This window comes from Mauremys mutica, chromosome 7 (genome assembly GCF_020497125.1).
Source record: "Mauremys mutica isolate MM-2020 ecotype Southern chromosome 7, ASM2049712v1, whole genome shotgun sequence".
Classification (NCBI taxonomy): Eukaryota; Metazoa; Chordata; order Testudines; family Geoemydidae; genus Mauremys; species Mauremys mutica.
In genome coordinates, this window is record NC_059078.1 from 51,417,127 (window position 1) to 51,703,580 (window position 286,454).

The 286,454-nt window shown below is 51.2% G+C and overlaps 3 protein-coding genes and 1 non-coding gene across 10 annotated transcripts; 3 read left to right on the forward strand and 1 right to left on the reverse strand.

Annotated features, from left to right (window-relative positions):
- The first annotated feature begins 52,284 nt into the window (after positions 1-52,284).
- LOC123373724 (actin-like) lies at positions 52,285-55,133 on the forward strand. Its single transcript, XM_045022821.1, has one exon. The coding sequence runs from the start codon at positions 52,383-52,385 to the stop codon at positions 53,565-53,567; it is 1,185 nt and encodes a 394-aa protein (XP_044878756.1). The 5' UTR covers positions 52,285-52,382; the 3' UTR covers positions 53,568-55,133.
- Positions 55,134-124,135: 69,002 nt separating this feature from the next.
- CAMKV (CaM kinase like vesicle associated) lies at positions 124,136-181,745 on the forward strand. 4 transcript variants are annotated; one of them, XM_045025397.1, is made up of 11 exons: positions 124,136-124,341; positions 143,173-143,281; positions 165,526-165,657; positions 167,044-167,118; positions 168,179-168,317; positions 168,786-168,906; positions 170,418-170,493; positions 171,127-171,263; positions 175,134-175,212; positions 175,485-175,572; positions 177,340-181,745. In XM_045025397.1, exons 2-11 carry the CDS (start codon positions 143,187-143,189, stop codon positions 177,574-177,576), a joined length of 1,179 nt encoding a protein of 392 aa, XP_044881332.1. In that variant the 5' UTR covers positions 124,136-124,341; positions 143,173-143,186; the 3' UTR covers positions 177,577-181,745. The 4 variants fall into 4 exon arrangements, with proteins under 4 accessions (XP_044881332.1, XP_044881333.1, XP_044881334.1 ...); XM_045025398.1 differs by lacking the exon at positions 124,136-124,341 and adding an exon at positions 124,635-124,655; XM_045025399.1 differs by lacking the exon at positions 124,136-124,341 and adding an exon at positions 139,856-139,874.
- Positions 181,746-185,169: 3,424 nt separating this feature from the next.
- On the forward strand, positions 185,170-234,088 carry LOC123374959 (TRAF interacting protein). Of its 4 annotated transcripts, none has more exons than XM_045025401.1 (16): positions 185,170-185,302; positions 187,133-187,293; positions 189,654-189,711; positions 191,092-191,175; positions 201,681-201,720; positions 205,008-205,135; positions 207,077-207,171; positions 207,862-207,975; positions 214,782-214,869; positions 219,053-219,142; positions 219,422-219,510; positions 228,876-229,031; positions 229,285-229,333; positions 230,704-230,829; positions 231,488-231,611; positions 232,239-234,088. In XM_045025401.1, exons 2-16 carry the CDS (start codon positions 187,196-187,198, stop codon positions 232,406-232,408), a joined length of 1,509 nt encoding a protein of 502 aa, XP_044881336.1. In that variant the 5' UTR covers positions 185,170-185,302; positions 187,133-187,195; the 3' UTR covers positions 232,409-234,088. The 4 variants fall into 4 exon arrangements, with proteins under 4 accessions (XP_044881336.1, XP_044881338.1, XP_044881340.1 ...); XM_045025403.1 differs by having other exon boundaries at positions 231,488-231,538; positions 232,251-234,088; XM_045025402.1 differs by having other exon boundaries at positions 185,293-185,342.
- Positions 234,089-258,857: 24,769 nt separating this feature from the next.
- On the reverse strand, positions 258,858-259,010 carry LOC123375251. The gene has a single exon (XR_006581372.1). It is a non-coding gene; the product is annotated as a 5.8S ribosomal RNA (ribosomal RNA).
- Between the last annotated feature and the right edge of the window lie 27,444 nt (positions 259,011-286,454).

A 286,454-nucleotide genomic window follows, 5' to 3' on the forward strand; every position in this document is an offset into this window, starting at 1 on the left:
AACAAAGATTTATTAATAATGAGTGTAACAATTAATTTGCTTTAAAATGTGCTTTGGAAGTGGGGGAAACTTGGAGAACAGGGTATGTAACCGCAGATCGAAATCGACACATACAGACACAGGCCCAGGGTCAGTTTCTCTTGAAAGCAAGTGGAGAGTCATAGGTTACCCTGCTCTCCGAGGAAACTTGCTTTCAAAGCCTCCCGGATACACAGCGCTTCCCGCTGGGATATTCTCTCGGCACTGGTGTCTGGCTGAGCGTAAACTGCAGCCAGGCGATTTGCCTCAACCTCCCATCCGGACAAAAAGGTCTCGCCCTTGCTCTCACAGAGATTGTGTAGCACACAGCAAGCAGCAATAACTACGGGGATATTCTTTTCGCTGATGTCCGAGCGAGTCAGTAAGCTCCGCCATCTCCCCTTGAGACGTCCGAAAGCACACTCCACCACCATTCTGCACTTGCTCAGCCGGTAGTTGAAGAGTTCCTTCTCTCTGTCCAAGGCGCCTGTATAGGGCTTCATGAGCCAGGGCATTAGCAGGTAGGCTGGGTCCCCGAGGATCACTGTAGGCATCTGCACATCCCCAACCGTTATTTTGTGGTCCGGGAAGAAAGTACCTGCCTGGAGGCGTTTAAACAGACCAGAGTTCCTGAACACACGCGCGTCATGAACCTTGCCCGCCCACCCAACGAAGATGTTGGTAAAACGTCCCCTATGGTCTACCAGTGCTTGCAGCACCATTGAAAAGTAGCCCTTTCGGTTAATGTACTCGCTGGCCTGGTGGGCTGGTGTCAGGATAGGGATGTGAGTCCCATCTATAGCCCCACCGCAGTTTGGGAATCCCATCGCGGCGAAGCCATCTATGATGTCCTGGACGTTTCCGAGACTCACTACCTTTGAGAGAAGTTGCTCAACGATTGCGTGGGCTACTTGAATCACAGCAACCCCCACGGTAGATTTGCCCACGCCAAAGTGGTTCGCTACTGACCGGTAGCTGTCTGGCGTTGCAAGTTTCCAGAGGGCTATGGCCACTCGCTTCTGCACACTCAGGGCTGCTCGCATCCGGGTGTCCTGGCGCTTCAGGGCAGGGGACAGCAAGTCACAGAGTTCAAGGAAAGTGCCCTTACGCATCCTGAAGTTTCGCAGCCACTGTGATTCATCCCAGACCTGCAGCACTATGCGGTCCCACCAGTCCGTGCTTGTTTCCCGGGCCCAGAATCGCCGTTCCACACCATGAACTTGACCCATTGCCACCATGATCTCCACGGCGCGGCGTACCCTGCTTTGTGAGAGGTCTGCGCCACTCTGTGAATTCCTGTCCTCACCGCGCTGCTGGAGCCTCCTCGCCCGATTTCTCAGCAGCTGACTGTGGAAGAGGTGGACGATAAGGTGCGAGGAGTTGACAACGGCCATAAGTGCAGCGATGATCGCAGCGGGCTCCATGCTCGCAGTGCTGTGGCGTCCGCGCTGTAACTGACAAGAGAAGGGCGCAAACAGATTTCCCGCCGGAGCTTTCAGGGAGGGAGGGCGTGATTGACGGTTCAATGACAACAGTTACCCAAAAGCACCCTCGACACATTTTTCCCCCAGGAGGCATTGGGAGCTCTAACCAGCATTCCAATGGGCAGCGGGGACTGCGGGAACTGTGGGATAGCTTCCCACAGTGCACCGCTTCCAAAGTCGACGCCAGCCCCGTTACTGTGGACTCAGAAATTCGAATTAGTGTATTTACTGTGGATACACAAATTCGACTTCATAAGGTCGAATCCACAAATTCGACTTAAGTAGATTCGAAATAGTCTTGTAGTGTAGACAAGGCCCTAGGGTGTTGCATCCCAAAATGCTTTATAGAAATATGGTTATGAGTGTAAATATGACATAACTGGAATATGTTTTATGCTAGATATGCCATGTAACATGTATTTGCGAAGGTTATGATCTACTGAATATATTCATCCTATTTGCATGCATGTATCTTTTTTATATCTGAAGTTATGAGCATTGTATTTAAAGTGCTTGTATTTAAAGTGTTTGCTGTAGGAAGCACATAAGGTTGATTTGGTCAACATAATGTGAAGGGGTTATTCAAGTAATTAGGAGTACTTAACTAACAATGGACTTTGGGAGATGCCAATTCACATCTGAGCTTTCCTGGGAACATTCAAACTAACGTGTAAATAATGGCGTTGGCCTGCAAAAAGCTGAATCATCCATAGACATGTGACTTGCCCAGGGGGCTACAGACTCCATCTTGTTGTTGTGATTTTGCACAGGAGAACAAAGGGGTTTCCACCCACAAGAGAGAGAATATAAAAGGCCCTGGAAACCCCTCCATTTTGTCTTCAGCTGGCTCAGAAGATAGCCTCTCCACCCCAAAGAGATGCCTGAAAGAAACTGGAACAAAGGACAGTAACTACGGGGGTGTGAGCGATTGCTGGACCCAGACTAGGAAGGAGTCTAGTCTGTCAAAGATGCTTATTGGAACATCTCTGAGGGTGAGATTTACCTGCATTTAGTTTCCTACTGTATTAGGCTTAGACTTGCATGTTTTTGTTTTATTTTGCATGGTAATTTACTTTGTTCTGTCTGTTATAACTTGGAACCTTAAACCCTACTTTTTATATTTAATAAAATCACTTTTTGCTTATTAATTAACCCAGAGCAAGTATTAATACCTGGGGGAGCAAACAGCTGTGCATCTCTCTCTATCAGTGTTGTAGAAGGTGAACAATTTATGACTTTACCCTGTATAAGCTTTATACACAGTAAAATGGATTTATTTGTAGTTTGGACCCCACTGGGAACTGGGTATCTGGGTGCTGGAGACAGAAGCACTTCTTAAACTGTTTTCAGTTAAGCCTGCAGCTTTTGGGGGATGTGGTTCAGACCTGTGTCTGTGTTTGCAGCAGGCTAGCATGTCTGGCTCAACAAGACAGGGTACTGAAGTCCCAAGCTGCCAGGGAAAACGTGCTCAGAGGTAGCCTCAGCACATCAGGTGGCAGTCCCAAGGGGGTTTCTGTGACCCAACCCATCACAAGCCCTATAAACAAGTAGCTGTGCTTGACCAGTTTGTTCAGAAGACAAAGTTGTTGAGAGAGGAATGTCTCCATGCTGATTCTTTGAGTGAACAGTCTGTGTCTCAGGTTCAGAGGGAAGATTGGGTAGGTGAGTCTGTGGTTTACTCCATCACTGCTACAAGCTTAAATCAAGAACTTTGCCATTACTCTATGTAACTAATTCCATTTAACCTATTTTAGCTCGCATCTATATTTCTTTATTTTTATGAATAAACCTTTAGATCTTAGATTCTAAAGGATTGGCAACAGTGTGATTTGTGGGTAAGATCTGACTGGTATATTAACCTGGGTCTGGGGCTTGGCCCTTTGGGATCAGAACCTTTTTTCTTTTACTGGGGTATTGGTTTTCATGACCATTCGTCCCCATAACAAGTGGCACTGGTGGTGATACTGGGAAACTGGTGTGTCTAAGGGAATTGCTTGCACGACTTTTGGATAGCCAGTGGGGTAAAACAGAAGTCTTCTCTGGTTAGCTGATTTGGTTTGCCTTGGTCTGCAAAGGAACCCCAGCCTTGGGCTGTGACTGCCCTGCTCTAAGCAATTTGTCCTGAACTGATACTCTCATTTGTGTCCTGCCGAAGGCTGCATCTTTACAGAAAGCTTTTTCCAATTTTTAAAAGTTTTAGCCCTCCCATTGGCTCTTTTGGTCAGGGGCCCACTTTTTTTTGTTTTTGTTTTGTTTGTTTGGTTTATTTTGTTTTTGGTACCTATGCAGGGAGGCTTTTTAACCCTTTACAGGTAAAGCAAGCAGAGAACAGCTACCAAGAGGGATTTTACAGCTAGCTGTAAAAGGGAGCTGCCCCCAAAAGCACAGATGGTGCTGGCCAGCCTGGTTTGGGTCAGGTCCACACTGGCTGGGATTTCTTCTTGGAGGTTTAGGAAACAGCGTTAATAAGATACATGCACCTCTAATTTTACTAATAATTACATGAAGAACTAAACAGTACTTTTTACATTTCAAGGACTACAATGACCTAGAACGCAGATGCATTTTTATCCAGCTGACTATGGGAAACCATCAGCCACTTTGTTAGAGGCTCCTGAAATGTGTTGTATTTTAAAATCAAAGTTTTGGAGCGCTAAACTCCACCAAAGAAGTCTTTTGTTAGTCTCTTTGACTGTGTGAAGCCACTTCAGTGCAGCATGGTCAGTCTGCAGGTGGAACCGCCGTCCCCAAATGTATGGGCATAGCTTCTCCAGAGCAGACACAATGGTGTAGCATTCTTTTTCTGAGACTGACTAGTTGCTTGCCCTCTCAGAAAGTTTTTTGCTGAAAAACATGACAGGATGGAATTGTTCATCTGGTCCTTCCTGACCAGACAGCAAATGTGAAAAATGGGGACAGGGAGTGGGGGGTAATAGGAGCCTATATAAGAGAGAGACCCAAAAATCAGGACTGTCCCTATAAAATTGGGACATCTGGTCACCCTATTCCTGAATTAAAACTGCTCTCACACCGCGCTTGGACGCATCTGTGGTTACGACAAATGCTTGGTTGAAGTCCAGGGCCCTCAGTACAGGGTCAGATGTAAGGGTTAAGCTGGTTAAAGGTTTTTTGACACTTTTCAGTCCACTGAACTGCATTTGGCTGTTTTTTCCTGGTTAGGTCTGTCAGTGGGGTGGCAATTTGGCTGTAGTGTGTGTGTGACATTGCACTCTACATAATTTTATGAAAGTATGCTGATGAGTATGAATATAATGTAACTGAAATATGCTTTATGCAAAAGGTTTTTTAAGGTATTATTACAAAGCTTATAATTTACTGAGTGTGGTTATTTTATTTGAAACTAGAAATATAAAATATAACTCTGAGGGCCTATTGTAATTATGCAAAGTATGGGCCATTAATGGTGGTTTGGAATCTTGATAGATCCCATTAACCAGGACAATTGACTGTAAATGTCTCTGTCTTGCTTGTAAGTCTTCATTACCCACTTGCCAGCACACATGTATACAGGAAGTCTTACAGCGACATGTAATCATGTCACCTAAACTAAAATCCATTTTTAACCTGGTGCTTTTCCATTGGGGGGCGGAGAACCCAGAGGGACAAAAGATTCCTGCCTTATGCAAAAAATATATGTGGGTGAAACAAAGAAGGGGGCCATCATAAGAAATCCCCTAACTACCACCTAAGCTGAAACAAGGGCTGTACCAGGAAAAAGAATTGTGCCTAGCCTAGAAAGTGACCCGACCCCAGCCTGCTCTGCTCTCCTGGCTCCCAGGCTTGGGGGGAGGTAGGGACCGCCCCCCAGCACTCGCCGGTGGTGTGGCTGGGAGCCAGGGGAGCAGAGCAGGCTGGGCCGGGTTGTTCAGAAGCGGTCGGGCCTGCACTCACTGGTAAGTAGGAGCCCTCAGGGGAGTGGGTGAGGAAGAGGCGGGGTGGGGGCCCTCGGGAAGAGCCGGAGCAGGGGCTGGAACACCACGCAGCTGCACAGGGCACCAGGAAATTTGGTCCCCCAAATTTCCTAGTGCCCTACGCAGCTGCGTACTTTGCTTATGGATAAGGACAGCCCTGCTCCTCAGACATGTAAGCAGTGCCATGCCGAGTGTGGCACCAGCTCTGTCCCTTCAAACCTGGGCCTATGTGGTGCTCTGTCCCATTTCCCCATCAGTACCATGGGGCCGACAGCCCTGCCCTGCCGCACAGGGACCGGTGAAGCTCAGACACAAATGGTATTCGGCTGCAATGGTGACAGGGGCTTTATAGAGACCTTGAGCTCAGTGTGGCCTCAGCAGCTCTGTGTGAATTGTCATCCACTTCTTCCTTGGGGCTGTTTGCTCCATGTCTCCCCCTCCTCTGCACTGGGCCGAGAGGTGCGGTTTGGGGGCCAGGGGAGTGGCTGCCCGTCACTTGGAATGTTCACTTCCCAGGGATGAAACAGCTGAGTTTCTAATTAGTTCAAGATAGCTCAAGCAATTACCATAAAGTGTATTATCAGGTCCTCTGCTCTTGCCTCCTTTTTGCACTGTAACTTGGCTTGCAGAGATGACAGATTTCATGTTAATACGCATTTATCCTGCCCTAATTACACTGCCAAAGATTTAAAGTAACAGGCCAGCTATACCACAGAGTTCAGTGTGGTGGTGATCAGGCCCGTGGCCCTGAGTCCCTCTCCCCCCACATTTGCTTTAGCTGGAGTGATTTACCTGCAGTGTTTCTTGGCATTCACCTCCACAAGGATCCCACAGCTCTTTACACACAGGGATCAGCCATCACTGAAATGCAGCCACATCTGGGATGGCACACAGTAGCTAGACAGTGACACGATGTAAGCAGAGATGAAGAATGCAGTATCCATTTAATTTGGGGAGGCGCATGGTAACTAACCACTGGTGAACCACTGCTGGAAAGTGGCCAGGAAATTGGGGTTCACATGCCAATTAGGTCTTTAATAACCATGAGTGGTCAGGACTTTAGTCTAAAAAACAACGCTTCTAGCAGCACAGTGCCCTCACCCCAACGCCAGCCAGAGGACACCAGGGAGGGAATAACTGATGGATCACCAACATTATGTCCCTGTGATTTGAGACCTGTCATCTAAGAAGTGACCAAAACCAACCCCACTTAGCCTGTGTGATGTGACGGGGGCTCAGCCCAGTGTGGCTTCATGGCTAGGGGCTGGGAGGGCTTGCAAGGGCTTCTCTGTTCCAGGGGGCAAAGTCCACCATGGCACCGATCATGGAAAGCAAGGCAGCCATAGACCCATTTAAGTTACTGCTGGAGTCCCAGTGAGGAAGCATGAGGAGCAGGGGGACCCTGCTGAGCTGAGCAAAGCCCCAGGGCTAATCTGCAGGGAGTGGCCCTGCCCTGCCCTGCCCAGGGCAGGCGGAGAACACCCTCCGGGCAGTGACACAGCCACCACCTGCTGCTGTCACAGGTGCTAGAAGGGAGCTTGTCTGCATGGCACCCCCACCCTGGTTGACTTGCACCTGCCCTGTGACTGACACAAGGACAGCTACTGACACTAATGCTCTCCGAGCCCATCACCATGGCCTCTGGGCGCAGCAGCCAGTCAGGATGACTAGTAAATGGTTATTTGTGCTACGGCAGCAACTCCAGGCTTCCACTGAGACTAGGGCCCACTGCACCAGGTGCTGTGCACACATATTGTGCACACGTGCACATGGTGCCATTCAGCTATCCCACTGCTGCCCCCATCCCAGCAGGGACCCCAGGTCTCACCTCTCTCTTACCCACATGGTGCATGAGCTGGTGCCACCTGGGATCAAGTTCAAGGGGAGAGCGGCTCCTCTGCTCCCCTTGTGTCAGTTCCCAGCACCATTTGGCCCAGCTCGGTCTGGCCCATAATGCAGTGGTGCTATGCTCACGCAGCAGAAGCGATTCTCCGACACTCCAGCACCAGCCATATTGATGTAGTCCTGGGTCAGCCCCCCTCCCCCACCAAGTATCCCTAGCCTATGGGACTTTGAGCAAGTGCAAGAATCGGGGGGAGGGGGAAGGGTTTGCCTGCCCCAATTGGTGCTACCGACATAGAGTGAGAGACTGTCCCGGTATCAGCAAGCTCGCAGCCCAAGCAGACTAATGACCAAAGAAAGGATTCTCACCCCCTTGTACCGACTTGGTGCCAAGGCCCACAGACAGTCAGTGACTGGCCCAAGGTCACCCAGGCAGGCTGTGGCAGAGCCTGGGCAAACCCCAGCGTTCTGGGCTCTCAGCCTGGCACCAGACCCATGAGGCTAATGGCAGCAGGAACACTGCATCATCTGCAGAGAGGCCAAAGCCCCCTCCAGTCTCTTGGCCTGTAACATACTAGTCGCCGAGGGTTTCTAACGCCATGGTACCCGGGCGCTGCATAACACCCCTGGGCAGCAACTGAGGAAGAGCCCTGTGTGCATGGCAGGGTGGCTAGCGCTGCAGTCCCACTAACAACAAGGGCTTTGAAGCGCTCCACAGAGGGGTTGTTCTGCGCCTCTTTGCTCCTGGTTTCTACGATGGGGGGGCAGGGCTCTCCCATGGGTGGGTCCTGCCCTGGGAGTCGGGAAGCCAGGGCTGTGTTGATTATCATTATTCATTTCTGTTGGGATTGTACCCATGGGCATCAATCAAGGACCAGCGCCCCCTTGTGTTGGGTGCTGTAAAAATTCCCAGCTTAGGCCACCCAGCAGGCCAGTGGCTCTCTCCATGCCTCAGTTTCCCCTCCCATTCTTTGCCTGCCTTGTCTATGTCGGTTGTTAGCTGCTCAGGTCAGGGGCTGTCCCTTACTCTGTCTAGCACAATGGGGCCCTGATCTCAGTTGGGGCCTCTATGGGAATGTACATGCTACAATTCAACACCCGTGGGTGACTCAGGCTTGCAGGACTCAGGCTCCCCCCCCCTCCCCTATGGGATCTCAGAACCTGGGCTCCAGCCCAAGACTGGACGTCTGCACTGTAATTTGGCAGCCAGAGTCAGCTGACACAGACTAGCCATGGGGGGTTAATTGCAGTGTAGCCATACCCTAGAATACACCACATGTTCACACAGCCTCCGAGGCACAGGGCTACTGGCACAAAAACCACGTCTGGGCTAACAACTTTTTCCAAAGAAGCTTGCCAACCCAGCAGCTGCTTACGGTTCTCGGCCTCTTGTGAGACTCGGGCTTGGTCTATACTTAAAAGTTAGCTCCACAGAAGCCTGGCAGCCAGGGGGTGTGAACCCCCCCTCCCCCAAGCAACACAACTGTGCTGACCTGACCCCCAGGGGGATGGAGCGATATTGAGGAAGAATACTTCCACTGACGTAGCTCCCATCGCTCAGGGTGCCCTGATGGGAACACCCCTTCTGTCCGCATAGGCTGTATCTACACTACAGGATTATGGTGGTGTAGCTATGGCACCACAGCTATGGTTGTACAGTCTCTCTAGTGTAGACAAGCCCACCGTGCCTTGTACACGGTGTTGTGCTGAGTTGTGTTTGAGGCTTTTATCAGTGCTACACCATGGCAGGACATCAGCAATCACACTGACTATGGACTGTAACTGAGACAACATGGAGCTGTGAAATTTGTAACAAGCTGTGTCGCTCTTGAATTGGGCTTGTTTGTCAACAGCTAGTGGATTCATAAGGCACATGATTAGACTTCTTATGCGTACACCATAATCTGGTTTGGATCAATAGTTGCCAATCATATACACCATCCTCCCCTCAGCTCCTGCTACGGTCCATTGCTGGATGGTTTCAGTTGAAACTTTTTTTTGGCAACATGGAAATGTTTCACAAGTTCATGTCGGTTTTGCCAAAAGCGTCATGTTGGGATCAACTCAATACAAATTTTATTTTCTCATTTTTTCAAAACAGTCAGTGAACCAAAGACTCTGCTAGTCCTGCCGCTCTCCCCATCTCCTAACAGCCCTGGTGACTTTCATGGCAGGGAGTTGCCATTTCTCTGCCCTTTGGCACTTCTTGAGCGCATAGCCCAGATCCCAAATGGGATCATATGAAGGGAGCTAGCTCATGCCACCATGGCTGCACTGCTATTTCTATCCAGCTGGCTTGGTCACTGCTCTCCTAGGTATACTGCACTCAGCCCTCAGTGACTTGCCCAAAGAGCCTGGTGCAAAGCAGAGAACTGATCCCTGAGCCCCAGGTGATGGCCCTAATGACTAGACCATCCTTCCTCTGTAAGGGCAGACCATTCACAGCTAGATCCACCAGGGCTGAGAGATCCAGGCTCTGAGGACTGCACAGCCAGCGCTGGGACCACAGCAGTGCCAGCTGCCCCCCTGCAGTGGAGAGGAGACATGGCTGCTACCAGCACATAGCCAGCAGAAAATTGGCATGCTTTGAGTGTGAGTGAAAAGGCAGCCAGTTCTTTGCTGAGCAGTGGGGAGGAGGTGGCCAGCTCCTGCTAGAAGCAGGCTAACATCTCTGCAGCCAGCCTGGAGATTAAAGGCAGTGTGCTGGGGAAGGAGAATAATTTATAACCATCAACAAAAGCCCCCGGAGGCTTGGCCAGCATGGGGCCTGGACTCTGGCTGCTGCCAGATCTGTTCAGTGCTTCTGATCCCACTGGGCAGGGGCTACTGAACAAGGGCGGGAGTAAGTGTCTTTGGGGGCAGCACCTTCAGGTGCAGCTCCGCAGTGGCACTAGAGTGCCTCCATGATGGATCCCTACACCCCTTTTCCCATAACAAAGGGACATCATTTCCTTCCTCCTCTGGCTCCCAGTTCCAGCCCAGGGCTAAGGGGAGGAGTAGGGCCAGGGGCTAGTATGATGATGGTGGTGGTAGTGATGTGGACCTTGGCACAAGCTGGCACGCAGTTTGTGAGCATCACACGAGCCTCTTGGCTCCCAGTTCAAAAACACAAGGCTGGAGAGACACTGCCCCAGAGAGATGTGGAAGGGCACTGACGGGCTGGCATGTAGGGCAGGGGAAGGGAAACATGCCAGCCTGCCAGCCAATGGGATGGGCTGCAGCTGTCTGTGGACTGGGGCTGCATGGGATGTTTGATGCTGGGGAAGTTGTAGAGACCCTGTTTTCCTACCTGGCTGGACAAGACACTTTAGCTCCCCTGACAGACCTCCCCTGCCCCCACCCCAAAGGACGTGGGTCTGAGTGCCATGCTGGCAAAGTGCCCCTCAGAGAGGCGTGGTTTCCCGGGCTCCCACCAAGCACAAATGGCCCATAGTCTGACAGCGTGTCCTGGTCTCCATGCTGTGTGCAGGGAGGGAGGCCCTGTCAGCAGGGAAAGGAGACGCCAGGCAGGTGGGGAGGGCACAAGGGGCTCGGGCAGTGGGGGCAGCAGCACAAAGAGCCAGTGGGATTTTAGGCTTCATACACAGCGGGACCAAATAACGCAGGCCCTCTCTCTGGGGCTGTGGTGTGATCATCTGGTGGGGTAGGAGGATCACAGAGAGGGAGGGTCAGAGCCCAGCTAAGTGGCAGCTAAGATGGGATCACAGAGCCTCGTAGAGGGAATGGGGCTACAGAGCGTGACACTCAGGGTGCGGCTGGGAGAACAGGAGGAGATGTCCTGAGGCTCCAGGAGGCCGAAGAGTCATCTCCAAACAAGGCAGCACCAGGACATGCCCCAGCCTGGATCACGGGGCTCATCCTGCACCAGCTGCGGGAGTGGTGGTGGGGGGGGGAAGGGGGTGTCTCCATCTCTCCTGTGCATGGCTCTGGGGCTGGATCAGACTCAGTAGAGTATGGGGCAAGCAGTTGGCTCTGGGCCAGGCTTTGTGGGCCTTGCACCAGTGAGTGTTCCCTTGGGCTGGGGGTGACAAGCGAATCCCCACAGCTCTGCACAAAGAAACTCACCCTCCAAAAACAGGAGCGAACCACCAGCCCATCCTGCCAAGCCTGAGAGGCATGGACCAATCAGCAGCTGCCTCTGCCAGCTGAGAACAACCTGGCCAATCAGCATCCACCTACATCAATTTGACAATCCTGCCTAAGTCAGTGCCCATCTTTTCCAGGAGAGGGAGGCCCAGACCAATCAGCATCCACCTTTGCCAAGTGTGAGGCACACATCAATCAGCACCTGCCTCTGCCAGCTGAGGGAGGCCTGGACCTATCAGCATCCATCCCGGTCACACATGGGACACGCAGCCCAATCAGCATGTCTCTTTGCCTTGCCCTGGATATGCTGACCAGTTAATTTCCAGCTGCATTGCATGAGCCATGCTGACCAGTAGGGAAAGCTGCCCCCGCTACCCACTGATGTGAGTGCCACAGCTGGGCTCCTTTTGGAGCCATGGGTCTGTGCTGTGGGGCTGAGAGGTGCTGGGCCCACAGAGCAGTGGGGGCACATGCTGTCATTAACACAGATTAACTTTTAAAACCAGGAATCATCCATAATACATAACTGGCTCTTGGCATGTCTCCGGGCATTCCCAGGGGCATGCAAGCACAGCAGGGCAGACACCTCCTTGGCAGGAACTGCCGGGGCCCAAGCTCCGCAGGCAGGCTCCCAGCCATAGAATCATAGAATCTCAGGGTTGGAAGGGACCTCAGGAGGTCATCTAGTCCAACCCCCTGCTCAAAGCAGGACCAAACCCAACTAAATCATCCCAGCCAGGGCTTTGTCAAGCCTGACCTTAAAAACCTCTAAGGAAGGAGATTCCACTACCTCCCTAGGTAACCCATTCCAGTTCTTCACCACCCTACTAGTGAAAAAGTTTTTCCTAATATCCAACCTAAACCTCCCCCTCTGCAACTTGAGACCATTACTCCTTGTTCTGTCATCTTCTACCACTGAGAACAGTCTAGATCCATCCTCTTTGGAACCCCCTCTCAGGTAGTTGAAAGCAGCTATCAAATCCCCCCTCATTCTTCCCTTCTGCAGACTAAACAATCCCAGTTCCCTCAGCCTCTCCTCATAAGTCATGTGCTCCAGCCCCCTAATCATTTTTGTTGCCCTCCGCTGGACTCTCTCCAATTTATCCACATCCTTCTTGTAGTGTGGGGCCCAAAACTGGACACAGTACTCCAAATGAGGCCTCACCAGTGCTGAGTAAAGGGGAATGATCACATCCCTCGATCTGCTGGAAATGCCCCTACTTATACAACCCAAAATGCCATTAGCCTTCTTGGCAACAAGGGCACACTGTTGACTCATATTCAGCTTTTCGTCCACCGTAACCCCTAGGTCCTTTTCTGCAGAACTGCTGCCCAGCCATTCGGTCCCTAGTCTGTAGCAGTGCATGGGATTCTTCCGTCCTAAGTGCAGGACTCTGCACTTGTCCTTGTTGAACCTCATCATATTTCTTTTGGCCCAATCCTCTAATTTGTCTAGGTCCCTCTGTATCCTATCCCTACCCTCCAGCATATCAACCACTCCTCCCAGTGTAGTGTCATCTGCAAACTTGCTAAGGGTGCAGTCCACACCATCCTCCAGATCGTTAATGAAGATATTGAATAAAACCGGCCCCAGCACTGACCTTTGGGGCACTCCACTTGATACCGGCTGCCAACTAGACATGGAACCATTGATCACTACCCGCTGAGCCCGACCATCTAGCCAGTTTTCTATCCACCGTACCGGCCATTCATCCAGCCCATACTTCTTTAACTTGCTGGCAAGAATACTGTGGGAGACTGTATCAAAAGCTTTGCTAAAGTCCAGAAAGAGCACATCCACTGCTTTCCCCTCATACACAGAGCCGGTTATCTCATCATAGAAGGCAATTAGGTTAGTCAGGCATGACTTGCCCTTGGTGAATCCATGCTGACTGTTCCTGATCACTTTCCCCTCCTTTAAGTGGTTCAGGATTGATTCCTTGAGGACCTGTTCCATGATTTTTCCAGGGACTGAGGTGAGACTGACTGGCCTGTAGTTCCCTGGATCTTCCTTCTTCCCTTTTTTAAAGATGGGCACTACATTAGCTTTTTTCCAGTCATCCGGGACCTCCCCCGATCGCCATGATTTTCCAATGGCTCTGCAATCTCATCGGCCAACTCCTTTAGCACCCTCGGATGCAGCGCATCCGGCCCCATGGACTTGTGCTCGTCCAGCTTTCCTAAATAGCCCCGAACTACTTCTTTCTCCACAGAGAGCTGGTCACCTCCTCCCCATACCGTGCTGCAGAGTGCAGCTGTCTGGGAGCTGACCTTGTCTGTGAAGACAGAGGCAAAAAAAGCATTGAGTACACTAGCTTTCTCCACATCCTCTGTCACTAGGTTCCCTCCCTCATTCAGCAAGGGGCCCACACTTTCCTTGACTTTCTTCCTGTTGCTAACATACCTAAAGAAACCCTTCTTGTTACTCCTAACATCTCCGGCTAGCTGCAACTCCAAGTGTGATTTGGCCTTCCTAATTTCACACCTGCATGCCTTTTATACTCCTCCCTGGTTATTTGTCCAATCTTCCACTTCTTGTAAGCTGTTCTTTTGTGTTTAAGACGAGCAAGGATTTCACTGTTAAGCCAAGCTGGTCGCCTGCCATATTTACTTTTCTTCCTACACATCGGGATGGTTTGTTCCGACGTGGAGATGGCACTGGGGGTGATCTCCTTACATCCCCAGGTTGGGGGGGCAAACGTCTGTAGTGATACCATGATCAGCAGAGCTGACCGCGTGGTGCCCCTATGAGGCCTAACAGGATGAGCATGGGGGTCACATTCTCCAGAGGTTCAGATTGGGCAGAGCTGTCACCCCCAACCATGGGCTCCAGAGCAGTCTCTGGGTTGACACAGCAGCGAGCCTTCTCTCTCTTCTCTCTGCCCTGACCACAGACAGCTAAGCTGCTGGCTGAATGAGACACGCGTCTGCTGGGATGGGCGGGACAGGGCAGGAGGCAAAGGCAGGGCAGACAGGAGCTCTGCTCTCGTCCACAGCTGCCATCCTGCTGTTAGACCCCTGCACAGCTCAGGCCCTGCAGGACTGGACCAGGTGCTGGAGAGACCAGAATGCCCCTGCCCATCCATTAGCGGGGAGAGTGCGCCTTCCCCTGCCTGGGCATCCCTAGCAACGGGGATCCCTGCCCTCTGCTCCTCCCTGCAGCTGGCGCTCCCTGCACAGAACACCCCCTGCTGCTCATCGCCCCAGCTCTGGCTCCCCACCAAGTCTGGGCCTTGGTGGTGATCTTCCAAGTCCTCGCAGGGTTGGGGTCTGTCTCTCTCCACACCCACCAAGACTGCTTCAATCTAGGGTGGTGCCATGGCTGAGGGGGTCTGGGGGCATGTGGCTGAGGAGCAGCTAGGGCTCTTCACTGCAGAGGGCAGAACTAGCTGTGGCACTGCCACCATAGCTCACTAGCTAGGAGTGGTGCAGAAGCCAGAGTGACCCACGGAGAGGCTTGTGGCAGTTGGAGCGCTTGTGCTCTTGAACCGCTCCTGGAGCCTGACTCTCCTCCAGCCCCACTCCTCACACTCCCGCAGGGAGGTTCACTGAGGGGCACATGGGGCAGGGCTGGAAATGCTCTGAAGGGGCACCCCCTAGTTGTACAGAGAGCAACAGCCTCCTCCCCACATGGGAACGACCAGTTGCCTGGCTCCCCTTTGGGGCAGCAGTTGCTCTGCCCTGCCTGTGATGTTATTGACATGAATGGTGACCATATAGATCATTGTTGCAACCAAGATCCTATATTGGCACCAAATCTTGTACAAAGGAGGTCAAGTAGGGTGACTATGTGCTGGTTATGATTATGCTATCCATATGCATGTATCATTTTTGTATTTAAAGTTATAAGTATTGGCTCTATACTGTCTGTATTTCAAACTTGTGCTATGCTTCTGGGTGACACTCCAGACAATTTGGCATCAGCACTGCCTAGCCTGCTTGATGGCCCATTAAAGACCATCAGCTATACAACTGACCCATTGAGAGAAGGCAGATACACCTTATGACTCATAGAATCATAGACTTTAAGGTCAGAAGGGACCATTATGGTCATCTAGTCTGACCTCCTGCACAATGCAGGCCACAGAATCTGACCCACCCACTCTGTATCAAACCTGTGTCTGAGCCACTGAAGTCCTCAAATCATGGTTTAAAGACTTCAAGGTGCAGAGAACCTTCCAGCAAGTGACCCATGCCCCATGCGGCAGAGGAAGGCGAAAAAACCCCAGGGCCTCTGCCAATCTGCCCTGGAGGAAAATTCTTTCCCAGCCCCAAATATGGTGATCAGCTAAACCCTGAGCATGTGGGCAAGACTCAGGAGCCAGACACCCAGGAAAGAATTCTCTGTAGTAACTCACATCCCACCCCATCTATCATACCATCACAAGCCATTGGGCATATTTACTGCTAGTAGTCAAAGACAAATTAATTGCCAAAATTAGGCTATCCCATAATACCATCCCCTCCATAAATTTATCAAGCTTAGTCTTGAAGCCAGATATGTCTTTTGCCCCCCACTACTCCCCTTGGAAGGCAGCAAGGCATGCAGGGGCATGCCTACCGAGAGGACTGTAAGGCTTTCAAGCCATGTGCTGGGCAACTTGTGTTTGGAACAAAGTAAGCAGACACCGCATGGCAAAAGAACTATAAAAAGCATCATCATCATCTCCATTTTGTCTTCAATCCTGCTTCTGACCTCTGGAGGAACTGTGTTTGAAACTGAAGCTCTGAACAAAGGACTGGATGACCCAGCCCAGCTATGGATGTACTCTAGAGACTTTATTTGATCCTGCAGTTTATTCCATCACAGCTACAAGCCTGAACCAAGAACTTTGCCATTATTGTATGTAATTAATTCCATTTAACCAATTTTAACTCATCTATATTTCTTTTTATGAATAAACCTTTAAATTCTAAAGGATTGGCAACAGTGTGATTTGTGGGTAAGATCTGACTTGTATGTGGACCTGGGTCTGGGTCCTTTAGGATCAGAAGAACCTTTTTTCTTTTACTGGGATATTGGTTTTCATAACCATTCATCCCCATAAGGAGTGGTGCTGGTGGTGATACTGGGAAACTGGAGCGTTTAAGGGAATTGCTTTTATGCCTTTTGGTTAGCCAGTGGGGTAAAACCAAAGTCTTCTCTGTTTAGCATGCCTCAGTGGTGAAGGAACCCCACCCTTGGGCTGCAACTGCCCTGCTCTAAGCAATTTGTCCTGAATTGATACTCTCAGGGCATGGCTACACTTGCAGATGTAGAGTGCAATAGGGAAAGTGCTGTAGTCTGTCCACACTGACAGCGCACTGGCATGGCCACATTAGCAGCTCTTGCTATGGCCACAGAGAGCAGTGCACTGTGGTAGCTATCCCAGCATGCAAGAGGCTGCACCATGCTTTTCAAATGGGGGAGGGGAGTGGAGTGTGACAGGGAGTGTGTTGTGTGTATGGGGGAAGAGAGTGGGTTTTTGGCAGGCTGAGAGCATGTCAGCATGCTGTCTTGTTAGTTCAGAGAGCACCAGACCTCCCCCTCCTACAGCATTCCACAGTAATGGTTGCTTTGTCTCGGAGCAGATGAGCAGCCAGCTGCCAAATGGAGCTTTCAAAGGGCATATCCAAAACAATGACAAAAGCGGCCACTTGACTTAAGGGAATTATGGGATATTTCCAGAGGCTGATCAGACCACAGTAATGCAACACCTCATTCACACTGACACTGGGGCACTCCAGTGCAGACGCATCAAACGTTATTCCATTCGCCGAGGTGGAGTAACAGGAGCACTCTAGCCGTGGAGTTGGAGTGCTATACGTGCCTTGCCAGTGTGGACGGGGAGTGAGCTTGTGTGCCCGGGGCTCCTTTAATGCACTGTAACTCGCAAGTGTAGCCAAGTCCTCAGTAGTGTTCCGCCAAAGGCTTCTTAGTTACACTGCCCCACTTTAGCTTCTGCCCCAGGGAGCAAGATGAGCCTGTGTGAGAGTGCCAGGAGTGGGTCCTGTTGGTGACAATGCTCTCCTTCATTGGTCCCATGCAATGTCGCCCACCCCAGTGCCAGCTGCTCTGCAGGTGGGTTCATGGTGCAGCTGGGTGGCCTGCAGCTCTTTGGAGCCCAGATTAAGGCGCAGGACTGCCTGGCTGACGGAGGGGATTGCATGCCAAGAGCCCAGTGAATTTGGAGCAACTCAGCTATCTTCATGCCTCCTTGTATTCACCCCAGCAGGTTTGCATTTACACGGGTGTGGGGTGAATGGCTGCTTTGCCCACAGGCCATGTAATGAGGGTACACTCACCCCTCTCAAGCGCCACCTGGCGAGTGCATTTGCCTGCACTCTCTACCTCTTTGTGGTGGCTCTTCAGCGACTCAGCCCTCCAGCCGAGTCACACACACAAAGTCTGGGTGTAAGTCCAACAGGGGCCTATTTCAGCACTCTCGGTAAGGTCCTTCGATCTGCAGCCCTGTCCTGGGGCTCACTCTTCAATCAGTCCAGCAGGGCCTATCAATACCCTGATCCAAACTGTCTCTCAGCCCCTTCTGGGCTCCTTTGAATTATCCCTGCTCTTTAAGATGTCCTAGTCCTGGTGTGGGGCCATGTCCCCCAAGGCTCCCTCCCTGGAGACTCTTCACCTCTCTGGCCCCAGCTCTTCAGGTGGGCCACTAAAAGAGTTCAGTATTAGAGGGGTAGCCATGTTAGTCTGGATCTGTAAAAGCAGCAAAGAGTCCTGTGGCACCTTATACACTAACAGACATATTGGAGCATGAGCTTTTGTGGGTGAATACCCACTTCGTCGGATGCATCCGTCAGGACTCTTTGCTGCTTTTAAAAGAGTTCAGTTCTCCTTCTGGAGTTCATCAAAGTCCAGGCCACTTTCCCAATGGCTGGGGGGGGGGGGGACCCAGGCCCACCCTCTACTCTGGGTCCCAGCCCAGGGACTCTATAGATAACAGCCATCCCCCATGTCCTTTTAAATAAACTGCTACAATTCCCTGGGCCACTTCCCTGTGGCTTCAGCACATTCTTCACCCTTACCTCAGGGCCTTGTCCTGGTGGAGGCCCACCAGCCAGAGCACCATCCACTCTCCTGTAGCTGTAACAGGAAACTGAAATCATGCTAGCCCTGCAGCTCCTCTTATACTAACCTGCTGGGCCCTGATTGGCTGCTTCCCACACAGCTGCTCTAGGTAGCCTGGAGGACCTCTCTACTGCCCTTTTCTGGGGTGGAGTGTGGCAGGGTTACAAGGCCTCCAGCAGAGGGCCTCAGGGCCTAGTCCACCCCATCACAGGCCCAATAAAGAGACTTCAAAAAGATCCTGTCATCCAATTATGGACTTCCAGTCATACCAAGCAATCCTGGCGACCAATCACATGCCACAAATAATGCACAGTACAGAGACAAAGCACTGCTCACTTGGCTCCTCCAGAACTCCTGGTGCATGGATGACAGCAGTTGAGGGGGGTCTTGTGAGCAGACACTCCAGCTAAGATGCTGGGTGATTTTGCTTTGGGAGAACACGCTGATTGGCTCTAATGTTTGTTTAATATTTCAGAAGTCCCTTCACTCCTGCCTCAGCTGTTCTCAGTGGATTTAGGCTCCTGTGCTTTATGAGCTCCATGGGAAAGAGATCTATCATCATTTTTTTTTCTTCTTAGAAAAGCAGCCACCTGGGAGTAAATCTAACACATCCACAGAGCAAATCCTTGGGCTGGAGCTGTTAAGCGACTGGCACATGAAATACAATTGTGACTTGGGTACTTGAACTGCCCCAGTTTTATCTCCAGCAAAATCGCCCCTGAGAGTGAAAGAAAAGCTGAATCGGATTCTTGTGAAATTGTTCCCATTAAAAGGTGCCAATTCAGCGTGCAAGCTGACGAGCTCTGGTGTCAAGCACTTCCAAAACACAGCATTGGGAAAACATTAAAAGAGGGGCCATTTTTAGACTGCGTTCAGCTGCTTCAGAACAAGCGCTAGCAGGGGCCACCCATCTGGGAGCGGCAGGCAGGCACGATGGAGACGTGACATTTTTAGAAATTCACAAGCACTGCTAATGATTCTGGTGAATCATGTTCAGGAACAGCAGGCTTGTTTGCACATGGTTTCGTGCTGAGCTCGCATCTCCCAGGCTGGAGTGGGTCAAAGCTGAGAATGTGGCACAAGCCACTGGGAAATTCAATATGTTTTGATCTTAGATGCTCACAGGTCCCCCTTAACTAGTATCTGGGCACCTCACAATCATTAATGAATTTATCCTCACAGAGCCCTGTGAAGTAGATGTGACGAAGTTGGGGATTTTTGTAGTGTTTTACATGAATAGTGTGTGCGCTCCTCAGTTTCCCTGTGTGCTGCATGTTTAACAAGGTGGTGGGAGAGTGTTTGTTGTTGCAGAGAACCAGGTGTGACCTCGCCTGGCAGCCGAGACCCCCGGACAACGGCCTGGAGATGGAGAACCCTAACAACTGGTGACCTGGAGACTAAGAGGCACGCCCCACCTTGGCAGTCAGCCAGTTCTGACCAGTGAGAAGACAAAGAGCTGAGGAGCGAGGACCCCGGTGACCTGACCAACCAGTTCCAGCCAGAGGGGAACAAAGGACGGAAGAGAGAGGGCCCCAGTGACCTGTTTACCTGTGTCATAGGTCTCACCCCCACTTGGAGCTGTTGGGTTCCAATGTGGGGACCTGCCTTAGTTTCCCTCTAAACTAAAATCCTACTTTAGGTCTGGTTCTCGCTGCCACCAGTCAGGTTAAAGTGTCTGACACACTGCCTGTCCCCAACTTTCCCTGGGGAACACAGATTCAATGTCCCTGAATATCTACACACAGGGAAGCAGCCCACTTTCCCCCTCCCTCTCTCCTAGCCACTCTGGAGAGATATACACCGAGTCAAATCCTGGACTCAACACAAAGAGGGACTTACCTCCCCCTCCCCCTCCCCTTCCCTAGTCCTGGAAAGAGATACCTGATTCAAACTGCTTGAATCAAACCCAGGAGGAACTCTCTCTTCCCCCCTCCCCTTCCCCTGAATTTCCACAAGAGAAGGAATTAACCAAGTCCAAAGAAAAGAAAAGAATTTATTAAAGAATAAAAAGAAAGTAACTTGTCTTTGTAATTCAAGATAGAACAATACAGGGTCTAAGCTTATCAATTGTTGGGGACTTTAACCCCGACAGCGAAATTCGTTGTCTGTTCACACTGAGACAGGCAACACCAGCAAGGTCCGATCAAAAGCCCTTTATTGACAAGTGCACGCATCAACAAAGGGCCGCTCGTCTCCAGTGAGAACCAGCTGCACTTTTCAGCTTAGTATTAGCCTATATAGACAGTTTTATTACGTCATACATCACTCACTTGAGTTGGCATAACTGTTTTGCCTGCTATATTTTCATTCAGGCCTAACAATCCCCCCTTTGTCCCTCGAGGACCAACGGGACTCTTGGGACAACAAATTACCGCTTGGCAGTGCACAACCGAGTTACAGTTTGTTCAGTTACAAACGAAGCTTTAAATTGCCTTCAGGGGTAACAGTTCATTGGTCTGGGGCACTGACTATAAATCAGTGAGGTATACCAAGTGGTTTAAGTTTCCAAATGTCCCGGTGAGCACGTCACCTTGTCCTTTTTCCCTGCTGTTCAGAAAGCACAATAGAACTAGAAAAAGGAATAGGCTAATCATCAGTAGGAGAATTCTTCTGAGGTGGAGGGGTCTTTCTGCAGTGAGAATCCTGGGTCCAGGCTGTCAGTCTTTGGCACTTCACAGCGGTGTCGGTAGTCAGCAGGACTCAATAAGGGCCTTTCCAGCGTGGAGCCGAAGCAGTCTTTCGCTTAGTGGATCTTTACATTAATCCAGTTTCCTGGTTCCAAGGAGTGGCAGGACTCCTAGGGTCTTTGTGTAGTGCGTCTTTACCTGTAAAAAAAGAAACCTAACACATTTCATTAGTGCCTGTCACCGATTTGCAGACTTCACAGCTGTGTGGGCACATTTAAGCCCCCCTTGTCTTGGTTGTTAGCTATTTTTCCTCAGTTAACTCGTTCTTCTTCCTTTTTCCTGTTTGGCTTCTTTTAACCTACAAAGGAAACTTAGTCTTCACTTATACATCTTTTTCTAACAATGAACACATACATTGCCTTTATACAGTACATTAGTCTTATTATTTAAAGTTTGTCTCATATATCCTTTTACTAAAATAACTTTTTCCAGAGCTTTGGGACAACAAGCTAGGATAAGCATACCCACTTTGAGTTTATTTCATACAACCTCTAGTCCAATAGTTTCCCACCATCCCCAGCCCTCTGGCTAGAAATCTGAGACAGCCAGAAGGATTCCATGTACAATATGGGGAGTGGGTTAACTTTCCATGTCCTTGCTTCCAAAAACTGTTGGAATGCAAGTTTTACTAACAATTTTCAATTAAAAGATTTGGCCAATAAAGTTTCTCTTTCTCTTACTTAAGGAAATGTATTAGACTTTAGTATATTACATTTTTCCTAATTTATCCAAACACTTTGAATTCCAAGTTGAACAAAACAAGTATCTATATTCCAAACCAGACCATCCCATAAAACATTAAACAAAACAATTCTGGCCACGAGACAAACACCACAAGGCAGAACATAAAACACAAAACATAATTTTTACTATGCCATCAAAGGCATGGTATGTTGAATGCTGTTCAACTAGCATCAATTTTCTCTGATTATCTGAAAGACAAAAACAGAAGTCTACCCTTTCTGGGCAGTCAATCATCACTGAAAATATACAAGTACCTTCGTTGATTTCAGGCAAAACAGGGGAATTACCCCATATTTTCATATATATGTTTTATAGGCAGCCTAGGTCTCAGTAACTTCTACTTTATCAGTTAGATAACTTGCATCAATACAGATGCTTCCTGACTTGCTTTTTACTTTTAACTCCTGCTTTTAAACACTGAAAAAAACATCACCACTTATAGTGCCTTTAGAACCTAATAAGATTTCAATTACATAGCACTGTATACATTTTTTAGATAATTCAACTACATGGGTCATAACCAAATGATTGCAATCTAATAATTTCCTTGCCTGAATTTATTTACAAACATTTCAAAGACACCAAGAATTTTTCTCTTTAGCATTTTTACAAAGTTCAACTGCTGTTCCCTCCAGCAACTATGGAGTTAACTTTTCACTCTGCCTTAAATCACTCACTTGTTTCTCCAACAACCACTTTTCTCAACTTAAATCACTATTCCAAGTATCCTCCTGGGTATTTGAAATTTCCATGTTTATACCCATTTACTTCTTTCTTCCACTAGACCCTCAAAAGTTTCCAACCTGTTTTCCAATCTCTCTCTCTGTTACCTGTCCGCCTGGGCCCGATCCTTCTTTTCTAGAAGAACCGTTCCTTCCATAGACACCAATTTGCTCCACTACCAGTTTTAACTAGGAGGGTTGGCTTCTTAACTAGCCCCCACCCTTCTGGTCTTTTCCCTAAAACATTTTAACTCACAAGACTACCCGAGTCCTCCCTTGTGAGGCTTGCCACCTGGGCAAAATGCACGGCCCACTGGTGTTTAATTATTTAATTTCCTCTTGTAGCAAACACACTGCTGTTACGGTGTATGCTGAGCACAAATGGTTAAATTGAGACAAGTCCCTGAAGGACTGGTACTTGCTTAACCAGGGCTTCCCTTTTTTTTTTTTTTTTTTTTAACTGGAAGTCCTGTCTCAAGGCCTGCAACTTGCCCTGGCGCAGGTTTGAGTTGCTGCCTGGGTCATGATCTATGCTCTTAATTGCTCAGTTCTAGTTATCAAATACATATTTGTTCCTTTTCTCCAACTACTCTATTGCCCAGTCCTGCTGCAACTGGGGGTAGATCCACTTGACACCCTTACCGATCAACCAGGGTGGAGAGAGGAATACTAAACCCCTTTCCAGTTCTCAGACTTACTGCAGCTGAGAGTAGGCTCACCTTTAATCATGCAATCCTCAACATATAACACCAACAGTACCAAACAAAAGAAACACAAAATAACAAAGGTAAAACAGATAGATGGTGTAAATTCTATAGGGCTCCCCCATTCTCAATTACTCACCAAACTGTGACAAATCTGTTACCAATTTATCTACTGCAGGACGTTGGGGAAGGATAAAACACACCATATAACCAAACTTTAAAGCTTCATTAAAAACAATAAAACAACAATGGAGAGTATGGGGAACGCTCCCACATCACTCAGGAAAAACATGAATACTTCAACCATTAAGCCACTTTAATACTCACACATGTTCAAACTGGCCACGTCTGTATAACGTACAGAGAAGGGGAATAAGTGGACGGGAGATTATCCTGTATACAGCTTGTCCAGAATTTCCAACATGCTTCCACTCTTGGGAGAGCTGTTCTTTACACCCTGGAATCTCCTGCAATGTCTCTTTCAGAGATTCCAGTTCAGGTCACCAAACCATACCAGCTCTGGGATTGCAAAGACTGTTAAATCTCACTGAACAGTTAAGCTTTGCAAATGCAATCTCAGTTCTGTAACTTATATTGCCTTTAGTTTACCTCTGTCTATATTTTCCCACGGCCAGCTGGGGCCAAAAGCAGTTTTTCTTTGTACTTAGCATAGTCTGCATTGATTCTTGACCTTATACGCAGAGCAGCTCTCTCTTTATCTCTGGGCTTAGCTGAGTTTCAAATTAACCCATTCCTAGACAAATTGCTCACACTCGTGTCAGAGGCTTTTCTTTGGTGATTAAAAGCTCCTCTGAGATATATGATCTTATCTAGATTGAAGGTACCTTCTAATGGGCATTGTTTAGATAAATTTTCACGCGTGTAAAGATTCCAATTTTCTAAATACCTGCAGGTTTTAGGACCATAATGTACGTACATGTAACATGCTGGGGTACCCTTAGGGGGTGAGGTGGAATGTTTAGACTGTCCCTCCCCCATTTTCCACTTACACACACACACACACCAAGGCCATTATTTCCTATTACCACGATGCATCTTATCTTACTGCACAGTCAATAAATTCAGATGGCATGAGCCCAACAGAGAGAGACGTCCCCACGGACAGTCTTCCTCCCAGTGTGGCTCTGGGGCATATGCTGGGGGATTTTTTTACAAGAGCTCTCCATACAGCTTTAAACATACAGCTCCAAAAGCTACCCGGTTCCAGAAATCTTCTGTCAATCTTTAAGTATTAGAGACAATGGGGCGTCCCCCAGGCACTTACTGCCAACTTGTCCCATTTGGTAAGGGGACTCTAACCCCTCTTCCCCGCGTCGAGGTAAAGGGACTCTAACCCCCACCTCCTGCGTTGAGCGCTCACTTACCTCTCCAGGGGACTCGAACACCTGGGCTGGGACTCAAACCCAGGCTGGGACTCTAACCCAGAATACTTGGATCCTGTGCAAACCTGGACTGGGACTCTAACCCAGACCTAAGTTGTCAGGGACTCGAACCCCGACAATCTGCACTGGGACTCTAACCCAGGCAACCTTGACCCTACTCAACGGGTAGGTGGATGTTGCTGGATTTCTACGAGCTTCAGCTGGTTCACAGGACTCGCCTTATCACCGACGCAGAGATCAGATTACCAGGCAAGGCTCCTCTAAACCAGAGGATGCGCGCTGCGTTGCCTCAGAGTCTGATCCCCCGCCGGAGAGTCAGACAAAGTCCCGGCGGAGTCGCCAAAGATGTTGGGGACTTTAACCCCGACAGCGAAATTCGTTGTCTGTTCACACTGAGACAGGCAACACCAGCAAGGTCCGATCAAAAAGCCCTTTATTGACAAGTGCACGCATCAACAAAGGGCCGCTCGTCTCCAGTGAGAACCAGCCGCACTTTTCAGCTTAGTATTAGCCTATATAGACAGTTTTATTACGTCATACATCACTCACTTGAGCAAAACCCACCCCCCTTTGTTTAACAACTTAAAACTAGACACTTTTAATATACACACATGCCTAGACTTTATGTCTACAACTTTAGATTATTAATTATATCTTAACAACACCCAAAAGTTAGAAATACAGGGGAGTTTTTAAACAAACCTATAACTCAACCAAAAAGTTAGAATCTGAACCGTGGGATGCTAGAGTTTCTTATCAGCTCTTCAAACACTGTCCTTAGCACAGCTAATGGTATGCCAGCAATGCAATCCCTGGTTTATCTCAGGCTTATCTCACGTTTTCCAGGGCTCTGTAAAACAATGCTGCTTCTCAGTACTTTTCCACTCTGGGATTACCCAGAAACCTCTTTTAGCCTGACTTTAGTCAGGTTGGCATAACTGTTTTGCCTGCTATATTTTCATTCAGGCCTAACACAATCTCTGGAGAGAATTCCCCCTCCTTTCTTTCTCAGTGAAAACAAAGTAACAGCAAACAGGAATAAAGAATTTCCTTTAGCAAACACACAATTGCAAATGTAGAAATCAAATTATAAGACTAATTCACCTTTCTAATTAATACTCACTATTAAATAGTAGAAACTACTCCAGGAGAACTTGGAGACATGACTGTCCTCTCTTAGATCCAAAGAGAGCTCTAAGCAAACAAGGAACACAGACAAAGGCTTCCCTCCACAGAGATTTGAAATTCCCCTGTCCCTTGATTGGTCCTCTGGTCAGGTGTTTCTCAGGTTACTGAGCTTGTTAACCCTTTCCAGGGAAAAGAGACCTTAACCCTGATCTGTTTATTTATGACAACCTGAGATGAAGGCAAAGTACAGGGGAGGAGCTGTCGGGGCCGGTGATATCGGATGCCCAGCTGGAAAGCGCAGGGTCTCGGGACTGGAGAGAGAGAGCAGCCAGAGCCTACCTGGATACAGGGGAGACAGCCCTGGTCTACACTATGAGTTTAGGTCGAATTTAGTAGCGTTAGATCGATTTAACCCTGCACCTGTCCACACAACGAAGCCATTTTTGTCGACTTAAAGGGCTCTTAAAATCAATTTCTGTACTCCTCCCCGACGAGGGGATTAGCGCTTAAATCAACATTGCTGAGTTTAATTTGGGGTAGTGTGGACGCAATTCGATGATATTGACCTCCAGGAGCTATCCCAGAGTGTTCCATTGTGACTGCTCTGCACAGCACTTTGAACTCAGATGCACTAGCCAGGTACACAGGAAAAGCCCCGGGAACTTTTGAATTTCATTTCCTGTTTGGCCAGCGTGGCGAACTCAGCAGCATAAGTGACCATGCAGTCCCCCCAGAATGTTTCTATGCTCCCCATATCATCTCCATCCCCGAGGTTATCTCAGATTAGAAGGTGAAAAAAACCACACTCGCGATTACATGTTTTCCAAGCTCATGCAGTCCTCCCGCACTGATAGGTCACAGAGTAATCCATGGAGGTATTCAGTGGCAGAGGCCAGGAAAGAATTGCTGTGTTTGCTTAACGTCAAAAGTATCATGCCTCGCTACCGATCCTGCCCGAGCCAGGTCGCTGTGTCACATGCACTCCGCGCTGTGTCAGCCTTGGGCAGGGGCATGACCACTTTGTGAGCAGGAAGGTCATAGATATAGACATTGCATTAGGTAGCGTCTGTAGCTAGAGAAAACATTCCTGTGCATTTGGCAAAATCTATGGCAAAAAAAGAGAAGTCTCATAGTGTAGTGGTTATCATGTTCACCTGACATACAAAACATCACCGGTTCAAAACTGGGCAGGAACAGCTCACTGTTCCTTTTTCTGACTCCCCTCCTCCATTTTTAGTCTTAGAACAGACTGCACTGTGAAATTTTACTTTGAATTATATCAATTATGAGTTAAATAACATGGAAGCTCTCTCTAAGTTATAGTCCCAGGTTCCTTACCCTTTCAGCTGCTCTGATAAATTAACATTTTTGTTAAGGGCGGAGGAAAATTTTCCTGAAGACTTTTATAGGGACTAAATACTATCTAGGACTCTGAAATAATTTTAACGTAGCCCATAGAGTGCAATCCTTCATTCTGGATTTGTCATTCCACAAGTTGAACTGCTCCTTACTACTGTCCGGGCTTCCTGGGCCATGGGAGCAAGGGGCAGGCTGGGGTAGGTGTGACCGCGCAGTGCTGCCGGCTGGGAGAGCAGCCTGAGGCAGAAGCCTCCAGCTCGCATGATATTCCAGGCAGGACTGAATCTCCATGAGACAAAACTTAAAGAAGAGAATGACCTGGAGTCACTCCCATTCGGTGCTCTAAGAGGAGGATAGCCATGTCTGTCCAGGCACCCCTGATTGACCTCACTGAGGTCTGCCAGCTGAGCAGGACTGAGCAGAACCCTGGCTGGCAGGATGGTCTGGGGCTCCGATCATCCAGGCAGGCAGCAGGCTGAGTGGGGCCGGCGGACGGGACCCTGGAAAAAAGGTGTGAAATGATTGCCGTTGCTTTCATGGATGGAAGGAAGGAGGGGGGGGGGCCTGACAACATGTACCCAAAACCACCCGCGACAAAGTTTTTGCCCCATCAGGCATTGGGAGCTTAACCCAGAATTCCAATGGGCAGCAGCGACTGCGGGAACTGTGGGATAACTACCCACAGTGCACCGCTCTGTAAGGTGATGCTAGCCACGGTACTGAGGACGCACTCCATCGACTTAATTCGCTTAGTGTGGACATATGCAATAGACTGTATAAAATTGCATTCTAAAAGATCGACTTCTATAAAATTGACCTAATTTCATAGTGTAGACATACCCTTAGATGTACTGTGCTGAGGGAGGCAAGGCCTGAGGGCCCTGAGAATTTCCTATGCTGTGTTCAAGCACTCAACAAACCCTCCTCTTTTATGCTTCCTGAGAGTCACTCCAATCTAGAGAACAGGGTTGCATTATTCCCTCTGGGAGTGGAGGCCCCAGGGGTCCAGAGTGAGTCGACTCCCTGCGGGGGCCTAGAGAGGTGTGGTTTTAGGAGGTGGTTCCTGCCAGGGACCATACAGGGCCATGAGTGGACACGACCTGTGAGTCTGTGACAGTAGGACAGTCTGCACAGTGCCTAGAACAATGGGCCCTGGTCCAGAACACAGCTTCTAGCTCTCCCGTAATACAAACAAGAATTCTTTCCTCAGCAGAGTCATGCCATTGAACAAGGTTGCTGGCCCCCCAAGACCTACTACTCCTTAAAGGGGCCTGACCGTCCTGTCAGCGTACCTTGAAGTGTCAGGTGGGGAAGTGCTAGGGTTGGGAGAGAGGTCCTAGGTCCTAGCCGCACGTCTCTGCACAAAGACTAATGTTCCCCCCCGCCCCCTCCCCCGGGCATCAGTGCCAACCCCTAGCTCAAGCCCCACCCTTAACAATAGCACCCCACTTATCTAATGCAGGCAAAGCCTCCCCGCCTAGCTAGACACACCCAGACTCTCTGCCCTGCACCAATGCAACCCCGCCTTGGGTCAATCCAACCTGCCTATGCACTGGGAGCTCAAACCAGTGGGTCTTGGTTCATGGGCTCACCTGTCTGGAGAGCTCCAGGCTGGGCATCTGTGAGGTCCCCTTTCGCAAGCAGCAGCTGGCTGTGCTCCAAGCAGCTCCAAGTTCAGGCTCTGCACCTGTACACTCAGTACCCCAGCCCAGCACTGCTTCTTTTTTTCTTTCTTTCTCAAATCCCCACCCTGCCCCCTCTCCGCTCATCCCAGGTGGTCCATATGTAATGGGACTGTTGGCCCCTTACAAAAACTCAGTGGGTTTTGTTTTTTTTTAGGTTGGCTAGCTCCCAATACCAAAAGTAAGGGGAAGGGTCAATGGGAAATCAGGACCCTGAGAGTGACAGTAAACAGGAACAATGGGGAGAGGCCAATGCTCCAGGTCAGCCTGGTTGACAGGGCGGGCAGGCTAATGAGGGAGTCAGGAGGCCAGGGGCCTCGAGCGGGCATGACCTGTGTCCTCCATGTGAGCTGGAATTACCTGGGTCAGACAGAGTGGGGAGAGCTAAGGAGAAAGCAGAGACCCAAGCTGAGCTGGGGAGCAGAGCCGGGCCAGCCAGAAGGGCCAGAAAAGCAGTCCAGGAAGCAGGTCAGTGCTGGGAGCAGAGTTACAGAAGCAGCACAGAGAGCAGACCTGTGCTGGAAGGAGAGCTGTAGCAACCAGAGCCATAGAAGCAGCCCAGGGAGCCGGAGGCAGAGCAGCAGCCGTGCTGAGGCAGAGTGGAGCTGGAGCAGTCAGGAGCTGGGTGCGCTGAGCAGCTGGGGAGAGCGAGGGGGACCCTGAGCAGCAGGCCCAGCACAGGGAGATGCCCCCCAGCCAAGAGGCCTTGCAGACCAGACTTGGAGTCAGATCATAACCCTGACAGGGCAGGGGCGACGCTGGGAAGAAGGGTGCTGCCACCTAAAGCCTGAGGGCGTGTGGCCAACACCAGAGCAAGTGTCCGACCCACAGCATCCCTGCAGCACAGCCAGGGCCTGAGAAGGGGCCTGGGACTTGTGAGGAACAGACTGAACTTCCCTTACATTCCAGAGACTGCTGGTTGCAATGTCCCTGTGCCATAGAGTGAGGTGACGGGTTTTTCTTTAACCTTTCTCATTTTTTCTTTATTTTAAAAAATTGATTGCTGTTTAATGAATTGTATTTGCTTTGAACTGTATGTAATGATCAGTGGATGAGGGAACCATCCAGTGCAGAGAGAGCACCCGGAGCAGGGACACCCTAGCCCCTGCCGTAAGTGACCATGACAAGGTTGGGGGGTCATGGGCAGCAGGTTATATATGTTTGCGGTGCCTGGGCTTCAGGAATATTCAGGGCCGGGTGCCCTGCTCCAGCAATATTTGGAGCTGGGTCTCTCCCCCGGCCCTGCCTGGATTGGGCCCCGGCCCCCGCAGGCCTCCCCCCGCCGCCGCGTCCCTGCCTGGAGCAGGTCCCAGCCCCCGCCTGCCACACACACCCCGCGTGCCCCCCCACACCGCGTCCCTGCCTGACAGAAAGCAGCGCGCGCCTCTCCCCTGCCTGCTTCCGCTTCCAGAGATCGGCTCCCAGCAGAACTGCTGTCTGCTGCCCCAGGGTCCTAGCGCCCGCCATTCACTATTGGCAAGGCAGGCTGCCCTTACCCTGTGCTTCCACCCTCGCCCTGAGCCCCCCCAATGCCCCAAACCCCTCATCCCCAGCCAGAGCCCTCATCCCCCCCGCACCCTAATCCTCTGCCCCAGCCAGAGCCCTCATCCCCCCTGTAGTGAGGCGGCCTGGCTCCCGACGGCCCCTGAGAGAGAGGAACCAGAACAGCCTCCTCAGTGGGCGGAGCCACCTCAGTGGGCGGAGCCACCGCCGCCTGTTCCCGCCCCCCGGAAGTCAAGGGGCGGGACAGGAAGTATAAAAGCCCGGCCTCAACACTCAGTTGGAGCCCAGCGGCCGGAGAGGACGGACGCTCCTGTTCAGGCTCCTGCCGGACCGAGCCTGCCCAGAGCCAGGTACCCTGACGCAGACGGACCGAGCCTCCCTCGAGCCAGGTACCCTGACGCGGACGGACCGAGCCTCCCTCGAGCAAGGTACCCGGACGTGGACCGACCAAGCCTCCCTCGAGCCAGGTACCCCGAGGTGGACTGGCCGAGCCTGCCCCGAGCCCGGTACCCCGAGGAGCTGCCCGAGCGTTCCCGTGACCCGAGTCCGGAGGAGCAGCCCGACCTCGAGAGCCCTCAGCACGACGAGGAGCCCATGGTGTGGGACCCTGCTGCAGAGCCCAGCGAGGAGCAGGTACCCATGGAGGGGGAGATGGAGTGTAGCCCGGGGGTAGCCGACCCCTGTCCGGCTGAGGGCACTAACGTGCCCATGTCAGTGTGTTGCGGCCAGGATCCCCACTGACTGTAGCGGATCCACGCCGCTGTTAGGGCCCCGGGCTGGGACACAGTGGAGTGGGTGGGCCTGTGTCCCCCCTGCCACCCCACTCACGGGTGGCAGCCTCCCCCTCCTGCCAGCACTCAGGCAGAGAAGCCTGCACTTACCTGGGCTTCCTGAGACTGATGCCGCTGCTCTGCTCCTGCTACAAGGACCTGAGCCTTGGACTATTGTGTGTTGCCCCACCCTGACCTAGGGCTGGGGCTTACTGACTCTTGTGGCTCAGCTCCTGAGACAAGGACCTGAGCCCCTGGGACTATTGTTTGTTGCCCCACCCTGACCTAGGGCTGGGGATTACTGACTATTGTTGCTCAGCCCCTGAGACAAGGACCTGAGCCCCTGGGACTATTGTTTGTTGCCCCACCCTGACCTAGGGCTGGGGATTACTGACCATTGATACTCAGCTCCTGATGCAAGGACCTGAGCCCTGAACTGTTATTGATACTCAGCTCCTGATGCAAGGACCTGAGCCCTGAACTATTATTGTTGCTCAGCTCCTGCTGTAAGGAGCTGAGCCTAGAACGGCCTTGTTTGGTGCCCCGCCCTGATTAAGGGCCGGGGCTTAGCTTGTTAACTTTGTGTTACTACTCAGCTTGCAGGGGGATCTGAGCTCCCTGGATTCTTGGGTGCTGCCCCGCCCTGAGCTAGGCCTTGGGGCTTACTGACTCTGTAACTGCTCAGCTCCGGCTGCCAGGACCGGAGCCTAGACCTAGTGTCTGCTGTCCCGCCCTGACTGAGGGCTGGGACTCATTGCAGTAACTGTGTGCCTTCTGTTCCGCCCCTGCTTGAGGGGCAGAACCCCAAAAACCTTCAGAACCCAGAGACTGATTGGGGCCGTGTAGTGAGGCGGCCTGGCTCCCGACGGCCCCCGAGAGGGCACGGCCCCCAACCTCGGACTATTACACCCCCGCACCCTAATCCTCTGCCCCAGCCCTGAGCCCCCCCACACATCATGAGCCCCACAGCCCTCACCCCACATCTCTGCCCTAGCCCTGAGCCCCCTCCTGCATCATGAACCCCTCATCCCCCAGCCCCAGCCAGAGCCCTCATCCCCCCACACCCTAATCCTCTGCTCCAGCCCTGAGCCCCCCCGCGCAGCATGAACCCCTCATCCTCAACCCCAACTCTCATCCCCCCCGCACCCTAATCCTCTGCCCCAGCCCTGAGCCCCCCGCAGCATGAACCCCTCATCCTCAGCCCCACAGCCCTCACCCCACACCCCAACCCTCTGCCCCAGCCCTGAGCCCCCTCCTGCATCATGAATCCCTCATCCTCAGCCCCACAGCCCTCACCCTGCACTCCCTCCTATCCCCAAACTCCCTCCCAGAGCTTGCACCCCTCACCCCTTCCTACACCCCCACCCCCAGCCCAGAGCCTGCACCCAAACTCCATCCCAAAGCCTGCACCCCTCCTGCACCCTAATCGCCAGCCCAGGACCTGCACCCCATACCTCCCTCCGAAACCCCGCCCAGAGCCTTAGGCAGGTGGGGGCAGAGTTTGGGAGGGCAGAGTTGGGGGGGCGGGTTCTGGGCACCACCAAAATTTCTACAAACTTGCCACCCATGTTGGGGGTCAAATCCCCCAGGAATCCTGGGCCCAGCCTTGTTGGGGTTATGAGGACTCTGCCACACAGGAGAGTGGAAGGGGAGCCCTGGTGGTCAGGCAGGCCTCTGGGTAAAGGAAGTGGGAGTGAAGACTCAGATTCTTTCACTAGCCCATTTCACTGGGGTAGTGTATAGGGTGACCAGACAGCAAGTATAAAAAATTGGGACAGGGAGTGGGGGGGTAATATGTGCCTATATAAGAAAAAGTCCCCAAAATCAGGACTGTCCCTATAAAATTGGGACAGCTGGTCACCCTAGTATAGTGTATAAGACAGGAAAGTTCTCCGCAATAGCGGGACCATTCCCTTGTTTACACATAGTTAATTCTGGGTCCTCGTTTTGGAGTGGCACTTCCCCCAGCCAGCAGGGTTTGCATAGGGTAGCAGGGAGAGGAGAAAGGAAGGGGCTCTAACCAGTTCCATTCATCCACCATGTACACACACCTTCCTCAGGTAGAGGGCATGCCCCGTGGCTTGGCCACCCTCAGCATTGCTGTAGCGAGGGGTAGGAGGGATTCCCCTTTGGTCTTTAAGAATGTTGAGGTTCTCCTCCCTCATTGGTCGGTCACCTCCTGCTCTGGGGTCAGGCTCAGATGCCTCTTCCCTGGGTATCCCAACCTCCTCATTCTGCTCTTCCCCTGCCTCAAGGACAGGACCAGGGTCAGGAGCTTCCAGCAGGGATCCCCCTGCCCCATGAGCCACTCCACTGGGGGGGGGGGGGGATTGACTCCTTCTAAGTCCTGCCTCCGGAGACTAGGCTTGCCTCCCCACACCCTGCTTGTTGGCTTGGGATCAAAGTGACAATGCCGGAGCATGTCCTGATGGATCATCTTCTCCGGTCTATTCACAGACTGCTTAGCTCTTATATACTGGCCATGTGGATCCCACAGATGATGTATGGGTCAGGATCCCACAGATGATGTATGGGTCAGGGCACCAGGTTTTATCCAGTCTGGAGTACGTACCTCGACTGCCTAAATAGGACCTGGTCCCCCAGCACCACTGGCCTAGCACCAATATGTCTGTCATAGCTCCATTTCTGTCTGTCTTGGGCTTGACCCACGTTAGCAGCTATGATTGTGCCTGCCTCCCAGAGGCTTTGGTAATGCTCAAGGGCCCATTCTGCGACCCCTGGTTCCCTGGGGCTCCCAGTCAGATGCCCAGGGTCATGTCTATTAGCAGCTGGACATGCCTGCCACACAGCAGGAAATAGGAGGTGTGCTTCATGAAGGTGTGGTGCACCATGCTGTTATACACATAGGTCAGCTCTGGCAGGTAGGAAGGCCAGACTCTCCACCACATCTATGACAAGGTCCTCAGCCCTGCTAGCACCATCTGGTCACTTGCGGGTGGTCAGTTGTCTTCTGCTCCCTTAAACATCTATCTCCTTAAAGGGATCATGCATGGAACAGGACCATCCTTAATGGGACCAGACCTTCCTGTTACTGTACCTTATAGCATTTGAACAGCCCCTTCAAATGATTCCAAGAACACTTCAAATCTAGTCCCTTGACATTACATTTGCAAACTCTATCATACCGATGGTGCTGAAGTCTTGGTGATGTCCTCAGTGTTGCAGAAGCAACACTGGGCTGAAAGGGCTTAAGAAGAACAAAGAAGCCACCACACAGCATAAGGAAGCAGCAACTTGTTGCCATTGTTTGCTTGCTTGTAGAGGTAGGTGTTGTGTTGTGATGCTGGCAGGCCAGATGCCAGTTCTTGCCCAGGCTGCAGGCTAAGAACTGACAAAGTCATAACTGGAGACCAGACCACTCCACCTATATGGTAGTTTTGCTCAAAATAGGTATTAGTCGAACGTATTTAGTGTTTAGACTAAAATGCTTGTAAGTTGCTGCATGCATTAATCTCACTTGTGATGTCTGTATCCCAGGCTATAAGGAGAGAGGTAAATTTTGCTTTATAACTTTAAAAATGTTTGCTCTGAACTTGTGAACCCAGGGGAATCGCCCCCACTCCCACCCATCCAGAAAGACTATCAAAATCAGATGGGCCATCAAGGAACATGGCAATACAAACGATTGTTTAATGGCCCTATCTGCATCTGGGAAATGCTACCTGCAAGGAAGCTCCTCCTGTGTGCTTGGAAGCTGAATGAAGGAAATAAAAGAAAACCACAGGACAGTTTTCCATTTTTGTGGCTGTTTGAACTCTGAAGGGTCAGAGACTCTAAATTGAAGTCAGAGATTCCCCAGGAGCCACCTCCTGGGTCCACTGTGACAGACACTTTGAATGGACAGATCACTACAACTCGGTTGCTCTTAGGGTTAGATGATAACTCATTGGTGTGGAAATGTTCACTTGCTTTAACCTGTAAATAACTCTTATTCCTTTTTCCTAGTTAATAAACCTTTAGATAGCTTATTACAGGACTGGCTACAGGTGTTGTCTTTGGTGCAAGAACTAGGGGACCAATTGATCTGGGATAAGTGATTGGTCTCTTGGGACTGGAGGCAACTTGAATGTGGTGTGATTTTTGGTGTAAGTGACCATTTAGCACAAAGTCCAGTTTGTCTGTATGGCAAGATAGACTGGAGAGTCTAAGGGGACTGCCTGTGACTCCATGGTGAGACTGTAGCCTGGTCTACACTAGGCGTTTAAATCGGTTTTAGGAGCGTAAAACCGATTTAACGCCACAACCGTCCACACTAGGAGGCACCTTATATCGATTTTAATGGCTCTTTAAATCGGTTTCTGTACTCCTGCCCGACGAGAGGAGTAGCGCTAATATCGGTATTAACATATCGGAATAGGGTTAGTGTGGCCGCAATCAACGGTATTGGCCTCCGGGCGGTATCCCACAGTGCACCACTGACCGCTCTGGACAGCATTCTCAACTCGGATGCACTGGCCAGGTAGACAGGAAAAGCCCCGCGAACTTTTGAAATTCATTTCCTGCTTCCCCAGCGTGGAGAGCTCATCAGCACAGGTGACCACGCACAGCTCATCAGCACAGTTAACAATGCAGTCTCCTGAGAATCGAAAAAGAGCCCCAGCATGGACCGCTCGGGAGGTACTGGATCTGATCGCTATATGGGGAGAGGATTCAGTGCTAACAGAACTGCGTTCCAAAAGATGAAATGAAAAAGTATTTGAAAGAATTTCTAAGGCTATGACGGATAAAGGCCACAGCAGAGACTCCGTGCAGTGCAGAGTGAAAGTTAAGGAGCTCAGACAAGCCTACCAGAAAACCAAAGAAGCAAACGGAAGGTCCGGGGCAGGTCGAAAAACATGCCGCTTCTATGCTGAGCTGCATGCAATTTTAGGGGGCTGCGCCACAAGTACCCCACCCCTGACCATGGATTCCGAGGTGGGGGTTGTAATCTCTGCCATGGCTGAGGATTATGCAGACGGGGAAGATGAAGAGGAAGACCTAGCAGAGAGCACACAGCACTCCGTGACCCCCAGCAGCCAGGAGCTTTTTATCACACTGACGGAATTACCCTGCTCCCAGCCCTCACAAGCAACTATTCCAGAGAATGACGCCATGGAAGGGAGCTCTGGTGAGTGTACCTTTGCAAATAGCAAACAGTGTGTTTTTTAAGCAAGCCTTTTTTAATGATTGATTTGCCCTGAGGACTTGGGATGCATTCGCAGACAGTATAGTTACTTAGAAAAGTTTGTTAACATGTCCGGGGATTGAGAGGAAATCCTCCAGGGACATCTCGATGAAGCGCTCCTGTAGGTACTCCAGAAGCCTTTGCAGAAGGTTTCTGGGCAAGGCATCCTTGTTCCGCCCACCATGGTAGGACACTTTACCATGCCATGCATGTAGCAAGTAATCAGGGATCATTGCGTGGCAAAGCATAGCAGCGTATGGTCCCGGTGACTGCTGGCATTCAAGAAGCATCCGCTCTTTATCTTGTTCTGTTATCCTCAGCAAAGTGATATCGTTCAGGATAACCTGGTTAAAAATCAGGAATTTAAGTAAGGGGGGTGGCCATTTTTCTACTGGGTTCGTGGAATGCAGCAGCTTAAAAAAAACACTTTCCTGCACGTAGCGAAGTGGGGGGGGGGGGAGGAGTGAAATGCCGATGATCTTTTCTGTTTGGTCACCGGCGAGGCGATCTTCCCCAAGCTACCGGACAAGCAGTGGGTGGGGGGGAGGGGGAAGGTAGTTGATTAGCAGGGAGCTAGCGTGGTATTAGCCATGCGTTGGGGGGAGGGGTAAATCACTGAGACAGTGGCTTACCATGGCCGCATGCAAGCTGAATTCTGATGCCTGGACCTGATGTGTCTGTGAGATCTGTAACCCCAGAGCTGCAAGCAGTCACTATTAAGATGAAAAATGCGACCTTGTAGGGAAATCACATGTGCTAGGTGAATAGTGATGTTCACTGTGAAACAGTATAACCATTGTTCTGTAAAATGTATCTTTCTAAATATTTATCTCCCTCATGCAGCTGCAAATTTTTCAACCATCCCTCCTCCATCCCAAAGGCTAGCACAGATAAGGCGGAGGAAAAAGAGGACGCGAGATGAGATGTTCTCGGATATTATGGAAGTTACACGCAATGAAAGAGCTCATCTGAATGAGTGGAAGGACGTGGTTTCAAATTACAGGAAAGAGGCCAGTGAACGTGAGGACAGGAGGAACAACCGAGATGAGAGGTGGCGGCAGGAAGACCGGCAGGAAAATCAGCGGTTGCGGCAGGAAGATCAGCGGTGGCGGGATGCAACTCTGGGGCTGCTGCGTGATCAAACTGACATGCTCCGGCGTCTTGTGGAGCTTCAGGAACGGCAGCAGGATCACAGAGTGCCGCTGCAGCCCCTGTATAACCACCCTCCCCCCTCACCATGTTCCTTAGCCTCCTCACCCAGACGTGTAAGAACGTGTAAGGCTCCGTGCACCCGCCCACTCCACCCCCGTGGACAGCCCAACCAGAAGGATGTCGTTACTGTGAATTTTTTTTAATGGCCTTCTCCATCCCTCCTTTCCTCCTCCCAAAGCACACCCTTACTTCTCTCCCTCTTTTTATAATGAATCAATAAAGAATTCATGCTTTTTAAATGAGTGACTTTATTTGCATAAGTAAGCTGTACTCGAAGGGGGAGGGGGAGTTGCTTACAGGGACTGAGTCAATCAAGGGGGTTGGGTGTTCATCAACAAACACAGCAGTCACACTGTACCCTGGCCATTGATGAAGCTCGTTTTCAAAGCTTCTCTGATGCGCACCGCTTCCTGGTGTGCTCTTCTAATCTCCCTGGTGTCTGGCTGCGTGTAATCAGCGGCCAGGTGATTTGCCTCAGCCTCCCACCCCGCCATAAAGGTCTCCCCCTTACTCTCACAGAGATTGTGGAGAATACAGCAAGCAGCAATAACATAGGGGACATTGGTTTGGCTGAGGTCTGAGCGAGTCAGTAATGTGCGCCAGCGTGCCTTTAAATGGCCAAATGCACATTCCACCACCATTCTGCACTTGCTCAGCCTGTAATTGAACAGATCCTGACCACTGTCCAGGCTGCCTGTGTATGGCTTCATGAGCCATGGCATCAAGGGGTAGGCTGGGTCCCCCAGGATAACGACAGGCATTTCAACATCCCCAACTGTTATTTTCTGGTCTGGGAAGTAATTCCCTTGCTGCAGCCGTTTAAACAGAGTAGTGCTTCTGAATACGCGAGCGTCATGAACCCTCCCTGGCCATCCCACGTGGATGTTTGTGAAACGTCCCTTGTGATCCACCAGTGCTTGCAGCACCATTGAAAAGTACCCCTTCCGGTTTACGTACTGGGTGCCCTGGTGCTGCGGTGCCAAGATAGGGATATGGGTTCCATCTATCGCCCCCCCACAGTTAGGGAATCCCATTGCAGCAAAGCCATCCACTATGGCCTGCACGTTTCCCAGAGTCACAACCTTTCGTAGCAGCAGCTTAGTGATTGCTTTGGCTACTTGCATCACAGCAGCCCCCACAGTAGATTTTCCAACTCCAAATTGATTCCCGACTGACCGGTAGCTGTCTGGCGTTGCAAGCTTCCACAGGGCTATCGCCACTCGCTTCTCTACTGTAAGGGCTGCTCTCATCTTGGTATTATGGCGTTTCAGGGCAGGGGCAAGCAAGTCACAAAGTTCCATGAAAGTGCCCTTACGCATGCGAAAGTTTCGCAGCCACTGGGAATCGTCCCACACCTGCAACACAATGCGGTCCCACCAGTCAGTGCTTGTTTCCTGGGCCCAAAATCGGCGTTCAATGGATAGAATCTGCCCCATTACCATCAGGATCTCCAAAGCGCCGGGGCCCGCGGTTTGAGAGAATTCTGTGTCTACGTCCTCATCACTGTCATCGCCGCGCTGCCGTATCCGCCTCTTACTCGCCTCGGTTCGAAGGTCCTGGTTCAGCATATACTGCACGAGAGTGCGCGAGGTGTTTAAAACATCCACGATTGCGGTATGGAGCTGAGCAGGGTCCATGCTTGCTGTGCTATGGCGTCTGCACGGTTCACCAAGCAAAAAAGGCGCGAAACGGTTGTCTGCCACTTTCAGGGAGGGAGGGGTGAGGCTGTACCCAGAACCACCCGCGAAAATGATTTTTGCCCCATCAGGCACTGGGATCTCAACCCGGAAATTCCAAGGGGCGGGGGAGGCTGCGGGAACTATGGGATAGCTACGGGATAGCTACCCACAGTGCAACGCTCCAGAAATCGACGCTAGCCTCGGACCATGGACGCACAACACCGATTTAATGTGTTTAGTGTGGCCGCGCGCACTCGATTTTATAAAATCTGTTTTACAAAACCGGTTTATGCAAATTCGGAATAGTCCCGTAGTGTAGACGTACCCTGTGACAGTGATCCAGGAGTTCACATTTGTTACTGGCTTGGTGAAATCTGGTTATAGACCAGACCACCAGCTTGGGGTGTCTGCTCTGTTTGTGACAGTCTTCCCTGAGGTTGGCATTCACAGTCCCGAGCGGCACTCACGGTCCCAAGCCTCTCCAGCAGGGGAGACTTGTGGTGGTGGTGGTGAAGGGTCACATGCCCCACCCAAATGCCTGCGGGGGACGGGGTCAAGGGCCCAGCAGCACCCAGGAGTCAGAGCTTGATTGTGGAACATGATGAGTTCTGTGCTGCTAACAACTTCTGCCCTTGGGGCAGGGAGTTTGTTTATAAAGAGAGGCAGGGTGACTAAGATAACAAAAGGCTTGTCATTAAATTAAATTAAGAATTGTTAGATGATCCTGAAAGCATTCCCAGGCACTCCAGTTAAAAGACAGGAAACAAAGGGTAAGAATAAATGGTCTATTTTTGGAATGGAGAGAAGTAAATAGTGATGTTCCTAGGGGTCTGTATTGGGACCAGTACTGTTCAACATATTCATAAATGATCTGCAAAAAGGGGTAAACAGTGAGGTGGCGAATTTTGCAGATACAAAATTACTCAAGATAGTTAAGTCCAAAACAGACTGCAAAGAGTTACAAAGGGATCTCACAAAACTGGGTGACTGGGCAACAAAATGGCAGATGAAATTCAATGTTCAATGTAATACACATGGCAAAATATAATCCCAACTATACATACAAAATGAAGGTACCTAAATTAGCTGTTAATCATCAAGAAAGAGGTCTTGGAGTTATTTGCAGTACTCTGGAAGCACTGTTTCCAGAGTACTGCAAATGTATAAGAATCCCTCTCACTGTGTGTCAAGGCTGATTTCCCACTCCAGCACTTCGAGTGCAGAAGTGGGGCCCACAAGTATTTCTAAAAAATAATACTGGCCACTCCAGGCTTGTATTAAACTCCCAATGTTACAGCTTTTTTTCTGCCCTTGGGTTGGTAAATGCTGCCACCACTCAAATGCAACCCCCCTTTTTTTTGGAACCCAGGAAGGCGCACTTGGGAATTCCTTCCTGTGGGGTACCCTCAAGCCCTTTCACACACACTCCCCCTCCAGGGAAGAGCTGAGAAAGAAAAGAAAGGAAATCAGCTGTTGCCACCAGCTAATCTAACAACATGCACAAACTTCTTAGGACACCAAAAATCCAATTCTGTTCTTAAAAAAGGGAAATTTTATTAAAAACAGAAAGAACATACATCTGGAATTTAGGCTTTTGCTAGGTTTTAAAAGAGCAATTCCAAAAATTAAGCACCCAAAATAGCTTTCTTGGGGGTTCAGCTTAAAGGTTACAAGCAAACAAAAGCATCTGGGGTTAGCACAGAGGAATCCATTAGTCATAAGAAATAAACCTAACCATGTCTTTCTAAACATTCCTGATTTACTTACACATTTGGGGGTTCTAATTAAGTAGTTCTAGGTATGATCAATCATACCTGGCTTAAAGCTTCTCATAGCATAACTGCTCCCTATTCCCCTCTTTCCTGGAGAACAACAACAGAGACAAAGGGGAAGTTTCTTCCCCATTTTAAAATGTTCTAGCCTTCCCATTGGCTCTTTTGGTCAGGTGCCCACTCCCTTTCCTTTACCTGGGGGACTTTGTTAACCCATTACTGGTAAAGCAAGCAGAGAACAGCCACCAAGAGAGACTCTATAGCTAGCTGTCTGTCTGGGTGTCCATAAAAGGGAGCTCCCCACTCCCCACTTCATTTATCACACTGTGCCTGTATCATCCTGAACTCATTCTCCAGCTTCAGAAGACTTAAAAATTATCTCCAGTCATCAATGGGACAGACTCAACTGAATAATGTAGCTGTCCTTAGTGTGCAGGTCACATGCCCCCCTTTATAGAATCACAGAATCATAGAATATCAGGGTTGGAAGGGACCTCAGGAAGTCATCTAGTCCAACCCCCTGCTCAAAGCAGGACCAATTCCCAACTAAATCATCCCAGCCAGGGCTTCGTCAAGCCTGACCTTAAAAACCTCTAAGGAATGAGATTCCACCACCTCCCTAGGTAACCCATTCCAGTGCTTCACCACACTCCTGGTGAATGAGTTTTTCCTAATATCCAACCTAAACCTCCCCCACTGCAACTTGAGACCATTACTCCTTGTTCTGTCATCTGGTACCACCGAGAACAATCTAGATCCATCCTCTTGGGAACCCCCTTTCAGAGAGTTGAAAGTAGCTATCAAACCCCCCCTCCCTTCTTCTCTTCTGCAGACTAAACAATCCCAGTTCCCTCAGCCTCTTCTCATAAGTCATGTACTCCAGCCCCCTAATCATTTTTGTTGCCCTCCACTGGACTCTGTCCAATTTTTCCACATCCTTCTTGTAGTGTGGGGCCCAAAACTGGACACAGTACTCCAGATGAGGCCTCAACAATACCGAATAGAGGGGAATGATCATGTCCCTCAAATTGCTGGCAATGCCTCTACTTATACAGTAGCTGGTGCCCCCCTTTGTGTCCCTCCAACATGTCAGCTATGGCTCCAGAGAGTGTGACAGGTGTGATGAGATTAAAGGAACAGATTGAACCAAGAGTGAAAGAGAAGACCAGCACAAGTGTATGAGAGAATGTATGCATGTAAGAGGGTAAGTGTTTCAGTTCAGAGAAATTCATACTCTTCTCTTCCCAAAGCCTCCCTGAAGGTGAAAGGCTCATCTGCTCCTTCAGAGACTGGGATATTATCTGCCACTGTTGCTTTTCATTGGCTCAGCATCTTCATGAGATGGTTGTGATGGGATCTATCAATGTATATACAGTGGGATTATAATTCTTCTTTAACTGTATGGCTAGATTGCTTTTGGGCTTTGTGGCATGAAGTTCTCAGTATATCCTTATCTGACATTAAGATAATTTTCTGAGCTATTCTTTCAATTCCATCAGGGTGTAATAGAAGCTGAAATTCCATTTCAAACGAGCCCAAAAAACACTCCTATTTTCTATATAAGAATCTTCCAGCTCTTAAACTTGTCTTTTTAAACTTAAATGATTCTTAGAGTCTTTAAACGTAAATGGTTATCAAGGAAAGCATTGTCTTTTCTTCTTGTCACTCCCTAGAGAGGTTTTTGTCTCTGAGTTTGGTAAGGAGTTGCTTAAGCATTGGCAGATAATTAATTAATTCCCCAACTAATATAAATATTTTTATACTTAAAGGGCTCCTTATTTAGTAATCAGTTATAGCACATGACCTTGCTACATTTGTACATACAACATCTTGTTATTCACATAACAATGGCATCAGATAGTTATTATATGAAGAGGTTGCATTTAGATACAAAACATCTGCAAATAAACATTTCAAAAGAAGCTCATATCATCTTAAGCACTCGAGGAACAACAGAGGTTTTCAGCTTTAAGGTGAAACATGAGTTTAATCTGGTAGCAACCAATATCCTCTGTAAATCATTTCCCAACCCTAAATCTTCTCCTTAATATTTGGAGAATGAAGATGGTAGAGGGTTTATGAAAGAAATCAGTTCCAATGAGAATATTGCTAGATTTCTTTGTGTGGATTTAAAAATCAGTTTTTCTCCATGCAAAGAGAATGGATGAAGAGACTTTTATGGCTTAGTTTATAGCTCTGATAACACATCCTAAGCCTCACTCCTCTTTGAACTATCCTGAATATAGAACATCCTACTCTTTTACACAGCCAGGTCTCCTTTGAAAGCATAAGGAGATTATAACAAGAAAACAAAGATCATGTCTCTGCCAAACTTGTGTCTTGTACAAAGGGAGGTGGCCTGTTCTTTGAGAAGGCAGGTTGGCTGATTGCTTGCCTTTTGACCAAAGGGCTCCTAGATTTACAACCTACCATTTGTAGTACATTTACAATTAGCAGCTAAAGACTCCTATCAGATACTCTCCTCCAGGCATGGATCACAAGAACTAATGCTCACGTGCTTCTTTCAAAACCGCATGAACTACAGAACATTAAATAAAATTTGATGCTATAAAGCTGCATTCTAGAGTCAGAGTAGACACACTGGAGGTGATAAATATGATTTTATGGCTAAGAAGCGTCTTTCTCTTTGTCACTTTCAGTGCCTGGCACTGGTAGATGGAAAGAAGAAATCTCCTAGGAATGTCCTTAATTAGCTCAAATATTTCACTTCATTACTTAACAACCAAAACCAAAGGCATGCAAGTCCTCATATTCACCAAGCATATTCATATGAAAGTAATTGTAAGTATCTCCTAAAATCCAGTAAAGACAAAGGCAAGCTTGTACTAACCTAAAGTTATAAGAATAAATCATAATTGTATGAATAAGTGTTGTTTAACCCTCCTGGTAGATATTGTTGGCAGCAAAAAGGGGCTAGGGTTCAATTTTCTAGGGGTTCCTTCTGAAAATGTAAACAACTCCTGTTTGGGGCCCCGCTTGGAATCGTGGGAACCTATATCCACCTCCTTTGGTGTCCTTGATAGGCTATACTTGCCCGCTCGCAAGCCCTGAAGCCAGGGCCTTAAAACAAAGAGAAGCATATGGGATGGGGAAGGGGGACAACTGAAGGAATGTGAGAAAGCCAGTAATTAATAATGTCACAATATCTCTTAGGTAAGGCTTCCCCTCCCCAACAAGTCCTCTGGCAGCTGGGAGCAGCTGGTGTGTTCCAGCCATTCCCCTCCTCCCTGGCTCCCCACTCACAGCTTACTGTTCAGGATTGGTGGAGTTGAAGGGTTCTGACAGGTCAGTGCTGCCTGGGCTTCTCCGGGGGCTTGGCCACCTGACCCAGCGTAAGGGACTGGGGTGTAGGTAGTCTGACCAGTGGTCACAGATGGGCTGGGCTCCACATGTCAAAGACAATGGTCAGAGGAATCTCTCCAGCTGGGTTCAATACGCAAGAGTCATAGTCGGGCTGGGCTTGGAGATCAGAGGTAGGACCAGGCTGCAGTCAGGAGGCCAGGTGAGGTCTGGAGTTAGGGTGACCAGACAGCAAGTGTGAAAAATCAGGACACGGGGTGGGGAGTGCAGCCTATATAAGAAAAAGCCCCCAAAATTGGGACTGTCCCTATAAAATCGGGACATCTGGTCACCCTATCTGGAGTCACAACAGGCCCCAAGTCTGTGTGAGTTGAGCAGAAAATGTCCTGGGCCGCTCGACAGTGTTAAATAGTGTGCTTGGCCAATCAGAGGGCTGCAGGGTGCTGTCACTCTGATCCTTTGGGCAATACTTCCTGCAGTGCCTACTCTCCGCAATGGTCCCCGGATGCGGCACTGCATAGCCTCCTGGTGGCACTGTGGGAACATCAACTGTTCCAGGCTCTGCAGCCAGCTCCTTACAGCCAGCTGAGGTGATGCCAGCTTTGGTCCCACCAGAATCCCTCAGGTAGGCAGCTGCTGCTATCTGGGCCTTTAGCCAATATCCCCTACCTTAGCACCACTTCACTTTGCTGTCTGCTCAAAGCCACCCACTTGCTGGAAACCAACTCTATGCTAAGTCTTTTCATACAGTCCAGTGATCCATAGAACCCTTAACAAAGTCCTTACCACCAAAGACATGCCTGCAGCAAGAGAATAAAACCTCTGCCTCTAGGTCTGTACAGGCTTCCTTCCCAGCCCTAACACAGCACATGTTACATGGTGGACTGATAGGTTTTAACATGTAATTGTCAATGGAGAATCCTCATTGAGCAGGTTTGTTTCTAGCAGGCTCCCACAGGAACTGGTTCTTGGCCCTACATTATTTAACGTTGTTGTTGACCTGATAAGTGTGCAGCTGACACAAAACCTGGGGGAGTGATAAATACTGAAGAGGATGGGTCACTGATATAGAGCAATCTGGAGTGCTTGGTAAGCTAGGTGCAAGCAAGCAACTTGTGTTTTAATACAGCTAAATGTAAATGTACACATCTAGGAACAAAGAAAAGGCTGTACGTAGAGGTGGGGGACTCTATCCTGGGAAATAGTGACTGCAAAAGATTTGAGGGTCATGGCAGATAATCAGCTGAACTTGAGCTCCCAGTGTGATGCTGTGGCCCAAAGAGCTAATGTGTCCTAAGATGTGCAAACAGGGGAATCTCAAGTAGGAGCAGAGAGGTTGTTTTACCTCTGAATTGGGCATTGGTGCTGAAATCCTGTGTCCGGTTCTGGTGCCCACAATTCAAGAATGATAAATTGGAGTGGGATCAGGGAACAGCCACAAGAATGATTAAAATATTTGAAAACCTGCCTTATAGTGACAGACTCAAGGAGCTCGATCTATTTATCTTAACAAAAAGAAGGTTAAAGGGTGACTTGATCAAATTCTATATGTAGCTACATGGGGAACAAATATTTAACAACGGGCTCTTCATCTAGCAGAGAAAGGTCTAACACAGTCCAATGGCTGGAAGTTGAACCCAGACAAATTCAGACTGGAAATAAGGTGTAAATTCTTAACAGTGAGAGTAAGTAACCATTGGAACCATTTACCCAGATCATTTGAAAGACAAGATCGGACTGTTAGTATATAAGCCTGTTTATCAGCTTGACCTTTGGGTTTGACCTTTAATACTCTTATACTAATATGTGTAAACAAAGGACAAAGACCGTGTATGTTGCTTCTGCCTAGTCAGATGGATTTATTAGTACAATGGGAACAGATAAGAGCAGTTAAAGTGTTACAGGGCATGGAGGGAGTGTAATATATGAGCACACTTTAAGACTGCCTCAACTCCTATCTCAAGGCAAGGTCAAGCAACCAGTTGGGAGGGGCAAAGAGGTTTGGAGGGAAGGTATAAAACACTAAAAGCCAAAGAAATGCCTGTCTCTGATGGTAGCCCAACCTCACTCCTTACCCCTCCCATGGGGTACAAAAGAGGTGAGACGAAGACCCACAATCCCCCCAAAACAGAACATGACCATAAGTTGTAAGGGGTGAGACTGTGGGCATGCATTGCAGGTATATTTGGGCCTGCTAAGAAGGAGGAGGTGGGAATAGGGAATGGGAATGGGGAACAGGGACACAGGCAAGGCTCTGCGGTGTCAGAGCTGGGGTAAAGGCTCTGTGGTGTCCAAGCTGGGAACGGAACACTGGGAAACAGACTCTGCCGGCATGTAGAGTTATGGATATGCTTGCTTGGAACTAACCCCAATAAACATTGCATTGCCTGCACTTCAGACTTCTGGTCTTCTGCTTTCCATCTGTGTGACAAGAACCAGGTCAGGGGTTAAGGGAAAGCCCTCTAACATGGACGTTTGTCTAAAACAGTGTTTCTCAAACTGGGGTTGCCGCTTGTGTAGGGAAAGCCCCTGGCGGGCCGGGCCGGTTTGTTTACCTGCCCCATCCACAGGTCCGGCCGATCGCGGCTTCCACTGGCCACAGTTTGCAGCTGCAGGCCAATGGGGGCTGCTGGAAGCAGTGGCCAGTAAGTTCCTCAGCCCGCGCCGCTTCCAGCAGCTCCCATTGGCCTGGAGCAGCAAACCATGGCCAGTGGGAGCTGCGATTGGCCGGACCTGCGGACGGGGCAGGTAAACAAACTGGCCTGGCGCGTCAGGGGCTTTCAGTACACAAGCGGTGACCCCAGTTTGAGAAACACTGGTCTAAAAGCTCTGCTCTAGGAATGATTGGAGGGATGTTCTCCAGCCTGCCTTATCCAGGGGGTCAGATGAGATGAGCACAATGGTCAGTTCTGGGCTGGGAATCCACAGAACTGTGAACTGTGTGTCTGACTGCAGCCTTGCTCAGGGTGACCCCTACTCCCAAGCACTTTTGGTGCAGTTCTCTTGTGCTTTCATTTCCTAGCAGGGTCAATAGCATTTTATTGCTCCCAAACTCAAACCTTAACTGTATTGTAAACAAAATGCCCCAAACAGGCACATCACTGAAATGCAGAGAAGGCCTGGCCCATCCAGTCAGTTCTCCTTGCTAACCAACAGATGACAGCAGAGAGCCCTCTGCCCTACAGGCCCCCATCCGCCTGGAGCTCTGGGCCACTCTTCTCTCTATTCACCAACAGGTGTCAGTAGTGAGCTCCTTGAGGGCTTAAAGTTGGATGTAGGGTGACCAGATGTCCCGATTTTATGGGGACAGTCCCAATTTTTGGGTCTTTTTCTTATATAGGCTCCTATTACCCCCCACCCCCTGCCCCAATTTTTCACATTTGCTGTCTGGTCACCCTAGTTGGATGGGTGTTGAGGTCTGTGATAAATGAAGGGGGGTAGCTCCCTTTTATGGACACCTAGCCAGTCAGTAGCTATAGAATCCTCCTGAGCAGCTGTACCCTAATTGCCTTAACTGTAAAGGGTTAAGAGAAGCTTAACCTGAGTTGGCACCTGACCAGGGGAACCAATAGGAAGGCTGTACCTTTTCAAATTGGAAAAACTGCTGGGTGTGTGTTGTGGGGCGGGGTTTTTTTTTTGTTTTTTTTTTCCTGGGTGTGTCTCGTGCTGGAGAGAGGGGAAGGCAGCAATAAGCTGTAAGCTTTAAGCCAGATATGGGAAATCATCAGCATCATACCTAAAAACTCCTCATTTGGAACCCCAGATATGTAAGTAGCACAGGAAAAGTTAAGACAGATGCAATTAGGAACCCTTTTCATTGTTTTGGTTTGTGGATTCCTCTGTGCTAACCCCAGGTGCTTTTGTTTTGCTTGTAACCTTTAAGATGAAGCCCAAAAAAGTTATTTTTTGGTGTTTAATCCCTTAATCCCTGAAACCTGAGTTTTCAGATGTTTCTTTCTTTTTTAAAGGACTACTTTGAGTCCAAAGTCCTTAGACAAGGGGTTGGTCTGTGCTCACATTGCTAAGGCAACTGGTTGGTATTTTATTCTCAAGCCTCCCCAGAAAAGGGGGTGAAGAGGCTTGAGGAGATATTTTGGGGGGATAGAGATTCCAAGTGACCCCATAATATTTGTGTAAATCACTTGGTGATAGCAAAAATATCTGTCCAAGACAGAAGACTGTGCCTTGGAAGAGTTTTAACCTAAGATGGTAGGAGATTAAGCTTAGGGGGTCTTTCATGCGGGTCCCCACATCTGTACCCCAGAGTTCCCATTTGGGTGGGTATACCCTGACAAGGTCTATCCCTGCTATTTGCTGGTGGGGGTAGATCAAGGCCTGCTTGTGACAGTGCTAGTGCTTAGGAAGGTGTAAGATCTACCGTTAGGGGAGGGGCTCTTAGTCCTCCGGGGCAGCTGGGTACCAGGCCGCCTCACCACTCAGGGGTGACACCACTGGCTCAGGACTCAGGCCCTCCAGCAAGGGCTGAGCAAGCAGTTCAGTCTAGAAAGCCCTGGGTCAGGGCGTCAGGGTGAGGGGGAGACTGCCACCCGTGAGTGGGGTGGCAGGGGGGACGCAGGCCCACCCACTCCTCTGCGTCCCAGCCTGGGGCCCTAACAGTGGCAGGCAGGCTGCTGCGTCAGTGGGGATCCTGGCCGCAACACACTGACATTGGCTCTGGGTCTGCTGCCCCCGGGCCACTTCCAAACTCCCCCTCGGGGCCTACCTGGATACTGGGGTCGTCCTCCACCGGGTCCTGCTGCATGGGTTCATCACGGCCGGGGCTGGGTGGCAGGTCCAGCAACTCCTCCGGAACGGCGGTCCAGGGTGGCTCCAGCGACTCCTCTGGGTAGTAGGTGTGGGGGAGCTCCGGCAGCTCCTCAGGGTAGCGAGCACGGGTGAGCTCCGGCAGCTCCTCGGGGTAGCGAGCCGGGGGGAGCTCCGGCAGCTCCTCGGGGTAGCGAGCATGGGGAAGGGTAGGAGCCTCCCGGTGCCGAGCTCCTGGAGGGACATCCACTCGCTCTGGTGGCTGCCCTCTCACTGAGCCCGGAAGGCCCACCTTTATACTTCTGGGTCGGTGCTTGATCCTTTGCGGGGCGGGCTCAGAGCTCTTAACTCCGCCCAGTCCGGCCTCCGGCTGGGTTCTTCCTCCTCCGGGGCGGCTGGGTACCAGGCCGCCTCACCACAGAAGGACTTGGAGAGAAGGTTAAGATATCCACAGGCCAGGCCCTCTGCTCCCGAAAATCGATGTCGCTCCAGTCACTTCAGTGGAAATTGTCTCTATGCTCATTCAAACTAGCCAGGAAACTGCCCCCCTGGAAGGATGGAGCTTTCCCTGCTGGTCAGACACTGACCACGTGTGATCTGGATGGGGTCTATCTGGGAGTGGCTGGCCTGAACACATTGCTTTGGGACTGAGAAGAATCTGGTTTTATTGTCTCATGTCTCAGGGCCCGTCACAGGCACCTCCTGCACCCTGGTGCTTAGGGAAGCCCCCTTTGTTGCTGATGGTCATTCCCATCCAGCTCCCACACCCCCATCACAGCAGCCAGATGCAGAGAGCAGGACACATTCCCCCCAGGACAGCTCTTCTGCCAGGAGCCTAATAAATGGGGGGCAATACACATACAGTAAACACCTCGCTTTGTGCCCAGATGGCCTCAGAATCCCACAGCAGGTGGCCTCAGAGATCAGGGCCCGGCTGCAGATTCAGGACCGGAATGATCTAAATGCCCTGCACTTTAGTGTGTGTTGGAATCTGAACCCAGATCTAGATGCAAACTTTGCGGCTGACTCCTCTGGTGCATGGGGAGCAGTCCTGATTCCATGCAGCTGAGAACAGCGGTACAGGCACATGTGTACACGCACACATGCTAGCAAGTTCATTCCCAGTGTGCCTCCAGCTCACTGCCCATAGGAGAAGCAGCTGGGGTGGCTCTGACATGAAGACTGACCTGAGCTGCCAGGGTACCTCTCTTGTTCATTGGTGGTGCTCACGGGGATGCCTGCATTGCTTCTGGTTGAGTCCAGCTAAGTGACATCACTTGGCCAAGAGATCTCAGTGCCTGGCTTTGATCATAGACAGGAGTTAGCCAAGACCACTCCCAGACTGTCTGCCAGTGAGCTGCTGGGCACAGCCAGCATGTGGGGCCAGGCCTCCAAGCAGCTCTGCCATGGTCTCTGATCTCAGCTAAACGGGAAGCAATTTGAGTGAAGGGTTTCCAGTTGGGTCACTGATGCCACATGGAAGGGGGGCTCTGGAGGAGCAGAGAGTAATGCATGCTGGCATCATACACCTGCAGCCCTCACAGCATGCTACAAAAGCTTCCTGCATCAGCCTGACACAGCACCCCCACAAAGTGGGCACACAACACTATCCCTAGCTTATAGACAGGGAAAGTAAGTCACCAAGAGAAGTCATCTGCTCCGTGGCTGGTACCCTGCTGCGCTAACCACTAGACACACTCCCTCCCTGCTTTGTATTGTATTGTAAAACCCACTGCAGCTGGGTTTGAGCTGCATGCCCCAGGCTTGTGCGTCCCAGCTTCGACTACACATGGGAGAAATGTATTCACTCCCACCCTGTCTGCTCCCCACATATATGCCTGAGAATCAAGCTGCACTGCCAGGGCATTGGTGAAAAGTGAATTTCAGAGTCACACACATGATTGCTCACAGAAACACTGGTGCAATGCCCGTGCCCCAGAAGCAGCAGCACACTCATCCAATCAGAGACCAGAACCCATTCGCCATGGTTTCTGAGATAGCCAGGGGAGAGGTCTGTATTACACTAGCATATGTTTGATGGTTACTCTGTTATTGACTCTGTGGTTACAAGGGGTTAATACCAATAGAAGGGAGACAGCACCATTCACCAAGGGACATGCAGGGGTCAATTTCTTTGACCCCTTCACCTCCACCAGGCTGAGCTCAGCCCTCTGGCTGGGAATTGCTCCAGTGGCTGAAGAAGCCAGGCTGGGAAGCTGCAGGGAAGACAGACAAGCTTTGTGTTGCTTTATCATCCTATTTTGCTTTTTTGTGTACTGTGTACTACTGGTGAGGTTGTCTAATACTGTGGCTGAAAAGGGTGCTTTGGGTAGCTGAGGGAAGTTTTGCTGAGCAGCCTGCGCCAGCCAGGCCTGCTGAGGCCATGGTTGGTGCACAGGAGTCTGTGCTCCGTGACCCAGTCTGAGAGGGGAGGAATTGTGTGGGGGGGGGGGTGTGAGGGTGCCAGCTTTGAGAAGGGATGGACTCAAACAGACAGCAGGAGCCAAAGGTACAGCTAGCTGTGGACTGTGACTGCTTCTCTGCCCAAGCACAGCACAGCTCGCTCGCCAACAGTCACACCTTGGGGTACAAAATTCCAGCAGATTTTTCCTGACAAGATGAGAATAAGGAGATTGCCACTGGCCGGCAAGATGGCAGGAGCAGAGATCTCACAGATCAAGGAATTGGTCAGATTATTTTCTTAGATCTCCATGTTAACTATGAGCAAATACAAGAATATTCTCAGTAAACATACCTCAAACCAGGGCCAATCTCTGTTCCAGCCTTAACAGCTAAATAACAATGGGCACTGAACAGACAGACAGATGGAGGGACATGCAGGGCACTGGATGGACAGACATATATGGCAGTGGGCAGATAGATAGACAGACAGACTTGTGGATAAACTGCCATGCACTGGCAGCAATGCAGCACCCTGGGTCAGAGGAATCCCCACTGGCTACAGGGTACTGTGCATGTCTCCGATGTGCAGTCATTTCTCAGCTGCTCTCCCTGACAAGTCACATGTCTCTGTGTAGGCCAGGACCCATATCCCACAGAATTCAACAGCAGAATCGGTGTTGGCCTCAACCTGAGCAGGCTGTTACCCTCTGCACCTTCCCAAGAGCCCCTGTGAGCGGCTCCTCCTTCTCCCTGGCACTATGATGTCATTGCTTTCTGCCCATGATGCAGGGTGTTGCTATGGCAACACAGCCCTCCCTAGCTTTTTCCTGGGTTCTTCTCCCACCCAGCGCCTGGAGCTGGCTCTTGGGACTGCAGGTAGGATTCAGAGGAAGAGCGTGTGGCAAGCCCTTCTGAAATGAGCCAGCGGAAGAAACCTAAGAGTCACGGTCCTGCCGGCCATGGGTCTAGCACCAGGGACCTTGCCTCAGAGAAGTACAAGGACTACTGTGCTGTGGTAATAGACACTGGCACTGGCTACACCAAGAGTGGGCTGGCCGGGGACGAGAAACCACGGTCCATCCTGCCGAGCTGCGTAGGGGTTCCCAAGATCAGGACCAAGGACAGCCCCCTATATTACATCGGGGAAAGCATCCCACGCAGGAGCTCGGAGGTGATCACGAGCATGGTGATGACCCATGGTGTGGTGACTGACTGGGACGCCCTAGAGATGTTATGGCACCACATCTTCAACAGAGAGCTCAGTGTGTGCCCCAAGGAGCTGGCCGTGCTGGTCACAGATGCCCCCCTCTCTCCAACCACCAACCGGGAGAAGATGGCCGAGTTGCTGTTTGAGAGCTTTGAGGTGCCGGCAATGCTTGTGGCCCACCAGTCCCTGCTCTCGGTATATTCCTATGGGCGCACCAGTGGGCTAGTGATTGGCTCTGGCTATGGGACCTCGTACACCGCCCCTGTCCACGACGGCTACATCCTGCCTCACGCCACCTACCGGCTGGACATGGCAGGCAGCAGGCTGACGCGTTACCTAGCCAAACTGATGGGGGAGTGCGGGAACCCCTTCCAGGAGGAAGAGCTGGAGCTGGTCTGCAAGATAAAGGAGCAGTGCTGCTACATCCCCGAGGACTTCCAGGCTGAGCTGAATGGGGACGAGAAGAAATACCTCATGGACTTCACCCTTCCCGACAAGCAGGTCATCTCCATTGGCAGTGAGCGCTTCCGCTGCCCTGAGGCGCTTTTTACCCCCTCTGTCCTCGGCTTCCCTGAGGTGGGCATTCACATCCATGCCATGAACAGCATCAGGAAGTGCAAGCCAGAGCACCAGGCAGAGCTGCTGGCCAACATGGTGCTGGCTGGGGGAACCACCATGCTCCGCGGCTTCTCTGAGAGGATCAAGAAGGAGCTGCTCAGGATGGAGACAGTGGGCAAGGGGCAAGTGGGCATCCTGGCTTCCCCCCACCGCAGCTACTCGGCGTGGCTGGGTGGCTCCATCATAGCATCACTCAATGCCTTCCAGAACATCTGGATCAGCCGCCTGGCCTACAATGAGAAAGGATCCTTTGTAGTCCACCGGCACTGCTTCTGAGCGGGCAAGCTGGGCGGGCACAGGGCATGAGAGGCATGGGTACGGGAAAGCCCCTCTATAAACGCTGCTTACGGGACAACAGGCACGGAGCTGGCTTCCTTGCTAGATGCTGCCTGCCAACCTCGCAGAGGGGAAACCCACTGGGGCTACCCACGCTGAGCGACAGAAATCATGGGGTCTGCACCATGGGCAGACCAAGATGGGCATATGCACCAGATCTGAGCTCCATGGGCACTGAACAGGTGCATCCATTGGTGGGGAGGTTCCCAGGGAGCGCCCCCGGGGTCACTGCCCATCATTCCCTATACCCACCAGTTCCCCCTCCACCACAGAAAACACTGCCCATCGTACTTTATACCTCCCGAATCTCCACCCCCAGAACACACTACCCATAGTACCCTACACCCACAGCTCCCCCTCCACCCTGGAACAAAGTGATCATCGTTCCTTATACCCCCTGCTCCCCCTCCCCCTTGGGAGCACACTACCCATCTTACCCTATACCCCACAGCCCTAGCCTGCCTGCAGGAACACACAGCCTGTCCTGCTCTATACCCCCCAGTTACCTCTCCACCCTGGAACACATTGCCTATCGTGCGCTATACCTCCCGGCTAACCAGCCACCAAATACACTGCCCATTGTGCCCTATACCCCACGGCTCGCCACCCCGGAACACACTGCCCATCGTACCCTATACCCCTGGTTCTCTCCCCCCCCACCCCGGAACACACTACCCATCGTGCCCTATCCCCCTCAGCTCCCCCCACTCCCCTGGAACACACTGCCCATCATTCCCTATTCCCCCTGGCTCCCCCCACTCCCCTGGAACACACTGCCCATTGTGCCCTATACCCCCCAGCTCCCCCTCCCCCCCCGGAACACACTGCCCATCGTGCCCTACACCCCCTGCTCCCCCCTGGGATACATTGCTCATCGGGCCCCATACCCCTGGAAGACATTGCCTGATTGTGCCCTATCCCCACCCCCAACCCCGGCTCCCACTCCCCCATGCAACACACTGCCCATCGTGCCCTATCGGCCCCCGGCTCCCCCCACCCCTCTGGAACACAATGCTCATTGGGCCCTTTACCCCCTGGGTACCCTTACCCTCTGGAACACACTACCTGTTGTGCCCTATACCCCTGGCTTCCCCTTCCCCCTGCAACACAGTGCCCATCATGCCCTATACATCCTGCTCCCTGCTACCCCCCTGAACACACTGCCCATCGTGCCCTAAACCCCCAAGCTTCCCCTCCCCCTCCTCCAGGAACACACTTCCCATCATGTCCTATACTCCCCACTCCCCCTCCTCCCTAGAACACACTGCCCATCGTACCATACACCCCTGGCTCCCCCTCCCCCCAGGAACACATTGCCCATCGTGCCCTATACTCCCCGGATCCCCCTTACCCTCTGGAGCACACTGCCCATTTTGCCCTATACCTCCTTGTCACGAAGTGTGGGGGAGTCAGGGCTCTGCACCCCTCTCCTACTTCCTGCAATTCACCATGACTCTCAGCCAGCCAGTGAAACAGAAGGTTTATTAGAGGACAGGAACACAGTCTAAAACAGAGCTTGTAGGTACAGAAAACAGGACCCCTCAGTCAGATCCCTCTTAAAGGGTGGGGAGCCCAGACCCAGGTTCTGAGCCTCCACCTGTCTCCCCAGCCAGCTCCAAACTGAAACCCCTTCCTGCTGCCTCACCCAGCCACACCCCTGGCCTCTCCTCCAGCCTTTGTTCAGTTTCCCTGGCAGAAGGTGTCACCTGGCCCCAACCCCCTCCTGGGCTGAGGTTACAAAGGGCAGCCACCAGCGTTTAAGACAAAGTGCTGGCCATCAAATATCATCCATCAGTGAAGTCACACTCTTATTGCCCATCACCATCTAGTATTGGTGCAGTACCCCAGGGAAATGGAGGCATGCCTCGTGTTAACAGAAGACAGTAAACTAGTAAAACTCCCATGCAACATTACCAGGTTAATACTCCCTAGTCCGTCACATCTCTCCTCCCTTCAAGACTGAACTGAGCGGGGTCACTCTAACCAGTGACCTGGGGAAGTTCAGGCCCCCATCTCCGGGACGACGCATCAGCTATCACGTTGGCACTCCCCTTCACATGGACCACCTCCATATCATAATCCTGGAGGAGCAGGCTCCACCTCAGGCGCATGGCATTGCTCCTTTCATCTGGTGTAGTCAGGTCAGGGGAGAGTGGTCAAATAGATGTGTCTGTAGTTTCTTAAGGGCTCATACCATAGCCAGGCATTCCTTCTCTATGGCTGCGTAGTTTTGCTCCCAAGGTAACAACTTCTTGCTCAAGTACATGATGGGATGTCTCTCCCCCTTTTCATCAACCTGCATTAACACCGCACCCAGACCCAGGTCTGAGGCGTCCGTGAACACCATAAAGGGCTTGTCAAAGTCTGAGTTTATCAGAACTGGGCCACTGACCAGAGTTTCCTTCAGCATACAGAGAGCCTTCTGGCACTGTTTGGTCCAGACCACTTTGTCTCGCTTTCCCTTCCTGCATAGCTCAGGGATGGGGGTGGCTATGGAGCTAAAGTGTGGCACAAATCTTCGATAATACCCCGCCATCCCAATAAAGGCCTGGACCTGCTTTTTGGTTGGGGAGTGGGCCAGTCTCTGATCGTCTCCACCTTGGCTGGTTCTGGCTTTAGGCAGCTGCTCCCCACTCGGTGGCCGAGGTAAGATACTTCGGCCATCCTCACCTTGCACTTTTCAGCTTTTATGGTCAGCCCAGCCTCCTGGAGTTGGTCCAGCACTTGTTTAACCTGGGACACATGGTCCTCCCAGGTCTGGCTAAAGACACAGATGTCATCAATGTACACCACAGCAAAACTCTCCATCCCCTTCAGTAGCTGATCCACCAGGTGCTGGAAGATAGCAGGCGCCCCCTTGAGGCTGAAAGGCAGGGCCAGGAACTCGGAGCCCCAGAAGGGTGATAAAGGCAGATTTCAGCCTGGCATCTGCATCCAGTGGTACTTGCCAGTAGCACTTTGTAAGATCCATGGTAGTAAGGTAGCGAGCTCCTCCCAGCCTGTCTAGGAGCTTGTAAGGCCTGGGCATGGGGTAGGCATCAGACACAGTGATGGCATTACGCTTCCGATAGTCTATACAGAACCAGATCAACCCGTCATTTTTGCATTTGTCTTTGTTAAACTTCATCCTGTTTACCTCAGACCATTTCTCCAATTTGTCCAGATCATTTTGAATTATGACCCTGTCCTCCAAAGCAGTTGCAATCTCTCCCAGTTTGGTATCATCTGCAAACTTAATAAGCGTACTTTCTATGCCAATATCTAAGTCGTTGATGAAGATATTGAACAGAGCCGGTCCCAAAACAGACCCCTGCAGAACCCCACTTGTTATACCTTTCCAGCAGGATTGGGAACCATTAATAACTATTCTCTGAGTACAGTTATCCAGCCAGTTATGCACCCACCTTATAGTAGCCCCATCTAAATTGTATTTGCCTAGTTTATCGATAAGAATATCATGCAAGACCATATCAAATGCCTTACTAAAGTCTAGGTATACCACATCCACCGCTTCTCCCTTATCCACAAGACTCATTATCCTATCAAAGAAAGCTATCAGATTGGTAACATCGTGTTCTCTACCCCCACTTCCCCCTCCCCCACAAAACACACTGCCCATTGTGCCCTATACCCCCATCTCTGACCTCCCCCCCTGGAACACACTGCCCATTGTGCCCTATACCCCCATCTCTGACCTCCCCCCCGGAACACACTGCCCATTGTGCCCTATACTCCCCCGCACTGCCTCCGCCCCAGAACACACTCCCCATAATGCCCTATACTCCCTGCCTCCCTCTTCCTCTGGAACACACTTCCTCTTCAGCTGGGAGCCCCCGGTTGATTTAAAATAAAGTATCACCTCCCCACCCCCAACCTTCCTTTTTGGCCCACAGCTGTTTTGGTGGGGCGGCGCTGGGGAAGGAGGGTTTGTTTCTGCGGGGCTGGACGGCCCTGGGGTGGGGTGTTTCTGCGGGGCTGGGAGGTTTCGGCCCTCGGCTGTTTTCTTTGGAGTAATGTGGCCCTCGCCGTTTTATGAGTTGTGCAGGCCTGATCTAAGGGAATTGCTTTTATGTCTTCTGGTTAGCCAGTGGGGTAAAACCAAAGTCCTCTCTGTTTGTTGTGCCTTAGTAAAAAAAAAAAGGACACCGAGCTTTGGGCTGTAACTGCCCTGCTCTAAGCAATTTGTCCTGAATTGATACTCTCAGTTGTTTCCCTCCAGAGGCCACATTGTTGTATCGTTACACGGGGGGATATAGGGCACGAAGAGCAGTGTGTTTTGTGGGGATGGATTGCCGGGGAGTATAGGGCACGATGGGCAGTGTGTTCTGGGGGGAAGAGGGAGTGGGGGGTATATGGTAGGATGGCTAGCATGTTTGGAGGGAGAGGGGGTAGCTGGCGGGTATAGGGCACGATGGGCAGTGTGTTCCAGGAGGGAGGGTAGAGCAGGGCACATTGGACAGTGTGTTCCAGAGGAAGAGGGAGCCAGGGGGTATAGGGCATGATGGGGAGTGTGTTCTGGGGCGGAGGCAGTGCGGGGGAGTATAGGGCATGATGGGCAGTGTGTTCCAGGGGGCAGTCAAGGGACAGGGAGCAGGGGTGGTTGGATGGGGCAGAGGTTCAGGGGGGCAGTCAGGGGACAGGCAGCAGTAGGATAGGCATGGGAGTCCCAGGGGTTTATCAGGGGACAGGTAGGGGGTGGGGTCCTCGGGGAAAGTTGGGGGGGGTCTCAGGAGGGGGCAGTTGGGGACAAGGAGAAGGGAGGCTTAGATAGGGGCTGGGGTCCCAAGGGGCAGTTGGGGCAGGGGTCTTGGGAGGGGCAATCGGGGGACAAGGAGCAGCGGCGTTTAGATAGGGTGTGGGGTCCTGGGGGGCAGTTAGGGGCAGGAGTCCCAGGAGAGGGGTATCAGGGGACAAGGACCAGCGGTGTTAGATAGGGGGTGGAGGTCCTGGGGGCAGTTGGGGCACGGGTCCGGGCAGGGGGCAAACAGCGGCCGCGTGCTGGGATTCAAACGGTTCTGGGCTGCCCGTATCCACGGGGAACCCTGAGCCCTTTAAATCCCAGCCGAGGCTGGGAATCTCTGCGGGCAGCCCAGAGCCCTCTAACTCCTGGCCCCGGCTGAGATTTAAAGGGCTCTGGGCTCCCCGCGGCTGGGGCAACCCAGAGCCTTTTGATTCCCGGCCGCGGCTAGGATTTAAAGGGCTCTAGGCTCCCCACCGCTGCGGGCAGCCCAGAGCCCTCTGACTCCCGGCCGCAGCTGGGATTTAAAGGGCTCTGGGCTCCCTGCGGCTTCCGGCAGCCCAGAGCCCTCTGACTCCTGGCCGCGGCTGGGATTTAAAGGGCTCTGCGCTCCCCGCAGCTGTGGGCAACCCAGAGCCTTTTGATTCCCGGCCGCAGCTGGGATTTAAAGGGCTCTAGGCTCCCCGCCGCTGCGGGCAGCCCAGAGCCCTCTGACTCCCAGCCACGGCTGAGATTTAAAGGGCTCTGGGCTCCCCGCGGTTGCCGGCAGCCCAGAGCTCTTTGCTTCCCGGCCACAGCTGGGATTCAAAGGGTTCTGGGGTGCCCGCAGAGCGCCGTGTGTGGGGGATTTAGAATCCCCTCGTGGGCCGCACAGTGAGGGTCTGTGGGCTGCATGCGGCCCGCGGGCCGTATGTTGTGCAGGTCTGCCTTAGATACTCCAGTTCCCTTGTATCACCACCAGCACCGCGCCTTATGGGGATGAATGGTTATGAAAACCAATATCCCAGTAAAAGAAAAAGGTTCTCCTTATCCGAAAGGACCAAGCTCCAGGCCCAGGTCAATATACAGGTCAGGTCTTACCCACAAATTACGCTATTGCTAATCCTTTAGAATCTAAAATCTAAAGGCTTATTCATAAAAAGAAGGAAATATAGATGAGAGTTAAAATTGGTTAAATTGAATCAATTACATACAGTAATGGCAAAGTTCTTGGTTCAGGCTTGTAGCAGTGATGGAATAAACTGCAGGTTCAAATCAAGTCTCTGGAGTATATCCACAGCTGGGATGGGTCATTCAGTCCTTTGTTCAGAGCATCAATTTGTAGCAAAGTTCCTCCAGAGGTAAGAAGCAGGATTGAAGACAAAATGGAGGGGTTTCCAGGGCCTTTTATATCCTCTGCCATGTGGAAAGAAACCCCTTTGTTCTTACTGTGGAAAATCACAGCAGCAAGATAGCGTTTGGAGTCACATGGGCAAGTCACATGGCCATGCATGATTCAGTTCTTTACAGGGAGAGTGACCATTCCTCACAGTTAAGTGTTTGGAATCTCCCAAGTTCCATTGTCAGTTAAGTATTTCTTGATTGGGCACCGTCACAGACTCACAGGTCGTGCCCTCTCACGGCTCTGTGCGGTCCCTGAGGGGAACCCCCTTCAGTGTGACAGCCCTTCTTGGGGGTCCACTCTCTCTCGGGAGTTAAGCCCCTTCACCTCCTGGAACCGCACCTCTCTGAGCCTTAGCACACCTGTCTCTCGCCGGGGGCCCCCTCAGGGAGTCCACTTGCTCTGGACCCTTGGGGCCTCCACTCCCAGAGGGAATAATGCAACCCTGTTCTCTAGACCGGAGTGACTCTCAGCCAGTGTAAAACAGGAGGGTTTATTGAGCATCTGAACACAGCATAGGAAACTCTCAGGGCCCTCAGGCCTGGCCTCCCTCAACACAGCACATCCAAGTCTCCTCTTCATCCAGGTGAGCTCTGCCTGCTCTCTCTCCAGTCCTGAGCCCCCCTGCTTCCCAGCTGGGCATCTGCTATCACATCCCCCAAGTCCCGCCTCTGTCCATTGTCTTCTATCCAGGTAAACAGGATCACCTGGGCCTCCTCTCCTCTCAGCTGTCCTCTGTCCTACTGTGGCTGGAACCGGCTGGGCAGGTTACCGGGGGTCCTCTCTTTACAGCCCATTGTCCTCCCATTGGCCAGAACTGGCTGTGACTCCTGAGCTGGGCCTCCCGGTCACCAGGTCACCAGTTGCTGGGGTATCCATTCTCCAGGCCATTGGCTGGGGTCCCAAGTTCCCTCGCTGGTCCTCTGTAACAACAAACTCCCTCTCCCATCACCTCATTAAACCAGTAACACCCAGGGAAACTGAGTCCCATCTCCTGTGCATGCAAACCATTGAAAAACCCAAGAAAATCCCCTACTTCGTCACAGGCACTTAATCTACAAATTCCTTTCTCAAGAATGCTGACCATATGCTTCACTAATACTACTTAGAATCAAACACATTGAGATACAAGTACATAGCCAATATTCATAATTTTAAATTACAATATTGATACATACATACAGATAGCATAATCATAACCAGCAGATCATAACCTTTCCATAGACACCTTACTGGACCTCCTTTCTACAAGATTTGGTGCAACTATAGGACCTTGTTTGCAACAATGATCTATACGGTGACAGTTCATATCAATAACGTCACACCCGGCTTCCCGCTCACCCCCCCGGACAACACTGCCCATTGTGCCCTGTACCCCCTGCTCCCCCGGAACAAACTGCCCATCGTGCCCTATACCCTCCCTCGCTCCTCCCTCCTGCCAGGAACACACTCCCCATTGTGCCCTATACCCCCACCTCTCCCCACCCCCCTGAAAAACACTACCCATCTTGCCCTATACCCTCTGCTCCCTCTCCCCTTGGAACACACTACCCATCATGTCCTATGCCCTCCCCAGCTGACCCTTGCCCCCGGAACCTACTGCCGATCATGCCCTATACCTACTCCCGCCAGGGACACACTGCCCATCATGCCCTGTATCTCCTGATCCCCCCCCCACTCCCGAAATACAATGTCCATCGTGCCCTATACCCCCGGCTCCCCCCTCCTCACTGGAACTCACCCACCATCATCCTCTATACCCTCCTCCCCCCAGGGAAACACTGCCCATACTGCCCTATACCCCCCAGCTTCCCCATTCCCCCCAGAACACACTGCCCATTGTGCCCTATACCCCCAGCTCCCCACTCCCCCATGGAACACAGTTCCCATCATGCCTATACCCCTGGTACCCCTCCCCGCCAGAACACACTGCCCATCATGCCCTATATACTGACTTCCCCCCTGCCCCGAAAACACACTGCCCATCATGGCCTATACCCTTTCCTATCCCTTCCTTCCCCCTGGAACACATTGCCCATCATGCCCTAAACTCCCTGCTCCCCCTCCTCCTCCGAACACACTGCCCATCATGCCCTATACCCCCAGCTCTCCCCTGTACCCTGGAACACACTCCGCATCCTGCCTTATACCCCCTGCTCCCCCTCTCCCTCAGAACACACTGCTCATACTGCCCTATATACTGACTTCCCCCCTGCCCCGAAAACACACTGCCCATCATGCCCTATATACTGACTTCCCCCCTGCCCCGAAAACACACTGCCCATCATGGCCTATACCCTTTCCTATCCCTTCCCCCCCCCTGGAACACATTGCCCATTGTCATAGGTCTCACCCCCACTTGGAGCTGTTGGGTTCCAATGTGGGGACCTGCACTGGTTTCCCTCTAAACTAAAATCCTAGTTTAGATCTAGTAAAAGCTGCCACCACCCAATCAGGAAATGTGGATTGGGACACAGTCCTTCCCCAAAATCCTAGGGGGTTCCAAGAGCCCCAAATCCATGGAGTTCTTACACCCAGGAGAAATAAACCATTCCCCCCCTGCTTCCTCCCCCCTCCCCTTTCCTAGGAGAGACACCGGGATCTAACTACAGAGGGATACCTCCCCCTCCTCTTTCCCTGAGAATCCACCCAAGGAAAGACCAACCAAGTCCTTAATAGAAAAGAAAAGAATTTATTAAAGAATAAAAAGAAAGTAATTGTCTCTGTGATACCAAGCTGGAACAATACAGGGTCTAAACTTATCAATCTCTGGAGAGAATCCCCCCTCCCCCTTTCTTTCTCAGTGAAAGCAAAGTAACAGCAAACAGGAATAAAGACCTTCCTTTAGCAAACACACAATTGCAAATATAGAAAGCAACTCAAAAGACTAATCCGCCTTTCTATTTAATACTCACTATTAAATAGTAGAAACTACTCCAGGAGAACTTGGAGACATGACTGACCTCTCCTAGATCCAAAGAGAGCTCTAACAAAGAACACAGACAAAGGCTTCCCTCCACAGAGATTTGAAATTATGTTGTCTCTGATTGGTTCTCTGGTCAGGTGGTCATCAGGTACTGCATGTTAACCCTTTACAGGTAAAAGAGACCTTAACCCTTAACTATCTGTTTATGACACCCATCATGCCCTAAACTCCCTGCTCCCCCTCCTCCTCCGAACACACTGCCCATCATGCCCTATACCCCCAGCTCTCCCCTGTACCCTGGAACACACTCCGCATCCTGCCTTATACCCCCTGCTCCCCCTCTCCCTCAGAACACACTGCTCATACTGCCCTATATCCCCAGCTTCCCCCCGAAACACACTGCCAATCGTACCCTATACCCTCCCCCACTCCATCCTCCCCCCAGAACACACTGTCCATCATGCCCTATACCCCCAGCTCCCATTTCAAACCCCTCCACCCCACCTCCAGAACACAATGCCCATCATGCCCTATACACCCCACTCCTCCTCCCCCCAGAGGCAACACTGCCCATTGTGCCCTATTCTCCCCAGATCACCCTTGGGAACGCACTGCCCATTGTGCCTTATACCCTCCCCCTCTTCTCCCTCCCCCCTGGAACACACTGTCCATCATGCCTTATCCCACAGCTTCCCCTTGCCCCCGGAACACACTGCCCATTGTGCCCTATACCGCGCGGCTCCCCCTCCCTCACAGGACACACTTCCCATCATGCCCTGTACCCCCAGCTCCCGCTCCCCCCAGAACACACTGCCCATCATGCTCTATACCTCCGAGCTCCTGCTCGACCCCCAAACTCACTGCCCATCATGCCCTATATCCCGCGGCTCCCCCCTGCCCCCCAGGAACACACTGCCCATCGTGTCCTTTGCACTTGGCTTCCTTCCCCCCCACAGAACACACTTCCAATCGTGCCTTATTCCGCCTGGATCCCATTACCCTGCCCTCCTGGAACACACTGCCCATCGTGCCCTATACCCCAGGCTCCCACCTGCGCCCTGGAACACACTCTGCATCCTGCCCTATACCCCCAGCTCCCCTTCCTCCCCAGAACACACTACCCATCATTCCTCATACCCACCGGCTCCCTGCAACCTTCATGCCCTATACCCCCCAGTTCACCCTCTCCCTAGAACACACTGCTCATACTGCCCTATATCCCCAGCTCCCCCTATAAACACACTACCAATCGTTCCCTATACCCTCCCCCAGAACACATCACCCATTGTGCCCTATACCCTTCCCCACCCCAACCTTCCCCCCCCCCCGGAACGCACTGCCCATCATACCCTATACCCCCGAGCCCTATTTCAATCCCCCCTCCAGAACACAATGCCCATCATGCTCTATACCCACCCACGTGCCCTGTACCCCCTTCTCTCTCTCCCGCACAGAACACAGTGCCCCTCATGCCCTATTCCTGCCCCCGGGAACGCACTCCCATCCTGTCCTATACCCTCCTCCCTCCCCACCCATAACACACTGGCCATTGTGCCCTATACCGTGCCACTCCCCCCTCCAACATGGAACACAGTTCCCATTGTGCCCTATACTCCTGGTACCCTCCCCCCAGAACACACTGCCCATCATGCCCTATACACCCTGCTCCCTCTCCCCCCGGGAACATTCTGGCCATCGTGCCCTATACCCTCACCCCGCTCCCTACTCCCCCCCAGAACACACATCATCCCTTATTCCCCCCGGCTCCCGTCCCATGTCAAGGCTGAATCCCAACTCTTTCACTCTGAGTGCACAAGTGAGGCCCGCAAGGATTTTAAAAATTAATACTTGCCACTCCAGGCTTGTATTACACTCCCAAGGTTACAGCTTTTCTCTGAGCTTGGCTTGGTAAATGCTGCCACCACCCAAATGCAACAAAACCCCTTTTGAACCCAGGAAGGAGCACTTGGGAATTCCTCCCTGTGTGGTGCCCTCAAGCCCTTTCACCCCCCGCCCCCATCCGGGGAAGAGCTGAAAAAGGAAACAAAGGAAATTAGCTGTGGCTACCAGCTAATCAAACAACATGCACAAACCTCTTAGGACATCAAAAATCCAATCCTGTTCTTAAAAAAGGGAAATTTTATTAAAAACAAAAAGAAAGAAAATACATCTGGAACCTAGGCTTTTGCTAGATTTTAAAAGAGCAATTCCAAAAATCAAGCACTCAAAATAGCTTTCTTGGGGGTTCATCTTAAAGGTTACAAGCAAACAAAAGCATCTGGGATTAGCACAGAGGAGTCCACAAGCCAATAAGAAATAAAAGAAATAACCCTACCTGCTTGTAGCTGCTCTGACCCTTCAGCCCAGAGGGAATAGACAAAGGGAAAGTTTCTTTCCCAATTTTAAAACGTTCTACCTTCCCATTGGCTCTTTTGGTCAGGTGCCCACTTTTTTTCTTTACCTGGGGGACTTTTTAACCCTTTACAGGTAAAGCAATAAAGAACTGCTACCAAGAGGGATTTAACAGCTAACTGGCTGGGTGTACATCAGAAGGAGCTATCCCCCCATTTTATTTATTACAGCACCTGGATGCAGGATATGCGGTGCTGAGGAAGGCCAGGCCTAAGGCCCTGAGAGTTTCCTATACTGTGTTCAGACACCCAATAAACCCTTCTGTGTTACACTGGTTGAGCATCGCTCCAGTATAGAGAACAGGGTTGCATTATTCCCTCTGGGTGTGGAGTTCCCAGAGGTCCAGAGGGAGTGGACTCCCTGAAGGAGCCCACGGCTAGAGACAGGCATGCTAAGGCTCAGAGAGATGCGGTTCCAGGAAGCGGAGGGGCTTAACTCCTGAGAGAGAGTGGACCCCTGAGAAGGGCTGTCACACTGAAGGGGGTGTCACGATGCTGCCTTTGGTGGGACACTTCTGAGAGTATCAATTCAGGACACATTGCTTAGAGTAGGGCAGTTACAGCACAAGGCTGGGGTTCCTTTACTCTAAAGGCACACCAAACCAGCCAAACAGCTGACACCATTGTTTACATGTTAATTTGAACATTCCCAGGAAAGCTCAGATGTGGATTGGGGTCTCCAGAAGTCCATAGTCAGTTAAGTGTTTCTTGATTTGGCACTTACTGAGAATAGTCCTTTCTCAAAAAGCTGACCAAATGCTTCACCGAGGCTACTTAGAATCAAAACACATTGAGATACCAGTACATAGCCAATATTCATAACTTCAACTACAAAAATGATACACACTGTCCATGTAGCAGTTGGGAGTCTATCAGATCCGACTCCTCAGTCAGCATAGTGGGGACCCCAATCAGGTTTCTCCCTGGAGGAGCTGCAGAGACTGGAGCTGGAGATGGAGGAGCAGAGGCTGGTGGACCATGCAGAACAGCGGAAGCAGGAGTTGGAGTTGGAGAAGAGGCAGGCCAAAAGGGCCTGCCAGGGGTAAGTGGGGAAGGGCACCGAGATGCCAGTTTTGTGGGGGACACCAAACTGGAGGGGGATATTGATGCCTACCTCACAGCCTTTGAGAAGGCTTGTGATCTGCACCAGACTGACCTCGCAGACAGGCTCAGCTGTCTGACCCCCCTTGCTGGGTCCGAAGGCCATAGAAGTGTTGCCAGCACAGAGTGCCCGAGGCAGCAACAGCGGTTCGTTGCCCAGTGTGCTTCGCTCCAATAAACACACCAAGGTGGAGAAGCAGACAAAGTTTATTTGAGATCTCAAAGCGGGATGCTCGGAGACAGACACGTCTCAAATCAAGCACACAGCTACAAGCCGCTTTTCTCTTTTTTTATACATAACTTTAACTAAGCCTCTTTTATCCCTCCCACACTCCCCCTCTCTCCCCACCTTTCATTCCCATGCAGCACATACACTTTGCAGTAGCAATTACATTAAGCAGTTAAGTCATACTTGGCAAAAACCAATTTGGCTTGTTAGTAACTCTTCTGTAAACTGTTATCTTGTCCTGCTCTCTTTGATCTGTTATTTTGCCCCTTAGCCAGGAGCAAGCAGGCCTCATTATAGCAGGCCTCATTATTACCTTCTGGTGCAGGTGTTGCAACTGATAACCATTCTCTGTTGCTGGCCTGTTAGGTCGATTAAAGTTCAAACATGGAAAGGCTTTGGTCAGACATGGAGTGACTTTAGTTCATTCAGGCCTATTACAGGAAGGCTTTATTGACATGGTTTTCCACCCTCCTGAGTTATCTAGAGTCATGCCTAGTGACACCAACAGAAGTATTCAGCCAAACAGATGGTATTGAGATGGGGTACTATGACCTGTTCAAACAGGCTTTGCCGCTGAAGTTTGAACTGACCACTGAGGTGTACAGGAAACGATTCCAGGGTGACAGGTTTCAGAGTGGTAGCCATGTTAGTCTGCATCAGCAAAAGGAACGAGGAGTACTTGTGGCACCTTAGAGACTAACACATTTATTTGAGCATAAGCTTTTGTGGTCTAAGACCCACTTCATTGGATGTAAGTGTACACAAGACCTCAGTTGTCACTTACAAGGAGGTCGCCAACCTGCTGGGGGAATAGCTCCATAAGTGGGGGAAGGGCACAGGGTCCACTACCTCAGAGGATGTGTATAACCTGTTGGGGTTGGGGCAGCAATATGACATCTGCCCTCCAGACCTTAACATGTGATTAGTGGGCTGGAAGCCTAAAGATCTGCGCAGTGTGGGTGCACTGGTGGATGAGTTTGTGGACAGCAGATTGGGGGCAGGAGGGAGACCTGCACTGGGGACTCAGAAAGGGAGTTACCCAGAGTCCTCTCAAATGTGGGACTCCAGGAAGCACAACTCAGGGGTGCCCATGAATGCCGGGGTGGAACAACCCCCCTCGTGGGACTTGAGGGACCTGAAATGAAATTACGGTGGCCAAAAGGACACAAGGTGGTGCAATGCCTGAAGATGAAGGAAATGGCAGCCAAGCAGATCTCGCTTGTGGGAAAAGTGTAGGATCCGCCACACCTCAGCCTCGGCGTATCATACTCAGTCCAACGGGCTGGTGGAGAGGTTCAATGGGACCCTAAAGATGATGCTGAACACATTTATGGACCAGCACCTGCAGGACTGGGACAAGTATTTACCTCACCTGTGGGAAAAGCTCGCGGAGATCATGGGTTTGGCCAGGGGAAACCTAGCCAGGGCACAGAGGAAGCAGAAGGTCTGGTACGACCACTCAGTACGTGCCTGCTCCTATGCTACCGGGTACAAGGTGATGATGCTTCTCATCCCCAGGAGGAAGAACAAGCTGCAAGCTGCCTGGGACAGCCCCTTCAAGGTCATCAGACAGGTAAATGAGGTGAACTATGTAGTGGAAATGTCCAACGAGGCACACATCCACTGGATGTACCATGTCAACATGATGAAGCCATACTGAGACAGGAAGATGTTGGTGCTGGCTGTGTGTGGGCAGTGGGAGGAGAAGGGAGAGGATCCCCTGGTAGGACTCCTCCCTGAGACGGGGGACTGATCTCTCGCTGGAATCAGTTCCCCTCTCAGACCAGACAAGCTAACCCCTGCCCAGCAGGCTGACATCAGAGAGGTGCTGCATTCATACCGGCAGCTGTTCTCCAACTGGCTTGGGCTCACTAACCTGGCTGTTCACCAGGTGGAGGGGAGATGGGAGTCAACCTTCCCATCAGGTGTTCCCCATTCAGGGTCACTGGGAAAACAGCCCAGGACCTGGAGGGAGAGGTCAGAGATATGCTGGCTTTAGGGGTGATCCCGCAGTCCTCCAGCCCCTGAGCCTTTCCCAGTTCTGGCCAATGGGAGAACAATGGGCTGCGAAGAGAGGACCCTGGTGGCCTGACGAGCCGGTTCCAACCAGAGGGGTACAAAGGATAGCTGAGAGGAGAGGAGGCCCAGGCGACCCCGTTTACCCGGATAGAAGACAATGGACAGAAGCAGGGCTGGGGGGAGGTGATATCAGATGCCCATCTGGAAAGCGGTGGGTGGAGGGGGAGCTCGGGACTGGCAGGGCCGGCTCTACCATTTTTGCCGCCCCAACCCTCATATTCTATGATTCTAGATGTACAGTGCTGAGGGAGGCCAGGCCTGAGAGTTTCCTTGCTGTGTTCAGATGCTCAATAAACTCTCCTGTTTCACGCTAGCTGAGAGTCACTCTGGCCTAGAGAACAGGGTTGCATTATTCCCTCTGGGTGTGGAGGCCCCAGGGGTCCAGAGCGAGTGGACTCCCTGAGGGGGCCCACAGCTACACAGGCATGCTAAGGCTCAGAGAGGTGCAGTCCCAGGAGGTGGAAGGGCTTAACCCCTGAGAGAAAGTGGACCCCCAAGAAGGACTGTAACACTGAAGGGGGTTCTCCCCAGGGACCATACAAGGCCAAGAGTGGGCACGACCTGTGAGTCCATGACACTGCCCTATATCCCCAGCTCTGCCTCGCAACACACTGCCAATTATGCCCTATAACGTCCCCGTCTCCTCCCTCCCCTTCCCCCTGGAACACACTGTCCATCATGCTCTATACCCCATGGCTCCTGCTCCTCCCCGGAACTCGCTGGCCATCATGCCCTATACCCCGGTCCCTCCTTCCCCCGAACACACTTCCCATCGTGCCTTATTCCCACCGGCTCCCCGTTTCTCCCAGAACTCACTGCCCATCTTGCCCTTTACCCTCCAGCTCCCCCCTCCCACTTTACGGGTTACGGTGGACGAAGAGCTGAATATGAGTCAACAGTGTGCCCTTGTTGCCAAGAAGGCTAATGGCATTTTGGGTTGTATAAGTAGGGGCATTTCCAGCAGATCAAGGGATGTGATCATTCCCCTCTACTCAGCACTGGTGAGGCCTCATTTGGAGTACTGTGTCCAGTTTTGGGCCCCACACTACAAGAAGGATGTGGATAAATTGGAGAGAGTCCAGCGGAGGGCAACAAAAATGATTAGGGGGCTGGAGCACATGACTTATGAGGAGAGGCTGAGGGAACTGGGATTGTTTAGTCTGCAGAAGAGAAGAATGAGGGGGGATTTGATAGCTGCTTTCAACTACCTGAAAGGGGGTTCCAAAGAGGATGGATCTAGACTGTTCTCAGTGGTAGAAGATGACAGAACAAGGAGTAATGGTCTCAAGTTGCAGAGGGGGAGGTTTAGGTTGGACATTAGGAAAAACTTTTTCACTAGTAGGGTGGTGAAGAACTGGAATGGGTTACCTAGGGAGGTAGTGGAATCTCCTTCCTTAGAGGTTTTTAAGGTCAGGCTTGACAAAGCCCTGGCTGGGATGATTTAGTTGGGTTTGGTCCTGCTTTGAGCAGGGGGTTGGACTAGATGACCTCCTGAGGTCCCTTCCAACCCTGAGATTCTATGATTCTATGAATACGCTGGCCATCCTGCTGTATACTCCCCGCTCCCCCTTCCCCCCCCCCCCAGAACACACTTCCCATCCTGCCTTATACCCCCGGCTTGGCTAGCCCCACTTCTTCCCCCAGGCTGGGTTACTGGATAACTATAGCTGCTCCAGTTCTGGTCTCTCCCTCTGCACATGGAGGTCCCTGGAGGTCAGTGGCTCAGTGCACAGTACTATCCCTGAGGACTAGGGGCACCTGTCAGCCCACCCCCCTCCAGCAGGCAGGCTTGGCAAGGCCAGGAGGGCCAATTTCACTACCTAAAATGGGAGCTAATTCAGTTTGTTTTTCCCAGTTGCCATGATGATTGCAGCTGCACTTACTGCTGATTGCCTGGTGGTTGCCATGGTTATTTGGAACACTCAGCGATGCCCACATGCCGGATGGTGAGTCACCTCTGGGATGAACTGGTCCCATCCTCTAGGAGGGGCTTCCTAGCAAGCCCCCAGCTGCTGGGCCGGGGCTGGGGACAAGGCCCATGCTACAGAGGTGCCAAAGATCTGTGTGGCCCCCATCGCACCCATGCAGATGTTAGCATGACCAGACGTGTCTCTGTCCGCTGGGCACATGTTGCTCCCATCCAGCCTGCCCGGTCCAGCAGGCAGCGCCACACTGTCTGGAGAGAGGCCTGGATCAGTGGTCAAGCCCATGGGCTGGCAGCAAGGTGATGGAGGGGGACGGGCCTCTTGGCGGGAGCACTCCCTGCTCCACCACAGGTCAGAGCTTCCACAGCCTCTGGGCACCTCCTGCTGGCTGTTGGAAGGTGGGTGGGCAACTTCTCTGTGAGTGGGGACAGCAGGGGCCCACCAGGGAGCGAGGGGTGGGCATATCCTGCTGGATGCTGCCATGCTGCTGATGGTGGGGACAAAGAGGAAAGTCAAGGCCTGCAGCCACAAGATCTCAGGTTTCCACCCAGGGCCCACTGGGGAGAGCGGAATGCACCCCCACAATCCCACCTCATTGGGGCATAGTTCCCTTCACGATCCTTGAGACCCCTCCCATACCACTCCTTCCAGCCCCCTCACTCACCCACTGCTCCCCACTCCCACCAGCAGTTACTTGTCTGTACAGTTCCAAGCACACAGGGGCCTGATTCCTGACTGGGGACTTGGGTCTACCATACTAATGGTGAATAATCCATGCCCCTTAGAAAGTGCCTGTGAGTGTGGCCGGAGCTCTGGGGGCGAGAATGACCCAACATCTCCTTGAGAGCTGCCAATGACCCCATCTCCCTCCAGGCCATAGCTGACACCAGCCCTATCCGGCCAGCCTGACACTTGGAGGTGGGGGTTGCTCCTGGCCATCCTGTTTCAGCTTGGCATGGTCTATGGGAGTGCAACCTCCAGCTGTCTCCAGTCCGCCCCCCTCCCCATTGTCACCACGGCCCCCTTGGGTGTGGGGTCCTTCTACAGCCACTGAAATAAGGCAAGGGGTGGAGAGTGAGTGGCCTGGGCTCCATCCAGGGCAGATGGAGGGGAAGGGGATGTGCAAAGGACCTTGGCAATGCACTGACCCTTAGCAGAGGGCATCCGATGCCAAGGCAGTGCAGGGTCATGCTGGCTCCTGCTCACACGCACACAGCACCTGTGAGGAGCAGCACCTTCTACCGCCAGGGACTGGCCTGCAGACTAAGACCCTCACCCCCAGACAAGGAGCCAGCCACATCTTCATCCCCTCCAAGTTAGTCCATCACAGCACACAGGCCCAGGGGTTGAAGGCAAAGGGTACTGCACGCAACAGCCCCTGTAACACTCCCCCAGCACCATGCAGCCTCCTTACCACTTCTAGATGCTGCTCCTGCTTCCCCCAGCCCTCAGTAGGTGTCACAGACAGGGCTAGCTCCAGGCACCAGTGTAGCAAGCAGGTTCTTCGGGCGGCCAACAGAAAGGAGCAGCACGTCTGGCTCTTCGGCGGCAATTTGGTGGCAGGTCCCTTAGTCCCTCTTGGAGGGAAGGACCTGCCGCCGAATTGCCGCCGAAGAATAGAATGAAGCGGCGGTGGTAGAACTGCCGCTGGAGTGCCGCCGATTGTGGCTTTTTTTTTTTTTTTGGCCACTTGGGGCGGCCAAAAAATGCTGGAGCTGGTCCTGGTCACAGAGAGTGCCCTGCCATCCGCGGGGAGGCTGAGCTCCAAGCCAAGGGGACGGCATGGCCAGGCAGCCCAAGGAGCAGAATCCAGGGGGGGCAGGGGCCCTGGCTGCGGGGTCAAACTGGGCTGAAGCCTGGCTGTGTGCAGAGAAGAGCCCAGGCAGCCACCCCTCCTAGGGAGCTGTGGGGGAGGAAGGGAAGGTCATGTGGAGAGGCCCCCTGCAATACAAACACCAGTGTGTTCTAGTCAGGACTCCATCGCAGGCCTAGAACAAGCAGATCTGGGCAGTTGTGTCTCTGGGTGTCCTGCCTCCTCGAGTCTGCTCCAGCAGCTAACAGACACCGGGGAAGTATCCAGCAATGTCAGGCGCCTGCTGATTAATTGGGAATTATGCTTGAGGTTACCAAGTAGTTCAGAGATTAATAACTGTGTATCTTGCCATGCCCAGGGTGTCTGATTAAACCTTTGATTAGAGGCTACAATTACAACATGATGCTAATTCTCCCATGCTTACCCAGCAGTTAATTACGCACATAGGTGGTCTGCAGTTAATGTGATCACAGCTCTCACTAGGGGGAAGGATGGCTCCATTTCAGGACCAGCCAGAACATGCCCCACGATCCTTCCACATTCTGCCTGCCGGGCAGCTCCGCCTTACTACCTGGCTAGTGTCCATGCGGGGTGAAGCAGCGCCAGATGCCTTGGCATAAGGCAGGACTGAGCAGTTGCTCAGCTCCTGCTCCATGCCCTGGGCCCCACTGCGGAGATCAGGTCCATGCACTGCCTGCTGTGCTTCCCAGTGGCCGCAGAGGCCTTAGAAGACTTAGGTGCAGCTGGACAATTAGAGTTGGAGCCAGAGAAAGAAGCTCTCCCTCCAGCTTCCCCCCAGAGAGAGACATTGTGAGGAGAGAGATGGATGCTGGGCAGTTGGGTACCGGCTCGCTGCACATCTGCATGTAGTCAGGCTCAGGGGGAGATCGGACTTGCTGGGGTTGGTATCTCTCGGTCCTCCTTAGCCTCCTTCACTCCTATGCCACCTCCCTTTGCATCCTCTGGGGACTCTGGAAGATCCCAGAGGGGACTTGCCTGGCCACAGGGACCCTGGGACAGGTTCTCTGGCCTGCAATACAGTCCCCAGGTTCTTTTCAGCCCCAACTAAAACACTGAGTCTTCCTGCCTGGGGGCCAACAGCGGAGCCTGCTGAGCTCACTCTCCTTAGAATCATAGAATATTAGGGTTGGAAGAGACCTCAGGAGGTCATCTAGTCCCACCCCCTGCTCAAAGCAGGACCAACACCAACTAAATCATCCCAGCCAGGGCTTTGTTAAGCTGGGCCTTAAAAACCTCTAAGGATGGAGATTCCACCACCTCCCTAGGTAACCTATTCCAGTGCTTCACCACCCTCCTAGTGAAATAGTGTTTCCTAATATCCAACCTAGACCCCCCCCACTGCAACTTCAGACCATTGCTTCTTGTTCTGTCTTGTCCTTCTGCTCTGCTTACAGGTCTCTCTGTCTCCTCCCCACACAGGGTCATGTGCCCACCAGATTTTTGCCAGGGTTTGCCAGCTAGGCTCCCTCCCTGTGCAGCAGATCCTGAAGCTGGTGAGCTGCAAGCTGCAGCCATGGGGAAAGGCAGCAGCAAACAGCTGGGAGCTGCAGGGAAGGGCTGCTGACTGTGAAGGGGAGCATGACTCAAGGGGGGCAAACTTTTAAATGGCACCCCTCCAGGGCTGGCTCCAGTCCCCAGCACACCAAGCGCGTGCTTGGGGCGGCATGCCGCGGGGGGCGCTCTGCCTGTCGCCGGGAGGGCGGCAGGCAGCTCCGGGGGACCTCCCGCAGGCGTGCCTGCGGAGGGTCCGCTGGTCCCGCGGCTCCGGTGGACCTCCCGCAGGCGTGCCTGCGGAGGGTCCGCTGGTCCCGCGGCTCCGGTGGACCTCCCGCAGGCATGCCTGCGGATGCTCCACCAGAGCCGCGGGACCAGCGGACCCTCCGCAGGCACATCTGCAGGAGGTCCACTGCAGCCGCGGGACCAGCGACCGCCAGCGCGCCCCCCGCGGCGTGCCGCCCTGCTTGGGGCGGCAAAATTGCTAGAGCCGCCCCTGCACCCCTCCCCCACTATCAGCAGGTACCAGTTGTCTCTGCATGATGCCATGCAGGATGCTTCTCAGAGGAACATGGACTGGCCAGATTAGATCAGAACTGTGGCCCATCCAGCCCAGTATCCTAGCTCTGATAGTGAGTGGCCAGTGCCAGCCGCGGCAGAGGAACGTGTCAGAGCCCTGCAGTGTCAGATGGGGGATTATCTGCCTGCACAGCTACAGGGTGGATTTGATTTAAATCATGATTTAAATCACTAGTTAGGAAGACTCGATTTAATCATGAATTTCTACATAAAAGTGCATTCTTGTTGGTTGTTATAACCTTAATACATATTCTTCACAACTCAGAGATAGATGTAGATTTCATTTTTAGAAGGTACACACTATACATTTTTAAAGTGATTTATTTTGAAAACTTTCAGATTAGTTGTACAGCTATATCAGAAAATGAATGATTGTTTGGTAATTTCATTTACCAAAGGTACTTGAAGCAGATATTTATGAAGTCATTGGGAGGTGAACTATCTCCAATTCAACAGGTTAATCATTAATATCTGGAAGATTTTCTTGCCATGTTGTATTAGGAGAACATCACCAGACAGACATTTAAATTGTTTTATTTAACTAAAGTAACAACATTATGTATTCTGGATTTTTTTTCTTCAACAGCAAACATAATATTTTAACAAAACAAACATGATTTTTTTAATTTAGTTAAACCAAGTTTTTTAAAATCAGGTTTGTTTTTGTTAAATGTTTTTAACTAACATAGTTAAATAAAATATTTTTAAAAAATCAACTTTGTCAGCCAGGTCAACATGAGAAACTTAAAATATTGGCTTCTGCAGCTAACTCAGTTGTCTTCACCTTCACTTTCCTGTTTGTTCATAATCTGGAAAAGAAAAACAAGCTTCCCTGCTTTTTCAGGTCCCAAACGATTTCTCAATTTTGAAAGAATTAGTCCAAAGGAAGAAAATATCTTTTCTACATGGGCAGAAGGAGCTACTGCTGTTAAAAGTGAGATTATCACTTCTACAGTCTCTGAATCCAAGTGCTTAAGTGACTTCCACCAGTTCACTGGTGTGACTTTCTTTAAAACATCAGCAGCTGTCATAAGTAGTTAGTTAAGGGTTAAGGTCTACCTGTAAAGGGTTAACACAAACCTGGTGAAACACCTGACCAAAGGACCAATCAGGGAAGAGAATTTGAAAATCCCAGAGAGCGGGAACTTGGGTCTCTGTGTTCTTTGTTCTGAGTTCTTAGCCGTCTGGACCTACACCAGACCAGACGCTTAACCAAGTCTGCTCATCTCTCTGAACTAATTTCTGCTATTCAAGCTAGTGAGTATTAGAAGTACTGGGTAATTTCATATAAGAATCCTATGTCTGCAATTCTGTGTGTTTGTATTGATTATTCGTAATTTTGCCTGTATTGTTTGTACTGAGGAAAAGGGAGAAATTTCTCCAGGGATTAATAAGATTAGACCCTATGAATGTCTATCTTGGATTCATAGAGATTGTGTATTTTTTTCTCTTCTTTTTTTATTCTTTTAATAAACTCTTTTAAGTTCAGGACTTGGTTAAGTTCCTTACCTGTGGATTCAGGGGAAGGAAGCTAGGCGCCACTCTGTGGAGACAAGGGTTGTCTCCAAGCAGAGAAAGCAGGGAAGGGAGAGGGAAGGAAAGAAATCTTTCCCCCTCTGTGATTTGGTCTGTGCTTCCCCGGGAAAATCTCTGGAAGGAGGAGAGGGAGGGGGGAAGTGGGCTGCTTCCCTGTGTGTAGAGATTCAAGGGGTTTGAATCTGGGTTCCCCAGGGGAAGCTTGGGGGACAGGCAGTGTGTCAGACACTTTAACCTGACTGGTGGCAGCGCAAAGGAGACCTACCCTAAGGGTTAGGGTGGGGGAAGAATACATGCGGGTCCCCATCTTTGAACCCAAAAGCTCAAAGTGGGGGTGAGATCCCATGACATGGTGGCAGCGGAGTTTCGAACCCATTGTTAGAAGGAGTTTTTCAGCTGGGCTACGCTGAAGGAAGCTATTCTCTTCTTCTAGAGCAGTAAAGCAACCTGAGAGAAGAGGTAGTTTACTAGTCTTCTGTTTCTAAGTGGTATTGTTAGAAGCAGTTCCAGCAGTTTGGCTGGAGGGAATTAAGTTTCCAGCAGGCTTTGTTGAAAGCAGTTTTCTTTCGGGTGGCATAGAAAAGCACCTTGGAGGAAAAGAAAGTGTGTGCATTCCTTGGGTGGGGGGAAGTGCCCTCACAGGTTTGCTGGGCAGATAAGGATTCTCAAGCCAGAAGTTTTTAGCTCTGGTTGCAAGGAGGTGTGTCCCTCCTTTGTGTGATCAGGATTCCTTGGGTGGGGGGGAGTGCTCCTCCGAGCTCATCCCGTCCAACAGGGAAAACAGGTTTGGCGAGGAGAGAGAGCTCCTGAAGCCAGTTTTTTTTCCTGTGACTTTTGAAATGCAGAAGGCAGGAAGCCACTGATACTTGTGAGAATTTCACTAGACTTTCTCGCAGAGAGACAGAGTTTTTTAGATTTTCCCTATTGCTCAGTACAGAACAATAGAGAGTTGCAACACACAATTTGCTATACACAGGATTAATTACCCTTTCTCTACTCAAGTTATCATAAACAGGGAGGGGGTGGCCAGCACCCCAAGGCACAGATATGACGGAAACAAGTGACCAACTAGAGCTTGCTCGATTGCAAATAAAAATCCTGGAAGCCAAAGAGAGAGAACACCAGATGGCCATGGCGGCCATGGAGGCAGACCAGAAAGCCAGAGAGGCAGACCACATCAGACAAATGGAATTAAGAGAGAAAGATCTGGAAATCCAGAGGCAGGCTCTGGAAGTAGAACAGGCTAAGCAGCATAATCCACCACCCCATCCACCTACTGATCAAACTTTTCGGAAAAAATTTCCCGCCTACAAGGCAGGGGATGATGTTGAGGCCTTTTTAGAAAACTTTGAGAGGGCCTGTATTGGATACCATCTTCCTAAAGACCAATACATGATGGAGCTGAGGTCACAGCTCAGCGGACAATTATCCCTTGTGGCAGTTGAAATGCCTAGAGACCAGATGGACGACTTTCCACTGTTCCTAACCAAGGCCAGACTCAGAATGGGCATCACCCCTGATCACGCCCGTCAGCGTTTCAGAGCCCAGAAATGGAAACCAGAGATGTCATTTCCAGAGCACGCTGCTTACCTGGAAAAACACTATTTCTCCTGGATATCAGGATCCAAGGTTGAGGAGCTAGACGACCTACACCTCCTGATATTGATGGAGCAGTTCCTAGATGGTGTTCCTGAGAACATTAGACGCTACATCCAAGATGGTAAACCTAAAACTCTCACTGAGGCAGGAGAGATTGGAGCCAGATGGATGGCATCGGTAGACAACACGAAAGCTACTGCCAAAGGGAGCGATTCACACAAGGTACCCACCGAGACTAAACCTTACCATCGAGGGCCAATCAAGCCCACACCTACAACCCAAGCACAGTCACACCCTACCTCTTCTTCTACCTCACCAGTTTCCAGTAAACCAACACCACCCCGTGACCCATCAAGTGGGCGATGTTTTGGATGCAATGAACTGGGGCATATCAGAGCCAAATGCCCAAAGAACCTGAACCGGGTCCAACTCCTTGCACCTGCACACCAAGGAAACCCGGAAGTAGATATCTCTCAAATACCCGTATGCTTTAGGGAAACTTTGAGAGTGGACGGAAAGGAAGTTATCGCATGGAGAGACACTGCAGCACATGTGTCAGCTATCCACCGAACCTTCGTGGACCCCAAATTCATCAACCCGAAAACCAAAGTGACAGTTCGCCCCTTCATGTCAAAACCTGTAACATTACCTACAGTGCGTTTACCTGTCCAGTACAAGGGCTGGTCAGGGACGTGGACTTTTGCTGTCTATGACAATTATTCTGTCCCCATGATACTGGGCAACCACTTGGCCCATCACGTTGCGCCGCCAGAAACAGAGGGAGTGGTTACACGCAGCCAAGCCAGACGAGCTGCTGCACCCATACCTGTTCCTGAGCCATCCACCAAGACCCCGTCTGTGTTACCAGAGACCCAGACAGAGGTGGTGGAACCGGATCCCATGCCAACACCTACAGCAGCCATACTACATCCAGTCCCAGAACCGGAACTGGAAGAGCAACCAGCGCCAGCACCGGCGCCAGCGATTACAACTCCACCGCCAGAGGGCGACAACGGGCCTGAACTGGAAAAACCAGCACACAAGCCTACCCAAGAGGCTCAGCCGGAGCCTGAAATGACACCTTGTGCACCAGCAGGGAGCGGTTCACAGTCAACAGAAACAATCACATCACCTACATCACTTCCAGAGGAACTGGTGTCTCCCGCCTCAAGGGAACAGTTCCAGACAGAGCAGGAAGCTGATGACAGCCTCAAGAAAGCATGGGCGGCGGCACGCAGCAACCCACCGCCTCTCAGCTCCACTAACCGATCCCGGTTCGTTGTGGACCAAGGACTTTTATACAAGGAAAGTCTTTCTGGTGGACACCAGGAGGGCTGGCATCCTCAAAAACGGTTGCTAGTTCCGACGAAGTACCGGGAAAAGCTCTTAAGCTTAGCCCATGATCATCCCAGTGGCCATGCTGGGGTGAACCGAAGCAAAGACAGGTTGGGAAGGTCCTTCGACTGGGAGGGGATGGGCAAGGACGTTGCCAAGTATGTCCGGGCTTGTGAGGTATGCCAAAAGGTAGGAAAACCTCAAGACCAGGTCAAGGCCCCTCTCCAGCCACTTCCCATAATTGAGGTCCCATTTCAGCGAGTAGCTGTGGATATTATGGGTCCTTTCCCAAAAAAGACCCCCAGAGGAAAGCAGTACATACTGACTTTTGTGGACTTTGCTACCAGATGGCCGGAAGCAGTAGCTCTAGGCAACACCAGGGCTCAAACTGTGTGCCAGGCCTTAACTGACATTTTTACCAGGGTGGGTTGGCCCTTTGAGATTCTAACAGATTCGGGAACAAATTTCCTATCAGGGACCATGAAAGACCTGTGGGAAACTCATGGGGTGCATCATTTGGTTGCCACCCCGTACCACCACCAAACTAATGGCCTAGTGGAAAGGTTTAATGGAACATTGGGGGCCATGATCCGCAAATTCGTCAATGAACACTCCAATAATTGGGATCTAGTGTTACAACAGTTGCTGTTTGCCTACAGGGCTGTTCCACATCCCAGTTTAGGATTCTCACCATTCGAGCTGGTATATGGCCATGAGGTTAAGGGGCCATTACAGCTGGTAAAGCAGCAATGGGAGGGGTTTACACCTCCTCCAGGGACTAACATTCTGGACTTTGTAAGCAACCTTCAAAACACCCTCCGAGACTCTTGGGCCCTTGCTCGAGAGAACTTAAGAGATGCTCAAGCGGAGCAAAAGGTCTGGTATGATCGACATGCCAAGGAGCGGTCCTTCAAGGTTGGAGACCAGGTCATGGTCTTGAAGGCGCAACAGGCCCATAAGATGGAAGCGTCCTGGGAAGGACCATACATGGTCCAGGAGCGCCTGGGAGCTGTTAACTACCTCATAACATTCCCTGATTCCTCTTTAAAGCCTAAAGTGTTTCATGTTAACTCTCTAAAGCCCTTTTATCCCAGAGAATTACAGGTCTGTCACTTTACAGTTCAGGAAGGAGATGACACCCAGTGGCCTGAAGGTGTCTACTACGAAGGTAAAAGAAATGGTGGTGTGGAAGAGGTGACCCTCACCACAACCCTGCAACGTCTGCAGCGTCAACAGATCAAGGAGCTGTGCACTCACTTCGCGCCCTTGTTCTCAGCCAACCCAGGACGGACTGAGCAAACCTGCCACTCCATTGACACAGGTAATGCTCACCCGATTAGGACCCCACCCTACCGGGTGTCACCTCATGCCAAAGTTGCTATTAAACAGGAGATTGACAACATGTTGGAGATGGGTATCATCCGCCCTTCTACCAGTGCATGGGCATCTCCAGTGGTTCTGGTTCCCAAACCAGATGGGGAAATACGCTTTTGTGTGGACTACCGTAAGCTCAATGCTGTAACTCGTCCAGACAACTATCCAATGCCACGCACTGATGAGCTATTGGAAAAGTTGGGACGTGCCCAGTTCATCTCTACCATTGATTTAACCAAGGGATACTGGCAGGTACCACTAGATGAACCCGCCAGGGAAAAATCTGCCTTCATCACCCATGCAGGGGTGTATGAGTTTACTGTGCTTCCATTCGGACTGCGGAATGCACCTGCCACCTTCCAAAGGCTGGTGGATGGTCTACTAGCAGGATTGGAAGACTGTGCAGTTGCATACCTCGATGATGTGGCCATTTTCTCTGATTCATGGCCTGAACACCTAGAACATTTGAAAATGGTCTTTGAGCGCATCAGGCAGGCAGGACTAACTGTTAAGGCCAAAAAGTGTCAAATAGGCCAAAACAGAGTGACTTACCTAGGACACCAGGTGGGTCAAGGAACCATCAACCCCCTACAGGCCAAGGTGCAGGCTATCCAACAGTGGCCTGTCCCAAGATCAAAGAAACAGGTCCAATCCTTCTTAGGGTTGGCCGGATATTACAGGCGATTTGTACCACACTACAGCCAAATCGCTGCTCCACTAACTGATCTGACCAGAAAAACCCAGCCAAATGCAGTTAAGTGGACTGATGAGTGTCAGGAAGCCTTTATCCAGCTTAAGGCGATGCTCATGTCTGACCCTGTATTAAGGGCCCCGGACTTTGACAAACCCTTCCTAGTTACCACCGATGCATCTGAACGTGGGGTAGGAGCGGTACTAATGCAGGAAGGACCGGATCACAACTTCCATCCTGTCGTGTTTCTCAGCAAGAAGCTGTCTGAGAGGGAAAGCCACTGGTCCGTCAGTGAAAAAGAGTGTTACGCCATTGTGTATGCCTTGGAAAAGCTACGCCCATACCTTTGGGGACGGCAGTTCCAGCTACAAACCGATCATGCTGCACTAAAGTGGCTTCATACTAACAAGGGAAACAACAAAAAATTTATCAGATGGAGTTTAGCTCTCCAAGACTTTGATTTTGAAATTCAACACATTTCAGGAGCTTCCAACAAAGTTGCTGATGCACTCTCTCGTGACAGTTTCCCAGAATCTAGTGGCTAAAAAGTGTTCTTTACATGTTATATGCTTAGTAGTATATGTAATAGTGCATGTGGTTATTACTCTGTTGGTTTTGCAGTTTAGGAGGAAATCACCGCCAGTGCTCCCACTGTTGGTGATTTGGGGGGCGTGTCATAAGTAGTTAGTTAAGGGTTAAGGTCTACCTGTAAAGGGTTAACACAAACCTGGTGAAACACCTGACCAAAGGACCAATCAGGGAAGAGAATTTGAAAATCCCAGAGAGCGGGAACTTGGGTCTCTGTGTTCTTTGTTCTGAGTTCTTAGCCGTCTGGACCTACACCAGACCAGACGCTTAACCAAGTCTGCTCATCTCTCTGAACTAATTTCTGCTATTCAAGCTAGTGAGTATTAGAAGTACTGGGTAATTTCATATAAGAATCCTATGTCTGCAATTCTGTGTGTTTGTATTGATTATTCGTAATTTTGCCTGTATTGTTTGTACTGAGGAAAAGGGAGAAATTTCTCCAGGGATTAATAAGATTAGACCCTATGAATGTCTATCTTGGATTCATAGAGATTGTGTATTTTTTTCTCTTCTTTTTTTATTCTTTTAATAAACTCTTTTAAGTTCAGGACTTGGTTAAGTTCCTTACCTGTGGATTCAGGGGAAGGAAGCTAGGCGCCACTCTGTGGAGACAAGGGTTGTCTCCAAGCAGAGAAAGCAGGGAAGGGAGAGGGAAGGAAAGAAATCTTTCCCCCTCTGTGATTTGGTCTGTGCTTCCCCGGGAAAATCTCTGGAAGGAGGAGAGGGAGGGGGGAAGTGGGCTGCTTCCCTGTGTGTAGAGATTCAAGGGGTTTGAATCTGGGTTCCCCAGGGGAAGCTTGGGGGACAGGCAGTGTGTCAGACACTTTAACCTGACTGGTGGCAGCGCAAAGGAGACCTACCCTAAGGGTTAGGGTGGGGGAAGAATACATGCGGGTCCCCATCTTTGAACCCAAAAGCTCAAAGTGGGGGTGAGATCCCATGACAGCAGCAAACATATATTTCTCGAATGGTTCACCCTTAGCTCTGAAGTTTATTATAGTTGGCATTATGGAGGGATGATTGCTGGATGTCCATGTCATAGCCAACTCCTCTTCTTCAGCAGTTAAGGTTTGACCCTGGTACTGAGTATTGAGAATATTTGCAAGAAAATGAGCTGGAGATAGTGCTTGTCCCATTTGTTTTTTTAATGCTTGTAATTTAACTATCATTGCATATTTCTCTTTTTAAGATCTCACTCTGTTCCTTCCAAATTTCAACAGCATCAGCAATAAAACAGCTATTTCCCTGCATTTTTGTTTAAGGCTACAGAAATAGGATTCTCAGCATGTGTTCAACATTTCTCTTAAGCCCAATGCTGAGAACTTTGGCTGTGACAGTGCCATCTATTTTTTCATGATTTTGTTCACAAACTGTCATCAGATTAGGCCAGTTCTTGATATAATGCTCAAAACAGTCCACTACTGAGTTCCATCGCACGTTCTGTGGGAGAGTTAGCTTGGTTCTTCCCACTTTTTTCAGAGCAGCTGCTGCAAAGTGGTTGTTACGGAAGTATTTTTCAATTTCAACAACATTAGCCTTTATTTCTGGAGCACTGAAGTCTTTGGCTAGGAGGTGCATCAAACGAGCATTGCAACCATATGTTATTAGCTTGGGACTCTCTTCACTCTCTTCTGAATAATTTCTTCTCATCTTGGATACATTTGCAGCATTCTGTGACTAAGCTGCATACTAGACATTTGAATTTTTTTTCACAGTTTGTTATAGCTTTTACTGCTACTTCCTGTAAGTATTCTGCTGTGTGTGCATTTCCTGATGTATCAATTGTTTCTGTAGGGAAGACATTCCCTTCTTCTGTTGTGACACAAGCCCATACAACAGGATCATTGTGGACATTGCTCCACCCATCAAGACTCAGGTTAACAATTTTACCCACTAGACCTTTTGCACACTGCTCAATTTCTCTTTTGTACACTTTATCCAGCAATTTGCCTGCAACTTCTGCTCTGTTGGGTGGACTGTATCCTGCTCTTAATGACTGAACCATGTAAATGAAGTGTAGGTTCTTAATCATATGGAAAGGAGAGTTTGTTGCATAAACAAACAGAGCAATTTTTTCATTTTTTTGTAATCTGCTGATTCTTATCACAAACTTATCTATGGTTGTTTCTGGATGATGGAATTTTTTTTCTTTTTGCTACAGGAGATATACTGTGGCTCTGTGACATACATGATGTGACTGAAACACTATCATTGGCAGATAACGCTGAAACTATAGAAAATGATGGTGATCTTGAAGGTGGATAGTCTTCAGAGTCCTGTATGTTGAGGATGGATTCTCCTAAACAAAATAAGTCAATGTAGTTATTTAATTATTATTACCATACTGCTCATTTAGTATTACTCATTGCATTCATTAACACTCAGTACTACTTTAAAGGTGAAATTGTAAAAGGAAGATCTGCCTATTTCAGCTATTTATTTTTTATCACAACTGCATCTAAAATGATAGTACCATAGAGTAACAACTGTATTTTTTCCTCAAACATGAGAATTCAAGAATAGTCCAGAAGGAAGACAGGCAGTCCTTAAGAAAGAAGTGTGAAATAAAAAAGTTTACCAACCTGAAGATCCTGCATGTTCAGACATGTTCCTTTCAACATCTTCAACGCAGCTTCCTTCTGAGAAGAAACACTTCTCATGATGTTATTTCATTCTGGCAAGCAGGCCTTGCATTTCTTTGTTGTACTGTTTGCATTTTGCACACATGCCTGTCTTACCCACAGGTTAAGGAACTTCATTAAAATATTCCCAAACTGGGTACCTTTTATGGCCTGCTGCCATTATAGGTTTTCCCTTCTAGTGAGAGAATGGTGTGGTAGATCTCAAATCAATGAAGGCTACACTCAGAAAGACCTCAAGACTTCACACTTTTGTTTCTACTGCCTGTCCCTCCCGTCTCACATTTATCTCCAGATTTCTTCTCCTTATCCAGATCTATTCCGCCTCCAACAATCGTCTTCTCATTGAACTTTTTGAAACTTTGCACTTTTAGAGAGAGGTAAGGGATTGACTCTGTGTTCACAATTTTGCAGAGGGACAATAGAGTTGAGGTCTGTTATTTCTCACCTCTATAATTTATTTATTTAAAAACATTTTTGCTGTTAACAAGCATGTTATCTCTGGAGACACAAATCCACAGTTTGAGAACTGCAAAACTAAGCATCTCTTTGGTAACTTCTAGACTGAGCATTGAGTCCCATTGGGTAGATAGAAAGATTAACCTAAATAATCTATACAGAAGCCCCTGGAACCACAGAAGATTGGGTCCCTAATCCATGAACTAGTGGAACTCATTTACAAAACTTTTCTTAAACATTAAATAAAAAATAATAATAATAATTGGAGATATACCAATCTCCTAGAACTGGAAGGGACCTTGAAAGGTCATCGAGTCCAGCCCCCTGCCTTCACTAGCAGGACCAATTTTTGCCCCAGATCCCTAAGTAGCCTCCTCAAGGATTGAACTCACAACCCTGGGTTTAGCAGGCCAATGCTCAAACCACTGACCTATCCCTCCCCTTACATGACTATATTGTCTCATACTAAAGATTTAGAAGTTATAATCCCTATTCCATGATGAGATATCTTTGAGCTATACTGTACCTTAATTAAAACTATCTTTAGATAGTTTTTTTCCTCAAAAAGCATTTTATCAAAAAATCTGATTTAAATTAAAAAAGATCTGTTTTTTTTATTTTTATTTTTTAAAATAATTGATTTTTATCCACCCTGCACAGCTGTCTCATCCTGGTCTCTAACAGCTAGAGATCGGCTCAGGCCCTGAGGCAGGGACTTCAGTGTCCCAGCCAGGATGTGTTGCCATCGGTTATGTGAAGCTGTGATGTCTGGTCAGAGGAATTTGCATTTATACAGTGTCTTTCATCCCAGTGAATCCCTCAAACCCACCTCTGGATTTCCCCATGGCCAGTCTGCCTCAGACACTCTTTGGGGCAGGCACCACTGAGGCTAAACAACCAACAACAATCCAGGCTTTCCATGCACCCCGCAAACTTAATAGCTGCCAGACTAGGATCTCTTAGCACTGCCCTTTCTGCCCTTTCTACAAGCCCCCAGCACATGGCCAGCCCTGGCGTCACCCTCAGCACCCTGATTCAGCTCCCCGACGGTCAGCGCTGACAAGAGGGGGAGAAAGGACTTGAACTGAGGTGCTGAACTCAGGGCCCCCCAAAACATCTGTAACTGAGCTGAAATGGGGGGTGAGAAGCTCCAATGGACATGATGCCCTAGGGCCCCAAATTTCTCTTGATGGGCCTGACACCAGCGATACAGTTTATAGCAATATAGTTCTGTGCAAAGCAGACTCCACCTTCCTGTGTCTGGTGCTGGTATCTCCACAGCCACATCTGTATGGCTGTTAGCCAGGATGGGTAAGGAATGGTGTCCCTAGACCCTGTTTGTCAGAGGGTGGAGATGGCAGGAGAGAGATCACCTGTTAGGTTCACCCCCTCTGGGGCACCTGGCATTGGCCACTGTCGGTAGACAGGATACTGGGCTAGATGGACCTTTGGTCTGACCCAGTACGGCCGTTCTTATGTTCTTATGTACCCAGGGCCTCTTGGGCCTACTTTAAAATGCCCTCACCCTGCACTTGAGCAGACCATGCTTATAAAAACATGGTGGCCAATTCTCATGGGTTTACCACGAGCCTCAAGATAGTTGGGGATGTTCATAAAGCCCCAGCTCCTGGAGTCTTGTGAATCTCAGCTTGCACTTTTCTCAGAAGTGTATTTCTAACTCTCCTGGGGCTTGAGGAAAGCCGTCACAGGTGAGCAATCTATGGCTCAACCAGACGGTGAAGGAAAAGAGCGTCACATCTATTATGTTGTAAAACCCTCCTGATTTTGAAGCCAATCCCCTGATTTTGAGAGCCTGTCTCCTGATTTCTGAATGCAAGGGGTGGGTCAGACTGCCGAAAGCACAGCTGCTTCTGCACCACTCTCCACTGGGTTTCTGCACCCACCATGCGATGCTGGGAAAGGGAATCCCCTCCCAGCCTCAATTAAAGGCACAGACACCTTTCCCAGCCTCTGCCTCTCACTCGACAGGGCCCTGCAGTTCTAACAGATAACAAATAAAATGCTCACTAGACAGGCAGATGCTCACTAGACAGACAAATGGGCTGGCAAGGTGGGTGTCTTCCCCCTGTGAACTCTGGCCTCTCTCTCACTGGCTTCCATGGCACTTGGTGGTCGGTCTCTCACAGCTGGCTCTCAGGGCCCAAAATGCACTGGGAGCTGCCAGAGCTGAGCGCCTCTCAGGATCAGTGCCTAGAGGCCCAGTCCAGTGAGGTGCCCAGCACCCTCGGCTTTGACTGGCTTCAGTGGCAGTGCAGGGCTGTCAGCACCAGGCAGGCCGGGACAGTGGCTGGTGAGTGCCTCAGGATAGGGGCATGGAAGCTGCATCCATTGGTAATGCTTCCTATGAGCCTAAACAATCACCAGGAGAGAGGCTGTGATCACTTAGGGACACATGGAAGGCTCCTTCCAGAGGCCCCCCCATACACACACACCCCTCTCTCAAAACCTGTGGTATTAGAGACTGTGCCTTTAAGGGCTGAGCTTCCCAGACTCATCACAGAACACCACAGCCCAGCCTGTAATATTTCAACTGTCAGCACCTTGTCAGGCAGAATCTGGGCCACAGGCCACCAGACACCTGGCCCACCTAGCCACCAGCTAGCAGTGACTCCAAGCTCAGCTCAGCCCCTCCAGAGTCAGCAGTTATGCTGTCCATCCGCACAGCACCCATCCAGCTGTCCCACGTATCCAAACTCATGCCCTCAACAAACCAGACAAGCAGATCACCTCCCTCTCCTGGGTCCATTTGCAGTGACTACTGTCAGCCCAGATGAGCCAGGCTGTCAACAACCTAGAGGATGCGCTGAGGGCTCCATCAGCCCTGACAAATAAGCCAATTCCTTGGGGGGTAGCACTCCCACCCTATGGAAATGCCACCCCCTGGGGGAAGCTGTGCCCGCCACTGAGATGCACCCAGCTCTACTCATTACTATCCCAGGCTGTGTGCCTCTCAGGGAATAAATCTTTGCCTGCCGCAGGAAGAGCCAGCATGCTAGCCACTGTGCCCTGGCACACCTGCAAGAGCCCTGTACTTGCTACTGAACGGGGGTCAGGCTAGCCAGCAGGACCTGCACTGCACATACATACACAGTGCTGGGCACCCCAGGGAACTCACTCACCGCTGTGCCAGGATCAGCTTATGCCAGAGCACTGACATGTGAGCCTCCCCTTTAGCAGCAAGCATGTCTCAGCAGATCATATGCAGGGGGTCCCATTGCAGTTGAACTTGGGTCTTGGAACATGATGGTCTGTGGTGATGTATTGCCAAGTGCACCCCTTGCTCTGGCAGCAGCCCCCATGATCCACAAAGGACTCGCAGGAAGGTCACAGAATGAGCACAGAAGGGGCTTCTGCAGCTCCAGTACCATCTGGTAGCCCAAGTATTCCAATCCCCTTGTGATTCCTGCCATACTGGCAACCTTGATCCCATGCCCCCACGACACTACACATCACACCCTACGACCACCTGGCAACAGCAACACATGTGGACTTCCCAGTCCCAGACAGAGCCCAACAGACCGGGAGCATCTCGGGTAGCCACGCTGTTTCCATGAGGAGCAGCGCTCTTTTCTCCCAGTCTAGTATTGTGGCCTCATGGCTTCTGCCCCAGGGGAAACAGAACATTTCCTTCCTTACTCTGCTCTGCTCCAAACAGCAGGTACTTCAGAGCGGCCCATGGCCTGTGTTACACGGGAGGTCAGACAAGGCGATCGCAGGGATCCCCTCTGACCTTAGACTCTGTTAACCTATAAAATGCAGCCATTGCTCCTTGGGCTAGGCCTCAAGACCCACTCACAGCTCAGCCAGCCCCCTGCCTCAGCCCCCTCCTCAGAGCATGAGATTTAAAAATAACCCTCACTGTTGGAGTTTGGGACTGAGCCAGGGCAATACAGTGCATGCCTACAGGTACATCCGGAAGGAAACGATACCACAGCTTGGCAAGCTGGCAGCTGCATTCACCATCTTAACCAAGATTTGGTCCTCACAAAGCTGCAGCATAAAGGTCGAACAACAACTCTGCAACTCCCATGTTATTTCCCCCATAACATCTGGCTGTGAAGGCTGGGACTCCACCAGAGGTGCCGCTATCCCAATGCCTTTGCAAGCAAGTGTCTCGGGAGCATGCTAGCTCTTAAATGGAATGACCTGAAAACAAATGCTAAGATTCGTCAGAGTTCAACAATCTCTGAGGTTCTCCAGAAATGAAGGTGGAAACGTCTGGGACATGTGATAAGAACGAAGCCAGAGCATCTGCCATGGCAGGCGGGAGGAAAGTGCCAAGGGCCAGCCAGGAGAACCCCTCCATCAAACACTACTCAGAGAGGGACAACTTAACACCACAGGAGATGTGCAGGGTGGCCCAGTACGGACGAGGCTGGCAGAGCCTCATTCGTGCCCTAAGTCATATCTGATGGCATGGGAAGGATTGAGATTTAGTCTTTCTCTGTGAGTGAAATTTACCCCGCACAGACAGCCATTAAAAGATCTATGAGGCATTGAAATCTTCCTTACCTGCAAAGTGGGGCTTCTGTGAGCCATCTGACAGAGGTGAATTCCAGGCTTAGTGTATAAGGATGCATTTTAAACCCAGGGAAATCAAAGCACTCAGGTGACCTTTTCCAGCTTTTCTCTGCAGCCAGCAGGGTTGGGAACTTACTGTCCCTTTTAATGGAAGCTGAGATTCTAGTGTTTTCATATGACTCTATGAGCTGGGGCTCTATGTAAGAAAGCAAAGATCATGGACTATCAACAGCTCATGCTTGGGGTGGCAAGCCGTGGGGGGGCACTCTGCCGGCGTCGCGAGGGCGGCAGGCAGGCTGCCTCCAGCAGCTTGCCTGCGAAGGGTCCGCTGGTCCCGCGGCTTCGGTGGACCTCCCGCAGGCGTGCCTGCGGGAGGTCCACCGAAGCCGCGGGACCAGCGGACCCTCTGCAGACAAACCGCCGGAGGCAGCCCGCCTGCTGTGCTTGAGGCGGCAAAATCCCTAGAGCCGCCCCTGTCCCAGGGGTCGGTCCTGGGGCCGGTTTTGTTCAACATCTTTATTAATGATCTGGATGATGGGATGAACTGCACCCTCAGCAAGTTCACAGATGACACTAAGATGGGGGGAGAGGTAGATACGCTGGAGGGTAGGGATAGGGTCCAGAGTGACCTAGACAAATTGGAGGATTGAGCCAAAAGAAATCTGATGAGGTTCAACCAGGACAAGTGAAGAGTCCTGCACTTAGGATGGAAGAATCCCATGCACCGGTACAGGCTGGGGACTGACCAGCTAAACAGCAGTTTTGCAGAAAAGGACCTGGGGATTACAGTGGATGAGAAGCTAGATATGAGTCAGCAGTGTGCCCTTGTTGCCATGAAGGCCAATGGTATATTGGGCTATATTAGTAGGAGCATTGCCAGCAGATTGAGGGAAGTGATTATTCCCCTCTATTCGGCACTAGTGAGGCCACACCTGGAGTATTGTGTCCAGTTTTGGTCCCCCCACTACAGAAGGGATGTGGACAAATTGGAGAGAGTCCAGCAGAGGGCAACAAAAATAATTAGGGGGCTGGGGCACCTGACTTAGGCTGAGGGAACTGGGGTTATTTAGTCTGCAGAAGAGAAGAGTGAGGGGGGATTTGATAGCAGCCTTCAACTACCTAAAGGGGGGTTCCAAAAAGGATGGAGCTGGGCTTTTCTCAGTGCTGGTAGATGACAGAACAAGGAGCATTGGTCTCAAGTTGCAGTTGGGGAGGTCTTGGATATTAGGAAACACTATTACACTAGAAGGGTGGTGAAGCACGGGAATGGGTTACCTGGGGAGGTGGTGGAGTCTCCATACTTGGAGGTTTTTAAGGCCCGGCTTGACAAAGCCCTGGCTGGGATGATTTAGTTGGTGTTGGTCCTGCTTTGAGCAAGGAATTGGACTAGATGACCTCCTGAGGTCTCTTCCAACCCTGATATTCTATGTTTCTATGAGACTGGGGATAAAATCATAAGGAGGTGGCAACACACCCCCTCCAACTGATGGGCCATGCAATACTCTGTTACTGTCTCTCACAATTTCATCTCAAGTCTCAGAATATTTGGTGATTTCCTTAAAGCCTCAGCTCCTGGAGTGACATGAATATAAGTCACATCACCCTGCCTTGTGCCTCAGTTTCCCCATCTGTCAAAGGAGGATAATGATGCTGACCCCCTGTGTAAAGCACTTTGAGCTCTAGGGAGGAAAAGCACTATGTCTTATTACATTACACAATGAAGTGAGTTACCTTTGGGAAATGATTTTCTGTTGTCAAATGAAAGACACCATACAAGTGTAAACTATTACAATGAAGGGGCCAGTGCATCTGTGTGCCACTACTGTCCTCTTCTGGGTGGAATCCAAACTGCTCAGCTGTGACATAGGCCCAATACTGCTGACAGCTAGTCGAGATTCTCCTATAGCTCCAATAGCTTTTGGTGCAGGAGGATTGGAGTGCTTTCCCCACTGTCACTGTGATGTTCCAAGTGGCTGCGTGTGCAGTGGGGTGACAGCTGCGATCTCTGGAGATCATTTCTCCCAGGACATCCCACACCCACCCCGGACAGGTCAGGGAATTTTCCTGGAAAATATGAAATCCATCAGTTTGCCAAACTGAATCCCATGGACTTCAACCTGGAGACAGGAAGGTAAAGTGCTGTGGGCGGTAGCATGGGATGGCATAGGGCTGTTCATCACTATAATATTTCAACCATTTTTATGGGAGCGTTTCCTTTGCTCCATGCCAACGCCTGGAATTACGGGGGAGCTGGGTGTGCAGCGGGGAAGTGGGGGAGGCAGTGTGATCCAGTATTCAGGAAACTAGGCTGGGAAAGACCAGCTGCACCAGTGGCTAATGCTGGGCCTTGGCCTCCCTCTCTGCCACTTCTGCTTGGCAATGGATGTTGAGCCCTACGGCTGGAAAGCACCCCTGAGCCTCCTGGGTATTGCTCAGGCCAGTGCAGGTTGCTCAGCGATTGCAGCTCCTTTCCTCATTGCCTCCAGCTGGGTCTGCAGAAGACATTTTGCATCCTGACACTGTCCCAAGCCTCCAGCAAACTCAGGAGCTGCTGGGACAAATTATTTTAATGAGCCGGAAGGTTGCCTCTGTGACGTTGCAGTTTATATAATTTTATAAAAGTATGCTGATGAGTATAAACATAATGTAACTAAAATATGCTTTATGCAAAAGGTTTTTTGTAAGGTATTATTACAAAGCTCATAATTTACTAAGTGTGGTTATTCTATTTGTATAAATATATTACTTTTGTATTTAAAACTAGAAATATAAAATATAACTTTAAGGGCCTATTGTGATTATACAAAGTGTGGGCCATTAATGGTCATTTAAAATTTTTATGGCTTTCATTAACCAGAACAATTAACTGTAGATGGCTTTGTTTTACTTATAAGTCTTCCTGTATACGTGTGGGCTGGCAAATTGGTAATAAAGTCTTACAGTGACATGTAATCATGTCACCTAAACTGAAATTCATCTTTAACCTGGTGTTTTTCCATTGAGAAGAAGGGGGTGGGAACACAGAGAGGGACAAAGAATTTCCGCCTTATGCAAAAAATATATAAGTGGATGGAACAAAACAAAAGTGGCCATCATAAAAAATCCCCTAGCTATCATGTAAGCTAAATCCAAGGCTGTACCAGGGGAAAGGATTGTGCCCAAACTAAAAAGGCATCCAGTCTGTAAAAAAAAATTATTAAAACATCTCTAAGGGGAAAACTTTATCTGTATTCAGTTTTATTACTGTACTAGGCTTAAACTTGCATGTTTTATGTTATTTTGCTTGGTAATTTACTTTGTTCTGTTTGTCACAACTTAAAGCCACTTAAATCCTACTTTCTGTATTTAATATAATCACTTTTTACTTATTAATTAACCCAAGGTATGTATTAATACCGGGGGGGGGGGCGGACAGCTGTGCATATCTCTCTATCAGTGTTATAGAGGGCGAACAATTTATAAGCTTACCCTGTATAAGCTTTATACAGGGTAAAACAAATTTATTTGGGGTTTAAACCCCATTAAAAGTTAAGCATCTAAGGGTATGTCTACACTGCAAAATTAGGTCGATTTTATAGAAGTTGATTTTTAGAAATCGATTTTATACAGTCGATTGCGTATGTCCACACTAGCGTATTAAGTCGGCAGAGTGTGTCCTCACTACCGGGGCTAGCATCAACTTACGGAGCAGTGCACTGTGGGTAGCTATCCCACAGTTCCCACAGTCTCTGCCACTCATTGGAATTCTGGGTTAAGCTCCCAATGCCTGATGGGGAAAAAACATTGTTGTGGGTGGTCTGGGGTATATGTCGTCAGTCGCCCCTCCCTCTATGAAAGCACTGGCAGACAATCGTTTTGCACCTTTTTTCCTGGGCTACCCATGCAGACGCCATACCACGGCAAGCATGGAGCCCGCTCAGCTCACAGTCACTGCTGCAGTTGTGGGCAAGTTTACTGTGGGGGCTGCTGTGATCCAAGTAGCCAATGCAATCATTGACGTTCTGTTATCAAGGGTAGTGACTCTGGAAAAAGTGCAGGCCTTTTTAGATTTTAGGTGCATCATATTCCTGTTGTGAAAGTAGAATGAATTATATTACAAAAATAGATAGGATTAAAGAAATGCTGTCTGTACCTTTAAGGAAAATCGCTGGAATGCTGGAGTCCAGGTGTCAGGAATACAGACATTAACATAGAACAATTGCACCGTTTAAGGGCAATTGGTGAAGCATTAGCCTTAGATCGATAGGAGTTAGTAAGGAAGTAGGATATGCATGCTATGCCCCAGGTGAATTTTGCTGTTTTTCTCTCTTTGTCCCTTTGTTTGATTCCCGCTCTTTTATCTGTATAAATAAGACTGTTTGGGTCTTGCATGGCCACTCACATTATCTGAGTGTTATTGGGGAGCGCTGCGCTAATAAAAACAGAGTGGTCTGACAAATTGTGAGTCTTGATTCTAACTTTGACACTGTCCTTTGTCACTGGTGAAGAAGTCTTGCAGCCGTACATTCCAGTCTGGTCAGTGCTATAACAACACCCCATAGCACTTCTGTGGTTGACACATGTAACAGTTCCAGGGCTCTTGATCTTTTGCCTTGGCTGAGGTACCTTGCCCTACCCGGACTTCCAGGCATTTGACACAGAAGCACCTGGCATTGCTACACAGCAGTAGTTCCTTGCCTTCGCAGCAGACAGTGCTGTAGGACTGCTAATCATCCTCGTTGGACATGTAGCTTGGCTGGGGGTTCTGGGAACGTCTTCCCTACTCGGCTCCTAGAAACCTGCAGGGCATGGTGTACTGATCCACCACTTCCGCTGCAACTTTGCTCTCCTGCTCTCGTAGAATATCAGGGTTGGAAGGGACCTCAGGAGGTCATCTAGACCAACCCCCTGCTCAAAGCCTCTGCCACTGAATGCCTCCATACATTAAGCTGTGCCCTATCAATGCGGGAGGACTGCATGAGCTCGGAAAACATGTCATTGTGAGAGCTTTTTTTGCGCCTTCTAATCTGCGATAACCTAAGGGACAGAGATGATAGGGGGAGCCTAGAAACATTCTACGCTCTATGAATCTGGGGGGACTGCATGGTCACCTGTGCTGCTGAGTTCACCATGCTGACCAAACAGGAAATGAAATTCAAAAGTTCCTGGGGCTTTTCCTGTGTACCTGGCTAGTGCATTGGAGTTCAAAGTGCTGTCCAGAGCAGTCACATTGGAGCACTCTGGGATAGCTCCCGGAGGCCAATACCGTTAATTTGCGTCCACACTACCCCAAATTCAACCCAGCAAAGTTGATTTTGGCGCTACTCCCCTCGACACGGAGGAGTACAGAAGTTGATTTTAAGAGCCCTTTAGGTCGACAGAATGGGGTTGGTTGTGTGGACGCATTCATTTTTAAATCAACCTAACGCAGCTAAATTTGACCTAACCCCGTAGTGTAGACCAGGCCTAAGTGTTAAAAACAAAAACACTTCTTAAGCTGCTTTCAGTTAAGTCTGCAGCTTTGGGGCACGTGGTTCAAACCCTGGGTCAGTGTTGGAGCAGACTGGCGTGTCTGGCTCAACAAAACTGGATGCTAAAGTCCCAAGCTGGCAAAAAAAGCAGGGGCAAAAGTAGTCTTGGCACATCAGTTGGCAGCCCCAAGGGGGTTTCTGTAATCCAACCCATCACAGCCTCCTCTGCTCCAGCCCAGGCACAGGGGATTTCTGCAGCTATCAACCGGCAGCATATGGGCCACGAATGCCAGCAAATGGCATGCAGCAATTTGAGCAGCTTTCAGCAAACTGCTGAATTTCATTATGGGAAACGTGTTTGGCACAAGCCAGCCTGTACGGGGCTGGGGGAGGAGTGCTGCTGATGCCAGGGGCAGAGCGAGCCACAGGAACCCAATGGGGCTGGTAGCTGAGTTGGCCTCAGGCACGATGCTAGTGCCATGTCTCCAGCAGGGGTAGCTGGGGAAATATACCCCAGCCTGGCACATGGGAGATGTTTGTGTAGAACAGAGCCAGGTCCAGATGCCAAGCATGAAGTCCCTATTTTGCGGCTATCCACCGCCAATAACTGCAGAAGTCTGTGCCTCTCCTGCCCAAAGCTGGAGGAGGAGTCACTATCCCCACCCCTGCTCTTCCTTCCCTTCACCCCCCTGCACATAAACATGGATGGAGAGCTCCCCAGGGCAGAGGGAACACAGACCCATCCATGGCCCACCGAACCCTCCAAAGGGAACCACATCCACCTCACTCCTGCTTTCCAGTCCCTACATGCCCACAGAGGGGCCAGGACAAAACTGATCAGCGTCCAGCTGTGTCTGAGGTGGGGGCTACTACCCAGACCCAGGAGTACCAGAGTTGGTAGGTGTGGTGTGTTTCCAGCTAGTTAAGCGAGGCCACTAAGACTGTAGCAAGCAGTCAGTGTCCCCCGCATCCCACCAGGGCCTCAGTCTTGATCTAACAGGCCTGCTCTCCCCAACGCAGTGGTCAGAGCAGCCGCAGGGGTCAGTCCCTGCTGCATTTTGCCCACCTGGATCAGAGTCTGTAGCTTTGTGTCTCCATCACAAGGGCTGATGCTGATCCCTAGAGCATAGCATGGAGCTGGGTTCCTAACCCTGCCTAGGGAGCACAAGACACTGCCTGCCCAGAGCCCTGGAGCCCACTATCAGTGCTGCTGTGGAAAAGGCAGAGATGCTCAAACAATATGTTTGTTCTGTGTTTCTGACCATGTCAGATGATGCATCAGGATTGCAGAACGAGGGTGAAATATTTCCTGCTCCAGCATCAATTAAGGAAGACGTGAAATGGCATCCACTAGAGGGAAATAGCTTTAAATCTGCAGAACCTGAGAATCTTCACCCAAGAGTTGTAAAGGAGTTGGCCAAGCAGCAAATTGGCATGTAATGTTCATTTTTAATAAATCTTGGAAAACTAGAGAAGCTCCAAAGGACAAAGAAAGTCAATCCTGTATCAATACATAAAAAGGATAAATGGGATGACCTGGGTAACTATAAACTGGTTAATCTGGCTTCACTCCTGGGCAAAATTATGGCATGGCTGGTGTTGGACTCAGTCAATAAAGGATGGTAATTTAATTAGTACCTGTCAACATCATTTCATGGAACCCTTTTCACCAAATGAGCCTAACCTTGTTCTCTGATGAAATTTCAGGCTCAGTTAATAAAGGTGACTGCATTGGCACCATATCCTTGGACTTCTGTAAGGTAGTCCCACATGATGTTCTCCTTAAAAATTAGCCCTGTCCAGACTCACTGTGAAAGGGCTTAAAAGCTGCTAGACCTCAAAACATGGATGGGGATTCATCCTCTGGTGGGAGAGATTCTAGTGGGGTCCCCCAGGCATCTGTTCTCCCAATGCCATTCAATACTTTGCTCAATGCTCTGGAAGAACATATAAAACCCTTGCTGGTAAAGTGTGCCAGTGACACATGGACAGGCAGGGGATGTAGAGGGCTGACAGCTCACCGATACAGAGTGATCTGGATTGCTTGGTGAGCTTCAAACATCATACAGCCCAATGCAAGGTCAGATATCTAGAATGTAGGTCACACACAGGCTGGGGTGGTAGCCCAGAAAGCACTGCCCCTGAAAAGGGCTCAGGGGTTCTGGTGGCCACCGACTGAACACAAGCGCTCAGTGCAGCGCTGTGGCTGAGGGCAGACGTGGTCCTTGGAGGTGGGAATGAGGGATATTGAGAAGTAGGGTGTCACAGATGAGTCTCTGAAAGCGGGTGGCATCGGAGGAGGTCTCTGCCCAGGCTGGAGTTTGCAGGGCTGCCTCTGGCAAGTGAGCACTGTGGGGATCATCAGATATGGCAGGAGACACCTGGAGGAAGGCATCCTTGTCAGATAGCATCTGGCTCGCTTGTTTGAGCAGGGGCGAGGCCCAGTCCTATGCATATCCCATCAGAAGGCTAATAATGAGTCCTGCTTTTGCTTGGCTGGTGGTGTGGGACTGGGGATGGAGGAGGAACACAGGCAGCATTGGTTAATAACCCCCTGTATTTTTGGCAGTCCCCATCAAAACGTTCCGGGAAGGGGCCTGGGTCTGGGTACTTGCAGGGGCGGCTCTAGGGATTTTGCCGCCCCAAGTACGGCAGACAGGCTGCCTCCGGTGGTTTGCCTGCGGAGGGTCCGCTGGTCCCGCAGCTTCGGCGGACCTCCCGCAGGCGTGGCTGCGGAAGGTCCGCCGAAGCCGCGGGACCAGCGGACCCTCCGCAGGCAAGCCGCCGGAGGCAGCCTGCCTGCTGCCCTCGCGGCACCAGCAGAGTGCCCCCCGCGGCTTGCCGCCCCAAGCACGCGCTTGGCGTGCTTGGGCCTGGAGCTGCCCCTGGGTACTTGGCCACAGTGCATGCCTGTAGTGCAGCATTCTCGTCCTTCAACTTGGCCATCTGCTCGCCTAGCAGCTGGTTCTCTGTGGTGTGCTGGACCTGCAGTGCCACATTTTCCTCATGGAGCTGGGTGGGGCCTGCATGGAGCTTGGCTCTCTGCTGCAAGCTGTGTGACTTGGGCTCAAATGGGGGGAGCTCCTCCTGAGAGCAGTCAGCCTGTTTAGGCATCTCCAGTGCCCTCTGGGGCATGCTGGGCAAGGAGTGACCCCCTGCCTCCACGTTCCCCCAGACAGGCATTCACCACAGGCCAGGGGGGCCCAGGCAGACTGTCAGGCCAGGGTGAGGACCAAGGATCAGAGTCCAGGTCAGAAAGTGAGGCCCAAATCAAGCCAAGGCCAAAGCCAGGAGTGCAAGACCAGGGAGCAGGAATTATTGTGGTGGCTACAGGAGATCTGCTCTGTTGCCCGGACATTTCCTGGATCCCCCCTTAGGTTTGTATAGGATGGGGAGCCACTCAGGAGCTGTGAGGGCCCTTTGAGGTGAAGCTTCCTTTGGGCTGTGTCTGCAGCAGGTCACAGGTGGCAGTGCACAAAATGGTTATGGTGGCAGCATGGTGGCGTTTGCTGCCTAGCAGGTCTTCACCCCTGTGTTTGAGACCCTCTGCCCCTGACATTGTTAATGCTCAATCTAGTCATCTGAGCTGAAGGGAGGGTTAAAAAGTACTTTGATTGTCCTTGTGCCCTGCTGCCCTCCATTCCCGCAGACACCTCTGTGTTCTCCCTAGGCACCCCTTTCTGCTCCTCTCCCCATATGCTCCTGCCCTGCATACTACCCTCAGTGCATGCCCCAGACAGCCTGGCACATGCCTGCCCCTGCCTTCCATGGGCACTGCAGCCACTTCCCAGCTCCGGCAGAGCGTGATTTTCACAGCAGGGAGTTGTCACCCAGTTATTTACAGAGTGCAAGACTCCACAGCCAGCTCGGCCTTCCCACCTGGCAGCAGTTGCGAGCTGCAGCTAGCACAGTTATTTATACCTCTTGTGACAAAGTTCCTCCTCTACCTTAGTGGGTCCTGCACTTATTGGCAGATTTGCACACCTCAGTGATCTTCCCCTCTGGTGGAACCCACAGTCTGGGTCAACTCCTCCTGTGTCTGATCAGGAGTTGGGAGGTTTGGGGGGAAACCGGGCCCGCCCTCTACTCCGGGTTCCAGCCCAGGGCCCCGTGAATTGCAGCTGTCTATAGTGCCTCCTGTAACAGCTGCATGACAGCTACTACTCCCTGGGCTACTTCCCTATGGCCTCCTCCAAACACCTTCTTTATCCTCACCACAGGACCTTCCTCCTGGTGTCTGATAACGCTTGTACTCCTTAGTCCTCCAGCAGCACCCGCTCTCGCTCTCACTCTCACTCTCACCTCCTTGCGCCTCTTGCTCCCAGCTCCTCACACACACAAACCCCCACAAACTGAAGTGAGCTCCTTTTTAAACCCAGGTGCCCTGATTAGCCTGCCTTGATTTGCTGCAGGTGTTCTAATCAGCCGGTCTGCCTTAATTGGTTCTAGCAGGTTCCTGATTACTCTAGTGCAGCCCCTGCTTTGGTCACTCAGGGAACAGAAAACTACTCATCCAGTGACCAGTATATTTGACCTCTACCAGACGTCTGTACCCCACTAGTCTGGGTCTGTCACATATCCCTCCCCCCTGCTCAACACCAAGGGGTTGGGCAGCTTGGGATGCCAGACAGTGCACACATGACAAGCCATCAGCATTGCCGTGACAGCTCCCTGCTCTGTGTTGCACACAGAATTGGAAAGGTTGGAGGGATAAGAACCACCTGGTCACCCTTGTGTTCTTCTCCTTGTTCCGCTGCATCCATTGAAGAGGGGCATGGTCGGTCACGAGGACAAATCTGCGCCCGAGCAAGTAGTAGTGCAATGCTTCCATGGCCCATTTTACGGCGAGGCACTCTCTCTCCACCACTGCATATTTTTGTTCCCTCGGAAGGAGTTTCCTACTGAGGTAGAGATTTGGGTGTTCCTCCTCCCCGACCATCTGTGATAGAACGGCCCCCAACCCTACTTCCAATGCATCTGTCTGCAGGATAAATTCCTTGGTGAAATCAGGGGCTATCAGTACCGGGTTACTGTAGAGGGCAGTCCGTAGGTCTGTGAATGCTTCCTCTGCTGCGTCAGACCATCTCACCAGATCAGGTCCATGGGCTTTCACTAGGTCTGTCAGGGGGCTTGCCCTTGTGGCAAAGCGGGGGATAAATCGTCGGTAATACCCCACTACACCTAGGAATGCCCGGACTTGTTTCTTGCGACTTGGTTGGGGCCAATTTTGGATGGCCTCCAACTTGTTCACTTGGGGTTTTACCAGACCTTTTCCCACAATGTAGCCAAGATATTTGGCCTCCGTAAACCCTACAGCGCACTTGGCAGGGTTTGCTGTAAGGCCAGCTCACCTGAAGGTATCAAGGACTGCCTCCACCTTCTCTAGGTGGGTTTCCCAGTCTGGGGTATGAATGACCACATCGTCCAAGTAGGCAGCAGCATAACTGGTATGCGGGGGTAATAGCTTGTCCATGAGGCGCTGGAATGTAGCTGGGGCCCCATGTAGTCCAAAAGGGAGGACAGTATATTGAAAAAGACCCTCTGGTGTAGAGAACGCAGTCTTTTCCTTTGCGTCTTCCGCAGTGGGAATCTGCCAGTACCCCTTTGTCAAGTCTAGGGTAGTCAAGTACCAGGCATTACCCAGACGGTCCACTAGCTCATCTATGCGAGGTATGGGGTACGCGTCAAACTGGGATACTTTGTTTAGTCGCCGGAAGTCATTGCAAAATCTTGTGGTGCCATCAGGTTTGGGCATCAGCATGATTGGGCTGGACCACTGACTGTAGGATTCTTCGATGATCCCCAACTCCAGCATTTTTTTTTACTTCTGCTTTTATTTCCTCCCTTTTGGCCGCTGGCACCCGATAGGGCCTCATTGTTATTCTGGCCCCAGGGTTCGTGATGATGTGGTGATATGTCTCGGTTGTTCGACCCGGTTTTGTCGAGAACACATCTTGGTTCCAGAAGATCATCTCAGACACCTCATTCTTCTGGTCTGGTGTTAAATCAAGAGACACTCTCACCTGTTTGGAAGGCTTGTTTTCCTGAGTTAGGTCTTTTTGGACAGTTATGCATGCCTCTTGTGCATGCCAGGGTTTCAGAAGGTTGATGTGATAAATCTGTTCTTGTTTTCGGTGTCCTGGCTTTCGCACCTTGTAGGTTACTTCCCCCACGGGTTCTGCCATTGGGCCAGAAGCTTGCTTTCTGCCATGGGTACCAACACCATCACCCGATCCCCTGGTTGAAACTGTCGGACTTTTGGCTAGTGATTGTAATGGGTTCTCTGGGCCTCCTGTGCCTTTTCCAAATGTTCCCGTACAATAGGGGTGACCCAGGCTATCCAGTCTCGCATCTGTATTACATGTTCTATTATATTTCTCCCCTATTGGGTTCCTCTTCCCAGATCTCTTTGGCGATATCTAGTATGCCACGGGGCTGACACCCGTATAATAACTTGAAGGGGGAAAACCCAGTTGAGGCCTGAGGTACCTCCCGGATAGCGAACATAAGGTAGGGTAGTAGGGTGTCCCAATCCTTCCCATCCCAACTTACCACCTTCCTTATCATAGCCTTGAGGGTTCGGTTAAACCTTTCTACCAACCCATCGGTCTGCGGATGGGAGACTGAAGTTCTTAGGGTATGTATATGGAGCAGCGTACAGGGGTCCTTCATTAGCTTTGACATAAATGGGGTTCCTTGGTCTGTTAATATCTCCTTTGGTAGCACCACTCGGGCAAAGAGCCCCACCAGCTCTTTGGCTATCGTTTTAGAGGCTGTGTTCCGCAGTGGGACGGCTTCTGGGTAGCGAGTAGCATAGTCCAAAACAACAAGTATATATTGGTGGCCCCAAGCTGTCTTCTCCAGGGGTCCCACTAGGTCCATGGCTATTCGCTCAAAGGGGACCTCTATGATGGGAAGGGGTACTAAAGGTGCCCTCAGGTGGGGATGGGGACTGTGCAGCTGACACTCCGGGCAGGACTCACAATACCTCCACGCTTCTTCATGTACTCCGGGCCAGAAGAACCATCGTAGGACTCGTGCCAGGGTCTTCACTACCCCCAAATACCCCCAAAAAAGATGACTATGAGCAAGACTTAATACAGCGTTCTGGTGTTTTTGAGGTACTAGGATCTGCTGTACCTTCTGCCCCTGTATTGGTGCAACTGGTATAAGAGATTCTTCTTCATTATGAAGTAGGGTCCTGGTCCCTGGGTTTTCCCTTCCATGGGGACGCCATCTATTTCAGTCATCTCCTTCCTAATGTTGTCGTACCTTGGGTCTTCATCCTGGTCCCGTCCAAAATTTCCTCTCCCGGGGTTAATCTGCCCAAGATCTAGGGGCCCAGTCTCTGTTGCCTCTACTGGTTCAGAAGCGTTAGAGTGGGGGTCAGACTCGGGTGCTTCTCCCTCCTGAGTGGCCTCCTTTTCAGCTGCTCAGGTCCGCCTTCCTACGAGAGCGACCCTCTGGCTTTGAGTCAGTATTCGGGTTCCCAAGGCCTTAGCTGCCCTCCTTTCCCTTTTCGACTTTCTACCCTGTCTGGGAATGGAAAATAAATCTGGGGATATTTCAGAGAAGACTGGGGGCTGACAGTCTACTGTGGATGCCTCACTAATTTCAGGGTTCCCCTCTTTCTCCAATCCTCCTACTGGGAGTAAGTCTCCAAACCCTGGGAAGTCCCTCCCTATGAGCCCCAGGCAGGGGTGAGCTGGAGCCGGTTCGCACGGGTTCGCGCGAACCCGTTGTTAAATTTAGAAGCGGTTTTAGAACCGCTTGTTAACTAGCTTCCCTGCGAGGGAAGCTTTGATGGGCTCTGCCTGGGAAGCCTGTAATTCGGGGGGCGCTGCGCTGTGCTGCGAGAGCCATGTGAGCTGCCTCCTGGCCCTGTTGCTGCTCCTGCTCTTTGGACCTCTGGCCCTGGGGCTCCTGCTGCTGCCTGGTGAGTCCCCGGCTGCGTCCTGCTGCTCCCAGCCGCTCCCCCCGTGTGAGTATCTGCGCCCCTCCCCCGCCTTGCCTGCCCGCAGCCACCCCCTGCCCCCAGCCAGCCCCAGCCACCCCCTGCCCCCAGCCAGCCCCAGCCCACAGCCGCCCCCTGCCCCACCCCCTGCCCACAGCCGCCCACAGCCAGCCCCTGCCCACAGCCACCCCCTACCCCACCCCCTGCCCACAGCCGCCCCCTGCCCGCAACCAGCCCCTGCCTGCAGCCCCTGCCACAGCCACCCCCTGCCTGCAGCCAGCCTCTGCCCACAGCCGCCCGCAGCCACCCCCTGCCCACAGCCACCCGCAGCCCGCCCGTCTGCATCACCTGCCCACAGCCAGCCCGTGTCACTCCCTGCCTCCAGCTAGCCCTGCCCCACGCCCCTATCTGCAGCCAGCCCCACATCCACTGGTGCCCTACAGTTCCCAGGCCAGTAACCCTGCACACGTGCTTTAATGAGGGGGGGGGCAGGGAGCAGCTGGGACCCACACATGTGCACACCCTAGAGTGACCAGACAGCAAGTGTGAAAAATCGGGACGGGGGTGAGGGGTAATAGGAGCCTATATAAGAAAAAGACCCAAAAATTGAGACTGTCCATGGGTACGTCTACACTATGGGATTATTCCGAATTTACATAAACCGGTTTAACAAAACAGATTGTATAAAATCGAGTGTGCGCGGCCACACTAAACACATTAAATCGGTGGTGTGCGTCCATGGTCCGAGGCTAGCGTCGATTTCTGGAGCATTGCACTGTGGGTAGCTATTCCGTAGCTATCCCATAGTTCCCGCAGCCTCCCCCGCCCCTTGGCATTTCCGGGTTGAGATCCCAGTGCCTGATGGGGCAAAAATCATTGTCGCGGGTGGTTCTGGGTACAGCCTCACCCCTCCCTCCCTGAGCAGCAGACAACCGTTTCGCTCCTTTTTTGCTTGGTGAACTGTGCAGACGCCATAGCACAGCAAGCATGGACCCTGCTCAGCTCAATACCGCAATCGTGAATGTTTTAAACACCTCGCGCACTCTCGTGCAGTCTATGGTGAACCAGGACCTTCAATCCGAGGCGAGGAGGAGGCGGATACGGCAGCGCGGCGATGACAGTGATGAGGACGTAGACACAGGCCCCTGCGCTTTGGAGATCCTGATGGTAATGGGGCAGATTCTATCCATTGAACGCCGATTTTGGGCCCGGGAAACAAGCACTGACTGGTGGGACCGCATTGTGTTGCAGGTGTGGGATGATTCCCAGTGGCTGCGAAACTTTCGCATGCGTAAGGGCACTTTCATGGAACTTTGTGATTTGCTTTCCCCTGCCCTGAAACGCCAGAATACCAAGATGAGAGCAGCCCTCACAGTAGAGAAGCGAGTGGCGATAGCCCTGTGGAAGCTTGCAACACCAGACAGCTACCGGTCAGTCGGGAATCAATTTGGAGTTGGAAAATCTACTGTGGGGGCTGCTGTGATGCAAGTAGCCAAAGCAATCACTAAGCTGCTGCTACGAAAGGTTGTGACTCTGGGAAACGTGCAGGCCATAGTGGATGGCTTTGCTGCAATGGGATTCCCTAACTGTGGGGGGGCGATAGATGGAACCCATATCCCTATCTTGGCACCGCCGCGCCAGGGCACCCAGTACGTAAACCGGAAGGGGTACTTTTCAATGGTGCTGCAAGCACTGGTGGATCACAAGGGACGTTTCACAAACATCCACGTGGGATGGCCAGGGAGGGTTCATGACGCTCGCGTCTTCAGAAGCACTACTCTGTTTAAACGGATGCAGCAAGGGAATTACTTCCCAGACCAGAAAATAACAGTTGGGGATGTTGAAATGCCTGTCGTTATCCTGGGGGACCCAGCCTACCCCTTGATGCCATGGCTCATGAAGCCATACACAGGCAGCCTGGACAGTGGTCAGGATCTGTTCAATTACAGGCTGAGCAAGTGCAGAATGGTGGTGGAATGTGCATTTGGCCGTTTAAAGGCGCGCTGGTGCACATTACTGACTCGCTCAGACCTCAGCCAAACCAATGTCCCCTATGTTATTGCTGCTTGCTGTATTCTCCACAATCTCTGTGAGAGTAAGGGGGAGACCTTTATGGCGGGGTGGGAGGCTGAGGCAAATCACCTGGCCGCTGATTACGCGCAGCCAGACACCAGGGAGATTAGAAGAGCACACCAGGAAGCGGTGCGCATCAGAGAAGCTTTGAAAACGAGCTTCATCAATGGCCAGGGTACAGTGTGACTGCTGTGTTTGTTGATGAACACCCAACCCCCTTGATTGACTCAGTCCCTGAAAGCAACTCCCCCTCCCCCTTCGAGTACAGCTTACTTATGCAAATAAAGTCACTCTCATTTAAAAAGCATGAATTCTTTATTGATTCATTATAAAAAGAGGGAGAGAAGTAAGGGTGTGGTTTGGGAGGAGGATAGGAGGGATGGAGAAGGCCATTAAAAAAAAATTCACAGTAACGACATCCTTCTGGTTGGGCTGTCCACGGGGGTGGAGTGGGCGGGTGCACGGAGCCTCCCCCCACGCGTTCTTACACGTCTGGGTGAGGAGGATGTGGAACATGGTGAGGGTTGAGGGTGGTTATACAGGGGCTGCAGCGGCACTCTGTGATCCTGCTGCCGTTCCTGAAGCTCCACCAGACGCCGGAGCATGTCAGTTTGATCACGCAGCAGCCCCAGAGTTGCATCCCACCACCGCTGATCTTCCTGCCGCCACCGCTGATTTTTCTGCCGGTCTTCCTGCCGCCACCTCTCATCTCGGTTGTCCCTCCTGTCCTCACGTTCATCCCTCTTGTCCTCACGTTCACTGGCCTCTTTCCTGTAATTTGATACCACGTCCTTCCACTCATTCAGATGAGCTCTTTCATTGCGTGTAACTTCCATAATATCCGAGAACATCTCATCTCGCGTCTTCTTTTTCCTCCGCCTTATCTGTGCTAGCCTTTGGGATGGAGGAGGGATGGTTGAAAAATTTGCAGCTGCATGAGGGAGATAAATATTTAGAAAGATACATTTTACAGAACAATGGTTATACTCTTTCACAGTGAACAGCACTATTCACCTAGCACATGTGATTTCCCTACAAGGTCGCATTTTTCATCTTAATAGTGAGTGCTTGCAGCTCTGGAGTTACAGATCTCACAGACACAGGTCCGGGCATCAGAATTCAGCTTGCATGCGGCCATGGTAAGCCACTGTCTTTCGGCTTCTGTAGTGATTTACCCCTCCCCCCCAACGCATGGCTAATATCACGCTAGCTCCCTGCTAATCAACAACCTTCCCACCCCCCCACCCACTGCGTGGCTGGTAGCTTGGGGAAGATCGCCGGTGACCAAACACAAAAAAGATCATCGGCATTTCACTCCTCCCCTCCCCCCGCTTCGCTACGTGCAGGAAAGGTTTTTTTTTAAGCTGCTGCAGTCCACGAACCCAGTAGAAAAATGGCCACCACCCTTACTTAAATTCCTGATTTTTAACCAGGTTATCCTGAACGATATCACTTTGCTGAGGATAACAGAACAAGATAAAGAGCGGATGCTTCTTGAATGCCAGCAGTCACCGGGACCATACGCTGCTATGCTTTGCCACGCAATGATACCTGATTACTTGCTACATGCATGGCGTGGTAAAGTGTCCTACCATGGTGGGGGGAACAAGGCTGCCTTGCCCAGAAACCTTCTGCAAAGGCTTCTGGAGTACCTACAGGAGCGCTTCATCGAGATGTCCCTGGAGGATTTCCTCTCAATCCCCGGACATGTTAACAAACTTTTCTAAGTAACTATACTGTCTGCGAATGCATCCCAAGTCCTCAGGGAAAATCATTCATTAAAAAAGGCTTGCTTAAAAAACAATGTTTGCTATTTGCAAAGGTACACTCACCAGAGCTCCCTTCCATGGCGTCATTGTCTGGGATAGTTGATTGTGAGGGCTGGGAGGAGGGTAATTCCGTCAGGGTGATAAAAAGCTCCTGGCTGCTGGGGCTCACGGAGTGCTGTGTGCTCTTTGCTAGGTCTTCCTCCTCTTCTTCATCTTCATCTTCCCCGTCTGCATAATCCTCAGCCATGGCAGAGATTACAACCCCCACCTCGGAATCCACGATCAGGGGTGGGGTACTTGTGGCGCAGCCCCCTAAAATTGCATGCAGCTCAGCATAGAAGCGGCATGTTTTTCGACCTGCCCCGGACCTTCCGTTTGCTTCTTTGGTTTTCTGGTAGGCTTGTCTGAGTTCCTTAACTTTCACTCTGCACTGCACTGAGTCCCTGCTGTGGCCTTTATCCGTCATAGCCTTAGAAATTCTTTCAAATACTTTTTCATTTCGTCTTTTGGAACGCAGTTCTGTTAGCACTGAATCCTCTCCCCATATAGCGATCAGATCCAGTACCTCCCGTGCAGTCCATGCTGGGGCTCTTTTTCGATTCTCAGGAGACTGCATGGTTACCTGTTCTGATGAGCTGTGCGTGGTCACCTGTGCTGATGAGCTCTCCACGCTGGGGAAGCAGGAAATGAATTTCAAAAGTTCGCGGGGCTTTTCCTGTCTACCTGGCCAGTGCATCCGAGTTCAGAATGCTGTCCAGAGCGGTCACTGGTGCACTGTGGGATACCGCCCGGAGGCCAATACCGTCGATTTGCGGCCACACTAACCCTATTCCGATATGTTAATCCCGATATTAGCGCTACTCCTCTCGTCGGGGAGGAGTACAGAAACCGATTTAAAGAGCCATTAAAATCGATATAAGGTGCCTCCTAGTGTGGACGGTTGTGGCGTTAAATCGGTTTTACGCTCCTAAAACCGATTTAAACGCCTAGTGTAGACCAGGCTCCTGATCACCACCCACACATGTGAAACGGGGCTCATTTCTAGTTCAGCCCCATCTTTTTAAAAAAGAACTTTAGGTAGGGTTAAAATACATCTGTATTTTCCTGGACATGTCAGGCTTTTCGGTTCTTAATCACCTCCTGGGAAAATATGGACGTATGGTAACCCTATTGGTACAAAAAATACATGCTGTCGCACATCCCTTAAATCAGAACTTTTTATAGGGAACCCGTTGTTAAGATTTTGGCAGCTCATCACTGGCCCCAGGTATGGGAGTTTAGGGACTACATCTGCTGCTACCTCAGTAGTGTTCCCCTGAATCTTAATTTTTACTGGGATGGTGGGGTAATAACCAACTGTCCCATGGACGCGTGTTATCCCCGTATGCTTAGCTCGCAGCAGCTGACTACACTTCACAAGCTTCCCCGAAACAAGCGTGATAGCACACCCCAAATCAACCAGTGCTGTGGTCTCTACCCCATTTAGCTTTACTGGTCTGGTGTACATATGTGGGGTTAGTGAGACCCCCACAGGGGTGGCTCCAGGCACCAGCACGCCAAGCACGTGCTTGGGGCAGCAAGCCACTGGGGGCGCTCTACCGGTCGCCGCGAGGGCAAGCCACTGGGAGCGCTCTGCCGGTCACCGTGCCTGCGGAGGGTCCGCTGAAGCCGTGGGACCAGCAGACCCTCCGCAGGCAAGCCGCCGAAGGCAGCCTGCCTGCCGTGCTTGGGGCGGCAAAATGCCTAGAGCCGCCCCTGGAGCCCCACAAGGTGGATTAGGGAGCATGGGTCTGCCCAGTTCCCCAGGTTACACTGCATAGGCTCCTCCCCACTGGGACACTGTGCAGCTATATGTCCCCACTCCCTGCAGGCATAACATCTGTATGGGGCCTTAGGCATTCCCCGGTCTCTTGGTTTGGGCAGTCTAACATCACGATCTTCTTCTCCCTCAGTGCTCCGACGCTTTGTGGCTTCTGGTGGGCCTTCAGCCCCTCTCTTTTTCCACCTGTGATCTCCTGGTGGCCCATTCACCCGGGCTCTAGGGCTTGGTGCTGCTAATTTAACCCGGGGTGCCTCTTCCTTAACTGGTCGGGTCAGCTCCCTCGCCGTCCTTCGCCTCTCTACCAGTGCAACAACCTCATCATAGGTGGAGGGTTCGTTCTGGCTTACCCAGGCACGAAGGTCTGGCGGTAGTCCCCTCATGTATCGGTTGACAACCAGAACCTCTAGTATCTCTTCCGGACTCTGGGACTCCGTTCGCAACCACTTTTGTGCGAGATGGATGAGGTCATACAATTGGGACCGCGGGGTTTTGTTTTCTTGGTACCTCCACTCGTGATACCACTGGGCCCACACTGCAGTTGTTACCCCAGATCTGGCCAGGATCTCTGCTTTCAGCTGGGGGTAGTCTGCTGCAACCTCTTCAGGCAGATCATAGTAGGCCGCCTGGGCCTCCCCACACAGGGATGGGGCAAGGATTCCAGACCACTGATCTCGAGGCCAGGCCTCCCGTAGGGCTGTCCTCTCAAAGGCCAGAAGGTATGCCTCTACATCATCCTCCCGCATCATTTTCTGCAGCCAATGGCTGGCCCGTATGATCTGCATACATACCAGTTCCCGCAACATAGCTCGGTCTTGAGAAGCCTGGTTCATCAGCAGGCGATTAGTCTCTTGCTGCAGCCGCACTGCCTCCTGTTGGGTGGCTGCCTGGACATGGGTAGCCTCCTGCTGGGCCGCCGTAGCTTGTATCAATGCCCGTACTAAGTCATCCATTGTGGTGAAAAAAAAATAAACCCTCTCCTTTTTTTTTTTAAAATCACCCTCCTTCCGCCATGCTGTGCACACCAAATCCCACTTCGGGCACCAGTTGTGACAAAGTTCCTCCTCTACCTTGGTGGGTCCTGCGCTTATTGGCAGATTTGCACACCTCAGTGATCTTCCCCTCTGGTGGAACCCACAGTCTGGGTCAACTCCTCCTGTGTCTGATCAGGAGTTGGGAGGTCTCGGGGGAACCCAGGCCCACCCTCTACTCCCGGTTCTTGCCCAGGGCCCTGAGGATTGCAGCTGTCTATAGTGCCTCCTGTAACAGCTGCATGACAGCTACAACTCTCTGGGCTACTTCCCTATGGCCTCCTCCAAACACCTTCTTTATCCTCACCACAGGACCTTCCTCCTGGTGTCTGATAATGCTTGTACTCCTCAGTCCTCCAGCAGCACACCCACTCACTCTCAGCTCCTTGCGCCTCTTGCTCCCAGCTCCTCACACGCCCACCACAAACTGAAGTGAGCTCCTTTCTAAACTCAGGTGCCCTGATTAGCCTGCCTTGATTGGCTGCAGGTGTTCTAATCAGCCTGTCTGCCTTAATGGGTTCTAGCAGGTTCCTGATTACTCTAGTGCAGCCCCTGCTCTGGTCACTCAGGGAACAGAAAACTACTCATCCAGTGACCAGTATATTTGCCCTCTACCAGACTCCTGTACCCCACTAGTCTGGGTCTGTCACACTCTGCAGAGATAGAGGAGAGGACCAGCACAGACAGGATAAGGGGGAGAGCATCCAAATGGCTGCCTGCCCTGCCATGGGTGGGAGGTTTGAGGGAGGGGAGGTCTTCTCATCCCCTTCCAGGGCCCAGATGCTCCATGTCAGGGCTTTCAAACTCATCTCTCTCCTCCAATAACTATTTAATTCTTTATACAAAGTGAAATCCCTTCAACAGCAGAGACTCAGAAAGACTCACCCAGGCTATCCCATCATCCAGTGGCTAAGGCATGGTCCTCCCACATGGGCAATCCACGTTCTCCACACCAGACTGAGGGAGGATTGAAACAGGGCTTCCCTCACCCCAGACAAACGGTGTAATCTCTGGACTAAAGGTTTTAAGGAGGGCCCACCCACCATTTTTAGACCTTCCATGGTTCCAGCCCAGAAAAATCAAAACATTCTGATTTTTTAGTCTGGTGAAAACAATTCAATGAACTTGACACAAATGCGCAAATAGCTTCAGGTCAACCAAAACTGTATTTTTCAGGGAATAAACTATTCAGTGATAAATTTTTGCCCAGGTCTGTTTGAAACATCGATCTAGTTATACTGGGGAGAATGTCTCTTACTCTCAGGGCAGAAGTGATCAAAAACTTTTTTTTTTTCAACAAAAAATTGGGTTTGGGACCAAAATGAAAAATTCTATCGAAAATATGCATTTTGATCAAAATTTCCTGGATTTTTGACCAAAGACACCTAGACCATGGAAACAAAACCCGAAGTGTTTTCTGATGAAAAATGTTTTAGTTTTTGATGAAAATCAGAATTTTTACCAAAAACTATTGCTTAAAACCAAACATTTTAAGGTTTTGGTTCCATTTTTTGTTGGAAAAAAACAAAAGCAACACACCAGAAATTGATAAAACCAAATGTTTTCAAAATTTCCCATCAAATATAATTGGCATTTCTCACACGGTTCTGTTCTGCTACCTTTTGTTTAGTGTGTTCTGCCCCTTTCAGTCACTAGGAATTCTGTGGGCTGCCAAGACAGGCAGTAATTTCATGCTCAGGTCAGTGCAAACTGCTACAAAGGCAATCAGAACAATCAAGGGCCTGGAAAAACTGCGATGAAGTGAGATTGACCTAATTGTGACAGTTCACTGTATAAAGGAGCTGAGCAGATAAAACGATATACATTAAGGACTGATCTAGGGACAGTCCCAAAGCAAAGGAATGGCCAGACTGGATCAGACCCGAGGTCCAGCCAGCCCACACACTTCAGAGGAAGGCATAAGAACCCTGTAGCAGCAGATGTGAGATGATCTGTTCCCATGAAGGTCTCATCCTGATCCTTCACAGTTAGAGATGGGCTTAAACTGTGACCCATGAGGTTTTAACTCCTTTATGACAGTGGCCAGTGGCAGATGAACAGTACAGGGCATTTATCAAATGATTCATTGCCTGTCGTCCACTCCCAGTTTCTGGCAGTCAGAGGTTTAGGGACACCCAGAGCATGGGGTTGCATCCCTGACCATCTTGGCTAATAGCCATTGCTGGACCTATTCTCCATGAACTTATCTATTTCTTTTTTTAACCCAGTTATACTTTTGGCCTTCACACATCCCCTGGCAATGAGTTCCACAGGTTGATTGTGCATTGTGTGAAGAAATACTTCCTTATATTTGTTTTAAACCTGATGCCTATTAATTTCATTGGGTGACCCCTGGTTCTAATATTATGTGAAGGAGTCAATGACACTTCCTTATTCACTTTCTCCACACCAGTCATGATTTTATAGACCTCTATCATATCCCACCTTAGTCTGAAATCCTGGGAATTCAAAGTTAAGGTTAAAATTACAAAATAACTGTTTGAACACCAAGAAATTCATCATTACATTACTTATCCTTAACTCCTTCCTCAGTCTACATACACCTCTATCACTCACTCTCCTGATGGGCCATTGACCTGGGAACAGATTCTCCTCCCCCATTTACTCCAAGAATCTTGTTTCTGTGTACAGTGCAGTGGTGACCTCTGTAGCCCCTCCCCTGAAGTGTGACTGTAAGTCCCCCATCTCTCTCCCTAGTGCTTTTCTGGCACCTGGTGCCTCCACTCAAGGTGACTCCTCACTGTGCGCACAGGAGTGGGGCAGGGTCCTCTCCAGGCTCCCACCAGGCTTCCTGGTCTGGGATTCTGTGGGTGTCTCAGGAGCCAGCACCCACCTGGATCCAGTCACTGCAGGGCTGCAACTGCCTGATCAAGGGACTAGATCTCACAGCCATGAAAGAATGTCCTCCGGGGGAGTGGAAGTGTAGCAGGGACGCCTGGAGCTGGGCTGTCTTTCCCCCAGCTTCCAAACCAAAACTGAAACAAAACTGTTTCTCCATGTCAGGTTCTCCTCTCACTGGGGCTGAGCAGCCCTGGCTCCATGGCCTGGGTAATACAGGGGGTCATGCTATATGATCGCAATGGTCCCTTCCCGCCTTGGAATCTATGAACCTGCCTACCAGCCTCAGAAGGGGTTTCTAGTTGCTTCTGTCTCCAACCCTGACTCCACCCATGCTGAGAAATGGTATCAGAGGCCTCTGGCAGCCATCTTAGTTGTAGTCCTTTCGGTAGGCCCCTCTAAAGGTTGATGTCTGGAGCTCCAAGAGCTGGCAAATTCCAAGCACAGGTTATACTGTATCACAGTCAAACCAACACCTCTGCCTTAGCCACCTTTCAAAACACACACTGATTGGATGTATCACTTTCTTGCAATCTCCTGATGCTATTAAAATAGCAGATCATTGAACAGGGGGATGGGGTCAGAGTTAAGGTCATTTGCAGAAACTCAAAAAACATTCCCTGACTTCCAGAAATTCTTTCTACACAATTAGTTTCCATAACAGTCCATTGCAGGTTTTCCTGTCCTTTCCTCCCAAGCAGCCTGTTGGTTCCTATATTCCTCATCCCTAGATCTCAAAGCACTTTACAAAGGAATGTGAGTATCATCATCTACTTTTTACAGCTGGGGAAACAGAGACTCAGAAAGGTGAAATGACTTGCCTGAGGTCCCACAGCAGATTACTGATCAGAACATAGGTCTCCTGAATCCTAGACCCATGCTCTATCCACTGGACCACACTGCCCCAGAGTGAGAGTTGCCACGGTCAGACAGAACACATGGCTAGAAGGTCCATGGCTCTTCTCCTGTACGTTTTTAAATGTTAACATTAACTTTGGGGTGTTCAGGATTACAGACGTTTGCTTGACAGCACTCTAATAATGTTGGGATAATTTAACTGGTACCTATTTACAGGCTGTACAGTTTATTTTATTTTTGCCAGGGAATAAATACCCCTGGCTGTATGTAAAGCTGAGCGCACTATCACACCCAATGATCTGTTTGACAAATGTCATCAGACTGCTCACCTTGCAATTTTTGCTGTGTTGGTAGGTTGCATAAACCAGGTGGTGAAGTTTCCATTCCCTGACTGGACAATTTTTGTGGTGAAAATGTGAACAGTAAATTTTCCAATCCTCTGTTGAAGTTGAAACTGGTTCAGGTGATTCTGGCTCTAATCCAGCAAAGCATTATACACATGCTTAACTTTGCACACTGTAAGCTGTCCCATTTAAGCCAATATTCACAGTTCAGAAAGCTAAGTATGTGAGTAAAAGTCTTTGCAGCATCAGGGCCAATCGAGCACATGGGGCCGAGAACTGATGAAAGTCGGAGAGAGAAGAAAATTAGGAAAAAAGTAACAAGCCATGACAGCTATTATTTATTTAACAGGTTTTACCGAACAGACAGCACTGACTATGTTAGTCACAGCTTCGCCCCTGCCAAATTATTGGAAAAGATACTACATACCAAAGTTGGATTTTAAGTATTGTTTATTAGGTGGCCATCTTGGTCTGGGATAAGAACAAGGTGACCTCCATGTTGTGACAGGTTCTTGTTCCCCTACGCTGAGCAAAAGGCGGGAAAATAGAAAGAGCGGGAATCTGTTGTTGCTAAGCGACAGGTTCCTATAAAGACAGATAAAGGGAGGGGCCAAGGACTCTTGAGCTCTTGAGTCTTTGGGGGCTCAGGTGTCCAATGCTCTCTCTCTGTGTGGTGTGGCACACCCTTTCACACTGGTTACTGGCCTGCAGTAGCCACTCACTAAATGTTTTGGGGTTTGTGTGTTATTTTCTTTTGGGAAGCAGACCTGCAGGCGCAGATTTGGTCCGGTTAGTTAGCTCAGACTTACAACCTTAGATGACGCAGCGAGGGATAGGGAGGGGTCTGAGATAGGGTTACATACCTGTCTTCTACACCTGTGATCCATCGTTGGTGTTCATCGTTGATCTCATTGATCCAGATTCTGCAGCCTCTCCGTCATCAGCACCTGGAAAAGGTAGAAGAACACCTTTGCTTTATCGAGTGTATGTGCATGCATGTGTTTTCTATACCAAATCTCCAGAGTCCGTCATCCATTCCCCTCCCGCTTCCTTCCTTCTCCTTTAGTAAATAAAGTGTTGTTGTGAGTTTATATTCGAGTGGTGGGTCCTTTTGTTCCAGCTCTGATAGATGGGCTTAAGGGGGAACCCAGTGGGAGGGGGTATACTGTAAGGCTCCCCGAAGTCTTCTGGTCAGGAAAAAAAATCCTTACAACTATAACAAGGTTATATGGTATATAACGTTTTTCAAAACATTAATAGTGATGATACAAACCCAAAGGACTCAGAGCTATGCTCTGATTTGGGAGCTGAAAGCGTTTTGTCAGCAAGCCCAGTTCATATTTTTATGTACTGCAGAGCACCATTTAAAGGGAGGCCTCGCCTTCAGATGATGGGTCTGTCCCGTTTGCCAGCCAGTCCACGGCGCAGAGAGGAGCTGCTACAGTTTTGGCAGGTGAGAGCCCAGCATGCAGCGTCCTGCACACACAGAGCGGGACCAGAAGGCCAGCTGCAGCACACTTCCACCCATGACACATATTGCCACTAGTTACAAGATGGCTGTACATGCACATGTGTACATGCCAAAAATCCCAGCAAATTACAGCTCTTGACCGACAACCGGCAGGAGAGTGGAAAAAACAGCCAGGTGACAAGCCTATTTTTATGTCCTTGCTTAAACGTGGCTAGCCCATTGGCTGGGGGGCTCCCCCAGCTCCCTGGTCTATGTACTTTGGTCACTGATTTATTTTTGATGCTGTATGTTTCTTTCCCTGTTCCTTGATGACTGTATTTGTTCTATGGAAGGGGAAGCTGTCACATTTTGTCTGAAATTTAAATGTTGGAAAATTCCCCTTCTGTCAAAAAACCCTGAGGCCCATAGAAATGTGTTCATGGCATTTTTACTTCCAATGAAAACATCTTTTTTTAAACAAAGAAATCTTCACCTGCAGTGTCTGAAACCCAAACGCTGCAGATCTAGCCATTTGTATGAGAAAGTGATTATAATCAAAGTGAAACTGACTATAAATGAAAATGAAAGAGACTTCCTTGGTTTGTCTTGTTCAAAATGAGGGAAATGCAAAACTGAAGCACTTAGCATAAGCAGGCACAAATAATTGAACAAGGAGTAATGGTCTCAAGTTGCAATGGGAGATGTTTAGGTTGGATATTAGGAAAAACTTTTTCACTAGGAGGGTGGTGAAGCACTGGAATGGGTTACCTAGGGAGGTGGTGGAATCTCCTTCCTTAGAGGTTTTTAAGGTCAGGCTTAGCTCTGGCTCTGGCTGGGATGATTTAGTTAGGAATTGGTCCTGCTTTGAGCAGGGGGTTGGTCTAGATGACCTCCTGAGGGATCTATGTGCCCCCGGAATCTGTGTCTGAGTGGAGAGGACCCTCTGCTAGGACAGTGCGTTATGTCTGTCTCCGGTAAATGTAAATAGTTGGTTAGTAGATAAGGTGCCAGCGGACGGCACTTAGTATAGATCATGGGTTTTGCAGGAGCATTAACTTTTGTCATTGTGCACTGTAAATGGGTTCTTGTGCGCAGCTCTTTACATCAGCTCTCACACCAGTCGCTGCCAGACAAAGGTGCAAGACCCCCCACAGTATCCCACAGTGGATAAACTTTCTTTCCAGCCTTTCTTTCAGCGGCACTGCTATGGGTACCCACATGGCTGCATAGTATGCCAACATTTTTATGGCTGACTTAGAACAACGCTTCCTCAGCTCTCGTCCCCTAATGCCCCTACTCTACTTGTGCTACACTGATGACATCATCATATGGACCCATGGAAAAAAGCCCTTGAGGAATTCCACCATGATTTCAACAATTTCCATCCCACCATCAAACTCAGCCTGGACCTGTCCACACAAGAGATCCACTTCCTGGACACTACAGTGCTAATAAGTGATGGCCACATAGACACCACCCTATACGGGAAACGTACTGACCGCTACACTTACCTACATGCCTCCAGCTTTCATGCAGACCACACCACACAATCCATTGTCTACAGCCAAGCTCTAAGATACAACCGAATTTGCTTCAATCCCTCAGACAGAGACAAACACCTACAAGATCTGTATCAAGCATTCTTACAACTACAGTACCTACCTGCTGAAGTGAAGAAACAGATTGACAGAGCCAGAAGTGTACCCAGAAGTCACCTACTACAGGACAGGACAGGCCCAACAAAGAAAGTAACAGACCGCCACTAGCCGTCACCTTCAGCCCCAACTAAAACCTCTCCAGCGCATCATCAAGGATCTACAACCTATCCTGAAGGATGATCCCTCACTCTCACAGACCTTGGGAGACAGGCTAGTCCTCGCTTACAGACAGCCCCCCAACCTGAAGCAAATAGTCACCAGCAACCACACACCACACAACAAAAACACTAACCTAGGAACCTATCCTTGCAACAAAGCCCGTTGCCAGCTCTGTTCACATATCTATTCAGGGGACACCATCATAGGACCTAATCACATCAGCCACACTATCAGAGGCTCATTCACCTGCACATCTACCAATGTGATATATGCCATCATGTGCCAGCAATGCCCCTCTGCCATGTACATTGGCCAAACTGGACAGTCTCTATGCAAAAGAATAAATGGACACAAATCGGACGTCAAGAATTATGACATTCAAAAACCAGTTGGAGAACACTTCAACCTCCCTGGTCACTCAATTACAGACCTCAAAGTCACGATACTCCAACAAAAAAAACCTTGAAAAACAGACTCCAACGAGAAACTGCAGAATTGGAATTAATTTGCAAACTGGACACCATTAAATTAGGCTTGAATAAAGACTGGGAGTGGATGGGTCATTACACAAAGTAAAAACTATTTCCCCATGCTAATTTCTTTTCCCCTACTGTTACTGTTACTCACACCTTCTTGTCAACTGTTGGAAATGGGCCATCCTGATTATCACTAGAAAAGTTTTTTTTCTCCTGCTGATAATAGCCCACCTTAATTGATTACTATTGTTATAGTTGGTATGGCAATACCCATTTTTTCATGTTCTCTGTGTAGCCCACGAAAGCTTATGCTCAAATAAATGTGTTAGTCTCTAAGGTGCCACAAGTACTCCTCATTCTTTTTGCTGATACAGACTAACACGGCTACCACTCTGAAACCTGTTTCCAGCCTTTGTGAATCCAAGGTTGGTTTGCCCCATGAAGCAGCCAAACTTTAGGGATTGAGATGGGGGGAGATTGGATTTTTTAATCCTTGCTATTATAACTCTAGATGTTCTCATTATCCATTGAAATGGCCAGGCCTTTTTAAGCATCCTGCTAAGCTCTTGGCCTCAGAGACATCTTGTGGCAGTGAATTGCACAGGTTAATTGTGTGTTGTGTGGAAAAACTGTCCTTTTCCCTTTTTTAAATGTGCTGAGTTTCATTGGAACACAACAGCAGTCAGTTAGGAGGCAGGCAGAAGAGAAGTGCCTGTTCAGTTCCACTTGTCAGTGTGTAGCTCTTTGTCGTGTCTGCTCTCACTCCTCTCTTCTAAACGGAGCCATCCCAGTCTTTCCTGCCTCTCTTAACATGGGCATGGTTCCAGCCTCAGAGCATTTTCACTGCCCATCTCGGAATCCCCTGTATTCCTGCTACACCAAGGCTCCACCCCTTGTGAATTATGACCCCTTCCCTTAGTGAATGCAGTGAGGCTATAACTAGGATTTCACTTTTCACCATTACATATGTACTGTAGGGTGGGTGCGTATGTGTATATATAGGCTTGGAAGGATAGGATTTTTATCTGTAAATGTCGGTAAAGGTCAATTTCACACTGCACTCATAAACTGATGAAAAATATTTCCATCTATATTAACTGAAATTTACAGATAGGCAAAGTAAGAAACAGGATGCTCCAGAACTTGTTACAATTTGATTTAAGGAGATTTATTTTGTTTATTTTGGTCTGTGATGTCGACAGTTTGTGTTTTATGGGTTGTAAAAGCTTTAACTTTTGGGATCTCAATATCTACTGTCATTAGATAATTATTGTCTGGCCTCCCCTCCTTGGCTGACCACCACCACGTAATTTCCCACAACTGTAAAAATGCTTACCATAATTGTGCACAACTGTGAAAATGTAAATCAATTAAAACCTAATATCAATGTTTATTTTAAAGCTTTTTTATCCGGTGAAATTATATTAAAAAAAACACAAATTCTGCCAAGTCTATGTGTATATATATATATATATATATATGAAGCAAACCCTGTGTCTGAGATTTTCAAAGCTAGCTATCGAAACTGGATGTTTAAATTCACAGCACACAATGCTCACACGCACACACATACACATTGCTGGCCCTGATTTTTTCTCTCACTGCAGTTTCACACCAATGTCTCTCCACTGACTTTACAGGATTTACTCCTGGTTCAAGCGAGAGGAGAATCCAGCCCTCTGTGTTTCCAATAAGGCTGTAGAAGAAAATGTAGGCTACTGTGTTATTTAAGGAATAGCATGTGCTGTCCTATCCTATAAGATCAGAACATATAGTTTCACACATATATTGCATTGCAACTCGGGGAATAATGCAGCCACCCCAAATCCCTTACACCTCCCCATCCCCCATCCATCTGCCCTTATAAGCATATTCACAATCACTGTACAAAACAAATCAAGCCTGGCTCTGAAGGCAGGAGTGAGTTAATGTTATCTGATAGTCCCTGGGATTATTACTAATCATATTTAGTGCTTGTCTTCTCTCGCTCCATGCACTTTCTGCTCAGTGTATAAGCACTGCTTGAGGGGGGGCTGCCACACAGAAAGAGGAAGTGGCATGCTCAAGGTCCCATTGCAAGACATGATCAGAGCCAAGAATAGAAGCCGGTTCCCTGACTCCCAGCCTGGTGCCCTATCCCCTGGCTGCCTTTGCCTCCATACTGGCACTACTTGTATGACATACCTTACCCTCTTCTCTCCTTAGCCCTGTTGAAATCTCTGCTCCCAAGCCAGGATCAGACTTTGCACGAGGCGCTAGCTCTGAGGCATAGCAGGGCAGTCTGCATGGGGGGAAGTTAGTGTGACATGACTGGGGCCAAAGAGGCCTCCTGTCTGTTCTCTCATCTCTCCCTGTTAGAAGTACGTACTTGGGGACAGGGCAGGGCCACCCAGAGTATTCAGGGAGCCTGGGGCAAAGCAGGGGAGCTGCGGCGCTTGTACTCACCCGGCGGCGGTCCGGGTCTTCGGCAGCACTGAAGGGCCCCCTGCTGCTGTAATGCCACCGAAGACCTGGACCGCCGGGCCAGGGCTCGTGGGGCCCCTGCGGGGCCCAGGGCCTGGGGCAAATTGCCCCACTTGCCCCCCCCTCTGGGCGGCCCTGGGACAGGGAGCATAGAACAAGTGGGAGAGGCCCTTCAGGCACTCGTGGTGATGGCATCCAATATCCCAAACAAAGGAAGGCTACATCTGTATGGACAACGGGAAGCTAGAACACAGGAACTCACTGTGCATAGACTGCCCAGATGAGGAAACACTCAAATCCCCACTTCTTAAGGTATGTCTACATTACAAGCACTACAGTAGCACAGCTACAGTATTACAGGTACACCAGGGTAGCATATGCACCTACTAGAGCAACAGTAGGGGGTTTTCTAGCACTGTAATAAACTCACCCCTAGGGAAAGATATTGACAGAAGAATTCTCCCATCAGCCTAGCAGCATCTATACCAGGACCCAGATCAGCTTGACTGCACCTCTCTAGAGTGTATTTGTAGCTAAATTAACCTAAAATGTGGACAATACCCCACAACTAAACCATAGTAACTGCTGAGCTTGCATTTAATCACCAAACCAAAGTTCACTACTCGTTACATCAACGTGACCTACTCACACTAGGGCATGCCCAGTACAACCCCTAGGCCTTGCACGACTACAGTAATGATAATCATCTGTTCTGATGTATACATAAACATAAACAAAGGCCAGCTAAAACAACAAAATTCAGAAGGTGGAATTCTGGGGAAACAATATTCTACTTTATGTCAATTAGAGTATGTCTACACTACGGGATTATTCCGATTTTACAGAAACCGTTTTTTAAAAACAGATTATATAAAGTCGAGTGCACGCGGCCACACTAAGCACATTAATTCGGCGGTGTGCGTCCATGTACCGAGGCTAGCATCAATTTCCAGAGCGTTGCACTGTGGGTAGCTATCCCGTAGCTATCCCATAGTTCCTGCAGTCTCCCCCGCCCATTGGAATTCTGGGTTGAGATCCCAATGCATGATGGGGCAAAAACAGTGTCACAGGTGATTCTGGGTAAATGTCGTCACTCAATCCTTCCTCCGTGAAAGCAACGGCAGACAATCATTTCACGCCCTTTTCCCCTGGATTGCCCTGGCAGACGCCATGGCATGGCAACCTGGAGCCTGTTTTGCCTTTTGTCACTGTCACCGTATGTGTACTGGATGCTGCTGACGGATGCGGTACTGCAGTGCTACATAGAAGCATTCATTTGCCTTTGCAAGGTAGCAGAGATGTTTACCATCCCTATTGCACAATCTGCCATTGTAAATTGGCGATGAGATGATGGTTATCAGTCATTTGGTACTGTTTGCATTTGGAAATTGGTGATGACGGTTATCAATCCTTTTGTACCGTCTGCTGCTGTCATGGGTGCTTCTGGCTGGCCTCGCTGAGGTTGGCTGGGGGCGCATGGACAAAAATGGGAATGACTCCCTGGGTCATTCCCTTCTTTATGTTTTGTCTAAAAATAGAGTCAGTCCTGCCTAGAATATGGGGCAAGTGTACTAGAGAACCAGAGAGCGCAGCTGCTCCGGGTCAGAGCCCCAGAGATCCCGCAGAAATGATGAGCTGCATGCCATTCTAGGGGGTGCCCCTGCAACAACCCCACCCGTTGCTTCCCTCCTCCCCCAACCCTCCTGGGCTACCGTGGCAATGTCCCCCCATTTGTGTGATGAAGTAATAAAGAATGCAGGAATAAGAAACACTGAGTTTCTAGTGAGATAAAATGAGGGGGAGGCAGCCTCCAGCTGCTATGATAGTCCAGGCAGGACATTAAAGGGTGGGGGGGGGGGAGAGGAGCGCAGCCTCCAGCTGCTATGATAGTCCAGGGAGTACAGAATCTTCTTTAGACATGAAAAGTGTGGGGGGGGGGGTGCGCTGATGGAGCTCAGCCTCCAGCTGCTATGATGAGGACGGTTACCAAGCCTTCTGTACCGTCTGCCGGGAACGACTGGGAGTCATTCCCATTTTTACCCCAGGCGCCCCTGGCCGACCTCACCGAGGCCAGCCAGGAGGACTCACGGGCTGATGATGACGATGGATACCAGTCATTTTGCACCGTCTGCCACCGGGAAGGGGATGCTGGTGTTCAACGCTGCAGCACCCCGTCTAGCAGCAGCATGCAGTAGGCATAGGGTGACATTGAAAAAAGGCGAGAAACGATTTTTTTCCCTTTTCTTTCGGGGGGGAAGGGTGTAAATTGAATACATACACCCTGAAACACCCGGGAAAATGTTTTTGACCCTTCAGGCATTGGGAGCTCAGCCAAGAATGCAAATGCTTTTCGGAGACTGCGGGGACTGTGGGATAGCTGGAGTCCTCAGTACCCCCTCCCTCCCTCCATGAGTGTCCATTTGATTCTTTGGCTTTCCATTACGCTTGTCACACAGCACTGTGCTGAGTCCCTGCTGTGGACTCTGTCTATCAGAGCCTGGAGATTTTTTCAAATGCTTTGTCATTTCATCTTCTGTAACGGAGCTCAGATATAACAGATTTGTCTCCCCATACAGCGATCAGATCCAGTATCTCCCGTACGGTCCATGCTGAAGCTCTTTTTGGATTTGGGACTGCATCGCCACCTGTGCTGATCAGAGCTCCACGCTGGGCAAACAGGAAATGAAATGCAAAAGTTCGCGGGGCTTTTCCTGTCTACCTGGCCAGTGCATCCGAGTTCAGATTGCTTTCCAGAGTGGTCACAATGGTGCACTGCGGGATAGCGCCCGGAGGCCAATATCGTCGAATTGCGGCCACACTAACCCTAATCCGACATGGCAATACCGATTTCAGCGCTACTCCCCTCGTCGGGGAGGAGTACAGAAATCGGTTTAAAGAGCCCTTTATATCGATATAAAGGGCTTTGTTGTGTGGATGGGTGCAGGGTTAAATCGGTTTAACGCTGCTAAATTCAGTTTAAACACGTAGTGTAGACCAGGCCTTAGTATAGTCAGAGCTAGATTTTTCCCAGCTCACCTACAGGAGGAGCAGAGAGTTCCATTCCTCTAAATCTTCTAGCCTTGGGGCTGATATGGAAGATGGTGGGAAGCTAGAACCCAGGGGAGTTCCCTCTGAAGCACCAGAGTAGGCTGCAGGCCAGCTGGGCCCAATTTGCTTTGGGTTTTGGTGGTTTTTTAGGAGCTAGGGCAGAGATGTTTGAGACAAGGGCTTTGGAATGGGGCGTTTCCAGGCAGAAGGCAAGGCAAATGCGAGGGTGGTTTCTCTAGGCTGTGAGACAGTGAGGCGACCACCTATGGACAGAGGGGCAGCATCCATGGGCTGACGGGTAACACAACCTTCCTCCCTGAGAGCCCATGGGAACCCTAGCCCCAGGCTGCTATTGTAGGTGTCCATGAGCCACCACTAGCCACACTATTCTACATCTCGCAGTCAGGGCCGGCTCCAGACCCCAGCGCGCCAAGCACGCGCTTGGGGCGGCATTTTGCCGGCAGGGCGGCAGGCGGCTCCGGCGGACCTCCCGCAGGCATGACTGCGGAGGATCCGCTGGTCCCGCGGCTCCGGTGGAGCATCCGCAGGCATGCCTGCGGGAGGTCCACCGGAGCCGTGGGACCAGCGGACCCTCCGCAGGCACGTCTGCAAGAGGTCCCCCGGAGCCGCGGGACCGGCGACCGCCAGAGCGCGCTCCGCGGCGTGCCGCCCTGCTTGGGGCGGCGGAATTCCTAGAGCCGCCCCTGCTCGCAGTACAAATGAGAGCAGGTTTGCTGCCCAGAAAATGCCATGTGAAGATGGATTTCCCCTCCTCATGACTAGTACCTCAGTTTAAAGCAGGCTTCCACCGCTGTGTGGATTTCAGTCTGCTGCAGAGCCCAGAGTCTGTTATTCACACAACTTTATTCCTGCAACAGGCATCCATTTGGGGGAACCTTGGCTCTTTCCACATAACATAACCAGCACAATGGGACTGTAGTCCTGACTGGGATCACAGGACACTACTGACATAAATAACAAACAAGGCCTAAGGATGATTAAATACAGGCCCTAATTGAACAACAGGGAGCTATTCAGCATAAACTAGTGATTAGACCCCAGGGATGACTTCCAGATTCCAATCCCAGCTCTGGCAGTGAGGTAAGGTGCAGCCTTCACTGCTCATTGCCTCAGTTTCCCTTTCTGTAAAACTAATCTGCCTCCTGGGGGTGTGAGTCAGATCACATTTGTAAGGCACTTTGCTGCTATGAAGTGCTGGTGAATGTTTCAGCACCAGAACTAGTGCCCTAGTGACACTGAAGGCAGGCTGGCACAGCAGGTGTAGCTCACCTGCTACAGCTCAGACTGGATGATCAGTGTAGTCCTTTCTGACCCTATGGCGCACCCTGGGTAACCTGCAGTGTCTGTGGGCCCCCCAGTGGAGTTCTGCACCCTGGGAAGGCTCCTCTCCATGGTCTGCACCTCCCTCCCCATTACAGGCGCTGGCAGCCCAGTGATGCCCCACGCTGCCCTCTGCAGCCAGCCGACCCGTGGTTGCCCAGAGGGAGCTAGGGGGTCCCTGTCCAGGCACCACCCGCTCCCCCATCAGTGGGAGTAACCTAAAGTTTGCCGATGACGTCAGCGGGTCCTGGCCCCGCCCCGGGGCGGGCCCCTATCAGTCCAGTCCCTGTAACTTTCCCACGCCGAACTCTAGGGAGATGCTCCAGGTGCCCGGAGTGCGCTTGGCTCCGTTTGCCCCGCCAGGCCCCCCCCAGGAGCCCGCCGCCAAGTGACGCCCGGCTCCCCCAGCCCAGGCACGGTGGGTGGGCGGCACAGGAGCCTTGAGCGTTTGGAGCAGGGCTGAGGGACCCGGCACCTTCCCGCGGCTGGAGCAAGCTTGCAGGTGAGCCCGAGCGGCCGGGGGCGCGGGGCCAGGCTCGGGCGGCGAACTCGTCCGATTTGGAGGGAGGGGGCGTGCCATGCATGCTGTGTGCCTCCCTCCCCGCAGGCAGCGCTGTGTAGAGCCGAGGGCTGTAATTCGGACAGGTGCTCGGCTGCCGGTCCTTCGCGCTGACAGAGTGACTCCGGTATGAGTCTTCCCCCACTCCCACGGCGCGGGTGGCAGGAAGGCTGCAAGAGGCTCGCTGCGCCTCCCGGGGGACGGCGGCGGGGCAGAGACGAGGAGCAGGAGGCGGCAGGAGCCGAGCATTGGGCGGGGTGGGTGCCCGGACAAAGTTACCCGGGGAAGGAGCCTGCGGCGGTGCCTGGGCACTTTGCAGGAGAGCTTCCCCTCCTCCCCCCAGTCGCTAGCGGCTCCTTCCCATGCAGCTCGCTGCAGGCGCCCGGTGCAGCATGTGCGGGGGAGGGGGAATGCTCTGCTCTGCTCCGCTCTGGCCGGGAGCTGGCACCGCGCGGGAGCCATCGGGGCATGGTACCCACGGGCCAGCGCCCCGGGCTGTCAGGCGGGGCTACTCCGCAGCCGGAGCGGGTGCGGTGGAATCCCCCTGGTCAGGATCCGGGGGGGCTGAGGGCTGATTTGCGCCCAGCTCGGGCTGTTTTGCTTTCCATCCCCTCCCCCCAGCTCACCCCCTTGCGAGAGACGTGGCGCTAATTTCCATGACAACCGGTAATGTCACAAATAAAGGGAAGGTGCGGGGGGGGGGGCCGCTGGGCTCCAGCGGGTGTTCAAGTTTTGCCAGGTAGCATTGGGGGCACGCCCTGGGCGAGGGGGTCTGTGTGCGTGGGCCGCGTGCTGTGCCAGCGCCGGTGTGGGAGTGGGTGCAGCATGCCAGCATCTGGGGCCATGCCCGCCTGCGCGCGCAGGGGTGTGTCTGCCTTGTTCAGCCTGCGCGGGCAGGGGGCTCGCAGGCAGCCCTCCTGGGGCGGGCAGGGGGCACCGGTGGGATCGTGCCGCTGGCAGAGCATGCAGAGCTGGGGGGCGAGGCGGCGTGGAGCCATTGCTGGGCAGGAGGGGAATATGTTATGTTATAAGCAGGGGCGGCTCTACAATTTGCGCCGCCCCAAGGAGGGCGGCCCGCCGCGGGGGGCGCTCTGGCGGTCGCAGGTCCACCGGCTCCGGTGGACCTCCTGCAGACGTCCCTGCGGAGGGTCCGTTGGTCCCGTGTTTACGGTGGACCTCCGGCAGGCATGCCTGCGGATGCTCCACCGGAGCCTCGGGACCAGCGGACCCTCCGCAGGCACGTCTGCAGGAGGTCCACCAGAGCCGCCTGCCGCCCTCCCGCGGGACGCTGCCCCAAGCACGCGCTTGGCGCGCTGGGGTCTGGAGCCGGCCCTGGTTATAAGTATAACAAGTAGATTCTCTCCCCACCCCTCATGCTGACCTCCAGCAGGTGCAGCGACAGGGGGTGAGGGCTGAGCCAGGCCCCCCAGCGCTGGCTGCCCAGAGGTGGTTTCCATCTACTCCAGCAGAGCCTTGCACATGCTCACAGCTGTGATATAGCCACGTGTGCTGTGTTTGGCTCCTGGGTGGGGATGCACATGTGATGGCCATGTATGTGTGAAGGGGGAGGGGTTGGAGTTCTGCATCCCCCTTTCTCCCCGTGACTCCCTAGCTGGAGCCATCTCACTATGTCAAATGCCCCCACCCCTTTCTTGACCTTTGTAGGTTGTCAGGCCCTGGCTCCTGCCCCAGACCCTCAGTGGAGTTGGGGGGGGGGGGTTGGGGTTCCATCCTACCCTCTGCAGGGTCATCTGGGCAAAGGCTGGAGAGTAGGGCCAGGGCAACCCTGTGGTGGTCCTCACCCCCCCACCCCACCCCACCCCACCCCAGCCTTTAACACAGTCTATCTGACCTCTCTATCTCTGATGGGATCTGGCCTCCCTGACCCCCCCAGTGCCTCAGATCCCTCCTGCATCCTGATGCCTTCCCTCAGCCTGAGCTCCCTGCTGTAGCCCTTGGTGGCTGTGCTGGCTGTGGGGCAGGGCCTGCACTTGAAATGCTGTGGCTCAGTCTTAAGAGTGCGCTGTCAGGGACGGTAGCACCCTACCACTGCTGGAGATGCTGGAAAATTGGTCTCATCCCACCCACTCCTCTGAAATTAAAACCCATTTCGTGGTGTTGGGATCCAGACAGACCCCATCAGTTCACATTGCCTGGTGCCTGCACATTGCACTTCAGGGCACTGAGGAGAAATATTGACCTGAGCACGTCAGGCTGTAGCCAGGAATCAGAAGTCCGCCAGCAAGCTGCATTACGGGAAGTCAGCTCGCTGGGGCTGGAGGAGGGGGCACGGAGCCCTGGAAATCACTGCTACACCTGGGGAGGAGAGAGACAGCACAGGATAGGGTAGATCTTTAGCAGTGCCCCTGGTATCCCCAGACCTAATGCTAGCCCCCCAGGACTGCCTGGGCTCAGTTTGGACCTGGTGTACATGGGTGCAACTTCCCTGCCTGCAATGGAGCAGTGCCAGCTTATGCCAACTCTGAATCTGACCCTCTGAGGTCTCAGCGTTTCAAAGGTGTGTTGCTGTTTTCTCCTTAAATCTCCAATGAAGCAGGTGTTGGTGGACCCTGACCCGGTCACACTGTCCTCCCCAGCCTGGCCATTGTAGGATCCTTCCCTGATTAGTTTTGTGCAGTTGGGGGACTCCCCCAGCAATGGGAGGTTATTTCTTGGCCTGATTCTCCCTCTCTGTATGTCTTCCATTCCTTAATTCTAGCCCCAGGTGATGATGAGTTCTGGCCTTGAGCAGGGCTGGCTCTGGCTTTTTTTTGCTGCCCCAATCGTGCCCTCCCCCACCCCCCCAAAATGCAGTGTGGCCAGAGTAGCAAAGCAGGGGAGGAAAAAAAGCAAACAAAAAAAACCGTGCGGCACGGCCGGAGCAGCAAAGCAGGGGGCGGGGGGCAACCTGCTGCACAGCCGGAGCCAAGGGACTCCCTGCGCTGCAGACGTACCCCAGCTAGCGGAGGGGAGGGGTAAGGAGCGGGGGGAGAGAGAGAAGGGGGCGGCCAGGGCTTCAGCGGGGCGCTTGCCACGCGGCCCTGACTGCCGCGCCACCTGCCGGGCGGGCTCCTCGCCGCTCCAGTCATCGGGGAGGGAAGGACGTGGGCTGCCGGGCTTGCTGCAGACTTGGCACCAGCTGGGGCAGACAGAGCACTCAGCCCACTCCCAGCAGGGCGCTCCCCTCCTCTGTGCCACCGCCCCCTACAGGGCGGCTGGATCAGTGAACCAAAACAAACAAACAAACAAAAAAAGCGGTCATGCCGCCCTAGGATTGGGCGGAATGCCGCCCTGTAGAATCTGCTGCCCCAAGCACAAGCTTGCTCGGCTGGTGCCTGGAGCCGGCCCTGGCCTCGAGACAGGCCACACTTCAGTGCAAGCCCCGGTGCTCAGGAACTGTGCTGGGCTCAGGTACATGTGTATCTCCTGCAAAGTGCAAGTTGGGCTTGGCTCATGGAGGACCTAATACTACCTGGGACTTTGGGGAGGCATGTCTGAGCTGCCCGGGATGCTGCAAAGCCAGTGCTAGGCTGCAGGCCACTTGGCAGGAAGCAGCATGTGGACTCAGTCTCCCCTCTTGCTTCCTGGGGCACCGTGTCCCAGCTTGTCTCTCATGGGGAGCAGCTGGTGGGTGGGGCTGGTGAATTCTCTTAGGATATTGTGAGTGGTTGGGTGGTTGTTGGGAGCCAGTGATGGCTTGGATGTATTGTTCCTGTCAGAGTTCATGGGCTGGGTTTTCCCTCCCAGTAGCCCCAGCACCCTGCTAGACTGCAGGGGGCAGGAGTGCTCACTGAAGTCAGAGACTGGTTGGCTGGGGCTGGTCTGTTGCTCAGCACAGGCCTTGCCCTGGTTTGGGACAGCTGCTGGAGGGGTTTGCAAAGCTCCATGCGCAAAGATAGTTGGTTTCAGGTGTGAGAGCAGGAGTCAGACTCCCTGATACCTTGCTGAAGAGCCATCAGTGCCTACAGGCTGGGCTCCTGCCTCTGCTTCAGCCAATCACAGACCCATGGGGTAAGAAGGGACCACAAGGATCATCTAATCTACCCCCCTGCCAAGATGCAGGATTTGTTGTGACTAAAAGCATCCTTGGCCCCCTTAAAAATGCCTCCTAATACACCTTGGAGGCTCTGCAGTGTTACTCAGACTCCCAAAATGTCTCTGTCCCTTTAACTCCCTTTCCAGCATGTGACTCATAAGTGTCATGTGGCAGTGAGTTCCACAGGCTATCAGCTGAGACTCCATCCTATTCTCCTGTTATGGGATAGGGAGGAACCATGTCATTTCCACTAGACCCTTCAGGACCCTTGCAAACCTCAGCCAAATCCACTCAGAATAATTTGCAGTTCCAGATGCACTGACCCCAGCAACCCCCAACTCTATATGTAATGTCCCCACCCACCCCCACTGCCTTTTCCTGATTTGTTCTCAACGTTCACATCTACAAGGACAGGATGCGAGCGCAGGGTTTGAAGTGTGAACAAACCATTGATTTATAAAACAGCATTTCCCCTTCCCCATTCTTTTAATACAGCCCAGCAGCCGAGTTTCCTTTTTTCTGCTGCTGTGATTGATGTTGAGGCTATTAGATTCAATAAAGGCTCTTTCCTGGGGTTTCTTTATGATCTGCAGCCATCTCACTTGAGCTCTGTTCTCAGATCTCACAAGCTAAGTAGGGTTGGTCCCTGCTTGATACTTGGTTGGAAGAGCTCTGTTGGGTTCCCTGCATGGAGCTCTGCCAGTGCCCCTTAGTCCCAACCTGCAGCCCCCTGCTATGCCAGCCCTGTGCTTCTATCCCATCCCAGCTCTGCTAGTGCCACTCAATCCCGACTTAGTGCCCCTGTGGTCTCCATCTGTTACTCCTTGCACCACCATGAACAATCCCTTCTAGGCAGTTTTGGGGGTTGATATCACAGCCCTATTATTTAGGTCCACCTTGGGGGCCTGATCAGTGGCTGTTGCTCTTTAGTCAGACAGTGTCAGAAGAGAAGCCACTGTTTCTGGAGAGGTAGCCCAAGTGCCACCCAGAGCGGGCTGTCACCTCCTGGGTACATGATGCCAGTGCCCCTGAGTGAGCAAAATTGCCCTGCTCGCTGCTCCAGTCTCTGGCAGCCACTCACCTAGTTGGAAATGGAAGCAGAGCTCCAGAAAGCTCTAGGCAGAGGCGGCTGCTTGTTAACACCCAAAGTTGGGCTCAGGCTATGACAGCGGGCTGGAAGGTGCAAAACAAGTCGGGTGGGGGTGAGAGTCTAACAGGCCGGGGCTATGTGTATGGGCTGAGGACAGGTGAGGGCTGGGAAGCTAATTTAAAGCCACAGTACAGAAGGAGGGATGTTTACATTGAATCGGGCTCCTTGGCTTGTGAAAGCTGCGTCATCTCCTCATGCCATCCATGCCCTGCCTCCCCCTTCCCCAGCTATTGTGTCTTACGCTGTTGCGTCTTGTCTTAAATTAGATGCTAAGCGATTGGGGGCAGGGGCTGTGTGTATGTGTGTGTGCATAGCAGTCCTTCCCCAGTCTGGTTGGGGGTCTGCTGTAACAGACAGAAGAACATCAACAAATTCCTAACTTGCCTGCTCCCCTTGCTGCCCCCAGGTCTCTGCTGGCATCACCAGGGTGCAGATCTCTGCCACTAAGTGCCCATGACCAGCAGTATGCTCCCACTGTGTTGGCTGCAGCTGCCCCAGGGCGAATCCCCTGGCATTTCCTCCAGCTCCTTTGAATTAGCTCTGCCTCCCCTGCTCTCTGGGACACTGCCCTGTGTGGTCTTGTCTGTGCATTCACACAGTGACCTTCCCACAGAGCCTTAACGAGGATGTTAGCAAGATTGGACCCACACCCAATCCCCACATGGCCCCTTTTCCCCAGCTGGGTATATGGATGTGGGTTTCTGCCCCAGGCCATCCATGGGGCCTGGTCGTGCTCACTGAACTCAATAGGAGTGGAAGGCATGTGACCCCTTTTAGGGGGTGCTCAGGATGTACAGAATCGGGCCCAGCCAAGCCATGTGAGGTGTTGCTGGATGGTCTGGAATGCTGCTGTAAAATCCGAGTTATCCTGCCCCGGCTCTCCTGAGCCATCGGGCCTGTGATTATAGAAACCCAAAAGCTGTCACGTTTCCTTGGCACAGCCTCTTCCTTTAGAATGCCAAGTGCTGCCTATTGTTCCTGATTCCATTCTCCTCGAACAGCTGCCAGGTTCTTTCCTGGTCAGTGCCCACTCTGCTTGGCTGAGACAGTCAGACCTAGCTGGTGACACTCTCCTTTGCTGTGTGAGGGCCTGGCTCTACATTCACTCTTCTGCCTCTCTTTCCCCCCCCCCCCCCCCGCCCCTGTCCCTAAAGCTGCCATTGGTGTGGCAGTGACCAGGGCCAGCTCTAGGTTTTTTGCTGCCCCAAGCAAAAACATTTTTGGCTGCCCCCCACCCCAGCCTTGGGCTCTCTCTTCCCCCACCCGCATCCCCTGCCGCCCCAGTGCTGGGCACCCCGCCACTAGTGCTGACTCCTCCCGCTCCCCCCTCGCCTCCAGCTAGTCCAGCACTGGCAGGGTCGGGGGAAGCAGTGGGGCTCCCAGGTCACACCTCAGCCCAGGGTCCCTCCAGCCAGGGCTCCTGCCTCCAGGAGTGGCCGGGACCCGAGAGGGTAGCCCCAGAGGGAGTGGAGCCCTGGATAGCGGGACGTGGGCCCCACACGGCAGTGCCCCACCCTCTATGGCCCCTCTGCTGCTTCTGGCCACCCTGCTGCAGTCCCTGGGCAGCTCGGGCCACTTCGCTCCGCCCCGGCTGCGGTGCTGGGGGGCAGCTGCCCTGCAGCACCTGCAGGTGGCTCTGTGTGCCCTGTGAGGTGGCCCCCAGCCTGAGTGTCCCCCGTTCGGAGCCTGCCTGGTCCAGCCACAAGGTGCGGGTGCTGCTCCCCCGCGGTGCGAAGCGCAGTGGCCCCAGGGAGCCCCCCCGCACACGACGCGCTACTGCTGCCAGGGCTGGCTCTAGGCTTTTGCCGCCCAAAGCCCGCCTCCCCCCCCCCCCCCCAAAAAAAAAAGATGGCCGGAATGCTGTCCCTGAAAATGTGCTGCCCCAAGCACATGTGCCAATTCCCTCCATATCCAAGTGCATGGGAATGCCACCTGATCTGTGGCTGTGCAAGTCCAACCTAATGTTCATGACACTGCCCCCTGGTGGAGCAGACTGGAAACGCAGCATCCACTTAGGTAATATTAAAAACTTGAGGTCTTTGCTTTATTGCTTTTGAATTCTAGTAGTACAATGACAGATACAGCCAGGAAATACTCCTGGTGTGTCTCACTATTCTCTGAGTGATAGCCATGTTAGTCTGTATCAGCAAAAACAACAAGGCACCTTGGAGACTAACAATTTTATTTGGGCATAAGCTTTCATGGACTAGAACCCACTTCATCAGATGCAGATGGTGTTTTCACTATTCTGAATTTTACATGGCCCCCACCTTTTTAATATGGTGCAGATTGTGTTGACAATATCCACCTGCAGTGACAAAATTGTTAGGGTGTGTGCATGGGGAGAACAATGGTGGTGTGAAGGTGGAGGGGAATTTTGAGATATTGGGATAAGCACATTAGTTGGCTGTTTCTGCTGAACGTGTGAACTAGTAGACATGTTTCAGAGTTAATATCTGGTGAGGTAAAGGGGCATATGTGAACAGCTATCGCTTGGGGCTCTCTGCAAACTCAGGCAGACGCCATAAGGCTGGGTCGTATTTTAAGGGTTTTCTTTGTGACTATAAGGATGAGGATTTTTTTAAAAGCAAAATTAATCAATTCTGGAGCATGATTCAGTTGCGAACCTAGGTGCTGACTCCGTGGGTGCTGTGGGACTGGAGCACTCACAGGGAAAAATTAGCGGGTGACCTACACCCAACAGCAGACAAGCTCCCCTTGCCCCCACCCGCTTCTCGCCTCCTCCTTCCCCAAGCGCGCCACATCCCTGCTCCTCCCCTTCGCATCACTTCCTGCCTGCTGCCTAACAGCTGTTTGGCAGTGCTCAGGACTTTCTGGGAGGGAGGGGGAGGAGTGGGGATGCAGCGTGCTCGGTGGAGGAGGTGGTAAAGAGGCGGGGTAGGGGCAGGGCCAGGAGTGGGGTTGAGTACCCACGGGGCAGAGGTGAAGTCAGCGCCTATGATTGCGAAGGGTGGATTTCGGAGCAAATTCTGTGGCCTGGAGATGCACAGGGCCCTGAAAACTAGGTTCAGATTTCCCAGTTATCTCCCCTTCTTTTTCGTTGTCAATGAGTTTTTTAAAAGGAGGTCAGATTACTCGGGTCAAAAATATTTGTCACCAGTTCTTGTGAATTTTATTGTATGTCCCATGTTGGTTGTTTTTCTTATAGCCCCAGTTCCCAGAGTCATGTTATCTTTCTGGAAAAAGTTCCTTTCATTCCCTGGCCCCCTTGGGTTTTGTTTGTCTTTGTCTCTTTGCTATGCCACCTCTGATTCTGGGTTCCATCTCAGCTCCTGGCCTGGTTCTAGCATCTAGCCCCGGCTCTGAGCAGCCCCTGCTGGACCCACATGGGCTCCAGAGGAATGGTGGGGGCTTGCACTCATGGGGAAGGATAGCCCAGTGGTTAGGGTGCTCACTGGGACTTAAGACCTGGGTTTAGTTCTTGTGTCCACTGCAGACTCTGTGTGAACTTGGGCCAGTCGTGTCATCTCTCTCCCATGGGGACAACAGCCCTGCTTGGCTGCCCAGGGGGCTGTGGCGGTACAGATGAGACGGACGGTGAGGTGCCCACATACTGAAGTGATGGAGGCCAGAGAAGTCCCTAAACCAGATGAGGATTACCAGGCTGCATTGTCTTGTTCCCCCCCTGTTGTCTCCCTCTCACTAGACTTGTGTCTTTCAGCATTCAGCACCCTGGCCCAGCGGTGCACCGAACTCAGTTCTGTCCTGTCCTGCTCTTGTCCAATTCAGATACTCCCACACACACCTGTTCTCTTCTGGCTCATGGCCTGCATCCTCCCGTGCCTGGGTGAGGCTCCCTTGGTGTTGCCCTGGAAGGTCGCTGCCCCGGTTCCGCCACTGCCTGGCTCCTGCAGCTTGGGCCCTGGCGAGCAGATGGTTGCCAAATCTGCGCCGCTGCTGGCGCTGCCCCTGTGACTAACCAGAGAAGGCAGGCTCTGGGTGCCGGCTCAGCCCACCAGAGTGCCTTGGAAGTGGACTGGTGCTGCGCTCCCCTGCCAGGGCACGAGGCTGAGTTGCTAATTCTGGCTTCCCTACTCCTTATTAGACCCATGAAATGCTTTGCTACTTTATTATGGGCCTGCGAGCAGCAGGCAATGTGAGCGAGCGCTACCATGCACAGCTCCCTCCGGTGCCATTCCAACACGCTGCATCTCGCACACACCCTGCCATGTGTGCCACTGTGCCCAAGCCTCTGGGGCCCCACCTCAGTGCCTAATGCCATCCCTGCTCTTCAGGGGTGTTAATGCGGCACATCCACATAACCCCCATGGAATGTGGCAGGGAGAAGAGAATCTCCCCCCCCCCCCCCATGACACAGGGCTCCTGCGCCTTCCACACGCAGGCAGCTCAGGGCTCTGCCACCTTGCTCTTCTCTTCGTTGCTGATGGTGGACAGGTGAATGCAAGGGAGGCTCTGATTCCCCAGAAAGGATGGGAGGGGTCCATGGGATGCTGAATGTAGCAGGCACAAGATGGTCCATCCTGGCTTCTCCTATCTATGGAGCAGGGAGCTCCTGAGAGGGCCTGGGGCAGGCTGAGAAGAATGGGAGGGAAGAGAAAAGCAATTGGCCCAGGCTGAGGGGGCCCATCCTGGGTCCAGCTTTTGCTGCCGCGTCGGCTGCCAACATGGCCAACACCAGGGAATTTGAGGGCTGGACACCTGAGTTTTTATGGCTTGTGCTTGAGCCAGACTCTAACAGCCCCACTTTCTGCATGACATGTAACCTCCCCTCCCCATTCATCGGCCAGTGAAACCTGCTGTCCCTTCCTGGGGAAGCCAGCTGTCAGCACCCTTCCCTCAACTAGTCAACCCCTGGCCTCCCTGCTTTTCCATTGCATGCTGTCTGTACCCCACCTCCCCCAGCACCCGCTAAGAACAGGGCACTGAGATGGAGTTTAAACTGTTTAATGGGCATGAATCTGGTACTTGTTAGTCACTGACAAAGGAAAAGGAAAGCTCCTCCTGCACAGTTCTGCCAGTGCCCCCTCACTCCTGCCCTGCAGTCACCTGCTGGCCCAACCCTGGGCTCGACCCTGAGCTCTGCTGATGCTCTTCATTCCTGACTAGCAGCTTCCCTGTTATCTCAGGCCTGGGCTCCCTGGTGTACATCCTGCCAACTGTGCCTTGGTTTGGGATGTGCCGAGATGGAACAGTGAGATCTCCCTGAGCCCCCTTTGCTCCCCAGGACAGGAGTGAGTGACGTCATGTCCCCTGCTCCCTTGGCACCACATTCCTCCCTGTGGCCTGTCACAGGACTTGTGCTCTCTCTTGGCCCCATGCGGTCCCTGGGAGGAACCCCCTTTAGTGTCACAGCCCTTCTCAGAGGACCACTCTCTCTTGGGGGTTAAGCTTTAGGCTCCTCTGCCTCCTGGAAATGCACCTCTCTGAGCCCTCAGCATGCCTGTTTCTCGCTGTGGGCCCCCTCAGGGAGTCCACTTGCTCTGGACCCCCTGGGTCTCAACGCCCAGAGGGAATAATGCAACCCTGTTCTCTAGACTGGAGCAACTCTCCTCCAGTGTAAAACAGGAGGGTTTATTGAGCATCTGAACCCAGCACAGAAAACTCTCTGGGCCCTCAGTACAGTACATCTAGGTCTGTCCTGCATCCAGGTGGGCTCTGCTCGCTCGCTCGCGCGCTCTCTCTCTCTCTCTCTCCAGTCCTGAGCCACGTGCTTTCCAGCTGGGCATCTGATATCACTTCCCCCCAAGCCCTGCCTCTGTCCACTGTCTTCTATCCAGGTAAGCAGGGTTGCCTGGGCCTCCTCTCCTCTCAGCCATCCTTTGTACCCCTCTGACCGGCTGGTTCCAGCCAGGTCACTGGGGTCCTCTCTTTGCAGCCCATTGTCCTCCCACTGGCAGAACCAGCTGCGACTCCTGAGCTGGGCCTCCTGGTCACTGGATCACCAGTCGCTGGGGTATCCATTCTCCTGGCCTTTGGCTGGGGTCCCAAGTTCCATTGCCGGTCCTCTGTAGTAACAAACTCCCTCTCTCATCCCCTCGTTAAAGCAGTAACACCCAGGGAAACTGCGTCCCACTCCCTCTGCATGCAAACCATTGAAAAAGCCAAGAAACCCCCCCCCCCCCCCCCGCCACCACTTTGTCACAGCAGGAACAGAGAGGAACCAAAGGGGCTCAGCTACCCCAGAGAGGAACCTGTGGTTGGTTCACATGGCCGCACCTTCCATTCAGTCCCAGCCTCCTCGCTCCACATTGGTCCGATCTTCCCCTGGATTCTCTACCTGCCCCAGAGAGTGGGAGCCTCACTGGGGAGCTTGGATCCTGCCCTGGATCCTTCCAGGCGCTGGAATTGCTGTTGGATTCCCAGAAGTTGAGGAGCTCTAGCAGAGCGGGTAATGCCCTGTGAGTCTGGGCGAGCCAGGCTAGCTATCCCTGTGCCCTTTGGGGTGCCCTCTGAGGGCTGAGAAGGGGGCCACTGCACATGCCCTCCCAGCCAGTTGCCTGTGGGGTGGCGATGTGGGCTCCTACAAACCCAGACAAGCTCCCGTCGCCCCTGACTTCCCCAAATCTGTGCTGGGGCTGGGATGGATGAGGAGGCTTGGCCCAGCCCTGAGCCCTGCAAACACCACCCCATTCCGGCTGGGCCTGCTGCAGCGCAGCTCGGCCCTCTGAGTGGGAGGCTCTAGCCTCTCTCTGCTGCCGCTTTCCTTCAGCGTGAGGAGCCGGGGTGCAGGCACAAAGCCCAGTCCCATGGGAGAGTGGGCTGCCTGGATACTGCAGAGAGCCCCACCTGGGGAATTAGAGCCTCCCTGCCAGCCCTCCTCTCTGCCTTCCCTTTTCAACCCCTCCCCATCCAGCAGCCCTCACCTTCCCTCTCCTGTACCGCTTGGGGGGAGTCGCAGCTCCTTGGGCCAGTCATGCATGTGCCCAACCCCCTCCCCTGCAGCCTTGCTGGCTTCCCCCCATGGCTTTGAGTCTCTGGGGGCCTGGTGGCCCACAATGCTGCTACCCCAACAGCGTCTAGAGGTGAGACCCAGCTGTGCTGCCTCTACAGCAGGCCGGCTGGCCAGGCCAGGCCCCTTGTGCTCTGAGTCAACCCCTGGCTCTCGGCATAGATGGGGACCAGTTCCCCACCCTGTCCCACCTCATTCCCTGTGGTGCTTGGCTCTGGCTGGAGGAAGTTGGGGGGGGGGGGGGGAAATCTGTCTTGCAGCACCCTCTGGTGCCCTTGGTGCCATTCCCTGCGCCACCAGATGCCCTGTCTGGGCACTGAAATGCTCGCACTGCCCTTCTCAGCCCAGGACTCTGGGCAGTGGCAGCTGAGGGGCGTAAGGCTTTCAGACAGCAGGGATCTGTGCCTGGGGCCCTCCATGGGCAGGGGAGGGGGTGCAATGGACTTGGAGACGATCTTGCACATTATGACCAGGGCCCTCTGTCACCTGGCCCATCCTGCTGCAGGGAAAGGCCCAGGGGCCTCGCTTGGACCCCTGACACAGGCACCTCTCTGCCTGCCAACAGAGCATTTCAGACCCCCACCACCACCCCTGTTAACAGGGTGTTTCAGACTGGCCTTGTGCCTTCCTCACGGACTTGCCTTTATCCTGCTTGTACAACTCCCATTTCCATAGCAACAGGCTCAGTGCCTGGTACCCAGAGCAGCGAGCTCTGCACTCTTTTCCCCCTCCTTCTCCCCGCCTCCAGCTAATAGGTGTAGAGACCCCAGCCCAGCTCCTCTCAGTTCTTGGGCCTGTTGTGTGCAGGAGAGGGGTAAGTGAGAGCACAAGGGATCCCAACCCCTTGATTAGGGGTGTTCCCAGTGAGAGTCCCTGCCCCCAGGGACACTCAGATTGTGCAGGGTGTGGGGTGGGTGCTGCCCCTGGGCTTTGTGCATGCAGCCCTCTTGGGCTCTGCATGGCCATTCCCAGGGCAGGGTTTGGGCACACTGCCCCTGGGATTCACACTGGGCATGGCCATCCACAGGGCAGAGCTCAGGCATGCTGCGCCTGGGGCTCGTACTGGGCAGGGCCGTCAGCGGGGCTGGGCTCAGGCACGCTGCTTATCCCAGCAACTGGGGCAGTGCAGCTCTGCAGGACAAAATGCCCCCCTAACCCTGGGCATATGATCCTGCCGTGTTGTGGGCCGTTCCAATGGCTCTGCATGTAGGTGTCGGCTGGCAGCCCTCTCATGGTGCGGGGAGCAGGGTGGAACCACAGTGTGTTGAGGGGCAGCAGAGAACTGGGGGGCTTGTGTCAGCACTGATCCCACTGCACCGCACTGGGGGGAGCAGTGCTGCAGGGAGGGAGAGGGCAGGTGGCTCTGCTGAGTGGGCCTCTCCCCTCAGGTGTGGCTGACCCCATTGCTGGGCAGCAAGGGGTTGCTGTTTTCCAAAGCTGTGGTGTCCAGACCACAGTCAATCTGGGTGATGGTGTGAATCCTGAATTCCCCCTGCTCATTGGATATGGGCTCCTCTGCCCTTCCTGGCCTGAGCTGCTGTGCTGTGTGGCTACTGACAGTGGCATGTCCCACCCTAGCAGTGGCTGCATTTCTGTGGCAGGCAAAGTGGTTCTTGTACAGAGAGGCTCAGTCCAGCCCTCTTGCTGATCTGCTGGGCTTTGCTGTTGGTTTCACTAGAAGCAGGAGGTAGCCCAAGCCTGGGGCCCCATCCCCCTCCTTGCTCCTGTGGTGTGAGATAGATGATAGACTGGGGGGAGGGGATCAGGTTGACCATGGCTGGAGGCTGCCCTGGGGCAGCTGCAGCCCAGCAGTAACTGCAGCAACCCCCAGCTTGTGCCTCAGGCCCACAGGGCAAGGGCTCCCTGCCACCAATGCATCCAGGGCTCTGGGCCCCCAGGTGAGCAGTGCCCCCTCCTGGGGCTCTGGGCTGGGAATCACTGTGCCAGGAGCCTTAGGACCAGCCAGCCTGCAGGGCTGTCCCTGCCCTCCCCCTCCCCCAGTTCCTCCAGAGACCCATGGTGCCTGAAATCCCATTGTCTGTGCTGCACTGTTGGTCACTTCCCTGGAGTGCAGTCCCCGTCCACTGTGCCAGCTCTGGGGTCCTGACACAGCCTGGGCACAGCTAATGGAACAGCTGCCTCACCCAGTGCAGGCCACTCTGCCCATCCTTGAGCCAGTGCTCACCGTACAGCACCCAGCGCCCATTCCAGGGGCTCAGGAATCTAGGCCTGGCCTTCCCTCTGGAGCTGCCCCCCCTATGCCCAATCCAGGGGCTCATGAATCCAGGTCCAGTTTGTATTATCCATATTTTAAATGACTAGTTGCTGGAGCTGGACAGTCAGAGGGAAACCATGGCCTGGATTTCAGAGTCCCTCTGGACTGCAGCCCCACTCCTGAGTTCTTTATGTAGCCCTCTGTCCCTTGCCCTGCCTGCCCCATGGTGGGGCTGGGGGCTGGTCCCTCTCTGTGCATCCTTAGCATGTCACTTGGATTGGGAGCATTGTAGGGTCAGGCTGGGTCTCCTTGTGTCTGTGCAGCACCTGGCCATGTGGGGCCCAGATCCTGGCAGGGCTCTAGTCACTCCTGCAATGTGCATGTGTCAGGGTTCCCGCCCCCGACTCTGAACTCTGGGGTACAGATGTGGGGACCCACATGAAAGAACCCCCTAAGCTGATATCTTACCAGCTTAGGTTAAAACTTTTCCAAGGCACAAATCCCTTTCCTTGTCCTTGGACTGGTATTGCTGCTACCACCACCAAGTGATTTACACAAAATATTCATGGAAGGGTCATTTGGAATCCCTATTCCCCCTAAATATACCCCCAAGCCCTTTCACTCCCTTTCCTGGGGAAGCTTGAGAATAATATACCAATCAATTGCCTTAGCAATGTGAGCACAGACCAGACCCTTTGTCTTCAGGACACTGAAGACAATCAGGTTCTTTAAAAGAAGAACTTTATAATAAAGTAAAAAAAAAAAATCACACCTGCAAAATCTGGATGGAAGGTAACTTTACAGGGTAATAAAAAGATTAAAACACAGAAGATTCCCCTCTGGGCTCAGCTTCACAGTTAGAAAAACAGGAATAAAACTACCTCTGTAGTACAGGAAAATTCATACAAGCCAAAACAAAAGATAACCTAAAGCATTTCCTTGCCCTACTCATAGTTTCTGTGGTTTCAGATGGATTATTTCAGGTATATTTTCAGGAGACATTGTTCCTGCTTGGCTCCTCCCTCCATCCAGAGAGAGAACAACAAACGCACTTTCAAATCTGGGGGGGAAGATATTTTCTTTCCTCATTGGTCCTTCTGCTCAGGTGCCAACTAGGTTATTTGAACTCCTTAACCCCTTACAGGTAAGGCAATCCAGTACAGTGGCCAAGGAGGTATTTTATGCTACTGCATACATAAAGGTTGCTACCATTCCCTCTATATTCATGACAGCATGTGACACAGCAAGAGCTGTAGCCAGTGCCTGCATCCCAATCCCCCTGCGGCTCTGATCCCAGCCCAGCAGCAGCTCCTGGGCCCTCTGTGACACAGCCCTGCCCTGCTGTGAGGCACAGTGACACAGCCCTGCTGCAGGGCCCTGCTGTGGGGCACACCAGCACAGCCCATCTGCAGGGCACTGTGCTGCGGTTTCACCCTAGGGACCAGAGGGAGTGGCCTGGAGATCCAGAGGCTGTGGAGATCCTGGGGAGAAGAACTGATTTGGATACGTTTCAGTCCTGCCCCTTCTGGGCCTTCCCCCCTCGTCTGTCCCTCGTTAGCCAGGGTGTTGCTGGTTTTAATCCCACATTCTCCCCAGTGTGTTTAGGGAACAGCATTGTGGGAGGGTGCCCCCTGTATGCTGAGTTACCTACACAGACTCCTATGTGAGGCTGCTGGCACATGGTGAGCAGGGACACATGGCCAGCTGCTCCTTCAACTGCAATCCCAGAGGGGCTGCAGTCACCATAGGCCTTAGAATAGAGCCTGGGGTGCATAAGCCCCCTGGGAGTCTGTGTAGGTGATGCATCCCCCTCTGCGCCTCAGCCCCAGAGGATGTGAGTCGGATACAACCCCCGGCTCTTCAGCTCTGGTTGGGAGCTCCAGAGACCCCTCGTTCAATCCCCCAAGGTGGAGCCCATCACGTTAAGTGGGGACTTGGCCCGGGTTTGAACCGCAGCCCCTGAGATGGTTCCAGGCCCCCAAGTGGCAAGGCCCATCACAGCCAGAGCCGTGGGTGCTGCCCTGGCCCACCATGCCCCCAGCCCCTGCTGATAGGTCATCTGCCATCTGGGCAACACAGGTGATTGAACTGGGGCCTGACAGAGTCCTGGCTTCATGGACCAGGCCCAGAGGGGGACCCCCATAAAACTTATGGAGGGTGCACAGCTGTGACCATGCACCTAGACACAGCATAGCTTCCCTTTTGGTTGCCGTGGTGGCTGTTCCCTGTGAGTATTCACGGGTTTGGAGGGGAGGGGGGATCTCCCTATGTGTCTTCGGAGGGGGATCTCGCTGTGGGTCTGTGTGGGGGGGGAGCTTGCTCATGTCTGGGGGCTGGAGGATCTCGCTGTGGGTCATGGGGATGATCTTGCTGTGGGTCTGCAGGGGCATGCTTCTCATCCCAATGGGAGGATATAAATCTTGTTCAAATGACTGTATGGTATCACCTGCTGGGATCTGGCAGGGCCTGGTGGGGTTCATATGGCAGAGCCTCCGTCTATAGCCCCTCTCCCTGCCCAGCACCTGCTGCAGGATTTGGGGGGGATCTTGGACTCGACTAGAGAAATGCTGCGTGTGGGGGGTGGCCAGTAGCAGTTGGAGGTGGCACAATTGCTGCCCATTTGCTTCAGTGGGATTTCTGCAGGCCCTGTCTGTGTAGCGCCAGCCACGATCAGTGATGGGAGGGCAGGCAGGGCCAAAAAAACAGAGTTAGGGGGTGCTGAATCCACTGGGCTGGAGCCCCTTGACAGCACTGGTAGTGGGGCCTGGCATGCTCAGGAGGCCAAAATTCTAATCCAGGGCAGCTGGGGGATGGAGGGTGAGGGCAGTAGAGGGCAGCAAAGCCAGAGAGCATGGGACAGGGGATACTTCGGCCTTTCAGCTTCCCACATCCCCGGAGTGCGGGGGAGCAGCGCTGTGCCTAAAGGGTGCCATAGAAGCTCGTGTGACCAACATTCAGAGAGCAGAGGCTCATGTTGCTGGATCTGCCTGGGACACGAGTCCCAGGGCTGAGAATAGAACTACAGCCACTGCCCCAAATCTGCATTAATGCCCACTCACAGGGGGGTGGCAGTGTACAGTGCCCTTCCGGATCGCTGAGTGCAGCCAGCCTCAAAACCGGCGCCAGGCCAGGCCAGCCCTCACTTGGCAGCACTTGCTCCACCTCTGGCCCTGAGGAGGCAGCTTTCAGAACAATCTGACTTTGTGTGTGGATTTTAGAGCGCCGGGAAAGATCAGTCCTTAATGAAAAAGCTTTGCTCCTAAGTGAAAGAAGCCCTGTGGACCCCCTCCCCCCATACACACACAGATGGAACTAGAACAGCTGACAAGCTCAGAAATCTGCAGAGGGCAGGACTTGAACTTCCTGCCAACATGTAGGGGCTGAGCATGGCTGTCACCTTTTGCCGTGAGCTACTCTGTGACTCTAGGGCAGCTGTGTCCTTTGTCCCCTGCCGACCAGCAGTCATCCGGCCTGCACTCCAACCACTCTCCTTGGCTCGTCCCCCAGACATGAGCTGCCTGGGGGAATCTATCACCCCACAACACATTGGAAATATTGCTTTTCCAAGGGGCAGGAGGTGCCAGACGCCAGCTGTGATCAATATGAGGCAGGATATGGGGCAATAGTTTGAGCCCCAGGTGGGTGCAAAAAATGTTATAAAAACCATAAATACTTTGCTGTAATGTGATAATTTCAGCCATGTCTTAGGAACCCCGGGCTCAACTTTAGCCTGGATTTGGACCACCTGCCACAAGCACTGCTGAGGCACAGCACATTTCTAGGCAATCGGAGTTTGGATATGGATTTTTGAGCACTCAAAAAAATCAGTTGTTATGCAGTAAGTTTAGTCTGAGCTTTAATTGTAATGGTGCTAGCACCAAGAACAGGAAATTGAGTGCACGGTGCTGAGAGAGATCAATAAGGCAGCAAAGTCTGACAAAATGGGAACAAAGAGGATCTCAGCTACCCATTTAGCAACTGGGGAAATGGAACCAAGATTAGGAAAACCATTTCTCAACGTGTTAAGTAGTCGCTTCATGGACTAGCTAAAGCACACACTGATCAGAGCGGCTGATCTTGCTAACACAGAGGAGTTAATTCAAGAGGTGACAGTAGCAGAGCCACAAAGTTACAGTGACCACACAACAGAATTAGGTTTGACACCCTAAGGGGTGGGGAGGACATCAAAAGGTGACCTTGATGCTGAACTTCAGAAAGGGAAATGTCAATGAAATAAGGAGGCTAATGCAAAGGGAGTAAATCCTTAGCAGTGGCATGAATGCTACTTAAAATACCTGAGACTCCATCCCTGCAGCCATGTGTGTCCCTGAGCATGCCTAGAACCAGGAAGGCAAGGAGTAAAGCAACAGGGCCAAGTTGCAGGTTCACACAAAACTCCCTCAAAATACAGAAATCTAACTCTCTGCTTCTTTGCCTTCCAGCACCAGACCCGGCAATGCCGTTTGGCTGCGTCACCCTGGGAGACAAGAAAGATTACAACCAGCCATCCGAGGTGACTGACAGATATGACCTGGGACAGGTCATCAAAACGTGAGTCTGGACCGGATGCTACCTGCCCTCTCCCCCACACCTCCTGCTGTGCTCTCACTGTCATTTACACTCTCCCATTCCTTCTGCAATGTGTGGGAAGTGGGTGGTATTCCTCTATGGCTCACCTAGATTGAGAGACTGGAATAGTAGATCATCTATAACAGTATCACTGGGGAGACAGAGGTGGCGGATTTACTAAGTGTAAAGGGGGCTAAAATGTAGGACCGGCTGTGCAGCTTACCAGCCCCTACTAACCCCATAGAGAAAGTCCAGGCAAAGAACGCACATTACAACAAAGCTTAAACTTGTTCTTCATAATAATTTAAAAATACTAGCTGCCTATTTAATTTAAAAAACAGCAAAAAAAAAATCCACCTCCTTTTCCATTTCTTATAAGGAGTCTTGAAGTTTAAATCTCCTCAGTGTAACAGATATGCTTGTTTTGATTTGCTTAGCTCTTGGAAGTCCAAGGGCTCTGGGCTGCTGGCCTTGTGCTCCCTAGGGACAGTTCTGTCTGCCATTAGGGAATTTTTTTCCCCGAGAATCCCCTGTAACATTTTGCAACCCCCCCCGGGGTTCACAAACCACAGTTTGGGAACCGCTGCTCTAAGGGCCATCCCCTTGGAGTTCAGCATTGCAGATGACAACAGGGAGTCCGTTGAGAATGTTGTATTAAACTTAATTGCACCACAATCCCCTTCTGATAACAAAAATTACTGGCTGACCCTGGGTGGGGACCGGATCCCAACCACCACCACTCTGGATGGAGTGGAGCCGGAGCCCAAGCCTGAGCCCCACCACCCCAGCATGTGGGGCCAAAGCCCCAGCCCTGCTGCCCCAGGCTGAAGCCCTTGGACTTAGGCTTCAGTACCAGGCTGCAGTGAGTCTAATGCTGGCCCTGGCGACTCCATTAAAATGGGGTGAGGACCCACTTTGGGGTCCTGACCCACAATATGACAACCACTGCAGCATCTCTATAGTTAGTTACATTTAGAAGACAATAAATGAAGGGTTATTTGGATTTCTTTCCAATGGGAAGGGTAAGATATAAAATGGAGCTGGATTGAGGCTCTGCTGTGACTAGGATTTCACAGTGTGGTTATCAGAGAGCACAAGGTCTCTGTGTTACTAGAAATATAAGGAGAAACCCTCTCTCTCCTGGGCATTATTACCTGGAAGGTAACATCTAACTGTAACCAGCAGCTGCTAAATCTCTGTTGTGAAGTGTGAGGGTTCTGCATTGTTTGAGAGATTCAGCTGGCTTGCCATGGCAATACACACACCTCTGCAGCATTAAAGAATTGCGGACTGACACGCAAACAAGTGGAACTTTGGGACAAGGAAGCTGATGGCATTGGGAAACAAACAAGGATGCTGGAAGAGAGTGAGTGATTTGGAAGTTGTGCAAAGCTCACCCAGTATCTTTGGTGACACAGCCAAAGGGAGAGGCAGAATTTCCACTCTTTGAGGGCTCTGGAGTTCCAGCCAAGGAGCCCCCAAGAGAGCCAGCAGTGAAATGAATGGGGTGTCTAGAACCGGTGTGATTTCAAGATTATCCTTCGCCATTGCTGCATGCAGATAAGTTTCCTTGGCCTCAAATGGAGGCTGTGTTGGCCTCGTTAGCCGATGAGAAGCATTTCTTCAGGACCGACCTCATTCAAGCCTGCCTACAAATGGAGGCTGGAGGCAGTGCCAAGAAGAACCTCAATTATCACACAAGGGCTTATTTCAGTCTAACTGGCTGGTGTTTGCGATAATGGCCACACCTGCTGTTTGGCAGGGAGCCCTGGAGCAGGTGCCATGGGGCACGGCTGGCACTCCATCTCATGAGGACGAGAGTATGGGGCCCTCCCAAAGTCCTGTGTGATGCTGGCTGGGCAAAGGCTGAGAGCAAACAGGGAGCAAATGGAACCTTTCCAAGATTCAGCTGCACGGCATGGACTCATCTGACAGGGAGCCAGCTGCAGCAGAGTCAGTCAAGACACTGGACACAGCAGACCCTAGCAGGGGCTGACCAGTTGACAGCCCTTCACGACTGGTGGTGGGGTGGAGCTAGCTACTGCTTGACCCCGCCGCAGCCTGTTCTTGCCCCAGGGCCAGCCCACAACATTTTGGCACCTGAGGTGGGGAGCTCAAATGACGCCCCCTTGCTTGGGCCAAAACTTTGAAAGGTCTCAATTCTGCCTTCTTCCTGTTCTTCTCCTCTCATGGTACTGCTCTGTTACCTACCCCAATAAAGGAGAACTAACAACTTAAAATGCTGTGTTCAAAAATTTTAAGTAACACTTATATTTGCTGTTCAGGCATTTGAAAGTTAATTTTTCTTGTCTGCATAGTAAACACTGGCATTTTTATCTGTTTGAATAATCAAAGTGATGCTTTCCGTGCCTTCTTGGTTGCAAAGATTTGAACTGCTTCCTGAAGGTCCACAGTCTATGCTCTATTGAGATGGTTGCAAGGCCGACCAGCCTTTCCTGTGTCCATTGTGGAGCGTAGATGTGTTTTTATTAACTTCAGCTTGGAGAAGCTACGTTCTCCACTGGCAACTGTTACAGAAAGTGTTAGAAGTATGCGCAGAGCAACAAAAGCATTTGGAAAGAAGGTGGTCGTCATATTTGTGCACACATATTCCAGAACAGCCTTTGGAGTTGATCCTGCTGAAATGTATCTTGAAAGGGCTTTCAGTTCATCACCTAAATCACTTGCATCAATACCGCACATGACATCATGTGTCAACACTGTCTCTAGTGCCCTGCATTGCTGGTGTAGGTCTTCTTCAGGTATAGTGAGGAGTTTTGAAATATCATACAACATCCCAAATATACTGCTGTGTTCCTGGAGCTGCATGAAACATTCTTCAACTGACTGTATTGCACAATCTAGCACCTGGTTAAAGAATTCAACTTTGAATTGTTGTTTGGGGTCTCTTATGGGATTATGCCGTGCCTCATAATCAAAATGCCTTCTTCTTTAGTGACTCTTGTATTCTTGAATGGGTGGGAAAATAGCTTCAATGTGAAGTTCCTCTGCCAGCTTCTGTGCACTCTTCAGAACGTTTTGAAATCCCTCATCTGACCAGTAAGACTGTAGGTCTGACTTTTCTTTGTCCAGTTGTTCCATTGCTCCAGATATATCAAGGTCAACACCTCGGAGTCTCTTGTTTGAAATAAATTTTGTAAGCAGTATGTCATGCCACAACACTAAGCCATACAGAAATTTGAAGTTATGTATGTTTCTGGTGATTCCATTTCCCTCTGCCACTGTTCTCCCACAAACAGTTCCTGTCATAGCATTATCCTCCATAATGGCAACTATGGCATCATCTATCTTCCCAATTTGGTGTTTGATAGGCTTTATCACCTCCACTCGACTTTCCCATCATGTGGCACTCAGTGGTTTCAGTGTCAGAGAGGATGTTCCCAGATGTTGCTTCAAAATTTGCCAATGAGTTGATGCAGAGAAAAATACATAGATGCTTTGAATTACATTAAAAAATTCAGCAGCCTCACTAGAAGCTGTTGCTGCATCACTGACCACCAAGTTCAATGAATGAGAACTGCATGTCAGCTATCGCAATTCCCATATCTTCCAGCTTTTTAAGAAGCACATTTGTCATACCAGTTCCTGTAATATCCTCAATGTCAATAAATGTTCTCTGACAGTCACTATTGCAGGGACATTTTGTTATAAAACGCACCATTAAAGTCATTTGTTCCATATGGCTGATATCAGCTGTGCAGTCCAGAATAACAGAGTAATATCTTGCTGATTTCAGATCTGCCACAATCTTCTGTTTGACTTTTGTTGCCATTAACTGTATGATCTCATTTTGAATTGTTTTTCTAAGGTAGTGGTGTGTGTACATTTCTTGGGTGGTGACTCTTCTTAGATGCTCCTGGAGTACAGCATCAAACTTCGCCATCAGCGCCACAGTTTTAAGGAAGTTTCCATTGTTTGGCACATACAGCTGGTCTGAAGTGCCACGCAGTGCTAGGTTTTGGGTAGCAAGCATTCTCACAATGGCAACAAGCCTTTTCAGAACATTTTGCCAGTAAAGAGACTCTGATGCAATCTTCTCTTGATGCTGATCATCTATGGTGGCCTTTAACCTTAGTCTCATCTCAAGCTCTTTCCACCTATGGAATGCTCTCTGGTGATTTGTTGCCTTCTCATGGCATGCCAGATTTCTAGTCAGATTTTTCCAGTCCTTTGTTCCTGTAGAACCCAATGTGGCTGGAACATTAGACTGGAAGAGTTTGCAACAAAAACAGTATGCAGCATTCTGGGTTTTTGAGTACTGTGATAAACTCAGGACTGACAGCTGCAAGGGGGGGGGAAGAAAACAGTCTCAGAGAGTTAAAAGGCCCTCCTTCCTATCAACTGAGGAGGGGTAACTACAGGTCAATCAGATTCAGCTGAGAAGGGGCTACCAGAAACTCAGTTAGGATCAGCTGAGAGGAAGTTACCTGAGGTTAAATTAGGATCAGCTGATTCCAACTAAGGGCTGCCTGAGTCCTTTCTAAACTTTCCCATTTTGGGAGGAGAGGGAGAGAGGAGGAGTCCTGCTGCCAATAGGCCAGGAGTAGCAAGACAGCAAGCCTCTCCAGGAGGGGAGGCTGCATTCCCTCCCATAAGGGAGAAAAACAAGCTAAAACGACTGGTGGAGAGAAGGAACGGACTTCCCCTGTGCCACCAAGAGGGACTATTTTACCCAAGTCTGTCTCGCCAAGGCAAAAAGCAGATGAGGCTGGTGAGCCCGACAAGGTGCCTTGTCACAGTACATAAGCCATGGCCTCTCCACTTTGTCACCACTGGGGATTTCATGCCAATAATGTGTTGGATGGAAACTTCTATTTTCATTGTCTTTGGGGAACATGAAGTTTTTCACTTGCTGTCAGGATTCCTTCCCCACTCTGAACTCTAGGGCACAGATGTGGGGACCTGCATGAAAGCCCCCTAAGCTTATTTCTACCAGCTTAGGTTAAAACCTGGTACGCTGCCACCACCAAGTGATTTTAACAAGAAACAGGGAAAGGACCACTTGGCGCTCCTCTTCCCCTAAAATATCCCCCCCCCCCAAGTCCTTACGTCCCCTTTCCTGGGGAGGCTTGAGAATAATATCCTTACCAATTGGTTACAAAGTGATCAAAGACCCAAACCCCTGGGTCTTTGGACAATGGAAAAATCAGTCAGGCTCTTAAAAAGGCTTTTAATTAAAGAGAGGTAAAAATCATCTCTGTAAAATCAGGATGGAAAATAACTTTACAGGGTAATCAGATTCAAAGAACCCAGAGGAACCCCCTCTAGCCTTAGTTTCAAAGTTACAACAAAACAGGGATAAACCTCCCTCTAGCAAGGGAACATTCACAAGTTGAGAAAACAAAGATAAACTAACACGCCTTGCCTGGCTGTTACTTACAAGTTTGAAATATGAGAGACTTGTGCAGAAAGATTTGGAGAATGTGGATTGATGTCCGGTCTCTCTTAGTCCCAAGAGCAAACACCGCTGGGGGGGGGGGGAAGCACAAACAAAAGCCTCTCCTTCCCCCCACCCCTGAAGATTTGAAAGTATCTTGTCCCCTTTTTGGCCCTTTTGGGTCAAGTGTCAGCCAGGTTACCTGAGCTTCTTAACCCTTTGCAGGTAAAAGGATTTTGGTGCCTCTAGCCAGGAGGGATTTTATAGTATTGTATACAGGAGCGTTGTTACCCTTCCCTTTATAAAGAACAGGAGTACTTGTGGCACCTTAGAGACTAACAAATTTATTTGAGCATAAGCTTTCGTGGGATACAGCCCACTTCTTCGGATGCATAGAATGGAATATATATTGAGGAGATATATATACACACATACAGAGAGCATGAAAAGGTGGGAATTGTCTTACCAACTCTGAGAGGCCAATTAAGCAAGAAAGAAAAACTTTTAAGTGATAATCAAGATAGCCCAGTACAGACAGTTTGATAAAAAGTGTGAGAATACTTACAAGGGGAGATAGATTCAATGTTTGTAATAGCTCAGCCATTCCCAGTCCTTATTTAAGCCTAAATTGATTGTATCTAGTTTGCATATCAATTCCAACTCAGCAGTTTCTCCCGGATACAGACTAACACGGCTGCTACTCTGAAACCTTCCCTTTATAGTTTATGACACTTGGTGTGGCCGATGCAATACAAGGAAGTCCCTCAGGCTACTGCTCAAGTGGGTCCACAGTCCTGGATCATCTAGACGTAAGGAACTAAACTCAACAGCGGCTGTTTCTTGTGCCTCTACCACACTCTTCTGTGATCTACACTTTTCTTCAGGAATGTGCATTTCATCCATTTGAGATGGAGATATGGATGCTGCAGTAGCTACCAGGTCACCTGCACTCTGACTAACTGGAAGATCAGGCATCTCCTCACCACTCACATCCTCACTGGGGCCGGAAGGCTCACTGTGAACATTTGTTTCTATGTATCTCAGGCCTTGTCTACACTACAAGACTATTTCGAATCAACTTAGTTCGAATTTGTGGATTCGACCTTATGAAGTCGAATTTGTGTATCCATACTAAATACACTAATTCGAATTTCTGAGTCCACATTCACGGGGCCAGCATCGACTTTGGAAGCGGTGCACTGTGGGAAGCTATCCCACAGTTCCCGCAGTCCCCGCTGCCCATTGGAATGCTGGGTAGAGCCCCCAATGCCTGCTGGGGGGAGAAATGTGTCGAGGGTGGTTTTGGGTAAGTGTCGTCATTGAACCGTCAATCACAACCTCCCTCCCTCCCTCCTTGAAAGCGCCTGCGGGCAATCTGTTCGTGCACTTTTCTGGTCAGTGACAGCGCGGACGCCACAGCACTGCAAGCATGGAGCCCGCTGCGATCATCGCCGTTTTCTCCTCCTCGCACTTTATCGTCCACCTCTTCCACAGTCAGCTGATGAGAAATTGGGCTACTTTTCAATGGTGCTGCAAGCACTGGGGGACCATAGGGGACGTTTTGCAAACATCAACGTCGGGTGGCCGGGCAAGGTTCATGATGCATGTGTTTTCAGGAACTGTGGGCTGCTCAGACGCCTGCAGGAAGGTAGTTTCTTCCCGGACCACGAAATAACTGTTGTGGATGAGCAGATTCCTAAAGTCATCCTCGGGGACCCAGCCTGCCCGCTAATGCACTTGCTCATGAAGCCCTATACAGGCGCCTGGGACAGCGACAAGGAACTCTTCAAATACCAGCGAGCAGCGTGACCTGTGACTGTTCATTTTCTTTACAGAGAAGCTGAACCTGCCCCTGTTTCTTTACCCACTGACTGTTGACTCTCCTCTTCGGTTACATACCCCGTTCACCCCGTTTCCCCCACTTCCAACACACGTGTAAAAATAAAATACATGTCCCATTGTTACTGAAGAAAGGTTTCTTTATTCATGACTTTGCGTTAAAGGGTTGAAACTGGGAGGCAGACTGTGCTGGGTAGGGTGTGCGGTGATGTAAAGACCGCCTCTAAACTCAACGAATGACAGGCTCCTGCTCCTAGAGTGGTCTGCAGTGCCGGAATGCTTCTTTCAACGGAGCCTGCCATCCCTCTTTTTCGAATTCTGTGTGCGGGGGGATATGTGACCTTGTGGCGGAGGAGTACGGATACAGATTCCTCTGCTGCGTGACTCAGCGGTCCAGGACAAGGACCGCTGTATAAGATCTGTAACCGCCCTCCCCCGCTACAAAGTCACATCCCCCCGCCCACACAGAACCTGGAAACCACCTCCCATACCGACCATGGTGCCTACTGACTGCACTGTGTGTGTGACCCGCTGCTGATCCTGCCCCCGTGTCTGTACCCTGGGAAAGGTGACTGTCCTATGCAATTAACAACCCCCTTCCCCACGCCCCCCATTCAAACACAGTCTTCTTTGAAAAAACATGACGGAAACAGTAATTAACAGCAAAGTATTTTTATTACTTAAGTAGACACTTAGGGGATGGAACTGGGATTGGGACTTGTGTGAGTCCGGAAGGGAACGACTTCTGCAAATGTAGGGTATGAGAGCTTTTGGGTACTTGAGCACTCTGCTGGGGTGCAGTGACAGTTTACACGGCCTCTGGCGCCCCTCCTTCTGGTTATTTTGGGTGAGGGGGGTATGGGACTTTGTGGCGGGGGAGAGCGGTTGCAGATACACTGCAGGGGGGCTCTGTCCTCCTGCGGTCCTGTAGAACATCCACAAGGCGCCTGAGCGTGTCCGTTTGCTCCCTCACTAGTCTAAACATTGTTTGAGTCGCCTGCTTCTCTTCCTCACGCCACCTCTCCTCCCGTTCGCTGTGTGAGCGCTGGTACAGAGAGACGGTCTCCCTCCACTGGCTCTGCTGGTCCGCCTCGGCTAGGTAGCAGCCCATACGTTCATCGAACATCTTGTCCCTTGTCTTTTTCTTTCTCCGCCTAATCTTTGCCAGCCTCTGCGAGGGGGATGCTGTGGCAGGTCTGGAGACAGTGGAAGCTGTGAGATGGGAAACAGGGAGTGAATTCCTTGCAAAGATACATTTTTGCGAACAATTAACTGAGTCTAGGCTGTCTCTGTGAATTCTGGGTTGAGACCCCTGTGCCTGCTGGGGCACAAATAATTTTCGCAGTGGATTCTGGGTAAATGTCGCCAGTCATTCCTTCCTCCGGGAAAGCAACGGCAGACAATCATTTCAAGCCCGTTTTCCCAGAATTGCCCTGGCATACGCCATAGCGTGGCAACCATGGACACTGTTTTGCCTTTTGTGTATGTCACCGTATGTGTACTAGATGCCGTTGACAGAGGCGGTCCATCAGCGCTACACAGCAGCATGCTTTTGCTTTTGCATGACAGCAGAGATGGTTACCAGCCATATTGTACCATCTACCATACCATAAATTGGTAATAAGATGGTAATAAGATGGGCATGGTTACCTGTCCTTTTGCACTGCACCATTTGGTGCTGTCATAAATGCCCCTGGCCGAGCAGCCAGGGGCGCAAAAGCAAAAATTGGGAATGACTCCCTGAGTCAATCCCTCCTTTTTGGTATCTAAAAATAGAATCAGTCCTGCCTAGATTATGGGCAAGTGTACTAGAGAACCACTGTATCATAGAACCAGATAGCACAGCTGCTCTGTGTCCGATCCTGCATAAATTTGGAGCTGTATGCTATTCACAGGGGGTGCTCCTGCAACAACACCTCCTGTTCATTCCGGCCTTCCCACAGCCTTCCTGGGCTACCATACCATTGTCCCACCACTTGTGTGATGAAGTAATAAAGAATGCAGGAATAAGACACAGTGACTTGTTTGTGAGAAATGAGTGGAAGGAAGCCTCCAGTTGCAATGATAGTCCAGGCAGGACATTAATTACTTTGGATGAAGGAGCCCATCATCCCTCTACTAGTCCAGGGGCAATTCAATCTTTTCTTTACACAGGAAGGGTGGGGGCTGATGGAGCTCAGCCCCCTGTTGCAATGATGAGGACGGTTACCAGCCATACTGCACCATCTACCATGAAAAATTAGGGCCAGGCGCCCTTGATCGACCTCACAGATGCTAGTACGCATGGTTACCAGTCCTTTTGCGCTGCCCCATGTGCCAATAGGCTGATGATGACGATGGATATCAGTCCTATTGTACCATCAGCCACCCATGGCGGGGGGGAGCAAGGATGTTGGTGTTGAGTGCTGCACCATCGCGTCTATCTGCAGCATTCAGTAAAGATAGGGTGACATGTAAAAGAGTCAAGAGAGGATTGTTTTCCCTTTCACTTCTGGTGGTGGGTGGGGTGTGTGCGCAAATTGCCGAACTATGCCCTGACCCACCGCAGACACTGTGTTTGACCCTAGAAGCATTTGGAGCTCATCCAAGAATGCAAATACTTTTCGGAGACAGCAGGAACTGTGGGATACCTTGCGTCCTCATTCCCCCCTCCCTCCATGAGCGTCCATTATATTCTTTGGCTTTCCGTTACGCTCGTCACGCAGCTGCGTGCTGAGTCTGTGCTATGCCGTCTGTCCGTGGATTTATTAAAAATACTTTGGACCAGGCGCACCATAACAGTAATTCCACTACTTAGATGCATGAGTCTCCTAGCGAGATCACCGTGAGGACGGGCACTGAAGGAGATAGAGAGCGCACGCTGCGTGAAATCTATCACGAACCACGGACCGATGCAGCCGTGCTCGGGGAGGCAATGCTCCCTGAATACCGCATGAAAGCCTCGCGCGGAAAAGGGTGCTATCACGGAGCACCCAATAAGGCAGCTCTCCCCAGGAACCTCCTGCTGATGCTTATCGATTAACGGAAGGAGAGCTTCGTGGAGATCTCCCAGGAGGATTTCTGTTCTATCACCATATATAGAGAGACCTCCTTCTCACACACTTCAGATTCCTGTTATATTAAGAATAAAAGTTAACATGGTTAAAGCACTTACCGACTGCTCCTTCCCCTGATTCAGGATCCGGGTTCATGGCCGGGGAGGGTTGGTAGGGGATCTCCGTGACGGTGATGAATAGATCCTGGCTGTCGGGGAAACCAGCGTTGTAAGCGCTCTCGCCTGCCTCGTCCTCCACAAACACTTCCTCATCTTCCCCGTCCGTGAACATCGTCGAGGAACTGTCCGTCGACACTGTCCCATCATCAGAGTCCATGGTCACTGGTGGGGCAGTGGTGGCAGGCTCCGTAGCATCCGTTTGCCGCTTTGATTTTTTGGTAGCCTTGTCTGGGGTCCTTGATTTTCACGCGGCAATGCGTTGCATGACGGCTGTATCCTCTGTCTGGATCATGGCTTTGGAGACCTTCTCGTAGGTCTTTGCATTCCGTTTGTTGGAGCGCAGCTCCGAAAGCACAGACTCCTCGCCCCACACACCGATCAGATCCAAGAGTTCCCGGTCAGTCTATGCCGGGTCCCTCTTTCTATTCAGAGATTACATGAACTCCTCTGCTGGAGAGCTCTGCATTGCTGCTGGTGCTGCTGAGCTCGCCCCGATGTCCAACCACGAAATGAGATTCTAACTGTCCAGAAAGGAAAAGGAATTCAAATTTTCCCGGGTCGTTTCCTGTGTGGCTGCTCAGAGCATCGAAGCTCGGACTGCTGTCCAGAGCGTCAACAGAGTGGTGCACTGTGGGATAGCTCCCGGAGCTACTAAGTTCGATTTGCATCCACACCTAGCCTAATTCGAGCTAGCCATGTCGAATTTAGCTTTACTCCACCTGTCAGGGTGGAGTACCAAATTCGAACTAAAGAGCCCTCTAGTTCGAATTAAATGGCTTCCTGGTGTGGACGGTTGAGCGGTTAGTTCGAATTAACGCTGCTAAATTCAATTTAAAGTCCTAGTGTAGACCAGGCCTCAGGAGAGCTCCTTCCTGCTTAGATAGAAAAGCTTCCTTTGCTTCTTTCTTTTTCTGAATGCTGCCCCAGAGGCGTGTTTTCTTCTTTCTTTCATGGTTGCTGTTCTGTGCCAGCTACAGTGGCTCTCAACACTCAGTTGAAGGGGACAAATAAGCAGGCTGGTAGCAGGGCCTGAGTGAGGGAAGATATCATCAGCATCTTAAGGGCCTAACTGGCTCCTGCTACTTCAGTTGACTGTCTGTTCTCAAGTGGGTTCAGGGAAGCAGCAGGAAACAGGAAGCTCCCTGAGAAGCTGGTGTTAATCAGTCCAGGCTCCTGGGGGTGCTAGAGAGGTACATAAGAGGCTCCTCTTCCTCCTCTCTCTCTCCCTGCAGCTCCTACTGCTTTCTGTTAACCCCTCTCACCTTTTCTCCTGCCTGCCTGTTGTGTCTTGTGCCCTCCTTCCTCCAGCAAAGCACTCCACCATCTCTGTGCATCTAAAGCAGAGAGAATACATGTGCACCAGTAGGAGACACAATTTTCTACACTCTGGGTCCTAGGGGCCCCCCCCCCCCACAGTCTGGCACCTGAGGCAGCCGCCTCAGTTTGCCTCATGGTAAGGCCAGCCCTGTCCTGCCCTTCTCTGTATTTGACAGCCCTGGCTCTGGCCTCCGGCTCCTCTCCCTGGTCACATCTCCAGCTCACCCATCAGCTTTGTTTTTTGGTTTCTGGACCCTGGCTCCAACCCATGTGTCTACTTTCAACGATGTCCCCAAGCATCCTGTGGTCCTAATTCTTCATGCCAGCCCATCTTCGCTCTAACCTCTAGGCTTGGCCACCCCTATGGCTCTGACCATAAGGCCCAATCACCCACGTCCTGGACGTGATCGTTACAGTGATATGGACAAAGCTGGTTTGCATAAATCACAAGACAAGTTTTAAGTAGGGCTGTTGATTAATTGCAGTTAACTCATGCGATAAACTCAAAAAAAATTAACCGTGATTAAAAAAAGAATCATGATTAATCACAGTTTTAATTGCACTGTTAAACAGAATACCAATTAAAAGTTATTAAATATTGTGGATGTTTTTCTACATTTTCATATATATTGTATTCTGTGTTGTAATTGAAATCAAAGTGTATATTTTTATTGTAAATATTTGCACTGTAAAAATGATAAAATAGTATTTTTCAATTCACCTCATTCAAGTACTATAGGGCAATCTCTTTGCAGATTTTTTTTAATTTTTTTTGTTACATAACTGCACTCAAAAACAAAACAATGTAAACCTTCAGAGCCTACAAATCCATTCAGCTCTACTTCTCTTTCAGCCAATCGCTAAGACAAGCAAGTTTGTTTACATTTACAGGGGATAATGCTGCTCTCTTCTTATTTACACTTTAAATGCCCAGAAAGTGAGAATAGGCATTTGCATGGCACTTCTGTAGCCGGCATTTAAAGTGTCAGCTAAACATTTGTATGCCCCTTCATGTTTCAGCCACCATTCCAGAGGACATTAAAAAAATGTGTTAATTAAATTTGTGACTGAAGTCCTTGGGGAAGAATTGTATGTCCCTTGCTCTGTTTTACCTGCATTCTGCCATATATTTCATGTTATAGCAGTCTCAGATGATGACCTAGCTTGTTGTCAAGGCTGGGAGATTGTGAGTGACAACAGAACTCTGTTCACATCCAAAGAGTTTCAGTTGTTTGTCAAAAGAACAAACATGCCGCATTAGCTCCTTCCCAGCCTGCCACAGATGGATTAGTGGAAAGGTTTCTTTAGACAGTCTAGCAAGTAACCCATGCTATGGCCAGGGGTGAAAGTAAGTCAGGACACATACTGGTACAGGGCTGGGGGTGGGGCCTGGCCTCGGCACCTGGCCCCTGGAAGGGGCAGGGCCTTGGGCAGAAAGGGTGGGGCTGGGGGGGTCAGCATCCCCCAGCCAGCCCTTCCAGGCCACCTGGCCCATGCTGCCCGGGGCTCCCATGTTGATTTAAAGGGCCCAGGGCCAGCGGCATCCGGAGCCCTGGGCCCTTTTAAATCACTGTCCCCAGGACAACTGCTCCCTTTGCCCCCCCCCCCCAGCAGGAATGTTAAAGCATTGCCGTGGCATAGGACAGTCCTTAAAGTGCTGCCACAGCAGCACTTTAATGTTGCTTCCCCTGTCGGCAGACCTGCCGATACGGACCCTACCAGCAGGGCCGCCGACAAGGTGAAGGGGCAGCGACCACTTTAAGGACGGTCCTTTGCCATGGCAGCACTTTCAGGATCCTTAAAGTGCTGCCACAGTACAGAGCAGTGCTTTAAGTTTGCTGTCCCTTTTCTCCCCCCCTCACACCTCACCCCACCACCACCAGCCGGGCTGCCGACAGGGGAAGTAAAAGGGGCAGGGACATTTAAGCGCTGCCACTGCAGCACTTTAATGTGGGCTGGGTATGGGCCAGTGCGGGTTCTTACTGGTACGCCGTACTGGCTCACTTTCACCCCAGCTATGATCCGTAAGGGTAGCTTACAACACAAGACTGCAAATTTTCTATTTGCCTATAGGAATGCACCTCATGCTGCTACAAATCAGACACCAGCGAGGATGGTTTGGGGACATAATTTAAGATAACACCTGGACTTCTTAAAGCCTGATCTATAGAATGAGTTCACAGGAAACTGTGATCAAATGGCCACAGATGGTCACACCTGACTGCACAGCTTTCACATGGGAGAAAAAGTAGTAGTAAGAGACAATCAAGATAAATTGGTGGAAAACTGGAGTGATTGTGTCACAGACTGGTCCCCCCTGCCTTAATGGGTAGAAGTGACACCAAACACGTCTTGGAGAAGATACAGAAATGCTTTTGAGCACAGGTTCAGCAGGATGTTTTACACCTGTGACACCTGTTGAAAATACTGAACCTACAGTACAACCACAGATGGTGACTTGTGATAGCACCAGTGAGCCTGCAGGTGACCCTGGCTCTACAGAGCAGGGAGATGTTGCTGAGACAGCTGCACAAGAAATACAGTTGCTGTTCCAGATCCTGCTGCGCTGCCTGTGAGCTGCTAGCTAGAGAGAAGTCGTCATCCTCCACTCAGACTGGACGTGCAGCATGCTGTCTATGGAATGAGAGTAGCTTAGATAGTCCTGCATTAGTAACTACGTTATGTCCTCTTTCAGACTGAAGGGGGGGGAGAGAGAGAGAATATATTGGGCAGGAATACTGTGGTATCATAGGCACCGACTCCATGGATGGAAAAAATAGGGGGTGCTCAGCACCTGCAGGGCTGGATTAATCCCTGCCTGCCACTCCACCCTGAGGCCCTGCCCCCACTTGGCCTCTGTTCCCAAAGCCCTACCCAAGCTCTGTCCTGAGGCCCTGCTCCACTCAGCCTCTTCCCTGAGGCCCCGCCCACTGCTCCTACAGAGGGGGTGGGGTCAGAGAGGAGCAAGCACCCACTGACAAAAACAAAATTAAGTGCCTGTGCGTAGTAGCCCTTGCTGTCTTCTGTGTTTGAGCCCACGTGCCCCCTGCCAGAGCTGTAGTGTGAATGTGTGGCTAGGCTTGTATTGTGTGTGGTTGGTAACCATGGTTATTTGGACCCTACTGTGCCCATGCGGTTCCTGCATGTTACAGTCATTGTGTGACACGTAAAAGACACAACACTCTCCTCTTTCTGTGTGCCCTGCCCGCCAGTCAGTGTGATCCAGAGCATGGGGCGGGAGCAGGGACACCGAAGCAGTGGAGCCTGCCCAGTGGGCAAAGGGGTGATAGCATGGACCTCGCCGCAGTGCTGGGAGCAGGAGCAGGGCCATAGTGACATTGGTGCTAGTGTAGGGGTTGACTGGGTGACAGTGCCAGTGCAGGGGCGAGATTGGTAACAATGTGGCAGTGATGTTAATGGTAGTGGTGTCGTTGCCTCTGATGCTGACTGACACCAGGGATGGCTGCTGGTGGAAGCTGGGCAGAATATCCCAGGAGTCTCTCTAAGGACCCCTGCTCCAGTTTGACACCCCCATGGGAGTCACCAGGCTTTGAGTTCCCTTAGCTGGTTGCTCTCAGCTGGCTGGTGTATGTGACTGTATCGCAGCGAGATGGCTGCCAAATGACGTCCGACTGTGGAAAGTCTCTGTCCATTGTGCTGTGTCTTTGGTGACCTGTGTCGGGGGAGACTGCTTCTGCTCCCTGACTGGAGATTTTTCAAGCCTGCACAGCTCTCCCATGATGTCCACTAGCCCCTCCCAGCAGGAGCTCTTGGGAATGTGTTAGCACGAGGATCTGGAACACTGTCAGTGAACGCATAGACGGCAGGTTATATACATTTGTGGTGCTTGGGCTCCAGGAATATTCAGGGCCGGGTGCCCTGCTCCAGCAATATTTGGAGCTGGGTCTCTCCCCCAGCCCTGCCTGGATCGGGCCCCAGCCCCCGCGGGTCTCCGCCCCCACCCTGCCCCGCCACGTCCCTGCCTGGAGCAGGTCCCAGCCCCCGCCTGCCACCCCTCCCCCTGCGTGTCCCCCCTGTTGTGCCGCGTCCCTGCCTGACAAAAAGCAGCATATGCCTCTCCCCTGCCTGCTCCTGCTGCCGGAGTAGAGCTGCTCCCAGCAGAACTGCTGTCTGCTGCCCCAGGGTCCTAGCGCCTGCCCTCCACTAATGGCAAGGCAGGCTGCTCTTACCCTGCCCTTCCGCCCTAGCCTTGAGCCCTCATCCCCCCGCACCCTAATCCTCAGCCCCAGCCAGAGCCCTCATCCCCCTGCACCCTAATCCTCAGCCCCAGCCCTCATCCCCCTGCATCCTAATCCTCTGCCCCAGACCTGAGCCCCCCCACATCATGAACCCCTCATCCTCAGCCCCACAGCCCTCACCCCTGCACTCCCTCCTATCCCCAAACTCCCTCCCAGAGGGTGCACTCCTCCCCCTTCCCACACACCCCTTTCCACCCCAAACTCCCTCCCAGAGCCTGCACCCTCACCCCTTCCTATGCCCCCATCCCCAGCCCAGAGCCTGCACCCAAACTCCGTCCCAAAGCCTGCACCCCTCACCCCCTCCTGCACACCCATCCCCTGCCCCAGCCTGGAGCCTGCACCCAGCACCCAAACTCCATCCCAAAGCCTGCACCCTGCACCCCTCCTACACCCTAATCCCCAGCCCAGGATCTGCACCCCAGACCCCCCCCCCAAGTCCCCTCCCAGAGCCTTAGGCAGGTGGGGGCAGAGTTTGGGGGGCAGAGGTGGGGGGCGGGTTCTGGGCACCACCAAAATTTCTACAAACTTGCCACCCATGGTGAATGCCCTTGGCACACGCCTCCCCAGAAGGCGGAGGAGGCTGAGCAGCGGCTCACTGGAGCCATCCTTCCACTGGCAGGAACCCTGCCCTGGAGCACCTTCCTGGCTTGACGACTGATGGTGCGATTGGCAATGGTTTTGCACAGCCTGTGTTGTTGACCCAGTGGGACTGGCAACAGTGCTATTCAGTCACAGGGAGCAGCGCCATGGGAACAGAAACAGAGACTGTAACAGAACGAACATAGAGACAGTGTCAGCTGAGGCGCCCCATCGTGAGCAACAGCGATGGTCAGCAGGCTCATCACAACTGCAGTGCCTGCGGCCACAGTTTCATTCCACACAAGAGCTTGGCCTGTCTATTTTATTCAGCTTCTGATATCTCTAAACCAGGTAATGGCATCTTTAATGTAGAATGCCACCCCCTCACCTCTTTTACCCACGCTATCCTTCCGGAACAGGTTAGAACCAGGGATTTGAACATACCACTCATCCCGCCCAGTTTCAGCAATGCCAATTATATCAAATTTCTTCTCATCAATGAGAATTTCAAAGTTTTCTTGCTTGTTACTCAGACTACCAGCTTTGGTACAGAAGCAATGGGAAAATTTCTTCTCTGCACATTCTTCATCCCATTGGTTCAGTTTGTTTGTGATACACTGAGTTTGAGCAGGCACTGTATTTGCCCCTGAGGCACTCTTCCCCCCCACCCCCCCACCCCCCCGCATTGCTAGTGTAATGCTCTCCTGGCTGCTCCAGCTAGTCTCCAGCTGAGAAGATTAGCATCTCTCCCACTTACAAAATGCAGGCTGTCCAATTTGGGCCACATTCCATGGAGAGAGGGTGCGATGCAATGTTCCACAAAACTAAACCCTTCTGCTTCACACCAGTCATGCAGCCAGTGGTTCACCTCCAGTATTTTCTGCCGTCTCTCACTTGTGGGACCAGAAGAACTTCTGAGATCACTGGAACTTTCCTCTTTATCAGCTCCCTTCAAAGGTCCCTGACATCTTCTGTGGCCTGTGTAGTTCCATGTGATGCTGTGTTATTAGTCAAATAACCTGCCCAATCTTGCAGTAACATCTTGCATTTTCATTCTCTGGGTACACTGCACTGTTATCTGTGTGGCTGTTGCTGAATTCTCTGCCCACTGGTCTTACTAGGGAGTCACCAATGACAATTATTTACCTTCTTAGCACGGAGTCCACAGCTAAGCCCTCTGAAACTCTTCTCTTTGCCTCATGGTGAATCCCTCCAGGACGGACTTAAGCCATTCTAGCACTCCTGCTACCTCCTTTAGGGAGGTCAGCACTCTCTCCTGGTTGGCAGTATCCAGTGCTGCAGAGAGGTCTCATCCATTCTCATCCTATATGTGCCCTCCATTTGTAGACACCAGGAGTCATTCATCTGTGCCATTACTATCATTTCTGTCCCATGTTCTGGCCTGGAGCCTGACTCTGCTGGGTCTAGGATATTAGCTTAAATTCGGTGAGTCTGTAGTTGGCCATTGTCTGCTTTTCTGTGAGCTTGCTTAGGAGTAGACGGTTTGATACCAGGTGGCAGTGACTAGAATCGAAGCATTCTGAGCAGGTTTCTTCAGTGTTGCTAGCACTATTGCAGGTCGGAAGGAGGGAGGGAAGATTCCTCCTCTGATGGAGATGTTGGCTAGTCTTGGCAGGAGCAGCACCCATTGCTCCATGTTATCTGCCACCAGCAAGGAAAGGGGCGAGTCAGAGTCTCGGGTCCAGACTCCTTTAGGGAGTCCAGTACTTTGTGAGGAGCTACTGGACTGAACTCCGGGAATGCAGGTGGGCTCTTTGTTGTCCGGTACAGACAGAGCAGATCTAGGCTGTGTAAGAAACCTTCCCGAATACACGTGATCTTTTCAGCACTGTAGACGAGTGGACTCACCCCTGCGGTGCCTCCTGCTGGTCATCCTCGGGAATTAGCTCATTCCAGCATCCGGAGCATCCTCTGCAGGCCGGTGATCCGCCTTCCAGCTACTGGCCCCTGTGTACCTCTCAGGACCCCGGTGCCCCTTTAACTGGGTCTCCCCCTCCCAGGGGAACCCCCACCCCACTATCCCCACTTTGCCTCAGTATTGGCTATTGCCCAGTCTCCATCTAGCCCCCATTCCCTGGGGCAGACTACAGTATAAGCCACTCATCATCAGCAAAGGGGTTTGGACCTGCTGCCTTTGCCTACCCCTGGGCTGCCCCCTGCAACCCCCAGTACCTCTTGGCCTTCTGCTAGGCCGCAGCCTGGGGCTTTCCAGGCAGGAGCTGCCCAGCTCCTCTGCCTTTCCCCAGCCCTGCTTCACCCAGGTACCCTGTGTCTAGCTCCCTGCAGCCAGGCCCTTCTCCCTCTACAGGCAGAGGGAGAGTGCTGAGCTCCTGGCTCCCAGCCTCTTTATAGGGCCAGCTGGGCTCTGACTGGGGCATGGCCCAGCTGCATCCACTTCCCCAATCAGCCCAGCTTTTAGAGCTGCAGCTTTTAAGCCCTTCTTGCCCCAGCCACAGCCCTCTCCTGGGCTGTTTTAAGCCCCAAAGGGCAGGAGCGGGTAACCACCCCACTTACATGCACCATAGGATGATAGTTCTTCCTAGCACTTGGGGCTTGGCTCAGATGCAGGGTGTGGGCTCAGGACTGATGAAGTGATCTACCACCCAGGTAACTCCTTGGGACAGGATCTAGCTGGCCATTTCAGTGCAGGCTGATAGGAAGGTTCTCCTTGTGATTACTAAAGTCTTAGCATAGGCATGGAGGAATTCATTCTGTTTCATCCTGCCTGTATCAGCCTTTGTTTTCTGCTATCGGCGCACAAGTTTCTGACTTTCTCTCTTCATCCAGTGCAGGGTGTCAAAACCGTGGAGACCTGTTTGGGTGATCTGGAGCAAGGGTCCACTTGGGGCCAATGGCTGAGGCAAGTGTAGAATGACGATGAGTCACTGGGTCCTGGACTGCTTGTCCTGTGGAGTCTTGCTGAACTTGGCAGAGTCCATGAGCCTTTCTGATGCTGGGTCCTGGAAGAGTGCTGTTCACTGCCTTAATGTACTGATTATCTGCCCAAAGCAGTGGCTGGGTTGTCATGTCCTTAATATTGACATCTAGACAAAAGAGCAGGTCCAGGCTGGGTGGGCTCACCAGAGATGAGGACAGACGTTTGTGGGAGGGGTTGTCTTTGTTGCCTTTTTGACATGAATGTTGAAATCTCCCAGAATGACTACCATTGTCAGTGAGTTCCTTCATGAACCCTTTTGTATTTGGTCTGTAAATGAGCATAACATCTGTGTTAGCTTTGGCTCTTGTTTTTATTGTTAGATTAATTAATTTGAATGACCTTGTCTTATCTGAGGCACCTTTCTTGGATTTGATGTTTGCAGAGAAGATGGATGCAGTGCTGTTTGCCTTCTTTTCTTGTCTGGGTCTGTGATGTACCAAGTCTTCTGGGGGTGTGAGGGTGACATACTAGGGTACAGTGCAGACAAGTTGGGGGCTGTGTCACCCCTGCCCTGCAACCTTGGGTGCCTCACAATGCCTTGCTGAAGTAGGTCCCATCTGGACAGCTCAGAAACAGCCTAACAGTATGCAAGCCACACCCTGAATATCTGTATGTAACTGCAGCCCACCAGCCACACTTGGGTTATATTCCAGCTCTTACCATCCTGGGTTATATTGCAGAGTGACCCCAACATACCCCCAGTCCCGGATTTCCCCCAGAAATATATGTCCTGTACCGCCAAGCCCTCTCCTGGACAGTACAAATATTTTAAGTTTATTATTCCTTTAAGGGAATAATATGCCAGTTTATTATCTCAAATAGTTATTCAGACACTTCGATTTAAAAACACTAGATTAGATAAAACAGTAAAACATGGTGATTAACTACAAAGAGAGAGATTTTAAGTGAGTACAAGTAATGAGTCATAAAAGTCAGAAATGGTTACAAAAAAAATAAATATAAGACATTTACTAACGCGTAATTTAACAAACTATCATAGATTCAAGCAAAGTTTCTCACCACACGCTCTAGCTATCTTACTGACCAAACTCTCAGGTCAGGACCCCTCCCCAGAGTCTAAAGCCTGCTTCCTTTGTCTCTTCACGTGTAGAGAATGTGATGGGAAAGGAGTGTTTGTCCCTCCTTCTTATGGTTTTTGCACCTGTTTGAACTTCTTTGTCTTACCTTACTGCTTGATAACTCTGTTTACTGGTTCAATGCAAATTAAGTAGAGCACACATTCCTTTGTTTAGGACAGGCCTGTTTGCAGACTTCTCTTGGGGCAGGGCTATGGGGATTGGAACCTTTGTTAACAAAACCATACAGTAGAATGTTATAACTTCACATACAATGTTGCCACACATATTTTACCAGGACAATACTGCCCATCAAATTATGACTTTTCAAATGATACCTTAAAAGGCTTCCTCTGTATGAAGATTAAAGGGTGTGAATTCAGGGGTGTGTTCTGTCCTGAGGGGTTAGGTGGGCTAGCACAGGTCTCCCAGCGTCATCCAGCCTTGGAGATGCAGGCTAGATCAGTGGCAAGGTTATGGGTGTTGGAGATGGAGCTTGCATTGATTAGTGTCAATATTAGTTCAGGTAGCTCTGTGCTGCCTGCTTTGGGCCCATGCCTAGCTAATGTTCCCAGGCAGTGGAGAGGTGGTAGATGGTTGGAATCTGATTTCTTAGGTCTGCTCTGCCGGTTCCTGGGACAGTTCCTCCCAATGTGGGCTGGGATAGGTGAAGTATCAGGCTGTGCCATGGGACACTCCAAGTGGAGAAGAGGTGGTCTGACTCGCTGGGGCGCTTGGATACCTTTTGGTGCTAAGGCCTGGTTGAGTCCTGGGAGTGGGTGGAACTGGAGCAGTCAGTCCTGGGAGTAGTGGTGGGTGTGCTGCAAGCATGATGCTAGGCAGAGTCCATTCCAAGCAGAGGAGGGGAGTTCATGGCATTAGACACCCATTTCCTTGCTGCTCTTAGCTGGCTTTCCGGGGGTGCGGGGTAGACAGCACTTCCAATGTAGCATGTGAGTTTCAGCTGTTTTTAACCAAAAAAAAAAAAAAAAAAGCTCTCCTTCCCAGAAGATGATGGCAAAGCCTGGAGAAGCAGGACTGAGGTCCAGAGCTCCTTCTCCGTAAGAGAGGTAGTGTCCTATAGGAGCCTCAGCCCAGGTGGGGGCTCCTGTGCTGGAGGGAGGAGTCGCAACCTCACTTTCACATTGCAGCAATTCTGTCTGGTGCTGGAATTTCTCCAAGTGTAGGGAGGCTCCTCCCACCGTGGCAGGGCGAGTGTGCTGCTGAGAGCCATGACAACCGCAGGTGCAACGTGGAGGTGGCACCCAAGTAACCTTAACTCTTCTCCTCCCTCCCCCCACATGTGCATGCTCCCACTTGCCCTGCATCCCGTAGTGTATGCCCCTTGCAGCAATGGTTGGGTAGCTGGTGGCACACAGATAGCACTTTAATGCTAGGTTTGATGCGTGCCACCACACTGACCTGTGCTCTGACAGCATGATTTGGGCACCAAGGTAGCAGTTAGGGAAGCCGATCCTTGCACCTCCCTCCCAGAAGGTAACACACAGGGCTTCTTGCCAGCACTAGCCCCACATGGGGCAATCTGTAACAGTCCTAACAGGGCCCATGCTGATTCGTTCCTCAGGGAGGAATTCTGTGAAATATTCAGGGCCAAAGAGAAGACGACAGGAAAGCTCTACACATGCAAGAAGTTCCTGAAGAGAGATGGTCGGAAGGTGCGGAAGGCAGCCAAGAATGAGATCATCATCCTGAAAATGTGAGTCACTGTAGCTTCCCATCCCGGGGTTTGAGCCTGAAGCTCTCAGCATTAACAGCATGAGTCCCTGCTGTGTATACTACTGGAGTAACTCTGTTAGCTAGCAGCTGTAGTAGACTCTTATCCTCTTTTGCGGACCAGCCAACAGAGGGGGACAAATGTACCAGTGGGAGCTACGTCTGCTGAAGCCATGACATGACCTGACCAGGCTCTGCTAACCTGGTCTCCTCCTAACAGGCCCCCTGCTCAGGGCATACCTACTGACAACAGGCCTTTTCTACATGTAACTGCACTTTTCCGTCTGTGGGCCCCCAATGTCGCCTGCTTCGATGCTGGGAAGGCTGGGTAGGGCAGCCCTATGACACCTTTTGTTGTGCCTCTGGTCCCTTGGGCTAGGCTAACCTAGCACTGCATCTCACTCACAAGCTGACCTCCATGTGTGACCAGTGCCAACTTATAGAAGAGCCCTACCCTTTGCCAGTCAATGGGTACTCTTTGCCTCCCCCACTGCAGGCAGTATAGTGAGGACTGAGAGGGGAGATGGTGTGTATTACAGTGGGAGATGAGGCTAGACACAGAGGGTAGCCTGAGTTTCCCCTATCCCCGCAGCCCTGCCCATGTGGCTATGTGGCCAGGCATATCCAATGCCCCCCTCTCTTAGGTGCTGGCAGTCGGCTTCATCCCCATGCCCCCTTCTGCTGGACATGCAATGCATGTTGCCTAGCCCCAGCTCCCCAGAAGGCATGGGCAGGCATGGTGCCAGGCTCTGGGTTGGGTTAAGGTGGGCACAGAGGGGAGGGTCTGGCCTAGGCCCTTGGCCAGTTTGAGGCAGAGTCCAGCTGGTGCCACAGCCCCCAGGCCAGCCTGACTCAGAGGTGGGGGCACCAGGGAGTCCTGGCAAAGCTTGGGCTGCGGCGGGATCCCTGGTCCCCACCCACCAGTCTCCGTCCGGCTGCTGGGTGGGTGGGGTCAGTTGTTGACACCTTCCCTCTCAACCAATCAGTCAGCCTCTGTCTCCAGCTCCTCCCCTTCCTCCAATGGGAGACCCTGAGGGACTGTGGGGGGAGCCAGAGGAAGGGGTTCTGAGCAGCTGGCAGAGGGAGCCAGCCACAGCTGAGCGAGGGATCTTGCCCAGCCTGTGCAGAGCTAGGCGCTCTCTCTGCCCTGTCCACTGTCGTACCCAGCTCTCCCGTGGCTCAGCCTCCCCAGCCTTCTCTCCCCTCTGACCTGCACAGCTCCCCCAAGAGCCTCCAGTGCCTGCCCGGCCCTAGTGGGAGCAGAGTAGGGAGCAGAGACTGTGTCCTGGCACAGGCAGGTACCCCAGGGATGTGGTGCTGCGCTGGGCAGAGTCCGCTAACTCCATTTTCTCTCACTGTGTGCCCCCAGGGTGAAGCACCCCAACATCTTGCAGCTGGTGGACGTGTACGTCACTCGCAAAGAGTACTTCATCTTCCTTGAACTGTAAGTCAGTGCTGCCTGGTACCCGGCAGCTGCAAGATTGGCCCCAGCTGGCTCTGACAGGGCCCCTCCCCCTCCCCAGAGAGACCCTGGCTCTGGGGTCCCAGTGGGAGCTTGCGATGGCTGTAACCCCTCCACTGCTGTTCCCCAGGCACGTGTCTGGGGCAGCCACACCAAACACCCCCTGGGTAATTCCCAGAAGCCCCTTTCTCCTTCTGGGAGGCTGTCTCCATGCAGACTGCCCCACTAAGCCGGCCTGGCTCCCCTTCTGGGCCTGATCTTGCCCCATGGCCAGATGCTTCACTCGTTAGCAGGTTAGTTTAGAGGCAGCTTCTGCTTAGAACTGCAGCTCAGCTCTGGGCCAAGGATTGGCTATGTGCCACAGCCAGGGCAGCTTATGGCCGGCAGCAGAGGACTTGCTGATCTCCATGTACAGAGGGCTGGAGCCCTCAATTAACCCAGGTCTGGGATCCTTCATTATCCCACGGGCAATACAGGAGAAAGAACCATGCTGGGAAGGTCAGAGGATCTGTGGTGACTCACTCGGGAGGCTGATTCGTGCTCCTCGACAGATTCAGCTGCAGCCTGCTGTGGGGAGCTGTCAGGAATGGTCAAGTCCCTGCTGTGAGCGTGCTTCTTGGGTGGGCGAGGATTGGCCAACTTCACTGAAACTCTTGACAGCAGGCACTTGGGCGTTTCAGCTGAGCACCCAGAAATGCAGGGGCTGCTCCATAGTATTACCTGCAGCTCTAAGATCTGGCACTCTGATGAGACATGTGCTGTGTCCTGCCTCTGGCTGGGCTGGACCCCGGACAGTTCCTCTTCCCTTGCCATGTCTCCTGCCTTTCCTAATCAAGCCCGGGACCCAGCTGCCTCTGCAGCCTGGGGCAGCTGCTATTGATGAATGGGGAAGGTTCTGAGATCCTGCAGCATCTGGGGTGCTCATGTGGGTCTTGGGGTGCTCCAGCCATAGCTTGGGGGGTGTTGGGTACAAGGCCTGCCCCTCAGGGCAAAGGCCTGACCCTACTGCTCTCTCAGGTGTGGGCTTTTTCCCCTACTGCAGGGCCACGGGCCGGGAGGTGTTTGACTGGATCCTGGATCAGGGTTATTACTCTGAGCGGGACACCAGCAATGTCATCCGACAAGTGCTGGAGGCCGTCGCTTACCTGCATTCACTCAAGATTGTGCACAGGAACCTCAAGGTCAGTCAGCCGGCTCTCGCACTGGCCTGCATGCCCCAGGATGGTCTTTTACCTGCACGCCCCATCTGCCCTTGCAGTCTCCAGCCATTATGAGCAATCGAGCTCTAATGGGGCTCCCCACTCTCATTCTTCTCCAGGAAAGCAGCTCTGGGGGCGCACCTCACTGTGCTCCCCAGTAGGTGCTGCTTGGCTCCATAGCCTGACTCCCTCCTGCAGGCTGGTTGGTGGCTCCACGGCCTGGTGTGCCCTGCAGTGTAGCTTCTCTATATGGCAAATGGCCTTTTCTCTGAGCCATTCTCCCCTGGGGTAGGACGGGGTGCTGGCTGACCCACAGAACCCTGGGGGAGAGACACCCCCTTGGTGCCCAGGGATCACTGACACCCACACACACAGCTGTGTGCCCAACCCTGGGATGAGTTGTGCTCTCTCCTTCCACTCCTGCCCTTCTTTTGGCATGCGGACCTGCAGCTGGAGAACCTGGTGTATTACAACCGTCTGAAGAACTCCAAGATTGTGATCAGTGACTTCCACCTGGCAAAGCTAGAGAACGGCCTCATCAAGGAGCCCTGTGGCACCCCAGAGTATCTAGGTAAGAAACAGTGAGGTGGGCATCAGGGGGCATTTGGCAAAGGGCAGCAAGGGACAGGCTAGGCAAGAGAGGGCACAAAAATTAAATATTTTTGCTCAGAAACTAAGGGTGAGCCACAGAGTGAGAAGCTGCTTCCAGAGCCCATTCCAGGGGCTCAGTAATCCAGGCCGGTCCTCCTCCTCCCATCCTCCCTCACCCACCCTGGCCCAGGGGCTGCCCCCAGGAATAGTTAAAGGCTGGATTGTGTCCTGAACCATGAGGGTAGAGATCCCTTCCAGCCTTTTGCTTCTCCCACCTAAGAGCAGAATTTCTGACCTGGAAGTGGTGGCTAAATGGGATCCATGCACATTCTCCTGAGCTCTTCCTCACCTGCCTGCCCCCTTCCTTCTCCACAACCCTCCTACCAGCGTGCTCAGCCCAGGATTGCTCCAGCCAGGCCTCCTTTCACACGCCATCCTGTGCCCTCCGCAGCTGTTCTGGCCCCTTCACCCTCCTCCAGAAAGGGGGCAGCTTCCCAGAAAAAGGAGCAAGGCCAGAGCCCTCCAGGAGCTAAGAGCACTGGGGGTGATCAGGCAAATTCACTCAGGTTGTAACACCTCCAGCGAGCTTCCCCTACCGGGAGAGAGGCTCACACCGGATTCTCCAGGGACCAAGAGACACAGGAGGGTTTTTGGTTAAATAGCCTGAGTTACACTGGACCTAGAGCCTTCCTCCTGACTCCACTAACGGGAAGGACCTCTGGTCTATGGCAGACCCTGATCCTTAGCTAGGGCTGGAAGGACTTTGGCTCACTGAGGCCCCACACAACTGTGGGCTTGTTCTGAGCAAAGGGTGTTATGAACTGGGAAGCACAAGAAAATCCCGTGATGGCGTTGGAAGGGCCGCTCACCTGCCCAAGCCCATGCTGGAGCTTGGGGACCACTGGTAAGCTTAGTAGCTCGAGTGTAGGTTCTTTTCCTCTCTGTGATGCTTTTCCCTCAAGAATCAATGGGCTTGCTTCACAAGGGCCAGGTGGTAACGTCACTGTGGCAGTTATACTGTGTACCAGCTTGGGGAGAGGAGTGAGGCAGGCCTGCTGAGGCAGCCTGTCTCTTGCTGGGGAGGTCACCATGTAGGCAGAGAGCTGAACAGCTTGGAAATACCCCGGTGAGAAGAGAGAGACGTGGGTCTCCACCCAAGAGAGACGATGGCCGGGGGAGCCAGGAGCTGAGGCTGGGTGCCCGCGCTAGCCCACAGAGGGGGAGTCCAGGCACAGTCTCGTGGCCAGAGAGAATCTTCCTGGGCCAGGAGGTTCGCTGCCAGCTGCGGTGCGGACATGCCCAAGGTGAGGCCCAAAATGGCAGGCAGAAGGGAGCAGGGAAATGAGACATAGCCCTAGCTAGCCAGATCCCGACTGGCACTTGGACCACTGCTGCCATGAGAACATCCAAGGTGGGGGCTGCTATGCGTAATGGTCTGGGCACCCACCGGCAGCACTGCACAGGGCTCACCTTGCTGTTGGGCCGTTGCAGCTCCGGAGGTGGTGGGACGGCAGCGGTATGGACGGCCTGTGGACTGCTGGGCTATTGGTGTCATCATGTACATCTTGTAAGTATGGGGAGGGGAATGCAGAGTGGGGTCCTGGAATTCTGAGCCTGACTTGCAGGGGTTGGGGGCTGGCTGAGGATGGGGCCGGCCAGAGACTGGGCCAGGGAACAGAAGATGGGCTTGTGGCGGGGCTTGTGGTTGGAGAGATGAGTATGGGGTGGAGCTAGAGGCTGGGCCAGGAAGCTGATATTGTGGGGGGACAGGGACGATTGACACAGACTGGGCTGTAGAGTCAAGGACATGGTGGAGGGGTGACAGCCAGAGGCCACATCCAGGAAACTAGCTGAGAGAGTGATCCAACAACCAGGGCCTGGACCTGGACTCTGGGGAAGAGGGATGGAGACTAAGGGGGCCCTGGGGAAGAGGGCCGGAGACCAAGGGTCCCCAGGCCCCAGGGAGGGGAGCTGGAGGGGCCCTGGGGAAGGGGGCTGGAGACCAAGGGGTCCCAGGGAAGGCAGCCAGAGGGGCCCTGGGGAAGGGGACCAGATACTCAGTGCCCTGGGCCCTTTGTCCCTTACACAGCAGCACAGCCTGCCCACAAGGTGGCAGTGATGGGGTAAGTGGAGCTGTGGTGTAGTCAGCGCTGGGCCAGGCCAGGCGTGCTCACTGCCCTGATGTTCTCACCCCATGCAGGCTGTCAGGGAACCCACCCTTTTATGAGGAGGTGGAAGAGGACGACTATGAGAACCACGACAAGAATCTCTTCCGCAAGATCCTGGCCGGCGACTATGAATTCGACCCGCCTTATTGGGATGACATCTCCCAGGCGGGTGAGGCTCGCTCGTCTGGGGGCACCGCTGGGCACCTGGCTCCAGAACCAGCGTGATGTTCACTCAGAGTCCCACTCACAAACCCGCTCCTGAGAGCCAATGGAATGGAGGAGCCCATGTGGGCAAGACTCACCCTCACGCAGCCCCTGCAGAGCCCCTGCTGCACAGACCTCACGCACTCCCACACTCCCTTGAGAGACGGCTCAGTGGGAGAGACAAAAACAATAGTTCCTGCCAGTCTTGCTCTATGGCAACCCCGACCCAGTCCTCATCACCTGCCCCTCCGCCCTGTTCTACTTAATCCCAAACTGTCCTCATCCGTCCCCTGCCAGCCCTGTTCTGTGGGACCCCAACCCTGTCTCCCTCCCCCTCCCCCAGCCCTGTTGTATGGGATCCCAACCCTGTCCTCATTCTGCATCCGCCAGTCCCGCTCTATGGGACTCCAACTCTGTCCTCGTCCCCTCCCCTCAGCAGCCCCGCTCCACAGGACCCAAACTCCATCCTTGTCCCACCACCCCACCAGTCCTGTTATGTGGAACCCTGGCCAAACCCATCTTCATCCCACCACCACCACCATCACCCCTGTTCTACGGGGACCCCAACCTGTCCTCGTCCTGCCTCCGCCAGCCCTATTCTATGGGGCCCCTACTCCGTCCTCATCCCCTCCCCACAGCAGCCCTGTTCTATGGGACCCCAACTCCATCCTCATCCTGACCCGCCAGTCATGTTCTGTGGGACCCCAACCCCATCCTCGTGCTCTTCTATAGGATCCTAACCCCATCCTCATAAACCCCACCCCCGCCAGTCCTGTTCTGTGGGACACTGGCCAACCCCATCCTCATCCCACCCCCACCAGCCCTGTTATATGGGACCCCCAACACCATCCTCGTTCCACCACCACCAGTCATTTTCTACTGGGCCCCAACCCTGTCCTCGTCCTGTGCCCATCAGTCCTGTTCTACGGGATGCCAACCCCATCACCATCCCGCCCCCACCAGTCCTGTTCTGTGGGACTCCAACTCTGTCCTCGCCTTCCCCCAACCCCGTCCCATCCCCCCTGTTCTACGAGATCGCAGTCAGTCCTTGTCCCACTCCCACCAGTTCACTTCTATGGGACCCCAACTCCATCCTCGTCCCATCCCCGCAAGCCACGTTGTACGGGATCCCAACCCTGACCTCGTCCCCATCCACCAGTCCTCTTCTGTGGCACCCCAACACCATCCTCATCCCACACCTACCAGCCTGTTGTATGGGACCCCAACCTGTCCTCATCCCACCCCTGCCAGCCCTGTTCTACGTGATCCCAACCTTATCCCCATCCCCTACCCCCACCTCACGTCAGTCCTGTTGGACGGGGCTCCAACTCTGCCTCGTCCCGCCCCTGCCAGCCCTGTTCTATGGGACCCCAACCCCATCCTCCCCCAACCACCAGGCCTTTTCTACAGAGTTCCAACCCCATCCTTGTCCCCCACTTCTAGTCCCTTTCTATGGGGACCCCAACCACATCCTTGTCCCACGCCCTCCAGTCCTGTTCTATGGGATCCCAACCACATCCTTGTTCCACCCCTGCCAGTCCTGTCTCTACGGGACCCCATCCTGTCCGCCATCCCTGTTCTACGGGACCCCAACTCTGTCCTCATCCCTGTTCTATAGGGACCACAACCCCATCCTCATCGTGCTCCCACCAGTCCTGTTCTACAGGACCCCAACCCCGTCCTCATTCCCCCTGCCAGTCCCCTTCTATGGGGACCCCAACCACATCCTCGTCCCCCACCCCACCAGTTCTGTGTCTATAGGATCCCAACCCTGTCCTTGTCCCACCCCTGCCAGTCCTGTATCCACGGGACCCCAACCCCCTCCTCATCCTGCCCCAGCCAGTTCTGTATTGTGAGACCCCAACCTGGTCCTCGTCCCACCCCCCGCCAGTCCCGTTCTCTGGGACGTCGGCCAACCCCATCCTCATCCCAACTCCACCAGTCATGTTCTATGGTAACCCAGCCCTGTCCTCGTACCGCCCCCACCAGCCCTGTTCTGTGGGACCCCAACCCTGTCCTCCTCCCGCCCCCACCAGTCCTGTTCTCTGGGACCGGGGTGAAAGTAACTTAAAGGACTTACCGGTACGCTGGAGTCCTGAGTGGGGGCATGGCCTCAACCAGAAGAGGTGGGGCCCTTCAATATTTAAAGGCCCTTGGCCTCCGGCTGTGGCTGGGAGCCCCAGGGCCTTTAAATCGCCCTGGAGCCACCAGCTGAAGAGGCAGCTGGGAGCCCTGGGGCTCAGGGGTGAATTAAAGGGCCCGGAGCTCCTGCCACTGCGGGGAGCCCCGGGCCCTTTAAAACGCCGCCTGAGCCCCGCTGCCAGAGCTCCGGCGGTGCTTTAAAGGGCCCGGGCTCCCCGCAGCAGCCGGAGCTCCAGGCTCTTTAAATCCCTGATCAAGCCTGGCTGCCGGAGCTCCGGCAATGATTTAAAGGGCCCGGGGCTGCTGCCCTGGGCCCTTTAAATCACCGCCGGGGAAGCTGGTCCAGTCCGGCACAGCATACCGGCTCTTGCCAGTACAGCGTACTGGCTCTTACCAGCTTACTTTCACCTCTGTCTGGGACCCAAACCCCGTCCTCATCCTTCCCCTGCCAGTCCTGTTTTGTGGGACCCCAGCCTGTCCTCGTCCCACCCCACCCTTCCCATTCTGGGGACCACAACTCCATCCTTGTCCCGTCCCATCCCATCAGTCATGTCCTACCACGTCCTTGTCCCTGCCACCAGTCCCATTTTATGGGGACCCCCAACCCTCTCCTTGTCCCTCCGCCAGTCCTGTTCTACAGGGCCCCCACCCTGTCCTCATCCCGCCTTCACCAACCCTGTTCTATAGGGCCCCAAACCTGTCCTCGTCCCGCTCCCGCCAGTCTCGTTCTGTAGTACCCAACCCCGTCCTCGTCCCACCTCCCCCAGCCCTGTTCTACAGGATTCCAACCCCATCCTTGTCGTGCCCCTGCCAGTCCTGTTCTGTGGGATCCCAGCTAACCCTGTCCTCATCCCACCTCCACCAGTCCTGTTCTACATGACCCCAACCCCGTCCTCATCCTACCTCTGCCAATTCTGTTCTGTGGGTCCCCAACCCTGACCTCAATCTACCCCTGCCATTCCCATTCTATGGGATCCCAACCCCATCCTCATCCCACCGCCTCCAGTCCTGTTCCACGGGATCACAACCTCGTCTTCGTCCCACCCCTGCCATTCCTGTTGTACATGACCCCAGCCCCATCCTCTTTCCGCCCCCGCCAGTCCTATTGTATGGGATCCCAACCCTGTCCTCATCCCCACACACCAGGCCTGTTCTATGGGGCCCCAATCCCGTCCTCGTCCCAGCCAGTCCTGTTCTACGGGGTCCTAACCCCATCCTCTTCCCATCCCCCAGTCCTGTTCAATGGGGGTTGGTGGCTGTCCAGGGAGTTCTGTCACTGGAGTGGGGGGCGTGTGGGAGGCAGGGCATGGTGGGATGGGCCCTGCTCCAGGAGTGAAGGCCCAGTCCTCATCCCAAACTGCCCTGGGGGAGAGGAGTCAGATAAGAGCTGTCTGTGCGAGCTTGGCCCCTGGGGAGAGCAGTGACCAGCCGTGGTGGGTGCATGCTCCCTGCCCTGCACAGACCTTTCCTGGTGACCGGTCAGGAGAGCCCCACATCACCCTTTCCTCCAGCAGAGCAGCCAGCTGTGGGGGGGCTTTCATTCCGCTCCATTCTGTGCCAGCCCCAGCTCCTCTGGGGATAAGAACAGGGAGCTTGAGCGTCCACTACCTGCCACCATCCCCTTTCGGGCCGTGCCCAGGTGCATGGCCAGCCTGAGCGCTAAGCGCCTTCTTCCCACTTGCTGTCTCCGCAGCTAAGGAGCTGGTGACACGTCTGATGGAGGTGGACCAGGACCAGAGGATCACAGCTGAAGAAGCCATCTCCCACGAGTGGTAAGGCAGCGCTGGTGACTCCAAGCGAGGGGCCTTCTCCTGGCAGGAGGACCCTGGAGGGATAGAGGGGACACTGGCTAGCATCATGGGAGTTGGGAGGGACATGAGAGCCCAGCTCCACTTACTGGTGCCAGGGGAAGGGCCGGGTGGGGACTGGGTAGGTGGAGCGCCCTATGGGCCCCCCGGTTTAGGGGTGGAAGCAGAGTGCAAGTGCATGGTACCAGGAGGGCAGCTGCAGGAAGCTGGTCATTGATGTGTGTTTCCACTTCCAGGATTTCTGGCAACGCCGCCTCAGATAAGAACATCAAAGATGGTGTCTGCGCTCAGATCGAGAAGAACTTTGCCAGAGCGAAGTGGAAGGTACATGGCCCTCGCTCTGTGCTGCGGCTTAGGTGCTCCACCACAGCAGAGTCCCTCCCACCCATAGGGAGCCCTGAGCAGAGCAGAGAGGAGATCTCAGCCTCTTCCTGCACTGTGTTCTCCCCAGTCAGGATAGGAAGGGTGATACGGGGGTAGGGAACTGGCCTGGGATTGCACAGATCAGCAGTCTGTTCCCAGCTAAGCCACCGACTCCCTGGGCCAGTCACTGAACCTACCCTGGGTCTCAGTCCTGCTCTGGACCACAGAGTTCGGTGTGGTGAGAGGATCTTGCAGCGACAGGTGCAGAGAAGACAGGAGGGCCAGGTGAGTACTGAGACAGAGAGATCTCTGGTGTCCTGTTCTCAGGCAGGGCTAAGAAACCAGCCTGTCAGCAGGCAAAGTTGCTTCCGCTGAGGCCCCAGCCCCGCTGCTGTGGCTGTCCGGGGAGCTGCCAGGAAGGGATGTGTCAGGTGAAGGGCCCCAGAGGAAGGCAGGGGATTAGTGCGCCCAGAGGAGACTTGAACTGGGCATTTCCAGACCTAGTTGCCACTGGGTTTCTTTCTTGTTTAACCTTCACTCTGTATTTCCTGGCTTTGTAATGCTCAGGTCTCACACAAACCCTCCAATAGCAAAGTCCTGTAATAGCCAGCATTGGACACTGCTTCAGTTTCCCTAGAGTGTCAGTCAGTCACTGTCTCCCAGGGCTGGCCCATCATTGCGGTGACCTAGCCCTCTGGAGAAGTCTGAAAGAGCCACCACTTCCAGGGTAATCAGAGTCTGTCCATTGCCCCTTAACAGCAGGGGTCACTGCACCTGCCACACCCAGGGCGGCAGCCTACGGAGAATCTGTGCACTCCCTGCTGAGGGTATCCAGGGCCCTAACAACTGGGCTGTCAGCCCCCTTAGTCCAAACTACCCTGTGTCCATCTCAGAACCTCTCCCTATGCTCCCACCCACCCCTGGCCAGCCAGGGCTGCTGTCCTTGGGATCTTCTCCAGTCTGCCTGGACCACAGGCCTGCACCTCTCCTCCACCTGGGAGGGTGAGCCGGGTTTGGCTCAGCTGAGCCCCAGCCTCCTTAAAGGGCCAGCTCACCCTAGGACACCTCCCCAAGCAGAGCATTGACCCTGAAAGGAGGCTCCTCAAAGTCCACTAAGGGCTTCACTGTTGCTATTGATTTGCATGGTTGGAGCCCTGATACTGTGGTGATGGGTGGCTGTATGCAAGCCCAAGGCAAACAGGCAGTATGACACCATATGATTCTGGGGTAACTGCAGCATCCCCATAATGTCTGTTCCCTTTTAGGCCTGGTCTACACTTAAAACGTAGCAGTGCTCAGAGATGTGAAAAAATTCACCCCCAAGGGCTGTAGCTAAGCCGACCCAACCCCCAGAGGAGACCCTTCCATTAATCTGGCTAGCACTGGCTGTGGAGGCAGGTTCCCTGCAGCAGGGGAAAAACCCTTTCCATCAATGGAGGAAGTGTCTACACTAGGGCAATCAGCAGCAGTGCTGCAGCTGTACCATTGGAGCACTCATGGTGCATCCATCCCCTGAGTCACTGATCATATAGCTTGGCTCTTGCCCCTGCACACTGCACTTGTTTGGGGAGATGCAGGGTTGGGAATGCCAGAGACAGGCAGAGGGGCACAGAGCAGTGGGCAGGATGGAGGGGGAGGTGGGAGCTCAGTGCGAGGGCAGAGGGCTGTTGTGATGGTGAAAGGCCACCCATGCTGTAGTGACCGATGGGATTCCTCCACTCCCCGCAGAAAGCTGTGCGAGTGACCACACTCATGAAGCGACTCCGTGCACCCGAGCAGGCTGAGCCGGCAAAGCCAACCCTGCCAGCTGCCGCCATGCCAGACAATGCCGCCTCGCCGGCCCCCGCCACCGCCGCCGCACCTGACAACACCACCCCGACGGCGGGAGCCCTCGCTACGTGTAATGGAGAAGAAGCCACTGCCCCCAGTGCTACCCCCGAGGCCTGGACCGAGGAGACCGGCTGAGCAGGAGGGATGGGGTGGGGAAGCACTGGATCTCTCATTGTACATAGTCACTGGCATGGTATCCAAACTTCCCCTGGCTCTCTGTCTGTCCCTGCTGTGTGCCTGTCTGTCTGACTCTGTTTACCCCCAGCTGGGCCGCTGCAGAGAGCTTCTATTTTCTATGTTCCTGAGCCTGGAGCGACCCGATAGGCCCAGGTGGACAGACAGAGGCAGAAGCAGAGCCCCTTGCATGGAGTTTTCTCTCTCTCCTTTGCTTTTCTTTTCTCTGTCTCCTTTGGTGGCTTTGATGGTTTCCTTTCCCCACTGGAGGCTGCTCTCTCAGTCTGCCCACTCACTCACCTGATTCCCCACATCGCTGGGCCAAGTGAGGGGAAGCTGGCACATCAGGATCAAACACAACCACCCTCCGGAGTTCCAGATCCAATTGTTTCCATACTCAGCATGTGTGTGTGTGTGCGTTTACATACAGCTGCATGTATGTGCTGTGTGTCTATTGCAATATATGTGTCTCTAGACATGGGGCATTTGTGTGGGTGTCCATATGAATTAGTGTGTATCTGGGTGTCTGTGATTATGCATTTGTGTGTGTGTGTATAGGTCTCTGGGTGGGTGGGTATGTCCATATGTGTATCCATGGGTGAACAAGTGTGTGTGTATTGGGTGCATTCACCTGGGAGTGGGGAGAGAAGCAACCCCGAGGCATTTAGGGAAGGATTTGAGCACCAGTCTGGAGAGCAGCAGCTGAGCTGAGCCGGCTGGAGGGATGGTGTGACAGGGAGGTGGGGAGGGCTAGAGATTCAAGTGGCCTAGAGCAGGGACGCTGCACTTAGATCCCAGATAAAGCTTCCCATGCAATTGCTGGCACCGGTGGGACTCCCCTTCCCATGCCGACAGGTTCCTGTTGAATCATAGAAGATTAGAGTTGGAAGAGACCTCAGGAGGTCATCTAGTCCAACCCCCTGCCCAAAGCAGGACCAACCCCAACTAAATCATCACAGCCAGGGCTTTGTCAAGCTGGGCCTTAAAAACCTCTAAGGATGGAGATTCCACCACCTCCCTAGGTAACCCAGTCCAGTGCTTCACCACCCTCATTGGCTTGCTTGGAGCTTTGGGAGATGTGCAGAGAGCAAGTAGCCTGGGTGTAAGGGTGGCATCTGGCCCCTTGGACTGCAGACCTGCCTTCCTCCCCGTGAGTGAGGGAAATGCCTGAGCACCAGCGCTGCCTCACCCTGGCCAGTAGGCACTGGGGATGTCCTGTACCTCTCTAGTCTGCATCCACAGCAGGCTCCAGGAGGGCCTGGATCCACATGGGGGTGAGACACACCAGCTCTGCACTCTGCTCTGCTGCTTTAGAGCCTGAACCCAAGGCAGATACAGACCAGACTCCTCTCACTCACAGTGGCATCCTCCCAGCGTGACACTTTTGGTCTCACTGCTGCCCCTGCAGGCTCACTGGTGTCACTGACAGCAATGGCCCTGCTGCCAGGAGCTGTGGGCATCAGGGATGCCTGTGGTGGCTCAGTGTGTGGAGGAGCCCAGCATTTGTGCATCACAGTCCCCGCTGTAGCAGCCCTGGGAGGAACAAAGGGGCTGCTGGGAACGTCCAAGGGGCTGCAGACCCCTCACAAGAGGTGCCTCTCTAGCTGTCCAGTGGCCATCACAAATCCCGCATGGCCGGGGGCAAGAACTGCAGCCCTGCTGAGAGGCGGTCCCCCAGTCCCTGTGTGTGCTGATCAAAAGGCATGCAGGAGCCCTGGGTTGGCCTGTCGGAACAAGGGGGAGCAGGGAGAGGTTGGCTCATCGCCAAAGCACTGTCCTATGCCTCTTCCTACAATAGCTTTGCCATTGTCCAGGCTGATTGTGGTGTTTGCAGCCCACGTGTGACAGCACGCAGCATGTCTATGGGAGCAGTATGGTGTATGCGTGAGACTTACATGGCAGAGATCTGGTCCTAGCTTTGGCTGTGTGAGATTCAGTCCCTGCTGGGTGTGTTTATGGAGGATCTGGGGGTGGGAGTGGTGTATGTACATATATACTCTCACTGTGTGGATGTGCATACATGGTAACCCTCATGTGCCCTGTTCTGCACTGTGTAGTCTTGTTTCCTCCCAAAGGCTAAACCTGGGGCACATAGAGACTCTGTACTGTGGAGGTTGAGGCCTGGGCCCATCCAGTCCAAGTGGGGCTTTCTTGACTGTAGCTCTAGATGGTGGCCCCTTGCAGAGTTGTGTTCCTTTGCCCCAACCCTGAACTGACAGTTTGCAAAACTAGGGCTGGCCTTAGGGAAAATGGCACCCTGGTCCCTGCTGCCTTCTCTTGCCCCTAACCCATCCTCCCTGGCCCCTGCTACCTCCCCGGCCCCCCACCCATCCTCCTGAGCCCTGCTGCCTCCCCCAGCCCCTTTCCCCCCATCACCCCTGGATCAGCCACTAGCAGTGTACATTTTACCATTTTAGGGTGGGGATGAGCACTGATTGGACAGTAAGGTTGTCAATCAGGATGGCTTGATACAAATGTGTCCTCTGGAACAGAGTGGATCCAAGGCGATGAGATGTTTGGCGCATGGCTCATTGAGCCCAGGGCCAGCTCCAGCTTTTCTGCTGCCCCAAGCGGCGAAGCAGGAGGAAAAAAAAAAAAAAGCCGCGATCGACGGCACTTTGGCGGCAGCTCTACTGTGCCACTTCATTCTTCGGCAGCAATTTGGCAGTGGGTCCTTCGCGCCAAGAGGCAGTGAGGGACCCTCTGTCAAATTGCCGCCGAAGACCCGGACGTGCCACCCCTTTCAATTGGCTGCCCCAAGCACCGGCTTTCTCTGCTGGTGCCTGGAGCCGGCCCTGGTCGAGCCACTCTTCTGCTCCCACCACCAATTGCGCTTCTCCCCCATTGCCTCGAGCTCCGTTCTGTGTCTTCACACCCCAGCCCTGCCCCATTCCTTGCCTCTTACCCACGGTACCCACCCATAATGCTGGCCCTGTGCAGAACTGTAGCTGCAGGGGGCGTTGGGGCACATGGTCCGGTCCAGTCTCCAGCCCCATGTTAGTGCCCAGCCCATGGAGCCAGCCCTGCCCAAGGAGACTTGCTCTGGGCTTGCTTTGTGCTGGGCAGTCTGGGGATATGGCAGTGGAAATGGATTGGTTTTAGCTGCTGGTAGGCAGAGTCCAGGGTCCTACTCTAGCACAAGAGAAGATTTTCCTTGTTTCCTGAGTCATTTCCCATTGACAAAAATGTGTTTTACAGCCAAGTGTTCTAAAGCACTCTGCACTTGTGAAGGTTATAGATCATCCTCGAGGAGAGCTCCTGGCAGCTCTAGGAGAGCTCCTGGCAGCTCTAGGGCATCTTAGGCATCCAGCTTGTGAAGGTCTTGTCCTAGATCACACCACATGCCTGCCAATAAGTGGTCTAGAGTGCCACCACCCTGTTTAGGTTCCAGAGTATCCAACATGAAACCTCATAGGGGCTATAGAGTGCTCCAGAAATATTACATTCTGGTGGAATGCACAGTCTAGAGCTTGGATCAGGATCACTTCCCCCCCTCCCCAGTTTAGGGTGCAGCCTGATCTAGTGCTCTAGTGAATGAGCTATTGGGTGCTGGTTAGATGCCCCTCCACCATGTGGTCACAACTGTGGGAGCCTGAACAACCCCTCCCCATGCTCTAGCTCAAGGCCTAGAAGTAGACATTTGGAGGCATTTGCCTGCCTGTTCCTAGGTGCAGGGTGATTGCAGCACTAGCTATCAGTTCTTGGGAGGGTAGGGGCGAGCAGTCCAGATGAGAGGCCTGTGAGCTCTGCTCACTTGACCAGAGCCCCTCAGCTACTCCCCAGGGTCAGGCCTGGCCCATCAGCCCCCTGTGCCCCCTTTCCCTGGCCCCAAACTAAACACAGGAAGGAAGACCGAGTCCCGCTGTGAAGGGCCTGGGGGGCTGACCTGCCATCAATGGGGCCTTCTCCACAGCTGCCTGCCCCAGGGCCCTCCCAGCCTGCAGCTTTCTGGGCTATGGTCCCACCACTTCAGCTTTACTTTTCCCTTCTCCTTGATTCGCAGCTGCATGTTTGTAGGGTTGAGTTCCATCTATGAAACTTTTATTTCCACCACGACCACCCAGAAGCTCCTGTGTGATCGCTGCACTGTACTACTGGCAAATAAAGACCTTCTGAGGACAAACCGAGAAAGCACCAGCCACACCTACTCTGTCTCTTTGTCTGCCCTGCCGATGAGTTCTGCCCTTCTAGAGGCCAGTTCACCCACCAGGCTGGTGCCAGGAACAGATCCCCCAGCCAGCTGCCATGCATGCCTCTGTGCCTCAGAGGTGAGCTGGGGGAAGACTGGGTGGGACACATGCTCTGGGGGCTGGAAGGAACAAGGGGTGGTGTAGGTAGAGGTGCAGCTAAGAGGAGGTTAATCACCGAGTCTTGGGGATCCTCCCCCCTCTAAAATTCAGCTAATCTGATCTCTGCTGTCCTGTGGGCAGGCACAGCGCTCCCTCTGGTTGCTATGGCCCTAAACTTGTCTGGCTGCAGCACAGTCTGCTCCAAAAGGGGTTGGGAAATTGCTGGGAGCAAGCCTTAGAGCACCAGCATGTCTGGCATGGCAGCAACTCCCCAGACATTCTTCCCACAGCCCTGGGACAGGGTGTGGCCCTGGAGAGGGGACCCCATCTAACAGCCATTGCATGCTCCAGGAATGAGGAGCAGATCCCCTAGCCATCACTGATCTCATGCAATGGGGCCCACAGTCCTTATGAATGGGCAAGGAAATGGGATCAAAAAGGAGGATCATGATCCAATCATCGGCTACTCCCAAGCTGATGGTTCAGATGTTTCGCAAAATCCTTTGCACTGGCCCCCACGATGCTTCGTTGGAAGGTCTGTAGGAAGCAGGATGGTTTGTTGGGTTCTCCTGGCATCTAAGGAGACAATGGCCCCAATGATTGAGATGGCATGCTACAGCAGGAGTCGACTGTGGACAGATGGGGGCAGGTGCTCAGGTGATGTTGGAAGACTTGGAAAAGCTGACGGCTGAGGTCCCATTGATGGATAGGGCGAGACCCGCACAGGCAGGGCAACTGGACCTTTTAAGCCCTGTCTTTGGGAGAATGCTGATGTGGTAAGTAATGCCTGATTCTGCACAGGGCAAACGGTTGAGATGACACATGGACAAAGGAGGCTGACCTCTGAAGCTCTCCTAATCCCGTGACCCCATCCTTCTGCTCCATGCAAAGCCCAGTATAACTCCCCACGGGCCTACTGGGATTGCCATTCACTGCATCGTGCCTGTAAGCATGTCCATTTGTACATGTGCTCTTCAGAGGACAAAGCACACAGGCAGCACCTGGCTGCCAGATTCAAGTAAGGGCACATTCATAGTCTGCTGCCCTTTGAGCCAAGGCTGGGCTCTGCCTGGCTAAGCAGTTTTGAGTATGATTGGAACATGGATGAATGACTTCTGAGAAAATCCCAGGGCTAGTGCGGGAGTTCCTACCAAGCCCCCCTGCCTTAATGTGGTTCTATTAGGTACTGAAGTGATCTCTGTTAGAGATGTAAAGCTAAAGTCCTGATCATCTGTGGTCACTATAGATCCCACGGCACTGTTCACAGGAAGAAGGATATAAACAGGGCTGAGCTGGCCAACTTCCAATTAGGTAGCTTCATTCTACCTCCCCCAATTTCCCCCCCTCCCGCCCCGAGTTTCAATGGGACATGGTATTCTGCTCTTCCTGTCTCACTGTTTTATAGTTTTGCTGTGTGCTGTTCAACAACAGCTGTGTTCCACCCAAGATGGCTGCATTCCAGTACTGGGTGACGTGATTCCTGCATATTCCATTCACCATACTCAAGTTCCTGCTAAAATGTTAAGTAATTAAACCATTAACTCTGAAACTTAATGACACCACAGTGATGTAAGAGCCCATGGAACAGACCCATGCAGCCAGTTCTGCACCAAGTCACATTGGAAGCTTTTCTTCCCAGCCAGAAAGGCCATAAACTTGATGAATTAAAATGAAGATGCCCAGTAATTGCTAGAGAAGCCAGAGAAATGGCAGGAGTGTGCAGCAGCCCATACTGGTTCAGTTCAGCCCTTGAGGCTAACCAGGGCCAAATGTAGCCTCAGCGGGCTCCATACACATGTGATACATTGCATTTAGCATGCAGATCTAACAGCTTCACCAGCATTCTGCCCACCAATGCATCCCCTCTCCTGCAAGCATCTTCTCTGCTTTCCTCCCTTGGTAGCCCATCCCAGAGCCCCCTGCCACACTGGTCCCCCTCCCACAGTAAGGTCCGCTAACGCTGTCTTTGCTGCTCACAGTCTGGGATTCTGCTTGCCGCCTTGCTGTGCCTGGATGACCAACCTCAACCTCCCTGCCTATTGCACTTTGTTTTCTCTTTGCCTTGCTGTCTTCATGAAAGTGAAGACAAAATAGCACACTCAACAGTCCATGCTGAGACGTCCATTACTCTCTGCACAACTCATGCTATTTGGGTTCTGGCCCTGTCCTCTTTGCCTTGTGCCCCTGATCCTTCAATCAGCTCCACTCGTGCAGAACCATGGCCAATGAACTGGGGTCCATGCTAGCAGATCCAACTGCAGGACTGATGCTTTAGGCTGTTAGGTCAGCAATTTAGGCCCTGCACACTTATGGGGCTGTTAAACAAATGGTACATCATTACAAATGTAAGAGAGCTGGATGGTGTGTCAGGGGTAGCTGGAGATTTTGGTGGGTGAGTAAGAGTCACAAAGACTGTGAATGACTAGCCAACTACAAAAGCAGTTTCTCCTCCCTTAGTTTTCACACCTCAACTGCTAAAAGAGGGCCTCATCCTCCCTGATTGAATGAACCTTGTTATCTCTAGCCTGCTTCTTGCTTGCATATATATACCTGCCCCTGGAAATTTCCACTACATGCATCTGATGAAGTGGGTATTCACCCATGAAAGCTCATGCGCCAATACGTCTGTTAGTCTATAAGGTGCCACAGGACTCTTTGCTGCTTTTACAGATCCAGAGTAACACGGCTACCCCTCTGATAAGAGTCAGCTGGGATTTCAGGTGCCCACAAAGCCAGGGGAGTCCTTGTGAGCACATGGTTATATGCTAACGATTGGCAGTGGGACAGCTGGAGTTGATAACCATATCACCATCATTAGGTTTCAGATCTAACACTTCCACAAAGATGGATGGAGCAGCTCCCACCTCCCAGAACAATGGTGTTGGGCTTTCTGCAGCCCTGGGAACACACAGCAGTGTCAATGACACTCAGGCCACGTTTGCCAGGTTTTCCTCACAATGTGGTGGGCTGGAAACAGGATTGTTTAAAGGAAGGTGAGACTGCACCCAGCTCCCTCACAGGAGACAAGCCAAGCGTCATTCTGCAGGCCCTACCCCTTGCGTCTGCAGCCCGTGCTCCACGCCATGAGCCTGCTGGCCCCACCCCATGAGCACACAGGCCCTGCTTTACACATTGTGCCCCTGTGTGAGAGTCCCGGCCCACCCCCCAACTGTGCGCTCCGGCCGTCAGGCTGGGGCGGCGCTAGGAGCCCATGCTCTCGTTAGCCCCGCCCCAGAGAGCCCGCTGGGGCCAGGCGGAGGAGAGACTCGGGGAAACCGGCCCTGGCCCCGCCCCCTCCTCCGCCATGTAGCGCGGCGTGGCGGGTCCCGCGCCTTTCTCCGGTTTGTCATTTCCGGCTCATGCCGGAAGCCGCCTCGGAAGGAACCAAATTTGAACGGGTAACGCGATGTAAACGGGACCTGCCCCCGGGACCTGGCGGTGGGCCCCCTCGCACCGAGGGAGGCTGAGGGGGGGCCGGGGGCGGGAGCGGGAGCTGGCCCGAGTGCCTCCCCCCCTTCGGGCTGCCGCGCCCTGTCCCGGAGAGGCCGCCGACTATAACCCGCGTGTCCGCCCAGCCGGCGGGCCCCGTCCCGGGCAGCCCCCGGCCTATGCTCGGCGCGAGTCCCTGGCTCGTTCCCTGCTGCGGCCCCGAAGGGTCGCTGGGATCGGACCCCGGCTCGCGCTCGGAGCTAGCGTCCCCCTTCCAGGCTGGCTGCAGTCTGGGGCGGGAGGGGGCGTGGGACGTAGCTCCCGGTGGGACAAGTCTCTACAGCCACAAGCACAAAGTCGAGTTTTTGCCCCATCTGGGTGTATCCAGGGCCGCCCAGAGGATTCCGGGGGCCCGGGGTCTTCGGCGGCGGGGGGCCCTTCCGTTCCTGGACTCGCCACCGAAGTGCCCCGAAGACCCGCGGCGGGGCCCCCCCCCGCCGCCGAATTACCGCCGAAGCGGGACCCGCCACAGAAGCGCAGCCCAGTCTTCGGCGGTAATTCGGCGGAGGGGGGTCCCCGCCGCTGGTCTTCGGGGCACTTCGGCGGCGGGTCCCGGAACGGAAGGGCCCCCCCGCCGCCGAAGTACCGCCGAAGACCGAGCTGAACTTCGGCGGCGGGTCCCGCTCCGTCTTCGGCGGTAATTCGCCAGCGGGGTGTCCTTCCGCCCTGGAGCGGAAGGACCCCCCGCCGGCGAAGACCGGGAGCGGCAGAAGCTCCTGCGCCCGGCCGCACAAGAGTTTGCCGGGCACCCCGGAGCGAGTGAGGGACCCCGCTCCAGGGGCCCCGAAAAACTCTGGTGGGGGCCCCCATGGGGCTCGGGGCCTGGGGCAAATTGCCCCTCTTGCCCCCCCCTCTGGGTGGCCCTGGGTGTATCACAGGGCGGGCACACTTTTTGGCCTGAGAGCTGCATCGGGTTTTGGAAATTTTATGGAGGGCTGCTTAGGGGAGGGGGTAGTGGCCCAGCCCCCACCTCCTATCTCTCCCCCCCCCCCCGGGACTCCTGTCCCATCTAACCACCCCTTCTCCCTGTCCCCTAACTGCCCCTGGAACCCCTGCCCCTGACTGCCCCCTTCCAACCCCCTGCTTCCTGACTGCCCCCCCAGGACCCCTGCCCCCATTCAGCCCCCTATCCACACCCTTGCCCCCTGACCACCACCCTGAACTTCCCTGCCCCCTTACCATGTTGCCGGTGGCTGGCGGCGCTACAGCTGGGCCACGCCGCTGCTTCCACCACGCAGCTCAGAGCACTGGGTCAGGCTGCCCCAGGAGCTCACAGTCCCGCCGTCCAGAGCATTACGCCCGTGGCAGAGTGAGTGAGCTGAGGCTGCGGGGGAGCTAGCTGGCCGGGCAGGACGGTCCCGTGGGCTGGATGTGGTCCGTGGGACGTAGTATGCTCATCTCTGGTGTATCAGGTTGGGCACAAACACATCGTGTGGGCTGGATGCATCCCGGGGACCATATGTTTGACAGCCGTGCAACACCTTCTTAATCCCCACCCATGCCTGGCCATGAGTACCCTGAATAGCAATGTGTCCTGCGTATTATACCCTACAGTGCCCTCTGTACCTTCCCTCTGGCCTGCCTGCAGCTCATAGTGGGTCCCCCCGTGCTATCCTAAATGTCAGGTTATGCCCTGTGTATAGCATGCCAGGCAAAGATCCAAACTTGTGAGGCTGTGTTTGGTGTTCGTTCTGGAGACAGCCCCCCTGAGACTGGTCCGTTCATCTCCCCTTGCATAGGCCAAGGAGAGGTGCTTCCCTGGTTGTGCTGTGGCAGCCTCCTGAATGTCGGAACCATAGAGGATGCCTATCCGGGCCCACTGTACCATCTGCTCGGATTTCTTTGACAATCACAAGGATGTGGCAGCTATCCACTGTGGGCACACCTTCCATCAGGAGTGGTGAGTAGACATGAACACATGACAGGTAGTGGTAAAAACATGCATCTCCTTTAACTGCTGAGTTGATGTGTCTTATGATGATGTCAGTATCTCTGGAGAAACAGAGGAAGTGCATCTCCAGTTTTTTTTTCTTGTGATAATCTCTTGTCTTTCTGCATTTCAGTCTCTGAACTCTTCAGCCTCCTCTTTTCTAATCCTGCTGTTTGCAAATGTTATAGTCAAGGGGGGATAAGGAAGAAGACAGACATTAAAAACCATGCACCTTGTGCCTGGCTGACCCTTCTTGCTTTTTGAAGGGGTGGGTTGACAGATTGTTAGTTGGCCATCATTGTAGTACAGGCTTCTAAAAGTTGGGCTTTTCCTGTTTTGGAGATATGCAGAACTAAAATAACAGGAGGTTCTGTGGGTTGGCATTGAGTTGCATTGGTATAGTTGTGTGTTGGGAGCACTGGAATTGCAGGGGGGCTGCAGATCAGCATTGAAGTGCCTTGGCTGAGTTGTAGTGGGGCTGAGGACTGTAGTAGGGGAAGGGGGTGCAGTTCTGCCAATGCAATGCAAAACTGAGCAATGTGGATAATCCTGCACGGTTCTTGACTAGTTAGTGCTGATTGGAGCCAGATTGAGTGCCTTATACTCAAAAGCAGTAAAAAGTACTTAATTTGTCTTAATGTATTTCGTAACATGGTATCTTTGATTGAAGGCTCTCTCAGTGCTTTTTGAATATTAAAGTCACACAATGCCACTGTGAGGTGGGTAGATATCTCACCTTCCCATTTTAGTGATTAGGAAACTGAGGCAGAGCAGAAGTTAACTTGTCCAAGCTCACAGTAAACCAGTATCAGATTTGGGAATAGGAATCAAATCCTAGTCCTGTGCTTTTAACACTCTGAGACTAAAGGAAATGGGGATTAGGCCCATCAATATACAGATTTCAAGATACTTTTTTTGCCCATCTTGATTGTTAGGTGTTAAATTGAAACTCATTTTTTCATTAAAATGGAGAAATGCCAAACACATTAAATATGTCTGTATGCCACAGGCTCTCCCCTTCTGAGCCATGTGTTAAAGGAGCTTTTTTCGTGGTGACCCAAAGTAAGATTCTGTACCAGGGCCTAGTGTCACTTGTTGGCTCATTTGGTTCTACCTGGGAAGTCTTATTTCTGAGTTTCTCTTAACTGCCAGACAAATAACTCTGGTAACTGAATATCCTCTTTCCTCTTAGCACCTTCCTTCCCTTGTAGAAAACACCTCTGCTGTTCAAGGCTTTCTTGTCTCATTTCTTCCTTCCACCTTTTCGTGTTTTGTCTCTTCCCTCTATCTTCCATGATTCCCACTCTCTCCCCAAACATCCTTGTCAGAGTGACCTTTCTTCTGGCTAAGGGTGTAGTGCTTGGGCTTCCTCCGTTGATTTTTCACTTTGCTGGAGGAATGTGGTAGAGTGAAATGGGGCTGCAACTTGCAATGCTCTTGAACTCTGATGCAGTGCTGCTCCCTTCCCCTTCATGCTTGTCCCTTCCCCATCTGTGGTCTTGGTTTCCTTGCCCTCTCCATCAGAAAGTGCTTGTCCATATGCTCCAGCAGGAACAAGCTAAAGATGAAACAATCCTAATCAATTCCACGTTTTTGCTGGAGTTCCTTTGCAAGTGTATTTGAGCTGGAGGCATGTGCTCTTCCTATGGGATCAACTGAGTGTGTGGGGGGAGGGGGGCAGAGGGGACGTGTATACCAGGGCGCACTCATCCACGCCAAAATGAATCACCTGGGGATGGTCACTGATTTCAATGGAAGTAACATCTGGGGCTCGCTTTGCTCAGTAATGACAGGTTTCAGAGTAGCAGCCGTGTTAGTCTGTATCCGCAAAAAGAACAGGAGTACTTGTGGCACCTTAAAGACTAACAAATTTATTTTAGCATGAGCTTTCGTGAGCTGCAGCTCACTTCCATTCTATGCATCCGAAGAAGTGAGCTGCAGCTCACGAAAGCTCATGCTAAAATAAATTTGTTAGTCTTTAAGGTGCCACAAGTACTCCTGTTCTTTTTGCTCAGTAATGGTTTTAGAGGAGGGGTGAGGGGAACAGTGCTCTTTGGATCTGACTGGCTAAGCTAATTGTTTTGCTGCCAATAATCACATAATTCTTAAGGTGCTCTGAAGACCCAATTCCTAACATGAGACTGGACGTTCTCCTCCACATGCTGTTCTCCTGCAGAGCTTAAAGCATGTCCCAAACATCCTCCATTTGATACAACTTATTCCTCTGCCTCCTGGTAGGTTAGCAATATAGCCCTTGGTTGGCAACCTTTAGAATAGATTATCTTAAATTGTAACAATTCACTGTATATTTTTTTCTCTTTCTCCCTCAGTCTCATCCAGTGGTTTCACAGTGCACCGAGTCGGACTTGTCCGCAGTGTAGAATCCAGGTAAATCCTTAATCCTGAACAAAACACTGTATTTCTACATCCCAATGCTGTCTACCAGCACTGTCAGAGCTCAGGCCTGCAGGCACAGTGGTGGCTCACAGAGGTGTTGATGGCATGCAGAGATTGGCTGTCACCTCTCAGTCACCATCAGACTGTGCTGGACGTCACTACTTACACTCTAGCAGATAGGCTAAGGAGTGAATGGGCAGTGGAGACTGAAATCCTCCCTCTAAGCCTCTCCAGGCCAGATTGGGGCACATGGGGAAGCATGTTTTGCTACTGCCAGGCTTTCAGGGCTTTTACTGTGGCAAAACTTCACTAGCGCTAAATTGTCCTGCTGGAAAAGAACAGGGGCAGGGGGAGCTAGGAAATAATCTAGCTTCCCCAGCTGAGATCAGGACACTGCACATACACATCGTGAGAGAGAGTTCTTGCTCTGGAGCACTCAGCCTAAATAGGGAAAAAAGACTTGGGGTGGGAGACAGGAAGGATCATTTATCTTCTACAGATTAGGAACCAAGGCACAGAGATTCAGTGATTCACTCAAGGTCACCCAGGGAGTCTGGGCAGAACCAGGAACTGAACCCAGCTCTTCTGAGTCCCAGTCTGGTGCCTGAACCCAAGACCATATTTCTTAAGTTAGTCTGGTTCTTGTGCCTCACGTTACAGTAATAGTCAAGGCTGGGGTTCTTGGCTTGTGCTAGGCTGTATTGGCTATACTCTGAGCTGAGTTACACGGAGGTGTCAGTTCGCAGCCAGCATGTTAATTCTGTAGGTGTGCTCCTCTCTTTTTCTTTCCTTTCAAGGTCTTGGCCCTTGTTTCTTCCCTGACTTGTTGATTCCCTGTATTCTTCACCACCTCTTACATCTCTAGGTTACCATGGAGTTCTTGCGAAATAACATCTTATGTAGCAGTAACTATGCAATTAGTTGGTGTCATGACTGCATATAATACTTAAAACACAAAGCTGTAACGGCATGGGGGAGGTGGGGAGAGCTATTGCACTCAATTACAGCACCCTTTGCATACAGAGAGCAGCACGTACTTCTGTGTTTGGATTTGGCACTAGGTGAGCTCAGCATCAGCTGCTGGGCCTGAGCTGCCAGAGAACAAGCTGCTCTTGACTCAAAATGCCTGAATCTTTCTGTCAAAATTCCAGGATCATGCTTGGATTGATGACTGTATATCTCAAGTTTGTTGCTTGGGTGACAGATCCAGGATCTTACCATAGAGATGCCAGCTGTGTGAACTGACTCCCATCAGCCATACCACACATTACTATCTTGTGATGGGACAGTAACCCGCTCCCATTGTAGCTGTCTGCCTAGCAGAAAAGGCTCTCCCTGCATTTTCACACTCCTCTTCCATGTCTCATCTAGGTCAGCAAAAGACACATCATCAATAAGCTGTTCTTTGATGTTGCCCTGGAGGAGCAGATGTCACTGGACGCAGAAAGCATACAGGTATTCTGACTCTGTTCTCTTAGCAGCCTGGAGCCACAGTCTGTCCCAACAGCTTCTTTCAGTCACTGGTGGGGTCTCTAAAAAGTCCTGGGATTCAAAGCTGAATGTTGCTGTTCTTTCTCCTGTTTGCCTCTCTGCTTTCTGTCCCTCTCCTCGCCATTGAGCTCAGCTCTTCCTGCAGAACACCTTCATGTGGTGCTTCACAATGGTCCCTGCTTTTCTCTCAAATCTCCACCCCTTCGCTCCTTCCCCCTCACTTCTTATCTTCCCTGAAGCCCTTCCCATATGTTATAACTGTTCAAACTCTTTTTGTTCTTGAGGCTCCTTCGTTGTCGGGAAGGCTGGGAGACAAAGCTTTCCTTCAGCCTGGGGTGGAGGGAGTCCAAGTTCTATCGAGCCAATCGGCAAACCCTAGAGAAGGGCATAGGAGGATGATCCTCTAACTCTCTTGGGGTTGTTCACTTTATCCATTTAACAGCCCTCTGTGTTTAGGTGAGTGTCATGGACTCACAGGTCGTGCCCATTCTTGGCCATGTACGGTCCCTGGGTGGGGGTGGGACCCCGTCAGTGTGACAGCCCTTCTCTGAGGTCCGCTCTCTCTGTGATTAAGCCCCTCTGCCTCCTGGAACCACACCTTTCTGAACCTTAGCATGCCTGTCTCTCGCTGTGGGCCCCCTCAGGGAGTCCACTCACTCTGGCCCAGGCAGAAACACGCAGTTTGGGGCAGGGAGGGATAGCTCAGTGGTTTGAGCATTGGCCTGCTAAACCCAGGGTTGTGAGTTCAATCCTTGAGGGGGCCATTTAGGGAACTGGGGTAAAGATCTGTCTGGGGATTGGTCCTGCTTTAAGCAGGGGGTTGGACTAGATGACCACCTGAGGTCCCGTCCAACCCTGATATTCTATGATTCCATGACCCCCGGGGCCTCCACTCCCAGAGGGAATAATGCAACCCTGTTCTCTAGACCGGGGTAACTCTCAGCCAGCGTAAAACAGAAGGGTTTATTGAGCTTCTGAACACAGCATAGGAAATTCTCAGGGCCCTCAGGCTGGCCTTCCTCTAAGTCTCTCCTGCATCCAGGTGGGCTCTGCCTGCTCTCTCTCTCTCCAGTCCAGAGCCCCCGTGCTTTCCACCTGGGCATCTGATATCACCTTCCTAAAGCCCCACCTCTGTCCATTTTCTTCTGTCCAGGTAACCAGGGTCGCCTGGGCCTCCTCTCTTTTCAGCCGTCCTTTGTTCCCCTCTGTCTGGAACCGGCTGGCCAGGTCACCGGGGTCCTCTCTTCGCAGCCCATCGTCCTCCCACTGGCCAAAACTGTCTGTGACTCCCAAGTTGGGCCTCCCGGTGACCAGTTGCTGGGGTATCCATTCTCCAGGCCATTGGCTGGGGTCCCAAGTTCTGTTGCTGGTCCTCTGTAACAACAAACTCCCTCTCCCATCACTTTGTTAAACCAGTAACACCCAAGGAAACTGCATCCCACCCCCTCGGCATTGGAAAAAAAACAAGAACCCCCCCCCCCCCCACTTTGTCACATCTCTTCCCCCTTCCCCTTTTCCCCCAACTCAAGTTCAGGGCCCCCGCCCTGTGATAAAGCATCGACTATAACATTGGTGGTACTCCTCACATGAACCAACTCCATGTCATAACCCTGGAGGAGCAGGCTCCATCTCAGGAGCTTGGCATTAGCCCCTTTCATTTGGTGCAGCCACATCATAGGTGAATGGTCGGTGTACACAGTGAAGCGCCACCCAAATAGACATGGCTGCAGCTTTTTAAGGGCCCACACCATGGCCAGGCATTCCTTCTCTATGGCCGCATAGTGCTGCTCCCAGCGCAGCAACTTCTTGCTCAGGTACACAATGGAGTCTCTCCCCCCCTTAGTATCAGTTTGCACCCAGCCCGGTCTGAGGCATCGATGAACACTGGGAAGGGTTTGTTAAAATCCGGGTTTACCAGCACCAGGCTTTGGATGAATGCCCCCTTTAGCGCACAGAGAGCCCTCTGGCACTGCCCAATCCAGACCACCTTGTCCAGCTTTCCCTTCCTACAAAGCTCCATGAGGGGAGCTGCCAGGTTGCTAAAGTGTGGCACAAACCTCCAGTAGTACCCCGCCATCCCAATGAAAGCCTGGACCTGCTTCTTAGCTTGGGATACGGGCTAATCCTTGATTTTTTTCCACTTTGGCCGGCTCCAGCTTCAGGTGGCCACTCCCCACCTTGTGGCCCAGTATGACACCTCTGCAATCCTCACCAGGCACTTTCCAGCTTTTATGGTCAGTCCTGCATCCTGGAGGCGACCCAGCACCCTCTTCACCTGGGACCACACGTTCTTCCTAGGTCTGGCTAAAGACACAGATATCATCAATATACGCTAGAGCAAAGTCCTCCATCCCCTTAGTAACTGGTCCACCATGTGGTGGCAGGTGCCCCTTTGAGGCCAGAAGGCAGGACCAGTAGGCAGAATGCAGGACCAGTAACTCAAAGAGCCCTACTGGGATGGTGAAGACTTCACCCTGGCCTCTGGGTCCAAAGGCACCTGTCAGTAGCCTTTGGTGGGATCCATGGTAGCGAGGTACCAGGCACCCCAAGTGTCTAGGATCTTATCAGTCCTAGGCATGGGTTAAGCATCGGACACGGTGATGGCGTTGAGCTTCTGGTTCTGTGTGGGCTATCGGATCAATCCATCCTTCTTGGGGACCAGCACCACGGGAGAGGCCAGGGGCTGGAGGATGTCTGGTTCACCCCTAAAACCAGCATGTCTCCAATCTGTCTTCCCAGTGAACCTGAATGGTGAACACCTGATGGGAAGGTTGGCTCCCATCTCCACCCAGTGAACAGCCAGGTTAGTGAGCCCAGGCCAGTTGGAGAACAGCTGCCAGTATGAATGCAGCACATCTCTGATCTCAGCTTGCTGGGCAGGGGTTAGCTGGATTGAGAGGGGAATTAATTCCAGCGAGGGGTCAGCCCCTGCCTCAGGGAGGAGGCCCACCAGGGGATCCTCTCCCTTCACCCACTGCCCACACACAGCCAGCACCAACTTCTCCCTGTCCCTGTATGGCTTCATCATGTTGACGTGGTACACCCGGTGGCTCTGTTGGACAGTTCCACTACATAGTTCACCTCGTTTACCTGTCTGATGACCTTGAAGGGCCATCCCAGGCAGCTTGCAGCTTGTTGTTCCTCACGGGGATGAGAAGCATCACCTACTCCCCAGTAGCATAGGAGCGGGCACGTGCTGAGCAGTCGTACCAGACCTTCTGCTTCCTCTATGCCCTGGCTAGGTTTCCCTTGGCCAAGCCCATGAGCTCTGAGTTTTTCCCAGAAGGTCAGTACAAACTCCACCACTGATTCTCCATTGGGAGAGGCCTTCCCCTCCTCCTCGTCCCTCATTAAGTCTAGGGGTCCCCTCACTCTCCTCCCTTTGGATTCCTGGGGCACTTCCCTGTATGTGAACAGCAGGTGGGGTAAATATTTGTCCCAGTCCTGCAGGTGCTGTTCCATAAAGGTTTTCAGCATCATCTTTAGGGTCCCATTGAACTTCTCCACCAGGCCATTGGACTGAGGGTGATCTGCCGAGGCCCCAGCGTGTCAGACCTCACACTTCTCTCACAAGCACTGGGGCAGGGCTGACGTGAAGTTGGACCCCTGGTCTGTAAGGACCTCCTTGGGGAACCCCACTCTATTGAAAATGGTAAGCAGCGCGTCTGCCTCGATCGAGGACAAGGCCACCGACTTGGGGTAGCGCATGGCTAAATCTACCACCACCAGAGTGTATTTCTTCCCCAACCAGGTCACCCTGCTGATGCCCTGATGTCCTTCAAGGAGAATATTGTGGGCCAAGAACAACTGTCTGCGGTGGTACCTCTGGGGAACCACCAACTACCTACTGGCTTGCCAAGGTTCAGTTTGCACTGAACCAGCCCAGGAATCTGGTGTCTCGGGGCCCTTCCCCACTTACCTCACGGCAGGCCCTCTTGGCCCACCTCTCCTCCAACTTCTCATGCTTTCGCTGTTCTGCACAGTCCGCCAGCCTCCACTCTTCCAGCTCCTTTGTTTTCAGTTCCAGCCTCGGCAGCTCCTCCAGGGAGAAACCTGACTGGGGCCCCCCTGTGCTGACTGGGGAGTCAGGTCTGATAGACTCCCGACTGCTACACGGATTGCCCCCATGGCTACTCCCTGGCTCTCTGGGCATCCCAGGAGCACCCCTGGGGTCTGGAGCCTGTTTCTGAGACTAGTCATTCTCTACAAGCTGAGCCATCAGCTGCTCTTTAGTGAGACTCCCCATGCTCAGCCCTCTCTCCCTGCACAGACGTGCCAGGTCCCTCTTGCGGAACTGCTTATAGGCCATTTCCGCACTGGTTCCTTCAATTCCCTGGTTTTATCACTGGCAGTCACTCCTGCAAAGCCAACAGTCTACAGGGTGCGTCCACAAACCATCCTCTGCTACCACGGATTCACAGGTTGTGCCCACTCTTGGCCCCATACCGTCCCTGGGGGGAACTCCCTTCAATGTAACAGCCCTTCTCGGGGGTCCACTCTCTCTCAGGGGTTAAGCCCCTCCGCCTCCTGGAACTGCACCTCTCTGAGTCTTAGCACACCTGTTTCTCGCCGTGGGCCCACACAGGGAGTCCACTCACTCTGGACCCCCGGGGCCTCCACTCCCAGAGGGAATAATGCAATTCTGTTCTCTAGATCGGAGTGACTCTGAGCCAGCGTAAAATAGGAGGGTTTATTGAGTGTCTGAACATAGCATAGGAAACTCTCAGGGCCCTCAGGCATGGCCTCCCTCAGCACAGTACATCCAAGTCTCTCCTGCATCCAGGTGGGCTCTGTCTGCGCGCGCGCGCTCTCTCTCTCTCTCTCGCTCTCTCTCTCCCTCGCTCTCTCTCTCCAGTCCCAAGCTCCCATGCTTTCGAGTTGGGCATCTGATAACACCTCCCCCAAGCCCCGCCTCTGTCCATTGTCTTCTGTCCAGGTAAACTGGGTCACCTGGGCCTCCTCTACTCTCAGCCATCCTTTCTTCTCCTCTGGCTTGAACTGGCTGGTCAGATAACCGGGGTCCTCTCTTCACAGCCCATTGTCCTCCCACTGGCCAGAACCGGCTGTGACTCCCAAACTGGGCCTCCAGGTCACCAGTCGTTGGGGTATCAATTCTCCAGGCCATTGGCTGGGGTCCCAAGTTCTGTTGCTGGTCCTCTGTAACAACAAACTCCCTCTCCCATCATCTCATTAAACCAGTAACACCCAGGGAAACTGTGTCCCACCCCCTCGACATGCAAACCATTGAAAAAAACAAGAAACCCCCCCACTTCGTCATAGTGAGTCACAGTTTCCATGTATATTCAGGCATTTTTTCCCTGTTACTGTGTGCAAGACCCAAAAATGAGAGTGGAGTGATTCATAGGTTCCAAGGTCAGAAAAGATCATTGAGATCATCTAGCGTGACTTCCTGTGTCACAGAGACCAGAGAACTTCCCCAGAATAATTCCTAGAGCAGATCTTTGAGGAAAAACATCCAATCTTGATTTAAAACTTTTCACTGACTCCACCATGGCCTTGGGTAAATTGTTGAAATGGTTAGTTATTTTCACCATTAAAAATTTACACCTTATTTCCTGTCAGAATCTGTTGAGCTTCAACTTCCAGCCATTGTATTGTGTTAGACCTTTCTCTACTAGATTGAAGAGCCCATTATTAAATATTTGTTCCCTGATAGAGTGATCAAGTTACGCCTTAATCTTTTCTTTGTTAAGATAAAGAGATGGAGCTCCTTGCATTTATATAAGGCAGGTTTTGTAATCCTTTAATCCTTTTCATGTCTCTTGTCCGGGCCCTCTCCAATTTATCAACATCCTTCTTGAATTGTGAACACCAGAACCATAGCAGCAGTTGCATCAGTGCCAAATACAGAAATAAATTAACCTCTCTGCTCCTACTTGAGATTCTTCTGTTTTATGCATCCAAAAATCACGTTAGCCCTTTTGACCACTCTGTTGTACTGGGAGCTCATGTTCAGCTGATTATCACCACTACCCCCAAGTCTTTTTTTTTAGAGTCACTGCATCCCAGGATAGAGTCCCCCATCCTGCGAGCATGGCCTACATTCTTTGTTCCTAGATGTATACATTACATTTAGTCGTATTAAAATGCACACTGTTTACCAAGCAATCCAGATCACTCTGTGTCAGTGATCTGTCCTCATCATTATTTACCACTCCCCCAATTTTTGTCATCTGCAAACATTTTCAGTGAGGATTTTACATTTTCTTCTAGGTCATTAATAAAAATGTTAAATAACATAGTGCCAAGAACCAATCCCTGCAGGACTCTACTGGAAACACACCTGTTAGATGCTGATTCCCTGTTTACAGTTACATTTGGAGACCTATCAGTTAATCAGTTTTTAATCCATTTAATGTGTGCCATGTTAATTTTATGTTCTAGTTCAGGGGTCGGCAACCTTTTAGAAGTGCTGTGCCGAGTCTTCATTTATTCACTCTAATTTTAAGGTTTCGTGTGCCAGTAATACATTGTAACATTTTTAGAAGCTCTCTTTCTAAAAGTCTATAATATGTAACTAAACTATTGTTGTATGTAAAGTAACTAAGGTTTTTAAAATGTTTAAGAAGCTTCATTTAAAATTAAATTAAAATGCAGAATCTCCCGGACCAGTGACCAGGACCCGGGCAGTGTGAGTGCCGCTGAAAATCAGCTTGAGTGCCGCCTTCGGCACGCGTGCCATAGGTTGCCTACCCCTGTTCTAGTTCATCAAAATATCATGCAATACGAAGTCAAATGCCTTACAGAAGTTGTTTCCATCAAAGCTGTTACCTTTATCAACCACATTTATAATCTCGTCAAAAAAAAAAATCAAGTTAGTTTGATAGGATCTGTTTTCCATAAACTGAGGTTGATTGGCATTTAATTATACTTCCCTCCTTTAATCCCGTTATCAGCTGCTCTGTTATGTTGTCCTGGAACAATGTCAGACCGACAGGCGTGTAATTACCCAGGCCATCCCATTTACCCTTTTAAAAAATTGGCACATTAGCTTTCTTCTAGTCTTCTGGAATTTCCCTGGAGTTCCGAGACTTATTGAAAATCAACATTAATGGTTCAGTGAGCTCCTCAGCCAACTCTTTCAAAACTCTTGGATGCAAATTATCTGTGCCTGCTGATTTAAAAATGTCTAACTTTAATAGCTATTTAACATCCTCCTGAGATTCTAGTGGAATGGAAAAAGCATTATCAAATTGGTATGACTACCACCTCTGATTTTTTTCCCCCCCCCCTCAAAAACCCACATTTGACATGGGAGCAGGTCTGGTATGCCAACCTACTTTTAACTAATTGAAATTGACCAGAAATGCCTTTAAACAAAGCAGCATAGGGAAATCTGTACCTTTATGCTTTCTCTCTTAAAATGAGTAACACTGACACACTGGTAACTGCAGGAAAACTGCTTTGATTAGGGATGTATGTAAACAAATCTCTTGATGATAGCAGTGTGTGTATGGTGTTTAGCTTTGGAAAACTCTGAATGCAAAGAGTTAAATCAAGATATTATGGTGCTCTGTCTTCAAGTCAGTAGTTTAGCATTGGCAAAGTCCTACTTCTGCATGTCTGAGTCAACTGTTTAAAAAGAAGAAAATCGCCTTGACCTTGGTATAATGGGATTCTTATACCCTCTTGTGTTTAAAATTAGCATGTGCAGTGATTACCATAATTAACATCGTCATGGTAACTGCTGTGTATTTCGTGTGTGTGGGGTGGGGGGGAATGCAAGACATTAACATAGGTAACAGTGTCATCTTCAGAAACAACTAACATATATTGTGGGCTATAATGCATGTGCAGAAGAGATGAAGACATCCTATAAAACATGTCTAACTACCCATAGCTACCTAAAACTATGACTTGGAGCTGATAAATTCTGCCTTTATGCTTGCAAGAACTGGGTTGAATGCATGCTAAATAGATGAGTGGCACTCTCACTGTGGGCTGCCTAGAAAAAAGATCTCTCTAGAAAAGCAATTTTTCTTGCCACTGACTGTTTTTTCTCTTTCATGTTTCTTAAACACTTTTGCAGCTCTTTCTGGGGTCTCATTCTCTTTCCACCTAGCTTTCTCTTCCTGCTTGATTCTTCAGTGAAGTCTTGCTCCTGTGCTTCTAGGTATTGATGTGAGGGCACTCTTTCTGACCTAGACACAGATACTTGAGATTAATGTGCTATGCCCATACAGAACGAATCTTGCAACTACAGGAGCAAGCCATCTGTTCCCCAGCATGCATCTTGGCTAATTAGCAAGAAGCAGGGCCCTTTAGTACCAGGAGAGAACTGCATGTCTTTGTATGCAAATAGTTTAATTTGTTTCACATAGTGTTTAAACTCAGTTTACTGTTTATATTAACAGGGCACAGGGGCAAGCTGAGCAATACCATCACATTGAATGCTTCCTGTTGCCCTGCGATGTTTTCAGAATAGTTTAAATGTATAATGTTGATCTTCTGGAGGAAGGTTAACTTGCAGTGCTTATATGTATGACCAGTAGTTCTCAAACTTTTGTACTGGTGACCCCTTTCACATAGCAAGCCTCTGAGTGCAACCCCCCTTATACATTAAAAAAACTTTTTAAATATATATTTAACACCATTATAAATGCTGGATGCAAATCAGGGTTTGGGGTGGAGGCTGACAGCTTACAACCCCCCATGTAATAACCTTGTGACCCCTGAGGGGTCCCGACCCCCAGTTTGAGAACCCCTGTGTACAACTATCATGTACAGAATCGTAAACAGTCGGTACTGGGTGATGGAAAAAGCCTTCTTGGTTACGCAGTTTCATCTTTGTGTCAATGCAGGAGGAGCCAAGATGGCAGGGTTTCCTTTTTCCTTTGGAGACTATTCTAAAGCCCAACATATCTCACTTATCCTGTTGTTCAGCCTAAATTTTCCTAGTCTTATCCCATTATTCTTAGGTCTTGTCTTTATGGGAAATTGACCAGAATAGTTCCCCAAGTGGACATTCTATTTTAGAATAAGTCACTTTATTCTGGAATAATTAGTGCACTGTTTGAGCACACTAATTATTCCAAAATAGGGTCCACATGGGGAGCTCTTCTGCAATAGTTAAATCTGCTCAATTTCCATGTGCAGACAAGCCCTTAATTATAGCCATGTGCCTCACAGTAACTAGCCTCTTTCCATCCAGGGTGTTTACGCCTTTCAAATAGGTATAAACTGTAAATCCTGTGGCTTCTGTTCCCCTGTCCCTTAGCTGTCACTTAGCCAAATGTCAGTTTCATCCCTCCAGCTCCCTGATCATTTTTGTTGCTGTTCTCTGAATTCCTCTGTTTGTTGATATCTTTCTGGCAAACAGATGACAGAATTGAACACACTATTCCAGGTACCATGTAGAGAGAGAGAGGCTATTACTTCTGACAGGATGCCTCTGCATATGCAGCTTCTGTGTTGTGTTGGCATTTCTTGCTGTCTAGTTATATTGCAACTCCTGTCCAGCTTGCTGTCTGCTGTCCCCTGCAGGTCTCTCAATATTACTGCTTTTTAGGTTTCTTTTTCCCATTAAAGTATGTTTCAGATTTTTCCCCAAATGTATTGGCTTCACTTCATTATTCTCTGCCCACTTTTCCAACCCCCTTGTAGGTCCCCGTTGTATCCTCACTGGGTTTACAGCATCTACCAATTTAATATTTGTTAATTTAATTAACATGCTATTTTCTCCAGATTGCTAATGAAGGTATTTAATAAGATGTGATCTTCCCCGGATCCCTATGGTACTTGCCAGACACCACCTCCCCTGACTTGATACTGATCAGTTTATGGTTGCCCTTTATTTATGGTGCTGCAAGCCAATTGTTAGTTCACATAAGCATCCATATCCAAGCTAATATGAATGAACACTGAATATGGTTTTGTTAGACACTTGCTCACCCACTTCATTTTCTGTCTAGCTGGGCATGTTCAAATCTACCCATTGTTCTGTGTCTGTGGCCCAGTTTCATTACATCTATTTCATTCCCTTCAACCACTGAACTCATAATTCTAGTTAAAAATAATCAGCAATCTAGTTCTGTCTGGCGAGATCCTTGCCTTATTGCCTTGTTTAGTTAAGATGTTATGAAAATTCTTCCTCTGACTTCAAATGTTTTCCCGAGAGGCCTTCCAGAGTTGTTCAACTCAGTAAAAATGATTGACACTGAGAAACGAGAGAGTGACAAGGATAAGATAAGACTGGGATGTTCTCTATGGCAGTCTTGTTCTTCCCCTGAAGCACTACCAATTTGAAGTGCTTCCCGTGTGTCCTGCAGTAGCACTTGGGAATGTTGCATATAACAAGGGCATTCTTCACTATTTTGTTCTGCTCTCAGCACCTGGTCATGTAACTCAGCAGGAGAAAGCATTTAGGAATCATAGAACTTTCCTCTAAGATTAGGTGAAGGTTACTGGATGGTGCTGCTCCTCATCCGGTTCTTTTTGTTGCATTTCAGAATGAACTGGACAAGGTGAAAGCACAGCTCTCCATGAAAGGTGAGTTCAGAAAGGAAACAGAAGAGTGTTCTGCCCAGCAGTAAGGGCGTGGAGAGAAGGAAGATAGGATTGGCAGGCTCTGGGCTTTCTCAAGCTACTGTTTTGTTTTGTGCTGATGCTTTCAGGTCAGTTTGCAGCAGAAAAGTTGAGTATATGAGGGTACTGTCTGAGCCTACAGTACAAGTGTGGTCTGCCTCTATGAAACCGGTCGGACAGAGCAAACTGGGGATCATGAGTCTTAAGTTTGCTGGGCCAGTGAGTAGAGAGACCTGTAGACTTTGTTCAGTGCTAGGGCATTTATGTGACACAGAATCATAGAATATCAGGGTTGGAAGGGACCTCAGGAGGTCATCTAGTCCAACTCCCTGCTCAAAGCAGGACCAATCCCCAGACAGATTTTTGCCCCAGATTCCTAAATGGGCCCCCTTTAGGATTGAGCTCACAACCCTGGGTTTAGCAGGTTAGTGCTCAAACCTCTGAGCTATCCCCCCCACCCCGCTGTGCTGTAATTATGTCCCTTGCAAGATTGTCCTAGCTGACATACCACTGACGGCTCAGTGTAGCCCTTATTCCAGGTGGGAATCAACAGCAAGCAAAGATTGTTTCATTGAGTTAGGCCTGTTTATCAGGAGATTCAACAGCCAGATGTTAGTAGCTCATTTCTTCAAGTGTAAAGTGGCAGAAGAGGGCGTATAATTGGGGCCCAAATGGAAATGGGAGAACTTTGGCACTTATTCAGCTGCTTCGATGCTGCATCCCCAAAAGAGCAGGCGCAATTTGATATGTGCATTTCTATTTTCTCATTTCTTTAAAGAGCTTGGGGTCTTTAATTTTAGAGCCTGTTTGATGGAGACAGGAAAGCGAAAACCCTGGGGATGTTGTCGATGTGTTTTAAGCATTGTCTGTAGGCAGCCTGTCATCAGAATGAGTCATGAGCAGCCAAAGGAAAATGTCAGTCAATCTGAGTGACAGAAATCCTGAGACATGAGTTTGCAATAAGCAAAAAAGACCTTTAAAGGGAGCTTGGAGTGGGGAGAGTTTCAGCCATTTCCAAAGAGTCTGCTTTCCTATTGGGTCCTCTGCCCTCTCACACGTGCAAGGCAGACAGAAATAGTTGACTAGATCTATTTATTAGCCTGATAAAAGTTAGAAAATCTATCAGATGCCTATATCAAGTCCCCTCCTTGCAAGCAGTCCGGGCAGTGATATAGTGAGTAGCTGAGCCCCACCTTCTGGAGAAGAGTGCTGGGACTCCTACCAGAATGCTCTCCAAAGGAATTGCTTTGCAGATTTGCTTTTTTATGTTAGCTAGGAGGTGCTGGACTTGAAGGTCTCCCTGCTGAGAAGGAGAAGCTTTCTTCTGTCCTGTGTCCTGACTGTGTGTAGTCTATTCCTTCTGCCCTGCTAGCCTCAGGGACTCTGCCCCCATTGCCTCCAGCTTCCATTCCTCCTGTTTCAAGAATCTGCCTCTACTTGTAGCTTTCCCCAGCAGCAGAATGAAAATAGCCTTGTCAGTTTCACAGCTGCCACAGGGGGTTCTAAAGAGCAGATGTGTACCTGAGAAGAGTCTTGTACAGACCATAGACCAGTAGCTGAGGTGCTGGATCTGTCTGCAGAGCCCAGGAAGCATCGCTGCACCATGGTCACATTGGAACATTTTCTTCACATCACAAATACCAGAAATTAAACATTTGTTGGCCCTGAAAGCTTCAGTCCTGCAGAGCTAGCCTCCTGCCACCGCACCAGGGGCAGTCCTGCCTGAAAGTGTGTGCAGTGGGATGCATCCCCCCTCCCCCCCCAAGGTATGCTGCTCCTGGATAGGTATGACCACCCAAACAAGTGTGGGAAAACACTTTACTTACAAACCAACCTACTTACCCAGCCACTTCCTATGGCCATCTTGTGGCTGTCACTGATTTGTTTGTGTGAGGGTACGTACGCACACCAGTTTCTCCCTTTCTTTCCCCTGGCCCCAGCTGGGCATCTTCTGCCTCCTTTCCCAGGGAGGCCATAATCCTGTTTCCAGCTCAGTTGTTTTTTTGGGATGGTGGCAATGTCACAAAGCCAGCAATGCCTCAGGCCCTGGCGGGGATTGAAGCTGCAGGGCTGGGAAAGTGAGCAAGCCCTTGAGGCCCTCTCCAGTAATGGTCAGCTACTACCAGAGAGCTGATGGAAACCAGGAGGATGAGTGGATTTAAACAGTGCTCAAAAATAGTGCTGCTGTGCTGTCCATGACTGACTGTAGTCGCACTGCAAGAGGTGGGGACCACTGCCTTATACTGCTGCAAAACAGGAGCTTTCCAGTGATGTAAAATGTTTTCTGCTGGCTCTGTTAGCTCATGATACTGGTCAGTCTGACCACCAGCTGGTTTTCCTGCCTCCCTCCAGAGCACACTTCAGTTCCAGCAGGATCTGCGCACCTCTATTTCATGTGGCTGAAGGCAGGCATTAATACACCTTCCAGGCCAAAAAGCTTTATTGCTGGCATCCAGGACATCAGAATTGGGGATATTAGTTTGGGGGAGGGGCGATCAGAACAACAGGATTTTAAGGCCTTGTGATGTGCAAGGACTGGAAATGTTCCAGAGTGATAAATCTGCCTTAATCAAGTATCACATGGCCTTTCAGAGCTCCAGTGCATTCTGCAGAGCTGTGCTTTAATGCTGCTTTGCTTGTGTGTTTGTGATCTCTCACCCTGAGACATGCAGACTGTGGTGAGGGTGAGTGACAGCAGCATAACTGCACAGAAGTGTAATTGCTCTGCACGTAGGCACTGTGTTCCTGTGCACAGCAGTGGCTGTCAAGCATAGCTAATCATGTACCCTGCACACACGACTTCTCGCTGGGAGAGCAGCGTCGAGGCAGCTCACCAGAACTTTGTAGTTCTATAAATGTTTTGTTCGGCCTGCAAGGATGCCAGCTCCTTGCGCCCAAGCTTGCCTTTGGGCGCTGCTGGAGGATAGTGCATGATAGTTATCTCAGTCCACATTGACTGGGAAAGCTAGGACAGGGCTGAAAGGCCATTGAGGGGAACATTTCTTGATTGGTAAAGAAATGTTTGAAGTTTACTGGTGCTGGGTTCAGGGATTGCTTAGCACAGGTCCTGTCTGACACATTGCATTCAGTGAGGAGAGGGTCTGATGGGAAATGGCTAAGTCTGAGAGTTTCTCAGTCTGAATGTATGTATCCTGTCTGTCACTCTGGCTGCATATCTGCCCTCAGACCCATGGGTCTCAGGGCTGCCCAGGGCAAGGCATTCCAAGTGCTATGTGAGCATTTCCTTTCAGAGAAGGAGAAGCGAGACTGCCAGTCTATCATAGACACACTGAGGGAAACTGTGGATGTTCACAACGCCACCATCGAGTCACTCCAGAAAGCCCTGTGTGAGACAGAGATGCTGTGTTCCACTCTCAAGGTACTTTCCTCCATGGGCAGCGTACATCTGATCTTCCCCATTTCTGGCTAGGGTTACAGTCTCAGTGGCTCTTCCTCTGGGTCACACTGTCCTCAGGCCTGTGCAGAGAGGACAGGTGGCTCTGCGCTCGGAGGTCTAAGTTCTGTTCCTGGCTCTGAAACCAGCTCCCTGTGACGCGTGTGGGCCCCATCTCTCCAGATGTGAAGTGGAAGGAGAGCAGTGGGGCTGTGTTCTCATTTAAGACAATCCTTTAACTTTGTCTGAGCTCCTTGAGGAGGTGGTGCTATAGAAGAGCCACGGGGGCAAAGGGGTAAAGTTCTCTAGGGCAGCAGTGCTATTTCAAGGCAATGTTTTTCAGTTCTAACACACATCACCCTGGGACAGTAATCTCCTGAGGTACTTCCCTTGGACCCATTCACCTTGGAAGAGGTGAGATATTGGGGAAACAATACATTTATTGGATGAATCTAAAGCAGTTGGGGTACTTGACATGTTAAGACATTGGGTTTTCTCTGTGCTTAGCCTAAGCAATTTGTGGATGGGGTGGCTTGTTAGAATCCTGCTTAAAAACGGCACCATGCTCATTGCGTCTTGTCCTCTTGAAAGTGTCTGAGATCTCCCAGCAGAGTTCTGTGCACTGTTTCTCCTCAGACTGTTTAAAGCATAAGCCTTGGAGCCTCTGCTATGCTGTTGCAGGCCTTTCTATCCATGACAGAGGCCAAATTCACCAGCTTCAAGCCGGACTTTTCTTCTGCTAGCACTGCGTCAGTTACCGATGAACCTGCTTGGTGCCTCGGGACCACAGTTGGATGCCAGAGGGGCAAATATGGTCGCGTTGGCAGTTCTGGCCAGGGAGTCTGAGAACCGTGTATCATGCCAGTTTAGAGCAGTGTGAGGGAAGTGGAAACAGTAGTGCAAATGTGGTGGAGAGAGCTGGCCAGGAGCGGCAAAAGGTGTCACTGGTATGAGAAAGGTAAACATCCTAGCCAGGCAAGGTAAGACCTTGCAGAGGGACAGTGGCATCTCAGGCCTCCTTTTGTATCTAGTAATGTGGTGAGCCAGTGGGAGGGTCTGAGACTGAATGCATATTAAACCCCTCCAGCTTCTGCCAAGAGGAGAGGACACTGTCTTTGGCCAATCTTCTCTCTGGAGTCAGATCAAACAGTGTCTCAATGAAAAGAAGGAAAGCCATCAGGAACCTTTGAAGCTGATATGTTAAACTGTCCAGGCAGATCAAAGCTTAGGGAATGAATACAGGTGAACTGAAAGAGTGTTAAAAAAACATGTGATCCCCATGGGAGCCCCTTATACATAGTAATATTCAATTGACCCCGCTCAGGCCATGTCCTACTGCCAGTCATTTTGAGAATACCTAGAAAACCAGGCAGCACCTTCAGACAGCTCCAGATGCTCCTCCAGTGTAATCTGAGGGCACCATGTTGAGTTTGTCTTGGTAAAGTGTCTGAGAACTCCCAGCAAAGCCCCATGCAGGATTTCTTCTCACATCTGGTAACAGATGACAGTTCAGCAAAATGGGAGGGTTAGTGCAGAGGGAACAGGGAGTGTCTGAATGGGGAGAAGGCTGCGGTAACTGGGGGGCTTCCCTGTGGGGCTTCGTCACTTCTGAACACGGAAGGAGAGGATCACATATGACTCTCCACGAATAATCCTACTGGGAGCAATGGAATCAAGCAGTTCATGGACTGAAGTATCTGATGGCCAGCACTGAGAACTTGTCATGTGTTGGGAGCTGAGTGAGTGATGCAGCTGGGTGGGAACCTATGGGCACCTTGCGTCTGGGCTGATAAGATGGTGAGAGTTTTGAGGAGCCTGACTGAGCAGGTTGTGCAGGTATTTCAGTGTACATGTGCTAGCTATATGTCTCCATAGGAGTCCCTATGTGCCATGCTAACTGCACAAATGTGCCTATCTCTGTCTCAGAAACAAATGAAGTACCTGGAGCAGCAGCAGGAAGAAACCAAAGGTGCAAAAGAGGAGGCCCGAAGGCTGAGAAATAAACTGAAAACCATGGAGAGGTTAGATACAGGGCCTCTGCTGTGTACGTATATGTGGGCTGGGGCAAGCATGCTGTTCAGTGGTCCAAGTTGCTTACTTTCTTAGGTCTGAATGCTACCAATGCAGAGCTACTTGGGTTCAGCCTCAGTTCCTGGTGCAGATGGAAATGTCACTGCTGTTGCACTGTTGAGCTGGGGTTTGGGAACCTCCTGCATCAGTGCTGGTGTGTCCTCATTGGTCCTGACCTGTCCAAACTCATCACCACCTCTTCCCACCCCTGGCACCTCCGGGCAGTTATTGCTCTCTAAACAATAACATTTGGCACTTAGCTAGAGCTTTTCATCCCTAGCACTGGGAGCTTGGCTTACAGGTGGGGTAACCAAGGCATGTAGATATTGATGTGAATTGCCCAGGGACAATGACAAGGAATAGAGCACAGGAGTTCTGACTCCCAGCCTGGTGCTCGATCCACTACAGCACAACTGCCCCCCCTCCCTGCCGTTTGCTAAGCCATTGCTGCCCCGCTGTTCCTCCCAAACAGCCCAGCTCACTAAGAGGCAGCTAGTGGGCAGCTGTAGCTTCCATCCCAGTGTCATTGCAGTGGGGGATCAACACACTAGTGGCCCAGGTAACAACACAGCACTCCAACTCCTTTCCCAGCTCCACTCTTCATGGCTGTGTGGGAACCTGACAGGATGTGTCTGTTTCAGGATTGAGATGCTCCTGCAGAGCCAGCGCCCGGAAGTGGAGGAGATGATCCGTGATATGGGAATAGGGCAGGCAGCAGTGGAACAGCTTGCAGTCTACTGCGTCTCACTGAAAAAGTAGGTGCTGAAAACTTGGCAGTAGACTTGTTTGTTCCATCTCTTTGATATGTATATATAGAGCTCCCTCTGCAGGGTACTGGAGAAAAGTACAATGGTTTAGCTGCTGTGACTGCTTGTTTGTTACTACACTGGGCTTCGACTGACAGAATCAAGGCGACTTAGATTGGAGGCTGCCACTCGGAAATTCTTCCACTGATACTGTGGACATATGCATTGCTACAGGAACAGCTTTCAGAGCTGTTCAGTGCATCTAGGTGGTGATTATTGGATGGCAGTTGAGGGAACAAATCATTGACATACTCCTGGGGATGGTGGCACAATCCCTGAATGTCTCATTCATGCGGCACGTAGTACCTGATAGCAGTTCTGCTATGGCTCCGATTGTTCAGCTTCCAAGTTTTTGCCATACTTCTCTGCGCTGGCTCCAGCTCCTACAAAGAGATCCTTCTGCTCACACGTCTTCACCGCATCTTCGCCATCTCCAATCAAATGGCAATTCAGTGATCACGCTTTTATATGGTGCTGCCAGGCAGAATGATTGCACCTGCATTGTAATCGGTAATGAGCTTGCATGGCAAATATCCCTAAGTGCCTCTGAACTTCACTTCTTAACCAGTACTACATGCGCCCCTTCAGCAAGGAGGCTGCATGGCCCCCCAGATCACATCCCCTTTCCATTTTGCAGTCAGGGACTTTCATTTTTGCCCCTTCCAGTCACTTGAGTGCAGTCTCCATCTAAGCCTGTTCTCTTACTTGCCCAGTGCTCTGCTGGTGGTTGCCATGCTACAGTTTAGTGTTGGTTTATCCAGCGTTGGCTTCTCCCCTGTGGGGACTCTTGTAAAAACAGCCTTGCACCTAAAGTTCTTCTTCGAATGATTGCTCATGTGTATGCCACAGTAGTTGCGCGCCATGTGCACCAGTGCCGGAAGTTTTTCCCCTAGCAGTACCCAAAGGGAAGCACCCCTAGCGACCCCTGGAGTGGTGTCTCTATGGTACGGTATAAGGAGAGTTACACGCTCCCCCCACCCTCAGTTCCTTCTTGCTGCCAGTGAAGGTGCATCGGAACTGCTCTGCTCTAGCTTGTCTGCAGCTTTCTCTAGAACTCTTGTTCATTCATACTAGTAATACCTGTAGGTGAAGTAGTTCAGATTAGTGTTAGTTTAGTGTGCCCAGGTCGGGGCATGCCCCATGCCCTGGGCTTTAAGTCGTGTGACACTTGCAGGTGGCCAATGCCAGTGAGTGACCCTCACATGGACTGTTTACGCTGTCTGGGGGAAACCCATCTCAGTGATCATGGCAAGATTTGCAGATCTTTCAAGCCTCGGACCAAGAAAGAAAGAGACATTCGGCTCCGAGACATTCTGATGTAGTCTGCGTTGACCCCAACTCCGGTGCACTGCTCCAAGTCGGCACTGGGTACTGCAGCATCAGTGCGCGGCGACCCTTCAGTGACTTCCACGAGTCAGCACTGCTCCCCGTCCGCAGGGCACGCCAAGAAGGCTAAGAAGAGGTCTTCTCTGCTGAGGCACTGGAGCAGGACCGGGGGAGAGAGTAGACTCACGTTGGGCAGTTCTCGGTCCCTGTTGGCCTCCTGGCCTCCGACTCCACCACTGTTGGCTCCCCGGTCCAGAGGCAAACCACCGCTTGGATCGCCACAGTCACCTCCTGGTCGGTACCATTTGTGGTCGAGGGAATGTTCCCGATGCCGTTCGCTGCTCAGCAACCATCCCGTGCATAGTCCACGCCGGTCACTGTCGACCCCCACCAGGTTGTCTGGTTGGGTTCTGACTGACAGGGGTTCCAGGCACCATTCCACCTCGAGGGACCGTAGACCTTGTGAAGGGAACAGGCCCTGTCGAGACCGAGACAGACGGCAATGGAGGTCCTCATCTCCCAGAAGCTACCATAGCCTGTTGCGATACGGATGTCGACACCGTTTCCGTTCTTCATCTCGCTCCAGGACACCACCACAGCACCACTCCTGCAGTCCTGAGTGTTGATCACTGGTGCCTCACTAGCGCAGATCCACCTGTCGGAGCAGATCGTGGAGCAGCAGCTACCAGTGGTCCCATTCCTCCACGTCGGGATCACGGTCTCATGGTCGGCACCGTTCCCGACACCACCGCTTCCTCCAGTCCAGGGACAGCGGCAGGTAGTCTTCAGTCGATGGGACAGGCTAGTCAGGCTGAACAGCCTGCTCTGCCAGTGCCACAGCAAGTGCAGTGGCACCGGGCTCCTTGGCCAGCACCATAGTACCAATGGGCCCCGGTAGGGGCTTGCTCAGTGGCTGGAGCCTCAGAATGACCATCGGCCTCCCTTTCCCGGCCTCCCAGAAAGGAGTCGGTGGGACATGCATCTTTGGTTCCGTGCCCGGAGGGCGACCAAATTGTGGGACCTCCACGACCGGTGGGTATGCAGAGTACTGCGCCTGCATCCTCATCCTCCCCTGATGAGACGGTTACGGCCCCTTCTCCCTCTGTTCCGCAGGAGGACTCTAAGGCCCACCAGGAACTATTGAAAAGGGTAGCATCAAGCCTCAACCTCAGGCTGAAGAGGTGGAGGAACCCTCGGACTCCCTCTTCAACGTCCGATCAGCCATGGTACCGGGCAGGGTGGCCCTCCCTTTCCACAAAGGGGTGGCAAAAATTTCAAATGCCTTGTGGCAAACTCCAGCTTTCTTGCACCCCATCTCTAAGCGGGCAGAACGGAAATACTTTGTGCCCCCCAAGGGGCATGAATACCTGTACACCCACCCTGCCCACAACTCCCTGATGTTCGAGTCAGTCAACCACAGGGAGAGGCAGCTCCAGCCAGTCCCTACTCCGAAAAATAAAGACTCAAGGAGGCTGGACTTATTTGAGAAAGGTTAAGGGTGGTGAACCTTCAGGCTCTCCTGAGTCGGTATGAGTTTAATTTGTGGGGCTCTCTGCCCAAATTTGAGGACTCCCTCCAGGAGCGTGACAGGAAGGAGTTCAAAGCTCTGATGGAGGAGGGTACAGCAGCTGCCAGGGTAACCCTGCAGGCAGCATCGGATGCTGTGGATACGGCTGCAAGGTCCATGGCCTCCACGGTGTCCATGAGAAGGGCATCATGGCTCCTGCTGCCTGGACTGTCCAGTGAGATGCAGAACTCCTTGCAGGACCTCCCATTTGATGGCAAGGCCTGTTTGTGGAACAGACGGACGTGAAGTTGCATGGCCTGAAAGATTCCCGCACTACGTTCAAGACACTTGGCCTCTATGTCCCGGCTCCGGCTAGGCCCAAGTTTAAGCCTCAGCAGGCTCCCACCCAGGCCACCCACTCTAAATACGAGGTCCCTTATAAAAAGTCACAGAACTATAAGAAATGGCCACAGAGGCAGTCCCGGTCTGCCCCTCCCCCCGTCTGCCTGGGTCCTCCAAGGGTAAACAGGCGGGGAAACATCAGTTTTGATGGGACACCTGGGGGTGACCTACCAGTTCACACCAGGGATCCACCCACAATAAAGCTTCCCTTCTCCAACCGTTTGTGTGCTTTTTCTCCCGGACTGGTTGCGGCTGACTTTGGACTGTTGGGTGCTCAACACCGTCTCCCAGAGCTATACCCTCCAGTTTACCTTTACCCCACCCAACCACCCTCTGCCCCCGTCCCTTGTCTCACGAGGCCCTGCTAGAGCAGGAGGTGGGGCGGCTCCTTGGCTTAGGAGCGGTGGAGGTGTTGCCAGTGGAGTTCAAACGCAAGGGGTACTACTCCCGCTATTTCCTTATCCTGATGGCCAAAGGGAGGCTTAGGCCCATCCTGGACCTCCGAGGCCTGAACCAGTACATGATAAAGCTCAGGTTTCACATGGTCTCTCTGGCCTCCATCATCCCCTCCCTGGATCCCAGGGACTGGTACGCTGCCCTCGATCTGCAGGACACGTACTTCCAGATTCATATATTCAAGGGGCACAGGCGCTTCCTCTGTTTCACGGTTGGGCAGGAGCACTACCAATTTACGGTCCTCCTGTATGGCCTGTCCACTGCTCCCAGGGTATTCAGAAAGTGCATGTCTGTTGTGGCGGCCTACCTCAGACATTGTGGGGTCCAGATCTTCCTCTATTTGGATGACTTGCTGGTCAAGAGCATCTCCCGGTCGCAGGTGCGGGATCACGTGGCGCTCCTGTTCACGTGTGCCACCCGGGGACTATTGGTGAACGACACCCATGTCCATGTTAGTCCCGGTACAGTGCACAGAGTTTATCGGGGCAGTCCTGAACGTGACGTTGTCCAGTGCCTCCCTCCCACCAGACAGATTCGAGACCCTGAAAGGACTCATCAACACGGTCACAAAGTTTCCCATGACGACAGCCAGCGCGTGTTTCCAGCTCCTTGGTCACATGTCGGCATGCACATATGTGGTTCGCAATGCCAGATTCAGGATGAGGTCCCTCCTGCTCTGGTTGGTCTCGGTGTTCTCTCAGGCCAGAGACACGATGGACAAGGTCCTCACTGTGCCCGAGCCGATGATCACCTCCCTACAATGGTGGTCCTCCCCAGGGAATATGCTCACCAGGGTCCCATTCAGGGGCAGGCCAACGACGGTGGAGCTAGTGTCGGGCTCCCCACCCCAGGTCTGATGTGTCAATGTGCGAGACGATCAGACCCAAGGTCTGTGGTCTGTGCAAGACCTTGTCCTGCATATAAACGTCAAGGCGGTCCAGCTGGCGTGCGTGGCCTTCTGCTTGCACCTGAAGGGCAGAGTGGTCAGCGTTCTTGCGGACAACATGGCCTCAATGTTTTACATCAAAAGGGAAGACAGGGCCCGCTCCTCTGCCAGGAAGCCCTCAAGCTGTGTGACTTCTGTATAGCCCACAATATTTGCCTACAGGCCTACCACCTACTGGACACCTGGAACTCATGGGCAGATCGCCTGAGCCGAGACTTCTCCTCTCAGCACAAGTGGTCTGTACAGCCAGAGGTGGTGCACAGACTTTTCCAAGAGTGGAGATCTCCTCAGGCGAACCTGTTTGCGACCTGGCAGAACCACCGGTGTCCCCAGTTCTGCTTCAAGTGGGGGCTCTGATGCCTTCCTACTATCTTGGTCAGGCCAGCTTCGCTATGCCTTCCCCTCCCCCCCCCCCCCGATCCCGATGATCGGCCAGGTCCTGGAAAAATTAAAGACACACAGGGCCCGGGTCCTCCTGATTGCCATTGCATGGCCCAGGCAACATTGGTATGGAACCCTCATGAGCCTGGTGGTCACCCTGCCGTTGCCGACCTGCCCGGACCTGCTCTCCCAGGACCTGCTCTCTTCCACCCCAACCTAGCGGCACTCCACCTCACGGCGTGGCTGCTCAATGGTTAGGCCAGGGGAAAAGGATGTGCTCAGAAGGGGTTCAGGCATCCTCTTGGAAAGCAGGCAACCCTCCATGGGTCGGGCCTACTTAGCAAAGTGGTCTTGGTTTTCCCGATGGGCATCTGAGTGAGACATTTCCCCTGTGACTGCCCCGATCCAGCTCATTTTAGACTACCTCCTTCACCTTAGAGCCAAGAGCCTGGCACCCTCGTCTGTCAAGGTGCACTTGGTGACCATATCAGCCTTCCACCTGCCGGTGCAGGGGCACATGGTATTCTCCCATGCTATGAATGGCCGATTCCTTAAGGGATTGGATCATCTCTTCCTGTACATTAGTCCCCGCTTTTAGCCATTAGCTACATGCTCCTGATCGCACCTCTCATGGAAGATAGCCTTCCTGGTGGCAATCACTTCTGCTAGACAGGTCTCAGAACTCAGGGCCCTGATCTCCGGGCCCCCGTATACGGTGTTCCATAAGGATAAGGTCCAGCTCCACCCACATCCTTAATTACTCCTGAAGGTGGTCTCCGCCTACCACATGGGTCAGGACATTTTCCTGCCGGTCCTCTGCCCCAAGCCCCATGCGTCCAGTGAGAAACGCCGCCTCCACACACTTCACGTGAGACAGGCTCTGGCCTTTTACTTGGAATGGACTAAGCCTTTCAGGAAGTCTTTGCAGCTGTTCATCGCCTTGGCTGAATGCATGAGGGGTCGACCGATCTCCACTCAGAGGCTCTCCAACTGGATCACCTCGTGCATCCGTACCTGTTATGACCTTACAGGAATCCCTCTGCCGTCAATTGTGAGGTCACTCAACTAGGGTGCAAGCTTCGTCGGCTGCCTTTTTAGCCCATGTCCCCCTTCAGGACATTTGCAGGGCTGCCACATGGTCTTCAGTTCACACGTTCACCTCGCATTATGCGATCGTCTCCCAAACCAGGGAAGACGCTGGGTTCAGCAGGGCTGTGCTCCATCCCGAAAGTTTGTGAACTCCTACCCACCTCCAACAAATATAGCTTGGAATCACCTATTGTGGAATACCCATGAACAATCACTCACAGAAGAAAAGACAGTTACCTTTTCCATAACTGGTGTTCTTTGAGATGTGTTGCTCATGTCTATTCCACATCCCACCCTTCTTCCCCTCTGTCGGAGTTGTCTGGCAAGAAAGAACTGAGGGTGGGGGGAGCACGCAGCGCCCCTTATACCGCGCCGTAGAGACGCCACTCAAGGGGATGCTAGGGGCACTCCCCTACAGGTACTGCTAGGGGAAAAATTTTTTTGGCAACGGTGCATGTGATGAGCACGCACACCTATTGTGGAATAGACATGAGCAACACATCTCGAACACCAGTTACGGAAAAGGTAACTCTTTTCTGCAGCCGTGGAGCTGTGAATCAGGTATCTGCAGGCAGTATGTGATCACTGACTCCAGTTAAGAACTCGATCTCAAAAGCCCAGAGTGACTGTAGTTTGGGCTCTTTCCAGGGAATATGAAAATCTGAAAGAGGCTCGGAAGGCGTCTAGTGAGATGACTGAGAAGCTGAAAAAGGAGCTGTTTTCTGCCAATAATAAGGTAAGGAAAGTGCAGGGAGTTGCACATCAAAGGTGTCTGGGTGATCTCTGTTCTGTTCGTGTCCAACTATAGCCTCTGCCCTTCGCTCACAGTAAGCGCTGCTCCTGCCAGCCAGCTGTATCAGTTACTCTAGCCACTGCTTGGTAAACTGAAAAATTCAGCTGGTGCTTCCTTGTGCTTGGAGCATGTGTTTGAAGAGCCCCACAGATAGACCAATCTGTTATCCTAAGTTGTTAAGGAACCAGGTAAATCTCTCTCTTCTTTACAAGTCCAGAGCTTGTAACAGAACAAATACTATAACTAACCCCTGATGGAATGTTCTACCCTCTTGTGTATAGGGCATTTGTGTCCTGCAGCAAGCTACCATCCCTGCCCTATATAGCTCATTGTCTGAAATAGGTGCTGTTGCAAGGTATGCTTGGGGGCTCAAGTGACATTGGTAATGTTAATTTGCTGTTGGGTATCCAAGCAGTTGTGGCCTTCCCAGCCCTGGTGATCTGGCAGGTCCTGTCCTGGCCAGTGGCATCTCTTGATAATTTGGTTGAGGTCTGTAGCTGCTGATCCAGACTAGAGGTGGGAGTGCATTGCCAAATAGGTATCCCTCGGCCCTCCAATGTCAGCAGAGCAGATGTATTGTAATTTTGAGTGGCAGGGATTGAATACAAGCTGCCCTTGCCTAGGAGTAGCCAGGGGTTTAGTCACTGTACTACTGAAGTCCCATAATGTCATAGTCCAAGGTCCTAAAACAGAATTGCTTTCCTGAATTACCGTATTGTCCCGAGTATAGGCCGCACTTTTTTCCCCTAATTTAAGTTTTTAAACTAGGGGTGCGGCCTATAAGCGGGATCTTGCTAAAAAAAACCCAATAAAAATACTTTCAATCCCAGCCGCGGCGGGGAATCAGAGGGCTCTGGGCTGCCCGCCGTGGCGGGCAGCCCGGAGCCCTCTGATTCCCCGCCGCGGCTGGGATTTAAAGGGCTCTGGGCTCCCCACCGCAGCGGGCAGCCTAGAGCCCTCTGAGTCCCGGCCGCGGCTGGGATTTAAAGGGCTCTGGGCTCCCCGCCGCGGCTGGGATTGAAAGGGCTCTGGGCTCCCCGCCGCGGCGGGCAGCCTAGAGCCCTCTGATTCCCCGCCGCGGCAGGCAGCCCAGAGCGCTCTGATTCCCCGCCGCGGCTGGGATTGAAAGGGCTCTGGGCTCCCCGCCGCGGCGGGCAGCCCGGAGCCCTCTGATTCCCCGCCGCGGCTGGGATTGAAAGGGCTCTGGGCTCCCCGCCGCGGCGAGCAGCCCGGAGCCCTCTGATTCCCCGCCGCGGCTGGGATTGAAAGCGCTCTGGGCTCCCCGCCGCGGCGGGCAGCCCAGAGCGCTCTGATTCCCCGCCGCGGCTGGGATTTAAAGAGCTCTGGGCTCCCCGCCGCAGCGGGCAGCCTAGAGCCCTCTGAGTCCCGGCCGCGGCTGGGATTGAAAGGGCTCTGGGCTCCCCGCCGCGGCGGGCAGCCCGGAGCCCTCTGATTCCCCGCCGCGGCTGGGATTGAAAGGGCTCTGGGCTCCCCGCCGCGGCGGGCAGCCTAGAGCCCTCTGAGTCCCTGACGCGGCTGGGATTTAAAGGGTTCTGGGCTCCCCGCCGCGGCGGGCAGCCCAGAGCGCTCTGATTCCCCGCCGCGGCTGGGATTTAAAGGGCTCTGGGCTCCCCGCCGCGGCGGGCAGCCTAGAGCCCTCTGAGTCCCTGACGCGGCTGGGATTTAAAGGGTTCTGGGCTCCCCGCCGCGGCAGACAGCCCAGAGCCCTCTGAGTCCCGGCCGCGGCTGAGATTTTCTTTAAGTTAAAAAAATTAAAAATTTAATTTTTTTAAAATAGCACCAAACTTTAAGGGTGCGGCTTATAATCAGGAGCGGCCTATACTCGGAACAATACGGTAGTGAAGTTGCAGTGACTGGCATGTTTGTGTTGTACTAATGCTGATGCAGCAAAGCTGCTGTCCCTGTGGGAGTGGTGAGGCCCCATCATCAATGTCCTCCAAAGTGGCAGTCCTGATTCCCTTTGATCTGATGTGTCTCAAATCCTGTAGAAATTCAAATGATTGAACTAAAGGGCAGCTGCTGCCACCCATGTGTTAAACCATGGAAAAGCTGTCACCATGAGGCCTGAAAGCTCAGGAAATCACCTGTGAAACTTCTCTGCTGGAGGTTGGGCCATGGGATTCCCTCTGCAGGCAGCTTGAGGGAATGAACAGGCATGGCTTGCTTACACAGGAGTATGCCAGCGATCTAGGCCAGGGGTTTTCAAACTTTTTTTTTTCTTGTGACCCAGTTGAAGAAAAGTGTTGATGCCCGTGACCAAACATAATTATATCTTTTAATTAGAGTTTTCATAAAATTATAATATTGCAATACCTTCCACTTTACATAACTAACACTAGTCTTAGTAAGCCTATTGTAAGGAGTGTGGGAGGTGGCCCAGGGTGGGGCAGAGGGTGGGATGCGGGGGTGAGGGGTCTGGGGGTGAGGGCTCTAGGGTGGAGCTGGGGATGAGGGGTTCAAGGTGCAGGAGGGGGCTCAGGGCTGGGGCAGAGGGTTGGGATGGGGGGGTGAGGGATGTGTAGCCTGATTTGGGGTGAGTTAGTGTAATTTATCCACTTAATTTAATTTTATTTGATTAATTTTAATTAATTAGTAATATTAATAATAATTATTGGGTATTAATTAGTATGGGTTTGGCTCGCCAATGTGTTTGATCAGAAGATAAAGTTTGTCCTGAATCAGGCTTCACAGAGTTTATAAAAGGAACTTCCGGGTATGTGACAGGAGCTTACACTGAGACAGATATAGTCATAAAGACCTTTTATTAAAATCAATGAAACAATAAGTAAATGTTAAAACAGTTCAAGATTACAAAGTTACAAAATATCACAGTTCTTTAAGAGATATATTTATGATAATACACTGTTATAAACTCACTCTGTGTAGTGCAGCAGCACTTTGGGTGTTTTCCACAACTCTGATAGAGGAAGCTATTTTAAGATTGTTTGCGTTTTGGTTTTAACCCTACATATATTAGGTGCTTTAGAGGATGAAGCAGAAGGGAAATTAGATTCCTTTTTACTTACAGTTTTGAAAAGAAATAATACTACGGCCTTTTAATAGTTAATAGCCTTCGTAGATGGGTGGCATCGATACGTAGATGGGGGTGGAGGCGATGAAAAGTAGACAGGAACAGATAGATGGGTGTATCGCCTCCCTAATGGTGATTTGTTTCACCTTTTATAGAGCATTATTCGGAAATCCTTCCTCCTATGCCCAAACTTCATCTTTCCCCCACAGAAATGTTAGGGTACACCTGCCTCATAGGCTAACACGTGTGTGCGTATGAATGACAGTTATGTACGCATTTGTGGTGTACTTGTTAGATTTGTGGGCAAAAATCCCTTTTTCCACCCTTTACTGTTATTGGTTCAGTTAAAGGTCTCCAGACATCTGCATAGGTATTTTGTCGTCTTATTACTTTTCTGAGTAAGGGTCCCAAAGGTTGCCTTAGCGTCATACAGGATGTCTGACCTGTAGGTATCTTGCATTTCAGCTACTGCAAATCTATAAATCTATAAGCCTATTACATAAATTTATCAAAAAGACATTTTATACAGACCAACAGATTAATCCTCAGGGCTACAGATGAGGAGTTTGGGGTGCAGGGCAGTTAGCTCCAGGGGAGGGGTCTGCCCTTCCCCCTGCCACTCTTCCCCCCCCCCCCATTGGCTGACAGCTCCGGGGGAAGGGGCCCCTCTCTCCTGGCCTGGCACAGAGCTCCAGGGCCGGAGGAGAGGCACGCAGCAGCCCTGCAAGCCCGAACTTGCTCCCCTCCTCAGTTCCCACCCACACCCTACCTTTCTCCTCTCCAGGTCCCTGCTGCGGGGCCCTTTAGAGCTGCTGCATGGCAACAATCGTTATAATTTAAATCAGCAGTGCCTGACATTCCGCAACCCAGTACTAGTTTGCAACCCGTACTTTGAAAAACACTGATCTAGGCGATCTAGAGTGGCTGCCCTGCGTCTCCACTATAGGGAGTTCAATTCTCAAACAGTAGGGCCTGAAAGTTGACTGGGAAAGATAGCTTGTGCTTGCTGTATACCTGATACGTGCTTGGGATCTTTTCCTATCATTGCACTGTTGAACTGTTCTTACTCTGCAGCTGCAGAAAACATTCTTGGAGTTGGAGAAGATGAAAGAGGAGTTAAAAAGCACCCAGAAGGATCTGAGTAATGCAGACAAGGAGATTATGGTGAGATCCTCCACTCCTTAGCCTACAGTAGCTGGTAGCAGTCCATGGCCTACAGCTGCAGAGCCAGGACTTGTGCCAGCTCTAGCTGGACACCTAGCTCGCTGTCCGTCCCTGTTATGTCGCCTCTCTCCTGATCCTGTTTGAGACTCTGTCTTTCCCCTGTGTTGCAGCCTGTGTGCTTTCCTGAGTATTATGGGCAGGAGGATGCAAACTCTCTCTGGCACAAGCTTCCCATTTCCTCATCTGTGCTCTGTTGTTGGTTTTTTCTTTTTTCTTCAGAGTTTGAAGAAGAAGATTGGAATCCTGCAGGAGACCTTGAAGGTGCCGTCTGTAACCAGCGAGACGCTTAGCCGACTGGTCTTCGAAAGGTTAGATGGATGCATTCCCTGGGAATCAGTGTAGTGCACATAGAGGCATACTGGGTGCTCTACAGACATGGATAGGGATGAGATCTTGGCTCCAAAGAGCCTTCCGCCTAAATCAGAACAGAAAGCTGGGGTGTGAGATGCAGCAGAAAGCAGTAGCTGAGGGTGAAGTGGGGCAGGCATTGAGGTGGCTTAACCTTTGTTCCCTTCAGGTGGCTCTGCACATTCACATTCCGTACTGCACTGCCTGTGATGCCTGACCTTGGAACCTTCTTCTAGCAGGGTCATCTAGAGCTCTCCTGCATCTCGCCCATCCTTTATGTCACTGACGTGCTGACGGCAAGACTGGATGGGGTGGAGCTCCCTCACCACCTCACTTCCTTCCAACTCTTGGCCTGCATGAATGTGAACCTTGCCTGGCTCTTTGGAGCCTGAGTCGTTCTCTTTTAGAGAGCTAGTGTTAGCTTTGTACTATAGTGAGTGTGTTTCACAGATCTGGTGGACTCGAAGCAGAGGAGGTTGGGATTTAGGAGGTGCATTTCCTGCCCAGCTGGCTTCTCAGCATCTGACAATCACGTGTGGTCCCTCGGAGAAGAGTGCTCGCCTTCTGGGTGTTCGACTTGTCAGACCTTCGCTCTCAGAGCCCTCAAGGACAGGGAGACTTGTTTGTACTCCTCCTTGTCAAGGAAGCTCTCGATGCTAGACCCTTTGGATCCCATCACTCCTCAGATCCAGAGTCGAAGAAACCGATTTTGGCTCCTCTCGCTTTCAGTGGCTCCCAGTGATCGAAGGTTTCCAAGAGGCCACAGACTGTTGGAGCCAGATTGGGTTCCTGCAGCTCCCTCAGTCAAGCCTCCGAGGCTATGCATGTCCATACCGAAGACCACGCGGTCAGATCCGACTGCCCCAGTTCTGGAAGAGAGCTCGAGACACAGTTCGGCCACCCTCACAGGTCCCGTACCTACTGCCTCGTAGATACCCAACCCCCATGGCACTCCTGCTGCAAGACCAGGGTCAGTTCTGAATTCCACTTCCAAATCCAGGAACATGGATTCGATTGGTGTGTCAGAATCAGAGACATTGATGCTTTCATTTCCGTCTGTCCCATTACCGAAGGAGAAGAGGCATAGGGACAAAATGGCCGCTGCATCAAACTTTCAGATCCATCTGATTCTCCCAAAACTACTACAGTTCCAAAGCTGTGGCTTCAGTCTTGTGATAGGAAGAAGAGATCAGAGGGCGCTGCTGGTTCTTCCTGTGAACACCTTGTGCTTCCTCCTCGTAGGACCCTTATAGGGTCACCACAAAGAACTGGATCTCTATTCTCTGCTCCAGATCAGCAGTTATCCCTGGTACATTCTATGTCTGATACATAGACCTGATACAGACCTGGATCTTTACCAGGAGGAAAATAGAGGAAGAATGCAGAGACCTGTGGCTTAATTCATACCACCCTATAGTCCGCCTCCTGCAGGCATGTTCCTGAACCCTAGTTGCTGGGGGAACTTGTTGTCCTGGGGCCCATCGCCTTATGGGGGGCTACCTCGGGAATTTTGCTGCTATTATCTGTGTAGGCAGAGAGGTAACTTTTCTTCTGCAAAGGATCTGAGAGTCCAGAGATCCTCAGACTGACACTACAGATGGTGAGACTGGAAATGCTGTCTGAGGAGGAAGATGAAGAGGTAGCTCCCTTCTTTGAGTAGTAGCATTTGGAAACAGATTACGAACCTGATTTATCACCAGATGAATGTGGAGGTGGCTTCAGCCTCCTCTCCTGAGGATGCTACACAGTTCCACAATTTAATGGATTGTATGATATCCACTGTAAATCTTCCTGCAGTGGCTGTGGAAGAGACTTCTCACCTGGTGTTTGATATCCTTGAATGCTACTTCAAGGAGTAGAATATCCCTACCTATCTTAGATGGTTTGCTACAGCCGGATAAATCCATGTGGACCTTGTCTGCTGCTTGTCAGCCTGTTTCTGAGAAAGCTGACAAGTTGTATCAGATACCCTCTGAGGGGCGCTCCTACTTCCATACCCATCCCATCCCTAAGGGCAGGGCTAAGTCAACCTAAGTTATGCGACTCCAGCTACATGAATAGCTGGAGTCGACATACCTTATGTCGACTCATAGCAGTGGGTTGACAGGAGAGCGATTGGCAGTTGATTTACCGAGTCTAGTGAAGACCCGCTAAATCAACTGCGCGTCAATCACAGTAAGTGGAGACAAGCCCTAATTCACTAGTGGTGACTGCTGCCGGTCGCATGGCAAGATCTGGACAGCCACACTCCACTGCAGCCAACAAGGAAGGAGAAAGGATTGAGTCATTGGGGAGAAAAGTTCTGTCCATCGTCCCTCAGTATTAGGGTGGCAAATTATCAGGCAGTCATGGCCCACTTACAGGAGAAGATGACACTGTTTTTACAAGTCTTACCTGATGACAGAATAAGGTTAGCAAATGCCATTTTAATGGAGGGCCAAGATGTAGCTACGCACTCCCTCTGGGCCTCCTTTGACTCTTCAAATTTTGCTCCCAGAGTACTGGCTGCTTCTGGGGCCATTAGGAGGCATGCATGGCTTCGTTTATCCCCTCTAGCTCTGGACACGAGTAAGTGGGAGGATCTCCCCTTCAGAGAGGAGGGTCTTTTCAGAGAAAAGACAGGTGAACTGCTGGAAATCTAAAGGATGCGAGATTGACAGCCATTTTCTGGGTTTGATTCCCTTCTGGGCCTTCTTTCCAGTATGGGACATCTTAAAAGAAGAACAGGCTGACCTAGAGGCGGATTGAGCACACGGGCTTCTTTATTGCAGTACTTGTTCCCCTTATTAGAGGGATCCCTTAAGACTATTCTTCTTGCAGAAGTAGAAAAGTTGCATCTGATAGGAGCAGTCAAGGAGATCCCTGTATGTGTGAGGGGTCAGGGCTTTTATTCCTGTTACTTTCTGGTACAAAAAAGTAGTGAGGGTGGGGGGGGGGGTCATCCAGTACTATCCTGAAGGGATCTGAACAAGTACTTTTTTGGAAGCTTCAGTTCTGTATATTGACTTCAGCTTCCGTAATCCCTTCTCTGTAGGTCATGGATCGGTTCACAGCTCTTGACTTAAAAGATGCATGTTTTCATGTATTGACTCATAATAGTAATCACAAATACTTTTGTTTTGTGGTGGCCAGACACCACTTCCAGAATAGGGTCATAGTCTATAATTCTATCCGGGTTGAAAAGGACCTCAGGAGGTCATCTAGTGCAACCCCCTGCTCAAAGAAGGACCAATCCCCAACTAAATCATCCCAGCTAGACCTGGGGTGGGGAGCCCATGTGGAGAACGTTCAGACCCAAGGTCTGTGGTCCACGCAGGATCTTGCCCTGCATATAAACGTCAAGGAGCTCAGGGCAGTCTGGCTGGTGTGCGTGGCCTTCCATTTGCATCTGGAGGTCAGGGTTCTCACGGACAACACGGCCTTGACATTTCACGTCAACGGGCAAGGCAGGGCCGCTCCTCTGCCAGGAAGCCCTCAGGCTGTGGGGCTTCTGTATAGCCCATGACATTTGCCTACAGGCCTACCATGTACTGGGCACCCAGAACTCACGGATGGATCGCCTGAGCCAAGACTTCTCCTATCAGCACGAGTGGTCTCTATACCCAGAGGTGGTGCTCAGACTTTTCCAAGAGTGGGGAACTCCCCAGGTGGACCTGTTCGTGACCTGGCAGAAACACCGGTGTCCCCAGTTCTGCTCTGCAGGGGGAGGGGCGTGGGCGCTATCTCCGATGCCTTCCTTCTATCCTGGTCAGGCCAGCTTCTCTGTGCCTTCCCCCCCAATCCCACTGATCAGCGAAGTCCTGGAAAAGATAAAGACGGACAGGGCCCGGATCCTTCTGATTGCCCCGGCGTGGCCCAGGCAACATTGGTACGGGACCCTCACGAGCCTGGCGGTCACCCCACCGTGGCCATTGCCGTCCCGCCTGGACCCGCCTCCTCCACCCCAACCTAGTGGCACTTCACCTCACGGCGTGGCTGCTCAATGATTAGGCCAGGAGAAAGGACATGCTCGGAAGGGGTTCAGCGCGTCCTCTTGGAAAGCAGGCAACCCCCCAAGCGTCGAGCCTACTTGGCAAAGTGGTCTCAGTTTTCCCGGTGGGCTCAGCAGGGCTGTGCTTCATCCTGAGAGTTTGTGAACTCCTATCCACCACCAACAGATATAGCTTGGAATCACCTATTGTGGAATACACGTGAGCAATCATTTGAGGAAGAAAAGACAGTTACCTTTTCCGTAACTGGTGTATTTCGAGATGTGTTGCTCATGTCTATTCTACATCCCACCCTCCTTCTTCTCCTCTGTCAGAGCTGTCTGGCAAGAAGGAACTGAGGGTGGGGGGAGCGCGCAGCACCCCTTATACTGTGCCGTAGAGGCACCACTCCAGGGGTTGCTAGGGGCACTCCTACAGGTACTGCTAGGGGAAAAACTTCCGGCACCAGTGCATATGGTGAGCACGCACACCTATTGTGGAATAGACATGAGCAACTCATCTCAAAGAACACCAGTTATGGAAAAGGTAACGGTCTTTTCTCCAGTGTGGTTGACTGGAGGTGGACCTGTTCACAATGAGTTCCAACAAAAAGTGTCACCTCTTCCACTGCAGAGTGAGCAGGGACAGTCTATCCTTGTCATATGCTTTCCTTTTGCATGGGGAAAGGATTTGATGTGTGCCTTGCGATTGATCCAGAAAGTAGTGAAAAAGATGTCAGGGCAGGGCAAGGATAATTCTCATTGCCCCAGCCTGACACCATCAACAGTGGTTTACTGATCTTCTGCAACTGTTTGGCAAAGTCTTTCTGTGTCTTCCTCTGTCTCCAGCCTACTATCTCAGCAGGAGGACAAGATCTTTCACCCAGACCCACCGTCTCTTCAGTTGACAGCATGGGTGCTCGAACTTTGCTCTTGAGTAGTCACGTTCTTCGTCTGTTCAGGGCAGGCTAATTAACTGTAGAAAATAGTCCACTAGAGCTATTAGTGTTTAAAGGACCAGATTTTAAGCATAGAAGAAGGGGAAACCTGATTGCTCTGTATCTGCTTTCATTCCGTGTATTCTGGAATACTTAATGTACTTGAAGTCTGGGGCTTATCTAACATTGTTAAAAGTCCCTTTGGCAGCCAATTCTGTGTATCATACTTTATTTAGTAGTGGATTGCTGTTTCTTCGTTCTGTCAAAAGGTTTATGAAAAGTTTATTAAATGTAAGCTGTCTGTTCTTGGGATCTCAATTTGGTGTTGGCCATACCCCTCTAACTAAGTGTTTCTTTCTAGCATTTATCTATCAAAACAGCTTTCGTTATTGCCATCATGTCAGCTAGGAAAGTGAGTGAATTGAATGGCCTTGTGGCTGATCCACCTTCCACTCCTTTTCATAAGGACAAGGTAGGTCTCAGACCTGATCCCAGGTTCTTACCAAAGGTGGTGTCTGATTTTCATAGGCAGTGTTATTGTAGCAGTGTTGGTGCTAGAATATTAGACACACAAATTGGGTGAGATAATATGTTTTGTAGACTTACTTTGCTGATGAGAGAGACAAGCTTTCAAGCTTACACAGAACTTGTGTAAGGGGGGAGGGATAGCTCAGTGGTTTGAGCATTGGCCTGCTAAACCCAGGGTTGTGAGTTCAATCCTTGAGGGGGCCACTTAGGGATCTGGCGCAAAAATTGGTCCTGCTAGTGAAGGCAGGGGGCTGGACTCAATGACCTTTCAAGGTCCCTTCCAGTTCTAGGAGATTGGTATATCTCCAATTATTACCTAGAACATAAGAACATAAGAAAGGCCGTACCGGGTCAGACCAAAGGTCCATCTAGCCCAGTATCTGTCTACCGACAGTGGCCAATGCCAGGTGCCCCTGAGGGAGTGAACCTAACAGGCAATGATCAAGTGATCTCTCTCCTGCCATCCATCTCCATCCTCTGACGAACAGAGGCTAGGGACACCATTCTTACCCATCCTGGCTAATAGCCATTTATGGACTTAGCCACCATGAATTTATCCAGTCCCCTTTTAAACATTGTTATAGTCCTAGCCTTCACAACCTCCTCAGGTAAGGAGTTCCACAAGTTGACTGTGCGCTGCGTGAAGAAGAACTTCCTTTTATTTGTTTTAAACCTGCTGCCTATTAATTTCATTTGGTGACCCCTAGTTCTTGTATTACCTAACTCTTCTTCAGGTCAAAAGAGCTCTGCATGAGCTTGTCTCTCTCACCAACAGAAGTCAGTCCAATAGAAGGTGTTATCTCACCGAAATTGTCTCTCTGATTTTCATGTCAGTCAGACAAGTAATTTGCCCCCCCCCCTTCCCCTGCACTCTAATAAGGTGGAATCATCCTACACAGTGTGTGCACCAGACGGGCACTCGCCTACTACTTAGAACTAAAAATTGTCATAAATCGTCTAGATTGTGCCGTATGCTAAACACCACATGGGTTATATGGTTTCTTCTTCGAGTAATTGCTCATATGTATTCCACAGTAGGTGTCCGTGCTTGCTACGTGCACCAGTGCCAGAAGTTTTTCCCCTAGCAGTACCCGTAGGGGGTGGGAGCACCCCCCACGACACCTGGAGTGACACTTGCCTGGTGCGGTATAAGGGGAGCTGCACGCTCCCCCCCCACCCTCAGTTCCTTCTTGCCGCCAGTGAAGGTGTGTCGGAATGGCTCTGATCCAGCTTTGCTGTAGCTTGTCCCCAGAACTGTTCGTTCGTTTAGTACCTGTAGTTAATTAGCTGTTTAGTTAGTTTTAGTTAGTCAGTGATCCTGGGCCGGGGCATGCCCCGAGACCCAGGATTTAAGTTGTGCGGTTCTTGTTGGTGTTCTGTGCCAAGGAGTGACCTGCACGCAGACTGTTTGTGCTGTTTGAGAGAGACCCACACCAGCGAAAGGTGCAAAATTTGCAAATTGTTTAAGCCGCGGACCAAAAGGGAAAGAGACATTAGGCTCTGGACCATTCTGATGGAGTCGGCGCTGACACCGATCCCGGCACACTGCTCCGAGCCGGTACCAGGCACCACGGTGTTGGTACGCGGCAATCAGCCAGTGCCTTTGACCAGTCAGCACCGCTCCCCATCCATGAGACATGCCAAGAGGACCAAGACTCCCTCCTCGCAACGGCACCGAGGGAAGTCTGGGAAAGAGGCTAGGCCCATGTCGGGCAGTCCTCAATCCCCATTGGGCCCCAGGCCTCTGACTCATGTAGAGCGGAGTAGCCCGGCATCTTTGGAACAGGCCTGTCCGGATGCCTTCCACACTCAAAACCCTCCAGGCAGCCCAGGACATCATGTCCATGCCAGTGCTCAGAGCCCCGCAGATGTCGGCCCCGCACTCCAGAAGCAAGCTGCCACTGGGATCTCTGCAGTCGCCTCTTCCCGTACTCTAGACCCCCGGTTCCACAGTGGGACTTAAACCTGGTCTCACCGGGTCCCCTGTTTGAGCCGTTGGCCATGTGCTCCTGGTCTCACCTGTCGTGGAAGGTGGAAGATGGCATTTCTGGTTGCTATCACATTGGCTGGACGAGTCTCGGAGCTCAGGGCCCTGACCTCTGAACCCCTGTACGTGAACCCTCCCGAAGGTTGTCTCCGCATACCACATGAGTCACGACATTTTTCTGCCGGTCCTCTGCCCCAAGCCTTGTGCATCCAGTGAGGAACACTACCTCCACACGCTCGACGTGCAGCAGGCTTTGGCTTTCTACCACGAGTGGAATAAAAGCAGCACAGAAAGTCCTCATAACTGTTTGTCACCTCAGCTGAGCGGGCGAGGGGCTAGCCAATCTCTACCCACAGGCTTTCCAGCTGGACCACTTCATGCATCCGGTCCTGTTATGAGCTGGCGGGCGTTCCCCCGCCGCCCATTGCGAGGGCACACTCGACCCGGGCGCAGGCTTCGTCTGCTGCCTTCGTGGCCTACATCCCCATCCAGAACATTTGTAGAGCTGCCACGTGGTCCTCAGTTCACCCGTTCACCTCGCACTATGCGATCGTCTCCCAACCCAGGGATGACGCCAGGTTTGGCAGGGCTGTCCTCCATCCTGGGAACTTGTGAACTCCTACCCACCTCCAACAGATATAGTTTGGAATCACCTATAGTGGAATACAGATGAGCAATCACTCGAAGAAGAAAAGACAGTTACCTTTTCCATAACTGGTGTTCTTCGAGATATGTTGCTCATGTCTATTCCACATCCCACCCTCCTTCCCCTCTGTCGGAGTTGTCTGGCACGAAGGAACTCAGGGTGGAGGGCGCGCGCAGTTCCCTTTATACTGTGCCAGGCAGGTGCCACTCCAGGGGTCGTGGGGAGCGCTCCCCCTACGGGTACTGCTGGGGAAAATCTGGCACTGGTGCATGTGGCAAGCATGCACACCTACTGTGGAATAGACATAAGCAACTCATCTCAAAGAACACCAGTTACAGAAAAGGTAACTGTTTTTCCCCAGCCTCTCCCTTGATTAAACAGTGTATTGCTGATTGTTGCTCATTAGCAAAAGTTCCTGTACCTGCTTCAGTGTGATCACATTCCCTTTGCTTGTCACAGGCAGGTGCCAGTCGTTGAAATTTGCAGAGCTTCAACCTGCACTTCGGTGCACACTGTAACCAGGCACTATGGTTTGAACTTGGTCTCTAGGGCAGATGCTGGATTTGTTAAAGCAGTGCTTCAGTCTCTGTTCAGTTAGGACTCTGCTCCCATCTCCAGGTTAGTTTGAGCACTGCTCCTCAGACTGCCACTATAGGTGGGGCAATATGCAGAGCCACTCGAAGAAATGACCTTAACTTACTTGTAACCGGCATCCCTCGAGATGGCTCTGCATGCTTACCCTTCCCATCTGCCTCCCCCTCTCTGTCAGAGTCCTTGTTTGTTCTGTCTCTGGCTTTGCAGTGGTGTCAGAATGGTGTGTGAGAGCCCTAGCTGACCCTGCTAGAAGGAGGCGGTGCAGTCCCCATAAGTGTGAATGTGCAGAACCATCTCAGAGAACTCTGGCTTTGTTGTTTTTGTTTTTGTATCTTTCTCATCCCCTCTCGCTTATACTAGGTTGATGTGAGGACAGGGGTTTGTAGGTATCCGGAAGAGAGGGACTCAGGTGTGATTTGGAAAGCTCTGAGGGAACAAAATGAAGGGGTAGGTTATGAGTGAAACTCCAGTTTTGCTCCTAGTGGCTGCTGTTGTAACCCAACATTAGAGAAGTGTCATTATAACTACTCTAGATTTGTTAGGAGATCTATCAACTTTGGGATCCTAGTTAAAAACGTTGGGGTGAAGGTCTCTCTCTCTTGTCTGTCTGGTGGATGGTATGTAACTTGATGGTGATGGATGACATGTCTGAAATGGCCTTGCAGCCCTGCTCCTGTGGAACTGCTGAGCCCAAAGCTCCACTGCCCGGCCCATAGCAACAAGATCGACCGGAACGCCACCTTTGATGTTGAGACGCCTGAGCATCAGCCTCACAAATCAATCACAACCCCTGCAAAAAAACCCAAGCTGGATAAAAAGCCGTGAGTTCTCCCCTTTCTCCAGTCCTAGGTGGGACCAAGGGGACCAAGCTTCAGTCACTCTAATGCTCACGTTTCTGCTGAGCATCAGGATCTCTACCCTTTTGATTCATTGCACTAGGAGACATTAATCTTTGTTTGGCATTCCATCTAGCAGCTCCTCTCCCCTGCAAATTCTCTGCTAATTGCTGCAATCCTCTGAAGCAGTGAACCTACAGCAAATAGACGTCTGACTCACTGATCTGATTTCTTACAGGCCTCCTGTGACAAAACTAGCAAAAAAAGTTCTGAAGGAAACAGTGGAGGTAAAGTAACCAATTGCTGGCCTCTTAGATCCCCCTGCTTTTCTCAATCTGGTAATAGACTTAAGAAATTGACCAGAATATCCCTCCACTTGGGCTGTACAACCATCATGCTCTGATCTTAGTACTGCAATACATGCTCCAAGGTGCATCGCCTAAACCAGTGTTTTTCAAAGTACAGGTCCCGACCTAGTACTGGGTTGTGGAATGTCAGGCACTGCTGATTCAAATTATAATGATTGTTGCCGCGCAGCCGCTCTAAAGGGCCGTGCAGCAGGGACCTGGAGAGTCAAGAGGTAGGGGGTGGGCGGGAACTGGGGAGAGGAGCAAGTTGGGACTTGCAGGGCTGCTGCAGGCCTCTCCCCCGGCCCTGGAGCTCGCTGCTGCCAGCTGGGAGAGAGGGACCCTTCCCATGGAGCTCCGTGCAGAGGAAGAGAGAGGCCCTTCCCCTGGTGCTCTGTGCTCTGTGCTGCCTGCTGGCAGGGAGAGAGAGAGACCCTTCCCCTGAAGCTCCGTATTCCCCCTGCTAGCAGGCAGCAAGGAGAGAGGGGCTCCTTCCCCCCGGAGCTAGCTGCTGCCTGCCAGCAGGAAGAGAGGCCCTTCCCCTGGAGCTAGCTGCTGCCAATGGGGAGAGGGCTGTGGGGAGTCCTCTGGCCCCAGCCCTGGGGCAGCCTGCCTGCACCCCAAACTCCTCATCCCTGGCCCCACCCTAGATCCCTCACCCCCTGCACCCACCTCCCACACTCCTTACCATAGGCTTACCAAGGCTAGTGTCTAGTGTTATTTAAAGTGGGTTAAGCTGGAATGTTTTGCAATATTATGATTTTATGAAAACTCTATTTAAAAGATATAATTATGTTGGGTCACGGGCATCAACACTTTTCTTCAACTGGGTCACGAGGAAAAAAGTTTGAAAACCACTGGCCTAGACAGTGTTCATACAAATGCTCTAACACAGCTACCCAAGTCCAGGGGCTATTCTAGGCTTGCAGGCCACCTGTTCTTAATAGTTTCTGGGCATTTCTACAGTGCATTCACCTGGCACACACACTATTGCTATTGCCAATGACACCAGTGGTGTTAAACTCTAAGGATCCTGGGGGCAAACACTTTGACGAGAGCTGGTCTTACTAGCCACATGAAACACAAACACTTGCTCCTAAGCTTTGTTCTTAAAAGCAAGAAACCATAGACGTTGATACTGACTAGCTGAGAAGCTGCAGTTCCATGGTCCACCTTAAAAGGGTAAACCATGGGTACATGAGCAATAATTCCTAAGCTGCTTGGTACAGTTTTCAGTGCTATCTGTTTCTGTAAATGAAATTCAGGGAGTAAAGCTGCTCATGCTGCCTTTCCTCTCTTTCCTGGGACAGAACTGGGCAAGTGAGCCAGAGGAGGACCCTCTAGAAGAATTCTTTCCTGCATTCATCAGGAACTCGGTTCTTTCCAGGAAGCCACCTGTGGGCAGCCTGCTGGGGCCACACAAGAACTCAGGAGCTGTGAGTATGTGCCCTGGCCAATCAGAGCAAGGATGCTGCTCCCTGCCCACCAGTGGTGGAGGCTTGTCAAGGGTCAGTCATAGGCATCCTAGTCCCCTGAGTGATCTAAGTGGGAGTGAATGAAAACAAGACTCTTGCTTTCCCTATGTGTTTGTGGATGTGAGAAGTGGCTAGAGACTTCCCTTTAGAGCCCTCTGTCTTCCCTCATGGACTGTGAAGCTAGTCAAATGGCCATAGCCCTTCACTGAGATCCTGTCCACCATCATTGCTCTAGCTCGGCAGCTTGTCTATCTCCCCCACATTTCCCACTAAAGGTCCTATTTCTTTAAGGGGGGTTCTGTCTGTTGTGTAAGCTTCCATCAGAATATGGCCAAGTTCTTCAAAAGTGACTTTGGGCACCCAACTTGGAGACCCTCAAAGGCTCCTGATCTTGACAGGGCAGTTGCTCAGCATTTCCTGAAACTCTGGCTTCTTTATTGTCTCAGGTCAGGCACCTTAGTTGCTAGTCTGCTTTGGCCAAAATATTCTGTACGTTATAAGGTGCCTGGAACTGTCCCTCCCTTCCAGGACACTGCAAACTTCCAGCTTGGGTGAAGTACCTAGTATCGCCCAAGAGGCAGACCTTGCGTGGTGTTAGATCTTCTCTCTTCTCTTCTAGGTGAGAATGGGATATGATGGCTTAGGAGGTAGAACTAAGTTCATACAGCCCGTATCCTTCCCCATCATCTGCGCTGTGGAAATAAGCGGGCAGGAAGCTCTGCTTTGCTTCCCTCTCATTTGGGGCGAGTATCTAGGGTGATTAATGCATGGGCTTCGCTTGGGAATGGGATGGGGACTCTTTAAGGGAGCACGTGGTGGAACTTGTTTAAGCAAGCACTTTGCCCACAGAAAAGGCTGATTTTAAGTAATCTGTTTTCTATGCACCAAGTTAAACTGCACACCAAACATGGCCCAGGTGGGAGAGCAGAATATCTAACTACATGTCTGATTAAAGACACTGTTCTGGTGTGTTGTCCCACTACACAGCTCTGTCTTCCAGGCACTGGGGGAGGAGGAGGGAGACAGATTGGTTGGGAACTCTTGAGGGAAACTTAAAAGATCCTGATCAATCTGGGAACTTGTGGCTCAGATAACTGTGCTGCTGTGGGTCTTGTATGTATGTGGGCACAGGTCCTGGGGCTGTATTTGACCTGTGTGTGAATCATGTCATTCACAAGGAATGGGGGATCTGAGTCATCTGATCACTATGTAATAATTGTCAGCTCTTGGACTGTCACTTGTGTGGCCATGTTCTCTGGGCAGGTCTGAGACCCTTCCACATGGTCCTGATTTAAAAGTTAGCCTAACTTATCCTGGAGCTGGTAATAAATCACCCTGCTCCCCATTTTCAGACTTGTTTTCCCTGACAGTTTTCCCTTCAGACAAACCCAATGGAGATCCGTCCCTTAGCTGTAAAGAGCAGGAAGAGGAATGTCTCCAGGCCAGCATTCACAACTGCAGCAGCTTCCTCCTCTGGCACCAGCCAGGCGAAACTGGACAGCTTCCTTCAGTAAACCTGAAGGCTTTCCTGGTCACTTAGGCATGCATGGGCAGAAGTCTTGTGGCTTACCTACATCTCTGCAGAACCAAGGCGCTGGGACCAATACGCGGTGTCAGTCAGAACTCTCCCATGGACTGAAACTGGCCTTTCGTAGTTCACTGTTGATCCAGTCCAGGCTGACTACGCTGTGAGCATGGCAAGGCAGGATGTGCCATGTGCTGCCAGCTGTCCTGGGAGATGAGGCTCCTGGCACTGAGCAACCTGCCTGCCTTTGCGTGACATGCAAGGTCACTGGTTTGTGCTCAAGAGCTCAGGACTCCCTGTGGGTGGGGTGTGTGGATCCCTCAACTCCGCCTGGTTTGACTCATCTTGGCCTCACTCCTAGGCAATGCAGTAAAGTGTGGGACAAAGCAGACTTAGAAATCTCCTGGCTGCTGATTGGTTCAGGCCTGGCCTTACGAGGCTGCATTTTCCCCAGGAGCCTTTGTTGGCACAGAATAAACAATTTCCTCGCCCTGCTTCCCTGTTCTCTGAGGCTTTAGCACTTCTGGTGGTGATGGGGCCCCTTGGGGAACAGAGCACTCTAGCTTGGTTTCAGGAGCATCGTAGACATGAAGATGGAGGAAGGGGATCCAGTGTCTGTTAGCCTGTAGCATCCAGGGCTGATTTCCAGGGCGGGGATGCACAGTCTCCTCATGCTGGATGTTTCATCTCCAGCTGTCCTGGCTAGTAGGGCGGCATGGCAATCCTCTCTCTAACCTGGAGTCTTTGGGCCAGAGCGTGCCTCGTGCAACCCCACCTGAAAGGAGGAGTCTGCCTCAGGCACGAATCTGGTTTTTAATCTGATAGCCAGGGGAGACACCTCACATTGACACCTCACACTCAGGCATGGCAGCTGGGGACTTAGCCTAGCAGGAGACTGCTTTGGAAGGGACGAGGCCAGAATCCGGGCTGACAACCATTCTGTGTTGATGTCTCTGCCATTCCAGCGGGTAGCCAGCCTGCCGATTGTCCATAGAGCAAAACTGTGTGTGATTTGTTGCTGTACAATGGGCATGCAATCGGCACTGTACTGTTTTATCTGATCCCCAAGCAGCCACTTGGCATGCACAGGTTTAATGAGGAGGTGGGTCTGTAATGAGGCAGTGGGGGGGTGGGGTGATCTTAGCGTTTCTAGCTCAGCAGCACCAGGAGCCGGTAGCCTTTCCCAGCTTGCCACGTCTGTAGAGCTTTATTTTCCAGAATCGAGAACTTCACGTCTCTGTACCAGGCTCTTAAAGGGGCAGGCATCTGTATGATTCTCTGGATGCTCTGCAAACTTTAGTTTGGAACTTATATTTGTATATATTTAATCAATTTTTTTAAATGATATGATGAGTTTACAAATGCTTCTCTGAGACGGATCCCTCCCTATTGCTGCTTGAGTGTTAAATACAAAATACCAGCCCAGTTATGCTTACTGGGAAAGAAATATGATGGGGCTGCTGATTGCTAGGGGAGGGCTTTATTCTGCTGTCATTGGCCTTAAGCTCGGTCTGGTGTCTCACATTTCCCATGTGGTTCTGTTCCTGATCTTGCCCAGATACAATGGAGCCCTCTTCAAATTGTGCTGTTTATAATGAATTGGCTAGTTAGAGAGCTGGCTGGACAGATCCAGCATTGGTACAGGCTTATCTGGAAACCAAAATGAATGGATTAAAGGCAGAGCTTTTTCACTGATTTCGGCATCAGCAGCTGTTTGTGTCAGTACCCAGCCCATGCAGTGTGGGTGCCCTGATTCCTGTATGTCCCTGAGAACATGTGCCTTTATTAAATAAATGTGGTGTACAATATGGAGCCATCTGATTTGTAACCTGAGGTGGCGGCTGCTGCTGTCTCTTCTCAGCGAAGGTCTTGCTCCCTCCATTGCACTCAGGGAGCCAGGCTCTCACTGGGGAACAAAATTTGAAAGTAGTTGAGACACTCTTGCACATTCCTCTGAGCCAGCTGGTGCAGGCCACTGATGGAGGCAGAGACCTGAATTACATGGGCCTCTGCTCTCAGCCAGTCTGGTAAGTCCTGTGGGGCCTATTAAAGTATTGCAGCTGCTGTGCCGTGGTATCTTATTCCCTGGTGTTTGTGGTAGCAGAGAAAGGGGAGCACCACCATCCATGGAACACTAGCCACTGTTCCCAATGAATGCAGAGGTGTGGGCATTAGCTCCACTAGAGGCAGGCAGGGAGAAGGTGAAGTGACTTGCTCAGGAGAAGGGCACTGGGCAGGGCACGAAGCTGGCACCTGAGAATCTGCAGTGGTGGAGACATGGTAGATAAATGGCCAGAAGTCAGGCTCAGAGCTCTTGGTCGTTCCAGCTCCAGAGTGTGGGCTGGCACCCTTGGGTGGAACTGGAGCTCTCCGTGGGGGGGCTTTCCAGCATCTACCCCTACATGTGGAGTGGAGGCAATCGGTTCCTTGGCTATGAGGTGGCACAGGAGCATTGGGCTGGAATCCTGGATGGCTCCCTATTTTTCCCTCCCTCCCAGCAGCTCCGATTGATGGGCTGGGCCCTCAGCGGAAGGAGCACTGGGGCAGTGAGGAGGAGATGACCAGTGGGGGAGTTTGGCTGGAGGAAGGGCGGGAAAGTATTCTAGAGTCATATAAGGTCAGAAGGGACCCTTATGATGGTTTAATCTGACCTGCACAACGCAGGCCACAGAATCTCACCCACCCTCTCCCTCAATAAACCCCTAACCTATAGTTGAGCCATTGAAGTCCTCAAATCATGGTTTAAAGACTTCAAGATGCAGACAATCCTCCAGTAAGTGACCCATGCCCCATGCTGCAGAGGAAGGCAAAAAAAACCCAGGACCTCTGCCAATCTGCCCTGGAGGAAAATTCCTTCCTGACCCTAAATAGGGCGATCAGCTAAACCCTGAGCATGTGGGCAAGACTCACCAGCCAGACACTCAGGAAAGGATTCTCTGTAGTAACTCAGATTCCACCCCATCTACCATCCCATCACAGGCCATTGGGCATATTTACCACTAATAGTCAAAGATCAGTTAATTGCCAAAATTAGGCTATCCCATCATACCATCTCCTCCATAAACTTATCAAGCTTAGTCTTGAAGCCAGATATGTCTTTTACCCCCACTGCTCCTCTTGGAAGGCTGTTCCAGAACTTCACTCCTCTGATGGTTAGAAACCTTTGTCTAATTTCAAGTCTAAACTCCCTGATGGCCAGTTTATATCAATTTGTTCTTGTTTCCACATTGGTACTGAGCTTAAATAATTCCTCTCCCTCCCTGGTACTTATCCCTCAGGATTGCTCTCTATAAATATATCTATCTCCCCTCAGCCTTCTTTTGGTTAGACTAAACAAGCCAAGCTCTTTTGAGTTTCCTTTCATAAGACAGGTTTTCCATTCCTTGGCTCGTTATAGTAGCCCTTCTCTGTACCTGTTCCAGTTTGAATTCATCCTTCTTAAACATGGGAGACCAGAACTGCACACAATATTCCAGATGAGGTCTCACCAGTGCCTTGTATAACAGTACTAACACCTTCTTATCTCTACTGGAAATACCTCGCCTGATGCATCCCAAGACTGCATTAGGAGTAACATAGAAGTGTGAGGAGGCCTGGGGGCACATGGAAGTTAAATGCTGCAGGGTATCAAGGTGGGGAGCAAACCAGCTCTCTTTGGAGAAGGATGGGGGCTAGTCAGGTGCTGAGTAGCTGCTCTCTTAAGTCTGGCTATGGAGGAGGATGAGCAGCTACTGGGAGCACAGGGATGGAGCCAGGGAGCAGGTCTGGGAGAGGTGTTTGGCTACAAGGCAGGGGGATCGGGTGGCCTGACACTGAAGTCTTTAGCACAGTGCAGCCGGCACTGAGGCACTCACCCCACAATAGCAGGCGCCTGACAACCAGGCATTCCAGGAATTGAAACTGACTCTGCACCAGCTTGGAAACGGTCCTGTGGGGAGTCAGGATGCCTGGCTCCATCTCCTTTCCTCAGCTTGCAGGCAGCTCCTAATGCTGGGAAGGAGGCCCTCGGAGGCTTGATAGACCTGGCCCTCAGATCAGCACTGAATTACAGGTAAATTAAACCCAGGTGAGGGCAGGTTAGCTTGACCCTGTGTTGGTGCTACTGCCACCACAGTAATGAAATCAGCTGTTCATGTCCACACTACCCTTGTTCTCTTGGTGGTGAACATCCTCATCAGGAGAACTTGCACCAACTGAGGTGGGCCACTAACAGCAGGAGCCTTGCCACCCAAGAGCTGACAGTTGGAGCCCCACCACCACCTCATAGCTCAGTGGGGCTTGTGCTGTCAGCCCTGGGGTGGCAGGGCTTGGGCTCTCAGCTGCTAGGGGCTGACAGCCAGAACAGTTAACCCAGCATCTACACTGACACTAAGTCAACCTAACTTCGCTGACCTAATCGCTATGCCTCTCGCAGAAGTGGAGTTTTTAGGTTGGTGTAGCACATGTAGCACAGCAGGAGGCACACTGTAGTATAGACGCTGACAGAGCTAGGTCAAGGTAAGCTGCCTTACATTGACCTAACTCTAGCCTGCTCGGGGCCTTTGCATGGGAAGGTGAAGTCAGGTTCTTCTGCACCAACCTTTTCAGCACAGTGCTGCTCTGGATGTCAATTCCTGACCTAATGTCTGCGACAGGCAGGTGGGTATTGCCTCCTGGATGACCAAGGAGGGCTACTTCATCTAAGTGTGCTAGAGGACAGATGATCCAGTGGTTTCATTAATAGCTTTTAAAGCCAAAAGGGACCATTGTGACCTACTCTGACTGGCAGAGCACAGGCCCAAGAACCTCACCCAGAGACTTCTCCATCAAACCCATGACAGCTGTTTATGCTAGAGCAGCTCTCTTGACAAGACATGCAGTCCTGACTTTGACTGGAGACTTCACCAGGCCTCTGGTTAAACTGGTTAGGATGCTAGCCTGCTATTGGGTAGATCTGGGGTAATTCCCAGCTCTACCCCAGACTTTCTGTGTGGCCTTGTGCAAGTGACTAGTCTTTTTGTGTCTCAGCTTCCTATCTGCACAATGAGACTACTTCAGCCCCATAGGGTGCACTAGGGCTCAGAGCTTCTGCTCTGTGGCGTGCGTCAGGGCTCGGGGCTTCTGCTCTGAGGGTTTGAAAATATTTACCAGAGCTTGGCTCTGGCTGAATTTAAACTCTAGCTGTGTATATATCTAGAAACAAAGAACGTAAGTCATATTTACAGGTGGGGGACTCTATCCTGGGAAGTAGTGACTCTGAAAAGGATTGGGGGTGGGGTGGGGGATGGATAATCAGATGAATGTGAACTCCCTGTGTGATGCTCTGGCCAAAAGAGAGAATTTGATCCTGGGATGTGTACATAGATAAATCTCAAGTAGGAGATTATTTTACTGATGTATTCTGGCACTGGTGCAACTGCTGCTGGAATCTTGTGTCCAGTTCTGGTGTCTACAATTCAAGAAGGGTGTTGATAAATTGGAGAAGGGTCAGCAAAGAGCAACGAGAAGCATTAAAGGATTGGAAATCTGCCTCTTAGCAATAGACTCAAGGAACTCAATCTATTTAACTTAACAAAGAGAAGGTCAGCATGATTTTATTAGTCTATGAGCCCCTACACAGGGAACATATACTTAATAAGGGGCTCTTTAGTCTAGCAGAGAAAAGTCTAACACGATCCTATGGCTGGAAGTTGAACCTAGACCCATTCAGACTGCAAATAGGGTGTACATTTTTAACAGTGAGGAGAATTAACCATCGGAACAATTTACCCAGGGCTGTGATGCATTTTCCATCCGTGACAACTTTTACATGAAGATTTAAGAAAACATTCAAAGCTCTGCTCTAGAGATTACTGTGTGGCAGGTCTCGGGCCTGTGTCATCCAGGGGTTCAGACAAGATTATCACAATGGTCTCTTCTGGCCTTGGAATCTGAGGCAAGGGCCACAGCCTCTGCTAAGGATCAAAACTCTCATTCACTGTGTTAGAAGTATTAGTGATGACAATGTAGTATTCAGGCCTGTATATTTGCTTGAGATAGAATTTTGGGTCTTGTTTGCCCATTTGACTTTTTGGCATTTTTATATTCTTACTACTGTGTGTGAACAAAGACACTGTGTGTTGCATCTGCCACAAGCAGATGGTGGGTGGAGAGAGGGGAGATAAGAGAGCAAAAGTGTTGCTGGGCTAGGTGGGACTTTAATATACAAGCATACACTTGAAGGACAGTCCTGCTTCAAACTCCTCCCCTGAGATAAGGTCAAGCAACCAGTCAGGAGGGTCGAGGGAGTTGGGGGGGGGGGGGGGAGGTATAAGAAATACTAAAAGTCAAAGAAATGCCTGTCCCTGACCAAAGCACAACCTCACTCCTTATCCCCACCTGCCCCAGAATACAAAAGAGGTGGTACCAAAGCCCCCTGACCCAAGACCCTCCAAAATGGAACATGACCATACATTTTAAGGGGTGGGACCAAGGGCGTGCACTACAGGTATAATTATGCCTGGTAAGGAAGGGGAAACTGGAACTGGAACACTGGGAAAAGGCTCTGCCAGCATCAGAGCTTTGGCTATGCTTGCTTGAATTAACCCCAATAAACATCGCATTGCCTGCACTTCAGACTTCTGGTCTTCTGCTTTCTGTCTGCGTAACACGAACCAGGGGAGGGTTGAAGGGAAAGCCCTTAACACCCTGTGCACTAATGGCCTGCTCTTACACCCAGGGAGGTCAGTGGGAGCTGACTTTAGAGGGCTTTGGAGCAGGCTTAGAACAACCTGATTCTTTGTGCTTAAAACTCCTTGGAGCAGAGTCCATCTCTTTTGTTCTATGTTTGGACAGTTCCTAGCACAGTGGAGTCCTGCTCCGTAAGCGGGGCTCCTGGCGCTACTGCAGTCCAAATCAGTGATTAATAATGACACCTTTGGACAAAATCTGTGTGCATTTTGCCCCCTCCTTTGTGCAACCCATTGGTCAGTGTCTGCTCCATGTACTCCTGAACAGGCTGAGGAGACATGGCTGCCTGTGCTAACAAGGACTACACTCAAGGACCTAGGAGGTCCCTTCCAGTCCTACGTCCCAGAGTCATGCCTATGTGCTGTGGGGCAGGGACTGGCATCTTCTCTGTGTGCACACAGCCTAGAGCCCTGTTTTTCAGTTACGGCCTCAAGCACTGGCAGAATGGAAATGATGCTCTCAGTATGCTCAAATCTTCATGGGTCAATAGCGCTAGCTGTCACGCTGTGTCTGCCGCCTTCCTGCCAGGAGAGGTGGGGATGAAGGAGGCTGCAGACCTCCCGCTACAGGGCACGTGTGTTTGAAGGGCTTTGGCCTCTGTGCTGACAATGGTCTGTTCCAAGAGTCAGAGAGTGTTGACTCCTCCAAGACCCTCCATGATTCAGCCATGTCCACATTATCAGATCTACTCTGGGCCATCAGACGCTGCCTGCCTTCTCCCTGTGATGCAAGTTTGCGCCAACCACAAGGTGATCCCTGCTTGCTGCCATTCCTGGCAAAACTTCACCACCAAAATTCCTAAACCAAGACAGTTTTCATTTACACATGGTTAAAAGAAGAGATGCACAAGCAAACCGCAACTGCTGTTGAAGCTCCAGTTGTAAGGTCTGAGGCCTCTTTCTGCAGTAAATCATAGAATCATAGAATCTCAGGGTTGGAAGGGACCTCAGGAGGTCATCTAGTCCATCCCCCTGCTCAAAGCAGGACCAAACCCAACTAAATCATCCCAGCCAGTGCTTTGTCAAGCCTGACCTTAAAAACCTCTAAGGAAGGAGATTCCACTACCTCCCTAGGTAACCCATTCCAGTTCTTCACCACCCTACTAGTGAAAAAGTTTTTCCTAATGTCCAATCTAAACCTCCCCCTCTGCAACTTGAGACCATTACTCCTTGTTCTGTCATCTTCTACCACTGAGAACAGTCTAGATCCATCCTCTTTGGAACCCCCTTTCAGGTAGTTGAAAGCAGCTATCAAATCCCCCCTCATTCTTCTCTTCTGCAGACTAAACAATCCCAGTTCCCTCAGCCTCTCCTCATAAGTCATGTGCTCCAGCCCCCTAATCATTTTTGTTGCCCTCCGCTGGACTCTCTCCAATTTATCCACATCCTTCTTGTAGTGTGGGGCCCAAAACTGGACACAGTACTCCAAATGAGGCCTCACCAGTGCTGAGTAGAGGGGAATGATCACATCCCTCGATCTGCTGGAAATGCCCCTACTTATACAACCCAAAATGCCATTAGCCTTCTTGGCAACAAGGGCACACTGTTGACTCATATTCAGCTTTTCGTCCACCGTAACCCCTAGGTCCTTTTCTGCAGAACTGCTGCCCAGCCATTCGGTCCCTAGTCTGTAACAGTGCATGGGATTCTTCCGTCCTAAGTGCAGGACTCTGCACTTGTCCTTGTTGAACCTCATCATATTTCTTTTGGCCCAATCCTCTAATTTGTCTAGGTCCCTCTGTATCCTAGCCCTACCCTCCAGCGTATCAACCACTCCTCCCAGTTTAGTGTCATCTGCAAACTTGCTAAGGGTGCAGTCCACACCATCCTCCAGATCGTTAGTGAAGATATTGAATAAAACCGGCCCCAGCACCGACCCTTGGGGCACTCCACTTGATACCGGCTGCCAACTAGACATGGAACCATTGATCACTACCCGTTGAGCCCGACCATCTAGCCAGTTTTCTATCCACCTTACCGTCCATTCATCCAGCCCATACTTCTTTAACTTGCTGGCAAGAATACTGTGGGAGACTGTATCAAAAGCTTTGCTAAAGTCCAGAAATAGCACATCCACTGCTTTCCCCTCATCCACAGAGCCGGTTATCTCATCATAGAAGGCAATTAGGTTAGTCAGGCATGACTTGCCCTTGGTGAATCCATGCTGACTGTTCCTGATCACTTTCCCCTCCTTTAAGTGGTTCAGGATTGATTCCTTGAGGACCTGTTCCATGATTTTTCCAGGGACTGAGGTGAGACTGACTGGCCTGTAGTTCCCTGGATCTTCCTTCTTCCCTTTTTTAAAGATGGGCACTACATTAGCTTTTTTCCAGTCGTCCGGGACCTCCCGCGATCGCCATGATTTTTCAAAGATAATGGCCAATGGCTCTGCAATCTCATCGGCCAACTCCTTTAGCACCCTCGGATGCAGCGCATCCGGCCCCATGGACTTGTGCTCGTCCAGCTTTCGTAAATAGTCCCAAACTACTTTCTCCACAGAGAGCTGTGCTGCAGAGTGCAGCTGTCTGGGAGCTGACCTTGTCTGTGAAGACAGAGGCAAAAAAAGCATTGAGTACACTAGCTTTCTCCACATCCTCCGTCACTAGGTTCCCTCCCTCATTCAGCAAGGGGCCCACACTTTCCTTGACTTTCTTCCTGTTGCTAACATACCTAAAGAAACCCTTCTTGTTACTCCTAACATCTCCGGCTAGCTGCAACTCCAAGTGTGATTTGGCCTTCCTAATTTCACACCTGCATGCCTGAGCAATACTTTTATACTCCTCCCTGGTTATTTGTCCAATCTTCCACTTCTTGTAAGCTGTTTTTTTGTGTTTAAGACGAGCAAGGATTTCACTGTTAAGCCAAGCTGGTCGCCTGCCATATTTACTTTTCTTCCTACACAGCGGGATGGTTTGTTCCTGCAACCTCAATAAGGTTTCTTTAAAATACAGCCAGCTTTCCTCGACTTCTTTCCCCATCATGTTATTCTCCCAGGGAACCTTGCCTATCAGTTCCCTGAGGGAGTCAAAGTCTGCTTTTCTGAAGTCCAGGGTCTCTGTTCTACTGCTTTCCTTTTTTCCTTGTGTCAGGATCCTGAACTCGACCATCTCATGGTCACTGCCTCCCAGGTTCCCATCCACTATTGCTTCCTCTACTATTTCTTCCCTGTTCATGAACAGCAGGTCAAGAAGAGCTTTTCCCCTAGTTGGTTCCTCCAGCACTTGCACCAGGAAATTGTCCCCTATACTTTCCAGAAACTTCCTGGATAAAAGCAGCAGCCATGAGCTAAGTTACAGAGATTCACATCCTTACATTCTGTCTATTGCACCAAAACAATGTAATATTGGGCTGTTAAGAAGGTGCTCCTGTCCTAAGAGTACCCACCATCACCAGATAAAGAAACAGATCTTAAGATGTTTAAAGAAAACTTTATTTGATAGTATTCTGTCTGGCAAGAAACCACTTATCAACAGTTGTGATTGTGAAATCTATACTTCTATTGTTTTGCCTTTATGGTCCCTACTTCTCTATTTTTTCTGTATGGTTTCTGTCTGGTTCTTGTATGGTTTCTGTCTGATGCAGAACTAATTTTGCAAGATTTAAATCAACTAAGGTGGTGGGGTATGATTGGTTAAATAATTGTTTCATAATGGATGAAAAATACTGTTTTGTAGTACTTTAGTTTAAAATGATTAGTTAAGGTATAGCTAAGTAGGACCCAAGTTTTAACTATTTCAACTGGGATCTAAAAGGAAGTTCTTGGGAACCTAACTCCAGGACACAGCTCAAGATCAGAACTGCCAGACCTCAACCCACTGCCAACCATATAATGCAAAAGCTACCTGACCCTGATTGGCCACCAGGAAAAGTTCATCTTCCTTATTGGGAGTGGTGAGCATTGTATGCTTAGTGTGTGCATTCTGTTTTGGTAACTGTTAATAAGTAGAGGTTAAGGATATTACTGTGTATGGCTTTTCACTGGTAAAAGGCGCTGCAGACCCATAAAGCCCAGAGCCCACTGGGAATGGGTGTTAGTCCAGAGCCCACAGAGGAGTAAAGTTGGGTCCCTTACGTCCTGAGTACCCAAAAGACGAGGGGCGGGGGAGATCACTAAATTGTGTGGGGTAACAGAGTGGAGCTGGACAGCTGCTTTTCTTTCCACAGCACCCCGTACAACAGATTCTCATCTCCTTTTCCATGAAAAAGCACTGAGCATGGTGGCATTGGGATGGTAGCTTACAAAGAACAGGGAGGTGCTGGGACAGCTGTATTGTGTGAATTTTTGACTAAGTTCTCTTGTGGGAAGGACCTTGGAAATGAGATAAAGAAAGCAGCAGCCACTAACGACTATATGGCCTAGTGGAAGAGTTCTCATTTTTGCTGGGACCCCCTTTGAAAATATTTCAGACTTTGAAGACCCTCACCCTGAAAAACTGACATGCCCCCCCCCCAATACCATGCTACCCATACTTCTCTGCTGCTGCTGGTGGAGCTGCCTTCAGAGCTGGGCAGCCAAAGAGTGGTGGTTGCTGGCTGGGTGCCCAGCTCTGAAGGCAGCTCCACCCCCAGCAGCAGCACAGAAGTAAGGGTGGCAGTACCATATACCATGCCCACTTACAATAAGCTTGCCCCCACCTCTTTTGGGTTGGAACCTAGGTTTCCTGTAAGCTGTGTGGCCATGCAGCAGGCTATTTAAGGTCATGCAGGTCCCCCAGCATGGCACGGCCCAGCCTCCTGTGGAGCTGCTGAGGAGAGGAGCCCCCTTGCCTGGGCCAGGCCCACCAGAGGTGCCATGACTGGGGCTGGAAGCCATTGGCCAGAGAGAGGGGCCCTTCCTCTGGCCTGGCCTAGTCCAACCCCGCCAGAGCTGCCACGGCAGGGAGACATGCCCCTCCCGCCCCCAGCCCAGGTGCTGCTGCAGGGAGAGAGAGCTGGGAGGAGTCCTCTCTTCTCCACTGTAGCCCAGGCCAGCCTGTACCCCAAGCCCCTCATCCTGGGCCCCACCCCAGAGCCCACAACCCACGCACCCCAACCCTCTGCCCCAGCCCTGAGCCCCCTCCCACACCCCACTCTCCTCATCCCTGACCCCACCCCAGAGCCTGCACCCCCCAGCCAGAGCCTGCACCCAGCTGCACCCCAACCCTCTGCCCCAGCACTGAGCCCCTCATCCCTGGCCCCACCCCAGAGCCCACACCCCAAGCCGGAGCCCTCACCAACCCACACCCCAACCTTCTGCCCCAGCCCTGAGCCCCCTCCCACACTCCAAACCCCTTGACCCACATCACCTCCATATTGGTGTACATATAAAAATTCATTCCGCACATAAGTGGGAAAAATTAGAGGGAACCGGACCCACAGTTTGAATAATACTGGATGGAATTGTCAATCTGGGCCTTCCTGCATTAAAACTGCTCCTACACCTTGCTCAGATGCATCTGTGGTTACGATGAAAGGTTGGTCGAAATTCAGGGCCCTTAGTACCGGGTCAGAAGTAAGCTGATTAAAGGCTTTCTGACCCTTCTCAGTCCACTGAACTGTATTTGGCTGTTTTTTCCTGGTTAGGTTTGTCAGTGGGGTGGCAGTAGTGCCACCAGTAGTGTGGTACAAATCATCTGTAATACCTGGCCAAGCCCAAGAAGGATTGGACCTGCTTCTTTGACTTAGGGAAGGCCAATTTTGAATAGCATTTACTTTAGCCTGTAGGGTATTGATAGTTCCTTGACCCACCTGGTGTCCAAGGTACCCTGTTCAGGCCTATTTGACACTTCTTGGCCTTCATGGTTAATCCTGCCTCCCTTATATGCTGGAAGACAGCTTGCAAGTATTTCAGGTGTTCTGCCCATGAATCTGACAACCACAGGAGCCATTGCCAGGAAGATCCAAAGGGAATGTTTCCTGGAGTTGTGCACAGTCAGATGCCTATGAGAGACAGCTCAGGCCAGAGAAAAACTTCAGTAGCCACTCAGACCTTATCAGACATGAGAGAATCAACATGAGAGAGACACTCTACACATGCTCTGAGTGTAGGAAGAGCTTCAAATACAGATCAAACTTTATCACCCATTGGAGAATCCACACTGGTGAGACACCCTACATGCAGTGGTGAGCTCTAGCCGGTTCGCACCGGTTCGCAGGAACCGGTTGTTAAATTTAGAAGCCTTTTTAGAACCAGTTGTTCCAGGACAACTGGTTCTAAAGAAACTTTTAAATTTAACAAAGGCTCGGGCAGCTGTCCACCCGGCCCCGGCCCCAGCTCATCTCCCCCGAACACTCCGCCCTCCTTCTCCTCCCCCTCCCCTGCTTCCCGCGAATCAAATGTTCGCGGGAAGCCTGAAACAAGGAGCAGGCAGGTAAGCCAGGCGGGGGTGGGGGGGACGTGCAGAGGGCTCCAAGGAGGCACGGCATGCGCGGCCCAGTCCAGTTCCCCCTGGCCCCGGCTGAGTGCCCCCGGCTCGGTCTGGTCCCGGCCGAGCAGCTCCGGCCCAGCTCGGGGAGTCAGGCCCCGCGGCGCCAGCCGAGCGGCTCCAGCCCAGCCGGCCCGGCTCAGGGAGTCGGGCCCCACGGCGCCAGCCAAGTGGCTCCGGCACAGCCCGGCTCGAGGAGTCAGGCCCCGCAGCGCCGGTCCCAGTGCCGGCCAAGCGGCTCCGGCCCAGCCGAGCGGCTCTGTCCTGGCTCGGGGCGTCGGGCCTCGCGGCGCCCATCCCGGTGCCGTCCGAGCGGCTCCGGCCCGGCTTGGGGAGTCAGGCCCCGTGGTGCCGGTCGCAGTCCTGGCGGAGCGGACCCGGTCTGGGCCCTAGGCAGTGTGGTAAGGGAGCAGGGAGGGGGTGTTCAGTGGGTTGTGGGGAGATGGTAGGGGTCGGGGCAGTCAGAGGGCAGGGAACAGGAGGATTGAATGGGGGCAAGGGTCCCAGGGGGGAGTCAGGAAGGAGCAGGGGTTGGATGAGGTGGTGGGGGGCAGTCAGAGACTTAGGCCTGGTCCACACTAAGACTTTAATTCGAATTTAGCAGCGTTAATTCGAATTAACCGTGCACCCGTCCACACCAGGAAGCCATTTAATTCGACCTAGAGGGCTCTTTAGTTCGAATTCGGTACTCCAACCCGACGAGGGGAGTAGCGCTAAATTCGACATGGCTATGTCGAATTAGGCTAGGTGTGGATGCAAATCGAACTTACTAGCTCCGGGAGCTATCCCACAGTGCACCACTGTGTTGACGCTCTGGACAGCAGTCCGAGCTCGGATGTTCTGATCAGCCATACAGGAAAAGCCCCCGGAAAATTTGAATTCCTTTTCCTGTCTGGCCAGTTTGAATCTCATTTCCTGTGTGGACGTCGTGGCGAGCTCAGCAGCACTGGCAGCGATGCAGAGCTCTCCAGCAGAGGAGTCCATGCAATCTCAGAGTAGAAAGAGGGCCCCAGCATGGACTGACCGGGAAGTCTTGGATCTGATCGCTGTGTGGGGTGATGAGTCTGTGCTTTCGGAGCTGCGCTCCAAAAAACGGAATGCAAAGACCTACGAGAAGGTCTCCAAAGCCATGGCACTCAGAGGATACAGCCGGGATGCAACGCAGTGCCGCATGAAAATCAAGAACCTGAGACAAGGCTACCAAAAAATCAAAGCGGCAAACTGACGCTCCGGAGCCCAGCCCCAGACATGCCGCTTCTACGAGGCACTGCATGCCATTCTCGGTGGGTCTGCCACCACTGCCCCACCAGTGACCGTGGACTCTGAGGATGGGATAGTGTCGAGGGGCAGTTTCTCGGCGATGTTCGCCGATGGGGAAGATGAGGAAGGGTTTGTGGAGGACGAGGCAGGCGACAGCGGTTACAATACTGCTTTCCCCGACAGCCAGGATCTCTTCATCACCCTCACAGAGATCCCCTACCAACCCTCCCCGGCCGTTAACTCGGACTCCGAATCAGGGGAAGGATCAGTCGGTAAGTGCTATAAACATGTAAACATTTATTTCTTAACAAAACAGGAATAAAAACTATATAAAAAGAAGGTCAATGCATATAGGTATAGAACAAAAATCCTCTTGGGACAGTTCAACGAAGCTCTCTGAGAGGTACTCGAAAAGCCTCCTTAGGAGGTTCCTGGGGAGAGGTGCCTTGTTGGGTGCTCCGTGGAAGCACACTCTTCCGCGCCAGGCCATCAGGAGGTATAATGGTAGCATCGCCTCGACCAGCATGGCAGCATAGGGCCCTGGTCTGTGCAGGGATTCACGCAGCATTCGCTCTCTGTTTGTCCTGGAGACCCGCCTCAGGGTGATTTCGCTCGGCGACTGCTGCATCTAATATGGGGAATTACTTTAATGTTACTATTGTGAATGCTTGACTTTTCCTTTGCATAACAATGACCGTCGTTTAACAGCCACGTGTTGTAGGCTGCAGAGGAAAAGCATACAGGGATCTTTCCCGGGGACAGCCGCGAGGGGCTGGAACAGGGTCAGACTTTATGCTTTCCAGATTGCCTGCAGCAGGAGGGCCCTGCTATCCATTAACTGTTAAGCAGCCTAAAGTTTCCGGCTTACCAGGCCTGGCTGCTACACGGATTCTGCTGTCCTGCCCCGCTTGTCCGATCTCCAGTGCAAGACCCCAGGCAATGAAAGCGAATGCCGAAAATTCGAACTTGTCCTGAGAGCACATGAGATTAGGTGCCCTGTATGGTCTTGTTCACAGAAACTGAGTAGACTGTGTTCAGTGTTCGCAAACATGTATCTTTGGAAGGAAATCACTTCCTTTTTCCCATCACACAGCTGCGGCTCTTTCCCGAACTGCCCCGGCATCCCCCTCACAGAGGCTGGCGCAGATTAGGCGGCGAAAGAAAAAGACTCGGGACGAGATGTTCGCTGAACTGATGGCCAGCTCCAGAGCTGAGGCGGCCCAGCAGAGCCAGTGGAGGGAGACCCTCTCTCAGCAGCAGCGCTCACACAGCGAACGGGAGGACAGGTGGCGGCAGGAAGACCAGCAGGCGACTCAAACGCTGCTTGGACTAATGAGGGAGCAAACGGATACGCTCCGGCGCCTTGTGGATGTTCTGCAGGACCGCAGGCAGGAGCAGAGAGCCCCCCTGAACTGTATCTGCAACCGCCCTCCCCCGCCAAAAAGTCCTGTCCCCCCCTCACCCAAAATCACAAGAAGGAGGGGCGCTAGGGGCCGTGAAAACTGTCACTCCACCCCAGCAGAGCGCTCATGTACCAAACAGCTCTCATTCCCTAAAGTATGAGAATTGCTTGCCTTCCTGGCTCACCCGATCCCAAATCCCAGTTTCATCCCCCAACTGTGTAGTTGAGTATTAAAAATAGTTTGCTGTTCATTACTGTTTCCGTCATGTTTCTTTGCAGAAGACTTTGTGTGAAGGGTGGGGGAGGGGTTTGTTAATTGCATAGGACAGCCACCATTAACAGGGTACAGACATGGGGGCAGGATCAACAGCAGGTCACACACAGAGTGCAGTCACTAGGCACCCGGGTCACTCTGCGAGGTGTCTGCTGCCCCAGGTCAGTCTGGGAGGTGTATGTTGCCCCAGGGTCCGAGCGCCTGGCATCCACAAATGGCAAGGCAGGCTGCCCTTACCATGCCCTTCCACCCTAGCCGTGAACCTCTCCGATGCCCTGAGCCCCAGCCAGAGCCATCATCCACCCACACCTACTCACCCTTCCCACACACCCCTCACCCCTTCCTGCAAACCCACCCCTTCCTGCACACCCTCCGGTAACCGTCCTCCCCCCAGAGACCGCTGTAGGAGCAGGAGCCTGTCAGTCCTCGAGTGTAGAAGCGGTCTGTACATCACTGCACACTGTACCCACCACAGTCTGCGTCCCTGTTGGAACCCTTGAACGAGAATTCGTTAGTAAAGAAAACTTTGTTAATTAAAAATGTTCCAATAACTTTATTTTTAAACGTCTGTTGGAAGGGGGGAAACCTGGTGAACGGGGTATGTAACCGCTGAAAAAAGTCAATAGTAACTGAAACAGGGGCAGGTTCAGCTTCTCTGTAAAGAGACTGGACAGTCATAGGTTACCCTGCTCTCTGAGGAACCTAGCTTTCAAAGCCTCCCGTATGCACAGCGCTTCCCGCTGGGCTCTTCTAATTGCACGGGTGTCTGGCTGAGCGTAATCAGCAGCCAGGCGATTTGCCTCAACCTCCCATCCTGCCATAAAGGTCTCCCCCTTGCTCTCACAGAGATTGTGGAGCACACAGCAAGCTGCAATAACAATGGGGATATTGGTTTCGCTGAGATCCGAGCGAGTCACTAAGCTCCTCCATCTCCCCTTGAGACGTCCGAAAGCACACTCCACCACCATTCTGCACTTGCTCAGCCGGTAGTTGAAGAGCTCCTTGTCACTGTCCAGGGCGCCTGTATAGGGCTTCATGAGCCAGGGCATTAGCGGGTAGGCTGGGTCCCCGAGGATCACTGTAGGCATCTCCACATCCCCAACACTTACTTTGTGTTCCGGGAAGAAACTACCTTCCTGCAGGCGTCTAAACAGACCAGAGTTCCTGAACACACGCGCGTCATGAACCTTGCCCGGCCACCTGACGTAGATGTTGGTAAAACGTCCCTTATGGTCCACCAGTGCTTGCAGCACCATTGAAAAGTAGCCCTTTCGGTTAATATACTGGCTGGCCTGGTGGGCCGGTCCCAGGATAGGGATGTGAGTGCCATCTATAGCCCCACCGCAGTTTGGGAATCCCATCGCGGCGAAGCCATCTATGATGACCTGGACGTTTCCCAGGGTCACCACCTTTGAGAGCAGTAGGTCAACGATTGCGTGGGCTACTTGCATCACAGCAACCCCCACGGTAGATTTGCCCACGCCAAAGTGGTTCGCTACTGACCGGTAGCTGTCTGGCGTTGCAAGTTTCCAGAGGGCTATGGCCACTCGCTTCTGCACACTCAGGACTGCTCGCATCCGGGTGTCCTGGCGTTTCAGGGCAGGGGCCAGCAAGTCACACAGTTCAAGGAAAGTGCCCTTACGCATCCTGAAGTTTTGCAGCCACTGTGATTCATCCCAGACCTGCAGCACTATGCGGTCCCACCAGTCCGTGCTTGTTTCCCGGGCCCAGAATCGCCATCCCATAGCATGAACATGACCCATTGCCACCATAATCTCCACGGCGCGGCGTACCGTGCCAGGGCCGCCCAGAGGGGGGGGCAAGAGGGGCAATTTGCCCCAGGCCCCGCGTCCCGCAGGGGCCCCCAGGAGTGTGTTCCGGGGCCCCCGGAGTGTTTCCCCTCTTCCCGCGGCTCCGGTTGAGCTCCCGCAGGCATGCCTGCGGCAGGTCCACCGGAGCCCGGGACGAGTGGACCTGCCGCAGGCATGACTGCGGAGGGGGGCTCTCGTCCCGCGGCTCGGCTGGACCTCCCGCAGGCATGACTGCGGCAGGTCAACCGGAGCCGCGGGAACACGGCACCCGCCGCAGTCATGCAGGTCCGCTAGTCCCGGGCTCCGGTCGACCTGCCGCAGGCATGGCTGCGGGAGCTCAACCGGAGCCAAATGCCGCCCCCCCAGGGAAAGGGCCGCCCCACGCGCCTGCTTGGCGCGCTGGGGTCTAGAGCCGCCCCTGAGCGGGGGCCCCCCGCCGCCGAAGACCCCGGGCCCCCGGAATTCTCTGGGCGGCCCTGTACCGTGCTTTGTGAGAGGTCTGTGCCACTCTGACACTTCACGTCCTCACCGCGCTGCCGGAGCCTCCTCGCCCGATTTCTCAGCAGCTGACTGTGGAAGAGGTGTTCGATAAGATGCGAGGAGTTGACAACGGCCATAAGTGCAGCGATGATCGCAGCGGGCTCCATGCTCGCAGTGCTGTGGCGTCCGCGCTGTCACTGACCAGAAAAGTGCGCGAACAGAGTTCCCACCGGTGCTTTCAAGGAGAAAGGGCGGGAGTGACGGTTGAATGATGACAGTTACCCAAAACCACCCTCGACACATTTTTCCCCCAGAAGGCATTGGGGGCTCTACCCAGCATTCCAATGGGAAGCGGGGACTGCAGGAACTGTGGGATAGCTGCCCAGAATGCACCGCTTCCAATGTCGATGCTTGCCCCGTTAGTGTGGACTCACAAAGTCGAATTAGTCTCCTTGGTGTGGATACACAAATTCGAATTCATCAGGTCGAATCCACAAATTCGACCTAAGTTAAATCGAACTACTCCTGTAGTGTAGACATACCCAGAGAGAAGGGGTGGTTGGATGGGGCAGGGGTCCCGGGGGGCCATCAAGAATGAGAGGAGGGGTTGGATGGGGCGGCAGGGGGCAGTCAGGGGACAGGGAAGGGGGGGATAGGTAAGGGGTCCCCGGGGGGGTGTCAAGGAACATGGGGGTTGGATGGGGCACGACCCCCCGGGGGAGGCACGACCCCCTGGTGAGGTGAGGAGGAGGGAACCTGTTGTTAATAGTTTGGCAGCTCATCACTGCCTACATGTGCTCTTAGTGCAGGAAAAGCTTCAATAGGCAACCATGAGCACACATCGGAGACTCCACACAGGTGAGACCCCCCACACACACACACACATGTGCTGTGAGTGCGGGAAAAGCTTCAGTCAGATATCAGCTCTTATCACGCACAAGAGAATCCACACAGGAGAGAGACCCTATACATGTACTGAGTGTGAGAAAAGCTTCAGTGATAGCTCAACCCGCATTAGACAACAGAGAATTCACACTGGTGAGAGACCATACACATGTGCTAAGTGTGGGAAAAGCTTCAATCAGTGCTCATCCCTTAACAAACATCAGAGACTCCACATGGGAACTTCTCCCTATACCCTGTGTGTGTGCTGAGGTGTGCGAGACAGTGTGACTCCCCAGCACGCACACTCTGCAGCACACGTAGCCCAGTGAGGTAGTAGCGGCCAGCAGGAACAGGGTATGCAACCATAGCAAACCTACAGGCAGGAAGAGTAGGAGAGCTGAGCTGACACAAACCTGAGAGGGACTGATTGTTTTCCCACCCGACTCCACACTTGTAGCCAGATTTGGGTCTGGCTCTATCACAGTCCTTCTACCCCATCCCTGCTGCCAATCCCTGCCCCTGCCTCCAAACCTTGGTCCTCCCCCCCACACACCATCTGCCTCGCCTCCCCCATTCTCCTATTGCTCACAGACAAAGCCTCACTGAGGCTACACCAGGTGCCTAATTTCAGACTCTCCCATCACTGATGTGGGTGCAGGGAGGTGCCAGACCCAGGCACTGGGTGCCCCCAGTTCCTTGGTACCTAGTGACTGTGAGTGCTGCAAACTGCAATCTGGGGCTTAGATACAGGGCTCTGTGCACTTGCTTTCTGGAGAGAGACTGGATCAAATTAATGCCCCACCCTGACCCTGGATCTGCTGTGGGGGTTGGGGAGGCTGCAGTGGAGGGTCAGTTTATGTCCATCTCCCCAGTAATGATGAAACCCCTGAGCCAGTGAACCCGTGAAGGAGAACATGATACTTCCAAACTCCAGTTAACTCCAGCTGATCTGCTAACTAAGTGAGCTAAGAAGAAGCTTCTTTCCTGTGCTGGGAGTGCCTGACTCAGCCAAAGCAGTTAGTTGGTGAAGGTGTTTTCCCTTTTAATCTCAGCTGCCCCAGGGCTTGCCCCAGAGCCCAGACACACCGTGTTACATGGTACTTATTCATTGTGAGGCAGTGTTGTGTGATCTGTGTTCCCCTCTAAGATGCGCAGTTGCACGGCCACCCAGGAATGAATCAAGGACCGTGCACTTCATCAGCAGAGTTGTGCACATCTAGCAGCATGTGTTCAGGTGTCCTCACCCCCCCCCCTCCACACTGCTTTGTAGCCATGTTGCTCCTGCCCTCTGCCTTGGAGCCCCTGGCCAGCTGCCCCTGGGACCCTCCTGCTGGCTATGCAGAGTGGGGGGAGGGGTGCTGATGTCAGGGTGTCCCCCTTCCCCACCCCGTACCCCATCTGCACAGAGCAGGGGGAAGAGGGGACAGGGCTCAGGAGCAGGAGAGCTGCTGCAGTCTGGCAGTGAGTGAGTGCCTTAAAGAGACAGTGCACGGTCTCTCAGAGACTTCCCCAGCAGCCAGCATGCTCCCACTCTCTTTCTCTCTCACACACACAGTCTCTGTGTCTCCCTTGCTCTCTGTCACACACACACAGCCTTTCACACTCACCTCCCAACACATATTTGTATTGTTGTTGTTGTTACTTCTTGTTACTTCTTGGCAATGCACATATATTTACTGTAATTTTATTCTTTTAGAGTGTTATTTTAGTTTTTAGACTGATCTATGCATTTCATCATTTTTATTTTTTCTTACACTTAAATTTAATTCTTTGAGAAGTGAGTTCTAAAATGCCTAACCTGTCCTGGCTGGAGTAATTAGCTGTATGGTAACTTTTAAAAATATATATATTATATCTAGGTTTTTTGTTTCTACTGGGGGCGCACATCCGCACATTACCTCAATATTGATGCACATAACAACATTCATTCTGCACGTGGATGGAAAAAATTAGAGGGAACGTTGTGTGTGATCACTGTGCAGGGATCCACATTAAACTACAGCCTAAAAGCACACAGTATGCTCCACTATGGGATTACTGGATACCATCCTGCTAGACCAACCCGAATAACACAGACCATAGAACTTCCCCAACATAAATCCTGGAGCAGATCTTTTAGAAAGGTATATCTATAAACCAAACTTGTAATCTCATCAAAGAGAGAGAGAGATCAAATTAGTTTGACAGGATCTATTTTACATAAATGTGTCGTGTTTAGCATTAATTATAGTATACTATTTCATTCTTTATTAACTGAGTCTCATATCAGATGCTCCATTATCTTGCCTGGGATTGATGTCTTACTTACAGGCCAGTAATTACACACAGTGTGGCCCTAAGATCATTCCTATGCCAGAAGGCAAGGGGATCCCTGGTATATAGCAGTGAGTATCAGTTGGCCTGACCAGTCCAGTGTACCCCAGCTCACTGTTGTTCTAATTGGTATCTTAAGGATCCCACTAGAGTCCAAGGGACTGGTTTTCTTTGTGTCCTCAGGCAAAGGTTAACTTAAGGGTTCTCTGCTCCTCTCTTTATAGTCACGTAAACCTTTGAAAAGTATCTCTCCCACATTTCATTGACCTTGCTTCAAGAGGCAGGAAGGCTTCCTGGAGAAGCAGTCTCCATACCCACCTTGGCTTTGGCATGAAAATGTACTTTTCTTTTTCTTTGATCACACCTTGCTCAATTTACATGGGAGACACAGTCAAGCAGGTGGAACTGCAGTCCTTTGTCTGGAAAACCTGTTTATCAATGCTCCCCCCCGGGCCCCGACATGCCTGGTTTAGACACATTTTAGTCATAATTCCAGCATAGTTGTATAATCCTTGTAGATTAACTGGATATACATCATGCAAGAATATTAATGAGCAGTGAGTGATCAGTTTTCCAGTGATATATTATGTGACAGCCTTAAGATACCAATTAGAACAATTAGGATTCTGTCCTGATCATTTGGAAAAGATTGGTTTGTGAAAACTACAATGAAAGAGAAACACTGCATGTGACAAATTTCACATGGAATGTACATATTAAAGCCTTTAGGTTCTATTATCATAATTTGGAAGAGATTGGTTGGAAAAAATTATGAACAAAGAGAAAGAAATGGGTTTTTTTTACCCACGAAAGGTTATGCCCAAATAAATCTGTTACTCTTTAGGGTGCCACCAGCCTCCTCATTGTTTTTGAAGAGAAAGTCGTTACTTTGATCAGGGCTTCTGCTCCCGTCTCTCGTGGACCCAATCCTTTTTTCCTTTTCAAGCTCTGGGGCCTGGGCTGGCCATCAGAGCCCCCCCTCTGGCGTCGGGGAATTTTTTTTTCCAGACTTTCAGGGGCCCGGTCCTGTCCGCGGGGAGGCATGTCCTTTCCCCCTAAAAGGTTCAGACTAGTGAGAGCATCAGTGAACCTCAAGAGGAGAGGTGGAATTCCTTATCCAGCCAGAGCCCCCGCCACTCAGGAGGAATCAACCCCCCCAACAACGAAGCTGCTTCTTCGTGCCTCAAGAGCCCGACCCCCCGAAGTAGAACACTTAGGAGAGTCATATTTACTTCTGCCATTTACCCGTGCTTCATTGAATTTCTTCACTTTGACATTCAGCACGCAAGGCAGAAATCACATCGTGTCAACACCCACCGTGGGCATTCGCGATGCTTTTTTTTAATTACACAGTCGGATTCCCCTGGTCTGCACCAGTTCTAAGTCAGCTGCTAGGTGCTGGCCGAGGTGGAATGCTGGACTCCCCCATCCCCGCGGAGGGGGAGAGGCGAGCAATGCCTGCTGCAGCTGGGGTGATCCACAGGAAGGGCTCATGTCCAGAGTTGCCGCTGCCCCCCGGGAGAGGATGGCACCTCGTCCAGTTGTGGCTCGTGCCCAGCCCCGCTTCACACCCCAGCTTGACCGACCCAGCCCTTACAGCCACTCCTTATCCCAAAGTTACAGATCCGGCTTGCCGACTTCCCTTACCTACATTGTCCTAACATACCAGAGGCCGTTCACCTTGGAGACCTGCTGTGGATATGGGTATGGCCCGGCGCGAGAGTTACACCATCTCCCCTGGATTTTCAAGGGCCAGCGAGAGCTCACTGGATGCCGCCGGAACCGCAACACTTTCCAAGGCTCGAGCCCCTCTCCTAGGGCAAACCCATTCCAGGGCACCCTGCCCTTCACAAAGAAAAGAGAACTCTCCCCAGGGCTCCCGCCGGCTTCTCTGGGATCTGTTGCGTTACCGCACCGGACGCCTCCTGGCGCCCATCTCCGCCACTCCGGATTCGGGGATCTGAACCCAACTCCCTTTTGATCGGCTGAGGGCAACGGAGGCCATGCCCATCCCTTCGGAATGGCGCTCACCTATCTCTTAGGAATGACTGACCCATGTTCAACTGCTGTTCACATGGAATCCTCCTCTACTTTGGCCTTCAAAGTTCTCATTTGAATATTTGCTACTACCATCAAGATCTGCACCTGCAGCAGTTCCACTTGGGACCATGCCCTAGGCTCCTAGGTGCACCACAGCGGCCCTCCTACTCATCACGGCATAGCCCCCACTGCTCTCATTGCTGGCGACGGCTGGGTATGGGCCTGACACTCCAGTGCCATCCATTTTCAGGGCTAGTTGATTTGGCAGGTGAGTTGTTACACACTCCTTAGTGGATTCCAACTTCCATGGCCACCGTCCTGTTGTCTAGATCAACCAACACCTTTTCTGGGGTCTGATGAGCATCAGTATTGGGCGCCTTAACCCGGCATTCAGTTCATCCCACAGGGCCAGTTCTGCTTACCAAAAGTGGCCCGCTAGGCACTCGCATTCCACGCCTGGCTCCACGCCAGTGAGCCAGGCTTCTTACCCATTTAAAGTTTGAGAATAGGTTGAGATCATTTAGTCCCCAAGACCTCTAATCATTCACTTTACCAGATAAAACTGTGGAGACGGACGAGTGCCAGCTATCCTGAAGAAAACTTCAGCAGGAACCAGCTACTAGATGGTTTGATTAGTCTTTTGCCCGTATACCCAGGTCAGACAACCGGTTTGCATGTCAGGACCACTACAGACCACCACCAGAGTTTACTCTGGCTTCGCCCTGCCCAGGCATAGCTCACCATCTTTCAGGTCCTAGCATGTATGCTCATGCTTCACCTCCCCAACGGAGTGGGCGAGACAGGCCAGTCATACGCCCTCCGTGACTCAGTGGCCTCGGGATCCCACCTCAGCTGGCGCGCACCGGCCCTCACCTTCATTGCAACATGGGCTTTCATTCAAGCCTGTGACTCACACATGTGTTAGACTCCTTTGTCTGTGTTTCAAGATGTGTCGGGTGGGTTGCCGATATCACCGCAGACCCTGGGCACCCTGGCATGGCCCTCCCCGCCCGGTGGTGCGGAGCAGTCGGGGCACACTGAGGACAGTCTGCCCCAGTTGACAGTCACGCCAGGAGCAGGGAAACCTGTACCCCTCACAGCCCCCGTACCGCACCACCCATGAGGGGAGAGCAGAGGGGACACGGGGGAAGGTGTGGCAGTGGTCATTGCCCTCGGCCCCATGATGCGGCGAGGACTGCTGCCTGGGGGCTGTAACACTCCCTGCCTTGAAGCAGCGAGCCACCTTCCTGCCAGGCCTTCCCAGCTGACTCAGAGCCGGTCGCGGCACACTGCCTCAGTGGAACTGCGCCCGATGGGGGCCGGGGCCATCCGAGAGGTGGTCCCCTCCTGACACACACACACCCTGGAGGGGGGCGAGGGGGATCCGTCGTCCTGGGCTGGCCAACCAAACCTGCTGGGTTGAATCCTCTGGGCAGACTGCGCGGACCCCACCCGTTTACCTCTTAACGGTTTCACGCCTTCTTGAACTCTCTCTTCAAAGTTCTTTTCAACTTTCTCTTATGGTACTTGTTGACTACTAGTCTTGTGCCAGTATTTAGCCATAGATGGAGTTTACCACCAGCTTTGGGCTGCATTCCCAAGCAACCCGACTCCAAGAAGACTCGGTCCCGGTGCGCCGGGAGCCACTACTGGCCTCTCACCGTCCACGGGCTGTGCCTCGATCAGAAGGACTTGGGCCCCCGAGAGCGGCACGTGGGGAGTGGGTCTTCTGTATGCCACATTTCCCACGCCCCACCGCGGGACAGGGATTTGGCGCTGGGCTCTTCCCTGTTCACTTGCTATTACTGAGGGAATCCTGGTTAGTTTCTTTTCCTCCACTGACTAATATGCTTAAATTCAGCGAGTTGCCAAGTCTGATCTGAGGTCGCAGTCAGATGGGGACACAGAGAGGATGGTGGATGCCCCTCCCCGTGGACGCACTTCGGCCCTGGAGGAGGCCCGATCCAATGAGCTTGGGGAAGAATGGCCCAGCGAAGGAGATCGAGAGCACAGAGATGTGCTGAGACGGGCACGGGCACTGGGGTGAGCAGAGGGGGAGTGGACAGCACCAGGAGTGCATGTGGGAGGTCATTGGCCAGGGAGAGGGAAAACGACCAGCAGGGGCAGCGGACAGAGGAGATAGAGGGGGGGTTCGAAACCTGGGCTCCCTCACAAACCCTCTTCTCTTCCACCGTCATGCACACCTGCCACCCGCTCCTTCTGCCCTGACTTTCTGTCACCCTCCTCCTCCTGGAGAGTCTCATCCTCACTCCGACCACACCCTGGTCCTGGGCACCATTGTAACGGGGGGAGGGATAGCTTAGTGGTTTGAGCATTGGCCTGCTAAACCCAGGGTTGTGAGTTCAATCCTTGAGGAGGCCACTTAGGGATCTGGGGAAAAAATTGGTCCTGCTAGTGAAGGCAGGGGCTGGACTAGATGACCTTTCAAAGTCCCTTCCAGTTCTAGGAGATTGGTATATCTCCAATTATTACCTTTAACCCAGGAAAGGAGAGGGAACCAGGACCCTGCGGGCAGCCATGTTGCCACAGACAGCCACATGGGGCAGGCCCATCTCCCCTCAGGAGCCGGCACCCACTGCTGACCTGGTTCCCTGACATCCCCCAAAAACTCCCTTGTCCCACCGCATGAGTGGGGCATAGAGGAGCAACAGGAAAATGAATGGGGTGACAGGGTGCATGGGACAAGCTCCCCGAAGCAGGCACTCTGGGGCATCGGGTCTGAACTTAGGGAGACGAAGACGTTGGGGAGAGTCATGGGCTCCCCTCCCGACAGAGGGTGGTGGCAGGGTGGCTCACGTCCCTCCACCACCAGGGGAGGAGGGCCATGTCCCACCGCCACTGCATCCGAGGGGAGATTGACCTTCAAGCAACACTCAGACAGTCATAGGCCCAGGAGGAACCCGGGGCCGCAAGTGTGTTCGAAGTGTCGATGATCAATGTGTCCTGCAATTCACTTTAATTCTTGCAGCTAGTTGCGTTCTTCATCGACTCATGAGCCGAGTGATCCACCGCTAAGAGTTGTCACTAGGCATTTATTTTTGGGAGGCTTACGCCTTTTTCCCCTGGGCAGCCAAAGCCATGCTGGTGGCGGGGTGTTCCTTGTCCGCACCATAGATTCATAGACTTAAGGTCAGAAGGGACCATTATGGTCATCTAGTCTGACCTCCTGCACAATGCAGGCCACAGAATCTCACCCACCCACTCCTGTAACAAACCCCTAACCTATGTCTGAGTTATTGAAGTCCTCAAATTGTGGTTTAAAGACCTCAAGGTGCAGAGAATCCTCCAGCAAGTGACCCGTACCCCACGCTGCAGAGAAAGGCAAAAAACCTCCAGGGCCTCTGCCAATCTGCCCTGGAGGAAAATTCCTTCCTGACCCCAAATATGGCGATCAGTTAAACCCTGAGCATGTGGGCAAGACTCACCAGCCAGCCCCCCAAGAAAGAATTCTCTGTAGTAACTCAGATCCCACCCCATCTACCATCCCATCGGGCATATTTACCTGCTAATAATTAAAGATCAATTAATTGCCAAAATTAGGCTAGCCCATCATACCATCCGCTCCATAAACTTATCAAGCTTAGTCTTGAAGCCAGATATGTCTTTTGCCCCCACTACTCCCCTTGGAAGGCTGTTCCAGAACTTCACTCCTCTAATGGTTAGAAACCTTCATCTAATTTCAAGTCTAAACTTCCTAGTGTCCAGTTTATATCCATTTGTTCTTGTGTCCACATTGGTACTAAGCTTAAATAATTCCTCTCCCTCCCTGATATTTATCCCTCTGATATATTTATAAAGAGCAATCGTATCTCCCCTCAGCCTTCTTTTGGTTAGGCTAAACAAGCCAAGCTCTTTGAGTCTCCTTTCATAAGACAGGTTTTCCATTCCTCGGATCATCCTAGTAGCCCTTCTCTGTACCTGTTCCAGTTTGAATTCATCCTTCTTAAACATGGGAGACCAGAACTGCACACAGTATTCCAGTTGGGTCTCTGGCCTGATGTTCCCGAAGGGGACCTTGGGCAGGTTTTGGGGTGGGAGCGGAGGGGGCCGCAGATTCCTCTTTCTCTCACTGCCTCAGCCTGCCCGCCCATCCCCCAGTACATCTCACCCGGCCAGGGCAGCCCTCCTCGGTGCCCGCCCTTCATACATTACGGTCACAAGTAAAGGTTAAACAACCAAGCCCAAAGGCTCAGGTTCGGTCCAGGCACTTGGCTCAGAGAGGCCAGGCGGCCGTGGCCACGTGCAGACTGACCCTCCCCTACCCCAGCCCTTTTTGCCCTCCCCTCGCAGAGAGGGAGGCAGGGTAGCCCCTCTCCATCCTGGGCTTCCTGTGTACCGGGGAGGTGGCGGTGGGTGGTGTGGGGGTACCGATGGGGGCATAGGCGTCCTCAGACGTCCTTCCCTCCTCAGCATTCCACCTTCCACCCTCCCCCGGGCCCCGTCGTGGGCATCCACGGGTTGCCTTAGGCCACACAAGTCTTTGAACCACTGCCTTCCCTGGGCCGTGAGGCTCGCGGAGAGCGCAAGGTACCTGGCTCCCAGGTGAGGGAAATGCTTCCAATCCCTCTGGGGTGTTCCCCCCGCTGCCACCGCTTCCAGCCTACATCGCCTATAGGCGAGTGATGGACGGCACGCAGAGTGGTGTCTGGCACCTGCCAGCCAGCTCCGCATTACCTCAGGGGGCATCATCACAGAAGGTGCACTGAGAAACTGCTGCCATGGCCTCGCCTGCTCCCAGGGATCCAGGGTTTCCCTCTGTTCCCAGCATGCCTAGGATGTGACTTGGGCCACCAACATTTTTGCGCACCCCCCCACCCCCACCCCATGAGCCATCCCAGCCGCACACCTGTGTCGAGCTCCCTGTCCAGGGTCGGTCACCTACAGCAACAGGGAGGATGGTACCAGTGACCAGGGGCAGACTGCACAGGCAGGCAGCGTCTCAGAGGGGGCAGCTTGGGTACACACATTCGGGGGAAGGTGTGACAGTGGCTCGGCAGTGGACCAGCAAGGCCGGAGGAGACCCCCACTCCATTGACCCCCAGCCGCCTGGGAGGGGGACAGAGTGAGCGTGGAGGGGGCGCTCAGCCCTCCCCGGGCCCAGGACCCCACCACTGGGTTCCCATCCTGCACGTGGGGAGGTGCCCAAGGCCTCAGTCATCAGCTGTGCCACTGTCAGGGGACCCTGAGCCACCCAAGTGCAACCCCGTTAATGATACTTCCACACGTTCACCTACGGAAACCTTGTTACAACTTTTACTTCCTCTAGATAGTCAAGTTCGACCATCTTCTCAGCACTCCACCAGGGCCGTGACCGACACAGGGTAGGGCCAATCTGAGGACCTCACTAAACCATCCAATCGGTAGTAGCTATGGCAGGTGTGTACAAAGGGCAGGGACTTAATCAACGCGAGCTTATGACCTGCACTTACTGGGAATTCCTCGTTCATGGGGAATAATTGCAATCCCTGAGCCCCATCACAAATGGGGTTCAATGGGTTACCCACACCTGTCAGCATAGGATAGACATACACTGAGCCAGTCAGTGTAGCGCGCGTGCAGCCCCGGACATCTAAGTGCATCACAGACCTGTTATTTCTCAATCTCGTGTGGCTGAATGCCACTTGTCCCTCTAAGAAGTTAGACGCTGACCACTCGGAGGGCGGGGGTTGCATAACTAGTTAGCATGCCAGAGTCTCATTTATTATCGGCATTAACCAGACAAATCGCTCCACCAACTAAGAACAGCTATGCACCACCACCCACAGAACTGAGAAAGAGCTATCAATCTGTCAATCCTTTCCGTGTCCAGGCCGGGTGAGGTTTCCCTTGTTGAGTCAAATTAAGCTGCAGGCTCCACTCCTGGTGGTGCCCTTCTGTCAATTCCTATAAGGTTCAACTTTGCAACCACACTCCCCCCGGAACCCACAGACTTAGGTTTCCTGTAAACTACCCGGCGGGTCATGGGGATAACGCCGCCAGATCAGTAGAATCATAGAATCATAGAACTTAAGATCAGAAGGGACCATTATGATCATCTAGTCTGACCTCCCGCAAGATGCAGGCCACAAAACCTGACCCACCCACTCCTGAAATGATTCTCTCCCTTGACTCAGCTGTTGAAGTCCCCAAATCCTGATTTAAAGACTTCAAGTAGCAGATAATCCTCCAGCAAGCGACCCCTGCCCCATGCTGCGGAGGAAGGCGAAAAACCTCCAGGGCCACTGCCAATCTACCCTGGAGGAAAATTCCTTCCCGACCCCAAATATGGCGATCAGCTGAACCCCGAGCATGCGGGCAAGTCTCTCCAGCCAGACACTCGGGAAAAAGACTTTCAATATCCCAACATTGACCCTCGGTACTAATTACCAGTGGTCGCACGTTATTGACCTATTGACTAAATCACGTTATCCTATCAAACCATTCCCTCCATAAACTTATCAAGCTTAATCTTGATCAGTAGTCGGCATTGTTATGGTCGGAACTACAAAGATATTTGCTTTGCTGGTGGATTATCTGCTTTGCTGGTGGATTATCTGCTACTAGAAGTCTTTAAATCAGGATTTGGGGTCTTCAACAGCTGAGTCAAGGGAGAGAATTATTTCAGGAGTGGGTGGATCGGCTTATGTGGCCTGCATCTTGCAGGAGGTCAGACTAGATGATCATAATGGTCCCCTCTGATCTTGAATTCTATGATTCTATGATATCTGATAGTCTTGATTAATGAAAATTTTCTTGGCAAATGCTTTCACTTTGGTCCATCTTGCGCCGGTCCGAGAATTTCACCTCTAGCGGCACAATACGAATGCCCCCAGCCATCCCTCTTAATAATGACCCCAGTTCCAAAAACCAACAAAATAGAACCAGAGTCCTATTCCATTATTCCTAACTGGAGTATTCCGGCGACCAGCCTGCTTTGAACACTCTCATTTTTTCAAAGTAAACGCTTCGGACCCCCAGGACACTCAGTTCAGAGCCTCAAGGGAGCGTCAAGAGGCAGGGGCTGGGACAGGCGGTAGCTCGCCTCGCGGTAGACCGCCAGCTAGATCCCAAGATCCAACTGTGAGCTTTTTAATTGCAGCAAATGTAATATATGCTATTGGAGCTGGAATTACCGTGGCTGCTGGCACCAGACATGCCTCCAATGGATCCTCGTTAAAGGATTTAAAGTGTACTCATTCCAGTTATAGGGCCTCGAAAGAGTCCTGTATTGTTATTTTTTGTCACTAGCTCTCCAGGTCGGGAGTGGGTAATTTGCATGCCTGCTGCCTCCCTTGGATGTAGTAGCCGTTTCTCAGGCTTCCTCTCCGGAATCAAACCCTGATCCCCTGTTACCCATGGTCACCATGGTAGGCACAGGAAGTACCATTGAAAGTTGATAGAGCAGACATTCAAATGTATCGTCGCTGCCTCGTGGGCATGCAATCGGCCCGAAGTTATCTAGAGTCACCAAAGTGGCCGGGTAAGCCCGGGTTAGTTTAGGTCTGATAAATTGAAACTCCGAATGGCCTATCCATAAAAACTCTAACCTTAGTGCTGGAAACCCTACCCGTAGCATCCCTAACCCTACGTCGGGGAAAGTCATTACTGATCAGGTCTTCTGACAAATTTTTCATGGAATCTACATCTTATAGCCATAAGGAACGTTTATTCAGAATTAGGAAGATTTTGGTCCGTGGACATTACTAACAAAGCAAAACGATTTACTGATCACTGCCAGTGACAAATTTCTCAGATAATTTTCATGTTAAATCAGTCTCTCCTTAGCTTCTCTTTTAAATTGTTTTGTGAAAATTATTAAGGAAGCAAAACTTATTCATCATCAGTGCTTGTGAGGAATTGCCAGTACAGTCTTCATTATATATGAATTAGTAGTCTTTCCTGATCATTTGGAACAAATCGGTTGGTGAAAATTACAAACAAAGCCAAATGCATCATTGCGGGTAATAAATAAATCAATTAGGATTCTCTCCTGAGCATTTAAGATAGAGCGCTCCGTTAAAATAACAGAGAAAGTCTTTAATGATGAGGGGACATTAAAAATTTCTTATGCAATGTACAACTTAAAGCCTTTAGAACTGTATGCTCATGGTTTGGAAGAGAGGTTTGGGAAAATTAGAACAAACGAGATAGTCATTACTGATCAGTTTTTGTGACAAACTCATCTAATCGGAACACTAGCCCTAGGGTGGGAGCCCTCCTTATAGAACATTCGGTTAACTCCAGCCAAATCCTAGCTCAGCGAGACCTACACATAGGAACTGTAACTCTAACTCCAAGTTGCCTACCCATTGGAAACCTAAACTAGGTGGGGATCTCTACCTATAGGAACGCTTACCCTAAACTCGAGTGGCTTACCCAGAGGAACGCTAACACTAGGGTTGGGAATCCTACCCATGGGATCCCTAACCCTAGCGCAGGGAGCCGAACCCATAGGAAATCTAACCCTAGGTCGGGGAGCTCTACCCATAGGAACCCTAAGCCTAGGGTGGGGAGCTCGTTCCATAGGAGCACTAACCCTAACGCCAAGTTGCCTACCCAAAGGAACCCTAATCCAAATGCCACATGGCCTACCCATAGGAAGCCTAACCTTAGGGCAGGGCTCCTCAGCAATAAGGACCCTGACCCTAATGCCAAATGACTTACCCATTCGAACCCAAACTGTAGGGTGAGGAGCCCTTATGCATAGGTACTCTAACCCTAGGGCAGGAAACCCTAAGGGCTGGGAGTCCTACCCATACAAGCACTAACACTAACTACAACTTGCCTACCTGAATCAAAACTCCAAGTGGCCATAAAAACTCTAACCTTAGGGCTGGCCTAGCCATAGAATCCCTTACCCAGCCAGGAACAAACAGAACTGTCTCATGGCCCTGAAACCGCGTGTTCTGGGAAAGGTGAAGAAACCGTGGAAGGCCAGGTTGGACAGGCACAGAAGGCACCAGGACCAGAGGTTCCTGAACCGAGCACACACCCCCCACCCCGCCCCGAGAAGCAAGGACTTAAAACCCTCCTGAGAGCTGGAGCAATTTCGAGAGCACAGCAGATCCTTGTATGGCCTGGGCCTAAGACAGCACTCCTGTTCACCTCCCCCCTCTCTTCTTCTGACGTTACACCCAGACTTGGCCAGTCTGGGTCGTGCGAGTGTGAGTATGAAAATGGGTTAGGGCTTGGGGCATTAACTTTTCTTTCTTCCCCTGAGTGATGTGGGAGTATTCCCAGCACTCTCTGCTGTTATTTTATTATTTTATCAATAAAGCTTTAAAATGTAGACCTTCGTCATCTCCTCCCTGAAAAGATCCTGAGGCATCAGCCTGATCAACTGACGCCTTCAGGCAGATTGGTAACAAAAATCTGTCACAGTTTTGGTGAAGAATTGCCAAGGTGGGGAGCCCTGCGCATCAACTGTTCTGCCCTTGATAGTTCATGTTTGCTCTGCTCGGCACTGTTGGTATTTCATGTTGAGGATTTATGATTACAGGTGTGCCCCACCTCAGCTGTAGCATAACTGAGACCCGGAGAGGGGTTTAGATTCCACTTTCCACCCTGGTCGGTGGGGGAAGGGTGCTGGTAGTTCAACCCCCGGTCGGAGAAGTGCTGGGTGCTAGGAGGAGGACTTAGAGATCCTTGTGCCGGGAGAGAATCCTTGGTCCGTACACCTCAGTTGTAGAAGGGCTGAGGGGAAAAGGAGAACTTAGGGTTTCTCGCTCTGCCCTGGGAGGGGTTTTGCATTTGGTGTATGGGCCCTTGGTGGTAGAAGGCCGAGCAATATGGAGGGAGGCTTAGCATCTCTCCCTCTGGCCCAGTGGGGTAACATTGGAAGCCCCAGTGCTGGCATGAGCAATGTGAAATCTCAAGTGATTAACAGATCTTAAGAGTTGTATTGATGGATTGTGACATCATGTTCAGGAAACAGAGGGGTACAGCTATGGACTCGGGAGTCCCACAGTCGTAGACAATGGCATCAGCGATGGGTTCAAGCCTAGATGAATGGGCATTCAGGAGCGCGGACATGGTAGTCCAGCTGCCCGGTCAGCTGGCGTCACAGGAGGCAGGTGGACCTGATGCCCGAGCCACGGGAGATGCAGCAAAGAAGGACCCTGCTGCCTCTTTCAAAAAGGGGGGTGAAGCCCTATCCTGGCTCGAGAGGGCTCTTGCCAAGGTGGGATACAATCCCTGGGGTTCCATGATGGAGCTTCAAAGCAGTGTGCATTCTTGGCAGTAGGGTGACCAGATAGCAAATGTGAAAAATCGGGATGGGGGTGGGGGGTAATAGGAGCTTATATAAGAAAAAAGACCCCAAAATCTGGACTGTCTCTATAAAATCAGGACAGCCGGTCACCCTATTTGTCAGGGGGGAGGGATAGCTCAGTGGTTTGAGCATTGGCCTGCTAAACCCAAGATTGTGAGTTCAATCCTTGAGGGGGTGTGACTATGTGGTGCTGGCGGGACCCAACTGAGAGTGCCAATTCAGGACCAACTGCTTAAACAGGGCAGTTACAGCCCTAGGCTGGGGTTTTTCCACCTCTAAGGCAAACCAAACCAGCCAGACAAAGAGGACTTCGGTTTCACCCCACTGGCTAACCACAAGTTACACAAGCTATTTCCTTAGGCACTCCAGTCTCCCAGTATCGCCACTCGTCCTGGGGATGAATGGTTATGAAAACCAACACCCCAATAAAAGAAAACAGTTCTCTCAATCCCAAAGGACCCAGACCCAGGTCAATATACAAATTAGATCTTACCCACAAATCATGCTGTTGCCAATCCTTTAGAATCTAAAATCTAAAGGTTTATTCATAAAAGGAAAAAGATAGAGATGAGAGTTAGAATTGGTTAAATGGAATCAATTACATACAGTAATGGCAAAGTTCTTAGTTCAGGCTTGTAGCAGTGATGGAGTAAACTGCAGGTTCAAATCAAGTCTCTGGAGAACATCCCCCGCTGGGATGGGTCATCAGTCCTTTGTGCAGAGCTTCAGTTTGTAGCAAAGTCCCTCCAGAGGTAAGAAGCAGGATTGAAGAGAAGAAGGAGATGAGGCATCAGCCTTATATAGGCTCTTCCAGGTGTAAGAACCTCTTTGTTCTTACTGTGGAAAATTACAGCAAAATGGAGTCTGGAGTCACATGGGCAAGTCCCTGCATACTTTGCTGAGTCACAAGGCATATCTGCCTTCTCTCCATGGGTCAATTGTGTAGCTGATGGTTCTTAATGGGCCATCAAGCAGGCTAGGCAGAGCTGACACCAACTTGTCTGCGGTGTCACCCAGAAGCAGAGCACAAATACAAAATACAGACAGTATAGAGCCAATACTTATAACTTCAACTACAAAATGATACAGACATACAGACAGCATAATCATAACCAGCAACCCATAACCTGGTCTTAGACACCTTATATGACCCCATTTACAAAAGATTTGATGCCACTACAGGACCTTCATTGCAAACCATGTTCTATATGGTCCCAGTTTATATCAATAACGTCACAGGGGGCCATTTAGGGAACTGGGGTAAAAATCTGTCTGGGGATTGGTCCTGCCTTGAGCAGAAGGTTGGACTAGATGACCTCCTGAGGTCCCTTCCAACCCTGATAATCTATGATTCAGGATTTCTTAGATCTGTATGCCGAGTATGTAAAAGCAGAAGGACAAAAACCTAGGGGCAGCTTTGGGATTAATTTGGACTGCAGCAGCCACGTGGTATCAAATGCTGTCAGACAAAAAGAGAAGTTGGGAAGAGGTGTGTACCCGACAGCTGGGAGGAAAATTGAGCAACTGAAAGCACAGATCATTAACCAGGTGGCAACGCAGTGTCCTATGCCCAGGACAAGTTGCAAGCCTTGAGACAGGACTTCCAGGTGGAAAAGGCAGAACACACCCACCTGGAAGCACTGGCTAAGCAAGTACTGGTCCTTCAGGGACTTGTCAAAGATTTGACCATTTGTGCTCAGCATACGCTGCAGCAGCAGTGTGCTCACCATGAAAAGGAGATTGAACAGTTAAAACGTCAGCTAGCCGTGTGTTCTGTCCAGCTGGCGAGCCTCAGGGGGGATGATGTGGGTGACCCTTGTGAGGGCTTTGATCTCTCCCTTTGTGAGGATCCTCAGTTTTGGGCGGAACCTCGTTGCACCCTTATAGCGGCCCTCATTAAGACTGAGGAGAGGTCCAGCGGGTGAAGGGGGAGAAGGTCGTATGTACGGCACCCCCAACTATGAGGCGCGCACCCCGTGGGGTGATTATGAAAAGGAAAGGGATCAGGAGGGGTGGGGGCTAGTTAAGGAGCACAACCTCCTTGCTGAATTGGTAGTGAAACAAAGCCTGTGCCCATGGAAAGGAACAGTTCGGTGAGAAAAAAACAGGATCGGGCCCAGACAAGCAGGCAGGCAGGCAACGGTTAAAGAAATTGGAAAAGAGAGAGAGTGAGAAATTAACTCTGAAGAGGCTGGAGGGAATTAAGCAGTGAAACTTTGTAAAAATGTTAAAAAGAAAAGGTGTTATGAAAAGAAAATTCTTGGTTTCTTTGCAGCCATTCTGAAGGGGAAATGCGCCTTTTTCCAAAGGAATGTCTGTAAATAATCCAGGCAAAGAGGTTATCCAACTGAAATCATTTGACTATGAACAAGTTAGTCAAATGTGCTAAAAGAACACTCCTGGTGTGTACAATCTTTGTTTTGTGGGTTTAAGATGAATTGGTGTTGTTTTAAATAATACAACTAAAATCCATTTGAATCTTCCATTCAAAATTGCAAAAACAAGAAACACTTTTGCCAGACACAGGTAACTAGTGTTGTTTAACTTTGGTATTTGGCATTTAACCCTTAAGGGGTAACTCGATGCTTTACAAAATTTAAAATGTTTTTAAATAAAGACCAAAGTCATGGCTGCAGCAGGGCAGACAAAGCCAGGAGAATGAGAAAAGATTTTAAATCTGTTTTTTGGTAACAAAATAGCAACTAAGAGTTGTAATAAAAGAGAGAAAGACTGTGCCCCCACACTGAGCCTTGAGGTGGCTCTGTGTAATCATATTGTCACTTTGCCAAAGGGAGCCACAATAGGTTGTGTTTTCTTTTTCAAATCACTGTGTGTTTTGGAAGCAAGAGTTAAAAGTAATCAAAACTCAGGTGAAAGTTGATTGTGTCCTTTTTAAGACAGAATCTCTGAGCTGCTGATAGCTTTGAATCCAAACACAAGCTAGAAAGCATCTGTGTTAATGCAAATTACCTAACTGATAAAAGGTAAAAGCCATTGAAATCTGTCCAGCCTATAAAACAAACACAGCAAAATATGGGGGTAATTCCTGTGTTTTGCCTGCAATCAGCAAGGATATTTGTAAAGAAATAAATATTTTAAGCAATAATCTGCCACCCCCAAAGGGGTAGAAACATGTTCCTTTTGTCTTTCAGAAAATCAGGACAAGCTGATACCAGCTGAAGAGCAACCCAGAATACCATGAATCTACTGTCACAATAGGAATTGTGTTTTGTGTTCTATGTTTTGTCTTGTATTGTTTGTCTCGTTGCTAGCACTGTTGTGCAGTAATTGCTGCAGGGAAACATCCCTAGGTAGCAGACAACATACTGAGAGAAATTGGTTTTGGAGCAGGGATTATACATACTGTAGACCTGGAGGTAATTAAGAATAAATTAAGCTCTCTGTCCCAGCTACAGGACAACCTAATACAGAAATAAATGGAAAAGAAAAACCATACTGCTATAGCTATGGGACGTAGTGAAATGCAGATACTTTCTTTGTCCACCTTGGAACACACAAAATGTTTTGGGTAATATTAGGAAACACTAAGGTTTTAATACACTTGCTAAAGCAAAGAAAAAGATCACTGATTGATACTTATCAGTACGAATGATTCCAGTATGATTCTAGCATCATAAGACCAGACCTTTTAGTTGGGGAAAATTGTTAAAATTGCACACCAATAGGCTCTGGAAGCAAGAATATGGAAAGTTAGCCCACTCCCCATATTGCACATGGGATCCTTCTGGCTACTCCGGATCTCGAGCTAGTGGGCTGGGGAGGGAGGGAAGCGATTGGACACCAGAGGTGGTACCGAGTGGACTCCTAAAAAATGGGTGTGCTCATCCTTGCCTGTGGCTCCAGAGCCCTGTAGTAAAGACATTTTACTAGGATCCTGTTGTCATGGAGTCCCCAGGTGATGCTCTGGAATTGCTCCCTACAAAGCCAGTCAGGACTCTGGTGAAGTCTCCTCTCTGTGAGCAGACTGTCCCCAGGGCAAGAAGCTCACACGGCTTCCACCTTCCAGGGTTTGTCCTTGGAGCATTCAGCATCCTCTGCCCCTCCGTGCGCTTCCCATAGCGAGTCCGCCCAGGCGGGGTCCTGGGGAAGCCGAGGGTCCAGCACCCCAACTTCGCAGTCAGACGTGACTCTTAGCCATCCAGTAAAACAGAGGTTTATTAGATGACAGGAACACAGTCTAAAACAGAGCTTGTAGGTACAAAGAACAGAATCCCTCAGCCGGGTCCATTTTGAGGGGCAGTGAGCCAGACAACCCCATCTGCACTCACTCCCCGTCCCCAGCCAGCTCCAAACTGAAACTCTCCAGCCCCTCCTTTCTGGCCTTTGTCTTTTTCCCAGGCCAGGAGGTCACCTGATCTCTTTGTTCTTGAACACCTTTAGCTATTCCCTTGCAGGGGGGAAGGGCCCTGGCCATTAGTTGCCAGGAGACAGAGTGTCAGCCATTTATGCACACTGGCCTTTATCCCACCACCAAGAGACTTAAGAAATGCATAGGGGAAATGGAGGCACCCCTACAGTATTCAGAGGAAACAAGAACAGTCCCACTTCGTCACACCTGTATGTGGGATGAATTGGATAATGAGACTATAGTACTGTATAATGGGCAATAGGTATGTGTTAATTCCTGGGAAGAAATGTTTTGGAAGGATGAAAATGTTAGCAACCCACTAGTAGATGTAATGTAAGTACTGTGTTTACCAATAATCACATTTATTGTTTGCCACAACCTAAAAGTCTCACCTTTGCCCAGCTAAGGAAGGAGCTATGTGAAACCCATAAAGTTGCAGAGGCCGCTTTAGATAAGTAAAAGGCCAAGTGTAAGGGGATCGTCGTTAAAGACATCCAGGGATGGCAAATTGAAAACAAGGTAATGTTGCAAAAACAGGGAAAAGCAGCCCACATCCCGGATGTTAAATGGGTGAGTCCGTACTCCATTGTGAGTTGCCTCTCCTTGGTAGTGTACCAGCTTCAGCTACCTGTCAAATTGAAATGGGTGCATGCCAATCAGCTCAAAACATATGTTTCTGGTCATAGCATCGTGGGCCTCAGTTGTGGACCAGCCACCTGCCTGGACCATCCGGGTTTCCAGCTGGCCATGGGATTATCTGAATAATCATAATTATGAGGAAGAGAGATATCTCCAAAGGCTCTCCCAAGGGGGTGTGTGTTAACTCTCTTTCAGAAATGCTGCAACCTGTCTATTAAGGTTGCATGGGCAACCTAAACTGCACTTCTGGTTTCAGAAGTTTTTTTGCTGTACTCAACTTTGTGCAAGGGGATGACTACCACCAAGCAGCCATAACTCTGAATTAATGGAGCAATTTGCCATTAAATTGCCTAGGTTTTTTTTTTTAAAGCAGGAAAAGGTATGTTGGTGGTAGGAGTTAGTCATTAGTCATTTAGGCATTTGTATATGAGGGAGGTATAGCTCAGTGGTTTGAGCATTAACCTGCTAAACCCAGGGTTGTGAGTTCAATTCTTGAGGGGGCCATTTGGGGATTGGTCCTGCTTTGAGCAGGGGGTTGGACTAGATGACCTCCTGAGGTCCCTTCCATCCCTGATATTCTATGATTCTAAGCTCCTGATGGAGCCATAGTGTGGTGGGAGGCTGGAGGGGAGGAGCCTTGGAAACTGCAGAGCCACAGCAATATACCTGATGCCTTCAGGCAGATTGGTAACAAAAATCTGTCATACAAGTGGCCTACCCATGGGATTCCCTAACTCCAAGTGGCCTACCATTAGGATCCCTACCCTGGGGTGAGGAGCCCTACCCACAGGAACCCTAAGGCTGTGAGCCCTATCTCTAGGAAGGGTAACCCTACAGAGGGGAGACCTACCCATTGGAAGCCTAACCCTAACTTGAAGTGTGCTATCCATAGGAACTGTAACTCTAACTCCAAGGGGCCTACTCCAAGGAATCCTATCTGTAGGGCAGACATCCCTAGCAATAGTAACCCTCACCCTAAGTCTACATGGCGTACCCAGAGGAAGTGGGGTGGGGGGGGGTTGCACTTTCACGTGAAGGAATTCTTATCTCCAGAAATTCAATGGAGGGAAATTTTATTTTATTGCATTTTATGATGGGCACAGGGATGGCTGAATTAATGTGAAATTAATTGATCATAATCGCCAAAATTAATGTGGAATTTAGCTGTTACCAACTTCTTATAATTTCTTACATTTGCAGCAATTCCTCAGCTCTGCAGGGGGAGCTAAAGACTGAGTTCAGGCCCCTTGTTTGAATTTCCTAACATTTCTTGGCTTATACTACTGTGCTGTTATTTAAGCATGAGGAGAAAAATTATGCTAACTTATTTACTAAAGGCATTTTCATTGTCCCTTCCCAGTGTTTAAGAAAGAAGCTGGCAGCTGTTTACTCTCCTGGAGGTAATTAGCTCTGAGCAAGGAGCTTTGTCTCAGATGAAAAGACTTTCCCATCATTGAGAAATATATGAACCTGTAGCTCTGGTACTACAGCCATTGGTTAGGGGCTTTGGATTGCCTAACCCCCAAAACTACATTTTCATTGTAGTAATTACTCTTTACAAACGATAAATAAGTAATATGGTCTCTGTTCAAAGAGGAGACTTCTTGCTGTGCAGTAGGGCTGCTAATGAGCCAGCTGAATGTTCACAGTGGAAAGTCAACTGGTCTGTTCTTTAATTACAGGTTCACAGTTTGGGGCTTCCAGGGCTAGGCCAGCTCAGAAAAGACCAACTCCACTGGTCTCATCATGCTTCCTTTCCCTATGCAGCCTTGCATATGCATTTCCTGGGCACCTGGGCTGATGTGGGGTGGGCTCAGAGCCACTGCTTTCATCCTCCCTTCTCCCTATTGGGTGGGTATGACCCTGGAGTACTTGGAGCAGGCAAGCCTCATGCTCCCCCAGAGGTGACACAATGGGGGGCTCATGGAGTCACAAGCACCCCCAGATTTCTCAGATTACCTCTCGCCGGGATACCCAGCAGCGAGGAGACAGCGTCTTCTTCTGGCAGCAGCACTCACCATCTGTCCGTGCAGCACATGGAGCGGGGAAGCAGCAGGGTATCAGACTGAGCTTCCCCTTCTACATGGGGCTGCTTCTCCTTTCCTCCTGCTGATGTCCCAGTGGTTCCTGCTACCTGCTTTGCAGACTGCCTGCTGAGGTGAGTCAGGGGGTGGAGGAGAGGTAACATGTTGGATGGTCATGTCCCCCCCCCCAGAACCTTTATATTTTGGCCTCCAGTATCCACAGTTATGTGTTCCCTCTGTGCTCCCCTGAATTGTGATAGGCCCTTGCATGGGTGCATAAGGGAAGGGAAGCTCCTAGCTGCACCCCCACATACCCATATCAGGGCCAGCTTTAGGCTGATTCCCCCAATTCGGGCCCCGTGCCTAAGAGGGCCCCACGCCCAGCCAGAGGGGCAAGCCGGCGGCCCCACTCCCCGGGCCGGAGCACCAGGCGGAGCACTGCAAGCCCCACAACCTCGACCAGAGCGCAGCAAGCTGCAATCTGGGTTGTAATGTTTGCAAAGCTCTTTAACAGCCTCAGATGAAAGTGGCTCTAGAAGGGCAGAGTATCCCGCCTATCCATATTGTTCCAGTGCACACAATGAGGGATTAGATGGCTCCCACAAGATCTTAAACACATTCCTACACATTGAATTTTAGTTCACATTTAGACTGGCTTTGAGGGTAATGCTTGTTCTGGGTTTGTCATAAACAGATGTAGTAGTAGGATTTTATGTTTGTATTTTATATAATTTAAAATAAAAAATAAAAAATAATAATATAGCATGTATTAAATGTATGATTTGATCATATCCTGCCAGCCACCCTTTTTGAATAGCAAAAAGGAATGGCCTAATGGGCCATTGGTAAAAATAAATCAACCAGAATTTGCCTCTGTGCTGATTTCAAGGCAGTGACAGACCTTTGAAGGTCACCAATTTGTTGTAGGTTTAGCATTTTAAAATAAGTAAAAAAATGCCATAATTGTTTTCTTTTGCATTGCAATTTGATGTTCCTGTTCAAAATGTTCTGTGTAAATTAATTTTGTTTTGTGTGTGAATAAAAAATGTGTGTGTTAAGAAATAAGTGTAAAGGCCAACACTGAACCAAATGGTCAAGGGAAGAACCGGAGACAGACACAAGGGAGCCAAGAGGCTGCAACATGCCCCTATTGAAATGTCAAATTCACAACTCTAAAAATAAGACAGGCACCTATCAATAAAAACAAAATAGCTGTAATCAAAACCTGCATAAAATAACTCTCTAAAAAAATCAATTAAAAAAAACAAGCACTCATCAAACAACAATTAATTACAGCATGACAGTGCAAAACTCACTGGTCCCAATAAAAAAAAAACACTATAAAAACAGAGTGCCTAGCTATAAAACTTTGGGTTCATCCTGCCAAGACTTCCCCGGAGCATCGTGTCGCGACTGGCAGAACCCGACTCCTCCCTACCCGTGATGAACCTAGCTGGCCACTAGCTGGATCTGGACTAGTAACTATAACATCGACAGGTGGGATAGTGTGTGTGTGGTGTGTGATTGAATGCATATGCTAATTATTGTATCTTCAATAAATGCAGCATATTGCCTTTTCCCCACTGAAAAAAATCCTGTGTGCTTCTTATAAGCATAACATTTGTGGTGGAGAATTGCAAAAGGGGGAAGACATGCACTGTGATTGTTGAACATACTGCTAAATATTGCTAAAAGGTATATCATACATATAAAGTGGTCAATCATTCAGGTGTGCACACCTGCAGTCGTAGAAATGCTGGGCCATAAAGGGGAGGGGTAGAGTCCTCGCTCCTACCCATTTGTCGAGGGAAAAATGCATAGGTGAATATACCCTCAGTTGTAGAAGGATCAAGCCCAAAAGGTAGGGGGCTTAGCATTTCCCCCTCCTGCTCTGTTAGTCAGAGTTCTTTTTATTGGGTATAGACTTTTGTGTTTTGTAAGTCCTAGCATGAGCCTGGGCACAGAAAAGTTATAAAGGTAAAAAAACCTCATAAAAATATATTCAGGCAGTATTGTCTATGTAAAACCCAACTCTGAAGGATATAGGAGTGTGGGCAAATAGTGGTAGCACATGTTTAAGAAATGCTTGTCAGGATATAGATATTCAGGCCTGTCTGCAAAGGCCTATTCTTTAAGAATGTAGGTGTATTCTTATCACTTAGCAAGTTATAGAGGTACAAAACAAGAATCAAAATCAGTCTGCCTGTTTATAGGCCTTCTCTCACTATGATAGTCTAAGGCCTTGTTCTTAGGCTAAGGCCTTTGGCTAAACAGCAGGGGCAGCCATAAGGTGGGAAGCGAATGGTCATGTCCTCACCAATTACACTGAAATAAGGCAGTTTTGGGCTGTTAAAAAGGTGATCCAATCTATCACCTCCAGAGAAAGGGAAGAGCCTAGAAGATTTAAAGAAAACTTAGTTTGATAGCATCCTGTCTGGCAAGAACTCACTTATCAATAGCTGGGGTGTGAAATTCTCATTTCTTTATTGTTCTATCACTGTAGTCCCCATTTCCCTATTATTTGTCTGTATAATCTCTTACTGGTTCTGTGATTGTTTCTGTCTGCTGTATAATTAATTTTGTTGGGTGTAAACCAATTAAGGTGATGAGATATAATTGGTTAGATAATCATGTTACAATATGTTAGGATTGGTTAGTTAAATTTCAGTAGAATGAGTGGTTAAGGTATAGCTAAGCAGAACTCAAGTTTTACTATATAGTCTGCAGTCAATCAGGAAGTAAGGGGTGGGGGGTGGGAAACTGGAATCATGTTTTGCTAATAGGGGGAATGGGAACAGGGAATGGGAACAAGGACCTGGGCAAAGGCTCTGTGGCGTCAAAGCTGGGAAGGGAGACACTGAGGAAGGAAATTGGAATCATTGCCTGCTGGAAGTTCACCCCAATAAACATTGAATTGTTTGCACCTTTGGACTTTGGGTATTGCTGTTCTCTGTTCATGCGAGAAGGACCAGGGAAATGAGAGGGTGAAGGAATAAGCCCTGTCATAAACAGTTAGTTAAGGGTTAAGGTCTCTTTTACCTGTACTGGGTTAACAAGCAGTACCTGATGACCACCTGACCAGAGGACCAATCAGGGACAAGATAATTTCAAATCTCTGTGGAGGGAAGTTTTTTTCTGTGTTCTTTGTTTTGAGTTGAGTCTCTCTTGGGAGTTAAGGGAGTCCAGACATCTTAATCAAGTCCTCCCAGGTTTCTGCAGTATTTTTCATCTATTCAGTCTAGTGAGTATTAGAAAGGCGAACTAGTATTTTTTTTACTTTTATTTCTGTATTGGCAATTGTGTGTTTTGCTAAAGGAATCTCTTTATTTCTATTGCTGTACTTTGCTTTTACTGAGAAAGAAAGGGGGAGGGGGAGTTCTCTCCAGGTTTATAATTTAGACTCTGTGTATTGTTCTATCCTAGTATTACAGAAATAGTATACTTTCTTTTTGTTCTTTTAATAAATTCTTTTCTTTTCTTTGGACTTGGTTAATTCCTTCTCGTGTGGAGATTCAAGGGAAGGGGAGGGGGGAAGAGTGAGTTCCTCCTGAGGTTGATTCACAGAGTTGAATCGGTGTGTATCTCTCCAGAGTGGCTAGGAGAGAGGGAGGGGGGAAGTGGGCTGCTTCCCTTTGTGCTGAGATTCAAGGTGGTTGGATCTGTGTTCCCCAGGGAAAGTTCAGGGGAACAGGGAGTGTGCTAGACACTTAAAAACCTAGCTGGTGGCAGCATAGTAGATCTAAACTAGGATTTTAGCTTAGAGAAGTCCATGCAGGTCCCCATCTTGGAACCCAACAGCTCCAAGTGGGGGAGAAGACCTATGACATGGTAGGCAGCGGCTGGGATAAATTAAGAACCAGAGAGCCATTGAGAGCTATTCTCTTCTTCTAGAGCAGGAAAGCAACCTGAGAGAAGAGGGGGGGTTAGAAGTATTCAGTTTCTAACAAGGTTTTGTTAGAAGGAGATTTTCAGCGAGGCTGGCTGAAGGGAATAAGGGTTTTCTAACAAGGCTTTTGTTAGAAGGGACACCTACTGAGAGGGTACTTAGCAATTTGCAAGAGACAGTTGCAAGACCGGTTTGTTTAGTGCTGTGAGGAGGAGGGGGACATTTTTTTTTCTCTTTCTCAGTCTAAAGCACAGTTGGTAGCTGTGAACCAGCTACATCAGCATAACACCAAATGCAAATGCAGAGTTTTTGTTTCTTTTCTATTCAGTCTCTCCGGGAATAGAAAGGGGTAGGAATTGGGGGAACCAGTTCACTGACTGCAGAGGGGTGTGGCCAGCACCAGAAAGCAACACCAGCAAGCCACACAGAAAATTCACTGACTGCAGAGGGGTGTGGCCAGCACCAGAAGGGACAAACATGAGTGGCAAGGACACAGTTGACAAACTGGAACTTGCTAGGTTGCAAATAGACCTAGTTAGAGCAGAATTGGCCAAGGAAGAAGCTGTCCACAAGAGGGAGATGGAGAAACAACTAGCCAAAGAGGCTAACCACAAGAGAGAGATGGAAGCCAAAGAGGCGGACCAACTAGCCAAAGAGGCTAACCACAAGAGAGAGATGGAAGCCAAAGAGGCTGAGCACAGGAGACAAATGGAGTTAAAACAGACAGAACTGGAATTAGAAAAGGCTAAGCAGAATGATCCAACCAATCCAACCCCTCTTCCACCTACTGATCATCCTTCTCGGAAAAGATTTCCCGCCTACAGAACAGGTGATGACGTTGAGGCCTTCTTAGAAAACTTTGAAAGGGCCTGCATTGGGTACAGCATCCCTGAAAACCAGTACATGGTAGAGCTGAGGTCACAGCTCTGCGGAGACTTATCCGAGGTGGCAGCTGAAATGCCTATGGACAAAATGAACGACTATAAACTGTTCCTAAACAAGGCCAGATACAGAATGGGCATAACCCCTGATCACACCCGTCAGCGTTTCAGAGCCCAGAAATGGAAACCAGAGGTGTCATTTCCAAAACACGCCTACTACCTTGAAAAGCAGTATTTTTCCTGGTTATCAGGAGCCAATGTTAAATCCATGGATGAACTAAACCTCCTGATACTGATGGAGCAGTTCTTGGATGGGGTTACACGCTACATACAAGATGGAAAACCAAAAAATCTCACTGAGGCAGGGGAGATTGGAGCAAAATGGATGGCTGTGGCAGAAAAGAAAAAAGCTACCACCCAGGGGAGCGAATCTAACAAGGGACAAACTGACAATAAATCCTACCACCGGAAGCCAATCAAGACCCCAGCTGCAACCCAAGTAAAACCTCAAACCACCTACAATCCTACCTCACCAGTCTCCAGCAACCCACCTCGTCCCAGTGACCCATCAACTGGGCGATGTTTTAAATGTAATGAACTGGGACACATAAAGGCCAAATGCCCCAAGAACCCCCATCGAGTACAGTCCATTACACCATCACTACACCAAGGATCCCCAGGCCCGGATGTCTCTCAAATACCCCCGAAGTGCAGGGAAACCTTGAGAGTGGGCGGGAAGAAGATTACTGCGTGGAGAGACACTGCGGCGAGCGTGTCAGTTATCCACCAGTCCTTAGTGGACCCAAAATTCATCAACCCAGAGGTCAAAATCACAATTTCTCCATTCATGTCAAAATCTGTAACCTTACCTACAGCTGAATTGCCTGTCCAGTACAAGGGCTGGTCAGGACAGTGGACTTTTGCTGTCTATGACAATTATTCCATCCCCATGCTACTGGGGGAAGACTTGGCCAACCATGTGCAGCTGGCCAAGAGGGGGGGAATGGTTACCCGCAGTCAGGCCAAACAAGCTTCCACTCCCATCCCTGTTCCTGAGCCGTCCACCAGGGCCCCGTCTGTGTTACCAGAGACCCAGACTGAGGTGGTGGAACCGGATCCCATGCCAACAACTACAGCAGCCATAGTACATCCAGTCCCAGAACCGGAACTGGAAGAGCAACCAGCGGCAGAACCAGCGCCAGGGGGCGCCAACAGGCCTGAACTGGCAGAAGCAGCAGACAGCCCTACCCAAGAGGCTCAGCCGGAGCCTGAAATAACACCTAGTGCACCAGCGGAGAGCAGTCCACAGTCTACGGGGGAACTGGTGTCTCCCACCTCAAGGGAACAGTTCCAGACTGAGCAGGAAGCCGATGACAGCCTTAAAAAAGCATGGGCGGCGGTTCGTTGTAGAACAAGGACTTTTATATAAGGAGCTTCTTTCTGGTGGACACCAGGAAGGCTGGCATCCTCAAAAACGGTTGGTGGTTCCAACTAAGTACCGGGAAAAGCTCTTAAGCTTAGCCCATGATCATCCCAGTGGCCATTCTGGGGTGAACAGAAGCAAGGACAGGTTGGGAAGGTCCTTCGACTGGGAGGGGATGGGCAAGGCCGTTGCCAATTATGTCCGGTCTTGTGAGGTATGCCAAAAGGAAAACCCCAAGACCAGGTCAAGGCCCCTCTCCAGCCACTTCCCATAATTGAGGTCCCATTTCAGCGAGTAGCTGTGGATAGTATGGGTCCTTTCCCAAAGAAGACCCCCAGAGGAAAGCAGTACATACTGACTTTTGTGGACTTTGCTACCAGATGGCCGGAAGCAGTAGCTCTAGGCAACACCAGGGCTAAAACTGTGTGCCAGGCCTTAACTGACATTTTTACCAGGGTAGGTTGGCCCTCCGACATTCTTACAGATTCGGGAACAAATTTCCTGTCAGGGACCATGAAAGACCTGTGGGAAGCTCATGGGGTGCATCACTTGGTTGCCACCCCGTATCACCACCAAACTAATGGCCTGGTGGAGAGGTTTAATGGAACTTTGGGAGCCATGATCCGTAAATTCGTGAATGAACACTGCAATAATTGGGATCTAGTGTTGCAGCAGTTGCTGTTTGCCTACAGGGCTGTACCACATCCCAGTTTAGCATTCTCACCATTCGAGCTTGTGTATGGTCATGAAGTTAAGGGGCCATTACAGCTGGTGAAGCAGCAATGGGAGGGGTTTACGCCTTCTCCAGGAACAAACATTCTGGACTTTGTAAGCAACCTACAAAGCACCCTCCGACACTCTTTGGCCCTTGCTAAAGAGAACCTAAAGGATGCTCAAGCAGAGCAAAAGGTCTGGTATGATAGACATGCCAGAGAGCGTTCCTTCAAGGTAGGAGACCAGGTCATGGTCTTGAAGGCGCTACAGGCCCATAAGATGGAAGCGTCATGGGAAGGACCATTCACGGTCCAGGAGCGCCTGGGAGCTGTTAACTACCTCATAGCATTTCCTAATTCCTCTTTAAAGCCTAAAGTGTACCATGTTAACTCTCTCAAGCCCTTTTATCCCAGAGAATTGCAGGTCTGTCAGTTTACAGCCCAGGGAGGAGATGACGCTGAGTGGCCTGAAGGTGTCTACTACGAAGGACAAAGAAATGGTGGTGTGGAAGAGGTGACCCTCTCCACAACCCTGGAACGTCTACAGCGGCAACAGATCAAGGAGCTGTGCACTCACTTCGGCCCCTTGTTCTCAGCCAACCCAGGACGGACTGAGCAAACGTACCACACCATTGACACAGGTAATGCTCACCCGATTAGAACCCCACCCTACCGGGTGTCACCTCATGCCCAAGTTGCTATTAAACGGGAGATTGAAAACATGCTGGAGATGGGTATCATCCACCCCTCTACCAGTGCATGGGCATCTCCAGTGGTTCTAGTTCCCAAACCAGATGGGGAAATACGCTTTTGCGTGGACTACCGCAAGCTTAATGCTGTAACTTGCCCCGACAACTACCCAATGCCACGCACCGATGAGCTATTGAAGAAACTGGGATGTGCCCAGTTCATCTCTACATTAGATTTAACCAAGGGGTACTGGCAAGTACCACTAGATGAACCCGCCAAAGAAAGGTCAGCATTCATCACCCACGCAGGGGTGTATGAATTTAATGTGCTTCCGTTCGGACTGCGGAATGCACCAGCCACCTTCCAAAGGCTAGTAGATGGTCTACTAGCGGGATTGGGAGAATGTGCAGTTGCCTACCTCGATGATGTGGCCATTTTTTCTGATTCATGGCCCGAACACCTAGAACATCTGGAAACGGTCTTTGAGCGCATCAGGCAGGCAGGACTAACTGTTAAGGCCAAAAAGTGTCAAATAGGCCAAAACAGAGTGACCTACCTAGGGCACCAGGTGGGTCGAGGAACCATTAACCCCCCTACAGGCCAAGGTGGAGGCTATCCAAAAGTGGCCTGTCCCAAGGTCAAAGAAACAGGTCCAATCCTTCTTAGGCTTGGCCGGATATTACAGGCGATTTGTACCACACTACAGCCAAATCGCTGCCCCACTAACTGATCTAACCAGAAAAACACAGCCAAATGCAGTTAAGTGGACTGAGGAGTGTCAGAAAGCCTTTACCCAGCTTAAGGCGACGCTCATGTCTGACCCTGTGTTAAGGGCCTGGACTTTGACAAACCCTTCCTAGTGACCACAGATGCATCTGAACGTGGGGTAGGAGCAGTTCTCATGCAGGAAGGATCGGATCACAACTTCCATCCTGTCGTGTTTCTCAGCAAGAAACTGTCTGAGAGGGAAAGCCACTGGTCCATCAGTGAAAAAGAATGTTACGCCATTGTGTATGCCCTGGAAAAGCTACGCCCATACGTTTGGGGACGGCGGTTCCAGCTACAAACTGACCATGCTGCGCTAAAGTGGCTTCATACTAACAAGGGAAACAACAAGAAACTTCTCCGATGGAGTTTAGCTCTCCAAGATTTTGATTTTGAAATTCACCACATTTCAGGAGCTTCCAACAAGGTTGCTGATGCACTCTCTCGTGAAAGTTAGACACTGAGGAAGGAAATTGGAATCATTGCCTGCTGGAAGTTCACCCCAATAAACATTGAATTGTTTGCACCTTCGGACTTTGGGTATTGCTGTTCTCTGTTCCCTGAAGGACCAGGGAAATGAGAGGGTGAAGGAATAAGCCCTCTAACAATATTTAAAAGGAAGCAATCCAAAGATGATACTTTGTTCAAGAGATTGCTCCTTTTAAACAGATCTTGCTAAATTGGTAGTGGAACAAAGCCTGTGTCCACAAAAAGGACAGTTCAGCGGAGGAAAGCAGGATCGGGCCCAGACAGGCAGACAGGCAACAAATAAAAAAATTGGGAAACAGGTTGGAAGCCCTAAGGGCATAGTGGTAAAAATAAAAAAATAAGTACAGGCATGGGGATTTCAGATCCCGGGGACAATACTTAAATGGTAAAATCTAAGTTAATAAAGGTGTCATTTTAAAACATAAGCAAGTAATTAAAAAAAAGTAAGAAGTTAATGCTGCAAAGGCTGGAGGGAATTAAGCAGTTGAAGTTAAAAAGGAAGTGTTATAAAAAAAGAATTTGTGGTTTCTTTGCAGCCATTCTGAAGAAAAAATTGGCCCTTTTCCAAAGGAATCTCTGTAAATAAGCCAGGCAAAGAGACAATCTGATTTAAATCATTTGACTATGAACAATTTAGTCAAATTAATTAAAAGAACATAAGGGGTTTCTATTGGAACTTAACTGCCCCCAAATGTATACAAATGTAATCTATGTACAACTGTATAAAAATAAAAGCAGTGTAAAAATGTTTTCTTAAAAAGTGTGTATAAATCTATTGTGTAAATATGTGGAGTGTTTAGGACCTAAAGCAACACTCTTGGTTTGTAAAACTCTTGTTTTGTAGGCTTAAAATAAATTGCTTTTGTTTTTAAAGAATTCCACTAAAATCCATTTCAATCTTTCATTCAAAGTTGCAAAACCAAGAAACACTTTTTGCCAGACACAGATAACTAATGTTGTTTGGCTTTGGTTTTTAGCATTTAACCCTTAAGGTACCTTAATGCTTTATAAATTTAATATCTTTTCAAAAGACCAAAGTCATGGCTGCAGCAGGCAGTCAAAACCAAAAAAATGGGAAAAGATTCTGGATTTTTTACAAACCTGGTCTGCTGTATTAAAAAAAACAAAACTAAAAAACAAACTCAAACACTAATGGAAAAAGTTTTGGCACTAATTCAGGAAATGGGATTCAAAGTAGCCTTAGACAAGGCTCAGTTGGTGCTACCTCAGGTTACATACCTACGCATAGTCGTTGGACAAGAAGGGAGACAGGTAAATCAGAGGAAGGTAAGGGCACTGGTAGAAATGCCAGCCCCTACCAATGCCCACTCTTTAAGAATACTACTAGGAGAATTAAATTTTCTTAAAACACACTTTTATAAATATGCTAAAATAACTCACCCATTGTGGAAACTGCTAAAAAAACAAAAAACAAAACGGGAATGGGGACAAGAGCAGGACTCCACTTCAACCCTGCTAAAACAAAAGGCTCTCACAGCTCCAGCCCTGCGTTTCCCTAATAAATCACAGCCTTTTGTTATTATTCAGTGGCTAATAACATGGCCTTGGCTGCCACACTATTACAAAATATTAAAAAAGGAAACTGACAAGAATGTCCAGAGGTCACTCTAAAGCAAAGAATTGCCTTGGTAGTGGCACACCCATTGGAAGAATTAAATACCGTGGGTCAAAAAAAGCATGTCTGGTTTACTAATGGAAGTGCAATGGTAGTAAAAAAAAGTGTGTAAAATATGCTGCCATAAACGTAGGCCTGGTCTACACTACGAGTTTAGGTCGAATTTAGCAGCATTAAATCGAATTAACCCTGCACCCATCCACACAACAAAGCCATTTACTTCGACATAAAGGGCTCTTAAAATTAATGTCTGTACTCCTCCCCGATGAGGGGAGTAGCGCCGAAATTGACATTGCCATTTCGAATTAGGGTTAGTGTGGACGCAATTAGATGGTATTGGTCTCCAGGAACTATCCCACAGTACACCATTGTGACCACTCTGGACAGCAATCTGAACTCGGATGCACAGGCCAGGTAGACAGGAAAAGCCCCGTGAACTTTTGAATTTAATTTCCTGTTTGCCCAGCATGGAGAGCACAGGTGACCACACAGAGCTCATGAGCACAGGTAACCATGCAGTCTGAGAATCGAAAAAGAGCACCAGCATGGACCGTACAGGAGGTACTGGATCTGATCGCTGTATGGGGAGAGGATTCCATGCTAGCAGAACTATGTTCCAAAAGACGAAATGCCAAAACTTTTGAAAAAATCTCAAAGGGAATGATAGAGAGAGGCCACAATAGGGACTACATTGCCGCATGAAAGTTAAGGAGCTCAGACAAGTGTACCAGAAAACCAAAGAAACAAACGGAAGGTCTGGGGCAGAGGCACAGAAATGCCGCTTCTATGCTGAGCTGCATGCAATTCTAGGGGGGGCTGCCACCACTACCCCACCCCTTGGCTGTTGGGGAGAACAGCATGCTGTGTGCTCTCCGCAAGCTCGTTGTCGTCCTCCTCCTCATCTTCCCCATCCACAGAATTCTCAGTCTGACTGAAGTACCCTCCCAATCCTCCCAAGGCAGTATCCCAGACAATGAAGCCATGGAAGGGACCTCTGGTGAGTGCACCTTTGTAAATATAAAACATGGTTTAAAAGCAAGCGTTTTTTAATGATTAATTTGCCCTGAGGACTTGGGATGCATTCTCAGCTAGTACAGCTACTGGAAAAGTCTGTTAACGTGTCTGGGGATGGAGCAGAAATCCTCCAGAGACATCTCCATGAAGCTCTCCTGGAGGTACTCCAAAAGCCTTTGCAGAAGGTTTCTGGGCAGTGCAGCCTTATTCCGTCCTCCATGGTAAGACACTTGACCACGCCATGCTAGTAGCAAGTAATCTGGTATCATTGCATGACAAAGCCTGGCAGCGTATGGTCCTGGTGTTTGCTGGCATTCAAGCAACATCCGTTCTTTATCTCGCTGTGCTATCCTCAGGAGAGTGATATCGTTCATGGTAACCTGGTTGAAATACAGGAATTTAATTAAGAGGACAGAGGTGGCTGTTCCTACTGGGCTGTTTGCCTGTAGCTGAAAAGAAATCCTTCCCTGCAGTTAACCAAGCGGTGTGTGTGTGTGTGTGGGCGGGGGTAAAGCGATCATCCCAGAAAATTGGATGGGGGGGTAGTTTGGTTTCTGCTGCTGCACGGTAAAAGGAAAACTGCAGCACTCAAGGGGCTTTGCTTGGTATGTGGGAAAGGAGGGCGCGGCTTTTATGAAGGTTGCAGAAGCCAAAAGACAATGGCTTACCATGGCCGCATGCAAGCCAAATTCTTTTGCTCAGACCTGCATCTGTGATCTCTAACACCAAAGCTGCATGCACTCAATATTAAGATGCAAAATGCAACCTTGTACCGAAATCACATGTGCTATGTAATGTGAATAGTGTTGTTCACCGTGAAAGAGTATAAGCATTGTTCTGTAAAATGTATCTTTTAAAATACTTCTCTCCCATTTTTCCCTCCCGCAGCTGCAAATTTTTCAAGCCTCCCTCCTCCGTCCCGAAGGCTATCTCAGATAAGGCGGTGAAAAAAACGGACACAAGATGAAATGTTCTCTGAGATCATGGAATTGACCCGCAATGAAAGAGCTCATCTGAATGAGTGGAAGGACACGGTATCACAGTACAGGAAAGCTGCCAGTGAACATGACGTCAGGAGGGACGAGCGTGAGGAGAGGAGGGACGAACATGGGGAGAGGAGGAACGCGCGAGATGAGAGGTGGCGGGATGCAACGCTGGGGCTGCTGCGGGATCAAATGGACATGCTCCAGCGTCTGGTGGGGCTTCAAGAACGGCAGCAGGATCACAGAGTGCCGCTGCAGCCCCTGTATAACTACCCTCCCCAAGTTCCATAGCCTCCTCACCCAGACATATAAGAATGCAGGGGGGAGGCTCCATGCACCCTGCCATTCCACCCCAGTGGACAGCCCAAGCAAAAGGCTGTCATTATTTTGAACTTTTTAAGAGGCTTTTTCCTTCCCTCCTCCCCTCCTCCCAAACCCCACCCAGGCTACCTTGTCAGTTCTCTCCCTCTTTTTATAATCAATTAATAAATAATACATGATTTTTAAATGACAGTGACTTTATTTCCTTTGAAAGCAAGCTGTGATCAAAGGGGGAGGGCGGGTTGCTTACAGGGAATGAGTCAATCAAGGGGGCGGGTTTTCATCAAGGAGAAACAAACAGAACTTTCACACCGTAGCCTGGCCAGTCATGAAACTGGTTCTCTGATGCGCAGCGCTTCCTGGTGTGCTCTTCTAATTGCCC

Coding starts and splice junctions, on each gene's coding strand:
- CAMKV (XM_045025397.1), top strand. CDS start 143,187: ATGCCGTTTGGCTGCGTCACCCTGGGAGACAAGAAAGATTACAACCAG. Junction 167,119..168,178: donor TACTTCATCTTCCTTGAACT/GTAAGTCAGTGC, acceptor CCCCTACTGCAG/GGCCACGGGCCGGGAGGTGT. Junction 171,264..175,133: donor GGATGACATCTCCCAGGCGG/GTGAGGCTCGCT, acceptor CTGTCTCCGCAG/CTAAGGAGCTGGTGACACGT.
- LOC123374959 (XM_045025401.1), top strand. CDS start 187,196: ATGCCTATCCGGGCCCACTGTACCATCTGCTCGGATTTCTTTGACAAT. Junction 187,294..189,653: donor CACACCTTCCATCAGGAGTG/GTGAGTAGACAT, acceptor TTTCTCCCTCAG/TCTCATCCAGTGGTTTCACA. Junction 191,176..201,680: donor TGGACGCAGAAAGCATACAG/GTATTCTGACTC, acceptor GTTGCATTTCAG/AATGAACTGGACAAGGTGAA.
- LOC123373724 (XM_045022821.1), top strand. CDS start 52,383: ATGAGCCAGCGGAAGAAACCTAAGAGTCACGGTCCTGCCGGCCATGGG.